The 288358-nt window shown below is 39.3% G+C and overlaps 12 protein-coding genes and 1 non-coding gene across 21 annotated transcripts; 4 read left to right on the forward strand and 9 right to left on the reverse strand.

Annotated features, from left to right (window-relative positions):
- Positions 1-23241: 23241 nt before the first annotated feature.
- LOC134795226 (protein piccolo) lies at positions 23242-34291 on the forward strand. The gene is made up of 8 exons (XM_063767058.1): positions 23242-23349; positions 23611-23710; positions 23869-23988; positions 27844-27947; positions 28654-28857; positions 29564-29649; positions 29898-31855; positions 32123-34291. Exons 1-8 carry the CDS (start codon positions 23242-23244, stop codon positions 34003-34005), a joined length of 4563 nt encoding a protein of 1520 aa, XP_063623128.1. The 3' UTR covers positions 34006-34291.
- A 12220-nt stretch (positions 34292-46511) lies between these two features.
- Positions 46512-213868, reverse strand: LOC134794877 (multidrug resistance protein homolog 49-like). 4 transcript variants are annotated; one of them, XM_063766700.1, is made up of 25 exons: positions 107178-107319; positions 73786-73956; positions 73099-73144; positions 71997-72190; positions 71000-71144; positions 69387-69487; positions 68361-68532; positions 66782-66906; positions 66164-66353; positions 65629-65850; positions 64870-65111; positions 64346-64433; positions 63862-64070; positions 63331-63506; positions 62220-62476; positions 61155-61306; positions 60431-60545; positions 58131-58380; positions 57435-57630; positions 52379-52541; positions 50876-50965; positions 49756-49860; positions 48616-48825; positions 47279-47425; positions 46512-46756 (listed from the first exon to the last, which is right to left on the reverse strand). In XM_063766700.1, exons 2-25 carry the CDS (start codon positions 73938-73940, stop codon positions 46520-46522), a joined length of 3987 nt encoding a protein of 1328 aa, XP_063622770.1. In that variant the 5' UTR covers positions 73941-73956; positions 107178-107319; the 3' UTR covers positions 46512-46519. The 4 variants fall into 4 exon arrangements, with proteins under 4 accessions (XP_063622770.1, XP_063622771.1, XP_063622772.1 ...); XM_063766701.1 differs by lacking the exons at positions 73786-73956; positions 107178-107319 and adding an exon at positions 213863-213868 and having other exon boundaries at positions 73099-73142; XM_063766702.1 differs by lacking the exons at positions 68361-68532; positions 69387-69487; positions 71000-71144; ... (2 more) ...; positions 73786-73956; positions 107178-107319 and adding an exon at positions 68089-68206.
- On the reverse strand, positions 115333-122582 carry LOC134794841 (NEDD4 family-interacting protein 1-like). 2 transcript variants are annotated; one of them, XM_063766641.1, is made up of 5 exons: positions 122197-122314; positions 120920-121056; positions 119475-119613; positions 117970-118155; positions 115333-115907 (listed from the first exon to the last, which is right to left on the reverse strand). In XM_063766641.1, the coding sequence occupies exons 1-5, from the start codon at positions 122312-122314 to the stop codon at positions 115804-115806; spliced, it is 684 nt and encodes a 227-aa protein (XP_063622711.1). In that variant the 3' UTR covers positions 115333-115803. The 2 variants fall into 2 exon arrangements, with proteins under 2 accessions (XP_063622711.1, XP_063622710.1); XM_063766640.1 differs by lacking the exon at positions 115333-115907 and adding an exon at positions 122404-122582 and having other exon boundaries at positions 117837-118155; positions 122197-122296.
- LOC134794958 (DNA topoisomerase 3-beta-1) lies at positions 125687-149156 on the forward strand. The gene is made up of 15 exons (XM_063766831.1): positions 125687-125839; positions 125910-126199; positions 126843-127062; positions 128543-128789; positions 129269-129386; positions 130088-130170; positions 130755-130891; positions 132379-132566; positions 133086-133202; positions 133400-133555; positions 134157-134411; positions 134983-135170; positions 138045-138197; positions 147840-148020; positions 149007-149156. Exons 1-15 carry the CDS (start codon positions 125749-125751, stop codon positions 149139-149141), a joined length of 2559 nt encoding a protein of 852 aa, XP_063622901.1. The 5' UTR covers positions 125687-125748; the 3' UTR covers positions 149142-149156.
- LOC134795232 (U12 minor spliceosomal RNA) lies at positions 137078-137225 on the reverse strand. The gene has a single exon (XR_010144790.1). It is a non-coding gene; the product is annotated as a U12 minor spliceosomal RNA (small nuclear RNA).
- LOC134794916 (uncharacterized) lies at positions 159934-168094 on the reverse strand. Of its 4 annotated transcripts, XM_063766769.1 has the most exons (9): positions 167955-168086; positions 166339-166407; positions 165616-165660; positions 164714-164963; positions 163892-164055; positions 163154-163252; positions 162017-162196; positions 161252-161470; positions 159934-160455 (listed from the first exon to the last, which is right to left on the reverse strand). In XM_063766769.1, the coding sequence occupies exons 1-9, from the start codon at positions 168015-168017 to the stop codon at positions 160312-160314; spliced, it is 1233 nt and encodes a 410-aa protein (XP_063622839.1). In that variant the 5' UTR covers positions 168018-168086; the 3' UTR covers positions 159934-160311. The 4 variants fall into 4 exon arrangements, with proteins under 4 accessions (XP_063622839.1, XP_063622840.1, XP_063622841.1 ...); XM_063766770.1 differs by lacking the exon at positions 166339-166407 and having other exon boundaries at positions 167955-168094; XM_063766771.1 differs by lacking the exon at positions 162017-162196 and having other exon boundaries at positions 167955-168087.
- LOC134794919 (probable pyruvate dehydrogenase E1 component subunit alpha, mitochondrial) lies at positions 168442-192878 on the reverse strand. The gene is made up of 9 exons (XM_063766775.1): positions 192681-192878; positions 192496-192570; positions 191663-191831; positions 190901-191061; positions 189935-189997; positions 189276-189447; positions 176669-176818; positions 170440-170615; positions 168442-169902 (listed from the first exon to the last, which is right to left on the reverse strand). Exons 1-9 carry the CDS (start codon positions 192732-192734, stop codon positions 169717-169719), a joined length of 1206 nt encoding a protein of 401 aa, XP_063622845.1. The 5' UTR covers positions 192735-192878; the 3' UTR covers positions 168442-169716.
- On the forward strand, positions 193364-201553 carry LOC134794928 (AN1-type zinc finger protein 2A). 2 transcript variants are annotated; one of them, XM_063766787.1, is made up of 7 exons: positions 193364-193605; positions 193778-193820; positions 195598-195784; positions 196077-196231; positions 196873-197002; positions 197505-197616; positions 199177-201553. In XM_063766787.1, exons 1-7 carry the CDS (start codon positions 193551-193553, stop codon positions 199428-199430), a joined length of 936 nt encoding a protein of 311 aa, XP_063622857.1. In that variant the 5' UTR covers positions 193364-193550; the 3' UTR covers positions 199431-201553. The 2 variants fall into 2 exon arrangements, with proteins under 2 accessions (XP_063622857.1, XP_063622858.1); XM_063766788.1 differs by lacking the exon at positions 199177-201553 and having other exon boundaries at positions 193370-193605; positions 197505-197663.
- Positions 202576-210893, reverse strand: LOC134794842 (uncharacterized). Its single transcript, XM_063766642.1, has 8 exons — positions 210493-210893; positions 209646-209904; positions 208987-209314; positions 208432-208606; positions 207629-207737; positions 206038-206292; positions 204564-204697; positions 202576-203587 (listed from the first exon to the last, which is right to left on the reverse strand). The coding sequence occupies exons 1-8, from the start codon at positions 210741-210743 to the stop codon at positions 203470-203472; spliced, it is 1629 nt and encodes a 542-aa protein (XP_063622712.1). The 5' UTR covers positions 210744-210893; the 3' UTR covers positions 202576-203469.
- Positions 211215-212673, forward strand: LOC134794930 (splicing factor C9orf78). The gene is made up of 2 exons (XM_063766790.1): positions 211215-211786; positions 212184-212673. Exons 1-2 carry the CDS (start codon positions 211378-211380, stop codon positions 212669-212671), a joined length of 897 nt encoding a protein of 298 aa, XP_063622860.1. The 5' UTR covers positions 211215-211377; the 3' UTR covers positions 212672-212673.
- Positions 213869-237738: 23870 nt separating the features above from the next.
- LOC134795180 (uncharacterized) lies at positions 237739-239046 on the reverse strand. Its single transcript, XM_063767012.1, has one exon. The coding sequence runs from the start codon at positions 239044-239046 to the stop codon at positions 237796-237798; it is 1251 nt and encodes a 416-aa protein (XP_063623082.1). The 3' UTR covers positions 237739-237795.
- A 21558-nt stretch (positions 239047-260604) lies between these two features.
- On the reverse strand, positions 260605-270648 carry LOC134795084 (uncharacterized). The gene is made up of 2 exons (XM_063766919.1): positions 270287-270648; positions 260605-261244 (listed from the first exon to the last, which is right to left on the reverse strand). The coding sequence occupies exons 1-2, from the start codon at positions 270583-270585 to the stop codon at positions 260605-260607; spliced, it is 939 nt and encodes a 312-aa protein (XP_063622989.1). The 5' UTR covers positions 270586-270648.
- On the reverse strand, positions 265431-266965 carry LOC134795083 (uncharacterized). The gene is made up of 2 exons (XM_063766918.1): positions 266568-266965; positions 265431-266460 (listed from the first exon to the last, which is right to left on the reverse strand). Coding segments are annotated over exons 1-2 (873 nt in total). The 5' UTR covers positions 266569-266965; the 3' UTR covers positions 265431-265588.
- Positions 270649-288358: the final 17710 nt, after the last annotated feature.

A 288358-nucleotide genomic window follows, 5' to 3' on the forward strand; every position in this document is an offset into this window, starting at 1 on the left:
AATTGACCTAAATATGAGAGGTATAGCTTGCATGGGCTTAGTTAGATTTCTGGGCGGCATCCAACTTGGCATTTCAACATTTAGGGTTGGATTTCAATATCTAGAATGCTAAATAGATTCACTCACTTTATTGTTTGTCAAATCTGTCATCGAATTTAATTTCGTGTAGCTACCGCTGGCGCTAGTTATGCGCGCCTAATGCCGCGCCACGATGTGACCCGACCGGATCGTACAAGTTCGATCGGTTAATCCGTGTACTTAATTCATCTCTTTTTTGTATTAGCTGTGTAAAATGTGTGTAATCTATTTTTCGGTTTATTTTATGTTTCTTTACTTATTTTTTTCTCTGTTACCTTTTACCTTCCGTGATTATTTCTCACTTGATGGTCTAATCGGAAGATCAGCGCTGGAAGTCGCCAGCAACATGCTGAGATGGGACCATTTCGTGACACTTTATTTTTCACTATGTTTTTTCAATGTATGTCTGCTGTCTGTGTGTTTACGAATAAAAAACTATTCTATTCTATTCTATTCTAAATGCCTGAGCAATTCATACAGAGTCAAATACTTTGGCGTCTTTTTGTACCCCTAGTGTAGTGCGTTAAGTGTCATTTTGTATGGGATTTTAAGTTTCGAAAACGTCCCGCTTGGCGCGCTGTTCAAAATTTAATACAAAATAGTCATAACGCAAACGAACGCACGTCACGCTGTCGAATGAAGTCTACACTAGGGGCTCTTTTCTGTGACAATACAAAAGTTAACGATTTAAAATATACATTCTACTATGTTAATCTAATCCAGACTGAGCATAGTCGCGCTACCCCCTCTGCCACGCATACGGTAATTTTACTCCATGTTCGAGTCGAAAGTGTCTTTGTGTGACGTCCGTGTCTTTGAACGGACCAATCACGGCACGGGACTTCGCTCACCTCGTCCCGCGCACCCCCGCATTTTTGGCATCATCGGTTGCATGAAATAATTGCTCTAAACTCGGTCTAGAGGATTTCTAGTCTATGATCTAAGTCTAAGACTTTAGTCATACAGCTTTTAAGAAATAGAAGGTGGAAACTGTATTTAAACTATTCTTCTTGGTTAATAAATAATTGTTACTTTACTTTTTTTTACTTTTTTACATGCCTGTCACTCCTGTAAGACCCCGGAGCCCATCAAGAAAATGAGGCAATAATGTCCACAGAACCAAAGTTTCTGACACAGATGCTTAGCTACAATTTCTACAGTGCTTTAGCCTTAAACGGATTCGAATTAACAAAAAACAAGTTTTTAGTGACAAAGTTTTTACATAATGTTTTCATAATTTAAAGTAAAATAAAACTGAACCTTTGTGTAGCTTAGGTTAGTTTGGAAAATACGTATTAATTTACAAAACAGAGGTACAACTAGGGAACAAATAAAATTATATTATTTATTAATGTATATCTTGTGTTTTTTGCCTCAGAACTCCGTCATTTTTGAACGAATTTAATCGATGGGAAAATAAATTTTCATTTGAAAGGGTGTTTGAACATACTTGCATTTTATCAAAATTCCGTTCTCAAGTCCATATCCAATCCAAAGAGATTAAAGGGTACTCTTCACACTCAACAATTATAGTATTTTTATCAATAGGACTAAATTCAGACGACGACAAGACGACAAAAACTATCATTTAAATGATTTTATCTACACACATATCATAAACCCTCTATGATACCTTCAAAATCCGTAAATAATGGCCCACATTACGATAAACTGTTTTGTTACAGCAAATTTCTTATCTGTGAAAATGTTGTAATAGCTTCATTACTACATCAAAATCGATAGTTAGATAGTTACTACATCAAAATATATAAACTACTATAAAGAATTGAAACAATCAAACTTATCCCAACAGATTTTTACACTATCCAAGTTACATTGTAAACCACTCTCCTTGCCCTATGTCCGCTGCAGCCAATGGGGTCGTCGCATTGCGCGTGAAGGCCTCTCATTGGTCGCCCGGCGAAAGTTCGTTCAACTTCCAATTCCAAAACCGTTATGCAGGCGTTGTTGCTGAAAATAATTTTACAGCGAATTTTGTCCGATGCAACGCTATTTTGAATTTCGAATACGACAGCGAACGGTTTAGAGTTAGACCAAGAGAAGTCTGCAACGATTTTGATAGCATACGCAGTGCAAGTGTTATTAATACGTCATAATTTCCTAAGTTTATCACAGTCAAAATCAAAACCGCTATCAAAATCGTTGCAGACTTCTCTGGTCTGACTCTAATATAGACGGAAAAAACGTTGGTACAGATCTCGTAAATTTAGAGAGACTCAAATTAAACAATAGGGAATAGGGATAGTAGTTTATGTAACTGCTACATAATGAGAGGCATCAAAACGCGAGTGTGAGTTTAAGAAACGAACGTAGTGAGTTTCTTAAAAGGACCATAACCTGTATGAGTATGACTGACCTAAGCATAACACATAATTTATATTATGAATATTTTATACTACGTTTAAATTAATTTGAACTATAATGTGTTCGTGCTTTTTAAAATTACAAAATTTAATACAAAACCTTGCGTAATTTTACCAAATTATGCACTTAAAGCCGAGCTTGGCGTTTATTGGTACATTATAAAAATTGCCCGACACTTAGGCAGTGATGAACGTGTACAAATTTAAGGGAAAAATCTGCTGGCGTATTATGTTTTTATAACTTAGGTAAAACTTTAACGCTATCGCGGCTGTGCAGACTTTTGGCGTTATTCATAAATGCGCTACAAGCCTTAATAACTTTAATTATAGTTTGTCAAAGGACTGTCTCATTTCAAACATAGACAGAGAGAATCATACTATCTTTGTCTTACACTAGTAAGACCCAAAAGAAAAGGATGTGTATAGTTTTTTTTGTTCTTATTTACTGACAATTTGGTTTGACCAACTATAGCTATTAATCATTTGTCTTAATCTGTCATTTTCACCTTTGTATTCGTAAGAAAGGGATAAAATATAAATGAACTAATTGAGGCTTTGGAAAGTTTTAGAACTAATGGGATTAGAAGTTCAAGTTAGACGTCAACGTGCGGTGTGCCGTCTCTCATAAGGATCTGCACATTACAACGCGCGATGACAACGGCAACGACAATCCCAAAGTAAACAATTAGTAAATTAATTAAACCAATTATATTAATATGTTTTTATTAGCATACATTACTTTATTAAAAGTTTTGTAGTACATTTTATCAGTACAAACCTTTGTGACAGGTACAGTCACCACACGGGATTACTATGCCATTTAGGGTTCTTGCTAAATTGGAAATTCTATAGCGTACATATTGAACAACCAATTTAGCAAGGACCCTAAATGGCGCAACAATCGCGGAGCGTGATGGTACACTACAGTTTATGTCTGTTTATGTGTATGTATGTTCGCGATAAACTCAAAAACTACTGGACGGATTTTCATGCAGTTTCCACCTATCAATAGAGTGATTATTAAGGAAGGTTTAAGTATATATGTAATTGGTTAAGGTTTTGTGTAACCCGTGCGAAACCGGAGCGGGTCGTTAGTTACTTCTATAAAAAAATTCAATAAAACAGTGAAGTTTCAGAATAAGTCGGTGTTAGATCGTTACAATGCGGAAGTGAAGTAGTTTGCTTTGTGTAATATTGCGTGATATTTCTGTATGTAAGTGGCTTCGGCCCTAATTCGACATTATTAAGTGCTTAACGCTACGAAATTTATTACACGTGTTGAACTATCGTAAATAAAAATAGGGGTTAATTTTTAGTTCATCATCACCATCATAACAGCCGGAAGAGGTATACTGCTCGACATAGGAGTCCCCCAGGGATTTCTACAACGGCCGGTCGTGTGCTGCCCTCGGAACTAATCATCCATCGGATTAGTTCCCGATTCGCCGGTTTTTGTTTTGCCGTATTCTCATTTTGTCTGCTAGTTTTAATAATGATAAACTTTAGAAATAGCCATGATGAATTGCCGGGTGTTGACTATAGAATGGTTAAACGCGTTTCAAGATTAATTGTGACGTTCCACGGGAAAAGGTACCTTATGAGGGTTTCTAGTTTCGGAGATATTAAATGTTTTGTAAAGAGGTGAAAAAATGCTCAATTTTTTTTTATTGTGTGATCTGAAGCCTTAATGCGTAACGTTTGTTTACCTGTTTTTATTTTTGTTATAAGTTAGTTATAAGCCTAGTAATGTCGTCTCAGAGTTTAGTAGAAAAGGTACCTTATGGAAAAAAGATTGAAAATTCCCAAAAAAACTAGTCAATACGGGAAAAGAAGTTTGGTAGAGAACTGTATTAGCATTCTGCAAAACTAATTTGATAATTTCAGTTCTGGTTGGGGCGCCTCGCAAATATTATAACCGTACATAGACCGACATCACAAATCCAAGTAGACTGCTATTATACCAAAGTTACTCTCGTCAAGTCTTTCTTAACTAGAATAATCTTCATTTGGTTTGGTCGCATGCAGTAAATCAGCCATTGGTTTGCTGAAAAATGCCAATACCCGACGCATTACCTTATGGAATATCTGAGGTCATTGAACCTCAATGCCGCTTATCTTCAATAGCAACCGAAATATATTATTGATAAGAAATAGACGATTTATACCATCTTAACCCCAAAATATTATTAGTTTATCCTAACTGTTCCATCATCATCATGCCTCATCATGTAACTTGACCACAAGGTACCTTTTCATTACATACAAATTATTGGTCTTTTTTAAGATTATTATGACGAAGAACTAATTAAATTGGGGGCAGTTTAATGTAAATTAATATTTTCTATTCATAAAAGATAAACTATAATATGATTGATATTTTGTAGTGATGTATTATTAGATTTATTTCCATAAGGTACCTTTTCGTAAATGTATGGAGTAAATACTGTTATTGTTATGTAAGTTTAAAGTGGCATAAGGGGTTAAATATAGTATTTAGTTGGGGTTTTAGGATTTATTTCATTTGAATGACAGAATTTCTTTCATATGTGCTCAGAAAAATTGATTGTGTGTCACATTAAAAGTAAAAATATTCAATTTTGTGATTTTATATGAAAAAGTCAGAAAATACATTTTCACCTCTAAATCGGTATTGTTTTTTGCTTAAACTGTCTGTCAGTGTCGTTTTCTAATAGATAAAATTTAAATCTTGAGAGCTCATTGCAATCAATCGTGAAAATGAAATAAAACTTTATTTTCAAGAGATTGGTTAGTATACACATAAATCAGTCGATATCAAAAGTTTCTATTTGCATTACAGAACAAGTCGCAATATTTTTTTAATCTCAGATATATAAGGCATTATTATTTGTAGTCAACTATGTAACTTACTTCAGGAACATAGTTTTTTAGGCGGCTAAACTTAAAACTTCTCTATCGTAAAGTTGCTCATTTCACAACATTATTTTCAAAAAATCATATCTCTGTAACTACGCAACCTAGAAGGTTGATCTTTTGTGTTATCGATAGGTTATTTATTGTAGATTACTGGGGTATGCATAACTCCATACCCGCCATAAGGTACCTTTGACCGTGGGACGTCACAATTCTTCTTTAGCTGCACACTACGACATGGAAAAGTGATAGAGAGACACAAAGCTTCGATGGCGAAGCGCAAGCGATTGTCACCTTGGCTAGGCCGCCTGCAATGCTTACCAATGCATCTTGCTAACTGTTGCTACAATAGAAAGTATCGGCTTGATTCGGAAAATGAATTAGAGACTCACTAGATATGAAATAGTTAAGATATGTTAGTTCCCTGTATACTGCCTGATTCGAACTTTAAAATACGTCAATCAATCGATCTAGAAACGATATGGATTAGATGTGTCAGTGTCAAAAGTGACGTTTTTGTTTGAAGGAACGTCACATTTGACACTGACATATCTAATCTATATCGTTTCTAGATTTATTAATTGACGTATCTTAAAGTTCAAATCGGGCCGATAGTAAGCTATCAATATCACATTTTGAACACCATTAATGAGCAAAAAACATAAAAAAACTCGAGACGACTTCGCAATTTTGATGTTCAAACGGAAATCATGTTCTAGTCAAATATCTAAGTAACGGAACGTTTTAAATACCTAGCTATATGTATATGTTATTAAATTTGAATCCCCGGCGCTTAGAATCCAGCCATCCGACCGGGCAGGGGCATCCAAGAAGTGGGTCACGGGGCCGGTGACCTGCGCCAACAGTTTACTGCCATGGGGACGGCGTATCGCGAATTTATCAATAATTACAATAGAGCTATCTCTTCAAACTGTTTTAGTCTCCTGAGTCCCTGAGGCCTTTATAAAAGATTTAATCCAAATGGAATTTTGAATTAAAATGGAATATAAGAAGTTAAGAAGGTTCCAAATTCAAAACTGCAATAATGACAAGAGCCTCTACCATCAGTTTTAACATTGACATAACGCTCACGTCTACGTAATTTACTTTCTGTACAACTCGCTTCCACTATTGCTCGCATATGCGAGTACGAGCGAGATGCATAGAAAGTAAGTTACGTAAACGTGAGCGTTATGTCAATGTCAAAACTGGTGGTAGCCGTAAAGGGGGACTCAGGAGGATAGAGTTACGTAGGCTCGATAATACTTGACTTATGTGTTGTCAAAAATCGTGCATTCAAACTTCGGTTGTGCTGTATAGATCAGAAAAACATTCTCGAAAAAGTGCAAAAAAGATGACTAAAAGCTACTGCCGGCCTAGCCAGGGTTACAATCGCTATCGCTTCGACAACGAAAAGCATTATGTCTCTCTATCACTCTTCCATATTAGCGTGACAGTGACAGTTGCGTTTGGATCGCTACGGAGCGTAAGCGATTGGCATCTTGGCTATGCGGTCTGGCCTCGTCTCGTAGACAACATGCCAATCGCTAACGCTACAGCGAACGAAACTATCACTGTCACACTAATATGGAAGAGTGATAGAGAGACACAAAGCTTCGATGGCGAAGCGCAAGGGATTGTCACCTTGGCTAGGCCGCCTGCAATGCTTACCAAGGCATCTTGCTAACTGTTGCTACAATAGAAAGTGCTTCTAGTTTAGTAGGTATTTGCAATATAACAAATTATCCTGTTTGACCTGTTATTCATTTTATTTTATTTTATTTTAATTTGACGATCATTATGAGATATCCGTGCTTAGCTTAGCCATATTGACATTGTTTTTCTTTTATATTATTTGACATTGTTAATAATTTAGTTAGTAAATCGATTGCTTATAATGGTTTTTAAATTGTGTATTGCTTGACATTTGTATAATTATAATCAATTGTTATTTTCCTACCTGACGATCATAATATAAATTCGTATAGATTAGTGTGAAATAAATTATATTGTAATTTCATATTATGAAATAAATAAATCTAAATCTAAATCTATCCCGCATTCAAAGTTATCCCAATACATTTTATGTCATATTATTTCTCTTTTTTTGACTCTTATTATTTAAACGTTTCAAGCGTCTGACCGATTTTAATTAAATAGAAATAGCTGCCTATTTTTTTTAAGCAGGATTAGCGACATAAAACGAATGCCTTGAGTCTAAAATAGTCTTGATTCTAAAATTACGTAATTTTTCCTGTAACTTTCCATGAAATGTATTTTGCTGCAAAAAGTTTCTGGGAACTTTACAACCGTTCTGAAAACTTTCTTCAACATGTACAGTTAGCATCAAAAGACTCTTTTCGTTAATGTTTTAAAAAATGGTAGATGCTTACTTATGCTTATGATCCGCTACCTTGCTGACTGTATCTACTGTAAGCAAAGCCGCGGCACAGAATAAATAATAGTACTAGGTACAGAAGACTCACTCTCTAACAAAACGCGTCTGTTACGATCAGGACAGATATGGCCGCTAGGTGGCGACAACGCCACGCGCGGCTTATGGCTAGCCACCAAAATTGGTGTGGAATGGATGTACTTTTAGCTACCTGTAGCAAAGCGATGAAATCGCGGAGTGAGCCACGACTGGCCGCGGGCACAAGTACGGCTCGATTCGGGAAATGAATTAGATACACTAGATATGAAATAGTACAGATTGGCGCTTACGCTATTATTAACGCCGCTCGAATAATATTGCGGCGCTATGCGACGTAAGCGCCAGCCGCCATAAGGTAACTTTTGCCCCGGAACGTCACATATCTTTACTATTTCATATCTAGTGGATCTCTAATTCATTTCCCGAATCGCGGCGCCAGCCGCCATAAGGTACCTTTTGCCGTGGAGCGTCACATATATTTACTATATCGTATCTAGTTAATCTCTAATTCATTTCCCGAATCGCGCCGGTAGTCTAGTTACACCCAGGCATCTTGTGGCCGGGGCGGTGCGTCCTGAAAGTGGGTCGAGGGGTCGTCGATCCTGCTGCAACGGGCCCGGGTACCTAAACTGCTTCTTATAAACTCTAGCCGCCCATACGTCAAGCCTTGCCAAGCAAAATGAAATTTTATTTTGTCAACACAAAGTTCAAATTAGAATGGAACAGGAGACCTTTTTATAGGTCTCTGAGCGGCTAGAGGATAAGAGAACTAGCGACCCGCCCCGGCTTCGCACGGGTTACACTAAACCTTAACAGATTATACACCTAAACCTTCAAGAAACAATATTGATAGGTGAAAACCGCATGAAAATCCGTTCAGTAGTTTTCGAGTTTATCGCAAACAGACAGACGCGGCGGGGGACTTTGTTTTATAAGGTGTAGTGATGTATTGCATAATTATGTAATACGAGTATGTGGAATACAGTCGGTTCCCTAACATAAGTATCCACGTTTCTATATTAGTAGCAAAGAGAATTTGAAATAGGGGAATATTGTCAAAGTTTAACTTTGACCCATATTTTTTCACTGATATTTGTTAAATTTGTTAAATGTCAAAAAGTCGCCATCTACTCGACGATAGGCCAAAAATATGACGCCATCTTTTCGAGCGATGGCGCCTTTGGCCTACTCTCGACGACGGTAACAGGCGATGCGTCTGCTCGTTTGCCTAAAAAAAATAAAGCGACTCTCAGACATGAGAATTTGACGAAGACGATAGCCTATCCCTGGTGCGGTCAGGGGTTTTAATTTCAGTAACTTGTCATTGACCTAATAATAATTAAATAGTATTTAATGTAGTAGTAGTAGTAAGTAACTAACGTAGTCATAAGCCAAACTAACAATTCTATGGATACAATTTATCTGAAATAAAGAATTAATAATAATAATAATAATGACAAGAGAATTGTTGCGCCTGTGAACGGGTTCCAGCAGGCGTTCTACATGACATTAAAGCTCTCCAAGGGGCCTCTACGTGTTGGATCTATATCCCCACGCAAGCCTATCAAAAGACCGGGATTTATAGGCCCGTGAAACCCGAAATGGAAAAGAAAAACAAGAGTATGAAGTCCCTGGCGACTTTTACATTGATTGTCACTGTGACAAGGTACGAAATGGAACTGAAATTAAATTCTTCGATTCAGCTTGAACTCGAAACCGGAGGCTCGCCGTGTCCAAATACGTTGAATAAATCAATAAGCGGTTTTTGACGTAAGTAATCCGATTGAAATGATGTCGAGTGGATGGACGGCGATAGGGGCGCGGGCCAGTAAGCGCGGGTATTATCTATTGTCAAAACAACACCATGTCTTATAGGTATTTAATATCTGTTAATCTTAAGATTGTTGTGTCAAATAAATTCTTTTCATTTCTTTCATTTCATTTCATTCTATTTAACACAATCCTTACTATATACAATTAGCCATTGGACAAACCCTGAAATCCCACGTAGGGTTACTTCTCAGAAATGCTCTAACGGTAATATTTTTTTAATTAGAACAATAATAAAAAAAATAATTATCAAACAAAAGTTATTTCCAATAATCGACAACAAAAAGAAACATACTGTATTAATCATTGGCAGTGCTTTTGACAATTTGTTTGAAAATGTACGGCAATGATGACATTTGTCACAAGTCAGAATCTTAGTAATGTCATAAATAAAAAAGATAATCAAAACGGTCGAAGAAGGTTTCATACTATTTATTAACTCAGGAGCTACTAACACATACAGGTTGCTCCAAAGTAAAAAAATCGTAATCTGTTAATTTCTTCGTAACCGCTACACCGATTGTTATGATACTTTGTATATTGGTTCTACATACCCTAATGCATATGTACATTTCGGCTTTGTCCAATGGCTGCGGACACCCTGTATATAATACTTAATAGCCTATTATAGTGTCCCACTGCTGGGCAAAGGCAGCCTCTTGATTTCCACGGTCTTCTCGCCTACGTCAGCTATGCGTGTTCTGGAGCTCAGTGTATTGTTTCGGATGCGATCCGTCCTTGTGATACCTAGAATGCTACGCTCCGTTGCTCGCTGGCAAACCTTCAATTCCCTAATAGCATTTTCTTGTAGGGATTTTGTTGGGCCTTTGTTTACGTATTAGTTGGGCAACCGTTATATTTGGCCGTACGATTTGCTGGAGGGCCCTCGACAAAGGCCCTCCCGAAGATTCCCAACAGAGGGCCATAAGAGTAATTTTTTCGTTGGGCCTATTTAAATAAATCATACAATTATTCAACGGTGGTGGTTTTGGTTGGGCCGTGGTTGGGCCTATACACATTTGTTTGATGGTTGGTTAATTGTTACATTTGGCCGTACGATTTGCTGGAGGGCCCTCGACAAAGGCCCTCCCGAAGATTCCCAACAGAGGGCCATTAGAGTAATTTTTTCGTTGGGCCTATTTAAATAAATCATACAATTATTCAACGGTGGTGGTTTTGGTTGGGCCGTGGTTGGGCCTATACACATTTGTTTGATGGTTGGCTAATTGTTACATTTGGCCGTATGGCTTGCTGTAGGGCCAACTGCAAAAAAATAAAAAAGGGCCATTTTTTCGTTGTGCTTCTGTTTGCAAATTCAACAATTACCCAACGGCAAGTCAGGTAGGTCGGTAGGTAGTCGTGCACCAGGTTGAAGGCCCAACACAGCTTGTCCCACAAAGGGCCAACATTGTAACTTTAACGTTGGGCCTTGTGTAGGATTCTTACAATACTAACGTAGGTAAATAGTTGTGTAATTTATAGTGTGCCTACAGTCTAATTATGTAATGGGCTTTTGTTTACGAGTCCTACAGTTACCCTACGTTAAGTAAGTGGTTGTGTAATACGACGTTGGGCCTTTGCTGATAAATATTACAATTACACTACGGTAGGCATTGGTTGTATCCACATGAAAGCCCTAAGGCTAGGCAGCAGTTGTTGTTAATCTTCTCTGTATCGTTCCAATTTTAGTATATGTACTGCCGAAGCAAGTACACTTACTATACACTCTAATTTGTATATATACTAACCGCACTTCGAAACTTCGTAAGCGAGATTTATGTTTTTTGAGATTTAAATTGAGAAAATGTTGGTAAAATACAATTTTTTAAATTTTTTGTATAAATTTTATAGTTATAGCTATTAGATTTATAAGTTACTTTAAAAAAATATTATGATTATATCCGGAATAATCGAGAAAATAACTATAACTTCGATGTTTGGAGACAGTAACGCCATCTAGTGACGCCACAAGCAAACTCAACTGGTATTGTTGGGCATCAGTACCACAGCCAATGTTGGTAAATGCGATATTTGTGCTCACTGGGCCAACAAATGTTATCGTTGTTTAGCCACCGGTACCAAATTACACAAAGGCCCATTGTTAGGCGTCAGTGCCACAGCCAATGTTGGTAAATACGATATTTGTCATCATTGGGCCATCGGATGATATCTTTGACTAGCCAACGTTACCAAAATACACAAAGGCCCATTGTTGGGCATCCGTGCCACAGCCAATGTTGGTAAATGCGGTATTCGTCACCATTGGGCCAACGAATGTTATCGTTGTTTAGCGAACGGTAGCAAAATACACAAAGGCCCATTGTTAGGCCTCAATGCTACAGCCAATGTTGGTAAATGCGATATTTGTCGTCATTGGGCCATCGTATGATATCGTTGATTAGCCAACGTTACCAAAATACACAAAGGCCCATTGTTGGGCATCAGTGCCACAGTCAATGTTGGTAAATGCGATATTTGTCATCATTGGGCCATCGGATGATATCGTTGATTAGCCACCGGTACCAAAATACACAAAGTCCCATTGTTAGGCGTCAGTGCCACAGCCAATGTTGGTAAATACGATATTTGTCATCATTGGGCCATCGGATGATATCTTTGACTAGCCAACCATACCAAAATACAGAAAGGCCCATTGTTGGGCATCCGTGCCACAGCCAATGTTGGTAAATGCGGTATTCGTCACCATTGGGCCAACGAATGTTGTCGTTGTTTAGCGAACGGTAGCAAAATACACAAAGGCCCATTGTTAGGCCTCAATGCTACAGCCAATGTTGTTAAATGCGATATTTGTCGTCATTGGGCCATCGTATGATATCGTTGATTAGCCAACGTTACCAAAATAAACAAAGGCCCATTGTTGGGCATCAGTGCCACAGTCAATGTTGGTAAATGCGATATTTGTCATCATTGGGCCATCGGATGATATCGTTGATTAGCCAACGTTACCAAAATACACAAAGGCCCATTGTTGGGCATCAATGCTACAGTCAATGTTTGTAAATGCGATATTTGTCGTCATTGGGCCATCGGATGATATCGTTGATTAGCCAAAGTTACCAAAATAAACAAACGCCCGTTGTTGGGCATCAATGCTACAGCCAATGTTGGTAAATGTGATATTTGTCGTCATTGGGCCATCGGATGATGTCGTTGATTAGCCAACGTTACCAAAATAAACAAAGGCCCATTGTTGGGCAACAGTGCCACAGCCAATGTTGGTAAATGCGATTTTTGTCATCATTGGGCCATCGGATGATATCGTTGATTAGCCAACGTTACCAAAATACACAAAGGCCCATTGTTGGGCATCAATGCTACAGCCAATGTTGGTAAATGCGATATTTGTCGTCATTGGGCCATCGGATGATATCGTCGATTAGCCAACGTTACCAAAATAAACAAAGGCCCATTGTTGGGCATCCGTGCCACAGCCAATGTTGGTAAATGCGGTATTCGTCACCATTGGGCCAACAAATGTTATCGTTGTTTAGCGAACGGTAGCAAAATACACAAAGGCCCATTGTTGGGCATCACTGCCACTGCCAATGTTGGTAAATGCGATATATGTCATCATTGGGCCAACGAATATTATCGTTGTTTAGCCAACGGTACCAAAATACACAAAGGCCCATTGTTGGGCATCTGTGCCACAGCGAATGTTGGTAAATGCGATGGTGGGCCAATACAAAATTAATGTTGGCTACGGAACGAACCTCATCCCAACGTTTTCCCTACCGTTGGCACCGTGGGCCCCAACGAAAATGCTACTAGGGTTTGGACTTCTGATTTACTATATAATATAATATATATCATTTACGACATATATTTAAATATTGCTTGACGAGGATATGATATCAGATTGGGCTATACTGTATTGGATAGAGAAGCAAACCTAAATTCCAACTATTTTTATTTTTAGTACCGAACAAAAAAATGCTTTATTTTGCACCCGCTGTCACTGCGACTCTACAAACAGCTATCCGATAGTCCCAACTAGGCTTTGCATGCAAGCCCGAATGCTAAACCCTACCTCGTCCACACCCAATGTTGGTAAATGCGATATATGTCATCATTGGGCCAACGAATATTATCGTTGTTTAGCCAACGGTACCAAAATACACAAAGGCCCATTGTTGGGCATCTGTGCCACAGCGAATGTTGGTAAATGCGATGGTGGGCCAATACAAAATTAATGTTGGCTACGGAACGAACCTCATCCCAACGTTTTCCCTACCGTTGGCACCGTGGGCCCCAACGAAAATGCTACTAGGGTTTGGACTTCTGATTTACTATATAATATAATATATATCATTTACGACATATATTTAAATATTGCTTGACGAGGATATGATATCAGATTGGGCTATACTGTATTGGATAGAGAAGCAAACCTAAATTCCAACTATTTTTATTTTTAGTACCGAACAAAAAAATGCTTTATTTTGCACCCGCTGTCACTGCGACTCTACAAACAGCTATCCGATAGTCCCAACTAGGCTTTGCATGCAAGCCCGAATGCTAAACCCTACCTCGTCCACACCCCAATTTCAACTTTATCACCATGCATTAAGGTAGACTTCTACACAGTACACTCGTGAGAGATATAACATTTTATAACTGGAACTAAAATTCGAATACCCAATAACGCTTACACTTCAACGTAATCTCGACGCAATTACAATACCAGTAAGGTTGATTTTAAAGCTGTCCTCATGAAAGATATGACGTTTTTAAATAGAACAAAATTTCGAATACCTTACAACGGTTACAACTGCAAACCTCAACTTTATTACTATGTAAAAAGGTTTATTTTAAAACGCGCTCGCGAAGGATATGATATTTTTTAAATTCGCTCAAAATTCCATTCGTTTTGTGCCAGTATTTTTGCAGTGAGTTTTTGGACTCGTTTCATAGCTCGGCGGTTTTGACAGCTTTTTAAGTGGAATCAATGTGTCGTGGGTTGGATTTATTTAGGTTTTGCAGTTACGTAACACTTAGGAGCGTGTAGGTATATAATATACCGTAAAACACTAACATTGCCCTTTCAACATAACTTTGCCCACCGCGTCACAGTTCAGTACAAGCGAAATAACTTAAAAGTAGTTACAGGTACACTTTCTTTACTTTCAGAAAAAGTGAAGAAAGTGTATCTGTAACTACTTTCAAGTTATATATAGTTATTTAGTATAAAAGTTATGGTTTCGCTTATACTGAACTGTGACGCGGTGGGCAAAGTTAAGTTGAAAGGGCAATATTATAGTGTTTTATGGTACTGGTGGGTCCTTTTTGATCGACCAAATAATATTAGTAGTAGTAGTAATCACTTTATTGTACACAACACAGGTTTACAAAAATAAATTACAGTAATATTCCACCTAAGCCTTTTCCCATTATCTGGGGTCGGCTCTTCTTATACTCTTTCTCCACACACTTTAAGATGAAACAGGAGCTGAGTTTTAAATATTTTAGGTAAATATACCCGTCTCGCTAACGGAAGCGGCACCTAAAAGTAGTGCGATAAGGACAAGGCGAAAAATACTGCGTAAAAATCTCAAAAATCGAGGTTTCGTACTCCTCTGTTTCCTCCTCCAAAACTTAATCAATCGTAACCAAATTTGGAAATCTAAATGATTATGAAATTATCTGTGTCGGACCGTTTTGCTTTTTTGGCTAATTGATATCAGTTTTGAATGCCACGCCTCTCATTGCGGCATAGTCAATTAGGCCATTTTGGCCATTTTTGAAGGGCTCTAGCGCCTTAAAAAACAAAAATATCAAAAAAAGCAAAACGGTCCGACACAGATATTGACAATATTAATCTGTGTTGAAAAAATCATTGCTCTAGCTTCAAAAACCACGGAGGTAAACGAGGAGTACGTTTGTATGGAGAAATGACCACTCCCGTTGGCTCTTAATAGATGCATCGAATAAATAGGCATAGGAATACAGATAAACGAACTTTCGTAGCAACCGCTACGACGTAGCTACATACGGCGTAGCACAGTAGCACTTGATTTGTAAGTACGTAAAATGTAAATATACCTACACTTTGAGGCGTATCCTGTGGCCTATTTTATAAAGCTACAAGTTACAATTTACAAGCGGAAGTCTCTTTCTAACCCTATGTGTTAGAACGAGACTTCCGCTTGTAAATTGTAACTTGTAGCTTTATAAAATAGGCCACTGGTTGTAATGCAGGTATCAGGTTATGAATTTGATCTGGATTCGTTATGAAAATAATCTGTCACTGTCAAAAGTGACGTTTCTAATTGAATTTGATGTTGTAAACCTGCGCGGCACAATACTCGTGGGGTAATTTTTAGGGTTCCGCACCCAAAGGGTAAAAACGAGATCCTATTACTAAGACTCCACTGTCCGTCTGTCTGTCACCTGGCTGTATATCATGAACCGTGATAGCTAGAGAGTTGAAAATTTCACAGATGATGTATTTCTGTTGCCGCTATAACAACAAATATGTACTAAAAATAAAATAAAATAAATATTTAAGTGGGGCTCCCATACACCAAACGTGATTTTTTTGCCGTTTTTTGCGTAATGGTACAGAACCCTATGTGCGCGAGTCTGACTCGCACTTGGTCGGCTTTTTTAGGGTTCCGTAACTCAAAAGGAAAAAACGGAACCCTTATAGGATCACTCGTGCGTCTGTCTGTCTGTCCGTATAGATACATACCTTACAAACTAACATATATATATGTCGGCGGCCGATCGTAAGATCAGGCATATCGTGAAACGTGAAAATCTTTGACTCCTTCCCTGAGTCGACGGAGCCCCGCTAGGCGGGGCTCCTATTTCTGGGCAGTTTGCCCTTCGGGCATCTGAAGCAACCTAACGAACCTATCCTACCTATATATTGAGTTAATGTGACTATCGTCAAAACATTACACAGGAACATTACGATCTGCCTGATCGTACGATCGGCCTACGACATATATACAATAATAAAAAACTTAAATACTAATTAAATCATTTTCGTGACGCAGTTTTCTGTTGCGGCGTCACTTGCTCTGGTGCAGGATTCGGCAGATTCCCACGGAACCGCCGAAATATCACACCCTTCGGCCAGAAACCTTTATGTACGGAACCCTTGGAACGCGAGTACGACTCGCACTCGGTCGGCTTTTTTGAGTACTAGACTTCTATATAAGTATTTATTTTAGTCCGTTGATCTGAACAGAAATAGAGTATGATAGTATGATGTGAACGGGAACAATTAGGCGTAAGCGCATTACGAGTGGATATCGAAGCCTTACGAGATGCATTTGTCGCGCCAATATACCACTTAACATATAGTAGTGTGACTAGCGAGTACCGACTACTTAACAACAACACCTAATACATTTTCCATAAAATAATAATGATTTATTTCCTAGCTGTAAATATAATTTCATAAATACCTACCTACTTTTATTCCCCTTAGCCCGTTATAATGTCCCACTGCTGGGCAAATGGCGGCCGTTTGTATTTTAGTTTTTTTATGATTTTAGGTACCCAGTTCCATGTCATAACTTTAACGATAAACACAAAATCCCTCCTCACCCCGTAGGTCCTCGTAGTTGGGGTGAGATGGGATTTCATACAAAAGGTGATTTTGAAACGTTGTTGAATCGATTTTTTTTATTATGAATATTACTATAGCTCCATTTGTAATAGGAATACATTATTTAGGTAGCAGTAGCCTTTAAAAACCATCTCACCCCCCTGTCATCCCTTCTCTCCCCATTCATAACCCGACTTTCCTCGCAATACTTACTCACCCCATTTTACGGTACTTACTACAGGGCCTAGAGAGGCAAAGACTAAAATCCGCCACTGGACATAACGCATCAAACACAGGCCGTTATATACCTAGTGTTACTAATATTTACGTATCTGCGTACTTGAGCCACTTGAGGGACGCGAAATCAAATAATGGCGCCACATGTGCTCCCTACATTTTATTAAGAAAGTTGTGCAATTCTGTCGATCTGTCGGCCATCGGACCTCGGTTATTGACGGGTGCAGCTTGATCGCGTTTGGTCCACAGATCTGTGATAACACGCTTATAAAAATAAATAAATAAAAAGATATTTTATATATATGATATATTTATTTACCAACGCAAAAAAAACGCAACGAATTGCAAGTACAATAAAAAAGTTCACAGCGCCGCTAAAGAAGTTTTCACTTCAAAAATTAGGTAGAATTTACAAATATTTGTGCAGTAAAATGGATGAGACTCAGCGAGACCGTTGATTTTTGGCGATGTTATGGGACAGTTTATCATTTCAAATGCTTTATTAGTAATACATAGTTTGATAAAAATAATACATAAATAATACATTACTTACGTCACTAAGCTACACCTTATAAACCAAAGACCCCCGCCGCGTCTGTCTGTTTATATGTATGTTCGCGATAAACTCAAAAACTGCTGATCGGATTTTCATGCGGTTTATACCTATCAGTAGAGATTATTAAGGAAGGTTTAGGTGTATAGTTACAATTATAAGTAATATGATGCTGGGCCGATTTGACTTGAGAAAGAAGTAGGTTCAAGAACTAAAAATCGTACTAAATATGCTTTACATGTATAGGTATTATATGGCTTTTTCAAGGAGATTACTTCATATGCTAATATTGCTAATGAATCGTCAAGTATTCAATATTATCAATGAATAATCGACTTAAATACTAAGTACATTTTGTAAAATTATAAATTTACAGTACATATGGTGCTAATTTACCGCCCTAGTGCGGTAACTAGCACTACGAGTATAGGTATAGGTTACGTACGTACGTATGTCGAAAATTTAAACGGCCACAAATGTACTGTAAAACGTTGTACAATACACGTGCGAAAAGGTAATTTGGAACTCGTGTCGATTTACCATTACATTAGTATTACCTATACATAAATCTTGAAAGTGGGTCTCTATTATTTCCCAAATAGTTTTAATTCATAATGTATTGTTTGTCCGAATTTTCGTTAGTCATAATTGATTTTTCTCAGAAAAGCGTAACTTTTCAGGATTGTCATAAAACAAACCTAACCTAACCTATCTCCTGAAAAGTTAACGGTTTCAGTTTTATGACTAACGATAATATGACAAACGATACATTATTATTTAAAACTTTATGGAAAACAAAGGGATCCCCTTGAGAGTACCTGTTCTTTACACTTTTCTCTTGATGACGTAAATGAAGGCTTCACTGAAGTGCTTGTTGAGACGTCTAAATTTATCACAGTACTTATCTTATTCAAAACTGTATAAAAGTAAATATAGATTCTTCTTTACCTGTCTCATGATTAATCTTGATTAGAAAAAATCCCGGCTTGACAAAACAGTTTGAAATTTAATTAAAATTATTTTCATACACTTGCTCGAGAAATACCTTATTTCATGCAGGTGTACTGAAGGACAAAGGCCTATATTGTTCCCGCGGGATTTATGGATTGTGAAAAAAAAATGTAAATTGAATGCATGATTTGCTGAAATGTATAATATTAAAGGAGTTCCTTCGATTCCTTATACATATATAATATTATGCCTTCATCAGAACTGAATTTTGACAAAAATGGAACCAATTTGTAATATCCTGTCAAACAAAAAATAATTTTCCAAATCGGTCGAGAAATGACGGAATTCTGAGGTAAAAACATAAAAACATAAAAAAAAACATATAACCGAATTGACAACTAAGAAGAGTTTGTTAATATTTGTGTAACTTATTCTACAAATATAATATTTCTGTCAGTTGTATGAATTTGTACGCCATACGGTCCAAAAAATCTTGATGAAATGTATGAAAATCAACAAAAGGATAAAATGAATTTTTAGCTATAGCTTCTTCTCCTTTCTCCTGGCTATGTTCCCATATCACTTGGCGTCAGCCCTCCTCGTAAGTTTTCACCACAATAATTTATTTTGTGTTGCCCCTGCGTCTACATTATTAGCTTTAATGTTTTTTAAGAAAATTTTAAGCTATAGCAATTTACAAAAACGAAATGTATGTACCGCGCACAAAATGGTAGGTATTAAGCTAAATTTAAAATGGTAGTGAAATGCAAAAAGTAAACACTAAAGTCTCGAAAGGCAGGAATTCGTTGAATTCTGTTACACATTTTAACATAAATCCGTATGGTACGTGCGCCGCTCCGTATAAATTGAACGCTTTTTGCACTAATGTTCCTGAGATTTCGACGAGTGCTTTGAATTTATGTTACGAAATGCAGTTAGATAGGAGAGCAAATGCCATGCATTTTGTTGCGCTAGAAATTTTACCTTCAGTGGGCTCCAGATTATTCAACCGTTGCAATTCCCAGTTTGATTTGCAATGAGTTAATTATCCAATTACCCGCTAGATGTAGTTATAATACTTCTACTTCGCGCTGTTAAGATTTTTTATGGAAACATGAACTGTGTTCAATCAGTACACTTTATAAAACAAAGTTCCTCGCCGCGTCTGTCTGTTTGTGTGTATGTATGTTCGCGATAAATTCAAAAACGACTGAACGAATTTTCATGCGGTTTTCACATATTGATAGAGTGATTCTTGAGAAAGGTTTAAGAGCCCATCAACGTGCACACTAGCGCCACTGCTAATTTAAAAAAAGGTCCTCGTTCGATTAATTCAGCAACATAAAAACTAGTTTGATGTATTCAAAAGGTACTGAAATACACAATACAGTACGTAGCGGCCCCCTTATTAAATACCTGTCGTTAAATTTAAATAATCACGATTAATTAGCAGTGGCGCTAGTGTGCACGTTGATGGGCTCTTAAGTGTGTAACTTGTTAACCGTGCGAAGCCGGGGCGGGTCGCTAGTTATTTTTAAGCGTAAGCGTCACTGCGCAAGCGTCTGTGGTTCTGTGTGATAATACTATTATTTTGTGCTACTTATACGTTTAAAAAGGTTCGCGAGCAGGCAATTTAAATTGCTGCACATCGCCGGTTCCAGGGCCGCTGCTGGGTCAGCGGGTCGCTGGTTTATTACGATACACATGTGTGCGTGGCCCGTGGCCGCTTCCAGTGCGTTTTGTATAAGTAGGTATAGGAATAGTAGGAATACCCTTATGAAGTTAAAACTTAAGTGGTATCCAGACGGGACTGATTAAATCGGTCGATTCGATCAGAAATGAAATTGGCGTCAATCTCCAATTTTAGATTTATGGTGATATTAGAGCCCTCCAAATTGAAAAAATGCCTCAGAACGAAAATACTGGCGTCACAAATTGGTATTCTTGCGTCCGCATCTCATTTTATCGGTAATATCGGTCGTTATCGGCGGTTGAATTAGGCGAGCCAAATTGGCGTTTGCGTCCGCACGTCCTGATTCGATCGGGCAATTGAATCAGATTGGCGAAAAATTGACTAATCTGGATACGCCTTTAAAAATAAACAAATTATACCTATGTAATGCCTGACAAGATTCTGTTTGGCCCTGAGATAGTAGTGCGTATAGTCGCCAACAGAGACATCAGAGCAGCCAAGCCATAAATATCTGAACATGCCTCTATTGTCAAGGCGTTAGTGCGTGTTTAGACATTATTGAACACCTCGGCCGCTGCGATATTTCTGATGGCGACTATACATCATGTTTAGTCAAAGAAAATGTCAATCAATCATATTGTCATTCTTCTTCTTCCTAGCCTTAGTCCCATCATTTGGGGTCGGCTCTCCTAGTAATTCTTCGCCAGGACTGTCTGTCCCGGGTCGTCTGGGCTGGTATTTTTGATTTATTTAAGTCCCTATATATAGTGACCATCCATGTTTGTCGGGGTCTTGCTCGCCTCGTTGACGGCGGTGGGAGTCAATCATATTGTCATTGACCAATAAATTTCAAAACACTGTTTATTGGAATTCTACGCAATACTTGGTTTTTTCATAGAATTCCCTATTCTATATTAATTCGTGCTAAAAAAATCCTCGAAGTTACAATAAGTTTTTGGCGAAAATTAAATTTTTGGTGCAAGCTTTTATCGCTGACTGTACTTTTCTTTCCACAGGCAACTAATACTCGTCGAGACAATTCTAAAAACCCCAAACATGGTTAGATTACGTTGTTTTATCATAGAGTACCTATGGCCACCTCCTGTCACCATCATCAGATCAGCTCGATGTTACCATAATATTGCATTGTCACCCGACTTACATACGTATGCAAATTTTTATCTTCATCGGAAACCCATCCCATCAGACAGCTCATCTTTAAAGAATAATAAAAATGTAACATACCCACGCCCCCGGTATATACTTACTCGTAGGATTACCACTATTACAATAGATAGACTGATAAGGTCAGTTCCCTATTTTATCGGCCGATGGTGGATCAATAGGCCGCTAATATACCTAACATAAACCCATTTAGAAGGTCGAAACTTACATAACTATACACTGACATGTTACCCGTTCGACATAGAAAAAAAATGTAGTTGGTTTATAGATTACTATAGCGACCTGCGGGCTCAGCACGGTTCCATTTTTATCGACTATCACTATGCGCGTCCCTTTCGCACTTACATACTTGTTAGAACGTGACAGGCATGGTGACAAGGGATAAAAACGCGACCGTGCTAAGCCGCCTGCCCTGGCTTCGCACGGGTAAACCTAAACAAATTATACACCTAAACCTTCCTTGATAAGTGAAAACCGCATGAAAATCCGTTTAGTTTCTGAGTTTATCGCGAACATACAAACACACAAACAGACAGACGCGGCGGGAGACTTTGTTTTATAAGATGTAGTGATTAAAACTTTCATTCCATGACACTATATTAAAATTGACATCAATAATGTTTTATTACTACCGTTTAACTACCCACAACTATGTTCCAGAAGTTCAACACGTAGGTAGAATTAGACCAAGATAAGTCTGCAACGATTTCGATAGCACACGTCAAACTTATATGAAATTATGACGTATAAATAACACTTGCACTGTGTGTGCCATCAAAATCGTAGCGTTACCTTGCTCTAATTAAGTATCTCATGAAAAACATAAATGTGAAATGAGAGCAAAGTTCAATACATATTAAGAATATGCGTCGTTATTGACTTCGCCGGCTAAATAATTGAGATATGGGTCTCTATTGTTTCCTAAATAGTTAGTCATAATGTATTGTTTGTCCGAATTCTCGTTAGTCATAATTGGTTTTTCTCAGAAACGCGTAACTTTTCAGGATTGCCATAAAACAAACCTAACCTAACCTATCTATAGAATAACCTTACGAAAGTCCTGAAAAGTTAACGGTTTCAGTTTTATGACTAACGATAATATGACAAACAATACATTATGACTTAAAACTTTATGGGAAACAAAGGGACCCCTTGAGATATATATGGGTGCCAAGTTCTAATTCACTTGGGATATAATTAAAGTTCAGGATTTGACTTTTTTTAACGTTAACTTTAAACGTTTGTGTAGAGAAGCGGTTCGGTTGTCCACTATCGTCTTAATATAGGCTTGGAACCAAATAAGCTAACGTTACTAGCAATGTTTACAACCAACTCAAACTATGGCATAATCGCGTCGTAAAACGGCTCATTACAATCCGATAACGCCTCATTTGTGTTCCAGCGTGGTGCGATGGCGGTGCGGTGATGGATGGCGCGGACGCGGGCGCGGGGGCGGGAGCGGGCGCGGACGCGGGCGCCGGAGCGGAGTCGGCGGCGCGCGGCGCGGCGCTTGAGCGTGCCTATGTGCATGAGGTGAGTAAAAGATGCTTTTCAATGACACGGGTAACTAGCACTGATTAGTAACTTTTATACATTAAGGGACTAGCTAAGCTAGCTGTCAACTAAGCTAGCCGGGCCGGCGCATTCGGCTGTCCTGGGTCCTGGGGGCCCAGCTAAGAAGACAATGACAAATGCCAAACGAAAAGGAAAAATGTATCGAGATGACAGATGCTGCGAAATTCACGGTCACGTTTGATTTCCATTCATTATTTAAGCTTCTATTAGGCTTTTTAGGCCCCCAGCCGACCTAGCCAAGGTGACAATCGCTATCGCTACGACAACGAAACGCTTTGTGTCTCTCTATCACTCTTCCATATTAATGCAACAGTGGCAGGTGCGTTTCGAACGCTACGGAGCGCAGCGATTGGCATGTTGGCTACGCAGCCAGATCTATCAAATCCGGACGCGCCTTTAAATACGAAACCCTGAAACAAAGATTTTGGAGATGTCGGCTCACTCGATGTCACTTTACAGTTAATTATTAACTAAAAGCACGTAAATTACAGGTGTATGAGCAGGCGGGCGAGGACGGCGACGATGCTCGCGCGCCCGCGCCCCGCGTGCAGGCCTTCCTCGACGACCTGGACCCTGGCAGCCTTGTCTGCGATGTCGGTCAGTATTTCACGCAACCTATTTACTATACTTTACAAATATACTACCTTACCTACAAATATACTCAAACACACCCAACTTGTCAGCTGTGTGTTCAGCTTAATTGGCTAACGCCATAACCCATAACCTAGGCCACCCGCTTATGGCGGCACCCAATTTCTCGTGTATCGATTATATGCAATTTTTAAGGGTAGGTCTTTGATCTAAGGACCAGCTGTATGTGGGTGCTTGCACCTCATATACAAATCCGGTAGAAACATTACAAATGAAAGTATTTTAATTTCTTGTTCCTTAGTGGTACCTATCGACACATACTATAAAACTTTTCTCACTGGGAGACTTCGGCACAAGATCGGCCGAAGTGGAGGCATACAGTGAGTATAAAAGTGCAAGCCTTTGAAGAGCAGAGGCGAGTGGAACTCGACGCGAAGCGTGACGAGTTAAAGGCCCGACCACCTGCGGTCATAAACTAAAATTTTGTCGGAGGGGTGCTGACCTACGGGAAGTGTGGACGTACATTCAGCGCAAAAATAGGCTACGTCAGCCACCTGAGAGCTCACGATCGTCGCTCTTACTAGCCAATATCCAGTCGCCGAGGCCGAAACCGGCTAGGACAGGATGATGATGAAAACTTTTCTAAATTTCCTCGCTATCATGAAAGATTCATATACCTAACAAGCAAGTAGGTATACTCTATTCCCTTTACCAAATAGGTACCTCATTATTAAGTAAACTCTACTCAAATGCTCCCACGCTTGACCTTTGAACCCAACAAGCTTTGTTATGAGTGGGCGTAACATTACAGTACTTAATTACCCTGTTTCTAAGAAAAAAGAGCAAATAAGTAGGTACAAGCCGATATCACATAGTACGGAAATCGTTTCAGTGTCTATGTGCGCACGACATATACGAGTATGTCAGTAAAGTATACAATACAGGGTATAGGTACGCAATAGGCATAGGGAATGCAAATCGGTTATTTTCGGTTATTTTTTGTATGGAAATTATCGGTTATTAACCGAAACCGCGGTTATTTCCATACAAAAAATAACCGATTTGCATTCCCTAAATAGGCATCAATGTGTGTAAGTTGCGCAATTATTTTAAAAATTTTTGGCTTAACCATGGCAACGTGGTAGAAGAAGGAATTGTTATTTACTAAAATTTACAAGCACACATAGGTACATAACACAATACACCGGCATTTTCAACCACCAGATCTACATCAACGTCAACTGTAAAAATATGGGTGCACAAATAATCTCAAAAATATGTCCCATAGCTCTTATGTCAGCGAATTAAGAACCATGTGACATATTTTTGAATAAGTTGGCTACAGTCATATTTTTACAGTTGACTGTACATGATTGCCTGTCAAATATCAAAAGTGAGACCAAAATTGAAATGTTGTCAAGTGAAATACTACTACATACATTACATACCTACTTATACATATTATGCCAATATTGTGTCTTACATCTAAAGGGCTTAAAGAACATTAATTAGGGCCACTTGCACCATCCCACTAACTCGGGGTTAAGCATTTAAACCGTTACCACAGTGTCAAATTGTACTGGTAACCATGGTAACTCCTGGTTTAACCGGTTAACGCCGGGTTAGTGGGACGGGCAAGTGGCGCTTAGTCGATCTTGCAACGGTCCGCTTCCGCTACCGCTTGTTCTTATGGTGGCACCCGATTGTTGTGATATTGTTTTGGTCAAGGCGTAGGGCAATAACCTTTCTTATCTTGACATATTGGGCTAAATTTGTTACTGTTCAGCCTATAATAAGATTAAAGCTTTTTTTCTGTAGTTTTTTAGGGTTCCGTACCCTAAGGGTAAAAACGGGACCTTTATACTAAGACTCCGCTGTCCATCTGTCTGTCACCAGGCTGTATCTCAGGAACCGTGATAGCTAGGCAGTTGAAATTTTCACAGATGATGTATTTCAAACAACAAATACTAAAAACAGAATATAATAAATATATAAGTGGGGCTCCCGTACAACAAACGTAGATGGATAGAAACTATATCCTATTAATACAATTGTAATAGGTACAAAGAAACTGGAGCGTGACTTAAATATAACTTAAAAAAGAAAATATGTAAAATATACTTATAATAGAAGGTGAAATTGTAGTATAGTTTCTATGTATACGAAATAAAATGTCAGAATAATATTATGTTGAACTTCCTACACACTTCTTAAACAATCTCAAACATAAACAAATGTTAATATATTCATAATATTATGAAAGCATATTATCGCATGATATTTTGACCTTTTCAAATTTCTTCCCGGCACCTACACACCGACGAATATTATAAAAACAATTATAATAAATATAATAATGTATAATCGTGAATTATTTATATTCTACGAGTAATTGTAAGTCATATTGCAAATCAAATGTAGGCACTGCCTACTTCTGTTTCGATACCTATTTAATATATAGCATTTTTGTTTGAATAATCTTTGCAATGGACAAATTCACGAATATCGGTTTTTTAACGGCCTCCTAGCCAAGTCGGTAGTGACCCTGCCTACGAAGCGGGAGGTCCCGGGTTCGAATGCTGGTAAGAGCATCTCATTGAGTGTTTATAACAAATATTTGTTCCTGAGTTATTTATTTATTAATCTTTATTGCACAATACATGCAGGTACACATGGCGGACTTAATGCTGTAAGCTGTAAGGCATTCTCTACCAGTCAACCAATGGGTCAGAAACCACTTAACCAGATAGATTAAGTAGGTGCAGTGTCAATTATGGATGTATAACACTTTAAACTCTCGCGTTTTGTACACATATGTATGTTGTGTAAGGTAAAAACAATGAAATTATATCGCGGTAGACCCGTTTGTGTAATTAAATATAATTATGGATGTTTTCTATGGATATACGTATTTATATATAACTGTAAATTATATATATGTATATCGTCGTCTACTACCCAAAACACAAGCTTTATTGAGCTTACTGTGGGACTTGATCGATGTGTGTAAAATATTTATTTATTGGTTGAAGATTACTGAAGATATCGTCTAACAACCACGGATCTTCCAAACATGAAAATTCCGCCCTGATCGACCAGCCCTCACTTCGCTCGGTCGGTAAAGCGTGTAGGTGTTGTGTAGGAGTGAACTGAGGTGCTCAACAATTATTACATCCTTGGCTTATTCCACAATTAGTTGGCAAAACAACTTTGTAATCCCCAGGAGATATTTACACCCACTCGTTATAATGTTATCACGTAACTGACCTGTTTCAACATCTGACGATAGAAATATATTTCGCTGGTCCTTATGATAAACAGGATAATATAATTATATATTATATTGTTTATAGGGTTTATGGTTTTGGAGTGGGCGCAGAACCAAGAAATTATGGTACATATTTGTATACAGGAGTGCTAAGGGTGTTCTATTTTCTTTTAATAACAATTTTTAGCCATGAAAACTAGTAATAGACATTAATAAGTATATGTTACGTAAATGTTCATGCCATGTTTCATTGTAGGGGGGCAGTGAATGTGTTAAACTACGTTCAAAAGAGAGCTATGAGCTCTGTGATATCATCTCGCTTTGTGTGGTAGCGCACAGCACAGCGGATGTTATTCCTCCACCTTACAGATTACCGCAGCCAAATAACACTAGACCCTACTCCTAGCGTTGTGTTTCTGCCGGTGAGTAAGGTTGCCAGAGCTCAACGAGGGTGCGGGACGTTAGGGTCGGCAACGCGCATATATCTCCTCTGGAGTGCAGGCGTTCATAGGCGTCGTATAAAAAACTCTATTTTAACCCGCCTCTAGATAGTTTACATAGATTAGATTAACAATTATTCATATTATTTCCAGGTTGTGGTAACGGGAAGTACCTGAGCGTGAATCCGTCCGTGTACGCGGTGGGCGGGGACCGCTGCACCCGGCTGACCGCGCACGCCCGGCACCACGACAATGAGGTAAGGATAACGATACAATTAATATGATAATGAGGTTGTTGTTGTCCTAAGGCACCCCAGAAGTGCAGAGGGCCTTCACAAGCTCGCGCCACGCCTTTCTATCTTCAGCTACCCTTCTGGCCTCGACCGCTTGTAGCTCACAGCTCACTCTCGACGGATCATCGCCAAGAGTGTACAGGACTCCAAAAGCCATGGCTTCCGACTGGCGGTTTCTAACCAAAAGCGATTGTTGCATTATTCGTTTTTCCGTTCCCAATAAGTATTAGTCCGTTGGCCGACTGCATGAAACGCTACCTGATATAAAATAGAAAATACCTACTCTGTAGGGGTAGCTGACTTTTAGTAGCATCAACTGCTCTTGGTCGGCCGTGGCTTAACTTAGCAAATTTTGCGCAAATGGCAAAAAAGTGGTACAAAATTCATTAAAAAAACCTTATCGAAAAACAAAATGAAAAAAAACGGCTTATAATAGCTAAATTAAACCTGTTGACGTATGTCTTGGTCGGCCTCACCTTAGCCTGAAAGTTTTTGCAGTCCGACCAAATTTATATAAAAAAATTAAGATATATAAAAAATTGAGGACGAGCGGTGAATGGCTCAAACCGGATAAGCCAGTGTGCGTGCGAAATGCTTGTAGTAAAGTCACAGTTTTCCTCAAGCAACGTTCTGTCTATCTGCCATGTGGATGAACTGATTATAATTTCAGGTGGTGGCATGCGACAACCTCTGCCTCCCCTTCCGAGATGAGTCCTTCGACGCCGTGCTGTCGATCGCGGTGGTGCACCACTTCGCCACCGTGGAACGGCGAGCCATGGCGTTACGGGAACTGGCGAGGGTGACGAGGATCGGAGGGAGGCTGCTGCTGACTGTATGGGCTATGGAGCATGAGGGCCGGAATTTTCATTCCCAGGTACTTTTTTTCATCAGAGACGAGAGACGGCCTATCTCGCGTAAATTGGGTACTTTCCTTTACTTAAAATAAATTATTTCACACTGTCCACGAAATAAAACACCACATAATTACCTATTAGAAAAACATAGATAGCAGTTATTTTTAACCACAATTTCTATTTAAAGAATCGGTTTGAAATAAAATAAGAGATCCGTGAACAAAGTTTTGTACGGAGCTCTAAAAAGAAGGTGAGTTGACCGTGACGTCACGTTTAACGTCGTACACGTTTTCATATAAGTAAATTCCATATTAGCAAATCGTTTTCACAGTTCTAAAAAAGAAGCTGATTTGACTAGTAGGAAAGTAGTCAATTATCGTTATACGTGCTAATCTAAAACAGATCTTAATCTGCAATCATGTTTTATTCTCACTCTCTTTTTAATTCATCGCTATTTTCTCAAAGTGATTGATTATTTACGATTTCCATTAGCTTAGGTACATCTAAGTTATCTGGGTACCGTCTTGGGTCATCCCATTAGTTTTTCGTCAAGTTCTTAAATTAGTCCTATTCTGCTTTACATTCGTCACAATCGTCGGTGGCTTTCAATGTAGAATGCGTGACAAAAGCAGAATAGGACTAATTTAAGAACTTGACGAAAAACTAATGGGACGACTCAAGACGATACCGTTTTCTGTCGGTTAAGTAAATTAATGATATTTTCAGGATGTTTTAATCCCATGGCATCGGCCCGCCACGCTGTGTCCGCCCACACCGGCTCCTCGAAGATTCCTCTCCGTCGACCATGACCAGTAAATATCTCAGATTTATTCTTATTCAATAGAATATAACTAATAGAAGGTAGTCTAAAAGATGGTGATGTGTTTATATATGGCGGTAATTTGAAATTCTATGGAATTTCTCACAAGGAAAGTGACTAATGGTAAAAATGATCCATACGTCTATGAAACTTTCAAGTGATTTTGAATGTTTACTCTCTATCTTTATTTCTGCAATACCTACTAATGAAGTAATTTTTACGTCGACTTTGTCCTTACAGGAACGCCGAGCCGTGGAAGAGCCGCGAGGGGTCGCCGGGGTCGTCGTCGCTGTCGTCGCCGAACGAGACGTGCTACTCGTTCGTGCGGCGCGCGCTGCAGCGGCTGGCGGGGCGCCGCTCCTTCCTGCCGTCGTGGCGCGCGCCCGCCCGCGCGCCGCGCGCCGGGCCGCGCGCCGAGCCCGCCGCCGCCGACCTGCCCATCGAGCTGCGCCGCCTCGACGAGGTGCTCCCGCCGGGACGAGGCGCCCGCCAGTCGCGGAGCTTGACCGACATCGCCGATATAGAGCGGCGGGCGCTGGTCCGCTCCCGCTCGAGCCTCCCGAGCCTCGGCGTGGAGGAGCCCCCGCCCGAGGACCCTCCCCCGCCCGAACTCGAGCCGAGAAAGAAACCTCGGCTGGTGAAACAGAAGAAATCTATCAATGAGGACGACGCGGACGAAGATTTGGACAAGCCTACCGACATGAAGAGTCTAGTGGAGGAGATGCCTAATTTTAAAATCCACACGCACAGGTTATCGTCCAAGAAGCCTGGAGTTTTTAAGCAGACCTCGCTCAATGAGGAGCTGATGTCCGTGGAGAGGCTGCGCGAGAAGGAGCATCTGAGGAGGAATATTCAGAAGCAGGCGTCGCTCAACGAGGAGTATCTGTACCATCGCCCGGGGGCTCTCGACTCGATCCGCGACTCCATATTTTCCACGTCGGCGAACACGGCTAAAAAGTTCCAGTCGCTGAAAAACGGCCTCACTAGTAAATTCAAAACGTCCACAACGAATATAGATAAAGTGACCGTGTTCGTGCGCATGCTGCAGGGTTGGAAGAATCACGGACCGGTACCCGAAGTTCCTACGCCAAACGACAATACTACTGGAAGCGAGAGGACTTATCCGGAAAGGCGGCATTCGAAGGAGGATGGCTCGGATTCGTCGAAGGATAGCAGCTTACAGAGTGACACTAGTGTTGACTCGGAGGACAGTTTCGCGTCAGTGATATATGTGCCCAAAGCGGACGGTTCGGGTGATCCATTATCGCCTACGCCGCTCTCACCCGGACCGACCTCGCCCAGGTTAAAGGTGTCTTCTGTACCGACCTCGCCTAGAATGAAAAATTCACCAGGCCTACCGTCTCCGCGGATAAAACAAGCTTTCCCCTTAATACGACCACCGGCCTCCCCCAGCGCGGTCCAAGCGCCTGTCAATAAAATACTAGTCGCCCAATACAGTCTTAAAAATTATACCACATCGAGTGCAGTGTGCGCCGCTCCTCTAAAACCACAGTCAAAAAGCCAGCCTAATTCACCACCAAAATCGGAGCCAGATGAGAAACTTGCCAATATCAAGCCGATAGTATTAATACCAGAACCACGGCCAATTATAAATAAAATACCCGCTCCAATAGAAATATACCAAGAAATTGACCCAATACCGCCTATAAAAGAGGAGGAAGAAACCACGCCTTCTGATGTGACTAAAGAATTATTAGCTGAAATTAGTAGGGACATTGAAGAGATTCACAAACTAACAGCGGAAAGTAATCAAATAAAACCTCGTGTTCTTCAGGATGTAAAACCATATCCGAAGATAACTTTACAGACGGTTGCAGAACTGCCCGAAATTCCACAATTTAAACCTAAAGAGCCTCGGAAATCTCCTACTAATGACAATTTAGATTCAAGGGCGGCAGATCGTAAGCGAAAAGAGAGAATAAGGCAAATTAAAGAGATGCTCAATAAAGGAATTCCTGCAGCAAATGTCAGTAGGAGGCCACCGTTTCCAATAGTTCGATGCAACAGGAAAGCGGAGGCGATAGCCAAGAGTCACCCAAAGCTAATGTCTCTGGAATTGTTCAACCCGGCCACTGATGATGTAGACAGCGATTCGAGTGGTGTGTCGTCTCCAGACTCTGTCGACAGCGTTATAAGTGTTGTCCCGGAAGAATTACGAAAGACTGCAATGGAAAAAGGTAAGTTTTAAAAATTTATATGAAACTAGAGCTCTTCTATATATATTATCACAGCCGTTATTTATGTTTTGTGTTATGATTTGGCGACTGGTTAACTTTTCATATTGAACTATCAAACTGACAAGACTCCCTTAGGACTAAACTTTAATCCTAATTTACCAATATAATAGGTCCACTAGTCCTTCTTCCATTTATTTGGATTGGCTACCGATCATGTTTATTTATCATCAAGTTTTAACTATTAAACTTGATCCCTCTTTGTTGCAGACCTTCCAAACCCATCAATAGTGGAGCCTATTAATGAGAAAGAAGACGAAAAGTCCGAAAAATCTCCTTCGATATCTCCGTCACCACAAAACCTTTTAGAAGCGGCAGCTGAAGTCGCTGCTACTTTAGACGAAACCTGCGAAACTGTTATAAAATCCAGCCCGAGATCAAAGCGAAAGCATTTAGAAAAACTTGAAAGCAGTGAAGCGATGGCCATCGTCCAAGGGGCTTCAAGCAGTAGCAGTAGTAGCAACTGGAGCCTTAACAAACTCTCTCCTGGTGACTTGAGGATTTTGGACGACAAGTCCAGGTCACATACCAGCTCAAGTGGTGGAAGCTCTTCAAGCCTGGAGCGACTCTCACCAGGCAGGAGGTCAAAAGAGCGCTCTCCAAAACTCGGCAGCACAAGCAACTCTACGTGGAGTCTAAATCGATTGTCCCCCAACAGACCCGAAGGTCGCTCCCTAGACGAAAACCTCAGCAAGAGCCACAGGAGCCCAACCAGAATACCTTACGATTCTGTTTCAATGTCAAGCACCGACTCTGAGAAATCCATCTCAAAATCTGAGAGCTTCAATAGGATACAGAATGAACCTCTTATTACGTGCAAATCAGACATGCTGGCTAAAGAAGAAGATTGGATAGCTGATCGGCACGAGCGCGGTCATCATTTAACGGAATTCGCTGAGAAACTTAGCGAGAAATTGCTTCAGGAAATAGACCAATACTCCAAGCGGATTAACGAGGAAGACTTCGACTTGCCAAGTAGTAGTAGTAGCGAGAAAAGTATTTCCCTTAGACTTAAACGGGAAGAGGAAGACAGAAATACACAAAAGATTCTCGACGAGCTCTCTGATAGCTTACAACACCTAGATGATCCATACATTAGTAAAATAGGCACTGACATGCATGGTTTGAATAAACTGAGCGCCGAAATTCAAGAGCGACAAAAATTCATAGCATCCTTAAACGACTCGCAAGAGACAGATATAAATAAACTTTTCCCAAAATGCGGAACTAAGCTAAAAAGCAAAAAGAGGTCGAAAGACGTCGATCCTATTATAAACAAATATAGGGAACTTAAAAAGAGCATGAAAGTAACCAGCGAAGAAGACATTTATCTAAATAACTGTGCCAACATCCAATATAACGTGACAAAATCTACAGAAGATAAATTACCTGATATGGACACTAAAAATCCAGACGATGACAGCGCGATTTGCTCGAGCAACGGTAACCCTGAGATCACAATCGATTCTGGAGCGTATGACACCAGCCAGTCGCTCGAAACTGGGTACTCGCTTGAGTCAGAAATAAGTGTAGACTCACTATGTACAAGTACTGACAAAAGGTCGTCACTCAAAGTCGGACAGTCGACTGACTCGAGCGATCTTGACAAGATGGAGATAAGTCCAGAGTCAATCACGTCGCGTTCAAGTGCCAGCACAGCGCCGCTAAAGTCTGGATTTTCAATTGAGTCCAGCGATACGTATGCAGGAAGCGATTGGAGTCGACGAGATAAAACTGGAAGCACCGCTTCGCTCGGCTGCGCGAGTTTAGCTTCTTTGCCTTCATGCAGCGAGTGCTCCAAGGATAGAAAGCTGTTGGAAACGCGGTCGTCTTCAGAAGACACAGCCCCGGCAGCGACATCAGCTAGAGCTATGCCTCACGCTCCACTCCTGCCTTCTCTGAGTGACGGTTCAGACAGTTTACCCTCAGAAGGCGGGGCAGTAACCTACCACAGATACTATCACGTTTTTAAAAGAGGCGAGCTAGACCAACTGATCGAGCAATACGTTGAGAGTCTCCACGTCGTCTCGTCCTTCTACGACCAAGCCAGCTGGTGTGTGATCGCGGAAAAAGTTCAAGTGTGGACTATTTAATTTCCTTATTACAAAACTTTAATAGTGACTAACACTATTCAAGTGACCTTAACGAACTCAAGTGAGTGTTAAACATTGACCCGGGTGTTAAACCGATTGCCAAAAGCGAAGCTTTTGTTTTTAATATACTTATTCTTAGTCGCTCTATACCGGTTTACTAGTTGTTACCTATACTGTGTCTACTCGCCCAGGCTACGTCGAGTCTTAGTGCTTTAACAGACCGGCGTACCGGACCGCGACCTTAGTACGGTGTGAGCCTTGTCCGATCGAGTGGAAGGTGGTTCGCCGTACGTCCGTCAAGGACGCAGAAATAAGTGAAAAACTGACCGTACCAAGGTTCCACGGTCCGATACGCCCGTCTATTAGCATTATTAACGGCGGGCGTTAAGGGGAATAAAAAAGAATCCTCGTTTTTGCGAGACTTTGAAAATAGGGTCTATATTCTGAGGAACGATTGGATTTTTTTTATTTCCTATTTAGTATTCTGCGCGAGCTCGCAACTCGCATAAAATGAAATCTAAGAGCTTTAAATAGTGAAAAAAATTAATATAATATATTATATACTTCAGTGGCTCAATAATATAAGCTGCGAAAGCTTATCTACTGTAACCGAGTCCTTGGGTTTGTGGCGTCGTCATAATTTATCGAAATAGCCACAGTTTCTAGTCATTATTATTACGACAATAAGATTAATAGCAACGAGAAGCAGCCATCATCGTAGTTCAGGACGGCGTCACAAGCCTTCTAGCTTTAGTCATGTGAATACTTCGATTTATTTGTATAAAACTGAGCTGGCCTCTCGTAGTGGGTAGGGTTGACTGTACGGGTCCACTCGTCCCGTATTGCTGATCTGATCTATATATAATTCTTATACTAAATACGGACCATTTAGTGAGGTTATAGAGTTTAGTCATCGTAGTGAACCCTTGCCTATTTTAATATCGACGAGAGTACAAATACACGCGTCATACTCAGTGTACAGTTTGGGGTAATTTTTTCACCTTATTGAAATAAAATGAGGTGAAAAAATATACATATCTTGAACTTCGACTGTACAACATAACATAACCTTTAATTGTGTTTACAGTTTCACTGCATTACATACCCGTTTCTACATACTGATGACCAAATAGTTAAAAAATAACGTATTTATAAAAGTTGGCAAAGAGATTTTTGAGAGGGCTGAACCGATATTGTATCACGAATTAGATCAAACCTAGAGTCGGACCAATATTTTGCTCTGATAGAGTACTTATAGATGTTTGCAAACCTTGATCTAACAAAACAAATTCAGCTAAAAACGCTAATAACTGCGTGATTTTCTGGATCATTCGAGTCAGAATTATTATCTGACGATTATTTTTCCATTATTCAATTCCATGTCAGTTTGTAGAAACGGGATGAAAAGCGAAGAATTTAATTTTTCAGACTGCGGCGGATTGGCACAAGTCCGTGGTGTGACAACATCCTTATAATCCGAAACATTTAGACTAGATTTAGTCAAATTTTGTCGTAGCCGTTTCTAATAGAAACTATAATAATTTGCTATCAGTCAACTTGAATACGAATTTTTTTCACAAAAATTCTATTGAATAAGTGAATAACGAATTTTAAAGTTAATTTTTTATGACATACTTATTAGTTGATAATGAATAATTTTAATTAGTGTGTAAAATTTAAATGCCGCATTCAAATATAAATAGCATTCATGGTAATTCTTGTAAATGGCAACACTATAGGCAAGAAGTTGACAACATTGGTCGCGCTATATAGTGATGGCAAGTATTTGGTATCAATGTAAATAATCGCTATAAGTATATAAAGGCTATTAGAAATTAATTATCAAAAAAATCAGTGAGATTAAAATTTAATATTAGATTAGTCACGTGCTTTTTTCATGTTTTTCTAAATTAAAGAATCTCAAAATGTTTTTAGAAAAACATGAATTTAGCATAGGTAGGTCTCATACTTCGTCACTAGGGCTGTACGCAAGTAGATACTACTGGAAAGTAGTGAATAGTTAATTATATAACATGCACAACCGTTGATTAAGGTTAATTTAATATATGTACATGCATAAGTCTTCATTGTAAGTCAGTGCCATCGCTACAACGATCTTGGCAAATACAATCAAGTATTCTAATAAATTATCAAAAAATATCGATAAAAGTGGAAAAGTTAATTGGGTTTATAAGAGCAATGGGTCGCGAGATTAAATCCTGGCTGACACTATGAGTTTTTGGAATTAATTATGTACCCCGTATTGTGCTAGCGTGGGAACTATAGCCCAAGCCCGCTCGCGCATGAGAGGAGGCCTGTGCCCAGTGGGTGAGCGTGTTTATTTTAAAATTTTATTTATTCAGATTTAGGTAAGTATGGGGATTTTTTGCTAATATTACCGAGGTCTTGAGGCTACTAATAAAATAAATCTTTTTTGTTTTAACCTTTTGACCGCCGAATACTATATATATATAAGACATACAAAATGGGGCTCAATTCGCCCCGATCTGATAAATAAGACAAAACTTCGTGTAACTTCGTACCGCCGGCGACATAAGCACATTCGATGAAAAAATCTATGGCGGTTAAAAGGTTAATAATGTTGACTGGGTTTGTTAAGGGCCCATTTAAATTTTCCACCCTATATAGTATGTCCCGTCTTCACTAATCTACCACATTCAATTGTAAATACTATCCGGATCAAAGGACCAAAACTAAATCATACGCAGGCACTTAATTGTATTTGTCAATTTTATAATTACTCTACAGTATTCTCTAAATAAAACATTTCATATCGGATAATCAATTAATATTTGACAAAATTATCTTACTGTAAGTGAATAAATTTACTTTCGAATTAGCCTTGGCGGCGTTAAATTGATTTAATCGGAAGTTGTGAAATTTTTAAACCATATCAATGCTTTGGTATAGAGAAATTTATAATTTTTGTAATTTGTATTTGTAAGCGTAATTTAATTTTAGTGTATTAAATTTGTTTTATTACGGGCGTTACAAGGAAATAGGGTCATACTCAGGTACATAATGTATTATGATAAAAATGTTTAATTCACGTAATTAGAAATAATTTTACATGTTCGAGTTTCACAGAAGATACCCGTTTACAGTTACCCGTGTAAACGTAATAAGTTCTAGGAGTTTTCTAGGAGTAGAAATAACCCAAAAGTTGATGGATTATTGAAAAAAGTAAATGGTACACTTTTTTAAGTGAAAATGTCCATCTAAAGTTTTGAATTCCAAACAGTCTTTAGGCGTATACTGGCACCTTTCATTACAATAGTCCCCCAAGAAAAACTAAGTATATCTGTGTACCTACTGTGTATGACCCACAATTTCGCTATTTGAATATTAATGTAACATACAAAATTATCCATCGTGACCAAATGGAAGCCCTGAGAACCCCGTCATGTCATACCCTAAAACTGTGTAATGTTTTTAGAGAAAAGGGACTTAATGCAGCAAGCGATATCAACACAATCGATCGATCGTAGAATCAGACCAAGTTAAATTTGCACTGATGCTGACATTTCAATGACAAAGCATGGAAGTGTCGGCACACGTAAACTTCTATTCTATGAAAATATGACGTTTCTCCTAGCCCTTCCACACTTTGTCAAATTAAAGTCGATGCAGAGTTAGTTAAGACGGGCAGCGAAAACTGAAAATAAAAATTTCGTTATCTGCCTCTCTATCGCTCTTACATATTCGAGTGATGTAGAGGCAGATAACGAAAATTCGATTTTCGATTATTGCGGTAGGCCCTCTATAATCGAGCCTAAAACCCATTTCCTTAATGGTTTAACCTTTTAGACGCCGTGTCAAACACAAAAGCAGTCACCCGGACGCCACGTCACCGAAGTGTCTAAACTGAAATTGAACTTTATGCATACGCACGTAGGTCTATGTTGCTCTGTGGTCTGTGACCGATTAATCAGTCTTTGGCGTTGAACCTGCGGTGCGGATATATCGGTCATTGGTGTCCAAAAGGTTAAGTGTTAAGATTCCTTTTCCTAAAAGTATACAAATATTAATAAAGTATTACTACTTTTCGGCTTTTTAAAACCAATTGTACATATTTATCCATTTCATATTACTGAAAGAGTTATTGGCTTAAACTGTGATATATAACTTAATAGAAAAGACACAGGATCGCGTTTGTTCACAATTTCACAATTTAACCACCAAACTTTTCTGTTGAGCTCATTGATTTCCTTGGCTCTTAGGCTGTTAAGGAGGGATATAGTCGTTCGATTTGTAGCTGGCCCCGACCGGAGCGGCTAATCCTTTGTCTATTGTTTAGTAAAACCGCACACGCCATCTACCTGCAAAAAAGGGTCTTATAATTCTAATGGTACCTGAGCGCGGGCTAGTACAACGCTCTAAAAACCAGTGTAGGTGCGCTCTCCGATAACGCGCCTTTGTTACGCATCTCGATGACACATTTTAGACTGGTTCTGTATCGTTTATATATTTCTGGGATCTCGGAAGCGGCTCTAACGAGTTCGATGAAATTTGCGATATGGGGGTTTTCGGGGCCGAAAAATCGATCTAGCTAGGCCTTATCTCTGGGAAAACGCGAATTTTTGAGTTTTTATATGTTTTCCGAGCAAAGCTCGGTCTCCCGGATATTGTTTAGTAAAGTGAGGATGCTAGCTGCAATTTCCTATCTCTATCGGACGCGAATGATTTTATTATTGCTCCACTCGCACAATAGCATTGACCGCCGGCATCACAGGACAACAATATAATTACGCACGTGCGATAGAGATAGGTAATGGCGGGTCCATGTACGACATTCTTCGTGCTTATCGTCCTTTCTTTACCCAAAGTACTGCTTGGCAAAAAGAGTCGAAATTAAAAAGTGGCAACACTGTAGTGTCGTCCCTTTCAAACCAATGTATATATAAGAAAACGGGATGACACTACAGTGTTGTCACTTTTTAATTTCTACTCTTTTTTGCCAATCTGTAAGTATTGCAATATTTTCATGATCCTGTCATATTTAAAGACAATATTAAATTGTGAAATTGTAACATTGCTTCATCACGGGACTGTGTTGATATTAATTTACGACCGCATGATATTCCGTAAGTAATTATTTTATTATTGCTATTTTTTATAATTGGCAACATTTAGTAAAAATAATGAATACCATAAACAACGCATGTTTAGATAAGAGTTTCGTATAGAATAACTTTGATGTTTGTGTTGTTCCCTTTGGTTCTTTGCACCCGAAACGTATCAGTGATAATGGATAATAGGTAGTGTTTTACTTCATGTCACTGACTTGTGGTTTGGCCACGATTTTTTTTATTATTATAAATGGGCTTAGTCATGGCCACAGACTAGCCGAGGCGTAGACGTGGCCTACGATGGAGCGAGCTCGCCCAGAAGGTGCCTGTTCACTCTTGATTTGAAGGTTGCCGGGTTATATGAGCACGGAAATATAGACGCCGGCAAGGAATTCCATTCCTTGGCAGTGCGCATAAGGAAAGAAGAAGCAAAGAGCTTCGTGCGAATTGGTGGAATATCTACCAAGTATAAGGATGGAAACCGGCCGTGCGTCTAAAAGTCCGATGGTAGAATGGGGACGGTGGAATAAGCTCGTGTAGCTCTTGAGCACACTCCCCGAAGTGCAACCTGTAGAAACAAAACAAAAACGATTGTTAAAAACAAAACTTTTTATACCACATCGGTGGCAATCAATCATACGGCCCGCATAATGGTAAGCGGTGACCGTAGCCTATACGCCCGCAACCCCAGTGGTAGTCGTTGCCGATCCTAAAACTAAAGGGGTCATCCTAAAAAACTGTAGGGCTCTGCTAATTTGTAAGACTCATTCTGCCAAGAGGAACAAAGAAGGGTATATGTTATTTCCCTATCCCACTTAGCAGAATGATGGCAGAAAGTGTCCTGAAAAAGATAGATATAATAACCCCATGTAATAAGTTAGAGAGAAACAGAAATATCCGTCTCTATCTCATTGTGCTTGGTTCTTCATCATTTAAATTTTAAACTTTTTTTTGTTTAAATTCGACGAATACAAGTCTAAAGAAAGTAAAGAATGACTATATTAGGGCTGATTTAGACGGAGCGCGAACTCGCATGCGATTTTAGTTACATTGCAGACTGATGGTTACGTCCAATTCAACCGACCGATCAAAACCCGCAGTGTAATGAAACTCGCGTGCGAGTTCTCGCATCGTCTAAATGAGCCCCTTAGATAATCGTGGCTAAACCTCAACGGTCAGACTTAGTCGAGTTTTTACTACAACATAATGTTCGCTCCTACGAGGCAAGTAATGTATAACACTAACACCTATAGTACTCACGGTTCTGCTTGCAGTTCTTCAAAAGCCGTAAACAGTTCTCAGCAAAAGAAAACCGCTCTTTTTGAGTAATACTTAAAAGACTTTGATTAACCTTTTATTTAGGTGTGGTGGTCAAATATCGTGGGTCCAAACCTCGGTTGTGCTGTATAGAGTGAAAAGAATTGCTCTAAAAATAAATGCATAAAGATGACTAAAAATTCGGTCAGGTTGCTTATCATACACAAACAAGGGGCATAATTGTGGGAAAGTGGCCCTTCGAACCGGATCGCTAAAGTTAAGTTAGTTCTTAAAAAGTGTACCCAACTAAATGGATAATAGTCCATTTAGTTGTACACATTACCTTTGACCCTATTTTTGCATTTTTCTCCAAACAAGAATCATTTGCACTATTGAGCTTTAACCCGTCGAACGCCCACCATAAACAAATTAATGCAAACCAATTTCAGCCATATTGATCTGTAGTAACACACATGTGATACTCTACGTGTTAAAGAGATTTGAACTCACGACCTTCCACGTTTTCTGCCAATTTAACCTTTCTTCTCAATTTCTTTGACCAGGATACTTAACCAGATTATCAGTTATGATTTTTTTTGCTCTATTCAATACTACCCCAATATAACCCATGATTTTAGATCAATACGCACATAAGAAATGTTAAAGGGTTAAAACTGGGTCCGATTGCATAACAACATGTAACTAATAATATTAGCGGAAGTCTCTTTCCAATTTCTTTGATTAGACAGAGACTCGCTAATATTATTAGTTACAAGTTGTTATGCAATCGGCCCCGTCCTTCAAGCAAGATTGGGTTTACTTTCTCACTCTAACAGATAGCTGCCTCCTGCTCTTAAAAAACCGCAAGCAGAACAGTGAGTAAGGGGTTTATCATAACACTAATGTAACGAGAAATACAGTAATACAATGTAAGCTTATGTCGTACTGTATACATTATACTAGGCGAGAACCTTCACAATAAAATGAAGACTTCAATACAACTTTGTTTTATTTTTACCTGAAGCATTCACTCGTTTAAGGCCTGTCCAGACGAGAACATTTTTTCGCTAATCTGATTAAATTGTCCGATCAAATCAGGTGGTGCGGACGCAATCGCGAATTTGGCCACTTTCACCAATTTTAAATTTATTGTGATCTCAAGCGCTCTAAATTAAAGAAATGCCCCCAAACGCGAATACTACTATCGTCACAAATTGGTATTCTTGCGTCCGCACTCCATTTTACCGGTAATATTGGTCATAATCGGCGGTTGAATTCGGCGACCAAAATTGGCGTTTGCGTCCGCACGGCCTGATTTAATCGGACAATTTAATCAGATTGGCGAAACATTGTCCCCGTCGGGACACGCCTTGACCTATGCCTTCGTAGCGCTACGATCGTAGCCAATTCCAGCTTCCCGCTTTGAAGAGGAAAGTGACTACGAACAGAGAACCCGCCGAGCCATATTCAGTTTTTTTTTATGTAATTCGTCAGCAAACGAGCAGACGAGCCGCCTGATGGGAAGCGGCCATCGTCGCCCATGGACATAAGCAACATCACAGGAGCCACTTAAGAGTTTTTTTTTAGGAGTTTTACAATTTGTTACGGTTTTGATACGACCTTCATGATCGCTCACGTTGTTGCATGACAATAGAAGTGAAAGTCGTGTGTGAGATGCGCGCCTATCACCAAGACGAGGTCGTACCAAAACCAGTGCAAAAGCTTAACAAATTATTAAATTAGAATCGTTCGACTCATAAACTTCCCATTCAAGAAGCTTTAAGGCGTCCGCTGGCTGGCGCGGTTACACGGAGCGGGTAACCCGTTTACGAAAAATAGTATGAGCGAGGACACGTGCCGCGCGTGCTACGGATTTTACTAGAGATGCGACGGATAGTTGTTTGGCCGGATACCGGATATTCGACCTGGCGATCGGCCGAATATTCGGTATTCGGCCGCCGAATATTCGACCGGTGGAACTATACCTATAGTTACATATTGTGCAGGTTTTGACCTGTTTCGTAGTGAACGTTCGCGCGCACTCATTTCTGGGTTCGAAATGAGTGCGCGTGCAAGTGAGTGGAATGTTTCAATAGTTTAAAAAAAATAAACGGATATGATTATGACCGTGACTGTTTCTTAGATCCAATTTGTTTACTCCAAATCAAGCAATGTTACTATCTGGTATCCGGCCGGATATTAACCCGAATATCCGGTGCATCTCTAGATTTTACCTACAATAGGAATAGTACCCGCGTGCGTGCGCCCGCTCCGTGCACCCGCGGGCCGCGCCAGTTAGCAGCTAGCGGACGCCCTTAACTTCAAACTCGGGTAAATCCATCTGTCAGATTGTGCGATTTTGGTATTAAGAAAAGGTAATAGGTATTTGCATGGATTTACCCGAGTTTGAAGTTAAGCGACACATTTTAAAGGTGACAAGACAGTTTGGTGCTACCGACCCTTGACCTGGGCCAAATGTTTAGTCGTCTTTTTGCTTTCTTTTTCAGAACGATTTTTTCTGCGTATTTCATGTGTATTATTTTTCTAGTAAATACCTAATGTTTTTTTCCCTAGTGATTCTGTGACACAGTCAAACTTCGGGTCTAAAGGGTAAAGAGCTGAAGAGTTTCATTAAAACAAGAAGAAATATACAAGTTATTTATTACTATACCTAATTATACTATACCTTACTATACATTAGTTACAATCAATGCTACAAAACAAGCAGTTATAAAAATATTTCAACGTCATTACGCGGTTATCACACTGACGCATATCCTCACAACGCTCCGGTGTTAGAGCGAGACAACGCTATGCTGGTATATTATAGCGTTGCCCCGCTCGCACACCGGAGCGGGGCGCCGATCCGCATGCAATGTGGAGACCGCCTTACTTGATACTTGAGCACGACGTTACGGAGCTATGTTATAAAACTATCAAGTTTGTTCTCGTCAAACACACCTACAGCTAGGAAAATGCATACAATTATTTATGAAAACGTTTATGTCATGATTTTACATAATTCGATGAAAATGGATTATAGTTTTATGTCATATTAAATTAATTTAACCGCCTTTAAGCTCAACGATTGTAGTTTAGAAAGTATACGAAAAATAGAAGGTTCTTCTATTATTTCATAAAATTTAAAATCCTATACATTCATTTCCTTACTTAATAAATAATATACACATATTGTACCTAAGGGTTCATTTAGATTTAGACTGTGCGAGAACTCGCATGCGGGTTTCATTACATTGCGTTATTTGATCGGTCGGCTGAGTTGATGTAACCTCAATGGTCCGCAATGTAACTAAAATCGCATGCAGATTCGCGCGCCGTCTAAATGAGTCCTAACTCGTTTATAACGTAATACTTATTAGGTTTAAATTTTATTACAAATAAGTTTTCGCAAAGCTCGCTCAAACTTATTATAATAGTATTTTTATCTACGTATGGAGTGAACAATCTATACTCTGTATCTTTAGGTATTTAAATAAAAGTAAACCAAATGGCTCCTTAAGCCAGTCGAGGGTAGACGAAAACATTACACGATCAAATAATGTAGGTTAAAGTCAGGTAGTTCAGTGACTGATCCAGGTAGGGTTGCCAGATGGTCGGGATTTGGCGGGATTTTCCCGATTTTTAGCATATGTTCCCGATTCCCGACAAAGTGTAAACTGTCCCGAAAAATAGCTTCACTTTTTAAAACAATAATTTCAAGCTCCGAACTGTCGTCGAGCGAGCGAGCTGACGTAGTGCCAATAATGTAAAATATCGTTGTTTTTAATACAATTACTTTAATTTGAATGTTTTTTTTTCCCGACTTATGTCCCAAAATCCCGAAAAATTTCTATTGTTTCCCGATAATAGCGCCTTTCGATCTGGCAACCCTAGATCCAGGCGGTTTTGTGTTTGGTCGGTTAACCAATAAATGTTCTAACTACCCGAAAATGTACAAATTGTTTGTTTACTTTTATTTAAATACCTAAAGATACAGACTATAAGCGAAGGTTATTTATCTATGGCAGGGGTTAAAATGTTTAAGCTATCTAAGTATTTAATATTGTAAACAGAGCGACGTAATATTATCATTTTTTACCTCGACAAACTTTTAGAAAAAAAAACAAAAAGTTTAGATTTTCCTTATTAGATATATACGTATAAGCACAAAAAAGTTTTTAATTATTAATAAGTAGGGTGACTGCTAGAGTTATTGGCCCCTCCATAATAATTGGCCACTCTTAAAAATAATACTTCGATTGCCTTGTTTCTTTCTGCCTTAATTGTTAAGAGTGGCCAATTACTATAGCAGTCACCAGTCACCCTAGGTCGTAGTCAGAAATGTACAAAATGTACATACTCCCTTTCTGACTTAGGGTTACAGCTGGCTGCACGTAGGTACGTATTATACGTACTTTTTAAGGGAATGAATATAGGGAATGTGGGACAAAACATGACACTACTAGGTACCTACAATAAGTACCTACAAATAACTCGGATATATCATAAGAAATAAAGCGATACCATTTTATCAAATTCGTAAAAACGTCACGATTCTGATCATAGTATAAGTACAGTCAGCATCAGATATATCTGAGCGGCCAAGGTGTTCACAATATCTGAACACGCGCTCTAACGCCCTGACGATAGAGGCGTGTTCAGATATTTGTGAGCGCCTTGGCCGCTCCGATATATCTGATAGCGTCGGCGACTGTACAATCATTTGCTTTATCAGCTAATAAAGACATCAGGGTAAATAATTTTATTATTATACCACGAAAATGTTTAAGGGAATGACTACAGGGAATGTAGGAAAGGTAGGAACTTTATAAACAATAGGTACTTACAGTCAAGTGTAAAAATATGGATGTAGCCAACTTATTCAAAAATATGTCACATACTAAAGTATTTGAACAAATTAAATTATTTCAGAAAAATATTTTAATTTGTTTTTATCAAGTAGAAACACTACTATATACATTATAAACTGAAATAAATGTCATATATGTACTAAGAAAAAGTGACCAAGGCCTCCAGTGCCCCAGGCTGGAATCGAACCAGCGTCCTCTGCTATCGCGGCAGATGCCTAAGCCACTCGGCCACCGGGTCACAGCGGCATCGGTCAAATTTTCCAAGTATATGCACTTCTTACTGAAGGCTTATGGCGCCCCCTGGCCATCTCTAAGGTAGAACAATATGGTTCGAACCTTCTAACTAGATCACTCATGTGATACTGAGCTCAGCATCTGCCGCGATAGCAGAGGACGCTGGTTCGATTCCAGCCTGGGGCACTGGAGGCCTTGGTCACTTTTTCTTAGTATATGACATTTATTTCAGTTTATATGTCACATAGTTCTTAATTCGCTGACATAAGAGCTATGGGACATATTTTTGAGATGATTTGTGCACCCATATTTTTACAGTTGACTGTACGCCGTCGCAATATTTTATGGCCACTTTATAAATGAATTCGAATGATTATAAGGATGTAAAATACGATACAGATATCCACAAATAACGTTTTGTGAATGAACTCACTATTTTGATCTTACAATAGGTAAAAAAAGTACAATTACTTTAACTGGTGAGACAAAATCGGTCCAAAAGGCGAATTTGTAACGAGTTTTTTGCCATCAGACTTGAAGTAAAAAAGCATTTAATCAAGCGATGAATACACCGTCTCATTGCTAATGATTGACTCATTTACTAATGGTGGAAACTACATTATTATTTTAATATTAGCGGTACCTATCCTATAGGTAGGTACCTATCCTATCTAGTAGGTATACTCAAACTGTTGGTTTCTACTGCGGGTAGCAAGTTTTCCGATTCTAACGCACAATCACCTGCAATAATATGTTACACAACGAAGGCAGCAAAAATATCTGACACGATCTTATTTGTAGAGCCATAAGAGCGTGTCACATATTTTTGCGGCCTTCGAAGAGTAACATATATTGCAGGTGACTGTACATATACAGTACATAATAATATATGGGTTCCAGTCGGATCGAGACCTTTTTCAGGATATTCTAATGAAGGCAAAAGTTTTGGAAAGGCTTTTTCAATAGAACACAAAAGTAGACTGAACAATTAAGTAGCCTTTAAGTGCCTCGTAGTAGGCTGCGTGTGTTCATCATTAGTATCAGCAACAGTAGTCTTATCTTCTATGCAGTTTCAACAGGTAAGTTGTCCTCGCTCTCCTCAACGATGCCGACCTGCAGCTCATAGAGCCGCGCGTAGATCCCCTTGAGCGCGATCAGCTCCTTGTGCGTACCCTTCTCCGCGACCACTCCCTGGTCGACCACCACGATCATGTCCGCGTTCTGGATGGTCGCGAGGCGGTGAGCGATGATGAGGCAGGTGCGACCTTCGCTGGCTTTGTCGAGGGCTTCTTGGACAATCTGGAGAAATTCATGAAAGTACAATTATTGACATAAAGGAAAAATTGAAAAAAAATCGTCCGCTACGAGCCAGATTTGAACTCGTGATCTTTGGAACGCCTGTATATAGTGAATAAACGAAGCTTCCACTAACGAAATGCATGCTATGCGTCCTATTTTTCTATTTTCAGTGTTCGCGGTAGGCCCTCAGGTTGGGTGCTAAATTGCTCAGGTAGGATCATGTTGTGGGAAACTCGGCTGAAGAAACTGTCTTAGGCTGGCCGTAGACGCACGGAATTTTCATTCGGTTTCCGTACGGAATGACAGGTATGAACGGGAGGTCGCTCTACACGGGCGGTGTCTCGCTTGCATATGTCATTCCGTACGGAAAATTCCGTGCGACTGCGGCCAGAGCATCTAGCAAAATAAGCGTTCAGTGAGTAAGATATATTGTCCAAGAACAATCTGTACGCATTTTCGAGGAAGCAGCTTACAGCTTAGATATAATGCGACAATGTCAATATATTGACGAATGGCTGGTACCTTTTCGCTATGCGTATCAAGCGCTGACGTGGCCTCGTCTAGTAGTAGGACCCGTGGGTTGCGGACCAGTGCTCGGGCGATGGCTATCCTCTGCTTCTGACCGCCGGAGAGGTGTGAAGCCCGGGCACCAATACGGGTTTCGTAGCCCTACGATTACATCAAATTAATGTAAAAAGTATTGTTTCAACGTTGCACAATTTTATCTACAAGAGAAACATAATAAAACCACAAGGATATCCAATACCTGTACTCGCAGAGCCCTCAAGTTCTTTAGATATACTAGAAGGGCGCATGATCGCCGAGAGTGTAAAAAGACGAAATATGAGATAAATGCTGTCCCAAAAAATTTTCAGAGCCATTACAGGCGACCATACAAAAGGTTCAGAATTGTACAGCCTGGTCACCGCTCTCCAGGTCAAGAGAATCCACAATTGTCAGATAAAACATAAATGTGTTGGACAAAGGTGAACTTATCCCTAAGAGGATCTCCCATCTCTCTTCCAGTTAACCTATACCTAAAAGAGTAATTAAAAGCTATACTCTGACTGTATATCGATACAGGTGTCAATCAAACAATCAATGTTTCGTTTATTCCATTCGCGCCAGCTTTTGTGATTCAACCTGTACAAGTACATAATATAACCCTTCAAGTGGCGGTCAACCCGTGAATGGTCAATGCGAAAACCAGTAAACTGTCATCCACCAGTGAGTGGTTAATGAGATGTTGACGTATTTAGAGGTGAAATTGAACGCATTTAAGTATAGTTACGCTCTTCTAGCGCCCAAAATTAGGTAGCGAGATAGAGAAGGATAGCATACCATAAGAAACACAAAAACACTTGGTATAAAATTTGCTGGTAAGGACCATTGATTCGGGAGCGACCGCCTAGTCCGAGGTCAGTCTCGTTTTTTAAGAGGTTATTTTGTTAAAGAAATTGTATCTTAGGTCCATTTTATTGATTTAATCTTAAAGATCTCTTCCTTTGATAATTAAATAGCAATTACCTCCAATAATCAATAAGTTTATGGTGGTAGTCATTTTTAACAAAGAAGCTGGAAAACTGTCATTCTTCGGGAGTTTGATTAGGCCTGGCCAAATGTATAACCATTAGAATAATTTAATTGATATATTCAAATAGCCTATATATGTGATTTAATATACTTTCAAACAGAAAAGCTTAAATCGACGATTTTGTAAAATTTTCTTAATCTGCGCTGACCACCCACCGGGGCCCAGCCACTTGACTACTTTTCGCGTTTTCGGTGGCGCCACTTGAAGGGTTAATGACATGTTAGCCTTTTGACCACGTGATGCCACGTGGCATCTCGGTACCCACCTTAGGCAGGGCAGCAATAAACGAATGCACGTTAGCTTCCTTCGCTGCCTGCACTATCTGTTCTATCGGAACTGTCCTCGTATTGTCTCCATACGCGATGTTCTCCGCTATAGTGCGGTCGAAGAGGACCGGCTCCTGCGATACGATGCCGAGGTTGCGGCGGAGAGTGGACAAGCGCATGTCTGCGGTGACGCTGTAGTCGTCCAGATACTGGAAGCAAATGAGTGGATACTGGTATAAAACAATCATGTTTAGACGAACTCATCTGGGCCCTCAATACTTTAAGTATTAATACATTACCGTTACCTATTACAGAGGCCGAGATACGATGTAAGTACGATGCAGTCTCTTTTCTCGGTACGCCTCAGCGGGGAAAGAACTATGAGTAAAATAGCGACTTTGAATGCGCGGAAATGAGCTCACATTAGGATGTTTCACAGTGTATCCTCTTGAGACCCAAAACCAGTTATTTTGTTTTAGAATATAGGAATCTAGTCACTCGATAGAATTTAAAAATAGAGTGTGGAATAAGTATGTACAAAACGCAGGGTCTCACGAACATAATTGGAAATATTCCTCTATTTTTTGCGAAAACTATTTTTATTGAAATATTAGGTACAGTTATGTAAGATATGTTATATACCTATGTATAAGCACAGAATAAATAATAGTACTAGGTACAGAAGACTCACTCTCTAACAAAACGCGTCTGTTACGATCAGCACAGATATGGCCGCTAGGTGGCGACAGCGCCACGCGCGGCTTATGGCTTTCCCCAAAATTGGTGTGGAACGGATGTACTTTTAGCTACCTGTAGCAAAGCGACGAAATCGCGGAGTGAGCCGTGGTATAAGTGAAGAGGTTTTTTTTTAATATCTCAATGTAATTTAAAGTTGTTCATATCATGGTATAATAATATACTCCGCCTGGTACTCCATTCCCGTCTTTTCTAATAGGTCACCTAACTGACACAAGCCTACGTCATCATGCGACAGCCCTATATGATAATATGCGATAGCGCTATATATAGCGGCCATCTTATTGTGACGTAGGCCTGTGTCACTCTGGGAATAGAAGACCATGTTTTATTAGACTATGGTTCATATAACTTAAAAAATATTCTGAATTATATTAACGTACCACCATCCCGTCCTCAGGATCGTATAGTCGCTGCAGCAGCTGCATCAACGTAGACTTGCCGCAGCCACTCGGGCCCACCAGCGCTATCCTCTTGCCGCTAGGGATCTAGCAAAAAAAGTGATTGTGATACAAGTGTCAAATAGTTCGCAATAAGGTGGATGACTAGTTTCTGTTGCCGCTATAAGTGGCGCTCCCATAAAACAAACGTGATTTTTTGCCGTTTTGTGCGTAATGGTACGGAACCCTTCGTGCGCGAGTCCGCCTCGCACTTAGCCGGTTTTTAATGGTATCAGTCGATTCGATTTGTTTTGAGGATCAAATGTCTACATGGGACCCATTGCATCAACACATTCACTTCCAGAGAACGTGGCCTAGGAACAAACTTGTTTGACGGTGAACACACAAGTGCGAAGTGCGTTGGGGGCATTGAATGTGTTAAAGCAATACAACATTTAGAAACGACAGTCAAAGTCTGACAATCGCACACGACGCACAAAACGTCCCTTATTTAAAGGTAGCTACGTGATCGTGACGTCGCGATTTACGTAGCCGTCACGTATTACTGCGTTTATTAATTTATTTTTCAATTAAATGTTAGGAAAAGCTAAACGAGTGGCAATTCTAAACAAGTGTCGTAATACACTGATTTAAACTTTCACGATTATTAAACATTATCAAAACTACACAACGGGACTTAATCGCGTATTTAAGATTTACCATTAAAATCAAAAAACATTGCAATTTTAATCGGGACGAGGGTTTTAAGACAAAACATCCCTAACATCCCTAACAATACATCCCTATATATATATATATTTATATATATATTTTAACATCCCTAGTGCGCAAAACGTTCAAACTGATAAACAAGACCAAGTGCGGGTAGTTCGAAAAACTCGCGCGGCTAGAAGATGTTGATGTCAATTTGAGCCAGTTTTCTCCGAGACCACGGGGACAACGCCGTCCTCGAAACGTCGGAGGTAAATCTTAAATACGCGATTAAGTCCCGTTGTGTAGTATTGATAAGTGTCGTAATCTTTCGTACCTACCTATTCTCGTGTTTTACAACGACACGAGAATAAAATAAAAAAGTATTTAATGAATAAATTGCGAAAGATACCTCCAGTGAGAGTCCACGCAACACTTCCACCTCTAGACGGGTCGGGTAGCGGAACCTTATGTTCTTGTACTGAATCTTTCCTTTTGCGACCTGCAAATAATGTATTCATTGTTAAACGATCGCTAATGTGTTAATACAGTATGTAACTGAACGAAAAGCAATTACTCAAACCCTTTAATGTTTAGGTCATACTAAGCAACTATTACTATGGGACCAACCCCGAAATCACGAAAAAAAAATTGACTCTCACATAGGAAATTTCAACATCAGACTAGCAAAATGTATGAAACATCCAGTTTTTTTCCGCGTTTTCGGGGTTGGTCTTATAGTAAAAGTTGCTTAGTATGACCTAAACATTAACGGGTTTGAGTAATTGCTTTTCGTTCAGTTACATACTGTATTTTAGAAATGTTCAATGGCTCACAACAGATTTGGTGTCACAACATTTACTGTTAGACCACAGTGTAAAAAGTAACAGTGGCCCGACGCTTTTGATGTTTGCGTAAATGCCGCACAAGAACACAGTAAGGTTGTCACAGACTTTTACACACCAACACTAACATTTCACATAAGACACACTAGCTCTGTAAGTAGTACCGAGCTACTAACAATGGCGACGTATGCAGCTCGGGTGCGCGCGACCCACCCCTCGCACCCCGCACGATTGCCCTGCCTAGACGGCTGCGTCGAATGACTATATTGTATTATAGACTTTTGTTAGACACAAAAACTTCCCACATGTTACTGGCTAATGCGTCGCTCATCAGAGCGTTAGAGTCTGACCAGCGAGTCGTGTCACAAGCTATTTTTTTAAATTTTTTATATGGCACCTTTTTTTCCTATCAAATAAGCTGTCAGTTTCAAGCTGTCATTTAATTTCATAGTAATTTTATTGCCAGGTGCAGTTTTTATTGAAATTCCCGCGTTTTTTTGTCGCTCACGACGCGCCTCGACTCGCTGGCCAGACTCTATGATGCCGGCTGTCGATATCACTGTGTGAGCGTGACAGCAATATAATTATGCGCGTGCAATAGAGATAGCAACAGGCGGTACAATGTACGAAAATCCTTGTGGTAAGCGATTTTTCTTTATATATATTTTTCATTCTCAATCAAGTCGATACATGCTAGTTAGACCAAGAAAAGTCAGAAATTATGACATATAAATAACACTTGCACTGCGTTTGCTATCATCAAAATCGTTGCAGAGTTTTCTTGGTCTAACTCTACTCGCCTCGAGACGTCAGATAGCAATGGATGTAATGGATGGGACTGGAGTTTCAACTTACTTTTATTTCAACCTGCCTTGACCTCAACTAACAGTGGTGGATTTGCCCTAAGGCCCAGTTGGCACGGGCTTAGAGCGGCAAGATATTAGGGGCAGCAGCAAGGCGGCAGTCTACTTGGGTGCTGAGAAAGGGGCGGCTAGTAGTTACTACTACTACAGGGCCTCGGGCCTAGGGCGGCCAACACTGCAAATCCACCAATGTCTATAGGTACTCACAAAGTCTTCAGGCACGGACGGAGCGTGTGTGCTGTCGATAAGCGGCTTGCGATCCAACAGCTGGAAGACTCGACCGGCCGCCAGCACAGCCGCTCCGAAGTTGGGCGCGAACGCCAGCGCCTGCCCCATCATCCAGGACCCGAACACAAGGGCTTCTGATACCCTGGAACATAATAAAATGGGCAACCATTGATTAGAGCTGTTTCCTTCTGACGTCCAGTTTTTTTGCGGGTACGGTTTTTTGCAGGATCCCGTTTATGTAGTACCTATAGGTGCTAATATAGTAACTTCCACACGAGGATTCTGTTTGAGGGATCCTGCATGCATACTACAGAAAACTGGATCCTGCAAAAAACCGTACCCGCAAAAAAGTGGACGTCAATGGGAAACAGCTCTTAGGGAATCTGCAATCACAGTGCTGAACAGTCGCCATCAGATATATCGGAGTGGCTAAGGCGCTCACAAATATCTGAACACGCCTCTATTGTCAGGGCGTTAGAGTGCGTGTTCAGATATTGTGAACACATTGGCCGCTCCTATATATCTGATGGCGACTGTACGTGAAACGTCTTGTGGACGGTTTACCCTTGAATTGCCGACAGACATTTCATCGAATGTTATTTCGAAGACAACGTTTCAAGTATTTTCATTTCATCGACAAGTTATTGCGTCGAAGAATCGATACTAGTAAATTTAAATCGGGGACTTTTAATTGGTACTTGAGTTATTTTGCATATAGTTTATATCGTGGTATTTCTTTACGGGTTTGCTTATTTCATTTTGGATTGTATTTAATAAAATTTTCTCAAACATGCAATGAAATATTGATGTTATGTTCCTTATAATAGGCTGCGAAGTATGATGTTTCAGGTGCGGCTAGGACAAAAGGTCGTTAATGGAATTTCATACACATCTTGCAGGCCTAGGCCGGCAAAGTCCTCTTTTTTAATTTTCATTTCACAGATATTTGTGACACAGCATCGTGGCATTCATCCATAAAAAAAAACTAGAGGCAGTATTTGCTTTATGGTTCGTAATAATCGTAATGACACTCTGCCACTACGCCTATAAAAAAAAAAACAAAAAACAATGTTTGCTATAATTTGCAGTTTTATTTGTATAAAATCAACATGAACTTAATAAATAATACATTCTATAATTTTATAATTTTAAATTATAAATTTAACTACACAAATAAAAACATTTAAAATATTTCATCTAAACGTTAGCGGTAAAAAGGTCTACTCAAACACGCGTAGTTATATTTTTTAAATTGTTATGGAGGTAAAGTTGAAAAATATTCATTCTGTTTTATTGGATTTATTAGTGTAGTAAATGAAGCAAGTTGTTGTATGGAGACCCATGCATTAATTTCTCAGTCGATGAAATTTAGCTTGGTTACTGTATAGTATGAGCCGAGACTAACATTATAAATATCCAAAAAAAAAACACTCCTAAGTTAGGTAAAAACACAAATCTGATTATATATCGAACCGAGTAATTCCTCAGTCCAAAATTATTTTACAAAATAAGTTATTTGTATCAGTATGTGATACTCGAAAAAAATCTAAAAGTTTTGTCAAACATCAGAATATTTTTTTATGATACTTCCTTTTTTTGACGCTCATTTTCATCGGAAAATTGCTCTGTCATTTTTTTCTTCTTATCCCTTCGGGTGGCAGCACCTCCGGTTGAACGGTAGGACAAATGGCGCGGCCATTTTTTTAAATATGCCTCGGCGTGGCAGAGGCCGCGAGAAGGTTCGGTCATAACAAGCCCGTAATTGGCAGAGACCGTCTCGCGGCCTCTGTGCGACGCTGCATTTCGCGCCTAAAATAAAACCGTTAAAACTATGCCTTGCTTGCTCACTCTTGCAAGATGCATTCGTCAATAAACAAGGATGGTATTCCCTAACGGTCGAATTCCCGCGTAAAACAAAGTTTGTTAGAAATGACGTGATGTTCCTGCCCCACCTCGCCCATTACGCGCCGACCGTCGTCGAGCCGCGAACATTCAAACGGAATACGCACTGATAAAAAGTGAAATAAACTGTGTGAATCGTGTTAAATGTATTGTTTTGTCATAAAGACTGCTTTTTCTACAATCAATTGTTTTATTTCGTAACTATACGTATTTTTACATGAAAGTAGAAAAAAATGGTAATATGAGATTAGAACAAGTCTAGCATAATTCACATAAATAGAATAGAATTCATTGGTATACAATCAAATAACCCATTTTATGCTGAATTCAGTGATATATAGTTTGTATATATCATTCATGGATTTTTTTGGGAAACGGTCATATTTCTAACACGCGCCAAATTCGCGATGATCACCCGTTGAGGCCCCGCCACTTGACGTATATTTTTCCAAAATGGCTGCGCCACTCAACCGGCTTGTTATGTCTGTCCGTCTCGCGGCCACCGCCACTTACCGTAGAGACCTCGAGGAGGACAATGCCACTCGAAGGGTTATATGATCTTAGAATATAATTTGGCGCAGTGGGTAAAAAAATCAAAAAAAAATGCGTATCGAAATGTATGTATTATAGAACTATTAAAAACTGAGAGTGGAAAATTTTTAGATTTTCATTTTGTAGGTATAAAACGGCAATAAAATGGCATTCCAGTGAAAAAATTAGACTGAGCAATTTTCCGGTCCAAGACACGCCAAAAAATTTTATTTTATTAATACTGGTATTTCTGCTGGGATATTTTTTTGATATTTCATATATTGTTGCAATACGTTACATGAATATGTCTGGTGAAAAAAGTTTGAACGGAGCATTTTTCCGTAAAAAGATATTAACGATTTAAGACTTTAGGTATTTACTTTAATTCTATTATTATTATTCTTTGGAAATTTATACAATACTTTTTATTTATTGATACTTTATCATATTGTAAAGTTTTTTCTGGCTGAGGAATTACTGCGGGGTCCACTACCTTTATTTACTACACTATTATGGTGCGTTGTTGATTTTTTGACTTTAATATGAGTTCCGACGAAATAATGAAATTAATATTAATTGTAATCGTAGGTGTTGGAATTGGCAGCGTAAGCAGAATTGATTTTAATAACTTGCTGCCTCTGCCGCCAAGTCAAAGACGAAGTATGTATATGGTTGCTTATAGCAATATTATTATTTGAGAAACTAAGAAAAATGGCTTACAGTTTATTAGAAACAGTTTTGTGGCATATTTTAAATGAATGTAACTACAAATTCGTCAACACTGTGGAAATTATACTTATTTACTCCATGCATAAAGCAACGATGTATGTGAAACATGATATCAACATGAAAGAGTATGTAAACTTATCTGACGAAAACGACAGACAGACGGATACAAGGCGAAAAAATCAAAGATACATGAAAATATACGGGTAGTAAAAATACACGACTCGTGTAAAACATACGCGTGATAATGATATAGGTACGTGTTGGTTATATTTTGGGTGTAGTTTACTTTTAGTTTTTTCTATACATAAAACTTGGGTTTCGTGGATTTTTTATTTTATTTATTTCATTGCATGTTTGAGAAAAGCATCTATACATACCTCGGCGGGAAATGGGGTTGCCCGCGCTCAGACCTATCCGGCCGAGCGAAAAGTTTGCGCTCTAATTTTGAAGATATAATTTTACAAGGCTGCCATTTTCATTTTGGGTAAATTATAAATAGGTTGATAACAATAATTTAAGCCGTTCATTTATGTGCAGGGTCGCAGTTCTAACCTAACCTAAACCTACTTTGAAAGCCGTTCGTTTCTGTGTGGGGTCGCAGTTCTAACCTAACCTAAACCTACTTTGATAGCCGTTCGTTTCTGTGTGGGGTCGCAGTTCTAACCTAACCTAAACCTACTTTGATAGCCGTTCGTTTCTGTGTGGGTTCGCAGTTCTAACCTAACCTAAACCTACTTTGAAAGCCGTTTGTTTCTGTGTGGGGTTGCAGTTCTAACCTAACCTAAACCTACTTTGAAAGCCTTTCGTTTGTGTGGGGTCGCAATTCTAACCTAACCTAAACCTACTTTAAAAGCCGTTCGTTTCTGTGTGGGGTCGCAGTTTTAACCTAACCTAAACCTACTTTGAAAGCCATTCGTTTCTGTGTGGGGTCGCAATTCTAACCTAACGTAGTAAGAAAAATTGAAATAAATAGTATATGAAACAAAATAACGCGAAACAATATTACTAGTACCTACTAACGTTTCGACGAATCGTTGTCGATGAAATAATATTCGATGAAAAGTTTGTCGGCAAAACAAGGGTACACCCTTGTGGACGCGAGTCAGTGTCCGATCTCGGACGGATCGAAAATGGCTCGTGGCATCAGGCCGGCCGTAACAGAACCACAAAGCAGACACATAGAATTATGCCAAATCAAATTACGACAAATTACTATGAAAATCCGAGTGGATATGACGTCCGACTTTGGATCCGGAGGTCGCGGGTTCAAATCCCGGCTCGTGCCAATGAGTTTTTCGGAACTTATGTAGGTACGAAATATCATTTGATATTTACCACTAGCTTCTCGGTGAACGAAAACATCGTGAGGAAACCTGCATACATCTGCGAAGAAATTCAAAGGTGTATGTGAAGTCCCCAATCCGCATTGGGCTGACGTAGGGACTATAGCCCAAGCCCTCTCGCGCATAAGAGGAGGTCTGTGCCCAGCAGTGGGACGTATATAGGCTGAAATTATATTTTATACTATGGAAATCATTTTAGTGTCTATGTTTTTTTTATCGCGGTCTGAAAGACTTACTTGATAACATCCTTGTACGGCACCTCGTGGTTGGCAACAAGGACGCCGCCGTACCACAGCGAGAGAGCGCAGCCGGCAACGGGCGCGGTCTGCCCGAACACAGCCGCTTTTGATCGCGGTCCTATAGCACGGGTCTGAAAGACTTACTTGATAACATCCTTGTACGGCACCTCGTGGTTGGCAACAAGGACACCGCCGTACTACAGCGAGAGAACATAGCCGGCGACGGGCGCGGTCTGCCCGAACACAGCCGCTTTTGATCGCGGTCCTATAGCACGGGTCTGAAAGACTTACTTGATGACATCCTTGTAAGGCACCTCGTGGTTGGCAACAAGGACGCCGCCGTACCACAGCGAGAGAGCGTAGCCGGCGACGGGCGCGGTCTGCCCGAAGGCGAACACACAGCCTCGCCAGCGAACACTTTTAATAGCAGTCTTCGCTGCCTCCCGACCCGCCTCCACGTAGCACTGGATCACGCCTTCCTCGCCGCCTGTAGACCAGATTTCTTTAGGACAAGGTTTGTCGTAAACCGGGGGGCCTAGTCAAGATGACAATCGCGTACCTATCGATTCGACAAACACGGTAACGGTTGACCAGCGACGCCCTGGTCTGACAAAATTAATAGAGGTACTGCGAGCTACAATCGTGCACTTTTGTACCTATATGGTTATTCAAAGGTGTGTCCCTTATAGACCCTTATATTATAGTTTATCAGGATCATCTATCGAGACACCCTGACACTCTGTACATAATCTCTAACTATATAGTTTAAAAGGACTCAGGCATCAAATTTGTCTAGCCTGAAAAACTGGATCAAATCCTAAATATAAGGTTTCCAAAGGAGAAGAGGACTAAAATATAATTATCTCTTTTCACGCTATAATAGCTCTTAAACCTGCAAGCCAATACATTCAAACAGTGTTTTCCACGGATGAATCCCAAACAAACGCTTTTTCTGGTCGCGTAGTTGGTGCTAAAAGATTCACTTACAGAACGCCGACACTGTTCTAATGTTAGAGATGGCCTCCGTCGCTATAGTGGTAGCTTTGTGCGAGGCCTTCAGCATGATGCCTATACCCTCGGCCAGCACGCGGCCCTCCAGCACCACGGCGCCGATGACCATGGGCACTGACACCAGCGAGACCAGGGTCATCTTCCACGTGAAGTACATGGAGAGCGCGATGCCGATGATTATTGTTGCGCCGGCTTGCATTAGAGCGCCGATTCGGGTGCCGGTTGCCTGGACAAAAATATAAGGGGAATTAGGAAAATAACATTATTTAGCATCATTGCCAACAACATAGAACAGTTTCATCTATTTATGTATGTATATTGTCCCCTAGTACCCATAGTCAGTATCATATCTGTCAGTATATGTGAACGGCTGAGTGGAACTTACTTCCTGTTAATCTATTCCCAGCCCCCTATAACTTAATTCGTTTAAATTAAAGCTGAATAGACATAATCGATTTTAAACTGTTGTGAGACATACTAATAACATTGAATTTTTTACAGTTTATTAGACTCACTTGTTTTTAGTCACTCACGTGACATGTTTCGTCATGTTTCGTGTGAGTTTGTGCTGTGGATCGCTACAAGTGTTAGGTTACCCAAGCTCGAACACGCCATGCCCGCCTACAATGACAGCGGAAGACCTCCCCCAACCTGTTTTCTCGGCGCGAGCGCAGCGTGCGACACGTCGAGCCGCAGTACGCGATACGGTGTACCCTTGTTTTGCCGACAAACTTTTCATCGAATATTATTTCATCGACAACGATTCATCGAAACGTTAGTACTAGTAATATTGTTTGGCGTTATTTTGTTTCATATAGTATTTATTTCAATTTTTCTTACTACGTAGAAATACTATTCTACGAATATTACTTGATCGCTAATTCGTTTCAAATTATTTTAATTGGCACAACTACTAAACATTGCAATTAATTTGTTCGACGTATTACTTTAATACATTTTTATATGTCGTACTATACATTTATACATTTTTCTGTTGTAAGAATTTTAGATTTAGGTTAGGTTAGAACTGCGACCCCACACAGAAACGAACGGCTTTTAAAGTAGGTTTAGGTTAGGTTAGAATTGCGACCCCACACAAACGAAAGGCTTTCAAAGTAGGTTTAGGTTAGGTTAGAACTGCAACCCCACACAGAAACAAACGGCTTTCAAAGTAGGTTTAGGTTAGGTTAGAAACGTTCGTTTCTGTGTGGGGAGAAACGAACGTCTTTTAAAGTAGGTTTATGTTAGGTTAGAATTGCGACCCCACACAGAAACGAATGGCTTTCAAAGTAGGTTTAGGTTAGGTTAAAACTGCGACCCCACACAGAAACGAACGGCTTTTAAAGTATGTTTAGGTTAGGTTAGAATTGCGACCCCACACAAACGAAAGGCTTTCAAAGTAGGTTTAGGTTAGGTTAGAATTGCAACCCCACACAGAAACAAACTGCCTTCAAAGTAGGTTTAGGTTAGGTTAGAACTGCGACCCCACACAGAAACGAACGGCTACAAAGTAGGTTTAGGTTAGGTTAGAACTGCGACCCCACACAGAAACGAACGGTTTTCAAAGTAGGTTTAGGTTAGGTTAGAACTGCGACCCTGCACATAAATGAACGGATTAAATTATTGTTATCAACCTATTTATAATTTACCCAAAATGAAAATGGCAGCCTTGTAAAATTATATCTTCAAAATTAGAGCGCAAACTTAAAATTGCCGCTTTCTCAAAATTATGTATGTCCAGAAAAACAATTTTATATCTTAAACTACCCACATAGCTATAATCGCGCAGAGTGAGCTGACTGACGTGACTGCTTTTAGTTTCGATAACGAAATATTACAGATTGAAATAATTTTACGTGTAATAAATTTTATTAAATACAATCCTAAATGAAATAAGCAAACCCGTAAAGAAATACCACGATATAAACTATATGCAAAATAACTCAAGTACCAATTAAAAGTCCCCGATTTAAATTTACTAGTATCGATTATTCGACGCAATAACTTGTCGATGAAATGAAAATACTTGAAACGTTGTCTTCGATCTGTCGGCAATTCAAGGGTAAACCATATTTTAGGTCAGCGGTAAGCAATGTAAGCATGCTCATAGACTGCATCGGCACTTACTATCAGTTGAGATTATCCGGCCAATTGCTTACCTTTTTCCAATAAAAAAAATCTGTCGTTCAACCACTTACCTAGTTGTTTGAATTTTCTGAAAAAACATTTCGAATAAAAATTTGAAATATAAATGACATTAAATAAAAGTAATTTACCCCTTGCACGGCGGCGGCGTCGCCGGCTAGTCGCCCGCACAAAGCGCCCACGCCGTTAATCGGGTCGTCGAACCATCCAATCTCCTGCTTTAACATAGCGGCAAATGCTGCAACCCTGGAATAAAAATATTGATCGTGAACTATACACATTTGTGTGAAAATAATATGATGAAAACGCATGCATTGTCATCATTTTCTCGTTGAAAACACCACGAAGTTTTTTTTAATTAGAGAATACTACCACATACTTAGTCTGTCCGTTGAAATATCTCACAACAGGATAGGCACTACGTTACTATCCTGTTGTATATGTCGGCGGCCGATCATGTAATCAGACAGATCGTGATGTTCCTGTGTAATGTTTTGACGGTAGTCACATTAAACCCATAGTCTAATAAAACATGGTCTTCCATTCCCAGAGTGACACGGGCCTACGTCACAACAACATGGCCGCTATATATAGCGCTATCGCATATTATCATATAGCGCTGTCGCATGATGACGTAGGCCCGTGTCAGTTAGGTGACCTAGAAAAGACGGGAATGGAGTACCAGGCGGAGTATATTATTATACCATGATTAAACCAATATACGGTAGGGTAGGTTCGTTAAGTTGCTTCAGATGCCCGTCGACTCATAGAGAACGAGTCAATGAATTTTCACGTTTCGCGATATGCCTAGGTATTTCACGATCTGCCTGATCTTACGATCAGCCTATAAAATACCTTAGCCGCGCAGTGAGCCGCACGCCGGTCAGGTTGAAGATGTAGATCTGCAGGTGTATGCCGACGCCCGTGAGGACGCCCACGCCGATGAACATTAGCGCTATCTTGTTGGTTTCACTCATCACGTAGCGCTCGTTGGTGCTTTCTAACAACTACAACAACAGGTTTTCATTAGACTTAAAGCTCTTTTGTCCTAATAAAAAGCACAAATGCGGTTTTGAGCATTATAGTAAGACCTTGGCCCTGTCACAAAAAACTTTACAAGTGTACAATTTGTGTATTTTTTACATTAGGTTTAGTTTTAGTTATTTTATTATTTCATAAAGTACTTAAGTCTTCATCTTCGACAATATTGTTACGCTATAGTTGTAGATAATTTGTTACATGCACAATACATATACTGATCTACAAGTTTACAATTTTACAATCTACAAAAAATTCTCACCTAACGCGTAACACAAAACATGCTGCTTAAGTGTCAAATGTAGGTAGATTTATTCCTACAATTTACATCACTACATATGTTTTGTTAAAAATAAATACAAAATACAAATTTGTCGCTTATTTGTTTTCTGGTACAATCTTGTAACTTGTCACTTGTTAATTGTAATTGTAAGTTTTTTGATATCGTTATCGCATACATACCTATATAAAATTTAACTATGCTCCTGAGCATTTATGTTAAGAACGTTGCTGTTCGTACTAATAATAACAGAAATCCGTGGAACGTATATGTCTTCGCAGTGTGGACGATCGATGGTATTACTGATCTGTTTTCAACTAGCCAAAATGTGGTCGAAAAGACACAATAAACAAGGAATATTATGCCTTAAGTTAATTCAAAAGTCGTCAGAAGTTCAATCTTAGAAGTAGAACAGACCCTCACAAGTCTGATAATTTCAAAAGACACAAGTTAGTTTGCGAAGAATTACGAAGATTCCTGCGTCTTTATTACTGGTGCTTTGCAGCTGCACCTCTATTACGCTTACCCCTAAGTGCTTGCCCTAAAATCTCGAAGGTCAGATATATCTAACCAACAGGCTATACTCTGCTGAATCAACTTACCCCATAAGTTTCACCAAACAATATAGCGAACATCGGGAACGACGAGCCAACAGCAATGGCCGCGACTATCCCACCAACCATCAGCCATTTCTCTGGTTCACATAGCTTCAGGATCTGCCAGGTTGAAGGCTTATACTCTTTAGGGCCTTGTTCGTCCAGGGGCAGACTGTCTTCCGACCCTGAGTCTTGCGAAGCTGTGCTTTGGATGGACTCCACTGATGCTAGTTTCTCGAGTTTTGGTCTTCGGACTTTGGCGTCTGTAAACAAGAAAACTCTTGAAAAACAGTGTAAATCGTAAACGTAATAGGGGCCGTGCGCGTTGGAGGTCTGCCATATTGTGGCCTGAATCGGAAACATAAACTGTACGTTGACACTTCACGCTAAAACAAGTGCTGCCCTCTACAGTTCACGTATGTTTTCTTGTGCATTGTAGAATTTGTAGATTCTGCCATCTTGTGAGGAATATTGGAAACTTAAATTTGACATTTACACTTTGCGCCAATAAACAGGTGGCTCCTGTACTGCCCCTACATTTCATGCACGCTCCCTATAACATAATAAAAATACTATAGTCACATAAGGCGTGCGATTTTCAAGCCGGAGGTAGCGAGGAGCGGGAGAAAGTTCACCAATGAGTATTGAGAGTTCGGAACTGTTCGTACAGTACGAAACATCACTTGATGGTTACCAGTCGCTTTTTGATGAAGATAAATATTGTGAAGGTACCAGAATAGAGGCCTAGTTTTCTCTCTGGATCAGAAGACCACTGGGCGTAGCCTAGATGACAATTATTGAAAACGCCAATCGAAACTTAACCCCCATCCCATGGCCCCTGCGGAAGACCAGCGCCAGCTTAGTTAGCTAATAATATGCTGAATTGGGTCCATTTCGTGATACGCGCTTAATGTTCTGGTTCTCTGCTTTTGTAGTATGTTTTTGACTGCCACGAATAAAATGTATTTCATTCGTCATTCATTCATTTCAATAAAGTATGAAATTAATCACAAGACTTTCCTATTATCCAAAATGTTTTTCTTTTCGTTTTGCGTTTGTCAACAATGTATAATTGTCATCTCAGCTACGCCATCTGGTGTGTCCTGCCTTAACTTACGTTTCCCCGGTTCCTTTCCAGTGTGATCCTCAGCACCAGCCATACTAGGCTCGTTCATGAGTACCAGCTGGTAATACCGGCCCTTCAGCTTCAACAGTTCTTCGTGGGTGCCTTCCTCCACCACCTCGCCTTTGTCGATAAATACGATGCGGTGCGCGTTCAGGACGGTCGCCAATCTGTGTGCAAATGAACACTGGTCAATAACTAATACTTATATGTACTTTTACCACTCTAGTTTAAAACAAGCTAACCACCGTATACGTATATATATATAAATTTCGATAACACTTCGATAGTTTAACTATAGGTCTATTACTAGAAAGATGTTACTTTATATACTTATCTGTTTTATAAGACTGTTTGTTTCTTATTCACAAAAAAATAAGTTCTCCCAGTATTTTATAACGTAGAATATTATTTTTGTAAAAAAGTAATTAACCTAAACTAACCTAAAGTAAGTAACTACATAATAAAGCCCGACTTTCCTCTATTTCTCCGGACAACTGCCTACCTTCGCCGAAAATTAGGTACCTGTGGCTGACCATAACGGTGGTCCGGCCATGCGCCGCGGCGTCCAGCGCGCGCTGGACCTTGGCCTCGCTGTGCGAGTCCAGCGCCGACGTGGCCTCGTCCAGTAGCAGGATCTTAGGCCTCCGCACTAGCGCCCTGGCTATGGCTATCCTTTGCTTCTGGCCTCCGGATAGCTGGGCGCCTCTTTCGCCGATTAGTGTGTTGTAGCCCTGTTAATAGGAAATTGTTAAACAGTCAAAAGGAATAAATGATCAAGATAGGAATAGTAACTTAAAAATGATATATGTACCTATAGATATCATAACTCGGTAATATGACGCTGTGGATAAAGATAGGTAAAACCGAGAATTTCTCAACGATTAATGCTCACCAATTAGGTACCTCCTTTTATTAATGGAGAGGCACTAATATTAATTTGAAACCTATAGAAACTCTTATAATTGGAGCGAAGGAATGCATGCGTAGTAAGAGTAGTGAGACTTACGTCCGGCAGTTTCTTGATAAAAGCATGGCAGTATGCTTGTTTTGCAGCGACGTATATTTCCTGGTCCGTACACGAGGGGTTACTCATCCTGGAAATGAATTTGACGGTAAAAAAGAAGGAAATCGCCTTATGCCCGCTACAGTCTGGTTCTTGTGGACAGTTTGCTGGCGCTGTCAATTTTCATCTGATAATGCCAATTAACCCGTACATTAAACCAGCAAGTAAACATTGACGCTAGGTGCTGTCGTTAAATACTGACCCAAAATGTACTCGTACAGGAAATTTTGAACACACTTTTAACAACTGATTTGTATCCGAGGATCTACCGGGAATTAAACGCTTTTGCTTATTCGAGCGATAGAAAGGCGGATAAAGAAATTTCAATTTTGTTTTTTTCGCAATAGGCCTCTGCTGTCCTACATCTCGGTCTTCGGCCTCGCACGTTCCACTAAGTTCAAGACGTTAATAATATGGCAAACCAATATTTGTCCCTCTTTCAGTTACAAAATTCTGGAATATCTAACCTTATATTCTCCATAATAGTACCCGCAAACAGCACCGGCTCCTGTCCCACCACAGCGATATGGTCCCTCAGGTGCCTCACGTTGATATTCCTGAGGTCATGTCCCGAAGCCGTGACGGACCCTGCGTCGGGGTCGTACATCCGCTGGAGAAGCTGCAGGACCGTGGATTTGCCGCAGCCGCTGGACCCGACGAGCGCTACGGTCTCGTTCGGGTTGATCTTTAGGTTGATCCCGTTGAGGACCTGGTACAGGGGGTTTTTGAGGTTATTTGTGGTGGGAATAACTATATACATACAGGGCAGTCTTAAACTATGCTGGGGCACCTGGGCACATATGAATTTGGGGCCCTTTTTGGAAAGTAAAGCAAGCTAATTAAACTAACATCTACTATGATCTTCTACTTATTATGGGTAATCAAATATAGGTACTGTTACTGTCTGTCCTTCGGGGCCCCCTGAAGGCCCCCCTGGGCACGGGCCCCGTGTGCCCTTATGGTAAAGACGGTACTGTACTTATACATAGATAAAAGGAAAGATAATTTAGACTAGAGGAAATCAAATCATTAAGGTTACTGCTATATTATTCATTTGTGTACAAACAGCAACACTCCTAACTGTACGTCGATGGACCTTATTACAAAAGGCATAAAGTCCACCGGTGTACAGTTAACAGTGTGGGCGATGGTACATCAGTCAATCAGCTATCAAAAAATATTTTAAATATATAAAGCTACAACAATAGGTTAACTTAATAACTTACACTGACGTCAGATCTTGCGGGGTACCTAAAATATACATCTTTCAGTTCCAAGTCCCCACCCAGCTCAGGTTTATCGCCTTCAGTAGAGAGACTGTCTATGACCGGCTTTCTGTCCAGGACTTCGAAAATGGAGCCGGCAGAGGAACGGGCGGTCGAGATGGCTTCCAGGTGGGGCGAGGTCAGACCCACGTTCTGAGCGCCTTGGAGAATACTGAAGAATATCTAGAAGCAAAAAAGAAAGCTACAAAACTAAAGTACCTAAATTAATTTTACCACACTAATGGTAAAGGCTCTCTTGAGTCTTGACACTCCAAAAACTGATAAAGTTGCATTTAATACATATTACGCAATATAAATTTTGATTTGTTTCTCCATTTTAACTGGTGGACGTTACTTTTAAGTGATGATTTTGAATGATAATTATTTAATAGCGTTCATTTGGGTTTGATTTGTAATGTTTTACAGTTAGTATTTTCCTCGCGCTTTGATGAAAAAATGTGTGTTTCGAAAAACTGTGTGGAAACGATCTACTTACTATCATCAACACGGCAGGCGTGTACGTCGGCGTCGGTTCTAGCCTGCTCGCTAATATCAGCCACACGCCATACCAGAACGAGAGGGCGTAGGTGGCGTATATGATCAGCCACATGACCCCGCTGCCGATGCCAGACCACATGCCTTTCCTCATTCCCGTTTTTTTGGCTGGTTCGAGGAGAACCTCATATCTGGAAAATGTATCTTTCTTGGATTAAATTATTAAAACCAAAGAGTCTGATGTCACGTGGCCGGAGGTCAAAGGATCTTGAGGGAGTTAAGAGTCCGAACAACGTGTGCTTCTTATGGCGTCATCAAATCACATCACATCACAAATTACAGCGCCACATATGGACTGTCTCTGGAACTACGTACCCTTATTGGTTGCGTAACATATCGATTATCGATAACCTATCTCGATAAGAAAAAAATTTAATCCATACTTTGACCCTGGCTTACTCGCAAATGGCGCTCCAGGGCGCCCCATATAGTGACACTCAGTTTTTTTATCATTCCGAGTGACACGACGAGACATATTTCCGGCGAATTTTGTTTGAGTCTGTGTGTCTATACTATTTGATGTCAATGATGGGTGGATGGATGAAAGTTAACAACATGCCTTTTTATTTCCTTGGCTTCGCCCCCGAAAGCGACGACGGTCCGAATGGCCGAAAGCACCTCTTCGGCAATAACACCAGCCACACTGTAGGCTTTCAACTCTTGCGTCGTCAGGGACGATTGGACCTGCGGAAGTACATAGAAATGTTATAGCAAAAGATAGTTTGTCCTATTGTTTTATACCACCATAGTAAGTTCGTTGAGAAAGAGACTCAACTGGACTCGGCTGGAAAGAGCTGGAAGATACCGCTCAAGATCGTGACAAATGGAGGATTCTTCTGCGAGCCCTATGTCCCTAATGAGGGATAACAGTAATGCATCATCATCATCATCGTCATCATCATAGTAAGTTCGTGGCCGTTGAAATTAGAATTTTAAAACATTTGCCCTTGTTTAACCCTTCGTATGGCAGACGCCATTTTGCACATATCTGTGCCGTATACCGTGTTCTCCCGCTGCTGCCAGGAAGGAATATCGGCTCGTCTGCCAGTGTCCCACTGCGGGACATTTTTAGGTGCTCTTTCTTAATAGAAAATTGAGTGCCAAAAATTGATTCTTCTCTGCTCTAACATATAACAATGCGAGATCGTTAGACAAGGATAGGCTGTTGGTCAGTATCGTCAACAAACTTTTTGGCTTATAGAAATTTCATAATTCCGTGTTTAATTGGGGGATGGTGTGTCGACCCGCCCAACCCCTGCCAGACGTGGCAAAATGTGCAAAATGGAGGCTGGCAGACGTGGCCATTTTATTTCCATCCCGCTGCGGGAATTCGGCACACGCATTCATTCATTCTTTTATTTTTTGCCATTTTTATATATTGTGACCTTTTTTGCCACTTGTGTTATTTCTAGTCAGGTTCGCGAGGCCTTTTCATCCTTATAGGAGAAAAAAAGTGTCCTAAAATTTCCATACACTTTTCTAACTTTCCTTTTTGTTACCGCCATACGAAGTATAATATGGGGTAATGGTAAACAATGGGTACAATAGGAAAAAAACTCTGGGACATTTTTTTATCCCATTAGGATCAAAAGAGCTCGTGATTCTGAGTAGAAATAACACAAAAGCGGCAAAAAAGGTCACAATATATAGAAATGGCAAAAAATAAAAGAAACGCTCATAACACTATAGTCTTTAAGAATTTACAGTGAGGTTTACGATCAGTTACCAACCTTGGCGACCACCGCCGTTGTGACAATGATGATGGGTGTGCAGGACAGCACCACGAGGGTCAGCTCCCACCTGTAGAACAGCGAGATGATGATGGCGGTGACGAACGACATCACCAGGTACACCTCAGTTACCAACCTTGGCGACCACCGCCGTGGTGACAATGATGATGGGTGTGCAGGACAGCACCATGAGGGTCAGCTCCCAGCCGTAGAACAGCGAGATGATGATGGCGGTGACGAACGACATCACCAGGTACACCTCAGTTACCAACTTTGGCGACCACCGCCGTGGTGACAATGATGATGGGTGTGCAGGACAGCACCACGAGGGTCAGCTCCCACCCGTAGAACAGCGAGATGATGATGGCGGTGACGAAAGACATCACCAGGTACACCTCAGTTACCAACCTTGGCGACCACCGCCGTGGTGACAATGATGATGGGTGTGCAGGACAGCACCACGAGGGTCAGTTCCCACCCGTAGAACAGCGAGATGATGATGGCGGTGACAAAAGACATCACCAGGTACACCAGCATGGGAATCTTCTCGCCGATGCCGTCGCGGTATTTCTCTACATCGCTAAATAATTTACGAATAGGTAAGTCAATATCAGTGGTCAGAAGCAGTGGTGGCCGAGTGGATATGAAGCCCGACTTCCAATCCGGAGGTCACGGGTTCAAATGCTGGCTCGTAGTGCTCGTACCAATGAGTTTTTCGGAACTTATGTACGAAACATCGTTTGATAATTACCACTAGCTTTTCGGTGAAGGAAAACATCGTGAGGAAACCTGCATACATCTGCGAAGAAATTCAAAGGTGTATGTGAAGTCCCCAATCCGCATTGGGCTAGCGTGGGGATTATAGCCCAAGCCCTCTCGTGCATGAGAGAAGGCCTGATGGTACATTTTAGGGTAGTATTTATATATTTCTTAAGGTATCGCAGGGACCCTGAATAGGGTGTAGCAAATACCCAATAATAATAATATAATTTAATTAAGTTACTTTAACTTTACATAATATACCTCTACTGGCTTGCACACTTACGACTTTACTTTGACAGGTTAGGCATCGAAGGCACAGACCTATCCGGCATTCATATTTAAAACGGCAAATAATTAATCAAATTAAATATATTTAGACATAAACAAAAATACTAAATTATAAACCTAGGGCTTAGTATTTTAAAAGTAAAACTATTTATACCTAGTTAATTCGTATGAATTAGTAACATTATTAAAAAAAAGTATAACTATTCTGATCGAAAGGTCCTTTTTGCACAATGCACATGAAGCATAAGGACCCTTCTTTGTTGGAAAGCCACATTTTTTACTGAAATAATTTGATTATGTGATGATTAAAACAAAATATACCTACAGTGAGATATGATCCGCAAAGTCTAATATTTATATTTAACATTTATATAGGTAACTTACTCTGATACTTTGGTTGCAAAGTTCATGGTCGTATTCAAGTCATACCAAGATATATCTTGGCGAAGTACAGCCCGTAGGAATTTCTCCTTCACTCTGACAATCTGGAAACACAGGTAACTAAGATACATACAGCCACAGTGTCCATTATGAGACAAGAATCAGCGCACAAAGAAAATATACGTAGGTATACATTAAGTCTTGTTTAATGGCTGCTCTACACGATGGCCCACCGCTGGACCAGCGGGTTGGCCATGCGATGGTTGAGAGCACGCACTATGGAATGGGCCACGTGTAATAGATGCCTACGCACCATCGCTGTCGCACTACCTTTTGGCTCCTCTACTCGATGAGCCAGCGCCCGCCACTCCAAGGGACGCATTTATACGTTAGAGGGAGCAAGTGATATTGCTATCTCATTCTACCGCATGGCTGCGTCCCTTGGAGTGGCCGGCGCTGGCCCATCGTGTAGAAGAGCCATTAAATAAATAAATAAATAAATAAATATTATAGGGACATTCTTACACAAATTGACTAAGCCCCACGGTAAGCTCAAGAAGGCTTGTGTTGTGGGTACTCAGACAACGATATATATAATATTGTATAAATAAGTACTTAAATACATAGAAAACAACCATGACTCAGGAACAAATATCTGTATCATCATACAAATAAATGCCCTTACCGGGATTCGAACCCGGGACCATCGGCTTCATAGGCAGGGTCACTACCCACTAGGCCAGACCGGTCGTCAAAGAGCCATTTGATGTGCGAAACTGCGAACGAAAAACCGACATTGCGGCCATCCCATCGCCATCCCGCCGCGCCATAAGCCATCAGACACCACTACCCTCTCTACATGCTGGCCCATCTTAGTGGGTCAGTATGATGGCCCATCGTGTAGAGGAGACATTATGGCTTCACCAAACAAGGTACTGACAAAAACATTGTGACACACTTTTATTGCTGACTGTACTTCTCGAGAGCTTCCTAATGAGCCTAAACTCGATGTGTTTTTGTTTTACGTCGAGGAGTTCCTCTGGTTATCATCCTACTACGTCATCAGATAGCTCTAGTTAGCATGTTATTGCATTGTCATCGGAATTACGGTAGTATATATCTACTCCAAATTTCAACTGAATCAGACACCGGGAAGTGGTTCAAATTAAAGTTACAAAATTTGAAGCACAGGTATATATATTGTATGTACAACGTATTACACCAGCCACTGAAAGTGGGGTGGGTACACGTTGTATAATAGGTCATACTGAGCGACTTTTACTACGGGACCAACCCCGAAATAGCGATAAAAAAATTGACTCCGAAATTTATATCAACATCAGCCAGCCATAATGTATGGGAGAGTCTATTTTTTATCGTGATTTCGGGGTTGGACCCATAGTAAAAGTTGCTCGTGACCTATACAACATGTACCCACCCCACTTTCAGTGGCTGGTGTTACTATAAATACACGCAGAAGTGTGTAGAAAGACGCGAAAAGATCTTTCGCCTCGCCAAGGACAAACTAAAATATGCGGAGCTGACTGCTAACCTTCACTAGTTGGAGTCTTTGGAGAGGCACCTGAAGGAGAAGAAGAAGCGTAAAAAGAGCTGACCTGTTTCAGCGCCACGTAATTAAAAAGATCGACGCTTATAGCCGCCACGACGAACTGTAGTAACGCGAACGTAGCGCACCCGATGCCGAACGCCTGAGAGTCCTCGATCAGCGCCTTGCGGTTCTCTTCAGGACTCGCATTCGTGCTGTTGATCAACAACTTTGCTATTATATTTTATCAGGCGCTTAGAATAAATAAAATTTAAGACCTGCAGCGGTATCATGGCACAGAATAAATAATAGTACTACCGTACAGAAAGGAAACTTCCTACAAAACCGAAGTTTGACAGCGGTTCAGGGTCGAATCATGCTTTCCTTTTCTAATATATGGCACTATCCCTTTCGGCTATTTAGGGTTGTCAAAATTCAAGTGATTATCTTATCTGTGGTCGTGCACGCAAAAGGAAGTCAAGTGGTGCCAACCCTAATAATTGCTCGGAGCAATGCTGAGCCGAGCGGAGCCGAGTTTGGCCGAAGTCAGGAGTTTCGTACCCCTGATCATGGTCGCATTTCTATCACCTGTCATGTCATGCGTCACTTTCGCACTTACATATTTGTTAGAACGTGACAGGCATAGTGACAAATGATAAAGAGCCGACCATATTAGCCCTACTGGATGGACAGTAAGGAAAAATTAAAGGTGGAATGACTGGTAATGATAATGATTTTTGGGTATACAGAAAAACGATGACGCCGATCGGCACCCACAAGCCGCACTGTGGAAGGTCTCCATACTCGCGGTTGGACAGAAGAAACTTCAGTTTTTTCGATGATAACTCTTTATGGTGATGACAAAACCCTCCCACCCAGTCGTGGACAGATTCCGAAGATCCTTACTAAATTTCTTAGATTTTTGTTAGGACAATAAAAAGTTATTCAAATATCAATAGAAAATTCTCATGTCCAACCACATGTACGTAAGATAGCAATTTTTATTGGTGAATGTATTGTATTGTATGGCGTCGTTCCACAGTGACCCGTTCAGGTAAACAACTTACAGGATTCGTCCACCGCCGAAGAGCGCAATAGACCACGTGGCGGTCGACGTGCCGGTCATGACGGTCCGGTCGATGAGCAGCGACGTGAACTCGCCGTACACTATGACGCCAACCGGCACGGACAAGCCGTTCAGGGTCGCCATGATGATGCCTATGAAGAGGAGGAATAGCTCCCATGGTTTCGCGAATCTGAACTTTAAAAAGAAAAGCATATTGTCGAATTTAAACTGTCGTGAGTCAAACCAAAGAGGATTTAGTATAAGCGTATTGTCAAAGTAAATTGACTGCCGTCTTTCGACACATGGTTAAAACTTTTAGAACGCCATTTGACTTTGATCCTTATTATTTCATTGATATGTCTTAAATTTGTCAAATATCAAAAATTGTCGCCATCTATTTGAGCATAGGCCAAAGGTATGGCGCCATCGCTCGAAAAGATGGTCTTTGGTCAAACTAAGCGCATTGTGCGGCACAAGCATATTCAGTACAAAAATGCTTAAACGTTATTATTAAACGTATTTTTTTAATCTCTCGGCGACAGTACGCGGCGCGCTGCTAGCCTGACCATGCACTGTTAGCGCTTGAAAATGGAGATCTAGACTCTCTGGAACATGTCGCGCAAGTAACAAAAAAAAATACATGAGTTAAATCGTAAAATTTTCTTAATGATCTAAGCATAGGTATTGGTTTGTCCCGACGTTTCGAAAGTGACATTAATGCTCTTGGTCGCAGGTGGACTGGCAAGCAATGTTAACAACAATATAACAAAAGTAAGTAAGTAGGTCATTTTAAGAATGCTGTGCGAATGGCAATTGTACCACTAAAGGGGCCCACAGATTACCAGTTCCCTGTTACCTTTTGCGATTAACTGACAGGCTGATATCGTCCGGCGAACTGGTAATCTGTGGGCCCCTTAAAGCCACATGTGGATTTCAAGACGCGTCCTATTAGCGATGTGATTTTTTTTTCGCATAATCGCGTGACCTATCAATCGTTTGGGCAAACATCTCCGACGCACTACAGTACACCATCTAGGTAGTCCCAGCAGTAAGTACCTATTCTAAATCCTCTTATTATTGCAATCTTTTGAATAAATACTTACTAATTGCGAAAAAGATGTTGCTTCACCGTATTCCGGTTCTTCTTCTCTGAAAACAATAAAAATAGTTACAATTACACCAGAAGACTGGACTATATATGACCCAGAGAGAGACCGGAAACTTTTGGAAGCTTTCGAAATATGGTGTTGCAAGCGTATGGAAGGTATAAAATGGACGGAGAAGATAACGAACGAAGAGGTATTACGTAGACGGAAAGAAAAGAGGATGATACTGAACACCATCAACAACAGACGGGGAAAAATTATTGGACATTTGATACGGTACGACAACTCCTTTAAAACCATCATAGAAGGCAAGATAAAAGAAAAGAGAGACAGGAGCAGACCAAGGCGTAGCTATGTAGACCAAATAAAAGAAAAAGCTGGTGTCGTATCAAGAGGTCAGGGATATGGCATACGAGAGGGAGAAATGGACCGACAAGAGGATGCCTCTTAAATTGAAGAAGAAGACAGGATGACACCAAACAAAAAACAGTAAAATGAAGAGTGAGACTGGTGTATTCTCTGTTTTCTGTAGTATTTTCCTTGATAGAGGTTTATACTCGTATAATATTGTATTGTATTGTGATTATAACGAGTGCTCAATGTGAAATAAATGCGCGAAACGTGTGCGAACGATGCTATTAAGCTTAGAATAAACCCTCTCCCTCCTCTTCCTCTGTTACTCACTGTAGCTTTTCAGTCAAGTAAGCGTTCTGCTGGGCGAGAGCACTGATAGTAAGCGAGTTCTGTCGCCAGCCGCTGCCGAGTGCGGGCCCCTGCGCGCTCGTCCGCCGCTGGCCCGAGTATCGTCTGATGCTCCTTAAAGAATCATCGCGTTTCATTCTCGGGTCAACCGCTCTGTAACAATACGCAATTTTAGTCACTGTCATTAGCCGGGTCCACACAGAGCGAGCATACGCGCGAGTAGGGTTACCAGATACAAATTCGGGATCATTTAATTTGGTTGGGGTTTATATAATAAAGGAAAATTTTTAACATCTGGTAACCCTACAAGGAAATTGCGCACAAAACAGCCACGTGCCTCGGCCGAGGCGGCGCGCGCGAGGCGTCTATTTACACTGGCCATTTTGTACGCGAGGAAATTGCCTCGCGCGCGTGTGCTCGCTCTGTGTGGACCCGGCTATTGAGCGGACATTTCCATGGCTGATTTTTATTTTGCTGTCGATTTTATTTTCGATAGAATTTGGTGTTCGAGTTCCTTATTCTATGTATGAAAGTCGGTGACCCAAGGTAGCCCTATTTTCTTTCTGCATGATACAGAGTGGCCAAAAAATAAGCGCATTCCCGTTGCCAGGGAGGTTTTGGGATTACACTGAGCAACCTTTACTATGGGACCAACGCCGAAATCACCAAAAAAAAAAATTTCCTTCCCATAGAAAATGGACCAGCCAATAGGTATGTATGAAAAGCCAAATTTTTTTCTACGATTTCGGGGTTGGTCCCATAGTAAAACTTGCTCAGTATAATCCCAAAACCTCCCTGGCAACGGGAACGCACTTATTTGTTGGCCACCCTGTATAAGTGTATAGTAGGTACCTAATATATTATGTAAAGTACATACGATATGATGGTCTTTCCAACAAAAAATATTCTATGCTGGTTTCCTACACCTTGTCCTTAACGTGTTTATAATATGGGTATTGTAGCCTGACCCAAAAATATAAATAAATAAAGGCGTAGGTACCTTAACGGGTTTTCCTAGGATACCTAGTAAATATGATAAATCCTTTTCAATGCATTTGCTATTCTGCTGTATCTCATAACTAATAATGCAAACATTCAAGATTAAATTACCACCAATACTGAGCATGTTTTAGTTTTGATATTGATGCGGCATGACAACAATATTGATGACAGATTATTTGACAGCTGCTGAAAGGTATTTACTTAGAGAGTTGGTATATAGGTAGTAAAGAGTTACTGTTGTAGAAGAGAAGTAGAGCATAGATTAGATATAATATATGTTATAGAGTCAGACCCGTAGTCTGCAGCGGATTTGATAGCCCACGCAGTGCAAGTGTTATATTAAACGTCAAACTTCTATGAAATTATGACGTATAAATGACACTTGCACTGCGTGGACTATCAAATCCGCTGCAGACTTTTTTTGGTCCGACTCTAAGTAGAGTCTGTGTGAAAAGAAAAGAGTCGTGGAATATATGCTCAATATATGGGAACCAATATATTATTTGGCCTTCGCCATTTTGTGACGATGATGATGATGCTAACACGGATGTGCAGTCAGCAAAACTGTTAGCTTACTGTCACTTTTTTTGCTAATCAAAATTGACCCTTATCAGCGTTATCACCGAACAGGGTAGTTGAAGCTGATCGTAGAATTTTAAAGCCTGACCAGTAATATATGATCATTGATCACGAGCCATGTTGCGGAATTTCATTGGAACAAAATTTTTCATACTATACCGAACTGTCACCCTATACATGAGAATAACAACGCCCTCTTGACTTCGAGCAACACGGAAGGGAGGCGGCATTCGCACTATTTCCCCTCTGCCGAGGTACAAGATTAGCGCGTCAATCTAATCTAGCGCGGGTAATAAAACTAGTTGCACTTGGATTTTTCACTAGACCGAGTCCAGACGCGCGCGTGAACACTGCTGCACGAAAATGCCTGTTTGCTCGGTTTTTTGTTATAAAAAGAGGTCGGGGACATCAAATTTACAAAAAGAAAGTGTTACATTTCACATGTATTTTTTTTTACATATCATACGTTTAATTACATTCAAACACAATTATTATATTTTAGTCTCATGTAATTGTTGGATTTATCGATTTTGCTCGCTCAGTACAAATTGCGGATCGGTCGAGCGACAAATCCGACTTCTCATCTCTCAGAATACAATAACATACTTCAACGAAAATGTGTTAGTGTGCGTGTTGTGACACTTGTCACTCGTCCGTACACAAAAAGAGATCGAGGTTTGCAAGATTTGTCTTTGACGTGTGTCATTTTCTATGTATTTGTGTCGTCATTACAGATTGGATTTTGTATGTAAGTGTGTGAGAAGTGCGACTGTGTGCACCTTTCCCCCCGCGAAAAATGGCAGAAAGATTTGTACGGTGAGATATCGCTTGGGCCCCTCCCTTCCGATGTGTCGGAAGCCGGTGTTGCTCGAAGCTTCTTGACAATGATCATATATTACTGGTCAGGCTTTAAATACACTGAAAGAGAGGAATCAAACTAGAGGACTGTATCTCATTCGCACTAGTTACCGGCTAGGTCCGTGCTTTCGACTGATGTGATGATGATTAAATAAATTTGTGTTTTGTCATGTAAAGCCCTACAACGTGTATTAAAGGGTTAATATCCGAGTTAATTGCCAGTTCGATGAAACAGCAATTTTATTCAGACATGCCGCCGTTTCTAACCCTCCCTTATATTATGTACCCCAGTCAATCAGGTTACAATATCACAGTACTCTTTAAACCAATGAGTTTTTATATAATATATCGGCTTACGGTCCTGACCCCTAGACCACCCGACCATGGCGGCTCCCGTTCCAAATTCTCGAGTATTTAAGGCTAGGATAGGCACCTTTGACCAAGTCTAAGAAAGGGCGAGCAGTATTAGGTACTATGGTTGCACCTCCTATACGAATCCTTTACGGGATAAGGATGGCAGTATCATATCTCTCGCTAAAATAATTTGATTTGTTCCCTATTTGAGTTGTTGATTGTAAAAAACCAGCCAAGTGCGAGTCAGACTCCGGCACGAAGGGTTCCGTACCATTAGGCAAAAAACGGCAAAAAAATCACATTTATTGTATGGGAGCCCCACTAAATTTTTTACGCTATTTTAGGTGCGAGGGAAATGAAGTTTTCGCGTGTTTTTAATTTTTATTTAATAGATCATTAGGTTTAGCTAAATTCCACCTTTCACCTTTTAAAAATAACCACTTGTAAAAAAATATAATTTTAACGCTTGATGCGGGCTCGGACACCAAATCGGCACGAAACGGTAGAACGACCCTCTTACACTCGTCTGTCGTACAAAATATCCATAAAATCGAATATTTAGTACTCAAGAATATTTTTAGACAAGCGAAATTGAAGACAAAAAAGAAAAATCTTTGAATGCAGTTTTGTTTCTTTTTAAAAATAATATGCCAGTGTCAAATGTGACGTTTCTTCGAACAAAAACGTCACTTTTTACACTGACACATCTAATCCATATCGTTTCTAGATCTATTAACTGACGTATCTTAAAGTTCGAATCGGGCAAGAAGCCTGTTGCGGATACATATTAACTCACATTTATAGACGGGTCTAACGCGAATTTTATTCAATTACCTTGATTTACCTACGTTTCGACACAGGTTTCACTGGTCTGGTCTGGTCTGGTCTGTTGCGGATAATTAATTAGTTACTCACCCCATTGATCGGGCTAAGTGGTGAAGTAATACATCGATTATTAAAGTGCGCCTCATACGTCCGCATTGCGGTCGGGACATTCAACGCGAGAATGCGTAAAACTTCTATGAAATTATGACGTCAAAATAACACTTGCACTGCGTCGGCTATCAAAATCGCTGCAGACTTTTCTTGGTCTAAATCTATACTGTGCACCGACTCGAACAAAACAAAATTAAACGTTACTAGCGACCCGCCCCGGCTTCGCACGGGTTACACAAAACCTACAAATTGTACACCTAAACCGACCCCCATTGTACATTCTGCACCAAGGTCTCGAAGGGGAAGTAAGAACAAATACCGAGTTTAATAATAAACTGACGTATATTTGCCTGGCTCACACAAATCACACTTAATACAAATTTCAATAAATATCTTAAGAAATCCACGGTATACAAGCGTTAGCTAGTTTCCGAAATGAAAGGCGACATCTACCGGGAAATTGAGACAACATCGTAAATAAGGCGTTTTATACATACCGCCCACCAAGGACGACATGTCCTTCATCATAACCGCCCACCATGAAGTGACCAAGGAATCAAAAGTGAACTGAATACAAATCAAAGGTGGGCTCAGTTTTCTTTAACACATTTGCATAAACACAACATAAACTTTTAATCTTCACACCATAACATAAACTCTTAGTAAGTAACAATAATAATGCACCTTAAAATCTACATTATCTAATTGTCTAATAACTTCTTAGAATTGTAACTGCGAAGACACAGTTTTGAACTAAAGTTAACAAACTTAAGGACTCAACTCATATTGTTTTAAACAACACTGATCTAAACAGAAATATTTTGAATAATTCTGCCGAAAAACCACGCTTCATAAAAAACAAAAAAAGATTGAGGCAGATTATTCCCTTTCTTCAAAAGACATCTTCAACTCCAGTTTTTTCTAGGAATAATAATCTGATCTCACGAGAACTAAAAATTTAAAATATCCCCAGTTACTACTAATTCACCTTACATTTACTTATAAGGTTTTGACAACTACGTTGTGATCTAATTTAAACTGAAGATTACTAGAAGAACTGAAGATACGATCATCTGGGATACAAGATTCTATTAGAGAAGACAACCGATCATGGTAAGTAAAATATTTCTAAATATAAACAATACTTGAAATGCATAAAAATAGTTGTACTTCGCTTTATACATAGCATTGCTGTTCTAGCTTGTGATATACATATTTGGATACTATTTTTTTTTTCTTTTATTACAGGCAGCGATAACAACGGCGGTTTCACCGAGTGCTGAAATTCCTTTTTTGATGAATTCTAGGTAAGTACTACATTATTTATTAAGTATACCATCCACTTTTATTTTCAGGAGCAGCTCGTCTGCTGATAACTGCGGAATGTGGTAAGTAGAAAGTTTCTTTTAGCTTGTATGTAGATCCAGTTATGTGCTTTAAAGGCTTTCTTTCTAAATTGTGTGACCTTTTAACTTTTATATCATTTGCATTGTTGCAGGTTTGATCGGCAAGGAGAGGCGATTTCACCATGTTCCTGTTCTTCTTTTCTCTCTGTGACTTGAATTTGGATACAATACGATCCTTGCACTCTCGTATTCCTGCATTCAGCTGTTTGGAGTGAACTAAAGGTTCTTTTTTATCTTGGAGAAATACTTCTTCTCTTCAAGTACCTGCGTGTGTAAGACGGTAACATTCTCCGTTTCCTTTACGTTCACCGAACCTAGTGGGCCCGACAAAATCCACCCGAGCGTGGTGCGCTGAGCTAGTGGAAACCCATTTGGACCTTTCAGTAGTCCATCCATAATTATATGGCAATAAACCGTGCCTCCCAACAGAACATCTACTTCGTTGGGTGAACTATACGTTGGATCGGCCAACTTGATCTGCTTTAACACCGCCCACTCTGGAGCTACTACCTTCTCGCTTGGGAGGTAAGTAGTGATCTTCTTTATAACATACGCCTTCACTGCAATACTGAAGGTGGGATTGGTGAGCGATTGAACTTTCAACTCTACTGCATATTTAGGGACCGCAGAGGTCTGTTCGCCACCTAATCCTGTGATTGAACTTTTAATAGGAAATTTCTTTATCCCTAATGCCTTCACAACAGCTTCAGTAACAAATGAAGCCTGTGAGCATTGATCTATCAACGCGCGTGTCACCTGATCTGCCCTCCTAACGAAAAGTGCAATAACTAGAGTCAAGCTACTTTCGAGAAAAACGCGGTAAAAGATTTTAAATTTGTTTAGTTGATATCTCCAATATTACACATCCTATTGACTTGAAACTTTGACCAAAAAATAGATAATATTTTTGAGTTTATTTGTACGTACCTAATAATTATTTATTTATTTATTTATACTATAAAAAATGAGCAAACGCACTTATGCTTAGGATGGTCCAATACAGACATGATATAATTACAAGCCATAACTGCAATAAGTAGTCTACTTATTGCACTTATCGTTAGTAATTCAAGATATTACGATTATTTTAAGCAATTATAGTATGCTGCTGTACTGTATGCTTGAATCTTAAGTACAATAAGTAGTTTACTTATTGCAGTTTTAATTAGTAAGACGATGTGTTTAATTTTTTTTTCTATTATAGTTGTTGCAAAAGTGTATTTTTAACCGACTTCCAAATCTAAAAGGAGGAGGTTATCAATTCGGTTGTATGTTTTTTTATGTTTTTTATCTTTTTTACTCCATACCTCCGTCATTACAGGACCGATTTTGAAAATTCTTTTTTTAATTGGATGTACAGATTGGTCCCGTGTTTGGCAAAACCCAGTTCTGATGATGGGATCCATGAGGAATTGAGGGAACTCCTCAAATCAAGCATATACATTAAGAAAGGTGACATTTGATGAAGTGGAACTGCTGATGATGATCAGAACAGAACTCTTCAACGACGCATAGTTCACGTGTGGTGATTTGTCCTCTTCGTTATGTTTATTGAGCAAGTTATGTTTTTAAGCCACATTTATGTCAAGCTCGAGTTCTGAACATGGGATCCATGAGGTCGAGGGAACTCCTCAAATCTTAAAGGCATGGCGGTAAAAAAATACGTATAGAGATTTTTGTATTTTCAACAGAAAATCAAGCGTTTACATTAAAAACTGTCGCATTTGATGAAGTGGAACTGCTGATGATGATTAGAACAGAACTCTTCAACGATGCATAGTTTGGCGATTTCGATTTTGTGGGTTAGGTTAGGATAGAACTGCGACCCTTAGAGAAACGAAGTGCTACTAGAAAAGTGGGTAAGGTTAGGTTAGAACTGCGACCCTTACAGAAACGAAATATGCTACGAGAAAAAGGTGACGAAGTGGATTACTATATCAGTTAAATACCAGCCAATAATGTATATATGGCATTTCAAACTATTTTGAGAAGTCGGTTTTTTTCTATTAAAGATTATATTACAATAACACAAGTAATAAAAAAAATAAACATTTATTTTTAGAGTCCTACTTCTGGTAAATAATACTAGTTTTTCATGTCTCACTATTGCAATTATATTTTTTTTTATTAGCCTATTTGAGTGTCCCACTGCTGGGCAAAGGCCTCTCCCCTTAATTTCCACGACTCCCGATTTGGTGCTTCCTCCGGCCAGTTGTTCCGGAAGCTGTCCAGGTCATCTCGCCATTTCCGTTTGGGCTTACCGCGGCCACGTCCCTCTACCGGCATCCACCTGGTGGCTAAGCTAGCCCACCTCTCCGGATGCATGCGGTAGACGTGACCGGCCCAGTCCCATTTGAGCCTAGCGGTTTTTTCGCCTACGTCAGCAATGCGGGTTTTAGAGCGCAGCGTGGTGTTTCTTATGCGATCAGTTACTTTGACAATTATATTATTCGGTAAAAAAATCTAACAAAAAAGGCGACTGATGGATGCTCATGGCACAAAATCGAAACTTATTCCGTACCCTTCGCCCCGCAGTGAACATTTTACTACTCATAAATGCGACAACTTGCCATCATATTGCACCTTTATTGGTAAAACTATACTGTCTGTGCCCCATCGTCCTAAACATAAATGCAATAACTTAGTTGTATTGCCTTGTTATTAAATAAACTGATCATTAAAATTTTGACAATCCTAAACATAAGTGTAACAACTTCACTTATTGCGTTTATGATTAGTTATTGGACTAACATTTGTTATCACAATTTTACTAAGCATAAGAGCGATAACTACAGTTATGTCGTTCTTCATAAGTAAATCACAAGTCATTGCTTCAGATATTGCAGTTTTGATTAATAAAAAACATGTTTACGTTACAGATACCTTAAAACTGTCTAAGAAGAAAATATAGAACTCGTTATGCTCAACGCGAATATGTATATAACTCAACTTGACCCAAAACTCGAGTTATTGCACTTTTCGTTAGGAGGGCAGTGATAATCACCTGTCTGCGACTCAGCCTTTATCAGGGCTGTGGGTAACAACGTTTCTTCTTTAGCAATCTCTGTCGCATGGCAGTTGACTATCGGCTTGATCTCTGTTTGTTTGTTCTCTGGAGTGACGTGTGTGGCTTCCTCCGAAACACCTTCAGCTACCTGACCTACATTCCCTAAATTGGCAGCTAAAGTTGGGACCTCCCTTGAATGAAGCAAGGAATGGTGCTTTCTATGACAAATTCGACAGCTAGTGGTTTTTTGGCAAAATCTAACAGTGTGATTACTCCCTAAACAATTGTAACATATTTTATTTTTTGTTACAAACTCACGTTTCTTAACAAAGTCCTGGTTTGCAAACTTCTTGCAAAAACACAGTTTGTGAGGCTCTCTACAAAATTCGCACGCTAACACAGGTGCGCTAGCAATGTGAAATACATTTTGTTTGCTTGAACTACTCGAATGTTTCTCGTAAGCACTGGTGACCTTATTGAAGTTTCTAGGCTCAATGAACTCTAAAGCTCTGTACCGGCTGGTCAAGAACTCTTTGAACTGATCAAAGGTAGGCAATGCATCTGAAGCCGAGTTAGCTGCTACATTAAGCTCCCATTGCTTACGTGACTCTGGATCTAATTTCAGTGACAACAGATGTATAACTATGGTGTCCCATGTGGAAACATCAATGTCTAAATTAGACAATGCACTCAAACAATCTGTTGACGTGTCTAATAGATCTTTTAGGAAGGCAGGAGATTCAGAAGCTGCGTTCTTTTGACTCAGTAACCGTGTAAGGATGCAATGTGACAGATACTTTTTGTTATTGTATCGTTGTTCTAACAAACTCCAGCATCGATCATAGTTTGAGTCTGATACAGGTATGTTGCGCAGCAATTGCTCTGCTTCTCCTGTCAAATAACTTTTTAGATATTGTAATTTTTGCACGCTATCTAAAGAGTTGTTGTTGTGGATCATTGATACGAATAAATCCCTAAATGTTGTCCACTCTTGATATTTGCCAGAAAAGTTAGGAATTGTTAATTTAGGCAGTTTAACAGAATTTGTCCTAGTGAAAGAATTTTCATCATTGGTGACCTTTGACTGACTTGAATGAAAACTTATAAAGTCAGCCAAACCATCTTTCAATTCACACCTGTAATCTGTGTATTCATCCTCTGTTTTGTCATAAGTCTCCTCAACAGTATAGCTTTTTGCTTTCAAAAGTGCCAAATCATATGTACGCATCAACTCTTTATGACCTTGTCTGAATTCTGACCAAAGCTGCTCTAGGGTGTCTAGCCGACTCTCTATGAAATGCTCCGTTATGCGTGCCTTAGGAGACTTTTTGAAATTAACTCGCGCCTTGAATATACGACTAGACAAGTCATTTTGAAAGTTAAGTAATGAATCCATGATGTTTACAAATGAATAGCTTTAGGCAAAACAGAGTTTGAATTTGAAATTTATAGCACTGTAAAAATACTATGAAATAAACACTTAAAAAAAACATAAAATATTTGAAAATTTTACAAGTGTTTGAACTTTAATACACTTTGAGGAAAATCGGGCGTGGATTCTCCGTTCCAACAGGATTTTCCGAATTATTCTAAGTGTCTACTCTACTAAATTATTCTAAGTTAATATTCCATATAAACTACAGCCAAATATTTTCTATGTCCATGTAAACAATCGAATTCTTCAAAATAAATATCTTCTTGTAAATAAAGTTCAAAATTCCATAGCAAAATAAACTGATATCACAAAATAAACTATCGTTCACAAGGTTGAAAATCTCTTGAAATAAATTTTAAAGTACTCACGATTCACACTTGACACAACTCACTGAACTGATGTGACGTCACACTTCGCTGAACTTCTTTTCCAGTTGCTGGTACTAGATGGCGCCACTTGACCTCTAAACTGCTGCCACTCGTATCCGCTTCCGTGTTTAGCTTCGGCTACTCGTCGCTAGATGGCGCTAGTAATCCCAGGTAGCTGGAAACTTTACCCGTCTAACCACGGGACGAAGTGAGTCCGCACTGGACTGAACTTCCAAAAAGCCGCTCGCTTATCCGATCGAGGGACCATGTACATTCTGCACCAAGGTCTCGAAGGGGAAGTAAGAACAAATACCGAGTTTAATAATAAACTGACGTATATTTGCCTGGCTCACACAAATCACACTTAATACAAATTTCAATAAATATCTTAAGAAATCCACGGTATACAAGCGTTAGCTAGTTTCCGAAATGAAAGGCGACATCTACCGGGAAATTGAGACAACATCGTAAATAAGGCGTTTTATACACCCATTTAATTTCCTTTCGACCTTGTGGCCCATCCACAAGGTCGAAAGGAAATTAAATGTCAATATCAATGTTCCTTTTGGTTTACTCCGAGTTTTTTCTTCCATTTATAAACATACCTTGCCTTAGAACTACAAAAATACAGTAAAAGACAGTATCTGAACGAAAAAAAATAATAATTTTGGACCATAGTTGGGAGCTTAGGAGTCTTAGGACTATACAGTATGTATCTGAACGAAAAGCAGCAACTTTTACTATGGGACCAACCCCGAAAACGCGGAAAAAACATTGGATTTTTCATACATTTTGCTGGTCTGATGTTGAAATTTCCTATGGGCGAATTATATTTTTTTCGCGATTTCGGGGTTGGTCCCATACCATGGTATAATAATATACTCCGCCTGGTACTCCATTCCCGTCTTTTCTAGGTCACCTAACTGACACGGGCTTACGTCATCATGCGACAGCGCTATATGATAATATGCGATAGCGCTATATATAGCGGCCATGTTGTTGTGACGTAGCCCCGTGTCACTCTGGGAATGGAAGACCATGTTTTATTAGACTATGGTCCCATACTTAGTAAAAGTTGCTCAGTATGACCTAAACATTAACGGGTTTGAGTAATTGAAGGGATGTTTACAAAAACAACATAACTGACTACACTGTTTGATATACCTGAAACGATTAACAATGTTCTTAAAAAAGTGTCAACCGCTCTAAGCAGTTATGTTGTTTTTGTAAACATCCCTTCAATTGCTTTTCGTTCAGATACATACTGTAGTTGGGAGGTTTTACGTAGTGATATGTGTTCATAGAAATACATCAATTGCATAATTAATGGTGACATTATCACACTATTTCATTGCAAATGCACAGCAGAGTCGGCTTGGTCTGACTCTTACGCTCGGTTATTGTGCGCAAAGGTTAAAGGTCACTCAGTTCTGTGAATGCAGCGGTATTCCGCACAAAAGGAAGGCTTTCAATAGGAAATGAGAAATTTAAAAAACTGGGGCCGAGATTCACAACAGAAAACGCCAATTGAAACATTTGAAACCTTAAATAATGTATGGAAATGATCACGTGACTTTTCTTCGCATCTGTCATCCCGATACATAATCGCTCCTTGAGAAACACAGTGTCATTAAGCGAAAAACGTGTTTTTTGGGTACAGAGCTTTAAAATTTTCGAAATCTTCAAACGTCTAAAACTGCCGTACTAGAGATAAAAGAAAGAGTTTTTTGCTATATTTTGTTAGATTTTAAACTAATCTTGTGAGTCATTTGAGTAAACTGTGTTTTTTTTGTTTAATTTCTAAGATAATTCAATTAAAAGAAAATTGTAATGTCACTATTCCGTTTAGTTTTGCTTAATGTCACATGACGACTTCGCAATATTGATTCAATTTATGGAACAGTGACACTATATCCAGTTATTTGATATAACTTAACGTTTATTTCAAAGAAAAAGCGCAAATAGAATCATTTTACATGGATGTTAATTAATATTTACTAAAGTAAGCGGCTTTCAGTCTTCAAAAATTAGCAAATAAGACTAGTTTTTCTTTAAAACTAGAGTATTCTTAGCTTGTTTTGTTTGGCTATATTTTTACGATCAAAAATTACCAAAGTAAATAAACAAAGGGGAGGATAATAATTGGGGGATGCGATGTAAGGGGCCCGAATGTCATGTAACGGACCCCAAACCAGCCTCTCCTGCACGTGGTCACCCTGTGGAATACCAAACAAGCCTCTGGCGTTCCACCAACCCGCACTGAACCAGCATGGTGGGCTTATGGCCCAATCTCATTTGACATGTACGACTCCTCGTTACGGCGCTAAGTACCCTGTAAAAGTGGTGCCAAGAATCCTCGGGCGGAAGATACCCACGTCATCATCATCCTGCTAGGCCTTGTTGTCATTTACTTGGGGTCGGCCTTCCCTGTTCTTTTCCTCCATTCTGCACGATTGAGTGCAACGTCGGCGTCTATATTGAGGTCTTTCAGGTTTCGCTGAACCATCGTCAGCCAGGTGGCAGGTGGCCTTCGTCGTTGAAATATCGAGCGCTACCTTAACCATGTAGTCTACAGGACGCCTCTGTACATGACCGTACCACCTCAGACGTTTTTCCGTTAGTTTTTCTGTTATTGGCGCTACTTTGAAACTACCCGGCGGAAGATACCCACACGATTTCTCGTCAAAAAGAAGTGGCAGGACAACATTGTCGGATTATCAAATTACTCCGACAAGGTGGCTGTGTTGACGTTAAGCATATCCCAAATCCCAAAGCTATATACCTACCTTAACCGCAATCAAAGCCTACGCATCAACATCTACACATTCCGATGATAAGATTGAAGAGTATTACGAGATTATGACCCTCTAAATAAATCTACTGATGAAAAGCAGAAAACATGGACCATTGTCCTTGGTGAAGTCAGATCAAGCACACATACATAGTTGGACCACATATGGCCTTGGCAGCAGAAACGACCGTAGTTCTAGGTCTATTCCATTTGCCTTTGGTCGAAACATGAACGTAGATAAGTAATTCCTTCTTTCTCAAAAAAACTTCAAAGTCGCTGGACCTGGACTTCGCCTGGCGGAATATCACACACGAAATTGACTACTTATATAATAATATTTTCATCTGACAAAAGTTTAATTAGATATTTATTTATGTAGGTATTAGGTACATCAATAGGTTTAAATTTAGTTCCGATCACAGACCCGTGAGAGCAAAAATAAAGTTTAAGACTTAAATCCACCGCAAGCAATTAATTCATAAATAGGCAAAACACCTAAACAGAAACACACTCTTATTTGTAACCACGATCAGTTTAACTTAGAATTACGAAGTAATTTTGACACCTTACAAGAAGAGATACCACAAATACACATTCAGAAGTTCAAATTCAAAATAACAACATTATAAATACTTTAGAAACAGCCAGTAGCAAAATTAAACCAACCCGGAAAAACAACAAAAAACTCACAAGCGACACATTACGTTATTAGAACTAGCTCTTCTGAAGGAGGTACGAATTCTTCATCATCATAAGTATTAACTTTATTAACAGTTTCAACTAAAACAGTAGTATTAACTTTATTTAAATAGCTTTAAACTTTTTTGTCATTCAAGACACATTGAGACATTTTCTACTGTAAGAGAACAATAGTTTTATGGGTAATTAATAGGTAAGTACCTACCTAGTGATAATAATAATTAATGTGTGTTTTGTGTCACCTTGTCAGAAATAAAATTGGAACATAACAGACATCACAAAAATAACTTGCTAATTTTGATGAATGAAAAAGTATCACACAACACATAAATAATATTATATTATAATTAATAAATATGGGAATCTTACACATACCAACCTAGTTCCACAGTTAGATCAATAGGGCTCGTAATGTGGCTATATCTATCTAATTATAAATAATCGTCTAGTAGGTACCCATAATACAACTCTATTAGAACCTTATAGAAAAATACAACACAGTGACATTAAACAACGAGTGACATTCATTAACCACACCGTTATAAGCGTTCTGTACCAGTTGTAGTGGCTTTAAGCTTAAAACGACATTTTTCACTTAAGCATGCCAACTGTCGCTATGGTAAACTAAGCTAGCATATTGACACTACACAGATAATGACGATCGACCTGCTAAAACTTCTGTCAGCTTCTTAAAATCACAATGTCACTTAAAGTAAAAGAACAGTACGTTTTTATTTTTAGTCAGCACTATGGCTTTAAGTTTTAAGCAAAACCGTCATTATAGGTATAATGTCACTTTACTTATTTCAAAACGTTATTCTATTCTATTAAATTCAAAAATACAAGTGTCCTTAAAGGGAAAAGTACGATATTGCTTTAAATTGAGTTTTTATTTTGATAGCATATTATAAGTTTAAAGTGACATAGTACGTATAGATACACTATTTCTTATGTAAATTGACGTACTTACCATTGAATCTCATAGAAAACCGTCACTAAGCAAAAAAATACAATTTACTTCCCTTTAATGACATTGTTCCTATGAGACAGGCACCTATTCCCTCTATTCGCCATAACGACATTAGCGCCCTCTGGCGGTTCTAATAGAGCTAGGGCGATACGTGTCTTCGTATTGCGTGCGTTACGATCATACGAGCTAGATGGCGTTATTAACTCAAAAACCCCATTTTTTGGATAATGACGTTATGTTTCTCAAGGAGCGAATTATATTATGTTTACTTATCGATTATTGGTGTGATATAATAGCTAATTATGTACTTAATTCGAATATAACATTGCCAGGCGCTTTGATTGGGGGAAAAGAAGTGCCAGGTGACGTCCAAGATGCGCGAAAAAGTGCCAAGTCGTCTCATTTACTGGGTCAAATTTTATCGTATTTCGTCACCCAAAGGGTGAAAACGGGGCCTTATTAGTCCCCTCTATAAATTGCACACCTTCAATTATTTTTACAACCCCTTTGTTGCCCAACCACTATCACACCCACCGCTGAACAGCTGCCAGGCGCCCGAATTAATTAATAATGATAGTATGGCACACTAACTAGAGGGATTTCGTTGCTCTATAAATTGCAAACCTATTTCCGTAGCTAGCTCTCCGTCTATGAATCCCTAGCATAAATTACATTCGATAGCGTGACGTATAGATAAAATTCTTTCAACTGAGCTTGTTCACTTACCTGTACTAACAATGGCATTGTTCTATTACAATCCTATTATCTGCTTTTGTTCTCGTAGGCGCCAACCAATTTACTTACAAAATAAGTTAGAAGTACATTGCATGTATATTGAATTCTAAACCTTATTTCTTGTTGAATGGGGGTTAAAATGGTCTAAAAAGATAATATCATATTCAATCTTTTGGAAAGTCACATGCATCTTAGCCACGACAGGTGTCGATGGTTGTTAAATGCAAAAAAAGTCGGGTTAGCCATTATTTAGTTAGTGTATTTTGTAGTCTATTGTTTAAAGAAATAGAGTCGTTAATCTATACTAACATTTCAAGGCGGTTATAATCTGCTTTTACTACGAGGGGATTATCCTAATTTGTGGTTTACCACTCAATGGTATTGTATTCTTGAGACTCTTTGAGTAAACTAGCTCAGATCGCTTGATTCACACTATACCTACGCGTTTGCGTTAAATCTCACTTTGTATGGATTTTGAGTTTCCAAAACGACCCGCTTGGCGCGCTGTTCAAAATCCCATACACGCTATTGAATTTTATCTTATACCTTAAACAAGCAATTCTTGTATATATCGGCTCTAACAACTTCGATGACATTTGCTATATGGGGGTTTTCGGGGGCGATAAATCGATCTAGCTAGGACTTATCTCTGGGAAAACGCACATTTTTGAGTTTTTACATGTTTCCCGAGCAAAGCTCGGTCTCCCAGATGTTGAAATTTACACTAGCCAAAAAATCATGGCACCATATAGCGCCATCTATATCAAAATTGTTAAACTCTCAATAAGTCCTTGATTTTGTACAGAAGCTTAGTTTTTGAAAGTCGGTTAAAAAAGTAGCCTATACGTTTACAAAGATGATGGATGAAGGATAGTTATAAGTAATTTTGTACAATGAAATACCTAAGTAGGTACCAATACGTTAAGTAGGTCTTAATCTTAAGGATAGTCACATTTAGCACAATGTTTACTAATCCTTATCAGTCAGGTGTTTGTACCTCTATCCAAACGGGAAAATACTAACCGGTATTACCACTTCGCTGTTTAGATTAATAAAAGCAACTTATTAGTAGACATCTTAAAATTTTATAGCATTTTTGGTGCAGCGGAGTGGTGTTAACGGAATTGGAATATACCGGGTGTAGCCTGTAATATGCGCAAAAAATTTAACTGTAGGCTGGTGTACAACAACACAAAAAAATAGCTTGACGTAACTGGTGACCGAAGAGCTGGCGGCTACCTCGCACAACGTATCAGCATTGCGATACAGCGAGGAAATGCCGCCAGCATCCTTGGTACAATGCCTCAGGGGCCTATTTTAGATTTAAGCTAGTTAATAATTTCGTTTAGTAGTACCACTGTATATATATTGTATGTAAATAAATGATTTAACTGTAAGGCTGTACTCCTCATACTGACCAACATTTGTTCAGCGACTTTTAAAAATAATTTGTGGTTTGATTTTTAATACACTTTAAAGTTTATTCTAAGACGCAATGTATTGCGAATTTTGTTATGTTTAAGGGCTACAAATATAATGACCACCAAAAAATACTTTAGTACCCTAAATAAAAAAATCATGCTTACCAAAAAAAATTACTGAACACCAAAAAAATAAGGCCTAAAAATACAAAAGTACCACCTTTTTAATTACGACTGCACTTCAAATTATATTCAAATACCAAATATATTGAATGATCACCAAAAATCATTAATGATCACCAAATCTTGAAGACCAAATTAATGCGATATTTTCACCTAAATAAACCACCATGATTACCAAATGTATACATATTACCAAATAAAGTAAACTGATGCCAAAATTACTAGCCCCTCCCGCTCAACCCCCCGTAGCTCGCACCGCATACCTACCTAACCTAATCTACTTTTCTAGTAGCATTTCGTTATGCTACTAGAAAAGCAAGTTAAACTGCTATCAGTTAAGTGGGTTAGGTTAGGTTAGCACTGCGACCCTTACAGAAACGAAATGGTACTAGAAAAGTAGATTAGGTTAAGTTTCAACTGCTACCCATACAGATACGAAACGCTACTAGAAAAGTGGGTTAGGTTAGGTTTGAACTGCGACCCTTACAGAAAAGAAATGCTACTAGAAAAGTGGGTTAGGTTAGGTTTGAACTGCGACCCATACAGAAACGAAATGCTACTAGAAAAGTGGGTTAGGTTAGGTTTGAACTGCGACCCTTGCAGAAAAGAAATGCTACTAGAAAAGTGGGTTAGGTTAGGTTTGAACTGCGACCCTTACAGAAACAAAATGCTACTAGAAAAGTGGGTTAGGTTAGGTTAGAACTGCGACTGTTACAGAAATAAAATGCTACTAGAAAAAGGTGACGAAGTGGATTAATTAATTTAATAGGATAACGATATATTAAATATTTGCACATTTTTAATTAAAATGTGGTTACAATTTTTGTGATCATTTACAATTTTTGCGTTAACAATGATTATTTTGGAGTCATTTGCTTTAGTAGGATAGCAAGATTTAAAAATTTGGTTATCATTTTACATTATAATAGAGTTTTAATTTTGGTGGTCATTTACTATTTTTGGGTTTACAATGATTATTTTGGTGTCATTTTCTTTAATAGGATAGCAAGATGTAAAAATTTGGTTATCATTTCACATTAAAATGGGGTTTGAAATTTGGTAATCATTGACTATTTTTGGGTTAATAATGATTAGTTTGGTGTCATTTCCTTTAAAAGGATAGTGAAATGTAATAAAATTGGTAATCATTTCACATTAAAATGGTGTTATAATTTTGGTGATCATTCATGATTTTAGGGTGGTAAAATAGATTTTTTTGGTATTAAATTTTACTAAATCTGGTGATCAGTTAAATAGCAGCCATGTTTAAGGCGTGACAAGCAACGTCAATCACAGTGATATGGCGTGGCGATGGCGTCCATTGAAGATACTATTTATTTTGTATGAAAAATAGATAGTCTAAATACTTCATAATTTTTAAAAGTTGTTGAGCAAAATTGTCACCGTTTGAGGAGTACAATCTATGTTTTAATTATTTGCTCGTGTTACAGGCCACACCCGGTATAATTCTAACAGAAATGGTAAATTAAGGTTAATATTAACGTAATTTACGCTAATTAATCATTAGGGTTGGAATTGTTTATACCAATTCCGTTAACACCACTCCGCTGCACCGAAAATGCTATAAAATTTACGATGTCTGCTTATTAGCACTATAAAGGCACTGAAGAAAAGTCAGAAAAACTTCAGAAAAAATTATTGCACAAGGAAAATACAAACGTGAAAAGGCGGACTTAATGCTACAAGGCATTCTCTACCAGTCAACCTTCGGGCAAAGCAGATAATTTGTAGGCGCATTGTTAATATTCCGACGGAAAAATAGAAAGAAAGTAAGTTAAAAGTTTAATAAAATGGGACGGACGGGTTAAACCTTACCCAATTGTTAGCAAAGTAAAGTAATTAATGTGTGAACCTTACGTCTAATTATACAAATTTCCAAAATTAGGTTATAGGAAGAGATCCCTTAAAGGGAATAAGTTCGGATCGCCTTTGTAGTAATGTGTGTGTTTTCCTGTTTTTTTTTATTACAAGCTTTTTATTAACTTGCAATGTAGGTACCTAACTATGTACGTACATTCGACGTCAAAGATATGTTTACACTTTTGCACCTTACTTCTTTGTAATAACGCGAAAAACATAAACATATCTTTGACGTCGACTGTACCTATAGGTACTTTTATGGTCAAATATTGCAAGTTAAATTTGACCCACTTTCCGACTTAGATTGAAGCTGAAAATTTGCATACATATACTGTAAATCGGGTGACAATGCAATATTTTATGATACCATCGAGCTGATCTGATGATGGAGACAGGAAGTGGCCATAGGAACTCTGTGATATAACAACGCAACCTAATTGTGTTTGGGGTTTTTAGAATTGTCTCGATGAGATTGCTTGTGGAAAGGAAAGTACATGGTCAGCGATAAAAGCTTGTACCAAAAAATTTTTTTTTGCCAAAAACTTATTTGTACAATAAAGTGTTTTACTAGTTCTAGAAATAAGAAGAGCATTAGGTAGGTAAGTTTTTTACCTCGTTCTTGTTCATTCGTCATTCGTTCCATTCGCGTCTGCGAATCTATTTCTGTAATCGTAATGATTAGAAGAAATATAAATGTCACTTCCATCCGCTGTCCGCTGTGAGCAATAGAAGGACCCTTATCACATGGCCGATAAGAATTAGTTTCCTCAATCATAGATCCATCGTACCTACAGTACACGGAGATCTAGGCGATAGCAACAAAAAATACATACTATATGTGTATGTGCGCAGCCCTAAGATGGCCGATTTTAATTTTGTTGTAGAATTGTTTGTCAAATTCGATAAAATTTGTTGGATAGAGCGGTCCCTATAGCACAATCGGATTAGGACTAACCTCGAAATCTCTAGATCGGTCCTGAAATTTGGTATGTACTTATGTTAATTACTGGGTCACTTTTTCATCTTTCTCATGTCCATGCCATTTGACATTTGGGGACCTCGAGTAACCGCCACCATCTTGGAAAATGTGTAGAGTCTGTGCGGAAAGAGAAGAGTCGTGGAATGTATGGGCCCCAATACATTCCACGACTCTTCTCTTTCCGAACAGACTCTACAAGCTTGGAGAAATTTGCATTTTACTCGGAATCTATTCTTAATTCTATACAACATAAGCGCAATTTCAGCGTATGTCCTAAAAATCTTCCTATGTGTTAAACTTTCACGATTATTAAACATTATCAAAACTACACAATGGGACTTAATCGCGTATTTAAGTTTTAAGATTTACCTCCGACGTTTCGAGGACGGCGTTGTCCCCGTGGTCTCGGAGAAGACTGGCTCAAGTTGACATCAACATCATGGTCTAATAAAACATGGTCTTCCATTCCCAGAGTGACACGCGATTACGTCACAATAACATTGCCACTTTATTTCAACATAACATGTTACATGGGTACATTATACCTATGGTTAAGAAGTTAAAATATTTCTTTATAATTTTATAATTTTTATTTATATGCATTTTAGCTTAAATTTTACAATAACACGTCATTTTTAATTACTCGTTAGCAATATCTTCCGATTCACGAAAGAAATTTCAGACTTTCGGGTAATTCTGTTTATACTACTGGCAACACAGGATAGCGCTGTGGACATTTGACAATTCGGATCTAGATAACTTCATGCCCTGACCGTCATCCTTGTCGAACGCGTGTTAATTGTTATTTCCTTCTCGCTCAGTGTCAGCAGTCGCAGTATTTTCCAAACTTTTCACGTCGTAAGCTTGGTAATTAATGTGTAACTGTGAATTAGTTTTTTAAACGTTTGTCTTGTATAGATAAATAAAGTTTAATTTAATACATGAATAACTTAAAATTAATGCCGTTAAAATAATTTTCACCGTTGGTTAAAATTCTCCCACATTTCAAAGTTTGAGAACCTGTAAACAGCATGATGACGTAGGCGCGTGTCAGTTAGGTCATACGCGAATCTCGGAATGGAGTACCAGGCGGAGTATATTATTATACCATGATCAACATCTACTAGCCGCGCGAGTTTTTCGAACTACCCGCACTTGGTCTTATTTATCAGTTTGAACGTTTTGCGCACTAGGGATGTTACTCGGTCGACACACAACACTAACGATATTCGATTTATCGACTGTCGATATTCGTTTCCGCTTACATTTACTAATGACTGGATTCCATGTGGATGAGATCTTAAAACCCTCGTCCCGATTAAAATTGCAATGTTTTTTGATTTCAATGGCTTCCCGCACTTTTCTACTGTAGAAATGGCGATCCGTGGAAAGGATTTTAGGGTTATGCAGCTCAATCCAGTGGTTTGGTCCTGACTCCAGCAAATGCTCAGCCACGGCGTCGGAGGTAAATCTTAAAACTTAAATACGCGATTAGGTCCCGTTGTGTAGTTTTGATAATCTTCCTATGTGTTACCAAAACATATGGTACATGGGAAGCGGTTACAAAAAACAAAACTAATAGCTGCCACCGTAACGAACGCTGTACAATGAATATATGCGTGGCTGATTACTCCGATTTCTTCATTAACTTCGGATAAACTCAAATAGGCGTCTGCGTACAGAGTTGAGTGTCGTGGACCATTAAGGATGACTCACGCTAGACCGGTACTTCGTAACAACCCGGCCAGAAGGAGATGCTCTTTAAATGAGTAAAATTTAATCCCGAACTAACGATATTCCACAAATAATCTATATACCTATCTATATATTATTATATACAAATGAATTCCTATTTCCCTTGCGGCATCACGCATGAACAGCTGAACCAATTTCGCAGATTATTTTTGTGTTGTATTTGTTATTGTCAGGAGAAGGTTTTTAAGAAAGGAAAAATTAAGAAGTGCAAAAAGATAGATAGATCGCCGGATCATCTAGTAAATTATATATTTGGATAAAATCGAAACAAAAAAGGTTTAGGTAGAAGAGAAGGTGTGAGAGGGGGGTTAGAAGGGATTTTAAGCCTACTGCTACAAAAATAATGTATTCCAATTTAAAATGGGGCTATAGTAATACGCATAATAAAAAAAAATCGATCCAACAATCTTCCAAAATCACCTTTGTATGAAAAACCCTCTCACCCCAAATACGAGGCACTACGGGGTGAGGTGGGTTTTCCTCTTTATCCTCAAAGTTATGAAATGGAACTACCCAAAATAAAATACAAACTAAAATACAAACGTCCGAACTACTTATGACATATACATATACACCATTCAGTTTTCACATGTAAAAATAAAATTTTATCGAGGTTTGAAAGTCAAATTTCACCCAACTCACCCCATTTTACGGTAATGAAAACGGGCTTTAAAACACGTGGTTCAGAGCATTTACTCGAACACAAGTTAATCTTACGCAAAAAAGTGCCACTTTTACCTCCCATCGCGATAGCACTTTATAGTTTAGTCCACTCAATAAATCCTTAACGTTTCTTTGTAATAACAAATAAACCGTCCTTATAAAGGAGATTTTTAATTCGTCTGAATTATTTTAAAAACAACATTAGAATTAAGTAATTTAAAATGTATCAATTTAACTTTTATTAATAAAGTAACACATAATCTAAACATAAAACTAATTAAAAACTAAACTTAAATATAAATATAAACTAAATATGTATAAAATAAACTACCTGCTGAAGCCCGTGCCGACGCAAAGGTGCCCATCACGAATATTTAAAATTAAATAATTTAGTACCTACCTATAAATACAGTATAAAAATCTAATTAAAGATTGTATATCTTTCTCTTCTTATGTCAGTATAATAGGTATACTAAGATATTATTCTGAGTTTAGGGATACTAAAATATTATTTTGAGTTTAGGTAAACTAAAAGTCTTCGTTGAGAAGAATTTCGTAATATTTTCTTCATAATTTCCTTGAATAGCGCTGGTGGCCTAGCGGTAAGAGCGTGCGACTTTCAATCCAGAGGTCGCGGATTCAATACCCCGGCTTGTTACCAATAAGTTTTTCGGAACTTACCTATGTACGAAATGATTGATATTTACCAGTTGCTTTTCGGCGAAGGAAAACATCGTGAGGAAACCGGTCTAATTCCAATAAGATAAGATAAGAGTTTGGGTTGGAAGGTCAGATGGCAGTCGCATTCGTAAGAACTATTGCCTACGTCAATTCTTGGGATTAGTGTTCAAGCGGACCCCAGGCTCCCATGAGCCGTGGCAAAATGCCGGGATAACGCGAGGAAGAAGATAAATGTCTTCGTTGGTTGGGCTACCTATCAGTGACTCATATACGCATTGAATGTACAGTAATTGCGGTACTCAATCTTATTCCTTACATTTGCTATATTTCATAATCCGAGCGGCACGTTTACTTTAAAATCTGATATTGATTTGATTTGGCACGAAATGCATCTTGCTCGTAGGTATCTACAGTCGCCAAGGTGTTCAACATCTGAACATCCATTTTAAAGTCATGATAATAGAGGCTTGGCTTTGTTCATATATTTGTGAACAGCTTGGCCGCTATGATATATCTGATGACGACTGTACCTACTAGCATATTGATAAGCGTGCATTGATACTCGAATATCTTAAGTGATAATATATCACATCGAAAGAGCGCCGTATATTGCATATTCTCGAGAAATTTGGACTGATAGAGTCTGTGCGGAAAGAGAAGAGTCGTGGAATGAATGGGAACCAATACACCGCCAATCGCCACCAATCCCAATCTCCCACTACAGTACCGTCTTTACCATAAGAGCACACGGGGCCCGTCCGCCCCATCCTCAGGGGGCCCCGAAGGGCAGACAGTAAGAGTATATTTGATTACCCATAATAAATAGAAGATCATAGTAGAAAAATGTTAGGTTAATTAACTTTCTTTACTTTCCAAAAGGGCCCCAAATTCTTATGTGCCCAAGGGCCCCAGCATAGTTTAAGACGGCCCTGTCCCACCGCCATTCTTTGAGACTCTCCCGCCGTAACCAGGGTGGTCTAGTGTTTAAGGCGTCTGCCGTGGTTGTAGAAACCGCTAGTTCGATCCCAGCCTTATAGTTCGTTTTTTTTAGCATTAGAAAAAAGGTAAACAATCTTGACGTGTATTTTTATTGAAAAACACTTTTTAAAAATAAGTTACGACAAATATGTAACAATTATGAATCATATACGATTATTTACATTATTTTGCTTTCATAAGTAATAGTTACTGATTTTTAAATAGCGTTTTCCAATTAAACGACACGTCAAGATCGCGTAGTCTTTATCAAATGCTAAAAAAAACTATAGGCACTGGCACAGAATAAATAATAGTACTGGAGACGTGGCATCTATCCTTTGATATCAAGTCATTATCCGATTCGTAAAGTTCGAATACCGCTTTTTACAAGTTCACAAAGTTGTTGCCAAAGTACAAAACTTGTATTACCTGTATCAAGTGCCATTTTAAAAAGCAAAATACAGGGAGAAGGGTGTCAGTTGATCGTTATGGATGTCATGGGCAATATGGGTTTCGTAACTCGTGTGATTGATAATGATAATGACCGAACCTGCACCTACAGGTATTCGAGTAATTTTAATCATTTCTTGGTGCAGCTTCTCACCTGTGCTCTCACTCTAAAGGATGACGCTTCCACACGTTATGTCTTTCCTGTAGACATACACAAGAGTTAAGGGCTATAAAGGTTAATTTTCTTATTAAACCCTTATCCACGTGAAAAGGTCCTCCTTTTATTTAGACAACTATGATAAAATCATTGCTTACATGCCCACAAGCTGTTAACTATTGCCCACAGGAGAGAAAACTAGTGTGTTATCGCGAACAGCACATTTTTCTCTCCTGTGGGCTATAGTTAACAGCTTGTGGGCGTGTAAGCAATGATTTTATCATAGTTCTCTAAATAAAAGGAGGACCTTTTCACGTGGATAAAGGTTAAATAAGAAAATTAACCTTTATAGCCCTTAACTATTGTGTATGTCTACAGGAAAGACATAACACAGTGATCTGTTTGACCCTAAAATGAACCTACACATACAGGTATTCGTTTAAAATTTTAATCATTTCATGGTGCAGCTTCTCACCTGTGCTCTCACTCTAAAGACGCTTCCACACATGTTCCACACAGTCTCCCATTGTAGAAAGGACACTGCTGTCAGCTACGCATATTATTGGGGATTCCTTGTCCAATGCTACCCCTCCTATCCCCAGTTACCCCACTTGACGTCCCATTTTTAGGGTTCCGTACCCAAAGGGTAAACACAGGACCCTCTTACTAAGACTCCGCTGTCCGTCTGTCTGTCTGTCACCAGGCTGTAACTCAAGAACCGTGGTAGCCAGACAGTTGAAATTTTCACAGATGATTTATTTCTGTTGCCGCTATAACAACAAATACTAAAAACAAAATAAAATATATATTTAAGTGGGGCTCCCATACAACTAACGTGATTTTTTGCCGTTTTTTGCGTAATGGTACGGAGCTCTTCGTGCGCGACAGCGCGAGTCCGACTCGCACTTGGCCGGTTTTTAAGCTGCAGTTGGCGTGCAGTTCCCATAAAAATTGCAGTCGGGTTGCGGGTTACAGTCCCTCTGTATTGGTCCTTATAGTTAATCAAATAGTTATTAATGAATCCAGACATCACCAGATCTAGATCAAGGGCCCAGACTGAATCGCGAGCTATAATGGGACATTGTCATTAGCCAAGACCAACTGCCAGACGTCTATTCTTGTAATTAAACATTCGACAATCAACCTTATGTTATAACCTGGCCCGACTATAAAAACACCACATTTTATATCCATTCACATTGCAATTTGAGTCTTAAAACTGTGTAACAGAGTTCATTTTACAACTCCAAACGATCCTTCTCAAACCCTTTTGGGTTTTAGACTATGTATTTCTTTCAATCTCAGTTGCGGTCGTGTTCGCTCTTATTACTTCACATTAGAGTATGCTTTCGTTAAGCCGGGGTGTAGTAGGAAGTGTCCATTGATATGTTGTGTGTCAGGTGCATTGTTATGTAACGTCCGTTCACGTTCAGGCAAGTCACGTGGGTTGCGTAACACAAGGGTGGGAGTGGGAGGAATAAGCTTCGTTTAAGGTATTTTTGGGTCGTACACATTTTATAGTACCTATACTTAACTCTTTCGCGTCTTTCCTATACACATGAAAAAGTTAAGGGAATCTAAAGCAAGTTTTTACGCTGCACTCGTACAGGCGGGATACATTATTTCAGTACTTGAGACCCAAATAAGAAAAAGGGGTATGTCATGTAAGGTCATGTATGTGTATGTGTACCAGAATCGTTAACTTTTAATGTATTTTCCACAGAAGTAGCATTTTTCTAAAATTTAAATTAGATAATTATTTTATAGCTACCGGAAATCTACTGATTTTAACCATAAATTAGGCTTCAGGCGGCTTAGCACGGTCGCGTTTTTATCCCTTGTCACCGTGCCTGTCACGTTCTAACAAGTATGTAAGTGCGAAAGGGACGCGCATAGTGATAGTCGATAAAAATGGAACCGTGCTGAGCCCGCAGGTCTGTGTAAGATTATAACTATATCCATCCATTTTATTTATCATTACCTACATTTGAATTTATTATTCATATTCCTATAAACGTCTCAGCTAGTTAACAGTCTGTAAGCTGGTATTAGTTTATAAGTATGTACCTACTCGTATATACGCCACCTAGTTTAGCCCCGAGTGTCTCGACACTTAATTTCGTCGTAAATCTCGAGGAGCGACAAGACGTCGCCATCATGCGTCGATGGGGTACATCAGCTGTTTATTACATGCCTATTTAATGCCTATTGGTTAGTTGAACATATTTTTTTATTCCGCAAATTTGGTATAACTGTGAATAATACAGGGACCGCAAAACCCGGAAGCAGTAGGACTATATACCTACTAGCCTAGGAAATACATGAAAAGCCACTAGGTTTTTCATGTATTTCCCCACATGAAGGTACGGACAAGTACGGAGAAATTCTCCGAACCTTCATACGATTTAAAAAGCCATACCAGCACACGGGCGTTTCTAGCACTTACGTCCTTTTAATAAAAAGAGAAATTTATTTGAAAAAAAAAAAAACAGAGTTATTGGTGGGATAGGGGGTGAACCGATTATGTTCAAAATAATGGGAAAATACCTATTTATAAAGTTTTATTTTCTTGATTTTTTTCATATTTTTCATACGGCCGGTTCAAAAGATAGAAAGGATTTTTAATTTTATCTCCTAAACTTAGTAGCCACTCACAATAACATCTACGAGTATGTTCCAAATTTGACTCAAATATACCTTATAGTTTTTGAGATAAAATGGCTGTGACATATGGACAGACGGACTGACTGACAGACGGACGAACAGACGGACATGACAAACTATATGGGTGTCTTTTTACCATTTTGGCTACGGAACCCTAAAAAACGAATTAGAAAATTACTGACGTTAAAGTTTTGCTGGAAGTTACAATAGTTATTTGTACAACAAGAGATCAAAGTTTGATATTTCTTCGAGTGCTTATTTTGAGTCCCGTGCAAGAGAAAGATTCTATAATTTAGAATCTTGCGTAGTAAGGGACTCAAAAGCGCACGAGATGTAAATAACTTTGATCTCGTGTAGTACACAAAATTTTTCACCTGAACAGTGAGAACATACCTATTAGACAACTTGAAAAATGTAAAATCCTTCTTCATCACTTAATACCTGCACTAGGGCTTCCAAATACCGGACTTCTCACAATACCGGTATTAATACCGAAACTGTCTTCATCAATACCGGGATCCCGGGATCCCGGTATTGAATATGAATCGATTAAAAAAATATAGTTTTATTAAAAAGGGGAATTAAAAAGCGTTACTGTAACACCAGATATGTCCTAAAAGCTTTTAGAACAATAAACAATCAATGTCGCCATCTGCATTAATTTTATTTCACACTCCAGGTTGGGAATAATTTTATCCAACTTGTTGACTTCACCAGTCACATTTTTAGTCCAACAATCCACCAGCCAACTTTTTTTCAAATTTCCGCCTAAATTAGTTTGCCATACTACAGTTCCTTGTTCCTTGCTCTTTTCTTTAAAGTTTTTGATAAAATTTTAAGAACTAACTATATTAATCTCACTGTCAGAATTCATCCACCACCAAATATTTATCTGACGTTCAGGCAACTATCTTATTTCAATAATAAAATAAGGGCTAGATGCAAGTTAGATGCGTCTGACGTGTAGTAAGCTTCTTAATACAGCCAAATATGACCATTATAATGGATATAAATGGTTTATACTGCAAATTTTCCTTGTTTTTAAAATACCGGGATCCCGGTATTGCATTTAAAAATACCGGTATTGAAAAATACGTTTAAAAAGACGGGATCCCGGTATTTCGGGATCCCGGGATCCCGGTATTGGAAGCCCTAACCTGCACTCATGTTTTCTTAAGATATACAAACAATTAAGTTTAATTACCGCAATCGAACACAAAAACGAAACGTAATAATACATTTCAGTAACATCATATGGAAATAACGAACATCAACTGACACTTCAATCGACAACTTTTTTTTTGTAAAAAAAAATGTAAGATACGGTCCGAATTACGGATACGTACTTACTATTTGTCAACTATGGTAGAAATTCTTAAAAGTAAAATAATTAATTTTGCGTGATGTCCGTGTATTTTTTGAGTTCAATTTTTTAATTGTACAATAAAATACCTAAAATATAGTATTTTATCAGTTTTTATCAAATCTTAAACTTTATTTTTATTTATTAATTATTAAGAATTCATACTCGTACGTGGTTTGGAACGATGCGGTCTGAAGTTTTCGGGGGTCTATTATAAACCCTCAATATACCGTTGAATGTCGTTTTAACTTTTTTTGTCTGTTTCTTTTTGCTAATAGTGTGAAAGGGACAGAGATAATAGAACCCAAGTATTGTATTTGAATCGAACTTGTATTAGACCCCGCATGTTGAAATGACATTTGACTATGAAAGGTCATTTTGTCTCACTCAGTGAGCAAAATGCGATTTTGCTCACTGTTTTTAAGAAGCAAAGTACCCTTGTTCGAGCTTCTGAAGTGAAAAAACAAAATAACAAGCAATTCTTGTATCTTATCTCATACTTATCTATAAACGAGCAATTCGTGTATATTTATGTGCTTCGGGGATCTCGGAAACGGCTGTAACGATTTCGATAAAATTTGCTATATGAGGGTTTTCGGGGGCGAAAAATCGACCTGGGAAAACGCGGTCTCCTAGATATTGACATTTATAATCGATCTGACTTAACTACTGTATGCCATATAAGTGCCAGATGAAGCTTCGTTGCCAACTGCCGAGTCATAGTTCGGAAAATCTAAGCGATTACTTCTAAACGCTTTGAATGCTACGCGAGGCCTACGGCGTAGAAGCGGCTACGGCTTCCTGGGCTACGAAAAAAAATTGAACCAAATCCAACTATTCCAGTGACGTGCGCGTCTGCGTTAAGTTTCATTTTCGCATGAGATTTTGAGTTTCCAAAACGCCCCGCTTGGCGCGCTGTTCAAAATTACATACAAACAGTGGCGTATCGCGTGAACGAAGTGGGCCATCGTCCACGGCCTCGCACTTATGGGGGCCTCGCGGAAGCCAACTTTTTTATTATCTTGGGAATACACATTGAAAGAAAAGGGCCTCGCAGATGCGACTTCGCCCATGGCTAGATTAGTTCACGCTACGCCTCTGCATACAAAAATAGATAGACATAACGCAAACGCGAACGGTCGTCACGTAATCGAATCGAAATGTACACTAGTGGTTATGGTACCAGTTGAAATGTTTAGTTCTTTAGGTGACCGTTAGTGGCACTGTGCAATAACTCCGTACATTTTCCTTAACTTTCTCACTATCGACTGTCATTAACGGAACTCATGGTAGAGTTACGGACAACTTTAATGGTAACGAAAATGTTCATGCCAAATTTTATAAGTATAATTCAAGCATGTCGTTTTTAGGGTTCCGTACCCAAAGGGTAAAACGAGACCCTATTACTAAGACTCCGCTGTCCGTCCGTCCGTCCGTCCGTCGGCTGTATCTCATGAACCGTGATAGCTAGACAGCTGAAATTTTCACAGATGATGTATTTCTGTTGCCGCTATAACAACAAATCCTAAAAACAGAATAAAATAAAGATTTAAGTGGGGCTCCCATACAACAAACGAGATTTTTGACCGAAGTTAAGCAACGTCGGGCGGGGTCAGTACTTGGATGGGTGACCGTTTTAATAGATAATGGTACGGAACCCTTCGTGTGCGAGTCCGACTCGCACTTGGCCGGTTTTTTAACTTCGTTTTGTATGGGAGCGGCATTTCGGCGGCGGGTCCGTGAACTCTTTAAGTTATATCGGATCGTCCCAGTAAAATCCTACATTTTTATTTATGTCGCTATGTCGCTAACCCCTTCGCTGCCAAAACTGGTAAAACCTAAAGGGAGGAATGTTGGCTCCGTGCCAGCCCGGCGGTTGTCATCCAAGTAGTGACGTCAGGAAAGGGTGAATGAATTTACTTAATGATATATTTACGGCTTGGTACTTGTTAACAGCTGTTTAAGGGTGATAGAGTTAGACCAAGAAAAGTCTGCAGCGATATTGATAGCCCACGCAGTGCAAGTGTTATTTATACGTCATATTTTTATTTACTTATTTAAGAAACAAACAGTCTTTTATAGTTATATATAACACTGGAACTTTTTCTTAAAACTATACTTACAGGTTTCCTTACAGTTTTCTTAGATTTTGACGTTTAAAATAACACTTGCACTGCGTGGGCTATCAAAATCGCTGCAGACTTTTCTCGGTCTAACTCTACACACACGTAGAAAATAAATATATTTCTTACTTTCCTTAAACGTCTTTACGTAGTTTTGGACCATACAGGATGATAGACAAAAAGGCAAATCCAAATCAGGATCTTTCGAATCAAAAACGGTTAAATCAAAATTTTAGGTTACCTTTTATTGTATAGTTTGATTTTAATTATGTTTATGGTTTTAAATAAAAGTATATTGAGTAAATGTTAAACGTATAATGTATGACATGACACAAAAGTGGATATGTCACACTTTTGTGATAATTTTCTGTTGACAGAGTGTAATTATCCTATAGTAAATTGCGGATATGGCAAAAAAAAACCGGTTATATGTATAGGTACAGTCGACGTCTAAGATTGTTTACACTTTTGCACCTTACTCCTTTTTAATAAGGCGAAAAATGTCAACGTATATCTTTGACGTCGACTGTACTCGTAATAACAAAAAAAAACACTTTTGTTATGCACGATAAAAGCATTTTACAACAACGACTTGACAACTTTCAAAATTCCCTATTATTAGGCCTTGTTAAGTTAGTTTATATATATATATATTTTTATAGGGGACATCTTACACAGATCAACCTAGCCCCAAACTAAGCAAAGCTTATACTGTGGGTGCTAGGCGACGATATACATACTTATATAGATAAATACATACTTATATACATAGAAAACAGCCATGACTCAGGAACAAATATTAGTGTTCATCACACAAATAAATGCCCTTACTGGGATTCGAACCCAGGACCATCGGCTTCGCAGGCAGGGTCACTATCCACTAGGCCAGACCGGTCGTCTAATATAGGTACAATTTTCTACCCTAAGTACTTTAGTATACTTTTCTATGCATGTTATATAATATTTTGACTGAAATAAATATCCGTATAACCCCAATTCGTTTATTTAATTATAATAGGTAAGTATACATGTAGGTATGTATAATAAGTTAATAAGTACCAATAAGACAAAATACATAATAGAGATCTTTATTTGCAATGACCAGTATAATTATTATGTATAGTCGATATACAATAAATAAACACTTAAACACGAGTAGTTACGATCAAAATAAAATACACACGGCACGATACGTCTATTGATAATTTAACAATTTGATACGCAGCCAATAGGTACCTACATAAATCATTATTTAACTACTGTAAGGCCTGAGCAGTAATAGGTATATGATGACGCGCCATGTAGCGGAATTTCATTGGAACTAATTTTTAGGGTTCCGTACCTGAAAAGGGAAAAAACGGAACCCTTATAGGATCACTCATGCGTCTGTCTGTCTGTCCGTCTGTCACAGCCTATTTTCTCGGAAACTGCTGGACCAATTAAGTTGAAATTTGGTACACGTATGTAAATTAGTGACCCAAAGATGGACATGTTTTTTTTATAATTTTAAAATACATAGGTTCGAAATTATTTAAGAAAATAGCCAAAAAATTACCATTCCCCCCCCCCCCCCTTATCTCCGAAACTACTGAGTCTAAAATTTTGAAAAAAAATACGCACAATAGTTCTCTACATATAGATGACAGGAAAACCTATTAGAAATGTGCAGTCAAGCGTGAGTCGGACTTATGTACGGAACCCTAGAAACGCGAGTCCGACTCGCACTTGGCCGGTTTTTTTTTTCATACTAATACCAGCTAATACTGAACCGTCACCATATACCTACTTGACATTGACAAAGACCATATCTAATACCTTTAACCCGAGCCTTTAACCGAGCAATTCTTGTATATTTATATATATTTCAGGGATCTTGGAAACGGCTCTAACGATTTTGATGAAATTCGGTAAATGGGGGTTTTCGGGAGCAATAAATCGATCTAGCTAGGTCTTATCTCTGGGAAATCGCGCGTTTTTGAGTTTTTATATGTTTTCCGAGCAAAGCTCGGTCACCCAGATATTATTACTGGTCAGGTTTTAATTATGGTTGACTAGTGTCGTTTATGGTTTAGCTTATGTGTGACAGCTTTCTCAATAAGTAAACCTTAATTTTTTTACTATGTAGGTCTAGATTTAGTCCCAGAGCAAGCTACCCTCTGTTAGAAAACCCAAGTTACCTACCACTTAGGTAGCGGGCTTCCCACAGGTTATCTGGGAGAGATCGCTCTTCAACGACAAGACCGAGGGTTGTCTGTTTCCCTTTTTATAATGTGTTCTGTATTGTCTCCTTTTCTAGGAATGCAAGTGCAAAAATTAATACCTACCTATATGTAGGGTTCTAAAATAAAACAGTCCCCCGCCGCGTCTGTCTGTTTGTGTTATGTATGTTCACGATAAACTCGAAAACTACAGAACGGATTATCATGCGGGTTTCTTCCTATCAATAGAGTGATTCTTGAGGAAGGTTTAAGTGTTCATTTGTTAAGGTTTTGTGTAACCCGTGCGAAGCCGGGGCGGGTTGCTAGTTAATTAACTAATACCTTTAAACTTTTTAATTCTTGTTTATTTATAAATATTATAGATCTCGGAAACGGCTCTAACGATTTCGATGAAATTTGCTATATGGAGGTTTTCGGGGGCGATAAATCTAGCTAGGTCTTATCTCTGGGAAAACGCGCATTTTTGAGTTTTTATGTTTTCCGAGCAAAGCTCGGTCTCCCAGATATTATATATTTGTATGTATATTTCGGGGATCGCGGAAACGGCTCTAACGATTTTGATGAAATTTGCTATATGGGGGTTTTCGGGGGCAATAAATCGATCTAGATCTTATCTCTGAGAAAACACGCATTTTTGAGCTTTTTATATATGTTTTCCGAGCAAAGTTCTGTCTCCCAGATATTAAATTATAAGGTATACTTATTTTACCAACTTACCTAATATTCTATAGAAATTATTATCCCGATAACACTTGTAACACGTAGGTACACAATCGTCCACCTCCGTCATAAGGACGTGTATTCGAACGGCCCGCTAAAGCGCGGGGGACAACCGCCAGACAACCGCGACAACCTCGGGCAGTCGTTGGCAACGAACTGAGGGAGTTTTGGCACGGTCGGCGGCCGTACACTGCAGTATGCAGTTATGTGCATTGTGAAGGTTCCGTAGTTGAAGAAAAGGTGGCTTGAAAAATCATTTTTGGTATGAATATTGTCTGAAATGATCGCTACAAAAAAGTTTGCTATTCTTTTCAAAAACCTAGCTAAATAACAGCATATAAAAAAGTCATAGTACTTTCTGACAATAAATAATTTGTATTTAGTATCAATTTGATTTTATATTAAATAAATGTAATTAATATTATGCTTAACATAAGCAAATTAGCTCTTACGATACACTAATGTGATCTCATATGTATAATGTTATGTAAGAAGAAACTACTGTAGTACTTAGTTTGTTATTTATTTATAAGATTGCTGCGCCCTTGCAGGGTCCATATTATGTATAGGTACCTACCTAATGTTATGTAATATGTTTGCAATAAATGCTTTTGATTTTGATTTTGATTTTCTACCTTGTCACAGTGATAGTATGAGATCCCTGGCAACTTTCATATTGTTTGTCACTGTGACAAGGTACGAAATGGTACTGAAATTAAATTATTTGACTGTACTTAGTAGGTACAGGTACTAAACAAAACTAACCTATTTACGTGTACTTAACCGGTTCGTTGCGCCTTCCATTTTCGAAAACTTTTGGCTGTGGCGGGGAACAATTATTTCACATGACACTACAGGCGTGCGTTACGCCATAGAATATGATGGCACGCCTGTCGTGTCATACGCCACACGTTAAAAACATTGATGACACGCCTCGCCTGTCGTGTCATCCGCACCGAAACGGAAAATATGTAGGTACGTAACTACAGCATCTCAGGTGGTAAAGAAATTCATGTTTTATAACTACTTTTATTTATATGTATGTATGTATAAACCGTGGACCCATAAAACCCGACAGATATTCATATCATACCTATGACAGTCGCTTTTGTAAAGTCGTCGATTCTTTGGATTATCCAACCCGACTTCGGCCACTACCGATTTTAACCGGTTTGTTGCGTCTTCCATTTTCGAAAACTTTTGGCAGTGGCGGCGAACAATTATTTCATGACACCACAGGCGTGCCTTACGCCATAGAATATGATGGCACGCCTGTTGTGTCGTACGCCACACGTTAAAAACATTGATGACACGCCTGTCGTGCCATCCGCACCGAAACGGTTAAGGAGAGGGAAAGAGAAACAAAATAATGAAATAAACCGTTTTATTCAAAGTGGATACCAACACTGTAACAATACAAAACGAAGCGTGTCACAGAGAGGAATATGTACAAGAGCTTCGAACTACGCTATACGCTAACCACAAATTGACATCAAATATTTAATGGTAAAATTGTGTGCGAACTGAGACACTAAAGCCGGCTTTATATATGTATATATATTCGAATTTGACAGCTGATGTAAATGGCGCTTTATATTATCCGGTAGGTAAATCTAGTTGTCAAAAGATGACGTTTGATAATTCAATCAACGCAAAACGACCATAGTTCTGTAGAAAGCGACCAACTTTTTATTTTTGTCAAAGTCACTTACACCATAAGGCTAGGTTCACACGGCAACGTCCTGCATGTTTTTTCACGTATTCGATTTTAAACGTACAACGAGTCGGGTGTTCACACGGTAGATTTTCATTCGTTTAAAATCCGTTTTCACGCCGAATAGTGACAGTTTTCACGCAGTTGTCGCAGTGGGCAGAAATCTGAGATGGATCCACGCTTCATCGTACTTTTATTTTGGTATTGATGGCGATAACGCTTTCGCCGCCGACAAAATAGAAGGTTTTGGGTACATCCTATATATAAAAAATCAGTACATTCGTCTATTGAAAGTTTTGTTCCACTAAATTAATTAATACTTCGTTATGTATAGAAGAATCATCAACAATTTTGAAATAACCACGAAATTACAAACAACATACCTGCGATCCCTCCAAAAAACGCTCGGGTACATAGACGCATGTTCGATAATAAAACGTGTAAAATCGTGCCGTGTGAATCAAACAGAACTATACTATTCGCCACTGCAAACCGAATACATTAAAGTTCATTCGATTTGCTTGACAAGTCCGGTGAGTATCCGTTTAAACGTATAAACAATGTACCTACGTTTTTTTTGCAGTACAAACGCCGTGTGAATGGTTCTATGCCCAAAGTATGTGCCACTATTTATCCGTTAAGACGTATACTGCAAAAAAACGTGCAGGAGAAAGCCGTGTGAACGAAGCCTAACTCAGTGGATTTGGTCGCTTTCTGCATTGGAAAAAAAATGAAGTTGGTCGTTTTCTGCATAACTACGGTCGTAATTATAACGCCATGTGGCGCTATTTCTTCGGTCATAAAACTAGGGAGCACAATTTTTTAGTTTATTTTTCTTTTTATTTCATGTCTGGCAATTATGAGCACGTTTACTGGGTACAACTACAAGTATTTATGGTACAAGTTACATTTCTGAGATGTTTTTACAATAACGACTTTATTCATACTTTATTACCTTAGTATCTCAGTTCAACACATGGGAACTGGTCTAAGTATTTTAGAAATTAATTCATAATAAAAATTAACACTGGATTCACTGCAACGCACTCCCAAGATATAAGGTACGTCCACACCAGTCCGCTTTATCAACTAAAAGCTGAAGAAGTTGTGGACGAAAACGCATAGTGTGGACGTACAATCAGCAAAACTGGTTAGCACTCCTGTATACATAATGTGCAAGTACTTAGGGGTGCTAAGTTAATAGTTTTACTGACGCTACCTACACAAGTACACAGGGTGTAAATACAGCGTACAGTCACCTGCAATAATACGTTACTCTTTGAAGGCCGCAAAAATATCTGTCACGATCTTATTTGTAGAGCCATAGGAGCGTGTCACATATTTTTGCGGCCTTCAAAGAGTAACGTATTATTGCAGGTGACTGTACCTTCCAGCGTCCACAACCTCGTCCACGTGGTTTACGAACTGCAAGTTAACAATGTGGACAATGCTACAGTCGCATTGGGTCGCAACGGATAAAAAATCCTTTTCAATTCTCTCAAATGTACAGTCACCTGCAATAATATGTTACGCAACGAAGGTCGCAAAAATATCCGGCACGATCTTATTTGTAGAGTCATAAGAGCGTGTCACATATTTTTGCGGACTTCGAAGCGTAACATATATTGCAGGTGGTACTGCTAAATTGCATGGATACATTATGAATAGAATTCATTCACAAAGTGGCCATGCACTTTTGCAGCTCGCTGTAAGTGTGTGAAAAGGCGTATTCGCCCAAACTAGGGTGTAGAATCTTGACAGTGCCTTGCAGTGTGAATCAATATTCCAAATATTATATAAAATAATAATATAATGCCAATTTACATTTTCATTTAGCTATCTTTTTTACAATAATATCTGAGCACAAAGTATTTTAATTAGATGATAATTTATGTCAGATATTCTTAGGAGCTTTTGTAGTCGCATATTATTCTAAACTGAATTAAATAATAATATAATTCGTTTAAAAATAAATTGTTTTCACCCTTTTATTCTAAAACTAAATAAATCTTAACTTACATTTACATAAGCAATATTTATATTATAATAGTGAACTAGACATTATTGCACTAAAAATATTGAATTTAAAACTCATATACGTAGGCAAAGAGAGTTTGAAATAGGGGGTTACTGTCATGGTCAATTATGTAGCTACAGTACATTTACTGCCATCTTTCGACAGACGATTAAAACTGTTAGAACGCCATTTGACTTTGATCACTATTCTTTCACTGATATGTGTTAACCTATTAAATATTAATATTAACGCCATCTACTCGAGAGTAGGCTGAAGGTTACGGCGCCATCGCTCGAAAAGATTGCACCATACCTTTGGCGTAGTGTCGAGTAGATGGCGTTCATATTAATATTTAATAAGTTAACACATATCAGTGAAAGAATAAGGATCAAAGTCAAATGGCGTTCTAACAGTTTTAATATTCTGTCGAAAGATGACAGTAAATTTACAGTGGCTACATAATTTACTTTGGCAATCCGCCTCTATATTCTCTTTGGCCTAGGCCACATACTCGAAGTGACTTAGGAAGTAGGCAGAGACGTAGTGTGGCCGCGCTACTCGCCGTCGGCCGCCATACTGCCCTGCATACTTCCCACACTACTTCCCATACCACTCGTCGAGTGTGTGGCCTAGGTAATATAGGGTCATTGCGTCACTTTACCGTCCAGTGCCTGTTTCCGTCCACTTGGCTACAGAATTGCGTATCATTTGAATATATAGACATATATTCAAATCATACGCAATTCTGTAGCCACTACGCCAAGTGGACGGAAACAGGCACTGGACGGTAAACTGACACAATTACCCTATTCACAATCTAGCAAGTTTGGTGCTTAGTTTAAAACCTTAGTTTTACTTGAGTTTCATGAGTACTAAGAGCAACCCAATTCTAAACTGGATTTTAAAAATATCAACAACAGAATTTACTAAAACATTCAATGTCTTTTTAAATTGAAAGTGTATAATATATATTACTATATACATAATGAATAAAAAGATATAACCAAAACAAATGTAGGACAGGAATATTTCATGATAAACATTATATTTAAATAATAGCCAATAAATATATACAATACTTTTCGTAAAAAAAACGGTTTAGCATATCATACTGAAAAAATCTTCTAGTTAGTCTCAACCGCCATCGACAGATGTCGCATTACAAAACTCATTATCACACTGCGTTTAAAAACCAAGCAAATTCCAGTACAGTCACCGGCAATAATTTGTTACACAAGACACGATCTTATTTGTAGAGCCATAAGAGTGTGTCTCATATTTTTGCGGACTTCGAAGAGTAACGTATTATTGCAGGTGACTGTACCTTTCAGCGTCCACAACCTCGTCCACGAGGTTTACGAACTGCAAGTTAACAATGTGGACAATGCTACAGTCGCATTGGGTCGCAACGGATAAAAAATCCTTTTCAATTCTCTCAAATGTACAGTCACCTGCAATAATATGTTACGCAACGAAGGTCGCAAAAATATCCGGCACGATCTTATTTGTAAAGTCATAAGAGCGTGTCACATATTTTTGCGGACTTCGAAGCGTAACATATTATTGCAGGTGACTGTACATTTCATAATAATGCTTGTCCCATTTGAAAAAGCCAGTAAGCGATTGACGTAGTCTATAGACGCAATCGTTTGAAACCAGCCAATTAATTCGGTACTTATTATTTATAAAGTTATTATCGTGTTTACAGTTCTATCACCACAAAATAGGATGTGGGAAACTCCCGTATGACGGAATAAGCTAAATTTTATAAACAGTAAAAACCCGGTGCCAGCAAAAACATGTTTTGCAATATAAAAATAACTCTCTTATAACTAATTGCTAAATTTGTATCGACAAACAATGCAAGATTCACAATATTAAGAAGAAGATAAATATTATTGAAGTGAAAGGAAATTACTTAACTATACGTACAGTCGCCATAATATATAGGGTGGCTAAAATATAAGTGCATTCCTATTGCCAGGGAGGTTTTGGGATTATACTGAGCAATTTTTACTATGGGACCAATCCCGAAATAGTGAAAAAAAATTTGGCTGTTTAATACATTTTGGCTGGTCCATTTTCTATGGGAGGGTAAATTTTTGAAGTGAAAACTTCTTTAGCGGCGCTGTGCACTTTTTGTGATGGGGAAAAAATGTTAAACTCGCGACCGGTCACGTGACCGACAGACTCGACAGATTGAAAATTCGTAAGACGGACACGTGACCTGATCGAAAAACTGTTACAATGTCATTGAGTTTTCAGTTCTGCCGGCACTCCCGGAGTGCACCCCGTTGTTTTTTTTTTTCGAGATTTCGAGGTTGGTCCCATAATAAAAGTTGTTTAGTATAATCCCAAAAACTACCTGGCAACGGGTATGCAGTTATTTTTTAGCCACCCTGTATATCGGAGCGGCCAGTGTTCAAAATATCTGAACATGCAATTCTTGTGCAAATGCAAAGTCTTGACAGTAGAGAGACTTTGTTCAGATATTTGTGACAACCTTGGCTGCTCTGATATATTACATGGCGACTCTACACTTGAGATTTTATATTTTCTGTCATAGATTTTAAATGGAATGAAAATGTGTTTGTAATTATGTCAAAAAAACAATCGTTCAAGAGATTTTAGACTACGAGTACGAGTCATTTAGTAGAGATAAATGGCGTTATTCGTAAAACTAGTGCCTTCGCCAATTCTTGGGACTAGTTACCAAGCGGACCCCAGGCTCCCATGAGCCGTGGCAAAAATGCCGGGACAACGCGAGGAAGATGATTTATAAACGCGTTACTGGCCTGAATTAGCTAATAATCTTTTGTCTTTATCCGTCAAGTTGACATATGTATTTGGCAGAAAGGGATAAAACATAATTTAACTAAATCAGGCCCATAAAGTTTTATAAGGGGAAAAACTTTGCAGACACTATTTGAAATGAACAATCACTTAATACATCGAGATCGAAACATCACGATACTGCTATCCTTTTCTAACTTACCATAGAATGTGATGCATATCAACAACATATTTTTGTCAAAGAGATAAGTGTATAGACATATATTCACAGTTAAACCACACCTTAGCCTTACCGCAATAGAGTTCAAAATTGAATACACTCAATTTGTACATACATCCTTGGTTCATTTTACATACTGGCCTACATTACAACAATAGCACGAAGATTGAACCATTTTTATTGATCAATAATTATTGACGGAATATATTGACAATCATTAATTATTAAGAGAAAAGTGGACGACTTCTACATAAAATCATAGGCCCCATTTTCCTCTCTGACATTATGAAAAATATTTAACACAATTTGATGTATATTAACCATAGCTATGCCCATTCGTTTGAATTTTTTCGTTTTTTTTTTTTCATTTCAGAAGCGGTAAAAAAATGCGACCATATTTTTAGTATCTCCAGGGGGGTGCCACTACGCAGTTTAGGTACATTTGGCCGACGCACCTCCCGGGCAGGGCAGGCGTATGGCAGTGCAGGCCGCTCGACCGCACGATAGTCGTGTCACGTGGCGCTCGCGCAAAGAAGATTCACCGTTCGTGCGCGGTTATAAGTTTCAATTTTGTTGCAGGCGGCGAGTATAGGTATAATTTTATCCCTAAATCTGACTTTTGTGAAGGAGTGAATTTTCTGTACGGTAGTACTATTAGTTATTCTGTGGTATCTCCTTACTTTTTTCGTCCCCTTTCCTCTTAAATATTATGGTCAGTTAAGTGGATATCGTCGCTGGAAAGCAATAATGATGTAACCCGCACTACAATTGTATTGAGAGTTACAGCATTATTGCTTTCCAGCGAGGAGTCATTATAAACTACACTGAAAAGTACCATTCACTAGAACCTATCTCTGTAGGGGTCGAATGTTGGGTGTGTCGACAATAGGTTACTTTTGACCAATCTGACCCAATTTTTGTAACAAAAGTCTGCCGTAGCCATATTATAGAAAGAATCATACTCTCATCCTTAGGGCTCATTTAGACGATGCGAGAACTCGCATGCGAGTTTCATTACATTGCGGTTTTTGTTTGTTGGTTGAATTGGACGTAACCAACAGTCCGCAATGTAACTAAAATCGCATGCGAGTTCACGCGCCGTCTAAATCAGCCCTTACACTAGTAAGAAAGATATGTTCAAAATGATCACTATGGTTTTTAAGACATTTTTAATTTCAAAAAGTAGTTGATAAAATGTATTTGCAACCAGGGCCATGTTGCATAACAAACTACAACTAATATTACAAGCGGAACTCCTTTTCTATATTCACTAATTAAAAAAGGAGTTCCGCTTGTAATATTAGTTGTAGTTTGTTATGCAACATGGCCCAGGAAAACACTTAAAAGCAAAGCAATTCCTGGGGACCATTTCTCTAACTTTATTTGAGAGTACGCTAGTAGAAGATTAATCACACCGTGTGAAAATTTGAGTGCATCCAGTCATATACCTATCTCTTTTCCGTACATACAGACGTCAGTGGGCGTGAATTTTTTCTCATGCACACTCCAAGGACCAACCAACAAAACAATGTACAGCCGTCTCTCTTCCGCATAGTAGGTGCGAGGAATAATAGAAGAGGAAAAAACGCTCTTACTCTAGTTAGATGTAGTCCAAACAGCAACAACTATAACCGTCTCCCTTCCACATGAAAAGATCTATAATAAAAGTGCTGATGCGGAAGTTGGTTAACCGTATCCGTCTCTTTCTCGCATGTAGTGGTAAGCGGATGTGAGCGAGATCAGTAGAAGTGGAGATTGCTCTGTTCCAGAGTCGACGCTAACCAATAATAATATAACCAACAATAATAGCCTAGTAAAGGCTAACTGACCATAGTCGTCTCCCTCTCGCATATGTAGTCGTAAGCGGGTGTGAAGGAGATCAGTAGAAGAATAGGAGACGTTCTTGAGCCGTGCCGGAGAGTAGACGCCAACCGCGTTTAATGTTCAGGTATTGGATGATGGCGCGCACGCAGATTAGGATACCTGGAAATAATAAAAAAAAACATTTATTTGTAGGTATTTTATTAAGTAAAGAAAGAGTGGTAACTCCATACATTAATTTTCTTACCAAATCGCGCGTTATTTCGTAGTCGACATCTAACGTCAAGTAGTGGAACTATCAGTACCGCTACTTGACACCAGATGGCACAAGTGTAGCTACTGACGAATAAAAAACCGGACAAGTGCGAGTCGGACTCGCCCACCGAGGGTTCCGTACTTTTTAGTATTTGTTGTTATAGCGGCAACAGAAATACATTATCTGTGAAAATTTCAACTGTCTAGCTGTCACGGTTCGTGAGATACTGCCTGGTGACAGACGGACGGACGGACGGACGGACGGACGGACGGACGGACAGCGGAGTCTTAGTAGTAGCAAGTAATAGGGTCCCGTTTTACCCTTTGGGTACGGAACCCTAAAAATGTACTGCTAAAACAATTTACAACTAATATTAGAAGCAGAAGGAGTTGAAAATAGAGTTTCGAGTAATCCGGTTATAATATTAGCTGAAAATTGTTGAGCATTAGAGTTTTTGTTCGCCGCGACATCTAATGTCGACTAGCAGTACTAATATATTCCACTACTTGACGCTAGATGTCGACTACGAAATAACGCGCGTTTTGGTAAGAAAACTGATCTATGGAGTTACCACTCTTTCTTTACTTATATTACTCTATGATACCTTACAGACTTTTAATACTAATAATCGTAACTAAAAAAACATTAGGCTGTTAACATTTTTTGCGGCGTCAACTTTTTTTATTCAACACAGCAGCGATCGCAAAGGCCGAAGTCGAACTCCGTGTCCGAACACGAAAATCTTAAATAAATAAATAAATATTATAGGACATTCTTACACAGATTGACCAAGTCCCCCAGTAAGCTCAAGAAGGCTTGTGTTGAGGGTACTTAGACAACGATATATATATATAATATATAGATACTTAAATACATAGAAAACAACCATGACTCTGGAACAAATATCTGTGTCATCACACAAATAAATGCCCTTACTGGGATTCGAACCCAGGACCATCGGCTTCACAGGCAGGGTCACTACCCACTAGGCCAGACCGGTCGTCGAATCTTACTGTGCCTATCTATCTATCTATCTAATACTTTTAAACGAGCAATTCTTGTTGTATATATTTCGGGGATCTCGGAAACGGCTCTAACGAATTCGATGAAATTTGCTATATGGGGGTTTTCGGGGGCGAAAAATTGATCTAGCTAGGTCTTACCTCTGGGAAAACGCGCATTTTTGAGTTTTTACATGTTTTCCGAGCAAAGCTCGGTTTCCCAGATATTTGTCTTAATAAGCAAACCGGAGCGAAAGCTTCGAATCCCTGACTTTACCAAAAGCCGAAATTGCCCGAAGGTTATTAGAATATGTCAGTATATTCGGATCGTTTGCCTGTGCACTTTCCGTCTGTCTATCTATCTTACCGAAGGCCATGATGAGCCACCACAGCCAAGAGTTCTCGTGGCTGGCGAGCTCGGTGGAGTGTTTCACGATCAGCGTCCACTTGGCCAGCGACAGGCCGAAGCTGGCCAGCGCGCCGTAGAGGCACACCTCAGGACATCATCATATCTTACCAAAGGCCATTATGAGCCACCACAGCCAAAAGTTCTCGTGGCTGGCGAGCTCGGTGGAGTGTTTAACGATCAGCGTCCACTTGGCCTGCGTGAGACCGAAGCCGGCCAGCGCGCCGTAGCGGGACACCTCAGAACATCATCATATCTTACCGAAGGCCATGATGAGCCACCACAGCCAAGAGTTCTCGTGGCTGGCGAGCTCGGTGGAGTGTTTCACAATCAGCGTCCACTTGGCCAGCGACAGCCCGAAGCCGGCCAGAGCGCCGTAGCGGGACACCTCAGAACATCATCATATCTTACCGAAGGCCATGATGAGCCACCAGAGCCAAGAGTTCTCGTGGCTGGCGAGCTCGGTGGAGTGTTTCACGATCAGCGTCCACTTGGCCAGCGACAGGCCGAAGACGGCCAGCGCGCCGTAGCGGGACACCTCAGAACATCATCATATCTTACCGAAGGCCATGATGAGCCACCACAGCCAAGAGTTCTCGTGGCTGGCGAGCTCGGTGGAGTGTTTCACGATCAGCGTCCACTTGGCCAGCGACAGGCCGAAGCCGGCCAGCGCGCCGTAGCGGGACGCCACCGTGTGGCAGAAGCACATCAGCAGTAGGAACCCGATCCAGTTGAATAGGAATGCCACTGAAATAAATAAAACGTATTTTTTAAATAAAACCCTCGTTTTGGTCGATATACCGAGTGGGGCCTGTAACGCGAGTAAATAATTAAAACATTGTAGTCTTTAGACTTCCTATTTCATCATCATTGTATTGCTTGTCACGATTTAAACATAGTTAACAAATTCGCATAACATTAAAGTACCTATATACTAAAAATCTAAACACAAGTTATTTTTAAAAGTCGTTGAACAAAACATTGAATCTAATACCTTTCTGGGAGTACTGGATTAGCCTACATGTTTATAGAAGTTAAATAAAGCACATAACATAGATAGTCACTAACATAGGTTAAGAGTAATAATAATAAGCTACTAATATATTATGGAAATTTAATTTCTGAAATAAATAATTATTTAATTTAATTTAATTTTAAACAAGCAATTCTTGTTTATTTATACATATATTTCGGGGATCTTGGAAACGGCTCTAACGATTTCGATGAAATTTGCTTTATGGTGGTTTTGCGGGGGCGATAGATCGATCTAGGTCTTATCTCTGGGTAAACGCGCATTTTTGAGTTTTTATATGTTTTCCAAGCAATGTTCGTACATGTTTTGTGAATGTCACGAATAAATATCTTTTATCTTTATCTTTATCTTCAAAGCTCGGTCTCCCAGAAATTGTTCTTAATACGAATATTTGCACTTTACATTGCCAATTTACCAGCTATATTGTTTTAAGTGGTTTGAGTAACATTCGCTAAAACTAACCATTATAATTTATTTCCAACCTTATGAGTGATTACATTAGGGTTGATATTCATGAAGAATGTGTAGTTTCTTGACAATTTAAAGCATGAGATTATAAAAAGTAACAGCTGTTAGTATAAACTAAAAGTTTGTTTATACAATTGGTTTCATACAAATAGAACATAGCATAGGTTTAATACAAACAGAAAAGATCAACTCACATTTGTTTTTAATCGTAGTTCGTTTTACTTTACGTTACTATAGATTTACAAAATAGCTAAAAACGCCAACGCATTGCGCCATATTTTTTTAACAAGTGTTAGGAATCACTAGCTTTACGAAGGTAAAAACTCACGAAAACAAATATTTGGCTGTTGATCCATCATTTTGCTTCGTGTTCGGGTGGTTGGTGTTCTTCAAACCACCAACGCAGCGGCAGCTGACGTACACAAGTCTTCATTTTACACCTTTAACTACTACAAATCTTCGCCCGAAATTGTGACTAATAACATTAACCATAGCCAGGGTCTTAGTACTTAAACAAAAGTTGTTACACTCTTCCTAAGGGAATATAAATGAATCGCTGACTCACCGAAGAACGAAGTGAGGAACATGACATCAGTGCCAAGCAGGCTGTTCTCTGGGTCCAGCTGTTCACCGGTGCCCTCTGCAGGCTCCACTGTGACGAATGCCGCGAATGTAGGGAGGGGGGGCGGTAGGGGGCCTTGGATCTGCGAGACAACATTAAGTTATTATCAATTCAAGACTTGTTGCTGACCTTAACCAGTGCCATAGAGAACAATAGATGTAGCACCGACCGGAAAATCTAATGCTCAACAACATAACACTTTCCGGTCGGTGCTAAATCTAATGTCATTTGACAGTACTACTACTACTATTTAAAGTACTGATAATTCCGCTACTCGATGCTAGACGTCGACTATAAAAATACTAATCTTTTTGGTACCAAAACTGATGTATGGAGTGAACACTCTTGTCTTACTATATTTATCTATGCCAGTGCATACAATCAAGGGTCAATGTGGAGAACATCGTCTACAAGGGAAGACTGTTTACAAGATCTTTCGTCGCTTTTGACTCTTGCGTTTGCACACTTACTCCACCTACAGAAGGTCGGTAGAACAAGAGGAGTGAAGGGGCGGTGCAGACTCTATATGGAGGCAGAGGAGACGCCCTTGCACATCCTCACAGAGTGCCCTTGCCTAATGCGTACTCGTGACTTAATCCTGGGCGGACACATATTGCGCCCGGAGGAGTTAAAGTCTCTCAAGATCAAAAGGATTCTGCAGCTGTTTGAAGTTTGAAGTTTGGATCGAGAGTTGGAGTAGGTGGCGATCACAATAGATCAGGAATGGTTGCAGTGATAGATAGGCTTTGGAGCCTTATATAGCCCCTAACATGAAGAAGAAGAAGAAGAAGAGGAGTGAAGCTCTTCCTTCCTGTCTGAGCGACATACGAGTATGTATACAAATACGGGAATTCTTGCCCAATGACGGTCGGTCTTCTCCACATTGACCTTAGACTCGTAAGTCCTCGTGTACTTGTACAGTAATCAGCAATAGTATGTTACACAACTAGGGCCGCAAAAATATATGACGCGCTCTTATTGCGCTCCAAATAAGAACGTGTCACATATTTTTGCGGCCCTAGTTGTGTAGCATACTATTGCTGATGACTGTACAAAACGTACAAGTTAAATTCGAGTTTTGAACTCTTATAGACATAAGAGAAAGGGTTCCAAATTCAAAAGCGCAAAATATTCGGATATCGCCGGAGGTCTAGCGGAGGAGACGAGGGGCATATATTGTTTGCAAAATATGATCCCACCTGCCGACGCCCATGACACTGTCAATGATCATATATTGTCAGGTGACAAGCAGAACTCACTAATTATTAAAAAAAATTTAAACAAAAATCGACCTTCTTTTAGTACTAATATGGTTCACTATGGCTATGAACTTGCGGTGGTACTTAGTGATGTTTGCTTGTCACCCGACGATATACAGTAACGCATACCTGTGGTAACCCTTCCCCTTCCATCTGCTTCTCTCTCTGCACCTCCTCATAAGTGGGCAGCTTCGAGTTGGCGGCGACATCGTATGGCGGTGGCGCCGAAAAATCGGCCTGCGGCGGGGGTATGTCTTGTGTGTTGTCTGAAATGAATATAACTCTAAGACTGGTGCAAGGTAATGAGCACCAGTGGGGCTACCACCGGTTTGGCATGAGTAGCCAGCTCTTCGGTCACCAGTTACGTCAACCAGATGTGTTTCTTCTTCTTCCTCGCATTATCCCAGCATTTTGCCACAGCTCATGGGAGCCTGGGGTCCACTTGACAACTAATCCCATGATTTGATGTAGGCACTAGTTTTTACGACAGCGACTGCCATCTGACCTTCCAACCCAGAGGGGAAACAAGGCCTTATTGGGATTAATCCGGTTTCCTCACAATGTTTTCCTTCACTAAAAAGAAACTGGTAAATATCAAATAATATTTGGTACATAAGTTCCGAAAAACTCATTGGTACGAGCCAGGGTTTGAACCTGCGACCTCCGGTTTGAAAGTCGCACGTTCTTACCGCTAGGCCACCAGCATGTCAACCAGATGTGTTTATTTATACTTTATTGTCAATATAACTCTTATAACTGCAAAGATGATGGGTTGGTGCCCTAACATAAGTATCCACTTTTCTATACAACTAGTATTGCAATATGGGGACAAGCAAGTTGGGCTACTGTACAGTCACCATCAGATATATTGGAGCGGTCAAGGTGCTCACAAACATCTAAACACGCCTATATTGTCAAGGCATTAGAGTGTGTGTACAGATATTATTGAGCACCTCAGCCGCTCCGATATATCTGATGACAACTGTACAACAGATAAAAGTGTCCAACCTTGGAGCCCTTAAGTGTAGTTATCTTCAGCAACCATTTAAATAGAAACAATTATTTAAATACTTGAATTTTCTGAGTTGTGCATGATAATGTTATGTAAAGTAAAACAATAATATTTTTTCTCAAGCCATAACTCCATCTGAATTACAACCTTAATAAACAGGCACAAGGTCGCTTTTTGAACGTAAATCTACTAAACGTTGTTTTATTTTACGCTACTGTCTGTAGAATTGAATTGTTCTTCATCATGAAAGAGACAATGTTTACTAAACACAGTGATTCATATTTAATGCATATCTTAAACGTATCTCGTGGAAAATCTATTACAAGCATTATCAACTCAAGTACTAAATAAAACACTGATAAGAAAAACATAAAACAAATTCGTAAATACTTACTCATATCGATGAAATGTGGTTGCATATTGGAGTCTATTGAAGCTGGTAATATGACTCTTAGATGCGCCGGCGGGCATATATTATCCCCTTGAGGATGGTTCTGTAAAATATTAACCATTTCACGTCACATAATGCACGCTAATAAGTTACATAAATAAACTAGTACACACAATCAGACAATCACAATCGTCACCAATGGTCACGTACCATTTTGTTATCGTCGAACATGCGGCAAATCGGTTATTACTGTAAAACTAGAACAATACTTCGAGCTAGTATACTTAAAAGTAGATTTGTATGAATTATTTTAGAAGTTAAAGGACTTTAATATTTTAATCAATCACAAAACGACGTAAAATAATCGGCCAAACACCTCAATGTACTCTGTGTACCTGTGTACTCAGAGAAGTGCCAATGGAAGTGCCGTTCAAATTGTAAGTCGAGAAATTTTTCAACACGCTACTAGTGAAAGTAACTTTAGTATATTTTTCAAAAGGATCTAATATTATGAAGATTAAAGATATAGTAATTAATTTTAATTTGATCATCATAGAATTTACATATTTTTAAAAATACATTTTATTATTTAATGCTTCTATTTATTTAAAAATCTTTGATCCAGTAAAGCAGTAAGAAGTTTTAGAACGTGCAAAGCAAAATGTCAATATTGTTTTCGTGTTGCTACCTCAAATAAACTGGAATGCTTGCTACAACACTATAAGAAAACCATTCACTATCTTATCTTGGACCACGCGTTACTCAAAGATTTGGTACGACTACAAGGTTGCTGATGTCCATGATTCTTTCTAAACTTGCAGATTATATAGATAAAACGTTTTTTTAATAAATTACATTTAAAACAGTAATATGGCGTTTTTGCAAAAAAGAACAAGTGGGATAGTGAATGTTTCCCATTATCAAGGATGTCAAAATTGCAGTGTTGCCAGATGGTCACAAAAGTCACATTTTTCGTGACTTTTCGCCTTCTCGTGTGACATGTGCGTGACTTACGATCTTGAGGCAATTTTTGTGACTTTTGAAGTTAGTCGAATTTTGGACAATTTTAGTTCTGCAATTCGTATTATTTAGGAACCCAAGTTGACACTTGCACTGACACCTTGACGTTACATCCACCATCATGTTTATTATAATAGTCGTGGCAAAATGAGACTTGTTACCTTGATATGACGGTGTCATTTAGTTTGATAGTAGTAGTTATTTTTTTTAGTGTAATGATTCATTTCTTTTAGTCTGTATCTATACTACTCATTGCACGGCATCAGTTATTTTGAGATTTTTGAGCGCTTAAAAAACATTACTGTGCTATTTTTATCCAGGGGTAAATTATTTACGCATATACTTTTTTATTTTCTTTTGATTAAGTTTAATGAATAACCGCAAGTTGAGTACGGTCTTGCAGTCGCGCGAGCGGTGAACAATGTAAACTGTGACTGGGTCCGGCTATTTCACGCTTCGCGCTTTTATTTATTTACCTGTGAAGTTAACAGTGTTTTATCCGAATTCGTTTACGATTCGATAGATAGGTAAGTAAACTTTGTTAGGGTTCCGTACCTCAAAAAAGGAAAAAACGGAACCCTTATAGGATCACTCGTGCGTCTGTCTGTCTGTCCGTCTGTTACAGCCTATTTTCTCGGAAACTACTGGAACAATTAAGTTGAAATTTGGTACACATATGTAAATTAGTGACCCAAATATGTTTATGTTTTTTTTATAATTTTAAAATATATAGGTTCAAGTTATTTAAGAAAATAGCCAAAAAATGACCATTCCCCCCCCCCCCCTTAATCTCCGAAACTACTGGGTCTAAAATTTTGAATAAAATACACAAAATAGTTTTTTACCTATTGACTACGACTCACGCTTGACTTCACATTTATAATGTTTTCCTGTCATCTATATGTAAAGAACTATTTTGTGTATTAGAAAAAAAAAATATTTTTATGGTGGCTGCCCTACATTAAAGTGGGGATGATTTTTTTTCGCTTCCAGCCTATAGTGTGGGGTGTCGTTAGATATGTCTTTTAAAACGAATACGGGTCTTCACGAACCATTTTTTGATCAACTTAATATTTTCGGAAATAATCGATCTGAAAGAAAAAAAGTTTTGTTTTCCCCTTTAGTTCCCCTAACTTTTGAACCATGGGTCCAAAAAATATGAAAAAAAAACATAAAAACATAGCATAGTAAAGACATTCAAGGAAAAATATCTTTTTCTTTCCCTGTTCCCTTTATTTGGGGTCGGGCCTCCTCACTCTTCTGCGCCAAGCTACTCTGTTTTGGGTTGTCTCTTTTGACATCTGGAATAGTTTGAGGTCTTTGTCTACGTTTGACCATGGTCACCGGGAGGCGGCCTGGGCTCTTAATTTCAGATGTTGTTTGCCCGCTAAATGGGCACTTTAAATACTCGGTTTACTTCGGCTAACTCTAAGACCGTATGTTTCCAATGAATGCGTCCACGTTCAAGGAAAAATATAGCGAACCTAATCGGTATAGCTGTTTTTGAGTTTTTGCAAATAGTCTATTTTGACAGACGGGTAACTACGGAACCCTACACTGAGCATGGCCCGACATTCTCTTGGCCGGTTTTTTTTTATATTTTATCGACAGGTCGCTTAGCTTGCTTACTCACTAATTTTTTTATTTATGATGAACAATTACGTATAAACGAAGTTTTCTTAAATCGTCTATTTTTTATCTCTTATTTAACTTTAACAGCCTGAAGCTCCTAAAGTATTGATCGTTTTACTCTAAAAATAAACATAACCAAATTTGTAGGAAATTTTATGATAAAACTTTTGTCTGAAGTAATTATAATGCTATTGGTATCTTAGATATTCGAGATATGAGCAAAAATATGAAAAAGGTACCTTCAACCCCCCTGCACCCTCAGCACACCCCCTACCCTCAAGGGCTTTCAGTATGTTTATCTGGACACCATAAGGTATACCTGTACCAATTTTCAAAACTACACGAATTATTTCCGCAGATTTTTCTAATTTGCTTAGGTTATGGAAAAACTTTATTTTTTAACTTTCTCATTGATCCCCCAAAAGTAGCCCCCATGCTTAAAATTCATTTGTTTACGTTACATGACTTACATGTCCGTCTTTGGGTCACTAATTTACATATGTGTAATACCAAATTTCAACTTAATTGGTCCAGTAGTTTCCGTCAAAATAGGCTGTGACAGACGGACAGACAGACAGACAGACGCACGAGTGATCCTATAAGGGTTCCGTTTTATCCTTTTGAGGAACGGAACCCTAAAAATCATATATAAGGTTAGTAGATTTTTTGTGAAATGTATTATTTTCTGAATTTCTTCTAACAAAATCGATTTACCTACAATAATATAATGTGACTTGGGCAGCAAAAACGTGACTTTTAGGGAAACGAAACGTAACTTATGACTCCAGAGCCCTGGCAACACTGCAAAATTGTCAAAATCAAATGATGGCGGATCTAATTTGATCGGCATATTTTGGTGATCAGATCATCAATGTGGGAGATAGTTTTATAAATTAATACATAATGAAATCTGTATTAATGGTGGCTGAAAAGCCATCGTTGGCTCAGAACTTAGCCAATATATTGAGTAATGGAAAATGTACCACTAATAAAGGTATGGGTCTCTATTTGTACGCTCACGCCCGACTAGTCCAGCAATTTACTAATAAAATCTTATTTTCTAGGATCAAATTCTGCATGTGCTGTTCACGATTGGAATGGCACATTTAAAAATGAGCCGGTGCATTATAAAATGACCTCTGTATGTGGTCATGTGATGAGTTTGGACTTCACGGGGAAATACAATAATTGGGACAAGGTGGACCCGGTGGAACTGTTCAGCTGCACCACGGAGAAAAAAGAAGCGATGCCGCGTTTGCGGATTCCGGCGTTTTTAGCCCAGGAGTCCAGGGGCTGCGACTACCTGGTGTTATGGCTGGATTGCGATAAGGAGGGGGAGAATATTTGTTTTGAGGTTTGTTTTAATTTTTAAGACTGATTAATTAATAAAAATATATAACAATTATTTGGTACTGTTGAAACCTTTCCAGAATTCATCTTAAATTCCTCAAAAAAATATTAAAATGGTTCAAGTAGAAAGTTGGCAGCATGCATGTAAAAATTCTGTACTTTTAGGTTTTCATAGGCTATAGTAACTGCTTACTTTGGTAAGCAGTACAAAAAGATATGAAAGAAAACAATTTAATATATACCTTGTCTATTTTACATGTGTTATGGTTTACGAAAGAGCTGGCAGCTTCCTGCTCAGCGTATTAGTTTAACAATCCAGCAAAGAAATGCTGCCAGTGTGTTCAGTAGTATGCCGCAGGGGCCTTGTATAGATTTATCACTTTCAGTGCCAACCACCCCATTTCCAATACAAAATGAACCCACGCAGTAGGCTTTTGGCACTGAATGTGTTAATACTGTGTATATTAGTTTTATTTTAGATTTATTCAGTCTTATTTTAATTTTAGTAGTTTTTAATTATAGTTATATTCATACCTTTACTTTTCCAATAAAGTTATGGTTTCCCATGTGTTCACCTCCTTTAATTCTTTTGCTTAAAATTTCTAACTAGAATCTAGTATTAATAAACACGTTTTTTTTCATTTCAGGTCATGAGTTGTGTACAACCATACATGAAAGGAGACATCTGTTCCCCAAGCGTGACCTACCGAGCCCGGTTCTCCGCCATTACAGATAAAGACATTAAAGCAGCCATGTTGAATCTGGTGCGGCCTAATGAGAATGAGTCCCGCAGTGTTGACGCTCGACAGGAGCTTGATCTACGTATCGGATGTGCTTTCACTCGGTTTCAGACTAAATACTTTCAAGGTAAGACAATGTTTTTGAGTCATATGTATTGTGGCTGTGACAAGGCGCAAAGTGGCACAGATAACAAATTCCTTGACTTTACAGTTGCCATCAGATATATCGGAGCAACCAAGTTGTTCACAATATCTAAACATACACTCTAACACCCTGACAATAGAATGACTTTTGTGTGAATGGTCTGATCTATTTTTAGAACGAAAAAGCACCCAGTGCCCCAAAAATAGGACATAGTAAACAATGTTTCATGTTTTGAATCCAGGTCTGATTGATTGAAAATGTTGGACCATTATATGACTACGTTTTTTTTTTCTTTAACCTTTAAGTCCGTAGCGGCAACATACTTAAATAAATAATAATAATAAATAAATAAATATTAAGGACATTTTTACACAAATTGACTAAGCCCCACGGTAAGCTCAAGAAAGCTTGTGCTGTGGGTACTCAGACAACGATATATATAATATATAAATATACTTAAATACATAGAAAACAACCATGACTCAGGAACAAATATCTGTATCATCATACAAATAAATGCCCTTACCAGGACTCGAACCCGGGACCATTGGCTTCATAGGCAGGGTCACTACCCACTAGGTTGTCAAATAAATACTTGCCATCATACTTGAAACAAAAACGCATCTTCTACAAACACTCTCACTCTCAAACAATAACAATTACAGTTTGGAATCAAATGACTAAAAAAGAATGTTGATTAGTTAAAAAGGAAACCAGACCTCATGGGGTTAATAATATTATTCTGTGAAATTTATTCTGATGCTTTACCTGTTCTCCTACAAACTTTGTGAAAACTAAGCCTGCCAGACCTGCTAGCATGAGTTGCGTTTTTCGCGCGTGACTCCATAGTATACATCTAGCGCGACTTCAAGTATGGACTCGCGCGCGAGAACGCAACTTATGCTAGACCGCCCTATGGTAAGGAGCTATAGTTTGAATAATCTCAGGTGAATTTTTCGGGCTCGGACCCTAATCTGTTAAACAAAAGATATTGTTTCCTTTATGCAGTGGTTACAATGCTTACTGCTAATAGCCCCGACGTAAGTAACGGGAACAAACCCATTTAAAAAGCAAATTTACCATTCTAATTATATGGTTCAAATTCTTGAATCAGCTCATTCGGAGATAACACGTTTTTGCTATCTCTAAAAACAAGACCACCCTAATTGTTCTCTGAACAAGCTGTCATATGAATTTGAACCTTAATACTATCACGATAGTTGCTTTTTAAACGACATGGTTGCTTCGGCACGTGGCTGTAGACCGCTCTTAAAAGAAACAAATGCTTTTGTTTAACGGATTAGCACCCGAACTCGAAAAATTCACCTGAGATTATTCAAACTATACCACTAAAGATGTATGAACACTTTGGATTCCATGCACACTACGCAACCCATTAGAAAACTGCACACTCTTAGTAGGTATAAATACAGAATGAACTAGAACTATTTCTATATTACAGGTAGATATGGTGACTTAGACGCCTCCCTAATATCGTACGGGCCATGCCAGACCCCAACCCTCGGCTTCTGCGTCCAGCGCCACGATGAAATCCAGACGTTTAAGCCAGAAACATACTGGGTGCTGCGAGTGACTGCCTCGACCTCTGAAGGGAGAGAACTGCCACTGGAATGGAAGAGAGTGAGGAGTTTCGATAAGGACATTGCTAACATGTTCTTGTCGGGGATCAAGGAGATAAAGGAAGCTCAGTAAGTTTAGTTTCCATAAGAGTTCCGTTCCTAAATCTGTATTGTAGCCGGTTACTGTCAATGGTCCACACAGAACAAGCTCACCTAACAACAAGTTACAGGTGTATTGCATAATTATATCCCATCGTATTTTCACGTGCCTATGGGGCTGTCCATAAATTACATCATCGATTTTTGACATTTTTGGACCCCCCCTAAAATCATCCAAAAATCATGCTTCGAATGATCCCGTTTCCTCCTACGTCGTGCTACCGTCATCCGATGTCCAGACCCACTTATGAATAGCCCCTATGTCGAAAATTTAAAGGGCCATATGTACTGTAAAACGTTGTACAATACACGTGCGAAAAGGTAATGCCCTTCCGTCGTGTTTCAACTTATCGCCACTCGTTGCAAATTTCCTACTTTACGCACTTGTATCGTATAGTACACACGCCACACGTTTTATGTCTGTGACGTTATATTATCTTAATTTTTAGAGTAATACACGTCCAGGCTAAAGAAAAAGTGAAAGCACGACCAACAGCTCTGAACACCGTCGAGCTTATGCGAGTAGCCAGCGCTGGCTTGGGGATGTCGCCGCATCAAGCCATGCAGGTTAACATTTAAAGATTAATGAGAAAATCAATAGGGAATATTACGCAAAACTCTGCGTAGGGGGCGCCACTTCCACTATCCATCACAATCTGGGGTTCTACCGCGAAACAATAAAATCGAAATTTCGTATCTAACCTTTCTATCACTCTTGCATATTCGAGCGATAAATAGGCAAATAACTAAATTTAAATTTTCTCGTTTCCCGGTAGGCCCTTTAAAACCGCTTTGATGCATCAATGTCATTTCATTGTCTGTGAAAACTTGTCAAAAAACAGTTTAAGGCACAGTATGTATAAGTTACTCTATGGTTTACTAGCTAGCTTAGTGCTGCACTCTGGCGGCAGAACATTGCAGTAATACCCCCTATTGAACATTATCACTATTTTGACTTGAAAATGTGTGTTTATATTTATTTATTTATTTTAAACTTTATTGCACAAGAACAAGTAAAAAGTACAAAAGGCGGACTTAATGCCTTAAGGCATTCTCTACCAGTCAACCACTGGGCAAAACAGAAAATAATGTAATTATGTTGGTGAATTAAGAATTATGTCAGCGAATTAAGAACTATGGGAAATATTTGTGAGTAAATTGTATGCACCCATATTTTTACACTTGATGATATAATGATATAATATAAGTATGTGATACCTAATACTTGTCGACCATTTAGTTTAAGTTTTGTTTTTCTTTGCCCACAGATTGCTGAGCGTTTATACACGCAAGGTTACATCTCGTACCCGCGTACTGAAACCACGAGCTATCCTGAAAACTTCGATTTGATGTATGTTCGGCATAAAATTCTAATTTTCACTCAGTTCACTCCGCATTTCTTTTACTTAGCCGTAAATTCTTGTGAGATACATTGTTTGATTTGATCTTGTCATAATGGTGTTATTTATGTATGGAAATGTAATAAACTAGTGCCTCTGTGAGCTGTAGACCTCGCGAACCCCAATGCCATGGCATGGCTCCGCCATTTCGAACAATTTCCGAAAACTGAATTGACAAAAAGATTACATTTAATAGGGTATTTTCCTACTAGTCAAATCAGTTACTTTTTTAGAGCTGTCAAAACGATTTGCTAATATGGAATTTATATGAAACATTACATCGTGACGTCACGGTCAACTCACCTACTTTTTATATTTCTATCCGATTTATTAAATAGAACTTGTGTTTAAAAATAACTTCTATTTGTGTAAGTTTCATGCATGGTGTAAAATAATTTATTTTAAATACAGGATAATACCCTATTCTTCAACCTGCTCACAAAACCTGATATTTGAAGTTTTGAACATAACACACACTCGAATAGCAGTCTCATCTGTATTGAAATTTGCGTGTTACACCATATTTTGTTGACAGGGGTACATTACGACAGCAGCAGAACTCCAACAAATGGGGGGCCGAAGTGCGCGCATTAGTAGCAGCCGGCATCAACAAGCCCAAGAAGGGCCACGACGCCGGCGACCACCCGCCCATCACACCCATGCGGCCCGCTTGTGAGTATTTATTTATTTCAAAACAAGTTTAACAGCATAACAGTAAAAATACCAAACCACTGCTAACTTACACAGAAAATTTAATAAAAAGAATACAATATGTATACAATTCATCACAAGTTACAATACCTATCTAAACATAAATTAACACATTTTAAACAGTAGAAGGACATGCATCCATCTTCTCACAAAACCTCAAACATTCATCATAACACTATACCTTATAAAACAAAGTCCCCCGCCGCGTCTGTCTGTTTGTGTGTATGTATGTTCGCGATAAACTCAAAAACTACTCAACGGATTTTCATGCGGTTTTCACCTATCGATAGAGTGATTCTTGAGGAAGGTTTGTGTATAATTTGTTAACACGTGCGAAGCCAAGGCGGGTCGCTAGTTCTGTATATTACCCCAGAGAACATTGCTAAATTTCATGCTAGTTAAAAGGCGCTACCCACAATTTCTCCTGTTTCTATCTCTATTGCACGCGCATAGTTATTTTGCTGTGTGAGCTTGACAGCAATATAATAATAGAGACAGTAACAGGCGGGTCGATGTACGAAAATCTATGTGGAAAGCGTCTCTTATTTAGTTGGTTCTATTAATTCACACTAACTGCAAACTTCAAAATTATCGAATGATGGTCCCTATGACAGTTCCCTCAAGTATCTTTTGCTTGGGATTAATTAAAAAAAATTGCATGAATGTGTTTTTACCGTATTTTCATTACTTTAACTAGCGACCCGTCCCGGCTCGCACGGGTTACACAAAACCTTAACAAATTTTATATAAACCGCATGAAAATCCGTTCAGTAGTTTTTGAGTTTATCGCGTACATACAAACACACAAACAGACACACGCGGCGGGGGACTTTGTTTTATAAAGTGTAGTGATGTTACATTTTTAAATAAATGTGCCAAACATCCAAAAAATTACTACAAATATTTTACGTGACAGCTACTCCATATAAAAATGCACTGTCACAGAAACCATCATTCGACGCGAGAGGTATAGTGATTAAAGGACTATGCGTCAAAATGGCCCCAAAACCAACAGAGTTGAGAGTTAGGTCATTAGATAGGTATTTCTCTGTACTTCATTTCGTTCTATGGGCACCAAGCGGAATTCCATTGCAGAACTGAGATATTGGTATTTTAGTCAAAATGTCGTCACCCTTATTACCTAGGCAATAGAGTCCACCGCCGGGCGAGCGCGGCAAATCATTCAGTGTGCTCGCCCGGCGGTGCGCGAACATCTGCCCTGCAGCAATTAATTTACTTACTTGGACTCTATTGCCTAGGTAATAAGGGTGACGACATTTTGACTAAAATACCAATTACTCAGTTCTGCAATGGAATTCCGCTTGGTGCCCATAGAACGAAATAAAGTACATAGAAATACCTATCTAATGACCTTACTCTCATTTCTGTTGGCGTTGGGTCCAGGCTCCATACAAAGTTGCCCGTGGTCCTTTAACTTTTTTCCACAGCCGAGTCGGAGCTGGATGGCGACATGTGGCGCATCTACGACTATATCACACGACATTTTATCGCGACTTTATCGCGCGACTGCAAGTACCTCAGCACCACCATCACCTTCAAGATAGGCACCGAGACGTTCAGCTACACTGGCAACACGTTGGTGGACGCTGGCTACACCGAGATCATGCATTGGCAGGTTAGTTATCCTTGGTACCGCCATTTTGAAAAAAAAATCATGGAAATCGGTTGATAAATGCGGTCTTTACAGGAGAACAGTCGGACATGCATACGAAAAGTTTTTTTTTTAAACGGAAACAGACTTATCGCTCTCGCTCACACGGTCTTTTTTTTTTCTTTATTCTGTACCTACCACATTTTCGGCAAATTTATTTCTATTTATAAATTTGTAAAGATTTTTTTTTTTCATTTCTGAACAGTTCTCATATGAGCCAAAATGCAAACATTCAATAGCAGTAGCGGTGCATCCATATAACTCGATTCCCACCGGCGTACCTAATTGGACTTTATTCAAACAAGTTTTAAAGCAAAAGCAGTGTTCTAATGTGTTCACAAATATCTGAACAAAACCTCTTATCATCAAGACTTTAAAGTTAATGTTCAGATATTTTTGAGCCCCTTGGCCGCTCCGATATATCCGATGGCGACTGTAGCACAATGAATTACCTACATATAAACCTAATCCTTGTGTTTACAGGCTTTCGGCAAAGACGAGTTCGTGCCTCTGCTGTCAGTGGACGACATGTTGCGCGCGCACGAGCACCGCCTCGTCGAGTGCCAGACCTCGCCACCTGACTACCTCACCGAGTCTGAGGTAAGTTTCACCTCCACCTGACTACCTCACCGAGTCTGAGGTAAGTTTCACTTCCGCCTGACTACCTCATAAGTCCAAGGTACGTCCTTTTCATACCTACAAGACTACTGGACCTAAATGAATAACTTTATTTCACTCAAGATTTCTGTTTATTTCCCGACAATTGCATTAATTCAATATTCATTTTCACGTCTCAGGTGATCACTCTAATGGAAAAACACGGGATCGGCACGGACGCGTCCATCCCCGTGCACATCAACAACATCTGCCAGAGGAACTACGTGACCGTCGGCAGCGGCCGTCGGCTGGTGCCCACTAATCTGGGCATTGTGCTCGTCCACGGCTATCAGAAGGTAAATCGTTTATAACATTAGTTTCATTTGCGGCTTTTCTAGTGCCCTTACCTAGACTGGTCTATATGAAGCTTTTGATCACTACATCTTATTAAACAAAGTCCCCCGCCGCGTCTGTCTGTGTCTGTATGTATGTTCGCGATAAACTCAAAAACTACTGAACGAATTTTCATGCGGTTTTCACCTATCAATAGAGTGATTCTTGAACAAGGTTTAGGTGTATAATTTGTTAAGCACACACCACACAGCTACAGCTGGTGCAACTCAGCTGAAACGTCGGAATTTAAGGTAAAAACAATGAAATTATATCGTTGTAGACCCGTTTCATGCTGCATTCTTCTGCGTGGGATGATGATGAATTGATGATATATATAAAAAATACCCTATGTCTTTCCTCGGGCCTCAACCTATAAACATACCAAATTTCATCTAAATCGTGAAGAGGTGAATTTAAACGTGATGAGGTGACGGACAGAAACAGAGTTATTTTCGCATTTTATTTTTTTTATTATTTTACGGATGAGTTTTTTTCTACCACCTACATCAGTTGACTGGGGACTAACTAAGAATGATTGACTTTTTATTTCCCTTTCCATTTCAGATCGACCCAGAACTCGTCCTGCCAACCATGCGTTCAGCCGTCGAAGAGCAGCTCAGCCTCATCGCACTCGGTCGAGCCGATTTCCAAGCAGTACTCTCCCACACCACCGAGATATTCAGAAGAAAGTTCCAGTATTTCGTCCGCTCCATTGAGGGCATGGATCAACTGTTTGAAGTAAATTTTTCATCGCTAAAAGCGAGTGGGAAAGCCCTGAGTAGATGTGGAAAGTGTCGGCGTTATATGAGATATATACAGGTGAGTTGTGAGTCTTATTTGTATGCTTTTAGAGGCTACTTTTATATCGCACCCAATGAAAGAAAGTTCCAGTACATTTTAGTCTGCTCTCATCATCTTCCACGCGTCCGGCTTTTGCCACGGCTCATGGGAGCCTGGGGTCCGCTTGACAACTAATCCCGAGAGTTGGCGTACTAGTTTTTACTTATTAGTCTGCTCTATCGACGGAAAACCATTTAGCCATATATGAAAAGTATAGGTGGTATTTGACATAAATAAAGGTAAGTTTTGAGTCTTATATACTCGTTTTTTTCTTAAATCTACCTCTCTACTACAATCAAAAAACGTCGCTAAACTAAAAAAATATACCTACCTACGGGTGGGTCAATACACCTAGTGACAAAAAACTAAGTCATTTATTATTCTGAATTAAGTAAGGTTGCTATTCCTCCTGTCCAATTTCATGGTCCAACGTGCATTGCGTCTCACCCTCGCACTAAGCAAAATGTGAGACGCAAATACACTTTGGACAGATGGAATACCACCCTAAGGTGTGTGAAGCGTTTTAAAACAATCAAATCTCACATTCCAGGCAAAACCCACCCGCCTCCACTGCTCTCACTGCGACGACACGTACGGCCTCCCGCAGAACGGCACCGTCCGCATTTACCGCGAGCTCAAGTGTCCGCTGGACGACTTCGAGCTGCTGTCCTGGTCTACCGGCACCAAGGGCAAGAGCTTCCCGCTCTGCCCCTACTGCTACAACCACCCTCCCTTCAGGTTAGTATGACACTGCTCGCACTGCGACACGTACGGCCTCCCCCAGAACGGCACCGTCCGCATCTACCGCGAGCTAAGGTGTCCGCTGGACGACTTCGAGCTACTGTCCTGGTCTACCGGCACCAAGGGCAAGAGCTTCCCGCTCTGTCCCTACTGCTACAACCACCCTCCCTTCAGGTTAGTATGACACTGCTCGCACTGCGACACGTACGGCCTCCCCCAGAACGGCACCGTCCGCATCTACCGCGAGCTCAAGTGTCCGCTGGACGACTTCGAGCTACTGTCCTGGTCTACCGGCACCAAGGGCAAGAGCTTCCCGCTCTGCCCCTACTGCTACAACCACCCGCCCTTCAGGTTAGTATGACACTGCTCGCACTGCGACACGTACGGCCTCCCCCAGACCAGCACCGTCCGCATCTACCGCGAGCTCAAGTGTCCGCTGGACGACTTCGAGCTACTGTCCTGGTCTACCGGCACCAAGGGCAAGAGCTTCCCGCTCTGCCCCTACTGCTACAACCACCCGCCCTTCAGGTTAGTATGACACTGCTCGCACTGCGACACGTACGGCCTCCCCCAGACCAGCACCGTCCGCATCTACCGCGAGCTCAAGTGTCCGCTGGACGACCTCGAGCTGCTGTCCTGGTCTACCGGCACCAAGGGCAAGAGCTTCCCGCTCTGCCCCTACTGCTACAACCACCCGCCCTTCAGGTTAGTATGACACTGCTCGCACTGCGACACGTACGGCCTCCCCCAGACCAGCACCGTCCGCATCTACCGCGAGCTCAAGTGTCCGCTGGACGACTTCGAGCTACTGTCCTGGTCTACCGGCACCAAGGGCAAGAGCTTCCCGCTCTGCCCCTACTGCTACAACCACCCGCCCTTCAGGTTAGTATGACACTGCTCGCACTGCGACACGTACGGCCTCCCCCAGACCAGCACCGTCCGCATCTACCGCGAGCTCAAGTGTCCGCTGGACGACCTCGAGCTGCTGTCCTGGTCTACCGGCACCAAGGGCAAGAGCTTCCCGCTCTGCCCCTACTGCTACAACCACCCGCCCTTCAGGTTAGTATGACACTGCTCGCACTGCGACACGTACGGCCTCCCCCAGACCAGCACCGTCCGCATCTACCGCGAGCTCAAGTGTCCGCTGGACGACTTCGAGCTACTGTCCTGGTCTACCGGCACCAAGGGCAAGAGCTTCCCGCTCTGCCCCTACTGCTACAACCACCCTCCCTTCAGGTTAGCATACCCAATGTATGGCCAAAACTGTGAAATTATTAGGGATTGAAATGGAAAACGGTGAAGAAAACGGAAGATGGATCTTTATTAGGCATCTTAAATAGTGTACCAATAGGGAATATTAGGCAAAGCTCTGCGTAGGTGGCACCTTTGTGGCACATACAGTAAACAAACCACATTGACACATGGCCTACCGCGAAACAAGAAAATCGAAATTTCGTTATCTAATCTCTCTATCACTCTTGCATATTCGAGCGATAAAGAGGCAGATAACTAAATTTCGATTTACGCGTTGACCGATAGGCCCTTGTTAACAAACCGCCTTGATGCATCAATGTCATATTTTATTGTCTGTGAAAACTTGTCAAAAAACAGTCAAAGGCACAGTATGTATAAGTTCTTTTATGAATTTACTGAGTCGGTAGTGCTGCACTCTGGCGGTGGAACATTGCAGTAATATCCCCTATAGTAAAAAATCTAAAAATTATACAATGTCAATAGAAAAAATTAATCAGTTTCAGTACTACAAAGTACAAATCATAGAAAATAATGTAAATTAAAAATAAATACTAAGTCTAAAAAATAACAAGGATTCCTAGTTGACCTAGGAACCCTAAAAAATTACATTTTTACCGAACGACTCTTTTTCCTTAACTTTAAAATGATACCAGGTAGATCGCTTCACCCGAGCCACGCGCAAAGTAGGCGCGCAGCTCAAGGGGACGACCTTTGCCCTTCAAAAACTGTTCCGCCCGGTGGGCATAGCCGAGATGTCATCAAGGCCCAATAATTTCCTTACTCATTAGATTGAGGCACGAGGAGCGCGGCGCGCGAGCGGGTGGTCGTGAAACCACGACGGCACGACGATAGCGCCATCTAACTGACGCGCAGAGACATCTAGCGGGGGATTGGGGAAACTTTATACTGTTGCTAAACATGTGTTTTCGTTTCAAAGTTCACCCGTGCTGTAAAGGCCGGTACAGACGGACTGAAACTTGGGAACTGCACGCCGACGTTGCAGTTGGCGTGCAGTCGGCGTGCAGTTCTCATACAAATTGCAGTCCCTCTGTATCGGCCCTAACACTGATCCTTCGTTGTTGCCTTTCGTATTGTAGGACAAGTCATTTACGCTAAAGTGTTTTTTACCCGAAAGCGCGACGTAAAGAAGGGTAATGTGTTTGTTAAATAACGGGAATTAATCTACAGTTATATGCGAACGAGAATAATACTGAAATTAGAATTGGATTAATTGGTCAAAAGTATTTTCCATATTAATGGTTTTTAGTTTTTCCTTTTATTTGCTCTGCTAAAGGTTGTCTGGAAGACACTGGTTATAGCGGCACAACACCGGTAGTTTATATTATAGTAATATGATCTTGTGTTTAGTTTTTGAGGTGTGCAATAACGTTATTTAATCTACACCCAGCCGCAAAATTGCATGGTCACTTTATGAATTAATTTGTGGCCATACAATTTGGCAGCTGGCTATATATCGTAGCTATAAGCCCCTTTTACTTTACCACAACGGATTAAAAATACTTTTTTTTATCGAAAAATGATTTTTTTTAGTTTCTTAGCACCTTTGAAATATTGTCATTATCAATGTTTTTTTCAACTGGTCACTTTTTGTTACAGGGACATGAAGAAAGGATTCGGCTGTAACTCGTGCACGCACCCAACGTGCGCTTACGGCGTCAACTCAACCGGCGTGTCGGGTTGTGTCGAGTGCGACAACGGCGTGCTAGTGCTCGACCCGGCCGCGCCCAAGTGGAAGCTCGCTTGCAATAGGTGCGTTTTACCAAAGAGAATTTGAAATAGAGAGTTACTGTCATGGTAAATTATGTAGCTACAGTACATTTACTGCCATCTTTCGACAGAGGATAAAACTGTTAGAACGCCATTTGACTTTGATCATTATTCTTTCACTGGTATGTGTTAACATAAATTACTTGGCAATCCGCCTCTATACACTCTATTCTCTTTGGTTTTACCATTGCGTTTTCCCCCACCAAGCACTAAACGGGACTTGCAAATTTCAGAAACTGCATTCAACTATGTAGTTCGATAAAAAAAAGGATTTATGTAATTAGCAGAATACACTTGCAAAATATATTGTAATTTCGTCTAATTTGCTAAAATCCTTCTGTAAATAATATATATCATATCCATCCAACCAGCCATTAGAATACCATCTAAACTGCAAAACGTAATTCAAGAGAAATCAATAATCATGGCATAAAAACTATTTTCGAGCGTATTAACGAAGTAATGTGTGATATTGAAAGTGAAGAATCGTATAATGACGAAAGTCTAGTTGAAGATGACAGAGACCTGAATGAATCCATAACAACAGATAGTCCGCAGAAGTTTTTTCGTGAATAACTATACAAATATTTTACATCAGAATATTGCTGGTCTTATAAATAAGTCGGACATGCTTACAATTCGATTGAGCGAACTAGAAACAGATAATGTGAATATCGACATTATATGCATAACTGAGCACTTCATAATGACCGGCCACGAAGAGTTTTTGTCGATACCAAGTTATCAACTAGCAGCATGTTTTTCGCGGAAAAACAAACGTGGTGGGACTTGCATTCTGGTGAAACTAGGACATAATTTCAAGGAACTACCAGATATCGCAAAACATTCCATCCCAGGAATTTTTGAATGCTGTGCCATTGAATTGACTGCTCAAAAAACTATTATTGTGTGTGTGTATAGAACTCCCAGTTTTAGCAATTTAAGTATATTTTATGAAAAACTTGAAATTATTCTTAGAAAAGTATGTAATAATAGTAATAAAAAAATTATTATTTGCGGAGATTTTAATATTGACATTATGAAAAAAAATTACATATCATTATAATTTGAATATTTTCTTTTAGGATTTAATTTAGAGTTAGAAATAAGACAACCAACAAGACTGTCCAGCAATACATGTATAGATAATTTTGCTCATAATTTGAAACAAGGTCAAAGTAGTGCTGTTTATGACTTTGGTTTGTCCGATCACACAGCGCAAGTTCTTAAATGCCCAGGTAATATGAAAAGTAACATAAAGAATTGGCGTGTTGAAAAGCGAATTTACTCTCGCGAAAATTTAAAAATGTTTAAAAAACATCTAAAGTGTCTGTCTTTCGCGAGCATATACAGTACCGAAGACCCTAATTCTGCATACAATAGTTTCCTTGATGATTTTCAGTTTCTGTATGATTTATGCTTTCCCATTAAGATAATGACCATAAAGGTCAATAAAAAAATTAAGTGGATGTCTAGAGGCATACGAGCATGTAGCAAAAGGCAAAGGCAAATTCTTTGGCAATATAGACGCTCACCTACAGCAGTAAACAAAAGCCTTTTATTAAGTTACTCCATTAGATATAAAAAAATTGTAAAGTTAACACAGAAAGCTCAAAACGACCATAAAATTGTCTCTGCAGAAAATAAATCTAAATAGCCACTTGGCAAATAATAAATTCTACCAAAGCTTACTCCAAGAACGATGATATTCTTAAATTAAAAACCGACCAAGATATTGTAACGAATCCCACAGATATAGCAAATACCTTAAATGCGTATTTCATTGAATGTATTAAAGATTTGCCAAAGAATGATGCTTTACAATGTAAAATTACCAATAATACCCAGTCCATGTTTATGCCGCCATCCACAGCACATGACATAAAATTGATAATTCAGTCTTTAAGAAACACTAGAAGTGTAGGCTTTGACAAAATTTGTACAATTGTAATTAAATATGTAAGTGATATAATAGCCCATCCTCTAAGTCAGGCCTCCGTCACACGCTCAAGGCCACGCGCTATATGCCTACCGCTCGGCGTATCGTCGACGATACAACCGACAGAGGGCCGCCGAATGCCCGCCTCAGCGCTCGCACCGCATTGCACCGCGCGTTTCCCGCGCTTATGCTTCGAAATGCCGAAAGCACGTAATTATTGTGCAGTAGATGGGTGAAAAAGTCAAAAAAACAAAGGAAAAAGCCTATAATAAAAATTCATCTTTTTATGGCGGGCTAAAGGTCCCACCTGAAAGTTTAATAATTATATTGAAGGGTTAGAAAAAGTACTTTTAAATAACTTTGACGACGTAATAATTAATCGGCCTGGTAGCACCGTATTACAACTTTTAAAAACCGTTGATTGTCCGTTGCTTTGCTCCTGAATATTTATTAAAATTATTTACGCGATTTAGGATATTTTCAACTACTTATTAAATTTTAATAACAGAGAATTCCGAGAAGTGATAAAATTATAAATCATTATATTAAAACTAAAACATATTTGATTCGCAACATTCGTTTTATTACAATAATCATCATAGGTAGGGTAGCTACAACCCTAGCGCATTCTTACGATGACGCGTTGGCACGTGGCTCGAACGGCGGGCAACACAGTCTCGACTCTTTGTGCGCGTAATTATGGTACATTTCTTCTTGTCCTGAGCAGCAGGTATTATTATTAAGGCGCGGTGTGTAGTAAAATGCACTTTTTTGTCACCATACTTACAGACTTTTACAAGGATTTCATGCATTATTTTCTAGTATGTATAACTTCAGTCCTTGAACTACGTTACTGCTTGTCAGAAACACGACGGCTCATTATTTTCTCGATAGAATCTTAAGTTGAAAACATGCCTAACACTGTCTTTATTTCCTTATGTTAGAAGTACTAGGACGAAAATGTATATGAAACTTACTTCAGTCGATAGCTTTTAAGTAAATCTTCATTATTGCTTGTCCTTTTATCGATACGTTAATTTTTTCATTCATCATTTGATGAATTCAACATTTTGCCTACTAAATTACACCCTACGCGGCAATACCTTGCGTCTATTCCTCACGCCAGTACGCCCGTGACCACTGTCAGCGTCGGACCTGTGCTAGTTTAGCGGACGTTTCATAAAATGGGTAATCACAGTATAAATATGTTATACACACAATGTTTTTCAACATACTTACGAAGAAAAGCAAAATAATTCTTAAATACGGTGACATTTCAGACATTCGTCCGTCATATTGTCATTTTATAACAAGTTGGGCAGCAAAGGCACACACCCATCTAACCAATCCGGAATTCAGTCACGATTGATAAATTGTGTAAACATATTTTAAAAGGCTATAAAATTAATCAAATTGAATAATTTAGACTGGTCACATTTTTGTAAAAATCGATTTCTACTGGCAAAACATATTACTTTTTGGCAACCGGGTTTTTTAACCTAATTAGAACCCGCTGAATCCGAATTTGCCGGTTGCTTGATCGAATTCTTGACTGGAAGTGAGATATTTGATATTAAAGGTCTCTTTTTTTAGGTTTTCGTAAATAACTCGTAAACGGTGGGCAATATAAAAAAAATGAACTAATAATCTACACAAAATTTTCAATAAAAAAGATTCAGTACATTTTTAGCAGGGATCAATATTTAAAAAGATAATAAAGAGGGAAAATTAATTATAATAAATTCTAAGGTTCCTTGTTTTTATTTTTTCGTTAATAATTTGAAAAGTATGACGCATAGCAAAAACAAATCTTACACATAAATAATAAACATAAAATTTCCTACAAGAAACATGTAGAACACTTTTCGTTAGGATCAATATTTAAAAAGACAAAGCAGCCGGTAAGTTAATTACAATCAATTTTAAAGTCCCTTTTAGGGTTCCGTACCCAAAAACGGGACCCTATTACTAAGACTCCGCTGTCTGTCCGTCCGTCCGTCCATCCGTCCGTCCGTCCGTCCGTCCGTCCGTCCGTCTGTCTGTCTGTCACCAGGCTGTATCTCACGAACCGTGATAGCTAGACAGTTGAAATTTTCACAGATGATGTATTTCTGTTGCCGCTATAACAACAAATACTAAAAACAGAATAAAATAAAGATTTAAGTGGGGCTCCCATACAACAAACGTGATTTTTGACCGAAGTTAAGCAACGTCGGGCGGGGTCAGTACTTGGATGGGTGACCGTTTTTTTATTTTGCCGTTTTTTGCATTATGGTACGGAACCCTTCGTGCGCGAGTCCGACTCGCACTTGCCCGGTTTTAGTTTTTTGTAAATAACTCGTAAACGGTGTCCCATAGCAAAATAGGTTTTTATGAATAAATAATCTACTTACATACAATTTCCTGCAAAAACATTTGAACACTTTTCTCTAGGATCAATATTTAAAACGATATTAAAGGAAGAAAGTTCATTACAATCAATTCACATGTCACTTTTTTTAGTTTTTAGGGTCCCGTACCTCAAAAGGAAAAAAAGGAACCCTTATAGGATCACTCGTGCGACTGTCTGTCTGTCTGTCCGTCTGTCACAGCCCATTTTATTCAAAAGTACTGGACCAATTAAGTAGAAATTTGGTACACACATGTAAATTCGTGACCCAAAGACGGACATCTTACGTAAACAAAAGAATTTTAAACATGGAGGCCACTTTTTAGCCAAGGGGGGTTAATTAACATTAAGAACCTATTTTGCTCTGGGCCACCGTTTACGAGTCATTTACGAAAAACTTAAAATAGGGACCTGGAAATTGATTATAATTAACTTACCACCCCCTTTAATACCTCATTAAATATTGATCGTAGCGAAAAAGTGTACAAAACCTTTTTTGTGGACAATTTTATGTTCAATATTTATGTATACTTAATATTTTTTTGCAACGGGGGCACCGTTTACGAGTTATTTACGAAAAAAAGCGACCTGTGAACTGATTGTGATTAACTTTCTTCCTTTAATATCGTTTTAAATATTGATCCTAGAGAAAAGTGTTCAGATGGTTTTTGCAGAAAATTTTATGGAGATTATTTATTCATAAAAACCTATTTTGCTATGGGACACCGTTTACGAGTTATTTACAAAAAACTAAAAAGGGACTTTAAAATTTATTATAATTGACTTACCGGCTGCTTTATCTTTTTAAATATTGATCCTAGCGAAAAGTGTTCTACATGTTTCTTGTAGGAAATTTTATGTTTATTATTTGTGTAAAATTTGTTTTTGCTATGAGTCATACTTTTCAAATTATTAACGAAAAAATAAAAACAAGGAACCTTAGAATTTATTATAATTAACTTTCCCTATTTATTATCTTTTTAAATATTGATCCCTGCTAAAAATGTACTGAATCTTTTTTTATTGAAAATTTTGTGTTGATTATTAACGTTTAACAATTTTTTTTTATATTGGCCACCGTTTACGAGTTATTTACGAAAAACTAAAAAAGAGACCTTCAAAAAGTGATTTAATTAACTTTCCCGCCTTAATATCTCTTTGAATATTGATCCTACCGAAAAATTGTACGGAATCTTTCTTGTAGGCAATTTTATGCAGATTACTTATGTTAATTCTTAAGAAAATTTTTTGCTATGCGCCACCGTTTAAGAGTTATTTACGAAAAACTAAAAAAAGGGACCTTTAATATCAACTATCTCACTTCCAGTCAAGAATTCGATCAAGCAACCGGCAATTTCGGATTCAGCGGGGTCTAATTAGGTTAAAAAACCCGGTTGCCAAAAAATTATATGTTTTGCCAGTCGAAATCGATTTTTACAAAAACATGATCAGTCAAGTATACACTCATATTGTATATAATTAATAATTATTTAGGTACACTCACCGACCTCACCGTCTTACCTACCATTTTTAGGGTTCCCTACCCAAAGGGTAAAACGGAACCGTATTAGTAAGACTCCGCTGTCCGTCCGTTCGTCCGTCCGTCTGTCACCAGGCTGTATCTCACGAACCGTGATAGCTAGACAGTTGAAATTTTCACAGATGATGTATTTCTGTTGCCGCTATAACAACAAATACTAAAAAGTACGGAACCCTCGGTGGGCTCAGTGGGCGAGTCCGACTCGCGCTTGTCCGGTTTTTAATTTCATTAAGTACTCATCAAAATTCGAATTTACTAATAAATCTTATTCAATATTAATTGCCGAACTAAAAATCCCGGAACTGACAATTCAGAATACCGATGTCGTCAGAATAAGGACGTAGACGTGCTGCGCGGGAATGGTGCGGTGCGCCGCGCGGGGCGCCCGCCTGTCCGTTCTACCACGCGTCTGCTTCACCCCCTTGAAAACGTAAAACTCGAGTATAAGAGCGCCTTAAGGTTCTGTAGGCTATTATAGCGTAGGTATTTTTGCTTTTGTTTGGGAATGAAGTATCTGTTACGTAGTAACTATTTATTAATCTGTGTCTAAGTCACATAATTAACCTGTGTATTAACAAAGGTATCTACCCTGATAAGTTGAAAGTCTCCATTATTAAGCCTTTACACAAAAAAGGTGATAAGGATAACCCTCAGAATTACCGGCCCATAGCTCTCATTCCAGTATTTTCCAAAATATTCGAGAAGTTTATATACCAGTCGCTATATAACTATATGGATACTTTTAACTTATTCTGTACGGAACAGAAAGGATTCAGGAAAAATATTAGTATAAACATGGCTTTGTATAATTTTCTAGATATAGTAATGGAAAATGTTGATAATAAAATACCTATATGTGCTCTTTTTACTGACATGACCAAAGCCTTCGATCATGTAGATCATGAAATACTACTAGGTAAACTTAACAGATATGGTATTCGAGGGAATGTATTAGAACTCATACAATCATACCTCACAAAAAGACTGCAATATACTGAAATTACTAGAAGGTGTGTTAAAAGGAAAACAGACGTAGTGTACATATCGGATGCAAGATTTATAAGACATGGTGTGCCTCAGGGAAGTGTACTTGGCCCCTTGCTTTTTTTAATTTATATAAATGACCTGCCCAAGGCCATTCCCCATCCTATGATCTTATTTGCTGATGATAGCACCTCTATTATAAAATGCAGTAACCAGACAAATTATGAAAACGATATAAATAATGTAATAACTGACATAATAATGTGGCTTAGTAATAATAATTTAGTAATTAATTTGACCAAAATGAATATCATGCATTTCTACCAGCGAATTGAACCAAATGAGTTTAATATTAATTATAATGGAAATATAATAGAGACTATCGGAGTGACTAAATTCCTAGGATTATTCATTGACAGCCAACTTACTTGGAAATACCATATAAATGAAGTGTGTAAAAAATTAAGTAAGTCAGCATTTGCTCTTCATAAACTTTCCAAGGTAGTAAATAATGAAGCTTTACTTGTTGCATATCATGGACTTGTTGCATCGGTACTACGATATGGAGTCATCTTTTGGGGCAATGCAACTGATAAAGATGCCGTACTTAAAGCCCAAAAAAGATGTGTACGATGTATGTGTGGTCTAAAAATTATGGATAGTGTTATTCCATACTTTAAATCACTAATCACAAATATCCTAACTCTGCCCTGCCTAGGGCTTGCAATATCGGATGGTTTCCAATTCCGGAACTGATTTTCGATATTGGATTCCAATTCCGGAATTCCGGAACTGGTTCCGGAATTAGGGTTTATCACATTTTTATTCTATTTTTTAGTAAAAAACAACAAAAAATGTGAAATTCTCATACTTTACGTTTATTAAAATTAGTATTGTTTATCAGAAATTTAATTTGACGTAGGTATGTTTTTTTACCACCTTATTAAAATGGTTACTTTTATTCACTTCAATGATACGGGGTATTTATTTGGGGAAACTATAGTTGCTAGCAAACCATTCGATGCATAATTTTATAAAATAGTTAAATATAATAGTTTCCTACTCTTCCTAACCTAGTAGGTAGTGGTGTTGTTTAAGAAGTTGAAGGTCTAAGTTTGGCTCTTTCCTTCCTAGTTCCTAATTATGATTCAGAATATCATATATGATGTGCTTCTACAGGATTCGAAATCGTTAATAGAGAAAACCTCTTTTTCTCTGAATTCAATTCAAGATAAAAAGTCCAAATATTATTAAATTTCAATTCTACAAATTCGCTTATGTAGGATTCAGACTATTCTGACTATTCTAAGCAAGTAAATCGCTCTGCTTTATTGTTTTTTTATGTTTTTATTATCAGCCCATTTTGTCCCACTGCTTTAGCAAACGGAAAAGTAAAATATACCTATACTATAGCTCACTGAATGACTAAGAAGCACTTAATAACGACAAAAAACACCCGTACAGTGTAGTTTCTTAACAATTTTTAAAAATAAAGGTATTAAAACCTACAAAAAGTACTTAAATCCAATTCCGGAATTTTCGATATTGAGTGGTATCAATTCCGGAATTGTAATATCGGAAAATTTGTCCGAGATTCCGGAATTTCGAAATTCCGGAATTCCGGAATGCAAGCCCTAGCCCCTGCCTATATATCTTGGAAATTTCTATGTTTGTAAAATGTAATCCAAACCTTTTTGATAAAATTGCTGACACACGAAAGCTCCCTGTACGATCTCAATATAAAAATGAATCGTGCCATAAAGTATGTAAAACAGCCATGATGTGCAAAAGTGTGCTAGGAATGGCACCTCAAATATATAATAAAATTCCGAACACTATAAAAGAATTAAATATTGTACATTTTAAGAAGACTTTAAAATCACTGCTAATCAAGAAATGTTACTATAGTGTACAGCAGTTCTTGAATGATAATGATTTATAGCTCGTTTTCTATTTTTGAATTTTTTTTCTATTTTTGTAGTTTTTTTTTTTTTGTTTGAAATTTTCACTGTTGACATTCTTTAATATTTATAGTTTTAAATTATTATTGTGAATTTTCTTATTTGGATTAGGATGAATATAGTTCGACAAGAAATTGTAGTAAATCATTGAGGGCGCCACTTCCTACGTGACTGTCACATTTTTTGACGTAAAATCCTTGAACATGGCAGCAATTTGGTATGCAAATTTTTTTAGTTCCATTTTATTTAATTTCTACTATTTTATACCTTGGACTTGTGCATGTTTGAACTTAGTATATATATATATATATATATAGTATAGGTAAACAAATTCGTACGCCTAGCGGCAAAACATAGCGTTCGCAATTATGCTTTAACTATAAGACCAATACAATGTACCTATGTTATAACGAATAAATGCATTCTGATTCTGATTCTGACCAAAAAAAGTAAGACAATGTTGCCACTGCAATAATTAGTTTGTAAAATAGTAAATTCCTTTTGATAAATAATTACGCTAAGATAATTTATGTATTACTAATTTTACACCTACGATTTAAAAAAGTACTTTTATTTACTTATTTTTACATAAATACAAGACGCGCTAGTAAAAAGTGGCAACATTTTCTTACTTTTTTTGGTCTTGAATTACGTTTTGCAGTATAGATATAGATCACAGAACACATAGAAAACTAAATTTAATGTCCATTAAATTTAGTGTTAATCGAATTTGTCAAATTGAATCGTAAGGTAACATCTCTATTTAACATTGTTGAATGAAAATTATTTTTCACGTTCACTTGTTTTCCAGATGCGACGTAATAATAAACGTTTTCGAAGACGCAATCCGCGTGTCTGTCTGCGAGCAGCAATGCTCTCTGTGCGGCGCGCAACTGGTCACAGCCGAGTATAGGCCAGAGAGGACGCCCTTGCCGGCCGCTCTTACTGAGATGACTGGCTGTCTTTACTGCGAGCCCGCGTTCAGTTCACAGGTACGTAGAATAAACGTGTGTGATGTGTGAGCAACAATGCTCTCTATGCGGCGCGCAACTGGTCACAGCCGAGTATAGGCCAGAAAGGACGCCCTTGCCGGCCGCTCTTACTGAGATGACTGGATGTCTTTACTGCGAGCCCGCGTTCAGTTCACAGGTACGTAGAATAAACGTGTGTGATGTGTGAGCAACAATGCTCTCTGTGTGGCGCGCAACTGGTCACAGCCGAGTATAGGCCAGAGAAGACGCCTTTGCCGGCCGCTCTTACGGAGATGACTGGCTGTCTTTACTGCGAGCCCGCGTTCAGTTCACAGGTACGTAGAATAAACGTGTGTGATGTGTGAGCAACAATGCTCTCTGTGTGGCGCGCAACTGGTCACAGCCGAGTATAGGCCAGAGAGGACGCCCTTGCCGGCCGCTCTTACGGAGATGACTGGATGTCTTTACTGCGAGCCCGCGTTCAGTTCACAGGTACGTAGAATAAACGTGTGTGATGTGTGAGCAACAATGCTTTCTGTGCGGCGCTCAACTGGTCACAGCCGAGTATAGGCCAGAAAGGACGCCCTTGCCGGCCGCTCTTACGGAGATGACTGGATGTCTTTACTGCGAGCCCGCGTTCAGTTCACAGGTACGTAGAATATACGTACATATATAAATAAATACATGAAGTGTGTAATATTATATGTGTGTTCGATGCCGCGTTGTATGCGAGCAGTATTCTGAGTCAATTGGTCACAGTTGAGTATTTTTAAAAGGTGCCCTTGTCGGTGGACCGCGTTTATTAAGATGATTCTCAGTTTGTATTGCGAGAGACCCCGAGACAGGTCGAGAACGAGTGTGTACATGTTGCTCCCTTCTCGTCTCGCTCTTCCTTGTCTCGTCTCGCGCTTCTCCGATTGAATCGGAGCGGGGCCGAGTCTCGGCGAGAGGCTTTCGACGAGTGTGCGCAGCTGACATTAGATTGTAATGGGTTCTTTGTTGTATAGTTGGAGAAGCACCGCGCGGTGGCGGCGCGCGCGCCGGCGGGGCGCGGGCGGGCGGGGCGCGGCGGCGCGCGCGGCAAGCACCGCTCCAAGCCGCCCAAGGACAAGATGGCGCAGCTCGCCGCGTACTTCGTATAGCACCATCACCATCGCCATCATAACACTACTATAGGGTAATTCGCCAGTAACTGGCCACCTGTTAGTAAATAACTGGCCACCTGTTAGTACCTACCTAACTTTCCACCTGTTAGTACCTAACGGGCCATCTGTTAGTAAGTAACTGGCCACCCTAAACTAAAAATGAATTCTATTCACCTATAAACAGAATTCATTTTAGTATAAGGTGGCTAGTTATTGAAGGTTGGCCAGTTATTGAAACCTTATTACTATAATGAGTTCTGTTTATAGGTGAAAAGAATTCGTTTTTAATTTAGGGTGGCCAGCTATTGGCCGGTGGTCAGTTCCTGGCGAACTACCCTACTCTGTATCTTTAGGTACTTACTTAAAAGTAAACAAACAGTTTGTATATTTTCGGGTAGTTATAACATTTATTGGTTAACCGACCAAATACAAAACCTCGATCTGTCACTGAACATCTACCCTCTACTGGCTTTATTTACTTTTATTTAAATACCTACAGATACAGAGTATAATAACAGAAAGTTCACTCTAACAAAACACGTATATTACGAGTTACGACAGATATGGCCGCTAGATGGCACACGTGCGAGCGGGCGTCCGTTCCGTAGCGGCCGCGGCGACGCGTACTGCTCGCGCTTGCGGGGGCGGGCCCGCAGCCCTCCGCGCCTCATGACTCGACGCGGCGGTCCGTCACCGTCAACGCGAGCTCCTGATGATACTTCTCGGTACGGAGTGAAACTTGTCGACCGTTTTTCGACTTAAAATACGTGAGTGAATTCTTAATATATTTAATATGTCTGTGTCTCACGGAAGTTTTGCTATTAAAAAATAGAATTTTACAAAATCAATTACTGGCATATAACATAACAATATTTGTTATTAACTGATTAATTCTGATCTAGGCTAATAAGTCTCATATTAACTCTTAATACCGCAGCTTATTATAGGTATGTGTCATTATGTACGCTTAAGTTATTTAAGTTTCATGTTTTTATGAAACAAATTGTTTAAGAGCGCTCTTACAAGAAAAGTCGAAATAATGCAAAATTGATGATACTAGTCGACGAAATTCAGGACTTTGCGCTCATTATTAGAAACAATGAGTACTTGTTCCAGTAAAAGCGTCTTCTTATCTTTATAAATATCGTTGTAAATATTAGAAAAAGGACTTATTAAATTAGTAATGATTTTTTTTCTGATGGTCGTTTCCGAAAAACCCCGTGAAGCACTGAATGGCGAGCTCTTATTTGGAAATGTTGAGAATTTTACTTTGCTAAACCTGGCTATTTTGTATTACTAATACCCTGTACTTTAGGCATATCAAACTATATTTTTCCTACATACCTTTGAGAAAGAGAAAATCAAAGTAAAACGAACTCGATTTTCTCTCCGAAACAAGTGTCAATTCCTACGAAAATCTACTTAATATCGAAGTCATTTTCATACTCAAGCAATCTGCAACGTTTGCTTATACAGTTGGTATACATTAGTGTTTATGAAATTCTACTATATTTTTTTGGCAATTTTTTGAAAACTACTCTATATTACCGATGACGCGCGCTGCGCCAGCTCAGTGCCGCGGCAGAGCTTGTAGAGGCAGGACGTGTGTCGGTCGGCTCCGCACATTTTCAACGGCGACGACGAGGTTTTTTATCATTGTGTGCGGCGGGCGCCGTGTAAAACGCTATACTGTGTGCGTGTAAACCGCAACGAGAGACTTTGATCCTAGCACTGTTTTTATAGTATTATAATTTATAATGGTACAGTTTAATAAACTACCGGACAGGATTAAAAATATTTGAAACGACCTGACATTCTATATGTATTTATTTGACTCAAGATAGTGGGTACTCAGGGTCTGATGATGGAGCCGGAAGGTGGTCACCGGTACCAATCAACCATGCAACTAAACCACTTCGTGTTTAGGCTCGTTTTATTCATCTCAACAAGATCTTTGACACAAGATAGTACTCAGGGTCTGATGATGGAGCCGGAAGGTGGTCACCGGTACCAATCAACCATGCAACTAAACCACTTCGTGTTTGGGCTCGTTTGATTCGGCTCAACAAGATCTTTGACTTAAGATAGTACTCAGGGTCTGATGATGGAGCCGGAAGGTGGTCACCAGTACCAATCAACAATGCAACTAAACCACTTCGTGTTTAGGCTCGTTTTATTCGTCTCAACAAGATCTTTGACTTAAGATAGTACTCAGGGTCTGATGATGGAGCCGGAAGGTGGTCACCGGTACCAATCAACCATGCAACTAAACCACTTCGTGTTTGGGCTCGTTTGATTCGGCTCAACAAGATCTTTGACTTAAGATAGTACTCAGGGTCTGATGATGGAGCCGGAAGGTGGTCACCAGTACCAATCAACAATGCAACTAAACCACTTCGTGTTTAGGCTCGTTTTATTCGTCTCAACAAGATCTTTGACTTAAGATAGTACTCAGGGTCTGATGATGGAGCCGGAAGGTGGTCACCGGTACCAATCAACCATGCAACTAAACCACTTCGTGTTTGGGCTCGTTTGATTCGTCTCAACAAGATCTTTGGCACAAGATAATACTCAGGGTCTGATGATGGAGCCGGAAGGTGGTCACCGGTACCAATCAACCATGCAACTAAACTACTTCGTGTTTAGGCTCGTTTGATTCGTCTCAACAAGATCTTTGACACAAGATAGTACTCAGGGTCTGATGATGGAGCCGGCAGGTGGTCACCGGTACCAATCAACCATGCCACTAAACCACTTCGTGTTTAGGCTCGTTTTATTCGTTTCTATAAGATCTTTGACACAAGATAGTACTCAGGGTCTGATGTTGGAGCCGGAAGGTGGCCACGGGTACCATTCTACCATGTAACTGAACCACTTCGTGTTTGGGCTCGTTTGATTTGTCGCAACAAGATCTTTGACACAAGGTAGTACTGAGGGTCTGATGATGGATCCGGAAGGTGGTGACCGGTACCAATCAACCATGCAACTAAACCACTTCGTGTTTGGCTTCGTTCGATTCGTCGCAACAAGATCTTTGACACAAGTTAGTACTCAGGGTCTGATGATGGAGCTGATGATGATAGACAGGTACCCGTCGCCACCTTCGCGCTCCATCATCAGACCCTGAGTACTACCTTGTGTCAAAGATCTTGTTGAGATGAATAAAACGTGCCTAAATACGAAGTGGTTTAGTTGCATGGTTGATTGGTACCGGTGACCACCTTCCGGCTCCAACATCAGACCCTGAGTACTATCTTGTGTCAAAGATCTTGTTGAAACGAATAAAACGAGCCTAAACACGAAGTGGTTTAGTTGCATGATTGATTGGTACCGGTGACCACCTTCCAGCTCCATCATCAGACTCTGAGTATCACCTAGTGTCAAAGATCTTGTTGAGACGAATCAAACGAGCCCAAACACGAAGTTGTTTAGTTACATGATAGACTGGTACCCGTGGCCACCTTCTAGCTCCATCATCAGACCCTGTGTATCTTCAGTGTCAAAGATCTTGTTGAGACGAATCAAACGAGCCTAATCATGTTACTACATGGTTGATTGGTATCCGTGACCACCTTAATCATCATCAGATCCTCAGTACCAGTTCGTTTTTAAACCCTCTTGATACAAACTTTACAACCTATAGGTACCAAATGCAATGACGAAACATGTAAATAAGCGAGTAGGTACCTATAATTTCTTTCGAGTAATATACCTTCATAAGTACGAGTATGGGGCTATTCATAAATTACGTCGTTTCAAATGGGAGGAGTGGGGGGGGGGGGGTCTGGACATCGGATGATGGTAACATGACGTAGGAGGAAACAGATTCATCCGAAGCTTGATTTTTGGATGATTTGAGGGGTGGGGGGGGGGGGGGGTCAAAAATCGTCAAAAATAGATGACGTAATTTATGAACAGCCCCTATGTACATTTGCACTGCATTTAGTATTTTCGTACTTACCAAATAACAGTTTTAGAACTTTAAAAGTTAAGTACAGTTAGTGTTGTTATGGTTGATTTCAATATGCTTCGCGAAGGATCAAGAATGTTTAATCCATCATTGTAGTGCGAGTGTGGTAGAAGGGATCGGCATACTGAGCTCGCACGGCCTGCCGCAGCGCGTAAAATACCTAAACTCGCTCAACGCCGAAATGTAATAGCGCTCTTAAGTATCAACTCTTATCCCATTCGGCCTAGTTTTGATCCTAATCAAGGACCTTTCATTAAAATTAAACTCTCCGCCTAAGGTGGAATACACCTGTCCAATTTCTTTGTCCAATGTCATTGCGTCTCACCCTCTCATTAAGCAAAATGCGAGATGCAAATAACCATTGGACTAAGAAATAGGATAGATGAAAATACCAGCCTTAGACAGAACAGAAATTCATCATTCTCTTGCCCTTGTCCCATTCACTTGGGGTCGGCGCAGCATGTCTTTCTCTTCCACACCTCTCTGTCGCCTGTCTGTGTCTTAGACAGAACAGAAATTACTAGCATAAAACCCAATGTCAATGTCAGGAGAATAAAGGAAATGTAATAGAGTTATACCAAGAAAAGTCTGCAGCGATTTTGATAGCACACGCAGTGTAAATGTTATTTATACGTCATGATTTCATAGAAGTTTGACGTTTAAAATAACACTTGCACTGAGAGGGCTATCAAAATCGCTGCAGACTTTTCTTGGTCTAACTCTAATGAATTTTCAATAAAGTCAAAAGGTTGATTTTATTTACCTTAGATACATTTTGTATTTATTTTATATTAGTTTAATAAGTTAAATAAAGATGTTTCTAACTTTTACGTTCGTTTCTTTTTATCTCCATTCCGTATCAACAGTAATTAAGTACGGTTGTCTATTGTTTGTCCGAACATTATATAACATAATACTCATATGCCCGAATTTTATTTGCCCGAATTTCATTTCCCGAATTGTTTGTTTACCATAAAAATAGTGAATAGAATCAGGCGTTACTTTGCGGAAATCCATACTAATTAAAACCAAAATATTACTTTGCTAATCCGCGAAAAGATAACGTGCTAGTCAATCAGTGCTAACCCGTTATACTTACTTGCGTATTTTTACATGCAATTAATATTCCCACCCTCCCACCGCAAAAATAAATACGCAAATAAATATAACAAACCACCACCAAAAGAATAAACCTCGACACGTGTTTCGCCTCTCTACGAGGCATCCTCAGGAGTTGTTGACGGTCTGACGCCCGGCAACGGAATGACCTGTCTAGAATGGTCGGCCATATTTATACCTTGACCACTCCCCCTACCGTGCAAGTGTGAGTGAGATGGAAAAATTCGTAATAACGGCGATGACGCAACATTCAATTGTTCGTTAAGAATCATGCCCCTATTGTTGTACCTAATTATTTCCAGTTGTTCCAGAACACCCAAACGCAATCCCTTTTCGCAAACATGTAAAATATCAAAAGAATGATTCTCAGATAAAGTGTGACCTGTATCTAATAAGTGCTTTGCAAAATTGGACTTCTCTGGATGGTTATGTCTATATGACGCAACATGCTCTTTATACCTAGTAGTGAAACTACGGCCCGTTTGCCCCACATACACTTTATTGCAATCGTCACAGGTAAGCTTATAAACTCCAGACTTTTTCCCATTCTCGATCTTATCTTTGCCATTGCAAAGCTTCGAGTGCAAAGTATTATTTGTCTTAAAGGCCACAGGAATGTCGTTAGACTTCAAAATTTTGTAAATTGCATCAGACAACTTGCCAACATAAGTTATGCTCGCTTTATATTTCTTAATCGGTTCAGAGGATCGTGCCGCATACAACATAGTGTTGACCATACTATTCCGCTTTTTCCTGATGATACCACCCACAACAGACTTATCGTAACCATTCGAAACTGCTAAGTGATAAATATTATTTAATTCAATCTGATAGTGTTCATCAGAAAGAGGCACAGTCAACATTCTATGCACATAACAATGAAAAGCAGCCAACTTATGCTGCCACGGATGCGTGGAAGAAGCCGGGATAACTGTATCGGTATGTGTAGGCTTACGGTAAATTTTGAACTGATGCCTGTTGTTTACTTTAGTGATTGTTAAATCTAGAAAATTCAATGAGTTGTCTTGCTCTAGTTCCTTTTTAAACTTAATTTTTGGATGCTTACCATTAATTTCAGCAATAAATGCATCCAGCAGGCCCATACTACCCGTCCAACAAATAATCAAATCATCCACGTATCTAAAATAGTATAATATATTGTTGCCCACAATATGCTGGTTCTCAAAATGGTCCATAAAAATATCAGCCGTCAAAGGACTTAGTGGTGAATCCATAGCCAAACCATCACTTTGCAAATAATACTGTCCCCCAAATCTGAAATAATTTTGTTTCATACAAATCGCTGTTAGATCTATCAATTCATCTACTTCCCCTGGATGTAAACGTTGCCTTTCAAAAAGACCCTTAATAATCTCCAAAGTCTCTCCATATGCACATTTGTAAACAAACTGTCTACATCCAATGAAAGAAGAACAGCATTATCTGGTATGTTAATGTCCTGGATCTTTTCTATTAACTGCAAGCTATTTTTCAAGCAATATTTCGGCTGGAACTGGGACTTGTCTCTTATAATGGAATTCAACCTTTTTGCCAGATTATAAGTTGGCGCACCCAAATATGAGACCACTGGACGAACTGGGATATTATCCTTATGAATTTTGGGAAGTCCATAAAGAATAGGAGCTCGTGGATTCATAGGCACAACCATACTCTTCTGATGTTCGGTTTCAAAAACAAATGAAGAATTCTTAACTGCTTGTCTAAGATCTTTCTGGAACCCTGGAGTTGGGTCTCTTTGCAATCTCGAAAATCCGTCACCTTGAATAAGGTCTAGTACTTTCTGATTATACTGTCCCTTCTCCATAATCACAATGCAGTTGCCTTTATCTGCCTTTGAAACCACCAAATCACTGTCTTGCACTTTCTGTTGTATAGATCTTAGCAGCAAAACATCAGAATCAACACACGCACTCTGTGCTGGACTAGTACTCTTGATAACATTAGCCACCATGGTCTTTGTATCTACATCACCACGGCCCCGCACTATTGCAACCTCAGAATCCACTGCCAAATTTTCTAATGTTCTATGAGTAATTTTTGTCTGGAAATTATACTTCAAACCTTTATCTAAAAGCCCAATTTCATTTTCTGAGAACTCCACATTAGTTAAATTCTTGACTCGAGGATGGAAAACATGGTGAGTTGTTACTTGCACATCCCTTCTCCTTAAAAATGAACCAGAACTCGACTCTGTTAACCTATGCAATTTGTTAAGCTGGGTAGTATACATCTGGTGTGCAAGTTCAGAAGCAAAGTATCTCGCCTTCTGGTCCAGAATATCGAATTCGAGATTATGCAACTTATGGACCAGTTAAAGTTATATTATTTCACTCAACGGCGCATTTATAATAAAAGTTTTATCTAGAAATATTGAATACGTCTTATTTTGGCGTTTTACTTGTTTTTATAAATGTGGGCATCTCATAGTAGGATGATAAAATCTAGTCAATTAAGTGGATTTCTGCAAAATATCATTAGTTTTAGCAATATGTGAAATAAGCTTTTGAATAAAACGATAATAAACCGATTTCTCGTTCTTAATGAACTTAATGGTAAGCATCCAAAAATTAAGTTTAAAAAGGAACTAGAGCAAGACAACTCATTGAATTTTCTAGATTTAACAATCACTAAAGTAAACAACAGGCATCAGTTCAAAATTTACCGTAAGCCTACACATACCGATACAGTTATCCCGGCTTCTTCCACGCATCCGTGGCAGCATAAGTTGGCTGCTTTTCATTGTTATGTGCATAGAATGTTGACTGTGCCTCTTTCTGATGAACACTATCAGATTGAATTAAATAATATTTATCACTTAGCAGTTTCGAATGGTTACGATAAGTCTGTTGTGGGTGGTATCATCAGGAAAAAGCGGAATAGTATGGTCAACACTATGTTGTATGCGGCACGATCCTCTGAACCGATTAAGAAATATAAAGCGAGCATAACTTATGTTGGCAAGTTGTCTGATGCAATTTACAAAATTTTGAAGTCTAACGACATTCCTGTGGCCTTTAAGACAAATAATACTTTGCACTCGAAGCTTTGCAATGGCAAAGATAAGATCGAGAATGGGAAAAAGTCTGGAGTTTATAAGCTTACCTGTGACGATTGCAATAAAGTGTATGTGGGGCAAACGGGCCGTAGTTTCACTACTAGGTATAAAGAGCATGTTGCGTCATATAGACATAACCATCCAGAGAAGTCCAATTTTGCAAAGCACTTATTAGATACAGGTCACACTTTATCTGAGAATCATTCTTTTGATATTTTACATGTTTGCGAAAAGGGATTGCGTTTGGGTGTTCTGGAACAACTGGAAATAATTAGGTACAACAATAGGGGCATGATTCTTAACGAACAATTGAATGTTGCGTCATCGCCGTTATTACGAATTTTTCCATCTCACTCACACTTGCACGGTAGGGGGAGTGGTCAAGGTATAAATATGGCCGACCATTCTAGACAGGTCATTCCGTTGCCGGGCGTCAGACCGTCAACAACTCCTGAGGATGCCTCGTAGAGAGGCGAAACACGTGTCGAGGTTTATTCTTTTGGTGGTGGTTTGTTATATTTATTTGCGTATTTATTTTTGCGGTGGGAGGGTGGGAATATTAATTGCATGTAAAAATACGCAAGTAAGTATAACGGGTTAGCACTGATTGACTAGCACGTTATCTTTTCGCGGATTAGCAAAGTAATATTTTGGTTTTAATTACCATAAAAATGATGTGACATACTCTTTGTTTACCCGATTATTAGATTCCAGAAAGTACGAGTGCCATACGTGTTGTTGTCCATATTATTAATTGTAATAATATTATTTAATAGAATATTTAACCTCACCTAACCCACTTTTCCAGTAGTATTTCTTTTCTGTAAGGGTCGCAGTTCAAACCTAACTTAACCCATTTTTCTAGTAGCATTTGATTTCTGTAAGGGTCGCAATTCAAACCTAACCTAACTCACTTTTCTGATAGCATTTCTTTTCTGTAAGGGTCGCAGTTCAAACCTAAGCTAACCCACTTTTCCAGTAGCATTTCTTTTCTGTAAGGGTCGCAGTTCAAACCTAACCTAACCCACTTTTCCAGTAGCATTTCTTTTCTGTAAGGGTCGCAGTTCAAACCTAACCTAACCCACTTTTCCAGTAGCATTACTTTTCTGTAAGGGTCGCAGTTCAAACCTAACCTAACCCATTTTTCTAGTAGCATTTGGTTTCTGTAAAAAAAATTATATTATGGCTAGTGATAATTATGGCTTACAATGATGATGACAAATGATATTATTGAAATTGATTTTATGGGAAACAAAGTTTCTGGCACGTGACTAATATAGTAAACAATAAGTATTGCATATGTAATTACGGGAAACAATATAATGGCTGTTGACTATTATGGCAAATGAAATCATGGCAAGTGGGTGTATACCAATATGTTACACAACGAATGCAGCAAAAATATCTGATACGATCTCATTATTTTGAGCCATAAGAGCCGCTCACAGTATTTTTGCGGCCTTCGAAGAGTAACATATTATTGCAGGTGACTGTACACATCGAAGGCCGCAAAAAAAAACCAGACGCGCTCTTATTGCGCTGCTAATAATATCGTGTCAGATTTTTTTGCGGCCTTCGATGCGTAACATATTATTGCTGGTGACTGTAGCTTTATATGTCTATCACTTAAGGGTTCCCCCAAATATGTCGACGCGGAATCGGCAAAACCCGATAGGAAAAAGCTTTATGTCTACGCAATAAGAGCGAAAAAGTCGTTGTTCGGCCGGCACCTGCCGACGTGTCGACGGCTTTTTCGCGCTTATTGCGCGGACATAAAGCTGTTTCCTATCGGATTTTGCCGAATGCGCGTCGATATATCTGGGGAGACCCTAACTCGGACAGTTATTGAAAAAGTTCAAGGTTACTTTAACCCTTTTCCAAACATAGTACGATTTATCGACCACATACGCGCCAACAGAATTTCAACTTTAGCATTCCGATTTAAGGTTCAAACTAGATTGCATTTTCGGGAAATGTGACTTGTATTCAAATGGATCATCAAAGCTGGATTAATTGGAATATATTTGGATTTTTTTTTGGGAAAACTTGTAGATTGGTGCGGCCTGGAAAAGGGTTAAGATTGAAAGTATGCGATAGGCAGACACTCATATTGGCACGTCTGTGCATATTGAGTGATCAGCACATTTAATGTAGATCTTGCGCCTCCACAAGATAAGGGATTTCCTCTTCTGTCACGTAGAATAATTATATATAATGATAGAATAGCAAGTATTGGGGAGATTGTGTACAAGCTGGGGAACATTACATCTGTTAACCTATATACTGTGTTTGGTGACACAACCCTTCCACTCCGGCGCTCCGCCTATTATTATTCTCAATTAGTAAAAATTACTTCACAAGATCTAGTTCTAAATTAGGGTGGTATTGGTATTCCACCTATCCAATTTCTTTGTCCAATGTGTGTTGTGTCTCACATTTTGCTTAATGAGAGAGTGAGACGCAATGACATTGGACACGTGGAATACCACCCTTAGCTACGTTTGACAAGGAAACGTTTGCGCTATCTCACCACCCTGTCTGAAATTACAGTGTAGACGCACTATGAAGACATTTTTACCAATTGGACTGAATGCCACTTGAAGAATCTTTACATATTAAAAAAGTTAACATTGAATAATTTATTTACAAAACATCAAAAAAAAACACCATACTCATATACACCATATAAAAATATACGTCAAAAAATATCCACTTTCAAACCATAAATATGAAAAATACAATTCATGTTACAGTAAATTTTGAGAGGTTCAGTCGGTGACTGAACTCATGTGGTGACATGGAAATGTTAAGTAATTTAGGGTCCTAGCTAAATTGGACATTCCATAGCGCAAATATCGAACAAGCAATTTAGCTAGGACCCTAAATGGCGCAACAATCGCGGAGCGTGATGGTACATTGCCAACGACCAATTTTTAAAAGTTTTCATATAAATATTGACTGGACTACATCTCCGAAAATTTTATAAGTATTTTATGTATAAGTCACCCAACACATGTTCTTCTTCTTGGTTCCTCGAGATATTTCACATAGAGATCTGTGTATAGCTCTTTTACGTCTGGAACGGGGGCCGTTTCGGCAGCTTTCTTTGCTTCTGCACATAGTTTCTTCGCTTTCTTGTTAATTTCCTGGAGAGAAATGGAGAAATAAAGTTATCAGGGATTGGAGGCACTATACACATCAGCTCTCATGAATTACATATCTATTAAATTCTATGACCATTACGTCGCTTAGTAATATTAAGGTGCAGGGGGGCAATTTAGACTGCGGGGTATTTAAACTAATCGAAATATCTTACATGTTTTACATTATTAACTATAGAGTGTGAGCTGTGCTCGGGGTTTCTCTGAAGGATAGGATTCGTAACGAATACATCCGACAGAGAACCAAAGTTACCGACATAGCTCAAAGAATTAGCAAGCTGAAGTGGCAGTGGGCTGGCCATATCTCAAGAAGAACCGACAACCGCTGGGGTAAACGTGTTCTTGAGTGGAGATCGCGACTCGGCAAACGTAGTGTAGGACGCCCTCCGACCAGGTGGGATGTGGGATGACGATCTGCGAAAGACTGCAGGCAGATGCTGGATGCGGCAAGCTGAAGACAGGGCGCTTTGGCGCTCTTTAGGGGAGGGCTATGTCCAGCAGTGGACTAATATAGCCTGATGATGATGATGATGATGATGAACTATAGAGTGTCGTATATGTCCAGATAGCGAAAAAGTGTGTTGTGTGTGACTCTAGGTAATAATGTAAAACATGGAAGATTACCACTTTCACTAACATTAACACGATGCATGGACGATTACTTTGAATTACCCCGCAGTCTAAATTGTCCCCCTGCGCCTTAATATTAAATTGAAACGTCGCATTCACGGGAACAGTGAAGTGAACCCTGTATTTCTTAAGGCTATTAAAACATCTATACCTCAATCTCTTCATCAGTTGCGAGTTGTGTGTCCGTGAGCGTGTCCTTGAGATGGTTTAAGGGGTCCCTAGACTGCCGGACCTGTTGCACCTCCTCGCGCGTTCTGTAACTCGTGCCCGGATCCGACATGGAGTGTCCGTAGTAGCGGTAACATTCGAATTGGAGGAGTATTGGGCCGTTGCCGGCGCGGCTGTAGTCGCTCGCTACCTTGGCTATCTCCTGGAAATAAATAATAAAGCGGTGTCACAGCTACACAGCGATGTACTTTAAATATACCTACAGTATGTAACTGGACGTAAAGCAATTACTCAAACCCGTTAATGTACACTCCATACATCAAAAATCATTTGCGTTTATATGTGTGCGCGGCACGTCTGTAGTTCTGTACACGCGTCATTGTGTATGTGTGGCTAAGTCGCTTTACTGAGAGGACGCCAGAAGAAGTTCGCCAGATTCATGTCGCGGCCAGTCGCGGGGGGTATCTAATGCGAGTCGGGGCGGGGCGGTCCGTGGCCGTTCTGTATTATAATACTATTACTTATTCTGTGGTCATACTGAGCAATTTTTACTATGGGACTTAGCCCCGAAATCTCGAAAAAAAAATTGACTCTACCATAAGAAATTTCAACATCATACCAGCATAATGTATGAAAGCTAGCTGGATGAAGACCTCTTGGCCGCGGTGCCCATGCCGTATAGATTATTCCCACATAGCTCTAAGAGGGATCTAAGGGGCTAGAATGAACTGGTCAGAGGTCATAATACCCTGGTAGTGATCACGTCCATGCCATCGGCCTTGATCCCGGGGATGACCCTGCCAGCCTTGTAGTACTCCAGACTGGATGAAGACCTCTTGGCCGCGGTGCCCATGCCATACAAGTTGTTCTCGCATATGAATACAACTGGTAGTTTGAGTAGCGCCGCCATATTAAACGACTCGTATACCTGATGGATAACACCATAGAGAAATAGATACAAGTAAAGAAAGAGTGGCATCCATGACATCAGTTTTCTTACCAAAAAGTTATTTCGTAGTCGACATCTAGCGTCAAGTAGCGGAATTTATCAGTACTGCTAGTTGACAATAGATGTCGCAACCAGCGAAAAGTCTAATGCTCAACAATTTTCAGGTAATATTATAACCGGATTAACCGGAACTCTATTTTCAACTGACTACTCCTTCTGTTTGTAATATTAGTTGTAGATAAATTGTTTTAGTATAGTACCTAAATTTTTCGTCAATAGCGACACTTCACTTGTGACATCTGGTGTCAAGTAGCAGTACTGATAAACTATTACCACTACTTGACGCTAGATGTCGACTACGAAACAACTCGCGTATTGGTAAGAAAACTGATGTATGGAGTTACCACTCTTTCCTAAATAAATCTTTCCTTACGTCTTATATTTCTCTATGATAAGACGCATAGTTTTTTTGACAAGTTTATAAAGAAATAATTCGTCGACATCGTGGCAGTAGTAATGTGAAGTATTGTGGACCCAAATCGTGATTTTATGTGGCATTTCAACTATGATATAAATAATGTGTCACATAGCTGACATACTTATAGCTGCCATTTGTAGTGTCATGAAATGAAAGCCATGCACTAACGCAATTAATGTACCTACCATAAATGTACAGGGCCGGAGGCCTTGTGGGCCTAGGGAGAAATCCGAAAGGTTAGGGTCCCACAGGCAACCTAGCAAAGGTTTTGAGATGGGAATAAGGGGGCTCCCTAAATTCTAAGTGCCATACCAAGTGCCTAGGGGCCCTTGAGCTCTTAATCCGGGCCTGTAAATGTACAGCAAGCTGCAAAATTGCATGGATTCATTAACAGTCAGGAACACTTTGGCTCGAATAATGCTCTTTATTTTATGAGGCTGAAGAGTATTCAGGTTCACCTGTCCTTGATTGGAGGCCCCGTCGCCGTACAGGGCGAAGGCTACGCCCCCGTCATCGGTATACATATGGCCAAAACCCAGTCCGATGCCGAGTGGTACCTAGAGACAAGACAAACGCACCCATAATTCTTCCAAAAAAAGTTTCAGCCTGGCATAAAAAATTGCGATCTTGGATTTGATAAAAAATGGATTGCTAAGGATTATATAGTATAGATCAAGAAAAAGTAGAAGAAAACGCGACTATTTTTGTTACACCTTGTATGTTATATAGGTATTCATGGAGGCGCTTTTGATGACTTATACTAAGACGTAGGTCTGGCAGTCTTGGGCTATTAGTAAGATGTTGTGTGAACAACAAGTTTTGCTACACCCTTTCCAGGATCCATATGTATGTAATATACTGGTATTCAAATAAAGATCTCTAACTTCGACTAGCCGGCCGGAATTTGGAAAACAGTTTAGCCCAGATTTTGGGGAAGAATAGGTACCTACCAACAACTAGTCGACCCAGACAGAATTTTGATGACGAGACAACGAAATTTTAGGTAATGTCAAATGTCCGTACCACATTTTGAGTATTTATTTAGGGACGAAATGTAAAGGAGACTTTTGGTAGGTATGTCTCACATATTTTCGTCGTCCAATATCTGAGCACGCCTCTATTGTCAAGGCGTTAGAGTGCTTGTTCAGATATTGTGAACACCTTGGCCGCTCCGGTATATCTGATGGCGACAGTACCTGTCCGCCCACTATTCCCTGGCCGCCATAGAAGTATGGCGGCACGTAGATATGCATGGAACCTCCCTTGCCGGCCGATATTCCGTCGGCTTTGCCCGCAAGCTCTGACATCACGGTATACGGTCCGTTCTTCTTCTGCCTGTTTTGGAACATCATGGCGAAAGCTGTAATGCAACGTTGATACTTAAGAATAAATTGCGTAAAAAATAACTAAAACTAGCTAAACCATTTTTTACAATATTTCACTGCTATACCGATACCTGTTGGTACACAATTCTGTCCTAAGCAATTACTTTACTGATGCCAGACTATCCCAACCCAGAATATCTTGAGAGACGATTGTACCTACTGCACCGTGTGCGACATGTACCCTATAGCCCGACCCCTGAGTCGGCAAACTGCGGCTCTTTGGAAATAGAATTGCAGCTGAAATAAATGTCATATACTAAGAAAAGCACCCAGTCTGGGGCACTGCGCACTGGAGGTCTTGGTCACTTTTTCTTAGTATATGTCATTTATTTCAGTTTATAATTTATATGGTAGTGTTTCTACTTAAAATAAAAAAAAAATTCTGAAAATAATTTAATTTGTTCTAATACTTCTAATAGTATAGAATTGCAGCTCTCCATCAAGTCACTCAGTAACTTTACCAAGTCAAAAACGTTTGCGGCTCTTTCAGAATCCTAAAACTGGCGATTGCCACTGCATTTCGATCTTCTCAAGTTTGAACCCTGACCTAGCGCTATCGACATGGAAATTCATAGAAAACTTTGTCTATCGACTTTTTAAGAATCGTTGAAAAAGTCGATATTATTGACTTACCATGGCATCTGTACGAAGTAATAAGATTATCAACCGGTTTCATATTCGAGACTATGCCGGTACCCACTGCCTCCGTGCCCACATACAGATGGCAGAACCCATACACCTTCTTTTCTTTGTACAGACTGGCTATCTCAGTCTCCATGCGCCGTATGAGGACCATGTTCTCGTATAATTCTAGAGCTTCTGCCTTTGTGATTTTAACTTCGGTTGGAATTTTGCTTGCGTCGAAACAATGGACTTCTGGGGGCTGTAATAATTTTTGAAGTCTAGTAGAATATCTACGAATAATAGCGATCAATGCTTAACCAGAACTATCAGAAACGCGCCTTAAGCTACCTTTACCTATAATAGATTAATTTATGTTAGATGTAGTTTTATGTGCAGTCGCGTTCCTCTGATTCAGCGCCATCTATTGATCGGGAGTTAAGTTACCTACCTATATTAACCAAAGGCCTAAACGGCGAACAAAATGGATGGAACTGATGAGACCTGCTGCGCTGCGTTAGTGACGCCATCTGCTTATACTCGTACTAATATTCTACCAATAGCAGGGGTGCGAAACTCCTGACTTCGGTCAAACTCGGCTCCGCTCGGCTCAGTATTGCTCCGAGCAATTATTAGGGTTGGCACCACTTGACTTCCTTTTGCGTGCACGACCACAGATAAGATAATCACTTGATTTTTGACAACCCTAAATAGCCGAAAGGGATAGTGCCATATATTAGAAACGGACAGCATGATTCGACCCTGAACCGCTGTCAAACTTCGTTTTTGTAGGAAGTTTCCTTTCTGTACGGTAGTACTATTAATTATTCTGTGCCAATAGTATGAATATTGAGAAACGCGATTTTGTATAGACATCGGTTTTATTGTTTCGAAAGATATGAAACTTTACATACTGAAATCGGTATCGTGGCTTCAGCAGCATATTGTCGGATCGGTTTCTGTAACAAATCAATTTCAGTTAAAAATGAGAAATTGTATTGAGTAAACAAATAGCACATTCTGTAGGTAAAACAGGTATCAAAATAATCTACTCGTACTCAACACCCGTATTAGTTATAACTATGCTGTTTTTATATACCAGATACTATAACAATCGTTCGAGTGACGAGTGACCAATTTACTATAGTGTGTATCTTTAGGTATTTAAATAAAAGTAAACAAAATCTACCCTCAAATGGCTCCTTAAGCCAGTTGAGGATAGATGAAAACATTACACGAACAAATAATGTAGGTTAAAGTCAGGGTTGATACGGTTGTTCAGTGACTGATCCAGGTAGTTTTGTATTTGGTTGGTTAACCAATAAATGTTTTAACTAAGTACCCGAAAAAGTACAAATTGTTTGTTTACTTTTATTTGAATAGGTACAGTCAGCAGCAGAAGTTGCTAAGCGGGTCAGGTGTTCACAATGATCTTGACGCGACTTTATTATTAAGCGAATAAGAGCGTGTCAAGGTAATTGTGAACATCTCGCCCGCTTAGCAACTTCTGCTGCTGACTGTACCTAAAGATACAGACTATTAGCCAATCATACCTACTGTGTTTGTAGGTACCTACTCAAATGACACATTGGTCGTATCGAACTATCATTTAAGTAAGAAGATACATTTTTACCAACCTGTGTCTCAAGGCCACTTAACAAACGCGTATTAAAATACGCACCTATATTACTTATACATTTTTCTTTCTGCAAAAAATAAACAAAATAAGAAATAAATACCTATATTTTTCTATAAGTCCCAGGCCTCAACACACAACCGGCTGAGCGGCGATACGATGTTCGGATCGTCTATGGCTCTTGGTTGATTGATGGCTTTACGGGGACAAGGTTGATGGCCAGGGCTGGCTAGATATACGGATATCAGCTCCATGAAGCGCTGGACACGAGGCGAGCGCGTCGGGAACGATTTCTAGTCGTAAAAAAGAATAAAATAAACGCGATTGTTTCTAGTATTTTCAAGTTCATTAGTCAGTGGAGAATAGGTAGAGAATCATACTGACTTTGTAATTGCACTATTATTATTCTCCTTATTTATTTCTCCTCTTAAGTTAGGTTATTTATAATATGAATATAAAAGTAAAATATAAAAACACTTACAAAACAATAAAAAACATATAAACACATTATAAAAAACCTAACCTAGATTGCCGCCGGCAGCGGGGCTTGGCCCAAGCTGCCGGTGGTCAGGGCCGCAGAGTGAGGAACCAACGTACTATACGCGCCGTGTCCAAAATTACCGCCTTCTGCATCTGACCCTTTTTCCAACCACCCAGCGAGAGTCTCTCTAGGTGTTGGTCGAGACTCTTCGCTATGAGACCGTTCGCTGACACAACTATCGGAACAATGATCGTCGAGTCAACATCCCACATGGCGGTAATCTCGTGAGCTAAGTCTAGGTACTTGCTGGACTTGTCCTTCTCGGCCTTCACGAGATTCTCATCATGGGGGATGGTGAGAATTGCACTATAATTATTAACGCATAGAACTGGCACAGAGAACCAGTATTTTGCGCCATGAACCATAGAAGCGGGGCGTGAGTCTCGCGACCTAAACGCCGACGCCTGGCCACGACATTGCGCGACTGGCTTCGGCTAAGGCGACAACCATAGGTGGGAACAAAAGGTCCGATCGCGTGTCTCGCTTCCAACCTATGGTTGGAAGCCAGTCGCGCAATGTCGTGGCCAGCACGTAAGCGCCATGAATTTTACAGCGCTTGCGTTTTGGTCGCGTGGTACAGGTTGCGACTCCGACAATTTCATTGATTGTTATAGCTTCTCTATAGTAATAATACTAATAATAATTCAATGGACTTTGTATTGTAATAATAACTAAGCCTAGGTAGGGTCATTGCGCTAGTTTTCGTCCGGCTCTAGTTTTCGTCCATGCACATGACGAAATTTCAATATAAACCTTCATTGCTGCACAAATTTGGACTTATTGCAATCCTTAATATCTAAACAATTTATTTATCTACATAAAAATTATATTTTGCAAGTAGCAAATTATAAATGAAATGTATTATTTGGTAATCCGTCAAGTGGACACACCGACTGACTGACGCAATTACAATAATAGGTACTTTCCTACTTTAGGTCTGTTCGTTCTCACCATCCATTTATAGGGCTTGTCTCTTCTCTAGCCGCATGACCAACTAAACTAAATTGATCTGCTGATTTACTGTGTGTTTCCGATGGTAATAAAGTATATACATACAAATATAACTTTATACTCACCAAAACATATTTTACTAAATCTTTGAACTTGTTATGAAACTGTTTGCTGAACCTACCTAACATTTTATCTGAAATTTAGATTTAAATTAATTTGCAATAAACTATAAAATAAACTGTTTGAAGTGTTATGAAAGTGTCAATTTAATGTCATTCATTTTAGTCAATGAAAAAAAAACCAAAAACACACTGAGGTCTCTTGCGCTGCATTAGAACCTCATTGTGACAATTGTATTGGAACGAAACCGAATTCTTAAACCGGAATTAACCGGTTTATATAAAACCGGTTCAGAGCCTTTGTAAAGGTACACCTAATTGTATGAAAATAAATGATGGCTGAACTCTATACAGTTGGAAAACGCTAAGTTTTCATGCCAAACGCTACGTCACGTCAACGGTGCCTATGCATTGTCGATGTCAAGTCAGTGAAATTTTAGCGTGGTCCATGATTGGCATATTATACGAGAACTGATAATAAAATTACAAAGTTATTTATACTTTTTTATTAATAATTTAATTACCCTTACAGACATATCAACACGTGCAACATAATAAATAATCATGTGCGTTTCCTTTGATATTTGATTATACGTTTTGGCAGTTAATCTTACGGTTACAATCATAAAAATGCTATTGTCCTATTCACCATAAAGATTACGTAGGAAACAATAAAATAATGTAGGCTATGTTTAATAATTCGTTGATTATTTAACTACATATTTCTAATTACGGTAACCCAGAGTAATGTTTTAATGTAGCACAGAATGTTAGATCTTCAATCCCAACTAAATATACATATGGATTTATACATATATACAATAACATAAGATAACTATATACGGTATTCATCACTTACTCATCACATTTGCTATAAAAAAATTCTACAAATAATGCTTTGTACAATAAAGTGCCATCAAAAAGTAACTGCGTAGCTAAAAAGCCGATATTTCTTTACGATTTTGTTTGATATATTTTTACCACAATTATATTTTAAGCGTGTGCTAAACTTCGCAGTAACCATAAAAGAAAAAATAAAAAGGTGAATAAAAATTGTAGAAATTTTCTTTAAAAATGGTATCGTATGACTCTTTAAGAGTAGGTATAAAAAATTCGGCGAACATAATTTTCATTACGCTCAAGATTTGAATTCGTTGAAATCTAACTCGGCTTTGTACGGAGGCGATATTTCTAATGACAATGACATGCTAAACGTCTGTTGCTTCAAAAATTTACCGGTTCAAAACCGGTTAACCTTAAAGTGTCCAATGTAAAATAGAAATTAAAAACAACAGTTCGTTATACAATTGTACTAACCGGTTAATATTAAACCATTTTTAAGGAGGCCAACTTTGAAGCATCCTACCTTTAGTGAGTCTGCCATTTTAAATGGTCAGTTGGAGCATGTGCCATGGCGTATGCTACGGCATATTAGTCCCTTGCCCCGTGCGTTTTCTAAAATAAATATTGAAAACCTGATTCTTACAAATCTGAACATTCTTGGGCTCGTTCTATTCAGAATCGACAGCATTCTCCATCCTACCATTAAAAAAAGATGTCCCAAAATGTCCGTTCCATTACGTCACCTGTATGTACATGACGTAGTAGAAACTACAATTCTCATACCAATTTTTGGGACTTTTTTTAGCATCAGTATTGAATATGCTAATGACTCTGAGTTGACAGAACCAAAAAACACCAGAATCTGTCTCACAGGACTTCTATATTTTTTTAAAAAAAGCTCCCCAGCTGATACGTATTTGAAGGTTTAATTGCGCATCCTAGGCATGACCTCGACGTGCCTGAGCGGCGCGTCGGGGTGCAGGCCCCTGATGAAGGGCTCCGCGTTGTTGTAGTAGATGTCGCCGGACAACTCCTCGACGCCGATCTCGGGCTCCGACTTGGCCTGCTTCGTCGCTTCGTCCACTTCTGTCCGGACTTTGGCGTCGATTTCCTAAAACATTATGATATAAAATTAATCCCTTAGTGTTGATAATCATTTTAAACCGTCTGAGACTGGATATGTTATATTATAGACCGGGTGTTTCATTTGTTGATGAAAAAAGAAACTGGTGGTTTGACATTGTAAATATAACCAACCTTTAAATTTTACGTTAAACCTTTAGTAGAGTTAAACATAAATTACTCTATAGGTCAAATGCTGTCAAATTTAATCAAATTATATTTTAGCTCGATATTGCTGCTGCTTATTAAGTATTAATACGTTTAATAATTTTATTCCTTTTTTACCATGGACTCATTCCTTTGCTACAGTTAGTAATTGAACCGGATTGGCAAAAATAACCGGTTTTCGGTAACCTTGCGTGGTTAGCACATATTGATGTGAGTCCAAACGCCGCTCCGGTGTGTGAGCAAGTAAGCGCTATACATATTTTTATGCAGGGGGTATAGCGATGTACCACTCGCACACCGGAACGACGTGTGGATCCGCATCCAATGTAAATACCACCTTAGCCTGATAAAAGCATACCTTAAGCTGATCGGGTGTGACAAGCTCGTTGGTGATAATCTTCTCCTTAAACGACGTGATAGGGTCGCGGGTCTGACGGACCTCTTGGACCTCGTCGCGGGTGCGGTACGACGTGCCCGGGTCGGACATGGAGTGACCCGAGTAGCGGTATGTCTCCATTTCCATTACTAGCGGACCTGGACAAAACATATTTGATTTTACAGATGTAGTGCATAATTGTTTTCGTATTTGTCATGCTACTTCAGGCAACCTCAGTACTTTTTGTACCGAGACTGACTGAAATAGCAAGACACGTTCGTACGTTTCCGTGACAATAGGATGGCAAATACACTACATCTGATAGTTTAGTAGGCAGTACGAGAAATATTAAGACGCGTAAACTGTGTGAAATATTAAACCGCAAATTGATTGTTAGGAATTCTTATACCTAAGCCACATACTCGATAAGTGGCATGGGTAGTAGGCAGAGACGTAGTGTGGCCGCGCTGCATACTGCCCTGCATATTTCCCTCACTTCCCATACCACTCGTCGAGTGTGTGGCCGGGGTATTAACTTTCAAATGATTACGCGGCATTACAAGAGACGTGTTAAGCTGAATACTACGCCGGAACATACGACGCAAAGAAGCCACGTCATTGTGTTTAGTGTATATAGAATCTATGGGCCTTAACCCTTTGAACGCCACGCCTATCGTGAACCTCGTTCATATGCACGAAAGTTGATATTGGGTTGATTCCACGCGTGAATTTTCCGGTCAAAGTGTTACATGCCTGAAAATATAAAAATTTTACCTTCCAATAAAATTGATATTATGTTTCCTTCTACGTCAGAGATGTTCATTGAGAGAGTAACGCGATCGGTGACCGACAGATGCCGCTAGCGTCTTTGTAGTCGCTCCGCCCCACGCCGTGACGTTGTTCCGCTTCCCTTCCCTGCAAACCGTTGCTCGCTTCCCGCGACTCGCCGCCACCATGACATTGTTGAGGAGAAGTACCGTCGGCATAAAAGTAGCCTAGTAGCCTGCCAGGAAGGCATTACTCACATCTCTGACGTAGAAGGAAACATAATATCAATTTTATTGGAAGGTAAAATTTTTATATTATGTGTTCCGTACTCTACGTCAGAGATGTTCATTGAGACCTGTTTATTATCTCCTGGTGGCGAGTCAGCGGGCGCGCAAGCGTTAGGGCTACACCTACTGTCATAGAACTCAGAGAAAGAATAAATATATACGCCTTATTGCAACCCATGAAATCATTAGTGACTCGTTATAATGATGCATTACAGGAAATTGTGAATTTAAATTGTAATCCCAGGTTCGAATCTGACGTTAAACTGGTTTGAGAGATTTCTCATTCGAAATCGCATCCGATCCGCAGAATCTCGGCGATAGAATGGTCTAAAGGAGAGTCATGTTCCCAATTAACTTAAGCCAAAATATCGCTAATTGGATAGATTTCCAGCCAATTTAGTGATCAAGTACATCGTGGATCGAAAGAAATCTTAAGCGAGGTCGGCTTGGATGAGACTGTGGCTGAAAGCGCGGTGTCCCCTAACATTTTGTGTAATTCTCACAAGTTGACGTACCCAGACTACCTACTTACTGGGTCTATACTTTATTCCGGAGCTTCTAAGAGTCCAATCGGTAAGACACGATATCTGGTTTAGAGCCGAATTTCGGACATAAAATAATAGCGTGAACGTTATCTATGTAATTGCCCGGGCTACAGTATAGTAGACTATAAGGTCATTGACCCTGCGGCCTGATGCTAACAGTAAAAATGTGGCAGCTCTTCTATATAGGTACGTTGTAGGGCTATTCAAATTAGGGCAAGTAGATTTCTCGCGTCCCAAGCTGGTGGTTTGGGAGGCGCTGGTCTCGCTATTAATGGCGTTGGAAGAAGGCATAGTGTCCGATAGTGGTTCACATACAGCGCTTGTTACAGGCTTATGAACAAGTCTCGTTCTGAAAGCTAACATGGGCAATATAAATATATGTCTGAGATAGTTCGCTACTTCACTGGATATTAGAGGTACCTGGCAGTCGATCTTATTTTTGATGCACCATGAAGACCATTTCTACATTGTGGGCGTACAGGTGGCCTAGAGAGTTGCGTTTCGTTCGCTACGTAGCGTTAGCCCTTGGCATGTTGCATGCATGCGCCAGTCACGCCAGTAGGTACATCACAGCGGACGTCACTTCTGATCCCGCCAGCTCGGTGTTGGAGCGTCCTATCTGACAGGATCTACGCCTCATTCTTAAGGTCGTTGACTCTTAAGGGAGGGCGGTCTGACGCTTTGTTCACTAGGACCGCCAGTAAATTGCAAGCTTACCACAGCTGCGTGAAGACTCTCCTTATCACGCCGTCACAGGTAACAGACTAGGCTGGGAGGTGGAGACATCCATACCAAGTCGTATCACCGGCAGCTGCCAGAAGCGAAGTGGTAGCAGTTCAAAGAGTCTGTTAAGAAATACCGTGACACAGTGCGAAGGCTCTCGAAATCGGAGGCTGGCCAACAAGGCGCCTATCAGGCGCAGATAGTCTCGGCGGCTTCTGGGCGTAGCTGCCACTCGGGCGCGCAGTGACTTCTTGATAAACCGTCGCCCTCGGGGGTTGTACCGACCTAGTAAGTAGCAAGGAACCAGCGCGACCTGTAGACGATCTGCTGGCATCAGCAGTTTTTGCGACAGCCGTGGTAACGGAGGGGATGTAGTGTCGCCGTCGTTTTATGTATACTGTAGTGGTCCGGTTGTATGTTTACACTTCTGTCGTCAGCGCTGCAGATGTGGCCCGTTAACGGTTACTCTTCACTGTAAGGGCCTTACCTCGTACATTGTCTACCAATATTGGAGGTTGTAACGGACTGCTTGCATAAGATGAGGAAGGAAGTGGCGCGAGGCTTTCGGCAGCTTCGTGTTGCTGTGGACTGCGAAGGTGTCACCTTCCTCCATGAACTAAAGTTTGCGAGTTTGAGACTGAACAGGAGGCATTGAGTCTCATTTCTGCGAGAAACTCGGCAGCAAGGCAGGCCTGTATGTCGCGAAAAAGAAAACTATCAATCGGGGTGTTGTGCCGCGTGTCCCACGTGATGTCTAGGAGCGTGATAGTCTAATTCGCTTTACCCGAAGAAACACCCTATATCGAGCTAGTATAGGGGTATGGTAGCATGCTTTTAAGGAAATCGAACTAATGAAATCAAGTCTAAAATCGATTTTGGCGCTTGCGTAACAAAACTGTTTCGATAAAGTCGAAGACAGACAGATGGAAACTGCTGGAGTCCTCCTGGCCCCTCTCTCTTAGCACCGGAAACTCAAGCTTGTTCAGGCGCAGCGGGTTTATTTGTCCCATTTTGTTTATTAGGGGCTTGGCGCACGAGTTCGTCTTTGTAAGACGGAACTTAAGCTGGAGAGCGCGGGCAAGCAGAGATAATTATGTGAAGTCTGCAGACCTTTTCGATGCCTTTCACCTCGGTTTTGAGCGGTCGCACAGGGCCTTGTCGCTAGCTGTTCTTCGGTTGGATCACTCCATGGCCTCGAGAAGTCGTAGGAACCTCGAAGCGGCACGGCCCCACGTCGATCAGCACCTTTATGAAGCCCGGGAACACGACGTATTTTCCTCTGAGTATCGACATATCTTACCGCTTTCAACTCCGGGCAGTCGAGCCACGCTAGGACGAGGCTCCTTACGACCTTGTCTGCCGTCGCCGGAGGATTCCTTAACCGAAACCAAGAGCTTAGCGGTCTGTTCGTGCTATAGCTATAGGCGCCTGCGTACCTCAATGGGACCATCGTGGACAGGACAAAACTGATACTGTGGCGCCCAGCGCAGCTTGGTGGGCAGCATCGGCGGCAGGTAAGTTCGCGGTGGTATTCTTGCGAACAGAACATGGGCGCCATTGCAAGGGACGACATCGTCGTGGTTGCAGCATCGGTGGACAGCATCGACGTGATTGTCGGTGCCATCATGGCAACCACCGCCGCTCAGGAGGCGCCGGTGCGTGAAGCTAGAGGCGCCATCGTGGCGGCCGGCTCGGGAGGCACCGGTGCGTGAGACCGGGCGGCGCTATCATGGCGGCCGCCACTGGTTCGGGAGGCGCTGGTGCGTGAGGCAAGGACCCATCGTGGCGGCCCGCTCTAGAGGCGCTGTCGCGTAAGGCGGGCGGCTCCATCGTGGCGGCCGCCGCCGCCGGCTCGGGAGGCGCCGGTGCGTGAGGCGAGACGCGCCATCGTGGCGGCCAGCTCGGGAGGCACCGGTGCGTGAGGCGGCCGCCGCCTGGCTCGGGAGGCACTGGTGTGAGGCGAGAGGCGCCATCGTGGCGGCCAGCTCGAGAAGCGCCAGTGCGCGAGGCGGTGGTGCCATCGTGGCGGGCGGCGCCGTTGCGGCGGCCGCCGTCGCCGGCTTGGGAGGCATCGGTGCGTGATGCGAGAGGCGTCATCGTGGCGGCCAGCTCGGTAGGCACTGGTGCGTCGTGAGGCGGGCGGTGCCGTCGTGGCGGGCGGAGTCCTCGAGCGGGCGGCGCCATCGTGGCGGCCACCGTCGCCAGGCTCAGGTGCGTGAGGCGAGAGGCGCCGTCGTGGCGGCCAGCTCGACAGGCGCCGGTGCGCGTGACGGACGTTACCGGCACGGGAGGCGCCGATGGCTGGCTCGTAGTTGCACGCATCATCACGGCGACACTGCTGCCCTCGGCGGCGCCATCGTGGTGGCCACCACCGGCGCGTAGGTAACCAGCGACGCTCATGACGGACGGCAACCAACGCGGCGATCGTCGCTGTACTCGTAGCGTTTCCACTGCTTCCACGTAACTTACCTTCCTTCCATTCGAGCAGTCGGGACGCAGAAGCGGTCCGCCTTCACCTTGGCGCCAGGACGGGATCGAGAGGTCCGCGATCCACCCGCGCCGCGACCGCAGCAACAGGAGTGGGCGTGTGCCTCTCGGAGTCCCGCGGACTGGAAGCGCCCGCAGCCACAGGAGCGGGCGTGTGACGTCTCTCGGAGTCCCGCGGACTGGAAGCGTCCGCACCGCGACTGCAGCAACAGGAGCGGGCGCGGCCTGGCAGCGTCCGCACCGCGACTGCTCTCGCGGACTAGAAGCGTCCGCACCGCGTCTGCAGCAACAGGAGCGGGCGTGGCCTGGAAGCGTCCGCACTGCGACTGCTCTCGCGGACTGGAAGCGTCCGCACCGCGACTGCAGCAACAGGAGCGGGCGCGGGACAGGACCGGGCGCGTACTGAAAGCGCTCGCACCGCGACTGCTCTCGCGGACTGGAAGCGTCCGCATCGCGACTGCAGCAACAGGAGTGGGCGTCCCGCGGACCCCGCACCGCGACACCTCGGGCTCCGGCCCGCAGCGTCGCGGCGTCTCGGGGTCACCTTGGACGACAGCAGAAGAAAGTCGACGGCGCGCGGGGGCCGGGGCCCGGGCGGGCGCCGGGCGGGGCAGGGGAGCCCCCGTCGCGTCGCAACTAACGACACGAGGTACTGATCCCAGGTTAATATGACCTGCCCGAGAACCGTCCTTTAGTGTCGAAGTAACTTCTGAACGCCAATAGAACTCATTAAACTGGCTCACCGGATGGTTCGTGACAATCCAAACCTCCTTATCGGCGAAGCGCGGCACCCGGCAGCGGCGCGCGCAGGCTGCCCGCCTCCGCGCCGCCCGGGCGCCGCCCCCGCCGCCGCCGGCACGATGACCGCACGTTCCCTCTCCGATGCGGAGCGACTGCGTTACCACTTGTTAACGAAAACTACTGACGCACTTCCTACTTCGATCTCGAAAATGCGAGTTAACGGTAACGATTTTAGCAGCATGGAATGTGAAAATTAATTTAGCAAGAAAAAGTGGGTAGAATCGAAAAGCACCGTTCGATGACTTCGATCGCGAGACCGCCAAAAGACTAATATGTAGTAGCGATCTCTGCTATATTGTTAAAACACCATGCTGCAAAAATATACGCAAAAAAATATTTGCGGACCATCGGTCAGACGGTCGACGAAACAATGTCATGGTGGCGGCGAGTCGCGGGAAGCGAGCAACGGTTTGCAGGGAAGGGAAGCGGAACAACGTCACGGCGTGGGGCGGAGCGACTACAAAGACGCTAGCGGCATCTGTCGGTCACCGATCGCGTTACTCTCTCAATGAACATCTCTGACGTAGAGTACGGAACACATAATAAATGTATTTAGTTTTTTTTTGTATGTTGTTTGTATGAATCAGTAGCCTATCTTACCCTTCCCACTGGTGCAGTAGTCGATAGCGTATTTCGTAGCCTCCCTAGCGGCCAGTACATCCATGCCATCGACCCAGATGCCGGGAACGTAGTCGCCGCGGGTGTAGTACTCCGTGCTCGCCGAGGACCTATCCACGCTCGTGCCCATGCCTGAGGAACAAAAAGAAAAAAAAAACGCATAAAAATATGGTAACATACGTAGAACAGAATAGGGACATTTGGAAATGTACTGCGACTTTTTACAAACCATGTCTTTTTGTAATTATTTATTTTATTTCATTTATGGTAACATACGTAGAGATCGCTTTTTAGCGATAAGACCTCATGTTGTTTAACCTCTTATTTTCTGTAATTTTTTTAGGGTAAAACTGTTGATACTCATCAAAAAATGTACCTAGTTATACTTCTTATACCTACACAGTTTTCACAATAAATATTTCTGATTCTGTTCTTATTGTTTTCTGTAATGAGGTGTGCAATAAAAAGTATTTGTATTATTCGACGACCGGTCTGGCCTAGTGGGTAGTGACCCTGCCTGTGAAGCCGATGGTCCTGGGTTCGAATCCCAGTAAGGGCATTTATTTGTGTGATGGCACAGATATTTGTTCCCACAACACAAGCCTTCTTGAGCTTACTGTGGGACTTAGTCAATCTGTGTAAGAATGTCCTATAATATTTATTTATTTATTTATTGTACGTAGATGTTACAATAAATCCTGTTGTAACATCTCCTGCATTCAAATTGAAATAACCGGGTATAGTACAACGTATATTTAACCGGTTTTTTACTTTGCTTATAAAAACTGATACATTTCGGCTCATTTGACCGGTTAAAGATGTATAAATATCATTATGTAAGATTCATTAAAATTACTAATTATTAGAAACAGATTTAATGAAATAAGAGTTGAATAATCATTGGTAATCTATAATTTAATAAATTTAAAAGTAACGTGATTGATAGTTGACCTTTGTAAATAGAAGGTAGTTGGAAGAAAGAATAAAAGACGACTGGCATGGCGGTTAACGGGCATTCGGTTACGGGCAGAGGTGAAGGGAGGACGATTGTGAAGTAAGGTGATTGGAGATTGAACTGTAACGGAATATTGTGATCAGGAAATATATTGCTGTTATGGAAGAAGGAATTTTTATTACAGATCAGAAGTGGTAAGTACCTACAAGTCAGTATGGTATTCCTGAATGTATTATATTATGTAGGTATTAATATTAGAACTGATTGAGTTAAATCTTAATTGCCCAATTAAGTTGTTACAATAGTAACAGTGGTGTAAAATTATTATAATTATATACCTATACACATATTAGTAACACTTATATTGGTTGTTGTTTAGTTGAAATTAATTATCATTTCGTATATCCTATGTTAGGAAGTTTATGTTTAACGGGCGCTTAGAAACAAAGACACCGTTAATTTTATCAAGAACAAAATAATTGGGTAAACCCATTTCGGCCTAGTCGTTCACTCGAGAGCATTATACTGCAAGTTTTCTCTTCAAGACCAACAGTTAGGTTTTTTTTAGTGTTTGCTGTAATGACTATCCATAATATAATTAAAGCATTCATTACATCGCGGGTAGCGTGAAACCTTTGGAACACCGTTTTATTTTGAATAGTTCGGATACCTTTATCATTATTTACAGGTGTAGATCGGATTCTTTTAGTCTATGTATGTACCGCTTATTTGGTTACAACTTTTACCATATTTTCAATATATTACTTATCAATACGTCAGTATTATATAGCGGGGTTAAGTGTTATCGAAATTATAAACTACTCAGACTGTAAATAAGTAGGAATGATACTTTTACTGGTAGTTACCGACCCGCCGACCTAGCCGGAGTTACAATCGCTGTCGCTTCGACAACGAAAAGCATTATGTATCTATATCACTCTTCCATATTAGCGCGACAGTGACAGTTGCGTTCCGATCGCTACGGAGCGTAAGCGATTGGCATCTTGGCTACGCGGCCCGTTTCGTATTCCGGATCCCGTTTCGAATATCGGATCCATCTCGCGTTCCTGGATTTGGGTCCGTGCCGGATACTGGAACCGTGCCGGATGCATACCTGATTTGTGCCGGATGAGTTCCGGATCCATGCCGGATTCGTACCGGATCCGTCCCGGACTGGTGCCGGATCCGTGCCGGATTGGTACCGGATCTGTGCCGGATTAATACCGCATGTATATCATTTGCCGGATTCGTGCCGGATCTGAACCGGACGCGTGCCGGATTGGTATCGGATCAGTGCCGGATCCCAAATTTGTTCTAGATTCCGTTTCTGTACCAGTTTTAGAATTCTCTTGTTTCGAAAAGCCTGTGTTCCGGATCCGTACCGGGATACGGATCTGTTTTCGATTTAAGATCTGTTTTAAACGTCCCGCATTCTACCCCGGAAGCAGTAACGTAAATTAAATAAATAAATAAAACAGTTGAATTTAGCTTAATAAGAACAATTTATATTTGTCTACTATTAACAATCCAAAGATTTAGAACTCTTCCATTGCTGGTGTTGTTTTCGAGTTCCAGACTATGGACCATGAGAAAAAAAACATCCAGGCGGCGCTTGAAAACTCCTGAGCGTGACCGAAAATCGAAATCTGATGATGGACAAGAACGTCGAAGCCGAAGTCGCAACCGCCGCCAGTCCCCGAGGAACAACAGACGGAGTCGCAACCGGCGAAGCCGCAGCAGCGGCAGACACGGCCGAGGCAATGAGAGGTGGCTTCGAAGATCAACACGGAAGGACAACACGGCCAGGATCGCTTTCACGTGGAAGCCGCACAGGACAGGAACGGATGGCTTGTATATCTTTGTCGTCTTCAGTTGTACATTTTAATAGATGTTGTTTATTGCTTAAACTGCGAATATTTTGGTACAGTACCTTAAAGTTATTTCTATTGACGAAAGTTGTCTCGAGGTACGGGTTCACAGATTATGGGGGTGGAATCGTTGTCCAGGCAATGCTGTGGTGTCCTGTAGTTCGCTCAAGTTAGTTGTATGGGGCTCGTTAGCCTAATTTATAAGTTTTGATCTTGGTTGTTTCCTCTTTTGGCAAAATGTGACGTTAACGCTGGTAAAGGAAAGACTAAGTTACGTTTCTTCAGTATTTGTTCATAATTTAGTATATTAAAAAAAAAAAACAATAACGATCGATGCGCTATACGCTATACACCGATATTAGTACCTACCTACGTAATAATGGGTTGAGCTAGGGCAATATAGGTTGATTGGCGCTGTGGTATATCCATGATATTTCGAAGATATTTAAATGAGTGTTAGGTTATTTCCTGACACTATTTAACTGTGGTTTGAATGTACGCTGTAAAGTTGAGTTTCTCATCTTCCTCTGTCGGTTGTCAGTCTGCTCATCCAGAATAACACCTAAGTACTTTATAGACGAAGTTTTTCTATTGTTTTACAATTACATGACGTCTGGTAGGTACCAGTGGTAACTAATATATGAATAAACTTTTGACACATTTAGAGACCACGAGGCGGAAGCAGCTGTTTTATACAAGCACACATATCTCGTTTAGTCTGCGTTTAGAGTTACAAATTGTATTGAAGCCTGTTCGTCACCAAAGCTAGACCGCTTTCTGTGAAGGCGCTTACGGCATCCCAGGAAGCACCGTGAAATAGTATTGCCGTGTCATCTGCGTAGCACAACGTCTGCATTGGTCAGATCCAAGAAAGTCAAGTCGTTAATGTAGATTAGAAACAAAGTTAGTCCAAGTATATGTAAAGTTGTTTGGTTAAAATTACCGACTTGTTCTTTAACCCTAACACAAGTGTGCGGCCTAACAGGACAGTTCCGCGTATCCGGGAAATCTACAATTTTCTAATTATTATTAGAATAATAAGAGAAACTGACGGGAATTTTTTTTCAATCTTATAAATCTTATAATGTTGGCGGGATCATTTTGGCTGGTGTTGATTGAATAACCAAGGTTGGGCCTACACTAGTAAAGTATTCATTATAACCCTGTATTGATTCGCTTTCAGTATCCTTGGTTTTAAGAAGTTCGTTGCATTTAAATATTTTAGCTTGGTTATTGTAGCAAGCAAAGCTCTGCTGATTGCTGTTGATCAATTCGTCAATTGTGGTTGGTGCAACTGACGCTTTAAGAGCCCTTATTCCTTAGAGCGTTCACCGATTTTGCGAAATAACACTCGATAGATGGCGTTAGCGCTCGGTACGCGAGCGCCGGCAAAGCTAAGCGCGTTTCAACGCAGACAAGAATAATTTTGATACTTTTCAATTTAATTTGCAAGTAAATTTATTTTAACGTTATATTGGCACTCTGTATTTTATTTTATAAGCATGGTAGTAGTCAATAGAGTATATGTGATGAGATAATATATAACCAACGACGAGTAAAAAATAATGATTGTTTACCTCTGTATGTCATGGAATTATTGTGACAAGTTCATCCACGAAGTCAAGTAACTTATTCAAGTCAGTTCACCAAGGAAGTTGAATAATTAAATGTTTTAAAGATAAGGTTATATTAAATAATAATATATACAGGGTGGCCAAAAATAAGTGCATTCCCGTTGCCAGGGAGGTTTAGGGATTATACTGAACTAAGCAACCGCGAACCGCGATGGGACCAACCCCGAAATCGCGAAAAAAAAATTTGGCTGTTTCATACATTTTGTCTAGTCCATTTTCTATGGGAGGGTAATTTTTTTTCCAGCAACCATTTTCTTGCCAGCAGCGGAAAAGCACTTATTTTATGGCCACCCTGTATAATGACAATAAATTCGAGAGTACCTGCAAGTAACAACTACTGAACTCTCTGAAGTTCGATTTTATGTCTAAAACAGAAGTATCTCCGTTTTTAGGGTTCCGTACCCAAAGGGTAAAACGGGACCCTATTACTAAGACTCCGCTGTCCGTCCGTCCGTCCGTCCGTCAATCACCAGGCTGTATCTCACGAATCGAGATAGCTAGACAGTTGAAATTTTCACAGATGATGTATTTCTGTTGCCGCTATAACAACAAATACTAAAACAGAATAAAATAAAGATTTAAGTGGGGCTCCCATACTGTTGTAAACGTGATTTTTGATAGAAGTTAAGCAACGTCGGGCTCGGGCGGGGTCAGTACTTGGATGGGTGACCGTTTTTATAGATAATGGTACGGAACCCTTCGTGTGCGAGTCCGACTCGCACTTGGCCGGTTTTTATTTAGAACGAAGTTGATTTATAAGGTTTACTTGATCCTTGTGGGAAGCAAATGAAGCTTTATTTGTAAGTATGTATGTAAAATAAAATAATATTAATAATCTATCAACCGCATCTAGATCGATAGTGCTCGTCAAGGAAAATCTATTGAGCCCAAACACGATGGAGTTATGATGAGTAGATTAGGAGTTCTGGTGACCAACTCCTGACTCCATCATGAAAACCTGGACTTCATCTAGATTCTAGATCGATGGTGCTTGTCGGGGCAAATCTATTGATCCCAAACACGATGGAGTTATGATGAATAGATTAGGACTTCTGGGGACCAACTCCTGACCCCATCTCGTAATGGAGTCAGGAGTTGGTCACCAGAAGAGTCTCATGACTCTGGACCTCATCTAGATAGATGGTGCTCGTCAGGGCAAATCTAATGAGCCCAATCACGATAGAGTGATAATGAGTAGATTAGGATTTCTGGTGACCAACTCCTGACTCCATCATGAGAACCTGGACTTCATCTAGATCAATGGTGCTCGTCGGGGCAAATCTATTGAGCCCAAACACGATGGAGTTATGATGAGTAGATTAGAACATCTGGTGACCATCTCATGATGGAGTCAGGAGCTGGTCACCAGAAGGGTCTCATGACCCTGGACCTCATCTAGATAGATGGTGCTCGTCGAGGAAAATCTATTGAGCCCAAACACGATGGAGTTATGATGAGTAGATTAGGAGTTCTGGTGACCAACTCCTGACTCCATCATGAAAACCTGGACTTCATCTAGATTCTAGATCGATGGTGCTTGTCGGGGCAAATCTATTGATCCCAAACACGATGGAGTTATGATGAATAGATTAGGACTTCTGGGGACCAACTCCTGACCCCATCTCGTAATGGAGTCAGGAGTTGGTCACCAGAAGAGTCTCATGACTCTGGACCTCATCTAGATAGATGGTGCTCGTCAGGGCAAATCTAATGAGCCCAATCACGATAGAGTGATAATGAGTAGATTAGGATTTCTGGTGACCAACTCCTGACTCCATCATGAGAACCTGGACTTCATCTAGATCAATGGTGCTCGTCGGGGCAAATCTATTGAGCCCAAACACGATGGAGTTATGATGAGTAGATTAGAACATCTGGTGACCATCTCATGATGGAGTCAGGAGCTGGTCACCAGAAGGGTCTCATGACCCTGGACCTCATCTAGATAGATGGTGCTCGTCGAGGCAAATCGATTGAGCCCAAACACGATGGAGTGATAATGAGTAGATTAGGAGTTCTGGTGACCAACTCCTGACTCCATCATGAGAACCTGGACCTCATCTAGATCGATGGTGTTCGTCAAGGAAAATCTATTGAGCCCAAACAGGATGGAGTTATGATGAGTAGATTAGGAGTTCGGTGACCATTACTGACTCCATCATGAGAACCTGGACTTCATCTAGATCGATGGTGCTCGTCGGGGCAAATCTATTGAGCCCAAACACGATGGAGTTATTATGAGTAGATTAGAACATCTGGTGACCATCTCATGATGGAGTCAGGAGTTGGTCACCAGAAGGGTCTCATGACCCTGGACCTCATCTAGATAGATGGTGCTCGTCGAGGCAAATCGATTGAGCCCAAACACGATGGACTTATGATGAGTAAATTAGGACTTCTGGTGACCATCTCATGATGGAGTCAGAAGTTGGTCACCAGAAGGGTCTCATGACCCTGGACCTTATCTAGATAGATGGTGCTCGTCAGGGCAAATCATTTGAACCCAAACACGATGGAGTGTTAATGAGTAGATTAGGAGTTCTGGTGACCAACTCCTGACTCCATCATGAGAACCTGGACCTCATCTAGATCGATGGTGTTCGTCAAGGAAAATCTATTGAGCCCAAACACGATGGAGTTATGATGAGTAGATTAGGAGTTCGGTGACCATTCCTGACTCCATCATGAGAACCTGGACATCATCCAGGTCGTCCGGGTATAATAAAAATGCAAACCCTAACCAGAATTCAAGTAACACTGAAAATCTATCACATAAGCGAGAGTCGGTTGTTAAAATTAAATATGGTGTAAAAAATGTACACCCTTGGATCAAGATTTTCTAATCATAGTATACAGCACTTCTCGGAACTCTCTCGATGGTTACGAAAGCAACGAACGCCTGACGGTCGAGCACAGGTCCGTCCCCTAAGCGCACTCGGCGGAGACTGAGCGCGCGGTGTCGGTGCAGCGTGATTTATACGTCTTTAAAAAAATATAGATTTACGGCTAGGTAGGTCCTATAGTTATGATTTTTTTTTTATGAGTAGACATAAAGTTACAATTTGATAAAATATTATTTTTGGGGCAAAATATAAGTCCAATTTGCGATAAAAAAATGTAATGTAACCCTGTTTTCACCAAAAAAATGAAGAAAACTCGGAAGGTTTTTTATCAATTTTTTAAAATGAATCTTCGATTTTCAAGCATGTCAGCCCCTCGTACAAGATATGGTGAGTTGAATTGTAATCATTCATGTACCAAATGATTCTTGTTTACTGCAAAATTGAGAACCGAAACGACCCTTCTCACTGCAAAATTTGAAAAAGACTCCTAAGAAAACTCATTTATTTTAGGTTCAAAAAGAGTAAATGAAAATTTGAACGTTTTCAGCCCCTAGTTTAAGAAATGATTATTTAAGTACGTTATCAGTTTTTGAATAAATACTAATAGTTACGTCGTAATCTTAAATGAAAAAGGAAGCATTTTGCAAAATACGCTCGTCTGTAGGAGTAAGGACTCTTAAGTGGCAAGTAATATAACGATATGATGATAATATCTACATATGATGATAAGTATAATATTATCGAATTATAAAATTGCTGGATTATTTTAATTAATGAGTTACGGATTAATGAGTTACGGATTGATGAGTTACGTATTAATGAGTTACGTATTAATGAGTTACGTATTAATGAGTTACGTATTAATGAGTTACGTATTAATGAGTTACGTATTAATGAGTTACGTATTAATGAGTTACGTATTAATGAGTTACGTATTAATGAGTTACGTATTAATGAGTTACGTATTAATGAGTTACGTATTAATGAGTTACGTATTAATGAGTTACGTATTAAAGAGTTACGGATTGATGAGTTACGGATTGATGAGTTACGGATTGATGAGTTACGGATTAATGAGTTACGGATTAATGAGTTACTGGATTAGTGATTACAGGATTAATGAGTTACTGGATTGATGAGTTACTGGATTGATGAGTTACTGGATTGATGAGTTACTGGATTGATCAGTTACTGGATTGTTCAGTTACTGGATTGATCAGTTACTGGATTGATCAGTTACTGGATTGACCAGTTACTGGATTGGTCAGTTACTGGATTGATCAGTTACTGGATTGATCTGGTACTGGATTACTGGATTAATCAGTTAATGAATTATTGAGTTATTGGATTATAGAGTTATTGGATTATAGAGTTAGGATTATAGAGTTATTGGATTATAGAGTTATTGGATTATAGAGTTATTGGTTTATAGAGTTATAGGTTAGAGTTATCGGATTATAGAGTTATCGGATTATAGAGTTATCGGATTATAGAGTTATCGGATTATAGAGTTATCGGATTATAGAGTTATCGGATTATAGAGTTATCGGATTATAGAGTTATCGGATTATAGAGTTATCGGATTATAGAGTTATCGGATTATAGAGTTATCGGATTATAGAGTTATCGGATTATAGAGTTATCGGATTATAGAGTTATCGGATTATAGAGTTATCGGATTATAGAGTTATTGGATTATAGAGTTATTGGATTATAGAGTTATTGGATTATAGAGTTATTGGATGATAGAGTTATTGGATGATAGAGTTATTGGATTATAGAGTTATTGGATTATAGAGTTATTGGATTATCGCGTTATTGGATTATCGAGTTATTGGATTATCGAATTATTGGATTATCGAGTTATTGGATTATCGAGTGACTGGATTATTGAGTTGAGTTTATGGGATTATTGAGTTGAGTTTATTGGATTATTGAGTTGAGTTTATTGGATTATTGAGATGAGCTTTTTGGATTATCGAGATGAGTTTATTGGATTATTGAGTAGAGTATTGGATTATTGAGTAGAGTTTATTGGATTATTGAGTTGATTTATTGGATTATTGAGTTGAATTATTGGATTATTGAGTTGAATTACTGGATTATTGAGTTGAATTACTGGATTATTGAGTTGAATTATTGGATTATTGAGTTGAGTTTATTGGATTATTGAGTTGAGTTTATTGGATTATTGAGTTGAGTTTATTGGATTATTGAGATGAGTTTATTGGATTATTGAGATGAGTTTATTGTATTATTGAGATGAGTTTATTTAATTATTGAGTAGAGTATTGGATTATTGAGTAGAGTTTATTGGATTATTGAGTTGATTTCATGGATTATTGAGTTGATTTCATGGATTATTGAGTTGAATTATTGGATTATTGAGTTGAGTTATTGGATTATTGAGTTGAGTTATTGGATTATTGAGTTGAGTTATTGGATTATTGAGTTGAGTTATTGGATTAATTAGTTGAGTTATTGGATTAATTAGTTGAGTTATTGGATTATTGAGTTGAGTTATTGGATTATTGAGTTGAGTTATTGGATTATTGAGTTGAGTCATTGGATTATTGGATTATTGGATTATTGGTAGTGTCCGACCGAAACATGTTTTTTTGCCGAAACCGAAACCGAAACCGAATGTTCGGCTTTGGCTCTAGTTTCGGCCGAAACCGAAACCGAAACTTTTGTAGACTTGTTAAAATCGTTGAAAATTTTTAATAAAACCGCTTTTACACACATATTATGGGGCTGTCAACACCCAATATCCTTGAAATTGATGTTACTTAAGCAGTTTTGTAAGAAAATTACTAGAGTTAGACCAAGATAATTCTGCAACGATTTTGATAACACACGCAGTGCAAGTGTTATTTGAAACGTCAACACTTCTATGAAATTATGACGTATAAATAACATTTGCACTAGTTGCACTGCGTATGCTATCAAAATCATTGCAGAATTTTCTTGGTCTAACTCTATTCATTCACCAGTCAAGCTAACATGTCGATACAGGGTCAACCAAAAACGCGAGCGCAGCGAGCCCTAATTTTTTGTTGACAATATCGCAAGGCCGGGTACCGATCTTCACCTGGGCCTAAAAGTCCGAAGTGCCCCATTGAGGCGAACTTTCATGCGAAGTCAAAGCCTTGCATCAGGCTTCAGGATATGTAGTTGAGCACAGACTCCAACCAATGTCCATTGTATCAAAAAGCGAGACCGCAGGCCGAGCATGGCGCAGCGAGGCCAAAGGCTAAGCTAAGCTGAAGCAGAGGCCATGTGGTACACAAACCAATGATAAATTGAGTTAAAAAGGGGACACTTTTAAGGGGTTTTTCTTCTTTTAATCAATAGTCAGCTGTTCAGCCTCACAAAATATTAACTATTGAGAAAATCAACTTTGCGGCACTAAGTAACATCGTGAGGAAGCCGGACTAGTCCTGATAACGCCTGGTTTACTCTCTGGGTTAGAAGGTCAGTCTAATGGCAGTCGCTTTCGTAAAAACTAGTGCCTACGCCAATTCTTGGAATTAGTTGTCAATTGGACCCCAGGCTCCCATGAGCCGTCGCAAAAATTCCGGGATTACGCGAGGAAGATGATGAGTTTTCTTATTATTCTCTTGCCCAGGGCCCAGTAACATGCGACAGTGCTATCTCATTCACTCCGATACAATTAGACAGTGTGCGCCTTATAGGTATTGACAGCATCTTAAGACTGCGTCGACCGTTCAGTGGCGCCCTCAGTGGAATTGTGTTTTAAAATAAACCAATTTATTTCTGTTCCTATAAGTACATGAATCAGTATATGTAGGTATTAATATTGTTGTCCTACTTATTCCCCAGCTTTTGGTCTTTGTCACATAGTTTAGTTTCATAGTACGAAGTACCATTTCATAAGTTTCGGCCCGGCCGAAAGGTTCGGCCGTTTTTTGGCCGAAACCGAAACTACAGCCGAAACATGATTTTTTGGCCGAAACTGGCCGAAACCGAAACCGAACCTTCGGTCGGACACTAATTATTGGATTATTGGATTATTGGATTATTGGATTATTGGATTATTGGATTATTGGATTATTGGATTATTGGATTATTGGATTATTGGATTATTGGATTATTGGATTATTGGATTATTAGATTATTGGATTATTAAATTATTGGATTATTGGATGAAAAAAAGACGGAAATAGAGAATGTTATGTTGTGATGAGACACGTTTGTGTCATGAGAGTGATTCAGTAAGTAGCACATTAAAAAAATAAAAATGGAATAAAAAAACAAGAGAAATAATGTGCTACACGTAAAATTTGATTAAAAAAATGGTATGTTGTGAGACACGTTTGTGTCATGAGAGTGATTAAAAAAAAAACAAACGGAATCAAAAAAAAAAGACGAGAAATAATGAGTGAAAAAAAAACAGCAATCGAATATGTTAAGTAATGTACTTTATATGTATTGATGCATAAAAATTATTGTATATTGTTGTATAATTATTGAATACAAACTTAAAAGATATAGATTAATTCAATAAATAATATGAAAAATGTATATAGACAGACAAAGAAATTGTATTAAATGGGTAATGAAGGATTAATAATTTTCTTACTGAATGCCCGATGATTTGACATGCCGAGTGTAAGATTAGATGACAGACGCGATTAGTATGACTGTGCATGAGGACATGCACAATGTCAGGATGGGCGAGTGTAAGATTCATTAAAATTACTAATTATTAGAAACAGATTTAATGAAATAAGAGTTGAATAATCATTGGTAATCTATAATTTAATAAATTTAAAAGTAACGTGATTGATAGTTGACCTTTGTAAATAGAAGGTAGTTGGAAGAAAGAATAAAAGACGACTGGCATGGCGGTTAACGGGCATTCGGTTACGGGCAGAGGTGAAGGGAGGACGATTGTGAAGTAAGGTGATTGGAGATTGAACTGTAACGGAATATTGTGATCAGGAAATATATTGCTGTTATGGAAGAAGGAATTTTTATTACAATTACATCACTAAAAGATCGCTGTTTAGCGATAAGTCCGCCTATTGTTACATATACATATTTATCCCTGTTCATACTTATGTAGGTACCTACTTTTTTTTGTAGTGTGCAATAAAGCATTTTATTATTGTTATTATAACCGGTTATGATAACATCCTAAAGTTATCCATTTATCGGGTACAATGTATTGAATGTATATTGTAATCCAAAAATTGTGTATATATTTTTTTTTACCTAATGCCGTATTTTTCTTGTTAAGTAGTGTTAACTTAACCGGTTTCTTACCGTATCCGTTGTTCTCGCAGACGAACACGCACGGCAGGTCCCACAGCTTGGCGATGTTGTACACCTCGAACAGCTGGCCCTGGTTGGCGGCACCGTCGCCGTAAAGGGCGAAACAGACGCCACCGTCGCCTTTGTATTTGTGTGCGAACGCCACGCCCGCGCCTAGGGGGCCCTGGGCAAAAGATTGTAATGCTTGAAAGAGTTGTAGATCAATCTCCAATGTGTAACACTAGTATTTCTCAAACAGCTTGGGTACGGTGACAGATATTACATCAATAGGTACTTAAATTTTTTTCTAAATTGTATGGAGATGACATGTGTCACCGTAACCAAGCTGTTTGAAAAATACTATTATAAAGCAACAAAAATATAGTCAGTTGTGCAATCCCTAAGTGTCGAACGCTGCACTTTTATTTGTCTAAGAATGCTATCTTTTCTTTTAATTATACAGACTTCCAAGAATACTTAGTCAAGCTTTACAACCAGTCAATCATAAAAGTTTAAAAAGTCCGATAACCGGTTAATTTTTTAAACCGGTTTCGAGCAATCAGTATAATTTATTGCGGTCAACAAAAATATTTGCAACCACTATTTATTATTTGTTTTAACAACGCACCAATTTTTTAAAGGATATGATAGATGCATTGCAGTGTACTGACCTGAGCTCCCACGATTCCGTTTCCACCATAGAAGTTTCTTCCGTAAAGATGCATAGAACCACCCTTGAAGACAAAAAAGATATTAAATATTGTACATAATACAAAATGTACAAAGACTTACTCAAATAAGAAAATAAAACAACTTCGCAAAACAGTATGCCATCATTTTGAAGTCTTCATCAGCAATATCACGTCATCAATAGTTATTTGTACAACAAGAGATCAAAGTTTGATATTTCTTCGAGTGCTTATTTTGAGTCCCGTGCAAGCGAAAGATTCTATAATAGATTCACGAGCGTAGCGAGTGAATCTATTATAGAATCTTGAGCGTAGTAAGGGATTCAAAAGCGCACGAGATGTAAATAACTTTGATCTCGTGTAGTACACAAAATTTTTCACCCTAAGCAGTGAGAACATACCTAGAGGGACAGAGATAATAGAACCCAAGTATAAGACCCCGCATGTTGAAATGACCATAAAGGTCACTTGAATGTCATTTTGTCTCACTCAGTGAGCAAAATCGCATTCTGCTCACTGAGTGACCCACAATCAGTGAGCAAAATGCGATTTTGCTCACTGAGTGAGACAAAATGACTCAGTGAGCAAAATCGCATTTTGCTCACTGTTTTTAAGAAGCAAAGTACCCTTGTTCGAGCTGCTGAGGTGAAAATGTCATTTTCCTAGAGAAACTACACGACTTAGTAACATTAAAGATACACAAATCACTCTCAAGTACCTATAAAAGAAGAGTACCCTCGATTTCTTCAAGGACTAACTGTGAAAAAAAATCTGAAGTTGATTACAGATGTAGTGAATAATCCTTTCCCATTACGTTCGCGGAAACGTAACGTAACGTCAGTCTCAGTACAAAAAGTAATACGAAATTATGAACGTTTCGGATAGAATTATTCCGTTTGGGAAAGAATAATTAACTACTTATACCTGTAATATGGTTTAGACACATACCTTGCCGCGCGAGCAACCAGTGCGGCGGCCCGTCAGCTCGGACAGCACGCCCAGCACGCTGACGCCCATGAGGTGCGTCCAGCCGTGGCAGCGGTACGCCGTGATGACCGAGTCCACGTCACGCATGGCCTGACGCATGCCCACCGCTACCGCTTCTTGGCCTGAGGGTTCAAAACATATTTTTATTGTTGATTTATTTATTTCTTTAAACTTTATTGCACAGTAAAAATTGTACAAAGGCGAGCTTAATGCCAGAAGGTCTCTACCAGTTAACACGTGAGCCAAGCAGAGAACAAACAGTAATAGATGCAAGAAATATTTACGAAGTACGAAAAATTGAATATTAATTGATTGTCTAAACAGTATTTTTGATTTTCTACTAAGTTTAACTACAGCTCAATGTGTATCAACTTTCAAGCATTCCGTCCGTGGTTCACAATGACGCGTCGCGCACGATACGCATGGCGTTCACAGGGTTAAATGAAACATGTACTCACAGAGTAATTTATGACGCGCGCTATTATTTTACTTATTTTAGACTATTCTTAACCCTAAGGTTCACAGTCCTAACTATAGTCTTTATTAAATTCAATGAAATTTAAATCATATTCAATTGGAACAGAGTTGCATTTGTTTTGATTTGTTCCATTTTAATACAAAACCAACTCTATTTCCTACACTATAGGTTCAAATTTCACTGGCAAATTTTGGATTTTTTACTTGTATGGCTGGGGCTTAAGAGGTTAATTTATCTTTACCCACCTGAGTACAAATGGCAGAAGCCACGGATGATCTTCTCTTTATACAGGTTTCCGGAGGCAGTCTCAATTCTCCGCAGCGTGGCAAGTTGCGCGTAAATCTTGAGGGCATCTTCTGACGTAAGGGTGGCCGATTGAGCTGGGCCCTTGTCCAATTTGTGGAGTTTGTAGGGCTGGAGAATGCAAGTCAAATATAAGAAACTGCATAGTTTAGAGAATTCTATTCAGCCTTTTTGGCAATACATTTTTTTCCATCATCATGTGGCTTCAATCAGAATTAATAGTTTGATAGGTACTGATAATTCTGCTGTGGACTTCCCCTACAATTCATACATGTTTTCCATTATATGGTTTAGGATAAAAATTAAGTATGTCCCATCATAGGATGTGACAAAGTAATAATGTTCTTCCCTGTAATATTAGCAACAGCCTTTTTTTCACTAATAATAAGAGTAAAACAGGAATGCTTGAGAGCATTTAGCAGATTAAAGATTATGATCATGGAAAAATTTACCAAGTTAATTTATTTAAAAAAGGAAACAATGTTTTAACAACAAAGTAGACACAATGTGGAGCTCGTGATAGTATAGCATTTGGAATGTCATATCCATATCTAGTGCATCAGACATCAGACATGTGATACATAGAGATAATGTCAAGTTCAAAATAAATAATTTTGAAGGTTAGGTTACATAAGTAAGAAAATGGGTAATTAAAGTGAAAGTAACTTTAACTTAAGCTGCAATTTACTTCAATAATACAAACTTTGACCTTGACACAACACAGTAAGTTCATTTAATTCGTATCAATACATCAATAACTGTTTTTTAAGCTTACCTTAATCTCAAACGTAGCTTCACTTTTCGTGCTGTATTTTGCTTTCGTAGTCGTTACAACCGGGGTGGCCGCTTTCTACAATATAACACCATAGTGAGATCAACAATATCAACATTTACCGAGTATTCACTGATCATGTTAGCAAAAAGGAAAGCCGAAAATTCGTAATGAAAAAAAGTACTTACTGTGATTGTGTTTCCGGACAAAAGTTTAGCGGCAGAGGGAATTAGCTTACTCATTTTGGTCACTAAATCTTTGATAAAGCCCAGTATAAATCAGTGATCCACGATTAGGACCACTTTTATTCAATTTAATTGATATTAATTCTTAAAACACAGGCCGACCCCCGACGTATTTGATCGTGAAGACTTGACAGATGTCACAGATGTCATTCAGGACAAAAAGGTCACACATTTGTGACACGTATTTCACCGCTAATTTTTATGAGTTTTGAATAAAATAATAATTTAACTTTGAAATGCTGTTTTTAAAGAACAAGATAAATGAGTTTGTGTACGATTACAATTTTTCTGATATTTGATACTTGGTGCAGGATTTAATGAGTAATTAAATTCTATCAGTTTAAAAATAAACCTTGAATATGTCTGTGTCAATGTCAAGCGAAATTGTCACTTGTCACACTGACACACTGTAACTAGAGCTAGCTATTGAAAAAATATTTTAATGTTTTAATGATTACTTTTGATTTGATTACCGCATGGAAAAATAGTTGGTTAAGTTTTGTTGTAAATGATAAGCCCGGCCCGATAAGGTGAATATAATTTCAATATCAAAATATAGTTTATCTTTTTATGATAACATCTAGAAAAAGTGCTGACAGTCATGTGCCAGTCAAAGCTACCTTCATAAACTAGAATTCTTTGAAAATGATGCGAAAATGTCGTTTCATTGAGAAATGATGTGATGACGAATTCATTATCATTGAACGTATATATTCGTTTTGCAACGCGAAGCACTGTTTATTCCTCGTAGAAGCGTCAGAGTGGTCTTTACGTGTTTGTGAATTGTGAAGTGTTGTAGTTAAAACAATTATAATGGAGTTTCCACACCTAGGACGAAATTGTGCTTTTAGCACCTGTAATAGACTGGGTAAGTGATAACAATATGTTAAAGTTAAGGCATCTTCTTGGCAGTATAAATAAGTGTACCGTACTTCTAGAAGTTACTGTAACTTACTATGCGTGATTTGCAACATTTCTACTTATTTCTTTAAAAACTTAACTTGTTTACATTATGTTATAAGGATATTCTGAATTTACAGATTTCTTGCCCATGAAATGTGGAGCGTGTCTAGAGTCATTCTGGTAAGTTATTAACTAGTTTAAAATAACAGCATTCCTTTCCAATATGTACTTAATTCTTTTTTTGGTAGTTTCAAGGTTACACTTACTTCATTTTGCATCATGTTGCATTTTTAGAACAAATTAATGACTGCGCTTTAACTTCGCAATCGGGAAATTGTAGTTTTTGAAGTAATCATATGTTGCAAAACAATAAAGTAATTGTTACATGCTACATACTAAAACTTTCATACCCTCGTGACGCCCACCATACAAAATTATAGCTATTTTCAATTGGGTTGAATTTCGTTTGTTCGAAAATTTTACGATACAAATGAAATGCTACCTTCTTTGTTTTTAATGAAGGTTGACATTCCATCGAAACTGAGTATACATCCAAATGTATATTGGGCAGCACGAGGATAAACCTCAATATAATATAGCCAACAGCTGCAACCAATGTGTATGAAGACACACATTTGTTCATGAAATCCATGATGGCTGCTTAATATCAGGCAGACTTGTTTGCTACTATCGTTCATCATTTGCTTGCCCTTGTCCCATTCACATGTGGTTGGCGCTGAATGTCTTTTTCTTCCATACCTTTCTGTCGCCCATCATCTCATCATTCACTTGTTTGCTACTATCATAGTAATAAAAAAAATGTTCATCAATCACTGTGTCAATGAGGAATTTTTTTTTTGCTGATTCATTATTATTATTATTATCTCTTACACCGACTTAGTCACTTTGAACATAAATTAAACCATTAAAGACCCCATGAGACTTATAACTTTATAGAATTGTGTATGTGTAACTACATATTCTTAAAGTTAAATTTCAACAAGTTTCATAAATATGAGGGTTATTTCATAGGTTGAGGACACCAACAACTATAGATAATTAATAAAGGAGGCTGTGGAGGGTGATTAACCTTTCTAGTTCCATGTACATAATATTTAATTATTGAGTGGGCACATTCCATTTGTCACACTGGCTAATAATTATTTATACTAGTAAATATTTGAGTTCCCAGAATTTTAAAATTCCCCATTTTAAATAAAAAATAAAATGTGTTAACATTTTTATCATTATGATAAAAACTTCACACTGGTTTTTACTGCCAGATAACAAAACAAACATTTAATTCAATCCATAATTTTATGACCTTGGATACACTTGCATAAATAAACACATGTTTTTCCAATGATATGATTTATCATTATAATTGTCTGAAAACATGTTTTTATGACACAGCTTCTTGATAATCAATATTATAAATAATTTATTTAATCAGGTGTTGCTTTGCGACATTAAAATAATATTGCTTTGCATGGTAAAAAACATGCAAGTAATATGATGATTTGGCACTAATTGACCAACTTGTTATTATATTCATTTGTTACTTTTTTAATTTTAAGTTTTTATTTTAATTCTAAGTATGTTTCAAAGCTTTTATGAGCCATGTATGTTGCTTGATTTAAATAAATAAAATACAATATATCACAGGACAGGTTAAAATAAAACCCACACATAAGTGGTTCCATTCTAAAGGGGCCCACTGATTACCAGTTCACCGGACGATATCGGCCAGTCAGTTAAAAGCAAAATTTGACAGCTCTGAACAACTGACAGGCCGGTATCGTCCAGCAAACTGGTAATCTGTGGGCCTCTTAACTGTCAGCAATGGAAAAAAGCTCTCTGTAATGACAATAACATGTTTTTTCTTTAATAATAGTGTCACATTTTTAATAACTGTTGTCTTTGCACATTCATCCTCATTAATGTTATGTATTTCCAGCTCAGACCACTTTGCCTACATAAACCATGATTGTCCCGCGCCAAACACCAGAGATGTCCAAGTACCTGAATGTCCGCTCTGCGGGGCCCCAGTGCCGGGGAAGCGCGGGGAACGACCAGATGTGGCCGTTAGCGAACACATAGACAACCAATGTCAGTCTGACCCGGCTAAAGAGAGGAGAAAAAAGGTAATTTTTTTTATTGAGAATAATTATTTATAAGCACACTAATAATAAAAGCCTTTTATGTCTGGGGTCACAAAACTTAATCTTGGGTTTTAACTTAATAAACTCACTAAATGAATTTCTACAACTCTTGCTGTTCTTCTGCCGCGATTCTCACTCGATTCTCATGAAATTTTGTGAGCAAGACTATGTGTAAGATTATGTGGACTTTTTGTGACAATTCTTTTTTTTTTTCAAAAAGGTGGATTTCTCGGAGGTCTACAGCTCACAGAACCAATTTTCATCTTTCTTTTAGGTGTACACAAACCGCTGCGCGTACAAAGGTTGTAAGACGAAAGAAATGATACCAGTAGTTTGCGGCGAGTGTACCTTTAATTACTGCCTGAAGCATCGACATACCACGGACCACGCCTGCGAGGGCCCGCTGGCGGCTAAGAGAAAACGTGCGACGTAAGTACACTTGGTTTAAAACTTTATTAAAAAAACTCAATGACATTGTAACAGTTTTTCGATCAGGTCACGTGTCCGTCTTACGAAGCGTCTTACGTCTTACGCTGTCGCGAGTTTAACATTTTTCCCCATCACAAAAAGCGCACAGTGCCGCTAAAGAAGTTTTTACTTTTAAAGAGTTGATTTTAATTTTTAACAAGCAGAAACGTCTACGAACAATGCTATTAATTAAGTTTACAATAAATTTAAAAGTGGAAAAATTACTGTATAGTGTGAGACTTGAACTCCAGAAACCATCCAGAAGAATCCAGAGGCCGTGAGTTCAAGTCTCACCCAAGACAGTATTTTTTCTTCTTAAAAAAAAATGATTGTCAGCCTAACCAATTATTAACTAGGAACTAAATCGTTATAGATTTTAAAAATTAATCGAAAATGAAATTGTTCAGTCAAGTGTAAAAATATGGGTGCACACATCACACTCAAAAATATGTCCCATAGCTCTTATGTCAGCGAATTAAAAACTGTGGGACATATTTTTGAATAATTTGGTGCTTTATTTCATGCAAGGTGTAAAATAATTTATTTTAAATACAGTCAAATACCCTATTACCATTTTAAATTTATTTTTATTTTGTCAACAGTGAGGCAGCCATGACGAGGTTACAAATTGGTCAAACGAATAAGATGCAGTTCCAAACACCTATCACGACCAACCCGGGCCGCACTCGCGTCGCCACTCTACAAGACTTGCAAGCGGTGCAAGGCAATATGGTAAATACATTGACGTATATCTCAGGACTGGCCTTACGGCCAATAAGAATGGGGCATGAATGGGGTCAGTACATCGGTATGATATCGCTACAACGCGATTGGTTGATGAGTTCGCATCACGCGCGGGATTGGTCGCAACTAGTTGCGTTAGACTGCACGATTGGCTCGAATTCGTGAGTGACACCGCAGAAGGTATCGTCTTGGGTCGTCCCATTCGTTTTTCGTCAAGTTCTTAAATTAGTCCTATTCAGCTTTCGTCACCCATTCTACATTCGTCACAATCGTCGGTGGCTTTCAATGTAGAATGCGTGACGAAAGCAGAATAGGACTACTTTAAGAACTTGACGAAAAACGAATGGGACGACCCAAGACGCCTGTTAAATGTCGTCTTACCAAGGGCTGTTATATTTGCCAGTAGTTTATTAATAACTCCATTGTAGGTCTACTGAGGCGATCGGTAAGAAATTATTTTATTGATAACTTTATTTATTGTTTATTCCAGTCGGAAGATGAGGCCCTGGCCCGGGCGCTGTCCCTGTCCCTGCAGAGCTCGTCGCTGGGCGCCGCGGCCGGGGACGTGGCCGTGGCGCGCGCGCTGGCCCGCCGCGTCGGAGGTGAGCAGAACTCGCGCTGTACCCTCTCCTAGGAGGCCTAATGTATCTCCAAGACCCCTGGACTTAACTTGCTTATATTAATGTGGGATGGCTTCATGGAATAGAACGAACGTACTGAGAGAGTATTGTCGTGCTGTTTGATAGGAATCTCCAAGGGATTAAATTGCTTAAGTGAGACTTTCTATTAATGTGGGATGGGGTAGATTCAGGCTAAGCTAACTCTGCAGCGATTTTGATACCACAGACTGTGCAAGTGTTACTTTAAATTAAACGTCAAACTTCTATGAAATTATAACGTTTAATATAAGACTTGCATGGTATGTGTTATCAAACTCGCTGCAGAGTTAGCTTGGTATGACTCTAAGAGCTTTGAGAGCATAATTCCTGCTATACCGTCTCATTGGAGGCCTAATACATCCCCTACGGTCCTCAAATTAACTTGCTCTTTGAGACAATAAGGCGAAGATTGGTTAAGAAACCTTGAGCGATATTTGAAAGATTCGTGCTGTAGTCTTTTAAGGGGTCGAAACGGCCTCCAAGATGTAGGATTAGAAAAGCTTGTATGTGACTGTCATAAGCATCAGTGATCTAGCCGGGTGATTACAATAATGACAGTGAATTTCTTTGTAATAAACGTGATTAAATTGACCAGTCTCTCATGAGATATTATCTGTATTGCCTGTTCATTCGCCAGTTTCGAATCGCATGTTCAACTATTGTTAATATTACGTTATTGTCACAAATACCTATATATTTATGTAATAAATTATTAATAGAGCTTATAAGATATCAAATTGCTTATAAAATATAACTGGTACGTTTTTAAATGACGCCAATTTACGTCATATTGTATGATTTTATTTTCACGAAATAATAGCGAATAGGGGCGCGCTTATACTATTAAACTTACAATATATTATCTATTCCAAATTGTTATGATTATTATTATGTATTCCGATATGTACAATAGTGACTGAGAATATCTTATATAAGACCATATTTAAATTGTATCCTAAATATGAATGCTTAATTTTCAACCATATTTATATACTATTGATCTATATTGCTATGTTCGAAGAGGTACGCCACAAAACTATGTTTTTTTTTATTCGATCACACAGATCTATCATTGATTGGTCGATTGTTGCGTTGCGTATCTTAGGAGATCGAAAAGGGCCCTAATGCTTAGCTTTGCCTGTTCCTTAACACATTTCTTTCAATAATTAAAGCAACGTCCAGTGATAAAAACTACTAACCTATCATACCACAGAAAAAAAATGTTTACAAAATTTTACACGTTATTTAATTCTAATTTATAGGAGCAAATCATACTCAGACATTTTATAATTTAGTTATTAAATTCACCATGGTCCTGAACCTGATCCATTTGACAACGGATTCTTATTACTTGCTACATACCTATACCTGGACCGACTAAGTAGACCAAGCGTTCCCAACCTGTCACTTTTTACCAACAACACTTATCTTTTGATGCGAAAAAGGATGGTGACCCATGAATGTTCGCCACAATATACTAAAACTGGATTGTATTGCTAACAGCTTTGGGCAGTCAAAGTCAAGCTAGGGACCCGAATCGACCTCCACGTCGCGACGAAACACGAGACCCAATCGACCCCCAACCCAATAGAAATCTCTGCGACATTTTAATGATTGTTGGTGCTGTACTTTTAACTATATATGTTCTTGCTGGCTTGAAGTATATGTTTTATAATACCGGTGCCCGTTCTGAATCCTCGTCATATAGAAGGAACACGTATGATGATGACGATATGTATAATTATTTAGATTTTTGATTGTTAACACCCTATAACAATCGTAAATTCCCATTCCATGGTAGATAAAGTCAAATCACGCCCAGCGTGGCAAAAAAAATGTTCTCTCTCAATTGTCATATAGCGCCCCTGTCGCCATTGTCAAATTGCTTAATTCCTAAGCTTAAGAGCTGTTTCCCACTGGACGTCAGTTTCTTGCGGGTACGGTTTTTAGCAGGATCCAGTTTCCTGTAGTATGCATGCAGGATCCCGCAAACAGAATCCTCGCGTGAAAGTTACTATATTAGCACCTATACTACTAAAACGGAATCCTGCAACAAAACCGTACCCGCAAAAACCGGGACGTCAGTGGGAAACAGCTCTAAGTCCAAGATTATCAGGAATTTACTATAGTAGATTGTTAACCAAGGGTTGAAAGGCACTCATTTCTGTCGAGGTAGTTTGGCGCTCGAACGCAGTGATATATGAAAAATGGATAAGCTGATATTTTAGCGTAATATTAATATGTACATTTTATCCTCTAGCCCAGCGATCGGCAACCTTTTAGCAACCAAGGGCCACATAGTAGTTAAAGAAGTTGACGCGGGCCGCACTTTGTTAATATGTGTGAAGTTACCTGACATTGTTGTTTGACAATATTACATACAAAATAGCCAGGGGGTCTCGCGGGCCGCAAGTGAGAGGTTCGCGGGCCGCCTGTCGCCGACCGCTGCGGCTAGCCGCCCAGAGGCCTATAAATAGATCTCTCGTTCCATTCTAATTTGAATCTTATTTTGACAAATCAAAATTGCATTTGTATTGACATGTTTTGATGTCTGGGCTAGAGGATAAATAGTATGGTGTAGAAATAAAAAATATACGATTATGAGGAATCGCCCTTATTGACAACTGATAAAGTGGGCCCTTTTCCCCTGCATCAACGCATTATAATATATATCTCCTAATTGTAAAAGGAAGTATGTACTGTGTTTGTGAGTTTTCTCGTTCTAAAATAAGACAATAGAACGAGACAGTGTGAAATAAGTTGATTGTAAATTGTGAATGTTTTTACCAACACAATGCACTTTTTAAATGTTCAATTATAAATTCTATGATTGTTTTAAACATATCTTACTGTTCAATTTATTAGATGTTAGTGTTAGTATAATTTATTCATAATATTTTATGTTACTATAGTTCATTTATTTTAGCATTAGAAAGAACTTGAAAGAAGGTAAGCGATCTTGACATGTCTTTTAATTGAAAAACGCTTTTTAAAAATCAGTAACTATTACTTATGAAAGCAGAAGAATACAATGATCGTATTAGATTCATAATTATTACATATTTGCCGTAACTTATTTTTAAAATGTGTTTTTCAATTAAAAGACACATCAAGATTGTTTACCTTATTTCTAATGCTAGAAAAAACGAACTATAAGCTCTTGTCAATCTCTATTATAACCTATATTATTGTAACTTCTATATTTAATTTTAAAAAGACTATGCATTAGTATTGTCACAAAAAGTGGGTTACACTGTAAAAATATGTGTTGACTGTAACTTATATTTTCATAACCACACCACACTGACCAAACTTAAAAAAAAATTAAAAGTTTTAAAACAGTATAATCTTATAAAATAATAATTGCTATTCTGTTCATTTTTTCTATTAAAAGTTTAACATATTTTTACATAATGACACGCTTGTCGATCGACACGGGTTTGCTCAGTTTTTCCAAAAACACAAGAAAGTAAAAATATGAAAACTGGACCTAAATAGGTTTTTAGCATTAAAAAGAACGCATAAGTAGCTATGAGGGTTTATAAATGGCTATTAATAACTTATCTGATTCTCAAATATCAATTAAAATACTACCAGTGTCCGATTTAGAAACATGCATATTTCTGCGAAGTTTTTTCATATCGTAAAAAATATATATACCATCACTATAAATTCACTAAAGAGAGTTGGTAACACTGTTTTGTGTACTTGTATTATCAACCGTATAATGCTAGTAATAAAGTTGATATTAGTTCACCATTGCTATAACAACCTATTTGGGTCAGTAATTTTTCGGAAACACCTTTGCTTGCTGTGTTCACTTTAGCTAAGAATTACCAAGATCTATATTTTTGAAATACATACATCAATGTTAACTGAATTGTTTTTTATTCCTTAACCTACTTTTAAATGTAAAATATCGACAACAAGACGAGATAGTGACAATAATAAAACAACAAATAGCGAAAAAAAATTACTTTATTAAAAAAATAATTTGGCATTTGGTTAAAATATTGCTTATAAATATCACAGTAATATCGATGCACCTATAACTGGATTAGATCTAACTTATGATCCCTTGGCCAACACCTTTTATATAAAATAAAATCGTTAATCTAGTTTAATTAGAAAACTCATAGGTACTTTTAACTTATGATATTGTACTACACCATGTATAAATATGTTATATTACTACACAGTACCTACTGATACACCTCTATTTTAATCAATAATATATTTATAAAACTTAAATGTCACAAATAAAACTGGATTTTATCTTTGGTGAATTTCATAAGAAGATGTCTTAACCCTTTACCAGGCAAGGGATATATATTTCTCACAGACGGCAATTCAAATATGTGTTATGTTTTCGATGAGTAAGACTGACATTCGATTGTCATTTTTGAACTGTCGGCCTGGTAAAGGGTTAATAGTACCTATTTCTTAAATGTCTTAGCGCCACTTGCACCATCTCACTAACCCGGGGTTAACCGGTTGAACCTGGAGTTACCATGGTTACCAGTACAATTTGACACTGGGTTAACCGGGTAACCCCGGGTTAGTGGGATGGTGCAAGTGGCGCTTAGTAGAATTTCGGTTCCAGAAACCTATTTGAAACACTTTCTTTTTCTGTATGGAATGTCACTTATTTAAAACAATATAAAAACAACATAAATTCGCATAAAAATGCGATATTTGGTACACTTTGTGCGTCTTATTTCTATGATCAAATAAAACATTATAAATAAATTGCAGTAAAATCATAACATTCAAACTACAAACTTATAAACAAAGATTACAAAAGTAAGGCTATGCCTATGCCCTTTCATAAAATGCCGAGCGAACATGCGCACCAAAATGCGCACAAACGCCTTTGCGCACCAAGGATCTGGCCTACTTCGTAGTGTTCGTAAGGCCCGTCTTTACGAAGTAATATATAAGTCAATGCTTTTAAATAAAAAATTTGCCCTGGGTCTAGGTAAAGTCTGGTAATGAAAGATGAAAAACGCGGCAATTTCAAAAATTCTCGAGCAGGCAACTCTTCGATTACAAAGATTGAATAATCTTGATACTTTATACTATTTTCATTATTTTGTATTTTTTTCCGGTCTTACCCTCTAGCCGCCCATACGTCAAACCTTGCCAAGCAAAATGAAATTTTATTTTGTCAACACAAAGTTCAAATTAGAATGGAACAGGAGACCTTTTATAGGTTGTACTTGTACGTTTTGCTTACGTAAGTAAGGACAAATTTGAAATTGCCGCGTTTTTTCAGGTTCATCTTTTATTAGCCAGACTCTAGGCGTCCAGTACTTTTCCAACATTTTGGAAACCTTCCTCATCTTACACACCTATAGGGACCGTGCGCGTTGGATGGTCTGCCATCTTGTGGCCTGAATCGGAAACATATGTGCACATGTACATTGCCAAAGCAAGTGCTAATCTACCGTTCTGGTCGGTAAGTTGTGCATAGTAGATTCTGCCATCTTGTGGGCTACATCGGAAGCATAAACATTTACGCCTCGCGCCAAAAATTTGACGGCTCCTATCCTGCCCCCTATAGTTCATGCACGAAGCCTATAGGTAAATATCCTCCTAGGCCCAGCCATACAAATGAAAAATGCAAAATTTGCCACAGAAATTTGAACCTACAATGTAGGAAATAAAGTTGATTTTGCGTTGTTCAAAAACTGAACGAAACAAAGCAAAAGCAACTCTGTTCCAATCGAATATGATTTAAATTTAATTGAACTGAATAAGTACAATAGGTAGGACGTTGGGCCTTAGGAGGTTAAGTTAGAGGTTGCTCAGCAGCGCCTTGTTGTGCAGCGTCCTGAACTTGTGGTTGTCGTTGAGGAAGCTCGTGATGAACTCCGGCGGGCTTCGCGCCAGGAACAGCTCCATGCTCATGTACCTGTCTCAACAAAAAATATGGTTGTCTGTAAAGTCGGTTTACGGACGATAATTTTGCGTGATAACGTCATAAGAAAACATTGATGAACAGTTGCATACTTTGGCCGTAACGTTACCATGGAGATCTGTCCACAACGTTAACATGGAGATCTGTCCACAACGTGACACTTTTTCGTGCATGCTACCAGTGTTCATCGATTTATAAGACGTTATCACATCAAAAAATATGTAGTATGTTTTTAAATTTAATTTTGTATAGTGTCCGTCTAGCTAGCCAAGCTAACCTCATGCTCAAGAGAATCCGCAGCCAGGCTATCCTCATGCAGAGAATCCTTATAAGCCCACTTGCACGATTTCACTGACCCGGGATTAAGCGGTTTAACCATTAACCTAGTGTCAAATTGTACTGGTAACCATGGTAACGCCAGGTTTAACCGGTTAACCCCGGGTTAGTGGAATGGTGCAAGTGGGCCTAAGTGTAAAAGTCGCAATATAAACGTCATATTTTAATAGAAATTTGATTTATATATGTATATGGGCTAATCTAAAACTAAGTGTAGGTAATCTAAAACTAAGTGTGAACAAAGAGGGATGATTTAAATAACGCACATTGAATTGTTGTTTGAAAATAACGAGAATGATTTAGATTCACGCTAGCTTTCCATAAATAAATTATGAGACATTTGTTGTTAGTTAGTTGCCTCGCAGTGAGCCTTTTTTTCTCAGCGGTAGAGGTTCTTCTGCGAATTTTTCCATTATTTTTGTCTACACGCCCTAGGCCCACTTGCACCATTCCACTAAAACCCGGGTTGAAGCGGTTAAACAGTTAAACCAGTGTTAAATTGTACTGGTAGCCATGGTAACTTCAGGTTTAACCGGTTAACCCTGGGTTAGGTAAATGGTGCAAGTGGCACTTAGGGAGGCGCAAAGTGTAAGATCCATCTACCGTAAGAATATGAAATTGCTTATTTAGTTACCTCGCTGCTGTGAGCCTCTTCTTCTCAGCGTTAGATCGGCAGAGGTTCTTGTGCGCGTGAGCAGCGAAGCTCGCGGCGGTTTTCTCTACCAGTTTGACTGTCACTTGCTTCTTCGGATCGTCTTCTAGGTACGGCTGAAAGAGGAATAAAACGTTAGATGCAGCTAGAGCAGGACGTGATCATATTTTGCCTAGTTTTTGACCCCTCTTCCGTTTGGTGAAATTTGGTGATTTTTACACTGCTTATTTTTCCTTAAGTTTTAACTTTTGACCGCTAAAGATGTCTACTCACACGCGCGGCTACAGCGCAATATCAACCTTCGTCTGTGGGGAGACACTCCTGACTTTGGGCAAACTCGGCTCCGTTCGGGTCAGCATTGCTCCGAGCAATTATCAGGGTTGGCACCACTTGACGTCCTTTTGCGTGCACGACCACAGATAAGATAATGACTTGATATTTGACAACCCTAAATAGCCGAAAGGGATAGTGCCATACATTAGAAAGGGATAGCATGATTCGTCCCTGAATCGCTGTCAAACTTCGGTTTTGTAGGAAGTGTCCTTTCTGTATGGTAGGACCATTATTTATTCTGTGCCTTCGTGCATTCTAACAACGTTCACGATGACGCGCCGCGTACGATCAAAGGGTTAAATGCAAAAATACGAAAAAATTGCACGTGATATTTTGTCACTCCACGTTTTAATGGTGACAGTTTGCTGTACGTCGAGAGATGATACATCTTTTTCACCTTACTGCATTGTAATAAATAAAGTGAAAAAGTCGATAGGTATACATCTCTTTGTAGTCGAATGTTCCTGTCAAATACAGTCGAGTTCATAAATACATATGTATTAGAGATGGGCCGAATATGGACTTTGCCGAATACGAATATTCGGTTCAGATCATACCGAATATGAATATTCGGTTAGGCTAAAACTGCCTAAAACGCTGAAAACAAGTTCATACAGCCGGCCTAGCCAAGGTTACAATCGCTATCGCTTCGACAACGAAAAGCATTATGTCTCTCTATCACTCTTCTATATAAGCGCGACAGTGACAGTTGCGTTTCGATCGCTACGGAGCGTAAGCGATTGGCATCTTGGCTACGCGGCCAGATCCGCGATCTGCACTCCGCACGTGTTTTTGGCCCTTCCCCTCTGGACCGGCCGGGAATGTTTATGAAAAGACACGGAACCGTCTCATCCCATGCCAGCTAGCGGACGCTCTTAAAAAAGAATTTGTTTATTCGGTAAATATTCGGCAGTTCGAACCGAACTATTCGGCCGAATACGAACATTGAATAATATGCCGAATATCGAATAATTACCGAATATTCAGCCCATATCTAATACATTTCTTCACCTTAATCCATTGCAATAAGGTGAAAAAAACGTATACATAATTATGAGCTCGACTGTACATGGCTATCCGACAACATTTTCGTTGAAACGACACATGTTTTTATTTCACTCACCGCAAAACGAATCCATTGCCAGATCTGCGTTCTCGAAATCTCCGCAGTGGCCGAATCTTCCACATTGCCACTATAGAAGAAATGCCCCACGCCGGCCAACCAGTGGTATATGAATAGTATGGAGACCGCCACGTTATGTTTCAAGCCTTGTATGGTGACGCCTCCGCTGGGTATGGTTAGAAGGTCTTGGGCAGTTATGTTTAGGGACAGCTGCTTGGATATCTGGTTGGGGGTTGAGCTGCTTTTGTTCCAGAGCTGAAAAAAATAGTAAAACCAGTGGGGCGACACTCGGCCTCTCGGGCATTCTCGGCTCCGTTCGGCTCAGCATTGCTCCGAGCAAATATTAGGGTTAGCACAACTTGACATCCCTTTCTGTGTACGACCACAGATAATCACTGCAAATATGTAGTTAAGTTTATTTTGGAAACAGCTATTGTAAACCTCAAATGGAAGAGCGGGGTTTCCTGACACAGATGTATGTAATTCATCTACTAGGAAATTCCAACCATATTTTGTAATTGTAATTTGTTTGTTACCCAAATAAACATTTTCATTTTTTTCATTTCATTTTCAATCACTTGAATTTTGACAACCCTAAATAGCCGAAAGGGATAGTGCCATACATTAGAAAGGGACAGCATGATTCGTCCCTGAATCGCTGTCAAACTTCGGTTACATAGGAAGTGTACTTTACCTTCTATACGGTAGTAGGTACTATTATTATCGTAAATTAAGTTCTATATTCTTCTCGATAATACAATAATGAAGTAGAGTTTTCGAGACTTCAATATTTTAATTTAGTAAAAAAACGTCGAATTACATTGTAGGTAAATCATTTCCTTATTACAACTCAAGGCAAAAACTACATAATAATACAGTGGGCATAATAAGCCATTTAAACCTTAACAGGTTTTGTTATAAAAAATAAATTGACAGGTAACCTTGGTTGCACATTTACCCTATTTCTAAGTATATGAATCATGGTTTCTATACCTAGACTTTGTATTTCAAAATCCGGTTTGTATTATTATATAGGGTACTTAATTCACCAGTAACTGGCCACCTGTTAGTAACTGGCCGCCCTAAATTAAAAATGAATTCTATTCACCTATAAACAGAATTCATTTTATGGTAACATTCCATTTCTAACCGCAGCTGCACTACCGGTACTGAACGCGTCGCTGTCATTGTCAATTTCCATAGTAAAATTGACAGTAATGCAGCTGCGGTTAGAAATGGAATGTTACCCTTAATATAAGGTGGCTAGCCAGTTATTGAAACCTTAAAATGACCTAAAAATTAATTCTATTCACCTATAAACAGAATTAATTTTAGTATAAGGTGGCTAGTTATTCAAGGCTAGCCAGTTATTGAAACCTTATACTAAAACGGATTCTGTTTATAGGTGAATATAATTCATTTTTAGTTTAGGGTGGCTAATTATTGGCCGGTGGCCAGTTACTCGCGAATTACCCTACCTACATTTTTTTAAATCCACCTTTGTCTGTGTGAAGATAGAAAAACAAAAGTAGGTAAATAAATAAAAGCCAATCAGAAACTAAAAAAAATAAAAACAATATGAATATATTACCTCATTAACAAAGGGCACAACTCTCGAGTCATACACCATGAAACCATCGACTCCAGCCTCGATTTCTTTAAGCTTTGAATCCAGAATCTTATTTATTATCTCCTTGGATCTAAACAAATAAAAATCATTATGATTAAGCGTATTTAACAGCAAAGGATCAAAGTTATAAGCTACAAGCCTACAAGTAGATTTAACTGTTAAGGCCCACTTGCACCATTCCACTAACCCGGGGTTAACCGGTTAAACCTGGAGTTACTATGGTTACCAGTACAATTCGACACTGGGTTAACGGTTTAACCCCGGGTTTGTGGGATGGTCCATGAGGGCCTTGGTGTATAAGATCTTCATTATTTTCTTAAAAAACTTATATGGTTTAGATGGTTTTTGCAATAAACGTTTTTCTATTCTTCTTCAAAGGGTTACTGAGTACTTATACAAATCTGTGCCCGGCGGGCGGCAGTACACGGCTCGCAGCTATAGTCCGTTTTTTTAGCATTAGAAAGAACTTCGCAGAAGTAAGCTTGTGGTTCCAAATCCGGCACTTTTAGCGGTAATAATTTGTCTTTGAAGTAAATTATATGTACCTACTGACCATGCTACATTAGATAATTGAATATTAATTAACAATTAAAGAGCCTGATAAAAACTGCACGCTTGCTTCTGTGGAGTTCTTTCAAATGCTAAAAAAAACTTATGCACTGTTTGTGCTTGAAAATGGAGACCTAGGCTCTCCGAAACATGTCGCGCGAATGACCAAAATAGGTACGTGAGTTAAATCGTATAATTAACTTAAAATAACTCACTCTCTGTCCTGGGCTGTGGCGCCAGGTTTGATCATAGAGGCGGCCATGCCCCCCGTGGCGGGCGCCCCCCGTGCGTGGCACGTGCCCACGACCAGGCGCAGGTAGCAGCTCAGGAAGTGCCGGGACATGTTCACGTACTTGTTACGGTCGGGGAGCAGGAATTCTTTGCGACTGCCTGCAATTGAAATAACATTAGTAACGTAAGCACCAAGCAGCAGCAAGCACGTGCACGTTACGTAGCAGTTAGCGTAACCAGTGCTGGTAACAACAACTGCGATTTTTTTTCATACCCGTTCCCACTGGTATTTATTTCTCAGTTGATACCACTGGGAACAGTGGGGACATTTTTAGTAGTTTCCACCTAAACGTTGTTACTGTTCAGTATTAAAATACCTAGCTCTATATTTATAGAGTGCTTTAAAAAATTGTTATATGTGATTAGTGTTTCAGTACACTGCTCTAAAACTGATCAAAGCTATTTAAACGACTTTACAGGTACATAAAAATAGTTAAGGAAAAATCTTCTATAAGAACTAAAAGCTGAAATATACTTACCGAATTTACTAATAATAGATGCACAATAATCCCAGATACCGCAGTTAAGCCCCAAAGAATGTTCCCTCAGAGCATAAAGAGTTTCCTCCATTTCAAACGTTGAAACAATATTCTCAATCAAAACACATGCTTTGATGGTTCCTTGTGGAATGTCTAACTGTTTCTGCGCCCAAACGAATATGCTGTTCCATAGTTTGGCTTCGCCGGCGCCCTCTAGTTTGGATAGATAGAAGTATGGTCCGCTGTTAGCTTCGTGAAGCTTTTTAGCGTTGTGGTACATAAGGATTGCAAAGTCTACAAGTGGCCCTATTGCTTCTTTGCCATCAATCTGAAAATAATATGTATTTTTTTATTATATTTAACCTGCTTACAGAGTCTGCAAGTGAGCTGTACCAAAATATAGTTCCTTTAAATGCCACACCTATTAAATATAAAAGATTCAGATATGCAAAAGTTGTATGAATATGGATATGAATTTGGCTTTTATTAAGCTTCTATTAGTTTTTGTTAACAGCTTTGTAAGTGAGTATGCATGCACTCGCTATACTTACAGATTATTTATATTTAGTTCTGTTGTAGTTAAGTTTCTCTGAAGTGAAATGTATAATTTCTTTGAGAAAAATAAAGTTCTAAAAACCTAAATATCATGCAACACTTACCAGTATGTTGTGCTCAATGATATTCCAAGCCCTTGGCCTCAGCATAAGCCCAGGGCACATACTGATGCTCATTGGAGCCCCCTGCAGCTTCCCGTTCACCGCCAAGTAGATGTTCTGATAGCCTACGAGCTGGTTGCGCCATGTCGGGCAATGTCCATCATCAAAGTCCACTTGGATGCCTTGGACGTCGGTTTTGAGTGCGGACACAAAATGTGCTGTGCTGGTGGGAGATACATCCCCGAGATCTAAATGACGATTTCTAGAAAGATAATATTGTTGTTTTAATTACTAAAACTTATGGCTTTAGTAGCCATTAATAGAAAGGAATGGAAACAGCTGGGAGAGGCCTATGTGTCACAAGACACGCTGACCACTAATCCGGACAATATGATGTGTTAGTTTTTAAGTAAATTTGTTTATAAATATAATGTAATACCGTTTTAGTTTCGGCAATAAAGGCTATTATGATTATGATGGCTTTAGATATTTATATCTCAGGATATTCATATTCATCACACAATATTGCGAGTCTAATGACTATTCTACAGAGGCTGTGTACAACTTATGATATAACACAAAAAATTTACATTAAACAAATCTTAACAGGAGTAATAATTAGCATAAGGCAATAATATGATTAGTGGATAATTAATATTCATTAGTTAGTTACCTTGGAAAGAGATGGCGGGACGACATGGATGTGGTCCAGCGGTATTGGCGGGATCTTGTTCAGCACAGGGAAGATTGGAAAGGGAGAGGGGAGGCCTTTGCCCAGCAGCAGTGGAACGTGGAACTCACACATAGGCTAATAAAAAATAAAAATAAAAGTTACTTAAGTTTTACTTACTGAAGTCTCAACGGCAACGGCGCAATAGTCCACGATCTATCCAACCTCTCGGGTGATTTCTTGAAGTCCAGTTTTGGACACGATTGCAACTCCACCGCCCTTTTTTGTCGATTCTCATACAATTGGTTGATTTCTACATCGAACTCCTTGTGTAAATTAGCCAGAAACTCTAAAGCTCCGGCGCTAAACACTTTCTTTTGTACGTCTTCTAACTTTGGTGGCGGCGATTGGAGAAGAATAACGTTTGCCATTTTGTATGTTTATCAAAGGAACAACCAATTCTTACAAAGTAGCCCGGTGTTATAGAGTATTTCACCATTTAACAACAACTTATATTGAAGTAAATACATTACGAAGGTCAAAGTTTGTTTCCTTATCAGTTTTTTTAGATTTCTTATCTCCTGACTGTCAAAGTCAAATATGTCATGCAGCCCGACTGAAGTCTTTAAAAAAATAGAACTTCTCTACACGAACATACCAACGATAACGATAAAAGCCATAACAAACTACCGCACCAAGGTCGCGGTGCGGTGCGGTAGTCTGTTACGGCTGCTATCTTCAGTCTGCCGGACATCAATTAAGGGCTCTATAGATTGCGATCTACGGGCGTACGCGTATAACTCGTCTATAGGATCCCACTATCTATGACGCCACCGCATCCCGCACTCCACTCCCCAACCCTCACCGTCAAAATGGCGTTAATCGAATCGATCAGATCAAAGCAAGGTCGTTTTGTCTTTCTTGTTTGCTAAGTGAAATGAAGTAAAGTATTTTAGTTAAACTAAAGCGTATGTTTTGTTCACGTAATATTTGGCTGTAACAACAACAAACACCATTATTTGTTAATATAATTTTGATGAAGAAAATCAATACGAGGCTGGCGTAATGGAGTCAACGAGCGAGGCTCCCGAGGTAAAATTTAAACCGATTAAGAAGCGGAACATGAGGCAGCGTATTAAAGACGAAGAATCCGACGATGAAGAGCAGATATTGGTAAAATTAGAAGAGACGAAGGAGCTACAGAAGCTTCGAGAGCGTCCGAACGGGGTCAGCGTCATAGCGCTCGCTACGGGTCAGAAAGTTACTATAGAGGAAGAAGTGACATGCAAGGATCCGTTTAAGGTGAAAGCGGGGGGCATGGTGAATATGCAAGCGCTGAAGAGTGGAAAGGTTAAACAGGTGGATGACGCGTACGACACTGGAATAGGGACGCAGTTTTCTGCCGAGACCAACAAACGAGATGAAGATGAGGAAATGATGAAATATATTGACGAGCAGCTAGCGAAACGGAAAGGTAAGATGTTTAACAATTTCTCTTTTAAGGCTTCAAACAACAAACAAACAAACAAAATTTACTTTATTCATGTAGGCCTAGCAACAAGCTCTTATGAATCGTAATTAATCTTCGTCACACAGGCGCGCTTTCCAGGCGGGACGTGACCAGGGCGCGCCGCTTTTACATATAAAACGCTCGCGCCCCGCCCCGAAAACACGCCTGTGTGACGGAACCTTTATTGTGTATTGTATGATAATAATTTTCACAGCTAACAGTGGCTAACAGTCACAGCTGTAGAACGGCCCCCCTTTCCTAATACTCTAATTCAACCCTAGGCCACGCTCCCTGTCAGTGAATGTGTTAAGCTTTGTTTTATATTCATTTTATTTACTAACCTGTTTTTTTTTTGTTGCAGAGGGACGCAACAATGACAACAAAGATTCAGAACACAATGACTCGCTCAAATATTTATCTCCTGAAGAAGCTGCCTTGTTATCCCTGCCCGAGGACCTCCGTGTATCCTCCACACACAGATCCGAAGAAATGCTCTCAAATCAAATGCTCAGCGGCATCCCTGAAGTTGACTTGGGCATTGATGCCAAAATTAAAAATATTGAGGCCACGGAAGAAGCTAAAATGAAACTATTATGGGAGCGTCGGAATAAAAAAGATGGCCCTTCACAATTCGTCCCCACAAATATGGCTGTTAACTTTGTACAGCACAATAGGTTTAATATAGATAGTGATGCAAAGAAAAGGAAAGTTGAGAAGGCAGAAGCTCCAAAGACTGTTACGAGTGCCATAGATGAAAGTGTAGATAAAATTGTTAAGAAAGCTAAAGGTGAAAGAGCAACTGATGATTACCATTATGAGAGATTTAAGAAACAATTTAGGCGGTACTAAAAGTGACTATTATTCCAGTCCTATTTTTTAATCCTTTACAAAAAAATTGGTTTGAATTCCAAATAATCAAGATTACCTACATGTCTGTAGAAATCTTTTTTAAGACATACAAGTACACTTTGTTAATGATGATACCTATACAAAAACTTTTCCTGGTGTTAAAAAAACATGCTTAAACTTGAAGAAAATGATTGTGTGTAAAGGCCATTTCAATGTTGAACAATTTTCGCATACCTAAAATATTTTTGAAAGCAACTGCTGATATAGTGGTGGCGACCATGTCATGTCAATGATAATCAAATTTATATTTATGCCGTTTTTCACATCTGGTTGACTACTTTTGGATTCGTCTTTGTAATTCGATGTTTATGATTCTTGTTGGGTAAAATTTACATTTTCTCCTTTTTTGAGGTAAAATTCGCTTTTCGTGCTTTCTACCACTTTTTGCTTAGTCTTGTGAAAATCTATCTATCTATTAAGCCCTTTTATTCAGAGTTAGAATGTCTCTTAGCTCCATGTGCCGCTTGGCAAAGGCCTCCAGCTCTTTCCATTGGGGTCTGTCATGAGCCACTCTTCTACGACAATTATAGCAGTTGAAAATTATAAAACAAAAATCTTGGGAAAATACAAAATGAAAATACAATTTTTTTGGCAATTCAGTAGGTTGAAATATTAAAAAAAAAAATTATAGATTAAATATTTTTATTGCAGTTGAAAAATATAAAAAAGAATGTTGGGTAAAATTTTTTGGCAATTCAGTTGGTTGAAAAATATTTAAAAAAAATGTCTTGTGACATAACTATCTATAGTCAGAATCTTGCTTCTTAGCCTTAATAAGATGATTGTCTCTTGTGTTTATGGAATCTTACTTCAGAGTTTGGGTAGTTTGTGTTTGAATCTTTCCATCGGGTGATTTATTTTATACAATCTGTGAAATAAATAGATAAAATTAAATTGATTGACGGTTTTATATTTCAGACACCTTCAGCCTACTTACCTCTCTGCATACAAATTTCTATGCAAAAATGGTCTCTTGTTGAGAAAGGTGGATCATGTGAAAACGGTGCGCTGTTGTAAAGTGCATTCCTCTGATCTGAATAAGTGTATGATATTCCCTAGTTGTCTTAGTTTCGTCTAAAGCGGTTGTCGTTCGTCCAATAATGTGTGTATCAAATTACCTATTCAGTCAACCTTGTAGTTTCTGTCAAAGTAAACTAAATCATGTTAATTATTATTTTGTTTTACTAAAATTCTGGTTTATTGTCACTAGCAATATTATGTCATGGAAGTTAAAAAAGGGGAATATTTCGTTCTGATATCACTGGTTCGAGTAGTTTTGGTTTATCAACATTGCTTTCCTTGTGTCTTGTCAAGAAATAATGTACCTATAATGTGCAGCTTTTAAGCAAATTCTTTTGGTCTGGTCCTTGCGCCTGCTGATCGTGCTCGGTTGAGGTTGTGTTGTGGCATGCGTCTCGTCCATGGTTTCGATTTCTAAAGCCAATGTGAAGTTCTCAGCTCACGAGGCAGATGGTGATTTTGGTATACATGTTTGTGTGTTGGTCCACCGGACTTTTCTTTTTGATAGGTCCTCACTTGCGCTTATTTCTATCATTATCTCTTCTCTTCGTAGATTGACTACTGCCTATGATCTTGAGTACGAAAAACAAAGTCGTTGATACTTGTCTAGTTGGTTCGGAACCGGTCAATACCAGGACTGCTGAAAAACAGTACGACTGGCAGGGTCGCCATGTATTGTGCGGCGTTCCGTGGAGTACATAATACTACGAGATTCGGTTGAATTCTGAATCCTATTGAGGGAAAGCAGGGGTTTTATAGTAGAGAACTACGTGCATCAAGCACATTTCGTTGACATTTTACAAATACAAACAAATATAATTTCTTCAATTGAGTCGTCGTCGTACCGTCGATATTCTATTGTTTTATAAAATTAAATGTATTTTCTATTATCTAAATGCCACATGACGCGTGTACTACATGATGCCTACACTACAATATCTACAATGTGTGGCAGGGCTAGGTTGAACAGTTTTTGTTAATAATGTTTTTGTAAGTAACTTTTCTGATAGCGGTGACACTGGTGACTGCCAATGATCAAACAGATATTTTTGTATTGATAACAATAAATGTTCAATGAATCAAACATTTTAAGCAAACAGTCTGCGAGCGATATTCCAAATTTTATAATAAAGGAAAAAATGGATTGTGGAGGTTGCGGGTAAGCGTAACTTTTCCATTTTTTCCTTTAATGTAAAATGTTGTAGGTGGACTATGTGTCACAGGCAATGTTAAATACGTTGTTTCATAAATGGGGCAAATTGCAGCGAGGTTTTTTTTTGGCCAAAGCGAAAGTACCTAAAGGGCGACTTATCCCTGTATCTACATATTTCACTTTCCATGTTTAGGTTCTTATTTTACACTAAACATTATTGAATTATAATATAAGGTTTGTTGTCGCTACAGCGATAAACTTCAACGTTACACACAAACGGAAATTTTTTCTTTAAATCTAGGATTAACTTTCCGCAAGTCATTTAAGCGGCGAAATTTATAGAGAGACTGGCGGTCCAGGGTCAACAATGCTTTCAGAACGAGATGTCTGAGTTGTCCTAATTTTATTATTATTATAAACCACAAATTCTAGTGGATTAGACTCCCCAAGAGAATTCTCTCCATTTCCAAGTGACGCCCGTGTGTTCATTGGATTTAAAGCGTTCTCGTCAGAAAATAGGGTTTTGGCAAAAAATCGCAATCTTTGTGTTCCCTAGCGATTCGTAATTTTGCGTCTTTATGATCCTGAGTAGTTGTGTCTGCTGCTGCATGTTTGTCATAAATGTGGTAAATAGCAGCGCAATTTTTATTTGCGGAAGTAAAGGGCGAGGTATTCCGATATTTACATATTTAAGTTTCCATGTTTACTTATTTTGAACTGAATAGCATCGTTTTTATGAAAATCGTTTTAATGCTCATGATTATATTGATAATAATGGAAAAATCCAGCATAAATCGTATTTGACGTGTGAGTAATTACACCTTGGCTCCGTTTAACGCAAAATTAGAATGCTAAACCTTAATGTAAACTAACTTGATAGCAGCGATACCTAATGATTTTATACCTCTCCCCTTCAGATACAAACTCAGTGATAAAATGTTGTGGTTAAATTTGGTACACACTATTTTCTCGGTATTTCTCAGTCGTTGAGTCTTACGAGTATGCCTTGAATTTTTGATTGACGTTTTGATTTTCTTCTCTAAGCTCGATGCGATTAAGCTTCACGGAACAAGCCGTCACGAGCTGTATAATTTCATTAACTTATTAATACAAAATAAGGTTAACCTGCCTATTAAGCTCTAGTTTCTTCTGACTACTTCATTCCTTAGCAGTCTTTGTCATATCGTCATAGTTGCTCTCCTTGAAGAAAAACAGTAGGTACATACCTAGTCGCTGTTCCTAAGTATGGCTAAAGCAGACGTAAAAGTGCCTTTTAAGCTGAAGTGCCTTCTAACTGTTAATTTCTTAGCTTACTCCATTCCTTGGTAGGCTTTTTATTGTTATCATTTTCCTGGAAGAAATCTCCTGAGTATGATTTCCTAAGGTGCCGTACCGGGAAAATTCTCGAAAACATTCCTGGGAATATTCACACATGAAGGGAAAATAGGGGAATTTTAATACTGTACCAAACCAATACTGTACTGTACCTATACCAAAGAGAATTTGAAACTTTGTGTGGCTAATTCTGTCATAGGGGCTATTCCGTCCAGTACAGATGTTAAAAAATAATTAGGCACCGTATATAGAGTCTGGCTAATGAAAGTAGCGGCAAATTTAAAAAATCGACGTGTTGCAACACCGTGTATAGTGCGAAAAAACGATAATGATACTTGACCGAAAAATATAATTTTCTTACTAGTATAGCGAACGTACAAATTTGTCGCTATAAGTTTCAAAAGTGCCCAAATTGTTGGTAGTAAGACAATATCCCAGTATAATGTATGACCTAAAAACTTGATGCCATACAAGTTGTGGCAACCATCTGACAGTAAAAAAAACACCTTTAGACAGATAATAGACTAATTACATTCTCATCCGTAATCAATCTATAATGCGTCTAATAAAAGGTTTGGTTTTTTCAGAAAGTGATGCTAACTTCATGGATCTTCTTGGATTTCGCTCTAAGTAATGCCATTTGCACATTGTTGCGAGGTTAAAGCGGAAAAAGTACAGGTTATATGAAATAAAACTCTTTAGTTTCGTTGTATTGTATATTTAAGAAGAAAATTAAAATCACTCCAAAATCTCAACTTTCATCGAATCCTCCGAACTGGTCGAGCTGCTACTTCCCACACTAATAATAAATGTATCTATCATGTCTTCTTTGATGTTGTCCCTGTTTTTATATTGGTTTTCAACGTTAATGACGTGATTGATATCTTTTTTCCAATCATCTGCTGTTATGCTTGCAAAAGAATCATGGATCAGTTTTTCTGTCTTGTGCAGATAACCCTAAGTTCTTCTTGGCAATATTCCTTTTTGCTTGGCTCCATATTAACTCGATAGGATTCAAATCGCAGTGGTATGGAGGCAGCCGTAAAACTTCATAGCCATGTTGCTGAAGTATGTGATCGGCTTCATAGACTGGCTCTGGCTTGTATTTATCAACAAGTACTAACAATTCATCTTTTTTGTGATATTCTTCATAGTGATTATTATTAGCTGTAAACCACGCTTTGATTTCGGGTTTATTTGTTTGAGTTGTCGGGGCTTTATTCTTTAACACTGTGTTAACTGGCATTATCCATAAATACCACACTAGGTTTGTCTAAATTTGGTATGAGTTATTCTAACCATTTATTGAAGTTGCTGGTGGTCATATTGTAAGACCCAGCCCAGGGCCTTACAACTTGTGACCCCGACGTGATATAGGGACTATACCATAAGTTTGTATGCAGGTCCCATTTGCTGTGTTGAGATGGTAATCTGTGGCTTGCCTGCAGGATTTTAAAACTCAACATAAATCAGAGTCGGGGTCAGCCAGTTTGGATTTCGTGCTGTAAACTACAAGAGCATTTGGGACAAAACCATTTTCTAGCCCAGCGTGCACAACAATGTGTCTTTTCCCAGACGAAATGCTTTCAACTGCACCACTTATTCCCGGCCCTCGCCATGATTTTTTAGACTTGAAGTTTTTGTGCACATAGGTTTCATCCAAATACACAATTTGATTTCCTGCTGCACGTTTCTCTGCAATCTCCCGAAGAAATCTATGCCTCCATGCTGCAATGTCATAGCGTTCCATTAGAGCATACCGTTCATTCTGTTTTTTTATAAACTCATACCCATTTGCTATTGAAATCCGCCTTAGTGTTTCTTTGCAGCCAAGGACATTTATGCTAGTCCAATCTCACCACCATCATCACCAATCTCACCATACACAGCTTTGTATACCGGTTCAGGAACTTGTACCCTTCCTACTTTTGATTTCGTGATTGACATTGTTGCTAATAATGCATTCTTGCTAATAATTGGTTTTAGCTGTCATTTCTTTTGGATAGTTTTTTTTAATTTTCTTTGTGAAGGTGTAATTTAATTCGGTTGACCATTATGCCAGAAGTATAGTACCTATGCGCATGTATGTGTGTGGGTAAGGAACAGTTTACACACTACAGCCATTCTTCGTGAGATGTAGGATAATAATACCCACGCCTGCTGGTTGCATCGCCTCCATTCCCTCGTCGCTATTGGCACCTAATAGTTGAAGCATCAGTGGCGTGCGGCTTCACTGGTGTTAAACTAACCGGCTTGCTCAAGCTCGGCCTTGGATTATTTTCTGTTTTTCGTTAATGCCAACCTTTGGAGGCGAAGGTGTCAGCGGATCCTCCTCCGATGAGGAAGAAGGGAAAAACTCTTCGGCATTGTACGAGCGTTTCGACCTGAAAAGAGAATGAATAAATTACTACTTAATTGCTACTTCCATGTAGCTTAATCTTGGATCCTCCTTGGTCCGTATAGGAAACTGAGCTTTGGTGTTAATTTTCAAAGAGTGCGATTCTTTTATGGCATTTTAAACTATCCATACTAATTAACAATTCTGCTTAGCAACCAACATCTTGCTTGAGACACGGTTTTTAAAATACATTATAATGTCCTGGAGAAATATTTTTCTGTAGCCTGCTAGCTGGATGCGCTTAAGCTTCACGGAACAAGCCGTCTCGAGCTGTATAACTCAATTACTCCTCCAGCATTGGCTGCAACTGCGCCCATTGCGCTGGGTCGGCGATCTTGAACTTCAGCACGTCCGACATTGCGTGTAGATCCTTCTGTCGAAGAGAACACGCACGTCGACGGTCTAGATCTTGTATGGATGCTTCTGCAGTTTGCAGAGTACTAGGGGCAGGGTATATTATGCTGTAATAAACATAATTATCGTGTGATTGCTTGTGTGAGATTTGCTGTAGTATGCTGTTTGTCGTACTTTGGTATCGTTCGAACTCCTCATCACGTGAAATTATGAGCCTAACAACCTGCTCATGAAGCCGTGTGTTGTGGGCTTCTTGGGACGTGACAAGTAGATCCATGCTCCGCGCGACGTGGAACATAGCCTGCCCCAATGTGGCGTCGTTGGCCTTAATATACAAATGAATGTATGTATGTAAAAATGATAGAATACAAAATAAAAAAAATGACACACTTCCCGATTTGACCCGCAAATACGGCCTGCTATTATATTGAGCAATCTAATCTAAGAAAGACACCGTGCTGCCTAGACATGTGGTGTAGCAGTCCGTTGGTTGTGTTTTGGTATTGTTGGAACTGCTCATCTCGTGAGGTTATGAGCCTCACAACCTGCTCATGAAGCCGTGTGTTATGGGCTTCTTGGGACGTGACGAGCAGTTAGACATACAATGTATCGCGCCCCATCTCTGATGTCTGGTCGGATTCTTAAGACTGCCCAAGTACTTTAAGCCTGCCTGCAGGCAGCTGAACTCCTCCAGCATTGGCTGCAACTGCGCCCATTGCGCTGGGTCGGCGATCTCGAACTTCAGCACGTCCGACATTGCGTGTAGATCCTTCTGTCGAAGAGAACACGCACGTCGACGGTCTAGATCTTGTATGGATGCTTCTGGCATTTGCAGGGCACTAGGTACAGGGTATTATGCTGTAATAAACATAATTATGTTTCTATACCATTGTGTTTCTGTATTAAATTTGTGTTTTAATTGTAATTACTCTGCAAAATCGTAAACTATTCTTCTAACATCAGTCATTGTCAATGGTAAACCTTTAGCTTGCTTTGCTTTGTTTGTAAGTCTGACGCGCAAAACCATTAAATCGCCAGTCTTCGTGATATGTAGGATAATAATACCCACGCCTGCTGGTTGCATCGCCTCCATTCCCTCGTTGTCGCTATTGGCGCCTAATAGTTGAAGTATCAGTGGCGTGCGGCCTTCACTAGTGTTAATCTAACCGGCTAGCTCGAGCTCGGGCTTGGATTTTATTCTGTTTTTCGTTAATGTCAGCATTTGGAGGCGACGGCGGTGTCAGCGAATCCACCTCCGCGAAGGATGAAGGGAATAACTCTTCGGCATTGGACGAGCGTTTCGACCTGAAAAGATAATGAATAAATTACTATTGAATTGCTACTTCCATGTAGCTTAATCTGGGATCCTTGCTCCGTATAGGAAACTTGAGCTTTGGCGTTAATTTTCAAAGAGTGCATCTCTTTTATGGAATTTTAAACTATCTAACAATTCTGCTTAACAACCAACATCTTGCTTGAGACATGGTTTTTAAAATACATTATAATGTCCTGGACAAATATTTTTCTGTAGCCTGTTTGCTCGATGCGCTTAAGCTTCACGGAACAAGCCGTCTCGAGCTGTATAACTCAATTACCTTATCAATATAATACACTCGGGTGCAAAGAAATCGGACCACCCCAGCATTTTTATCATTTTTTCAATTTCTGTAAAAACTGTATGTGCTACTGTGACATATTATATACCTAATGAAAGGTTGGCTTTTCCTCTATAAATTGATGTGCTTTTCACAGGTTTACTTCCAATATTTTTAGGCTTTCAGGGCTAAGAACTTTGTCACCCTAAAAATGCATACTGGAGTGAAACTTATGCATAATGGGAAAACTGCGATTCTAAAGATATCAAGTAAAAATTAAAACAATTTTCAGCATTTTAATACCGTATATTGCCTCCTCTAGCCCTACGACATGCAGTCATTCGGTTTTTCATTGATCTTATGAATTTTTTTACAGTGTCTTGAGGGATGCCCGCCCATTCTTCTTCGATCGCAGTCTTTAGCTCCAGTAAGGATTCAGGGGCGGGATTTCTGGCCCGGATTCTTCTTTTCAGCTCGTCCCAAATGTGCTCGATCGGGTTTAGGTCAGGACTGCGAGCTGGCCACTCCATGACTCTGATGCCGACCTCCTCCAAGTACTCCTTAGTGATCCGGGCTGTATGCGGCCGAGCGTTATCTTGCATGAGGATGAACTCATCGCCGATATAACCCGCAAATGGGACCACATGATCAGCCAGGATTTCCTCCACGTACCGACGTGCAGTCAAACCGCCTGAATTCGGTCTGGTACCTGGCCCTGTGATGAACACAATGTCCGTCTTCGCTTCCAAAGAAATACCAGCCCAGACCATGATTGACCCCCCACCATAAGCAACACGTTCCTCGATGCAGCATTGAGAGAACCGCTCCCCGGGTCTTCGGTAGACTCGTACCCGTCCGTCATTGCCAGACAAAGTTATCCTGCACTCGTCGGAAAAAAGTACGGAACTCCATTGCTGAAGGGTCCATTCTTCATGTTCGCGAGCGAAGACGCGTCGTTGTCCACGATGTATTGGGGTGAGTTTTGGGCCATTTGCAGCTCTGTGAGCTGTCAATTCCTTCTCCTTCAGTCGTCTTCTAACTGTCCATCGGCTGATAGACACATTCCTGGTCTCTAGGAGCTTCTGCTGAAGCTGAACGGCATTCAGTCGACGATTTCGTAGCGAGGTAAGAACGATGAAACGGTCATCTCTCTCAGAAGTGATGCGAGTTCTGCCAGTTCCGGGTCTTCTGGATAACGTCTGATCTACGCGGAATCTCTGGAAGACACGTTGAACCGATGACTTCGATAGGTTGAGTTGTCGAGCCACTGCACGTTGACTAAGCCCTCCCTGCAATAGGGCAACTGCTTGACCGGCTTCAGTCGAGGTAGTATCCATTTTTCTCCAGTTTTTCCAGGTTCAGGCGATGAGAGTAGTGTTCAGGAAGACGTACCAATCACGAATGATGCATAAACAATGATAATGACTGTTTTTATACCTAATGATAAGTGGTCAATTAGTGCATGCGCTAATGAGGCAGTTGGAGGGGGGTGATTTCCAGGCCCATATTTTGCACAATATCCATCCCCACCCCTGAATATTGATGTCATTTGATAGGGCAGAAAATTATCTACCACGTGGTATTTAAATTATCATGATCGAGGTTACAGTTTTTACACAAATTGAAAAAATGTTGAAAATGCTGGGGTGGTCCGATTTCTTTGCACCCGAGTGTAGTTTTCGGACTCTTGATTTTACTGAGCTTTCTTGTTTTTGGCTTCGTTTAGGCTGCCTTTGCTTTTTGTAAGTCTTTAAATTGTTTCTTTGCTTGGCACGTTGGACCATACCAACAGACGTACCTATTTTTTTTGCTAAATCACGTACAGACACCTCCTTATTGGTTTTGTATGCCTTTACAATCTTTCTATCCAAATCGCGGTTTGAAGGTCCTGGTTTCCGGCCTGATTTCGGTTTATCGGCGAAAGTATACTCTCCGCCGAACTTTTTGATCGCATTTTGGACTGCACCAACACTAACGTTTTCCAGTTTAGCTAGCTTCCTGTAAGTGATCCCTTTTATAGAACACCATTTGTCCACTATTGATTTCCGTTTTTCTGCTGAAAGTCCTCGCATGTTCAGATTAGAGCGACTAATAGGAAAATGAAATATCATAAGTCAAAGCCGATATTCAAGAGTATAAATTGACATTAGTTTGAATTCAGAACGTATGTTTTAATCGAATTAGACCTCTTTAAAGTTGTATTTATACTTAACGATACAGTCTTTAATATTATCCTCTCAAATGGGCTAATGTAAAAAGGCATGCTCTTTATTGTACCTTTGATAATATCTTTCAGGTTGCTAACAGGGTTAGTTGTGCTCATAGTCATATGCCTTGTGACACCTTTATATGTGACCAGTAACGTGATTTCCCATAATCTATACATTTCCTCATATACTCTACCACAGTCAAATAGATCTGGCTTAATCTCCCATCTATAAGTTATGCATGACATTCTATCTGCAAACCCTCCACATGATATAGGGTCTGTTCCACATCCATAATTGTGTGGGTAACTGCTATCTTTTTCTAACCTACTATCTACTGTTGAAATAGTACAGGACCCATGTCCCAACAGCCATATGAAGCCGTGTGTTTCTTGGAACGTGACGAGCAGATCCATGTTCCGCGCGACGCGGAGCATAGCCTGCCCCAATTGTCGTTGGCCTTAATATACACTGTCATTATTGTCAATGAAGAGCAAATGAATGTATGTATGTTAAAATGATAGAATACAAAATTAAAAAATTGACACACCTCTTCCCGATTTGACCCTCAAATGCGGCTTGCTATTATATTGAGCAATCTAAGAAAGGGGTGCATTACATTTGTTATAATTAATTTTCATATATTATAGTTTGATATATCGTTATTTTGAATAACGTAATAAATAGCATACTACCGTAACACCTAATTAACGGTATACATAATGTTATTATTGGTATAATAGTCATAAGGTATATTTACACTTCGTCTAATATACATTGCCATAATTATTACATACTCTAAAGCATATTATTTGTTATAACAAGTGACATCACATAATTATTTATGTGGCATAATAGTTGCATGACATAAATGGGTTAGGTTAGGTTGGAACTGCGACTCCGCATAAACGAATAACTACCGAACAAAAGGAGGGTTAGGTTAGGTTAGAACTTTGACCCTCCGTAGAATAAAATACTCTAGGAAAAAAAGTGGTTTAGGTTAGGTTTGAACTGCGGCCCCCGTAGAACGAAAACCGTGAAAAAATTAGTTAGGTTAGAACTGCGACCTCCCTAGAATAAAATAGCTAGCAAAAGCAGTAGGTCTGCGTACTATTATAAAAAGTATGTAAAAACTTTACGTTATCAGTAAATAAAATATGACAAAAAATGTTATACAATATATGTATTTATACTTGATAAAATTGTATGAAGTATTACGTTATACAAGAATATAATATAACAAATGTCATTATAAAATATGTCTATATACTATTTGAAAATTATATTACATTAGGCATTATACCAATGACAGTTTAGATGAAATCTCAATATAATAAAGGAAACGTATAATAAAAATTACATTATAACATACAATAATATATCAAGTGGCGTTATAACAAATGTATGATAGTTTTTTTATAATTATATTAAGCATTACACACCCCTAAGAAAGGCATCGTGCTGCCTAGACATGTGCTGTAGCAGTCCGTTGGTTGTGTTTTGGTATTGTTGGAACTGCTCATCTCGTGAGGTTATGATCCTCACAACCTGCTCATGAAGCCGTGTGTTATGGGCTTCTTGGGACGTGACGAGCAGTTAGACATACAATGTATTGGGTCCCATCTCTGATGTCTGGTGGGATTCTTAAGACTGCTCAAGTACTTTAATCCTGCCTGCAGGCAGTGGCGTAGCTAGCATGAGTGGCACCCGGGGCGGAAATTGTGGGTGTCACCCCAAAATTCAATCAAAATTGAAAAATATGTTTAATATTTTACAATTATAAAATTACGTATAATATTCCATAGCTCACAATTTACTCCTTCGCTTTCATTTTAGATTCCATGAACTCTCAATAGTCCACACCCTGGCGGGTGTTGCCTCTGCGCGCGTTCTATGACACGGGCAAGGACAGCATCCGCTCGGTGTAACCTACATTTCATAAGAGTCATAAGGGTCTACATGTTGGCCTGGGCTCCGCGCACGCCTCCCAAAGGTCCGAGTCATCATTGTCCCGTGAAAGATATACAAATAATTTACGTTAAAAAAAAATTAAAAACTTTTTTTGCCAAGTGCGCGATTTCAAAGAGATTCTGTAAAATCCCATTTCACAATGAATTTCAAATAGTCCAGAGTCACCCAATTAGAAATAGTGACATAGCTTCTCAATTACAGAAATAATCACATAATTAAAAAAAACTTTCTGAATAAAAAAACCTACGAGGCACCAACATATTATTGTTACATACCAGGAACCCCGAGAGATTTTAACCATGCATTTCTGAGGCCAAAAGAAGGAAAAAATACTAAAAGAGTTTACGTCAATTTCGCCAAAATAAAATTGTTTTTCGATTTTTTGTACATAAAATGTAAATGCTATAATTTGTAAAACTGACACCCAAAAATAATTTTTACTTTTTTTTGTCAATTACAGAAATAATCACAATTAAAAAAAAACTTTCCAAATTTGCGAAACTTTCCACATGAGAATTTCTCGTTTTTCGATTTTTTGTACATAAAATGTAAATGCTATAATTTGTAAAACGGTCACCCAAAAATAATTTTAACTTTTTTTTGTCAATTACAGAAATAATCACATAATTAAAAAAAAACTTTCCAAAGTTGCGAAACTTTCCACATGAGAATTTCTCGGTAACTTCTGAGAATGTTCTCGAGAACGAGAATTTATTTATTTATCGTAGTATATACCATGAATATTCACGATAGTTTAGGTGTAGTATCCTTACCCCCAGAAAATTCCGACTTTTGGTCTACCGCTTCCGGTCAGAAAAATGTATGACGGCCCGGCCAAACGGTCAGACCTAGGTGGGGGGTGCTCGACAAAAGTCATATTGACGCCGCCATGTTTTTTTTTTCAATATGGCCGACTTTTTTTTTTAATATTTTCAGGTTTGCAGTAGCGCGCTGAAATTTTGGCCACGGAATCTCGGGATCCCCTAAATACCTATCAAAAATTGTTTTTTTGGAAAAATGCTACAATTGCGGGAAAACTGGCCACTTTTATTTTGTATGGCAACTTTTAAACGGTGCGTGATAGGTGGGGGGTGCTCGACCAAATGTCATAGAGGGCCCCGAGGCAAAACAAACTGCATAAAAAAAAAATGGCCGACTTTTTTTTTTTTTTTTTTCAAGTTGGTGCGAGCGCGCTGAGATTTGGCATGGCGGGAGATAGAGGTCTCTGGATTCCTATGTCAAAAAAAAGTTTTTTTGGAAAAAATCCAAGATGGCGGAACAATAATTTCCATGTTCTGAGAACATCCTCGAGAACGTTTCCGCCTTTTGGGAATGTTCTGCAATTTGTACATTGCTATGCTGGTGCTACTGGACTATGAAACTAGGCGAATTCCAAAACAGTTTATAGGACATTTTAGTCTTTAAATATGATCAGGAATATTCTGTCAAAATCTCTCGGGTTCCTCGTGAGCATGTTGTATATTATTTCCTTAATGGCGGTTGTGCAATCTGCCACAGTTTAACGAATTTTTATAGATGGCACTACTGATGTTCACGGTCGGGTGTCACCCCCCAAATGGGTGACACCCGGGGCGGGCCGCCCCCGCCGCCCCCCCCTAGCTACGCCACTGCCTGCAGGCAGCTGAACTCCTCCAGCATTGGCTGCAACTGCGCCCATTGCGCTGGGTCGGCGATCTTGAACTTCAGCACGTCCGACATTGCGTGTAGATCCTTCTGTCGAAGAGAACACGCACGTCGACGGTCTAGATCTTGTATGGATGCTTCTGCCGTTTCCAGGGCATTAGGGGCAGGGTATTATACTGTAATAAACATAATGAAATTTATGTGTGTTCCATACCACACTCAGTATGTAAACTCTTCTTGGCTGACAATTTCAGTATCGAGCTCCAAAGCTTACTCCATTCCTTGGCAGTCGTTTCATTGTCAAATTGTCACAGTTGTCCTTAAAGAAGACTAATTCATAGTCTGATTTTCCTGAGTACGAGTACCTATTGTGAAAGTAGGTTTCAAGAGTTGGCATGACCTGATCCGAACCCAGTGCTGACTGCTGAGCGCTGTTACAATCTGCTACGAATGGAATTTGTTTGAATAGAATAGAAATAATTAATTCGCTAGCACAAACATAAAATGGAAAATTATACAAAACAGAGAAACACAAAAAGGAGCATGCAAAGTTTGCTTGATGCGATTAAGCTTCACGGAACAACCTACATTTACGACATAGATATTCATATTCCATGCTGTGCACTCGCTCGAATGCCCCAGAAATCTTCCATGCCAGCAAGATATGCCCTTGTTCCAACAGCTAATTCCGCCTGAATAAAGGTTGAACACGCCAAAACTGGGGCACACAAAATGTAGTACAAAATTATAATAAAAGTGAAAAAGTATATTATGTTTTACACATTTAATAGCATATTTAACGCTGTTTAAAATAACATTCCATATTTTAGATTTGGTCTACACAGTAAGCCATTTTTCTAACTTTCCTACGTACACGGCTCATAAGACTTTGCACCATGTTAATAGAACACTGTCTTGACGCCCATGTCCACATCTTTTGTAGTTCAGGGACCGATTTTACTCCGCCGCCTTTCTTTTTTAAAATTCCCTTCATAATACTCCAGTACTCTTCAACGGGCCGCAGTTCCGGACTATTTGGGGGGTTGCACACTTTTGGTACCACCACGATCCCATTTGCAGCATACCATTCCATCACTGGTTTTGAGTAGTGGCAACTGGCTAAATCTGGCCAAAACAAAGGTGGTGAGTCATGCTTTCTTATGAAAGGTAGCAAACGTTTCTGCAAACACTCTTTTCTATAAATATCGCCGTTTATTGTCCCGGTAGTAATAAACGGCCGACTTCTTTTCCCACAGCTACATATTGCTTGCCAAAGCAGGTACTTTTTTGGAAATTTCGAACGTTTTTTTAATTTACACTCTTCAGGGGCGTCTACTCTACTTAGGCTGGTATAGAACTCTTGCCCAGGAATTTGTTTAAAGTCACCTTTTATGTATGTTTCGTCGTCCATGACGACGCATGCAAATTTGGTTATGAAATTCTCATAAAGTTTTCGAGACCGTTTCTTCGCGGATGAGTTCTGTTTCGAGTCTCGATCTGGTGCTGCCTGGGCCTTATAACTCCTTAGGCCAGCCCTACGTTTCACTTTTTGAACATAGGACTGAGACATTTTAACTTTTTTAGCAACATCGCGAGACGAAATCTTAGGATTTGAGGCAAACATGTTCACCACCTTCTCGTCCTTTTTTTTATTCTTGACACCCTGCAAGCCTCCACTTCCTGGCTTCCGATCTATTGTTAGGTGCTTACGGAACTTTTTTAATACGCGACAAACCGTAGATTGAGGACATTTCAGTCGTTTCGCGATATCTCTGTAGCTCAGTAATGAATTTTCTACGTATTCGTGCAAAATTCGCTCGCGTTGTTGATGTTGTTTGCTCGACACACAGTGTTTTATGAAAGCCAAAAAAGTGACATCCCCATTTTATTGCAAATTACTGTAGTTTAGATCATTATAAATGCGAGACTAAAACTCCCACGTTTCTAATTTGTGTAGTTTTTGAGAAATATTTTTTTAAAAATCGGGTTTAAAATACCCGGGTATTACGAAAAAAAATTATATGCTGCAAATTACGAGGGGTGTTCAAAATATTCTCGGTATGAGAATGAAAACAAACAAGTACGAAAAGTTTGATATTTTTATTTTTCAATATACTCCCCCCCTATGTTCATACACTTAAGAGATCGATCAATTATTTTTTTTAATCCCTCATAAAAATATTTTTTATCTTTGGTGTAAAAATGCTCCTCCACTGCCGCCTTCAATGCTTCATCGTCAGAAAATTTATTTCCACGCAGATCCTTTTTAAGATTGGGGAACAAAAAGAAGTCGCTGGGGGCTAAGTCCGGGCTATACGGTGGGTGAGTAACAGTTTCAAACCCACATTCAACAATAGCTGCCTTGGCAATATGAGCAGTATGGACGGGGGCGTTATCATGCAGAAGCAGAACACCTTTGGTTAACTTTCCTCGCCTCTTTTCTTTGATTGCATCCTTTAACTGACGTAGAATAATAGCGTAGTACTGTCCTGTGATACTGACACCTTTTTCTTTATAGTCGATTAGTAATACTCCTTCACAATCCCAAAATATCGTGGCCATGACCTTGCCAGCTGAAGGCATGACCTTGAATTTCTTGGGATGAGCTGAACCCTTAATGTGCCACTGCATGGACTCTTGTTTACTCTCTGGGTCATAATGATGAACCCAGGTTTCATCTCCAGTAACTATTCTTTGCAGCACCTCATCAGGATTTTCACCGCACAGGTCAATAAAATCGGAACAACAAGCAACACGCATGTCTTTTTGAAGCCGAGTCAGCATTCGCGGAACCCATCTTGCACTTACTTTTGACATATTAAGATGGTCATGGATAATATCATGTACGGTACCAATAGAGAGATTGGTTACTTGAGCTATAGATTTTACTTTCACTCGACCATCTTCTAATATAAGTTTTTCCACTTTATCTATATTTTCTTGTGAAGTAGCTACTACAGGCCGGCCAGGTCTAGGGTCATCTTCAATACTCTCCCTTCCACGTTTAAACTCGCTTGACCACTTTTGAATGGTAGATAAAGAAGGAGCAGACTCGCGGTAAACACAATCCATTTCCTCTTTTATGGTTTTTTGATTTTTACCCTGTTTTGTCAAGAATTTTATGACGCATCGATGTTCTAATTTTGTTAACATTGTCAATTCGCACATGATGTCCGTGTTTGTTCAGCAATTGCAGAAAAACAAAAGAACATCTCGGTTCGAATTATACTTTTTTTTAATGTCAACGAATAAACCTTAGCGGCCAGTAACGAAAGAAATTTTAGAAGAGGTTGTAAGATATCAATACCGAGAATATTTTGAACGCCCCTCGTATTTAACAAACTGTTCTGTTGCCCTAAGTGTTTAATAAACCCTTCAAAGACGTACGTTTAGAGGTAATCACGGCCTCTATAAGTACATTTGATACAAAGATATTAATTATTTATTGATTTTAGTTTTTATTTTTTTTCTTCCATTTTCCGCCGTAGTCGCCAGCGATATTTGCATGGCAGCTTTATTATTATGTCTTCTATCTACCCTATTTTTTACAAGACATAATTCCGTGGAACATTTAATCTACAGTGAATTAAAATTTTCGTTCAGGGCTGCCACTACCCAATATCCGGATTTCCTCGGATATAAAATTAACTCAGTACCTATACAGGAATGCACTAACGTAAATTTTCAACGCTGGATATTCGATTGGTTATCGTAAAAATTTACCGATAATCGGTTAAAACCAGTTACACAATATTTTTTTTAAACTGCTAATAGTGTCTGTTATGCTACGCTAAGTATCTATTATGATGCGAAATACAACAAAATGCTGTTTGATAGTGTTTATAATAAACTTTCGCAAATATATTGTTTTAAAACATGAATTACAAAAAAAAAATCAACAGCAAAAAATGTTTAAAACATTTATTTGTAAATAGTAATTAAAATAATGTACAATGCTAAATGTTCATTTAGTATGACAAGTTACTGTATGTCTTCTTCTACTTCCAAGCTCTCTGCCCCATTTTGAAGCTCATAAAAGCTGTCGTCATGTGTTGTGTCTTCATCAGATGGTGGTATAGATGCATCCTGTGGTGCTTTTAACAATTCTATTGCGGCAGATGGTAGGGGTCGCTTTTTAATATTTTTTTGTCGTTGCGAAATACGATGCCCCGATATTATTGGGTCTGATGAGACTAACGCTCTATGAAACAAATCAAACATTGTTTTTATACGATGCGATTTGCGAGTATGATGTTCTCTATCGTGACGCCAATATTTATTACGAGACTCTGCTGCTTGCTCGGAGAGCATTCCTACTGGAACAGAAGAGTTTCGTATAATTGCAGCTCCATGGGCCAGAAGTTTATGTATGGTCACTGTCATAGGACACCATTTATAGCTCTTAACATATTTTTCGGCCAGTTCTTTGCAGAAATTACCGAACTTCTCTGAGTCTATTGGAAGACCACTTGATAATACAACCAAAATTGTGTGGAGATCGTCCAGAAGCCACTTCTCTATTCCAAGTATGTTTGCAAAAGTTCCGCGGTGTTTGTCGGACAAAACTGTCCTAGCAGTATTGCCGTCATTAGTAGTGCCACTATTTGGTCGTACGACATCGACTAAAACACCAATTTTTTGTCGGATTTCATCTTGTATCCTTTTTTTGCGCTCTTCAATAAGGTGACCTACATTCGATTTTTTTGTAATGTACCAGATTTTCACCTCATTTTTATAGCCCAGTTTGAGCAGGAATTCTAGAACTCTTATCCAGGCATGTAGGGGGCTAATGCCGTGCTTGAATACCTGGTCATCTACGTGTTTTGAAAACACTGTTTCCAAGTCATTGAAATTTCTTGCCTTGAGGTCACAGTAAGGACAACGCATCTGCGATGTTGTGTTCAGTAGGATGTTTAAAACTTTGCCATCGATAGCCGCTAAATACAAATCGCAGGTAGCTGTGATGGTTTGTCCTGTTGTTAGTTGGCCTTTAAGAGGAAAGAGGTTGTGCATTTCGTCTTGTACCCTCTGTTTCTCTGACAATATTAATTCCTTATTTTCTTTTGCATACACGATTCGGATTGGCCTGCAGCTTCGATATGACTGTGGAGCTGGGTTCATCCATAAAATGGCTGGATCCGTAGATGACGACTTGACTAAAATCTGCAGTGGTATAAACGTTGTGGCAAAAAGGCTGCTTTCATTTTGCATTTCATCAAATTTTTGTTTGTAAAGAGCTTGGCCAGAACTGCCGTCAAACCCCCATGATCCCACAAAAACACACTCCAAATTACTTCGACTATTTTTTTCGCAATATTGCCTGACAACTTCTTCTTGACTGTGAAGAATGCGTTCAAAGGTGTGTTGGAGGAGACATTGTAACGGAACTGATGCTTCTTTTTCGTTAATCTGAACAGACTTAGGGTAGCAGCTTTGTTTAGATTCAATAACTTTGTAATATGGCGGGAAAGTAGAATAGCCTCTTTGTTTTAAATCGTTGTGTAGAAAATTGTAAACGTCAACAGACATTTTTTTGTCAATTATCATTGCCAGTGATTCATCAGCACTATAAGGTTTGGGAGCTTCAGCACGAATTTTGTTATTTATCAGTATTGGAGCATTTTTGGATTCTAAAGATAAATTTATAGTAGACTCTATGGCCTTTGAATTTTTGTTTGAAAGAGGTTCCCCTTCAATTTGTAGTGTATTTACAAATGATTTAATTCTTTTATTCTGTGGTTCATTTTCTAGTACAGATTGAAGTGATTTTCGCGACCGGATTTTTTGTCGTGAACTCAAATTCGAAAACAGTGAACTTTTAGGCGATGACAGTACAGTGTCTTGAAAAGGTAGGTCCGTTGCAGTGTCTTCGACAGTTTGGTCCAGTGCAGTGTTTTCGACAGGTTGGTCCTTTGCAGTGTCTTCAATGGGTTGCACCATTGCCAAGTAACTACTGATAAAAGTGGCACCCAACCATTTCGCGTGTTTTTTTGTAAAGTATTGCATGTTTTTCTTGCAATATTTATACTTTGTGTCACATTTCGTCAAAACTACTGGTAGATTTTTTGTGACCTCCTCCCTGGATTGCGACATTTTACATGAATTTCCTATTGTAGCTGTGGCAAGCACAATTTCTACGCGCTCAGCGAGTGGAAGAGTTCTGTTTTTTCCGGATAAAAGTTTGAAAATATCTAGCCTGGTCAATATTTTTGTGTTAGATGCACCAGCAGTAGCATAATCCAATTCTCCTAGTGTATTTGCGGACACTCCCGGAGTGCGAAGAGTGCCGGTTGCGGCATTACCCACAACTTCGCCTGCCTCTCGTTGACCAACATGAGGGTTGGCGCCCTCATGCCCCCCTAGCATTAAGTCCCCCGGTCGGAGCCCGGTAAGACATCCCCCAGCAGGTTGGGTCAGCCCCTGCTGAGGCAAAGTGGCACCATGAGTCTGTGACGGCTCCATGATGCCTCACCCCCGTTTCTCCACGTTACATGTATGGACTTGGGGTTTTAGCTATAATAGCCTTACGAGGGTGGACTCCTTCCCATGTCACATGTAACGTTTCATTGAAGATTTGTAAAAAAATCAGTTCTTGGCGATATTAATAAAACGAATTTCTTATCAGGTATCATACATTTTAATTTTTAAAATCAAACATAGTACTCATAAAACACAACAGCAATCAGAAAAATTACACGTAATTAAAAAAAACAAGCTGTATTTAACTAAAATATTTTAACCATACATTGTATTTTGCGAACACCACAATCAAATATCGAATATTTCTCTCAATAATTCTCTTTTAAGTTTTGGCGAACCAAACGGCGATTCCAAATCCACAGGCATTACCGGTATGCGTTTAAAATTCAGTATCTCCTCTAAGTGCGTGTCAGCACCTGAAACAAAAAATATATTGAGGCATACTGCCCTAAATTTAAAATCCACAGTAAAAACCAGGTCTAGTAATAAGATGTGTATGCGAACACGACTCGCACGATACTTACTAAATCAGTCTTCGAAGCACTGGCAACACTTTTTTTCCATATTACCACATAAAAACCAAGAACAATAGATATCCCCGACAAAACTATGTTTAAAATTAAAAATACCAAAGTGTCAACCCTAGAGGCCGGGTAACCCGGATATAAAGTGTTTAGGCGATTACTTGAATGTTCCACGGAATTATGTCTTGTAAAAAATAGGGTAGATAGAAGACATAATAATAAAGCTGCCATGCAAATATCGCTGGCGACTACGGCGGAAAATGGAAGAAAAAAAATAAAAACTAAAATCAATAAATAATTAATATCTTTGTATCAAATGTACTTATAGAGGCCGTGATTACCTCTAAACGTACGTCTTTGAAGGGTTTATTAAACACTTAGGGCAACAGAACAGTTTGTTAAATAATTTGCAGCATATAATTTTTTTTCGTAATACCCGGGTATTTTAAACCCGATTTTTAAAAAAATATTTCTCAAAAACTACACAAATTAGAAACGTGGGAGTTTTAGTCTCGCATTTATAATGATCTAAACTACAGTAATTTGCAATAAAATGGGGATGTCACTTTTTTGGCTTTCATAAAACACTGTGCGACATTTTGACAACGAATAAACATAATTTAAAAAAACTTGATAACATTATAGGCCAGTGTCTTGTGACCAAGTAGGTGCCATAAAAGTTTGTATATCTCTATTATTTGCATAGCAATAGTCGATTGTACATGCCCCAGTTTTGGCGTGTTCAACCTTTAGCCGACAACGAACGCAACACGTTGGTTTTGTGCGATGCTCGCTGTGTCGTGTTTTAATTACAAATTACTAAAAAATAAAGACAATCTAAAATCGCTTACATAATAAATCACACCACGTGAGTTAATGGTAAAATAACCATTTTTTTATATAAGGGTATGCACCACACACAATAAATTTCTAGAACAGGAACTATAGTCGCACTATGAAAAGTCTGCAGTGGATTTGATAGCCCACGCTGTGTAAGTGTTATTTATACGTCATAATTTCATAGAAGTTTGACGTTTAAAATGACACTTGCATTGCGAGGGCTATCAAAATCGCTGCAGACTTTTCACGGTCTGACTTTATGCAACAACGTTGTGAGAGTTCGTCTACCAAAAATGTATTAAAATCTGAGGGAGGTCAATGCTTTTTATAAAAATCCTCATATTTCTTGAAAGCTTTACCAAGCTTTACAACATACTGTTCCCGCAATATTAAAAAAAAAATCTATAAAATTGACAGTCTTGTTTTGGATCATACAATAACTATCAGCTTTAGAATTACAACTTACGTTGCATTCGCCCAATATAATCTAATAACAAATCAAGCTATTATAATGTTCATAATCCCAAAGTGTCGATCCGACAATTTTTAAAACCTTCCTGTAGTAGGAAAAGGTAATAAATAATTTACTATTGAATTGCTACTGCCATGTAGCATAATCTTGGATCGTCCTTGTTCCGTATAGCAAACTTTGAGCTTTGGCGTTAATTTTCAAAGAGTGCGACTCTTTTAGGGCATTTTATCCATACTATTTAACAATTCTGCTTAACAACCAACATCTTGCTTGAGACACGGTTTTTAAAATACATTATAATGTCCTGGACAAATATTTTTCTGTAGCCTGTTTGCTCGATGCGCTTAAGCTTCACGGAACAAGCCGTCTCGAGCTGTATAACTCAATTACCTTATTAATATAATATATGTAGATCAAACTGTCGCTTGAATTCAAGTTCTTCCTGGCTGACCATTTCATTATCATTTAATAATTCGGTACCACCCTCCACAATATACCACATTCATAAGTGCTTGTTGCTAGGCTAGGTGGTAGTATGCGTGCGCAGCGCAGACGCAGGTACCGTACCGATTAAACGTTATGCTTATGTGTTGTGTGTGTGTCGTTAATCGCCTTACATTCTTCTACAAGCGCGAGAGAGAAAATTAATATCCCTACCTTGTATCATTCTAGGTGCTTTGTACTTGCCAGTTGAGAGTTCTATCTTTGTGAATGCTAATATTCGACTGCCAAATCCATGGCCCGCTTCAATTTTGTCGACAGCTTCTTGATACATCTTCCGCTTAAGTTTATCACTAATTCTTTCGACGTATTGTTGTCTAGTGAGCTTGTTAGGGTGATAGACGAATTGCTCGAAGTGCTTATACAGTCTGTCAATTTCTCCAGGCTTGTACGTAGGCAGGATAATTGCGGTATGTCTATTTTCATAGGCGGCATGAGTAGTGGTGTTACTTTGGGGGCAGTAATAAACCCTTTGCAAATAATAACCTTTTCCCACACATTCTCTTCAATGGGTTTTATAAATCTACCGTATTCTACATCAAACTTAATATCTCTACCTTGTATCATTATAGGAGCTTTGTACTTGCCAGTTGAGAGTTTTTCTATCTTTGTGAATGAATGGTCATATTCGACTGCCGAATCCATGGCCCGCTTCAAGTTTGTCGACAGCTTCTTGATACATCTTCCGTTTAAGTTTATCAGTAATTCGTTCGACGTATTGTTGTCTAGTGAGCTTGTTAGGGTGATAGACGAATTGCTCGAAGTGCTTATACAGTCTGTCAAATTGTCCAATTTATACTCAGGCAGGATAACTGCGGTATGTCTATTTTCATAGGCGGCGTGAGTAGTGGTGTTACTTTGGGGGTGTTAATAAACCCTTTGCAAATTGTCACATTTTACCATCCTTATCTTCTATTGGTTTAATAAATCTACCGTATTCTACATTAAACTTAATATCCCTACCTTGTAGCATTCTAGGAGCTTTTTACTTGCCAGTTGAGAGTTTTTCTATCTTTGTGAGTGTTAATATTCGACTGTCGTATCCATGGCCCACTTCAAGCATGTCGACAGCATCTTGAGACGTCTTCCGCTTAAGTTGATCACTATTTCTTTCGACGTATTGTTGTCTAGTGAGTTTGTAAGGGTGATAGACGAATTGCTCGAAGTGCTTATACAGTCTGTCAATTTGTCCAGGCTTGTACTCAGGCAGGATAACTGCGGTATGTCTATTTTCATAGGCGGCGTGAGTGAGTAGTGGTTTTACTTTGGGGGTGTTAATAAACCCTTTGCAAATTGTCACATTTTACCATACTTATCTTCTATGGGTTTTATAAATCTACCGTATTCTACGTTAATGTTAATATCTCTTCCTTGTATCATTCTTGGAGCTTTGTACTTGCCAGTTGAGAGCTTCTCTATCTTTGTGGGTGGTAATATATTCGACTGCCGAATCCCCGCTTCAAGTTTGTCGACAGCTTCTTGATACATCTTCCGCTTAAGTTGATCACTAATTCTTTCGACGTATTGTTGTCTAGTGAGTTTGTAAGGGTGGTAGACGAATTGCTCGAAGTGCTTATACAGTCTGTCAATTTGTCCAGGCTTGTACTCAGGCAGGATAACTGCGGTATGTCTATTTTCATAGGCGGCGTGAGTGAGTAGTGGTGTTACTTTGGGGGTGTTAATAAACCCTTTGCAAATTGTCACATTTTACCATACTTATCTTCTATTGGTTTTGTAAATCTACCGTATTCTACATTAAACTTAATATCCCTACCTTGTAGCATTCTAGGAGCTTTGTACTTGCCAGTTGATAGTTTTTCTATCTTTGTGAGTGTTAATATTCGACTGTCGTATCCATGGCCCGGGTGCATTACATTTGTTATAATTACTTTTCATATATTATAGTTTGATATATCGTTATTTTGAATAACGTAATAAATGTCATACTACCGTAATACCTAATTAACGGTATACATAATGTTATTATTGGTATAGTGGTCATAAGGTATAAGAATAAGAATAAGAATAAGAATAATTTATTAAGAAAACCTTATTGCTAATGTTACATTATGCGTGAACTTTTACATTTTACGTACATTGTTACGTGCGCCTGAACTAGGAATATAATCCTGTATCTCAGGCAAAGAGATAATATACTAATTTAAAGATCAATAAACAATAAAACAAATTAAAATCATGAACATAGAGATATGAATAGGTATTGAATTATCTTACACTTAGTAACCAAGTATTGCTGTGTCAGTGTCTATAATATCTATAATGTAGGTCGATCGTGTTTATTTCATTATTACATTGTTATTAGTTTACCTTAAAAATAGTTACGAGGCAAGAAATGCATTTTGATAGGATTACGGTCAGTAGGGCAAATTAAACATAAGGTAAATAAAGCACTTATTAATGACAATTTTATACAAACATTAAATACTTAAGTATGAAAAACATTATCGATCTATACGTTGATAACAAATGGTAGGTAATAACTACAAACCAACTAGTTAGGTATACTTAGACAAACAATTAACAGATAATCTTTTAATAGCATGTATTTATTAGCCCTCCCCATAATCAATCGAGTTTATGTACCGTCGTTCGGCCATTTTCCTGACGGGACAGTCAGGGTCCCCAGTTATATGACCATTGGGTTTTTTGAAGAGACTGCATGATGCGCATTTGGGATATTCTGCTTTAAATAGGCAATCCTTTTCCGAGTGCCCTAGATTACTGCAATGTCCACAGGTGGGCTCTGATTGCTTGCATGTTTTGGCAGCATGGCCGTAAAAATGGCACTTGAAACACTTTGTAACAGTTGTGAAGTCTCTGACAGGACACGATGACCAGTTGATGAAAGCTCGGTTTTGAGATATGAGAGCGCGTCGTATATAGGCTGGAACTTCTATCACGTAGTTACAGGACTCTGCATCTTTCTTACCCGACTTATGGCTTAATTTGATAGACGCTAAGAAATTTTCCCGAGTTAGTTCTGGAAACTTGTCGGCTATATTCTGTTCATATAAACAATTGTAGACCTCTTGATCCCGTAGAGCCGATGGTACACCTACTATTACAACTCTGGGCCTGCGCTTGAAGGGTTCATCGATGGTGAGATTCAGGGATGTGTTTTTAAATGTCAATTTCAATTTTTCTATGTCGTCCTTAGTATCAGTGCTGATGATAACACCGCCATTTTTAACTTTACGCAGCGCTCTTACGTGCAGTTTCATTTCTTCAGGATTAATAATTTTTTGTACTAGGTTTTTCGTTTCCTCGCTTGACTTCGACTGATCTTTAGGATAAATTGCGACTGAGCTCAAATTATTAGGACGAATTTCGTTTTTGTTACTGGTTTTCACCATATCGGCAAAAGAAAGTGCGTGTGTAGCCGGTCTGTTAGTGTTATCGATACTGTCCTTGAGGGCTCGGAAACTGTCTGATAGGTCTTGTTTTTCTTGAAGCGTCTGAAGAGTGCAGTGGTTAACGAGTGCCTTTGCTTTAAGGCCTTGATAAAGAACTGCCAAATTTGCGGAACCGTGGGAAACCTTTCGGCAAAGATTGTGGATCCTGAGTTTTTGGTCGGAGTTCAATTTGCCTTCCGTCGATATGCTGCAGATTTCACTAAGAGATTTATCTATGGTGCTCATCCAATTCTGAATCTCTGATGTTGGTACCGGGTCAAGACTGGTCTGGTCTCTTGCGCTCGTTGGTTGTGCATTTTCATTTCCGGTATTCGGTGGCACTGGTGTTGATGGCGGGGAACGCTGAATTTTGGAACTTCTGCCAAACGGGCTGTTATTAGCACTCATAATGAATAAAGTTGTTTAAACACTTTGACGTCATATCTACTTACACTACACAAGCAAAGAACGTCGCATGACACAGTTTGTCAATATCGAGGTCAATGCATATTGCACACGATTTTAATTTGTATATTATTTAATTATAATTTCAACACGTCTGATCGCATCGATTGCCGAATGGAACAACTATATTTACACTTCGTCTAATATACATTGCCATAATTATTACATACTCTAAAGCATATTATTTGTTATAACAAGTGACATCACATAATTATTTATGTAGCATAATAGTTGCATGACATAAATGGGTTAGGTTAGGTTGAAACTGCGACTCCGCACAAACGAATAACTACCTAACAAAAGGAGGGTTAGGTTAGAACTTTGACCCGCCGTAGAATAAAATATTCTATCAAAAAAGTGGTTTAGGTTAGGTTTGAACTGCGGCCCCCACAGAACGAAAACCGTGAAAAAGTAGGTTAGGTTAGAACTGCGACCTCCCTAGAATAAAATAGCTAGCAAAAGCAGTAGGCCTACGTACTAGTTATAAAAAGTATGTAAAACTTTACGTTATCAGGTTATCACTAAATGAAATATGACAAAATATGTTATACGATATATGTATTTATACTTGATAAAATTGTATGAAGTATTACGTTATACAAAAATATAATATAACAAATGTCATTATAAAACATGTCTATATACTATTTGAAAATTATATTACATTAGGCATTATATCAATGACAGTTTAGATGAAATCACTATATAATAAAGGAAACGTATTATAAAAATTACATTATAACATACAATAATATATCAAATGGCGTTATAACAAATATATGATAGATTTTTTATAATTATATTAAACATTACACACCCCCATGGCCCACTTCAAGCATGTCGACAGCATCTTGAGACGTCTTCCGCTTAAGTTGATCACTAATTCTTTCGACGTATTGTTGTCTAGTGAGTTTGTAAGGGTGGTAGACGAATTGCTCGAAGTGCTTATACAGTCTGTCAATTTGTCCAGGCTTGTACTCAGGCAGGATAACTGCGGTATGTCTATTTTCATAGGCGGCGTGAGTGAGTAGTGGTGTTACTTTGGGGGTGTTAATAAACCCTTTGCAAATTGTCACATTTTACCATACTTACTTATCTTCTATTGGTTTTGTAAATCTACCGTATTCTACATTAAACTTAATATCCCTACCTTGTAGCATTCTAGGAGCTTTGTACTTGCCAGTTGATAGTTTTTCTATCTTTGTGAGTGTTAATATTCGACTGTCGTATCCATGGCCCACTTCAAGCATGTCGACAGCATCTTGAGACGTCTTCCGCTTAAGTTTATCACTAATTCTTTCGACGTATTATTGTCTAGATGTCTAGTGAGCTTGTTAGGGTGATAGACGAATTGCTCGAAGTGCTTATACAGTCTGTCAAATTGTCCAATTTATACTCAGGCAGGATAACTGCGGTATGTCTATTTTCATAGGCGGCGTGAGTAGTGGTGTTACTTTGGGGGTGTTAATAAACCCTTTGCAAATTGTCACATTTTACCATCCTTATCTTCTATTGGTTTAATAAATCTACCGTATTCTACATTAAACTTAATATCCCTACCTTGTAGCATTCTAGGAGCTTTGTACTTGCCAGTTGATAGTTTTTCTATCTTTGTGAATGTTAATATTCGACTGTCGAATCCATGGCCCGTAGGGTGTTTCATTTTTCCGAATTTTTGATTTTCATCTGACTTTGCTCGAATTCTTGTTCTAACTGATAAAAAAATATTATACGTTAAAAGAAATTAAAATCGGTCAACATTTAGAGGTTGCACAACATCAACAAAGATTTTTCAAATAACCAACGACTCTACATCGGAGGGTAGAAAATGGTTTAAGCGGCTACCATCAAAGCGGAGAGTAGTGTGATACTGAACCTTCTACATATAAATAAATTTTCAAATTAGTAATAAACTTGGATTTTGGTTACTCGATAAATGTTCTAATTAAGATTTTTCAGTTTTTCCACCTGTTTCCAAAGGAAAAGTGCTTTTATCGTGTTTTAGACGCAAAATTCAGTTTTCTCATTCGATTTTAGTATCAGTTCATTATATTTTGTCATTTTAGAACATAGTTCATTTTCACGCAATGTATGGGGTTCTCACTCTACCCTTTCAACTTGTGCAACCTCTAAACGTTATTCGATTCTTTTGAAAATTGAAATAGATAGTTTTTAGTGTGGGGAGGCTCCATTGGTGAGCAAAGTCAGGAAAAATATTACAACTTTTTTTTCTCCATACAAAAGTGAATCACCCTAATGGCCCGCTTCAAGTTTGTCGACAGCTTCTTGATACATCTTCCGCTTAAGTTTATCACTAATTCTGTCGACATATTGTTGTCTAGTGAGCTTGTTAAGGTGATAGACGAATTGCTTGATGTGCTTATACAGTCTGCCAATTTGTCCAGGCTAGTATTCAGGCAGGATAACTGTAGTATGTCGATTTTCATAGGCTGCGTGAGTACTGGTGTTACTTTGGGGGCAGTAATAAACCCTTCGCAAATTGTAACCTTGGTCGATTATATCACCTGTAGACTTTCTAGCAGCTCTTGTAAGCGGATTTCCGAATGGTCATAGACAAAAGGCACTTTGTTTAGTACGGCGACAGCAAGTGGCCCAGTTAAATTAAGGGTTTCACCTCGGAACTGGAGATAATTAGCTGGAACTGGTAGTGGTGGTGGTGGAGCTGGTGCGCGTCGGAAGTTATTCTAGGTCAAAGGTTTTAAAAATCGATTTTTCGCGTATATCAATTTTTCTATATCTCATGCTCATAATATCTTTATAAATGTGATATGATTTGTAAGAACATTTAAGGACAAATACTAATGAGAGCCGTCTCGTCCCTTGGCGATATGTTCAGAGACTGTTCCTTGGTTTATTACATTGTGAGCTGACAGGCTCAACAATGACAACTACCCGCTCTGTTAAAACCGAAAAACCGAAGTATAGATCCGAAGGTCACTTTGCAAACCGTGCAGCAGTTGAAACGGCACATGTAGGTACTTAACTAGGAGTGGTACCCGATCTTGATGATCATAGATCGACCAAACCATAAGGCTTAACAGTTTGGGCGAGCTTCAAGATACATTAAGCCCTTAGATCTTTAATTAAATGATAATCAGCAACAACAGCAATGACTTCAGGTCTTCGGCCGGATCGGGTACTACTCCTAAGTACATGACGTCTTATCTTATGGTGTGCTTCAGTTTCTCTAGAACTTTTAATTCTGCTTCCACCAATATTTTTACAATATAGGCACAACCACGATAGTTCAATTCATGCCCCTTTTTCGGTTTTTCGAGTAAACATTTTCCGGTTTTTTCCTTCATTAATAATTGGCATACATTTTCAGCACATTTTTGGTCGTATTGCGGTAGTCACGAGTTATTAGTGAATTGAACCATTTTCATGCCCAGCATGCACAACAATGTGTCTTTTCCCAGTTGCACCACTTGTGACCGGTCCTCGTGATTTTTTAGGCTTGTAGTTTTTGTTACGTTTCATCCAAATTTGTTTTCCTGCTGCACGTTTCTCTGCAATTTCCCGAAGAAATTTATTATTATAGATTTTGTACTGTAGAGATATGTAAAGATTGGCAGTTATTTATACATAAAGAAGCCCAGCTCTTTGCAGATTTATAGGAACCGGTGAGGCCGTTGAGGAAGGGCACTAGTCGAGCCCACCCGCCCTTGGTCGACGAGCGCCCTGTAAGCCCCGTGGCTGGATACCCCACGGCCAGGTTCCGGTTTGCCTCAAGGAAATCCAACATGGAGGACATTTGGTCGTCCGACACATACCGGTCCCGGCCTTCTTCACCTTCCGTACTTCTTGGCGAACGACTGTAATATGATATATATTAACACCTCGAGTTGAAATACTTCCAAAATAAATATATAATAAAATATTGTAACAATTACTTACGATCCACTCATTGTTACGGGCAGGGCCCAAGCTGCCGGTGGTCAGGGCCGCAGAGTGAGGAATCGACGTACTATACGCGCCGTGTCCAGAACGTACTATACCGCCTTCTGCATCTGACCCTTGATCCAACCACCCGAGAGTCTCTCTAGGTGTTGGTCGAGACTCTTCGCTATGAGACCGTTCGCTGACACGACAATAGGAACAATGATCGTCGAGTCAACATCCCACATGGCGGTTATCTCGTGAGCTAAGTCTAGGTACTTGCTGGACTTGTCCTTCTCGGCGAGATTCTCATCATGGGGGATGGTGACGTCGTCGTAGTCAATATTTGAAAACGTGGCATATTTTTGTTTTAGAATAACAGTAACTAAGTATGTACTTATAGACAAAAAAGTTTAGTTCTTAGCCCAACTCTACTATAAGTTTTGCAACTATTGCAAGCCAGCACGTCTCAAACCTCTTCCCGATTTGACCTGCCAATACGGCCGAATACGGCCTGCCATTATATTGATCATTCTAACATTCTAACAAGCTGCTACTAGCTCGTGCCGTATTGACATTTGCCGTAGCAGGCCGTTGGTCGTGCTTCGGTACCGTTCGAACTCCTCATCACGTGAAGTTATGAGCCTAACAACCTGCTCATGAAGCCGTGTGTTGTGGTCTTCTTGGGACGTGACGAGCAGTTCCATGTTACGCGCGATGCGGAGCATTAGCCTGCCCCAAAATGTGGCGACGTTGGCCGCACGTCGACGGTCTAGACCTTGTATGGATGCTTCTGCCATTTCCAGGGCACCAGGGACAGGGTATTTCACTGTAATAAACATAATTATCGTCTAATAATTGACGCAGTGCTAACTGCAGTTCCGATTTTAACTAGTTGACACGTTTCGCCTCTTGCTTAATTTATTATATTGATCATTCTGACGTGGGCCTCACGCTGTCTTGAGATTTGCTGTAGTATGCTGTTTGTCGTACTTTGGTACCGTTCGAACGGGAAAATATGAGCCTTATAATCTGCTCATGAAGCCGTGTATTGTGGGCTTCTTGGGACGTGACAAGTAGATCCATGTTCCGCGCGACGCGGAGCCTAGCCTGCCCCAATGTGGCGTCGTTGGCCTTATTTATTTATTAAAATAAATTACACAAACGGGTCTACCGCGATATAATTTCATTGTTTCCCGTTTTATTCCCGACGTTTCAGCTGAGTTGCACCAGCTGTGGTCACGGAACGTCGGAATTAAAGGTAAAAACAATGAAATTATATTGCGGTAGACCCGTTTGTGTAATTAAATATGTGTACAAAACGCGAGAGTTTAAAGTGTTATGTCGTTGGCCTTAATATACAAGGATGGCTGTCAAGGAGGGCCAAATGAATAATATGTATGTAAAAATTATAGAATTCGAAATTAAAAAATAATACACTTCTCGATTTGACCCGCAAATACGGTTTGACATAATATTGACTAATCTAAGACATGGTATAATAATATACTCCGCCTGGTACTCCATTCCCGTCTTTTCTAGGTCACCTAACTGACACGGGCCTACGTCATCATGCGACAGCGCTATATGATAATATGCGATAGCGCTATATATAGCGGCCATGTTGTTGTGACGTAGGCCCGTGTCACTCTGGGAATGGAAGACCATGTTTTATTAGACTATGATCTAAGAAAGGGCATATGTGATATAATTTTTTTGAGAAATGCGTGTTTTTTTTTTAAAGCGGGCAAAGTTGGCTATAATGACGATAAATTTAGACTAAAATGACATTTCATACTATGAAATGTTATTTTATGTTCATACTAGGTTTAGTCGAGCCCACCCGCCCTTGGTCGGTGAGCGCCCTGTAAGCCCCGTTGCTGTAAACCCCACGGCCAGGTTCCGGTTCGCTTCTAGGAAATCCAATATGGAGGACATTTGGTCATCCGACACATACCGATCCCGGCCTTCACCTTCCGTACTTCTTGGCGAACGACTGTAATATGATATATATTAACATTTTTAGTTATGAAATACTTCCAAAATAAATATATGATAAAATATTGTAACAATTATTTACGATCCACTCATTGTTACATTGTCATGCCAATTTGTTACGGGTTGACAAGGGGAACAGGAACTATGTTTATTACAAAAACTAATCCTACTTAATAAACTAACTAATCTAAGTTAGGACGCCAGGTGTATGATGTTTGTCGTACTTTGGTACCGTTCGAACTGCTCATCACGTGAAATTATGAGCCTCACAACCTGCTCATGAAGCCGTGTGTTGTGGGCTTCCTGGGACGTGACAAGCAGTTCCATGTGGAGCATAGCCTGCCCCAATGTGGCGTCGTTGGCCTTAATATACACGGACATTATTGTCAAGGAGCAAATAAATGTATGTATGTAAAAATGATAGAATACAAAATTAAATAATGACACACCTCTTCCCCATTTGACCCGGAAATACCGCCTTCCATTACATTGAGCAATCTAAGAAGGGCATCGTGCTGCCTGACAACAGTACTGCCGTAAGTCAGTATTGGCTCGCACTTCAGTGACTCCAAGGAGTTTTAAAATCACTCACAATTTGTAAGATTTCAGTGATCTTGGATTGTGTACCTAATTGTATGAGATATATGTTTTGTGTTATCACTATGTTAAGAATTTTGTAACGTGGCGCGACAAAAAGCGTTGGACGCTGGCATAAATGGGAATACAAAATAAGACATATAGATAGATTTGTATAAGAGGATGGTAGATGGGTGATAATGTACTCGGTTATTTAAGAAATATTCCACTCCGCGCGAAGCAGAGCCTAGCCTGCCCCAATGTGGCGTCGTTGGCCTTAATATACACTGACATTATTGTCAAGGAGGGCAAATGTATGTAAAAATGATACGTAGTCGGTACCAAAGTTCTGTCACAAATGAAAATAATGATAAAAACAAAAGTACCAATCAGTTTTTAATAAATTATATACCAATTTAAAGTACAAAAGAATAAAAATTATTCAAAATGACCTCTCATGTTTTTAATACAGGCCCTTAATCGGCGCGGCCAGTCGTCTATCGCTGCACGCACCATTGTCATGTCTATTTCAGCGACTGCTTTTCCAACTTAGAGACAACATACAACATACATATCCTACCTTCCTGAAGGTTTTCATCCAGTAAATTTATGTCCGGTGATTTAACATTTTTCGTATTGGTCTTGCTTTTTCCATAAATTAGGCCATTTTTTAAACAAATTAAGTTCGCAATGCGGATGCATAGCATCAAAATCTGCTTCAATCTGAAAGTCACATTACGCATGTAAAGCCAAATAGAGTCGGTGATCATCTGTTTTATAGATATTATTATAACATAGTCACTAGGGTTTGTTTATAAATAGAAGGTAATATATACTTAAAAAATAACTGAAATGGTCATATTCTGAATACCGATGAATCCAAGTATAATACAAAAAGCATACCAATTTATATACTAGACTCGCCTTAAGGCTAGGCCATTCTGTAAGAATATCCTGTATTGTATTTTTTTCTTCAGCGATAAATGGAAAATGATCTTATACTAGCAATTACAAGATAAGTATATAAAAATAGGTTAAAAAAATATCGTTAAGCAGGAGAAGGAACAGGAATAGCTGAGTAGGAGCAGGTATTGGCACGGAAGAACGGGCTGCTCAGCGTCGTAGGGCGGGTGGGTGTTTGGTCAGGTCCGGGTTCGAGCACGTTGGCGGCAGTGTGAGGGGGCAGGTGATGGAGCCTCACTTGCCATTATATTGAGCAATCTAAGTAAGGCATCGTGCTGTCTAGACATGTGCTGTAGCAGTCCGTTGGTTGTTTTTTGGTACTGTTGGAACTGCTCATTTCGTGAGGTTATGAGCCTCACACCTGCTCATGAAGTTGCGTGTTTCTTGGAAGCTCTTGGAACGTGATGAGCTGTTCCATGTTCAGCCTGCCCCAACCTGGCGTCGTTGGCCGCACGTTGACGGTCTAGACCTTGTATGGATGCTTCTGCCATTTCCAGGGCACTAGGGACAGGGTATTATCTGGTATTATGCTGTAATAAACATAATGAAATTTAATTACTATTCCTTCTCTATTTGTTAAAAATTATGTTCGGTGGGTGTCAGACTTATTGAAGCAAAGCAAAGGTTCGCCTTGCTGCAATAATCAGCATCCAAGCCCATCTTTCTATGCATCACATTGGATGGCAATTGAGAGCTTGTCATCAACATTTTGTAACACTGGGGCTTGGCCTAATGGTGCTAACTTGCCACCTCCGTAAATCTCAAGTAAAGCTCTCAATGATTGATCATTCTTACATGGGCCCCATGTTGTCTTGAATATTTGGTGGTTTGGTTTGTCTAGGTCGTGTATTCTGTCGTTTCCAGGGCACTAAGAGGCAGGGTATGCTGTAATAACCATGCCGCGGATGGTTTGTATACAGTAGCTGCACCAGAACCGGATCGCTTTGACTTCTCGACATTTTTTAATTCTCTGTGGTACACAGACCTAACTCTCAATATTTATGTTAAGAACAGAAAAAGGAAATAACGAAAATGGCCAAAATGGGCTCCAAGAAAAAAAGGGGTTTAAAAACAGTACCTTGTCAGTGAGATAAAATTACTTGGTATTCCCTCGTGGAGCGGGCCCGCTGAATTTCTATGATCTTCTTGTCGTCTTTCTCACAAATTAAGTCTGTCGCTGTTTAGTTATAACAAAATAGGATGCGGAATGCAGAACACCCAAAGGACTGATATTTTAGCTTTAAAAGAAATTAACCCTAAGGAAACGCGGTTTCGGCCAATTATGACACACTGCGATGATGTGATGATACTTGATCAGTTAGGCAGAGGGTTAAAATATAAAACCAATTGCAAAGAATGCAGACCAATCCATAGGTAAACGAAACCCGGACAAAATATAAAATAATTTTATCTTAATTTTTATTTTCTCTTTATTTATTTTTCGTCTTAAGTTAGGTTTGTTATAATATGAATATAAAAGTAAAATATAAAAAAACACTTACAAAACAATAAAAAATACATATAAACACATTATAAAAAACCTAACCTAGGGTGCCGCCGGCAGCGGAGCTTGGCCCAAGCTGCCGGTGGTCAGGGCCGCAGAGTGAGGAACCGACGTACTATACGCGCCGTGTCCAATATTACCGCCTTCTGCATCTGACCCTTGATCCAACCACCCAGCGAGAGTCTCTCTAGGTGTTGGTCGAGACTCTTCGCTATGAGACCGTTCGCTGACACAACTATCGGAACAATGATCGTCGAGTCAACATCCCACATGGCGGTAATCTCGTGAGCTGTCTAGGTACTTGCTGGACTTGTCCTTCTCGGCCTTCACGAGATTCTCATCATGGGGGATGGTGACGTCGGCGAGCACGGCCCGGCGCTGCGATCGGTCTATCAGCACGATGTCAGGCTTATTGGCGACAATAGTCCTGTCAGTGATGATAGATCGATCCCAATAGAGCGTGGCACGACCATTCTCGAGAACAGGCGCAGGTAAGTACTTGTAGTACGGTACTTCGCGGTCCATAAGGCCGTATAGAAGAGCAAGTTGCTGGTGAATAATCCTGGCTACGAGATTATGTCTGTGCAAGTACTCACCGTTAGCAAGATGAGAACAACCGGAAATGATATGCCTGAGTGACTCTCCGGGACGGCGGCATGCCCGACAAATGTCGACCGTACCGTCCTTCAGGATATATTTCCGATAGTTGTTCGTCATCATCACTTCGTCCGCAATTGCACAGGCAAAACCCTCGGTTTCTCCGAAGAGGTCCCCGAATCGTAACCAGTTCACCGACGCGAGCAGGTCCACATCGGGTCCCGTGAGGGCCTTGTAGAACCGCCCGTGTAGCGCCTTACTCTCCCATGCCGCCTTGCGATCCGCAGTACTTAGTACCACAGGTTTGCGCCAGTTCTCGTTTGCCAAGGAGAGCGGCGTGAGGTTCCTGTCTACTGCCACCACATCACGATGCATCCCACACTCGTTGTTAAGGAAATAATTCCTGAGATTGTACACCTCGCGGTTGTGGAGATCCTTGGCGTTTAGGAAGCCTCGGCCTCCACACTTCCGTGGGATGTACAATCTCATAACTGACGAGCGTGGGTGTAGCATGCGATGTGTGGTGAGCAGTGACCGGACCCTCCGATCCAGGGCGTCCAGCTCGGTCTGAGTCCACCTTAGTATGCCAAAGGAGTATGTGAGAAGAGGCATTACCCAGGCGTTGAAGGCGCGCACTTTGTTGCCTCCTGACAAAAGACTGTTAAGGACTTTTGTGAGCCGACTGAAAAAGCGCTCCTTCACCGACCGTCTAATACCCTCTATCTTAATTATTATTATTATTTTCTGTTGTCTCTACGGCCGCCCGCCACGGTGCCCTCGCCTCCTCCACCTCCTCCCGTGTGAGTGGCCTCCGGGGCTCTTCTTCCAGCAGGAGCACCCTGTACAGCCGTAGCTGAGACCCTCAGGTTTCGCTGCTCTGGCTGCAGGGGCACTCTCTGCTCTGGAGCTGCTGGCAGCTCCGGCTCCGGCGCGCCACTCAAGATAGGCTCTTCCTCCTCATTGCTATGAACATACCAATTGCTCCTATCAAACTTATGGTTGTTAACTAGCACTGGCTACACATTAATTGAACCATACCTATTGGCTTACTTATTTATAGGCAGGTGACTGCTTTAGTAAACTATTTTTTTAATAAAAGGTAAGCCAAATGTTATTTGTTTTGACCAATAACATTGTAGTTATAGACCACAGGCCTTTGGCACAAGATAAATAAGAGTGTGTGCCGTTTGGTGCCAAAAATCTATTTTCTGGGTCACTGTGGTTCACTATTCGATACGTATAATTGTGTTGCGAAAGGCAGTTATATGCTCTCCACATATCTGTGTGGATTATTGAGCCTTCCGCAACATGTTTTTTGATAAGTGGCACCAAAACATCAGCAGATCTCTCGTTGGCAGGACACACCTCCACTCTCAAATCGTCACTGCCATCTTCTATCATGCCTAATACCCAATGGCCTTCCACATGGCGTCCACGATTATATTTTCTTTTTCCGAACTTCGACTCATCTATCTGAACAATCTTCCCAGGGCCGCCAATCTTCGTTCTTCCATCTTGGTGCTCCAGCATGAGCATTTATGAAAACTACTACTGCCTCCCTACAGTAGGTATACCAATCGGCAATTGTTTTTTGGGAGACAACTTCTTCCCTATTTTCACTTGATGTCTCCCTTTGTGCCCGTTCGTAGGTAAATGCATGAGTGAACATGTACAGTCAGCGTCAGAGAGACGTGACCCCCCTAATAGCAGTATAGAAACTGTACAATAATTTCGTCATCACACGTAGTGTTTGCGTAGCTGTGTGGTTTCATAAGCGGACTAAAGATCCTAAGAAACCGGGTTCGAGACCGATCAAAGCACTTAGAATCTTTTTGGTTTTTTCTTTGTTAGCATACCTGTATTATTAAGTTCAGAACTATTGAAAACTGAATACGGGTAATATCAAATATTATAGTAGAAATAGGAAAAATTAAAATAAAAACAATCTTAAAAACACTGTATTTTATTGGTATTTTACTAACGTAACGTTAAGCACAAGTCATTACACCAGTTTCTTTTTTCGAACTGTCAAAACGATTTGCCGCTGTGGAATTTATATGAAACATTATAAAATGACGTCACGGTCAATTTACCTACTCTTTATTTTATACTTCTATACGATTTATAAAATAGAAAGTGTGACTAAAATAACTATGCATAACAGCTGCATTGTAAGCATATTTGTCTTTTAATAGTAAATAAACAACAATATTATAGTGCGAGTTAATTAAAATTGTGGTATGTTACATGGGCTGCGAATATAGCTGTCTTAATAAGTAATAGCAAGTAATAGGAAGGGAACCGGAGGGGAAATCCCTAGGATACTGTCTATTGAATATAGGCTAGTGGCTGTATGTTGTCTTTGCCTTACAACATCAGAATGACTGAGTCATGAAAGTCCAGACAGGATATATTTTGAATGTCGAATCTCGCGTGATTAGTAGTTACTAATATCTGTTATGCAGTTGCATAACAGATAACTATACATAAATATTGGGTTCGATAAATAATGGTTATGTATAAAACGCGAAGATATTCTAACCTTGCGAGCCATGAACTACGTTTCAGAGAGAAACAGCATGTTATCGGCCAGCGATAACAATATTCATCTCCTGTCACGTTACCACAATTTTAGGAAACACAACACTTACTACCTATACCTTGTTTTTAGCATTAGAAAAAGGGTTAAGTAACAATTTTGACAAGTCTTTTTATAGAATAACGCTTCTAACAAAAAGTAACTATTACTTATGAAACCAAAATAATGTAATACCTATATGTCCTTGCTACATAACTGTAACATATTTACTATGACTTATTTTTTTGTGTTTCAAAAGTGTTTTAAATGTAAAGACACGTTAAGCTTCCACCCTTTTTGTAATGCTAAAAAAACACAAGGTATAATCTGGAACAATATCAGTAAAACTTTTGCATGCCCATCAAAGAACAATATATTCAAATCTTACACTATTTTTCACTAGCTGTATTTTTTTTCTAATACCGGAGAGGGTAACCGTTATTCTCTTCTATTTCTTTCAGCCTACTTTTCATGCTAGCTACCAAGTTTGAGCATATGTCAGTATTCCTCATAAGTTCCCACGTTCTATAGACTTCTTCATCAAGGTTTTGTTTTGATTTGACCTGATCGGGGTCCCAGTTGAGCACCATTTGACCCCATAAATTTTCAATTGGGTTCAGGTCAGGGCTCTTAGATGGCCAGTCGAAAACTGTAATGTCTGGTTGAGATTCTAACCACTGTTGGACTATCCGTGAGCGATGCACTGCACTATTGTCTTGCACAAAAAAGATTTGCCCTTCAGGGTATGCGACACGAACTGATGGTAGCATCACGTCTCGTAATATTTCCAGGTATCGTTTGCTGTTCATCCGCCCTCCAACTTCCACGAGCTCACCTGGACCCATAGACGACATCCACCCAAAATACGCTGAAAAAAGCAATATATTGTAATACTTATACAACAAAATGTGTATAAAAATTGATGAAATATATGAGATTAATTAATAGGGACCATCTAAAATGCGTCATAAATATTTGTGGCTTTCCGCCACAGAAACCCTTGTGCTTCAAGTGCCTCATTTCAACAAAATTCAGATAAAAAGCATAAGGACCTTTCTATGCTGGAAAGCCACATTTTATTTATACTTCTAGTCAAAACGAGTTATTTGAGTAAGTTGTAGAATGAGTTATTTACCTAATGTTATTCTTCCGCTTGTTCTCAAGTCTAGCACGTTTTTGGGGTTATATCTAGGGTTGCCAACTGTCGTTCACAGATTTGCGGGACATACGTGATTGACATGCGGGACTTTGCTATAAAAAGCGGGACTCTGACACCGCCTTACTAAGAAAGGCCTATTTGCCGTCCGTGTATTAAATAAGACATGGAAAATTAAAAAATGTTAACTTTTGTGAACATTTATTGCACATTAGCAAATTAATTTTAAATTTTAACATACTGTACTAATCCTTTTAGGCATACAATAACATTACGCAGTTAAACAACTTAAAAATATCGTTTTGTCAATAAATCACATCTAAATCACATCTTAAATTAAACATAATCCTTATTATTAATTTTTTTTCTATTTTAATCACATTCCCTTAATTAATCACATTTGAATTGCTTGAGCTTGAGATCATATCATTACACATTTTTCTTTTTTTTAAAAGAATATTTCTCCTGGGACTTTGCACATTTAAGAAGTTTTTTCTTTTCAGCACGTAATCGTGAAATTCTAGGCATCCATATTCAAAGTTTACTTTAACCTGTAATTCTGCTTTCACGTGGTCGACTGTTAACTTATTTCTTGCATCGGTCCACGCATTGCCACAAAGAGAAAATACCCTCTTTGCAGCTGCATTTGAACCCGGAATTGATGCTATGAATTGAAACATTTTCAATAGGTTTGGAACGTCTCGATTTGTGGAGAATAATTTATGCCATAAATCATAAGCAGACGCCTTATCAGTAGAGTTAGGTTTTTTTGTGTCTTCTACCATTGCATTTAACGTATCTCGGACAACGCAATATTCATTGTAAAGTTCGTCCATGTCTACGGCGGATGTTAATGCCAACTTCTCGCAACATGTTGACAATTCATTGAATGTTATTGTTTCTTTCAAGGAAAAAATCTGCGAGAATGTCAAATGATTGCTTGCGGAGAAATCAAAACGGTCTTCTAAATATGTCAGAGCGTCGTTGTACCATTTAGTTAAAACACTTTTGGTCGACTCCTTTTCATTTTCTGTAAAACTGGACATGGAGTTTGTACAAATGAACCCAAAAAACTGATCGTTGACCCTTTGCTGGATTTTTTGCTTCAATTCGTAGACAATATTGTATATTTCGCATGATAAAACACTATTCTTTTCCAGTAACATGATAGTGTTTTTGAAAACTTTTAATATATTATCAAAAAAACCAAGATAACATTCTGTTTTCTTTATCTGGTCATCATCAAAATAGTATTTTATTGCAACTGGACATTTATTTTCGAGTCCCAAAAAATATTGCTTCAAAGCTGGAAGTCCATGTAAAAATTTTTCAATGGCGGGATGTAATGAAAGCCATCGGGTCTTTACATGTCTCACTATATTTTGGTAATCCAATTCTGCCTCGGCAAAAGTTTCTTTTAATTTTTGGACTCTTTGGGCGTGATAGGATAGGTGGCCGTAAATTTTTAAAACCAAATTCTCAGCATCAAAACTACACTGTTCCATGGCGTGCTTAACAGTATTATGCAGCAAATGTGCTGGACACCCGGAAGGCAGAATGTGCTCGTTGTCGTTCAAAAGCAATCTGTACACGGAATGGTTTATTCCAAAATTAACATTTGCATTATCTGCAGAATACGCAGATACGTTTTTTAATTCTAGATCGACGCTTCGCAGCCGATCTTTAATATTATTATATATGTCAACTGCTTTCTCGTTCGGGTCTTCGTAGAAATCAACCAGGCCAGTGCGTATGCCATCATCAGGCGAGTAAAATCTGACCAGTATCGGGTAAATTTTTGTATTACCATGATTTGAAGCATCAGTAGAAATACTATAAAACACATCGGTTTGTAATTTTTCTTTTATGTCTTCTACCGACGCTGGTGCCAGAACATTATATACTATAGACGATGCCTTAGTTCGACCCAGCGTAATTTTTGCAGCAATTTTTGAATCGTGAAAAATCTTTGCGCATAGCTTAGCATCACAATCCGTAGTTACATATGAAATGCTATGTTGCACTCCGTGGTAAGCTTTTGTTATTTCAGCAGCAATAATCTGCTCCTGTTCTGTGGTCAATATATCACGTTTAATAAAATTGTGCAAGGTTTGAGTGCTCTGTTGAGATCTTACGCTTCGAATGTGGTCTGGACTTTCGACGTGTCGTTTGATATCATTTAAACCTCCGTACATGATCAGAAAAGGCTTCTTGCATATCTCACAAAACGCTTTGTGCATATTTCCATCGACCTTTTTTACAAAATGATACGTAGTCTCCCATTCGCACCGATAAGTACACATCCGTTTACGTTTCTTTGGTTTTATTTTATTTTTATTATCACTATCTGAGTCAGAATCGGACATGATTAGAAGATGATTAAAGTACACAAACGCAACAAGAAAATAAAGCGACACACACAATACAATTCACCCACAATCGTAAATAAAAATAAATGTCAACGATAACTTTATAAAGCGTTATAGCGTTAGCGTTTAGCAACAGCAACAAGCACGCATTCAGCACAATGTCTCACTGAGCACTGCGCAATTCACTTACGCAGCGCGGTCACTCGAAGCAGCGTGAAGCGACCTTGAGTGCGGGCGATCGAGGCAGTGAAAGAGCGGGGAAGGGAAGTGCCGAGTGAGCAAGTGAGCGCGCGGTGTTAGCGCGCTACTCGCGGTATATTCAATTTAAAAATTCAAATTATACTTACTTACCTAAGTTAATGTAGTATATAACTTAACGTTGTTTTATGTAAGTAAGTTCGTTTTAAAGCCTACTTTCGGAATGAATTGTTTGTATTTTTGAATTTTAGTGCTTACAATCTAGTCTAGTCAGAAACGGGACAATCGGCGTCCCGTCTGGACTTCTTGCGGGACGCATACTTTAGGGCCCTAGAAACGGGACGTCCCGCGTGAGGCGGGACGGTTGGCAACCCTAGTTATATCGTTCCCCTCTCCTTCGCCACAAAATTTTTCGTCCATCTTTGTCCGATTTGAAACATTTTTCATCCGAAAAAATTACGATCTGGTTCTCCCAGTCGAAATCCTCATATTTTTTGGCAAAACTAAGACGATCGTCGCGATGCTTATTAGACAAACTTATTTTTTTTGCTGGTTTATAATGGTGTATCTGGGCAGCGTGCATATGTCTTCTGACAGTGCTAAGAGATACCCCAAATGTCTCAGCTGTTGAGCGAGTTGTAGTAAATGGAGCGTCGGTATGAATTTGCACAATACTACGGTGCCGCGAGATTCCTCTGTGTAGGCAGAAGGACGAGGGCCTTGCCGATCTTCTTTAACGTCACCCGTTCTTTCATACCGCCTTAGCCATTTGCGAACCGTGTTCCTCTGCAAATAAAAAAACACAATTTAAACGTAATAGGTCTATTAACAAAACATGGCCAATGAAATGGAGTAAACTCTAAGTAACTCACCGCTATATTCATTTCTCGTGCAATTTTTTTAATACTCTGGTTTTGTTCCCGTAGCACTACAATTTTCGATCTCATAAAAGAGTTTAATCGAACCATTTTAAAACACAGTTGACACAAGTTTTCGGACAAGTCGAGAATAATATGTATAAAACAACGTTACTACTTCGGCACACCTAGAATAGACGTAAAGATAACGGTAATGATTTGCGGCGGATGCGAATTATTACAAAGTTACCCTAAAACTCAATTGTAATTTAAAAAATGCGAAACGGGATATTCATACTAAATTCAACCTAAACACATATTTAGTTAAAGATGTTTTATTCACTTTCGGATTCGGATATGAGGGTAGAGAAATAATAATAAACAAAGACAAGACTATATTAAGTATAGGTAAACCAGAATTTTGGGAGTATTGTCAAGAGGGCGCTCGTTTTGAATTTTATATAGCAACAATTTGTATAGTGGGGACAATGGAAATTGGCAGATGATTTTTGTTTTATTCCGACAACTTTAATAAGTGCGAAGTTTGATGTTTGGATATTTCTTCGGTTCGCTATAAAATTCGTGAATTTTACGACGTATGACACATAAATCAAAATCATCCAAATCTATTTTCTTTTATTGTTTTCTTTTTTTTAGGTTTGGTCGTTTAATTCCGCCCTTACGCCCTTCGCTAGCAATCCGTGATACCGATGCATGCGATACACCTAATACACAAATCAAATTATTACAAGACATCAACCAAATCGTGACGACCTGACTATAGTGACATTTGTCCATAAGTTTGAAACTTACCCGTCAATTCAGGTGGTAATTTTGTTATGTTTTCTAATGGAAGAAATTTCTCTCCCGCACGTTTTTTTTTTCAATAAATAACTATATACACCGTTTACAACTTTTTCTCTGTAAAATCTAAAACTTTCGGCATGATTATTGCAGTCTAATAATAATTCACACGAAACTAGACAAAGCAATGTTTACATTGTCAATATTGACAACTATCATAGAGGGTAGATGTTGTCTATTATTAAAGTTGTTGCCATTGCTAGAAATTAGTACCAACAAATTTCCGTAACATGGCGCACCCTCAATAGATCCTGGTTCACCTATATCTATGACTAAGACAAGGACGCATCGACATACGAGTAAGTAACTTCCACCTTTACGATTTGACGATAGTGATTCATATTTTCGCAAGTAATAATATGTGTTCGGTGGCTCAATGGTATTAGTGACGGACTAATGTAAGAACATGTAGTCTTAATAACAGCCGTGAGGTCCGAGGATCGATTCCCAACAACGGTTGGAGACAAAAGGGAAAAATGACTTATTTGAAATAATATGATGCTTGATACAGCTGTGGCGATGTTGAACTAATGTTTCGACGTTGCCGTGTGAGCTATAGTTTTAAAACGGCTGCTATTTAACTGATCACCAGATTTAGTAAAATTTAATACCAAAAAAATCTATTTTACCACCCTAAAATCATAAATGATCACCAAAATTATAACACCATTTTAATGTGAAATGATTACCAATTTTATTACATTTTACTATCCTTTTAAAGGAAATGACACCAAAATAATCATTATTAACCCAAAAATAGTCAATGATTACCAAATTTCAATCCCCATTTTAATGTGAAATGATAACCAAATTTTTACATCTTGCTATCCTATTAAAGAAAATGATACCAAAATAATCATTGTAAACCCAAAAATAGTAAATGACCACCAAAATTAGAACTCCATTTTAATGTAAAATGATAACCAAATTTTTAAATCTTGCTATCCTATTAAAGCAAATGGCTCCAAAATAATCATTGTAAACGCAAAAATAGTAAATGATCACAAAATTGTAACCACATTTTAATTAAAAATGTGCAATCATTTAATATATCGTTATCCTATTAAATTAATTAATCCACTTCGTCACCTTTTTCTAGTAGCATTTTATTTCTGTAACAGTCGCAGTTCTAACCTAACCTAACCCACTTTTCTAGTAGCATTTTGTTTCTGTAAGGGTCGCAGTTCAAACCTAACCTAACCCACTTTTCTAGTAGCATTTCTTTTCTGCAAGGGTCGCAGTTCAAACCTAACCTAACCCACTTTTCTAGTAGCATTTCGTTTCTGTATGGGTCGCAGTTCAAACCTAACCTAACCCACTTTTCTAGTAGCATTTCTTTTCTGTAAGGGTCGCAGTTCAAACCTAACCTAACCCACTTTTCTAGTAGCGTTTCGTATCTGTATGGGTAGCAGTTGAAACTTAACCTAACCTACTTTTCTAGTACCATTTCGTTTCTGTAAGGGTCGCAGTGCTAACCTAACCTAACCCACTTAACTGATAGCAGTTTAAATTACTTTTCTAGTAGCATAACGAAATGCTACTAGAAAAGTAGATTAGGTTAGGTAGGTATGCGGTGCGGGCTACGGGGGGTTGAGCGGGAGGGGCTAGTAATTTTGGCATCAGTTTACTTTATTTGGTAATATGTATAAATTTTTTTGTAATCATAGTGGTTTATTTAGGTGAAAATATCGCATTAAGTTGGTCTTCAAGATTTGGTGATCATTAATGATTTTTGGTGATCATTCAATATATTTGGTATTTGAATACAATTTGAAGTGCAGTCGTAATTAAAGCGGTGGTACTTTTGTATTTTTAGGCCTTATTTTTATGGTGTTCAGTAATTTTTTTTGGTAAGCATGATTTTTTTATTTAGGGTACCAAAGTATTTTTTGGTGGTCATTATATTTGTAGCCTTTTAAAACCAGGGGGGTCACGTTTCTCTGACGCTGACTGTACATGCTCGAAATTATTTTTCATTGTTGAATGTGAAGTCGGAGGAGACACATTAGAATACTGGCTAAGACTTGTACTTGCTCCAGCTCTGCTTTGATTATCCGGACTTGGAGTAAATGCAGAAGATACTGAATTTTGGCGAAACATTGCCATGTCACAATCATATAAAATTTGCATGATTTTCATTTCTGATTGACTTGAGTGTAAGGATCATATTTTTTTAACTTATTTGCTACATGTTCTCCAAAAGCAGAGTATTCTTTTTTATTTTGTTCACCTACTTTAAGCAAAATTTGTTGAGCTTTTTCAAGAAATGGATCAGAATTATTTATTGTTTTGGACTTCTTAGAGGTCGGTGGCTTTGGAATAGAATCTGATGTGAGCAAAGAGTCTGTTGTGTCTGAATTAACAATTTCTTGTTCTTGTTCTCCATCGATGGCAGTGTTTAGGGTTTCGGTCACCTGAAAATGATATACTTAATTAGTATATTATTTACATTTTTTTCAGATGCCATCAGGAGCGGCAGGGTGGAAAGAAGTTGCAAAAGATTTCGAAGATCGTTGGAATTTCCCTCACTGTTTAGGGGCAATGGATGGCAAGCATGTTGCAATTACTTGTCCCCCCGACAGCGGCAGTCAATATTTTAATTAAAAACATTTTTTTAGCATTCTGCTATTTTTTGTATGTGCATGCTGGAGTTCAAGGAAGAATATCCGACGGGGGAGTTTTTAGACATACAGCTTTCGGGAAAGCGCTCCTAAACCAAAATCTCCCCGGAAGAGAAATTTTAACACCATATGTTTTTCTCGCAGATGATGCATTCCCTTTGACAGAGAATATTTGCAAGCCCTATACAATAGATTTAAATGTAGACTCTCCTAAACGGGTTTGTAATTACAGAATATCAAGAGCACGCCGAATTGTTGAAAACACTTTTGGAATCCTAGCTTCAGTTTTTCGTTTATTGCATACAACTATTGATGTGGAATTGAAATATGTTCAACATATAGTTTTAGCTTGTGCGTATTTACATAATTTTTTACGACGAAGCGCAAGAGCCCAAGCTTTGTATTCACCACCAGGGTCATTCGATTGTGAAGATATTGATGTAGGAACATTAATACCAGGGTCATGAAGAGCTGATGATCGTCGTTTAACAAATTTAAGAACACTTGGGAGGAACGCAGCCACTCGAAAAAGCAAAAGCAATGAGAGACGAGTTTATGCATTATTTTATGTCAGAGCCGGGTCGAGTAGCATGGCAAGATACATTTTAACAGGAGCAAGTTCTAAAGGCTTGGCCACACACAGAGCGCGACGCAGCGCCGCGTCCGCGCCGCGTCCACGCCGCGCGACAGCGGCACATGCTAACAGGTTACCGACGTCAAACAGACTGCGTCGCGCCGGTATCACGCCCCGCTTCTGTCGCGCCCCGCGCCGCGCGGCCTGTGCGTCCGCTCGGCGCGTGCGCAGCGCTGCGCCGCGCGGACGCGGCGGCCCGCCGCGGCCCGCCGCGTCGCGCTGGCATCAGTCGGATCGGACGTTAGGCAGTGAGCGGTGCGTAGTGCGAGCGTAGCAATATTAGTTATTCTGTGATTGTAATTATGGATATAGAAAAATTAATTAATCTCGTAAGAGATCATAAAATTATATATGATCTCTCGGACAAAAATTATAAAAATGTAAATATGAAGGCTGTGTTGTGGATGAGAATCGCAGAAGAATTAAACCAAAACAGTAAGTATATGTTTTTATATTTTATAATTCAATTAGTTTCGAAATATCGCCGGAATTTTTCTCGAATTTCAAAGGCTTCTACCGAAGGCTGATTATTAGGCGGCGTCGTATTGGTCACGAAAGCTGAACCCGTGGCCATGCTGTTCTCAGGGACAATCTGCATACGGCCTTCCTTGGCGCGTAAAAAGTTGTGAAGGCAACATGCTGCCTTTACGACAGCTTCTGCTGTGTTGACTGAGCATTCCATGGGTCTATGAAACACTCCATTTCTCGGCCAAAATACCAAATGCGTTTTCTACAACACGTCTTGCTTTGCTCAACCTCTTATTATAGTTTCTTTTACTTTCGTCTTGTAGGGCCGCTCTTTGGGTAAAGGGTCTCATTAGGTATGGCTTTAATCCAAAACCTTCATCACCGATAAGTACCTGCGGCACTAAGTCATCCGTGCCCGGCAAAGTTTTAGGTGGCATTAGGGTTTTGCCTTCTAGGCATTCTTTGTAAAAGTCTGAACTTTCTAGGATACCGTTGTCGCTGAAACGGCCGCAGCTACCTATGTCCACCACTATAAATTGGTAAAATGGGTCGACTATCGCTAGTAGCACGATTGAGAAAAAGTTTTTATAACAGTAGAAATTCGACCCACTATTTTTGGGGCATTTTATTGCGACGTGTTTCCCGTCGGCACTGCCCAAGCAATTCGGAAAATCCCAAATTTCTCTAAAACCGCTTTCTGATTTTCTCCATGTGTCTTCGGTTGGCGTGGGTATATAGATAGGCTGCAAAGAATTCCACACTCCCTGACAGACGTTTTCTACTATGCCGCCTACCGTGGAACGCCCGACACGAAAAGAAAACGCAATCGTTTTGTACGAATCCCCCGTAGCTAGGTACCTAAAAAAATACGAAAACGTGTATCATTAATAAATACTTACCTATATAAATAACGGAAAATAAAAACCGGGCAAGTGCGAGTCGGACTCGCGCACGAAGGGTTCCGTACCATAATGCAAAAAAAAAAACTGTCACCCATCCAAGTACTGACCACTCCCGACGTTGCTTAACTTTGGTCAAAAATCACGTTTGTTGTATGGGAGCCCCATTTAAATCTTTATTTTATTCTGTTTTTAGTATTTGATGTTATAGCGGCAACAGAAATACATCATCTGTGAAAATTTCAACTGTCTAGCTATCACGGTTCGTGAGATACAGCCTGGTGACAGACAGACGGACGGACGGACGGACGGACGGACGGACAGCGAAGTCTTAGTAATAGGGTCCCGTTTTACCCTTTGGGTACGGAACCCTAAAAAACTGTGTCCCTAGATTTTCAATACGTTAAATACCTACCTACGTATGAAAATCTTGAGACACTTTTTTGTGTGTAAGTGTGGTATTCCATCTGTCCAATATCTTTGTCCAATTTGTATATTTTGTCTCACATTTTGCTTAATGAGAGAGTGAGATGCACTGACGTTGGACAAAGAAATTGGATGGAAATTTGACAGGTGGAATACCGCCCTTACTGAGACAAGAAAACCTAGCGCGCGTCCGTCGGTATAAATATTAGGTCCTTACCTATGAAATTGGCGTTTTTGTTCATAGATATAAGTCTGATCCTAGTTTTTTTTTTTTTACAAAAGTACATACACAATTACAATAAAACTACAGTGCACTCAATAAACAACGATTTTACATACAATTAATTGTTATTTTTTATTGTTAAGTGTTCAGAATTAAGCCTTGAAAATAGGTCTTTTCATGTGCTGTCGGTTCGAGTATTAAAATTACTTATATTTTTCTAATGGTACCAATTTTCAAGAAATGGAGATATTGAAAACATACCTTAAAGGTGTCAAAAATTACTGGAAAAATTTTGTTTGGTTTGAATTAGCCATCAAAAAAATATCCGCAAAATTAATTGTATGGAAATTCGTGTTTCGTTGAAATTCTCCGAACAAAACGCCAATTTCATAGGTAATGACCTAATATGTAGGCACAAATACGAAGTCTCTTGCGATCAAGTGCGCACGGCTCCTTTGTCGGCATTTCCTTTGAAACTTGCGACGGCGCACGGCCAGGCCTCCCTCACACGCTCAAGGCCGCGCGCTATATGCCTACCGCTCGGCGTATAGTCGACGATACAACCGACAGAGGGCCGCCGAACGCCCGCCTGAGCGCTCGCACCGCCACGTTTCCCGCGCTCGCTTCGAAATGCCGAAACCACGTAATTATTGTGCAAGTAGTAGTATATATATATATATGAAATGTACTCGTGTTTTCGAGAATGAAAAAAAAATTAGTAGACTAATGTTTAGGGTTCCGTACCCAAAGGGTAAAAACGGGACCCTATTACTAAGACTCCTCTGTTGTCTGTCTGTCCGTCTGTCTGTCACCAGGCTGTATCTCATGAACCGTGATAGCTAGACAGTTGAAATTTTCACAGATGATGTATTTCTGTTGCATAACAACAAATATAGAAAATGGAATAAAATAAATATTTAAGTAGGGCTCCGATACAACAAACGTGATTTTATGCTGTTTTTGTATAATGGTACGGACGGAGCCCTTCGTGCGCGAGTCCGACTCGCACTTGGCCGGTTTTTAAAATTTTCGTTTAATTTACATTTAATTTATCTCTCTCTATTCGCGATCTCGAAAACGGATCTAATGAATAATGTATTGTTTTATTTTAATAACGCTTATTTATTATTATTTTAGGTGATGCAGTAAAGAAAAAATGGAAGACAATCCGAGACGGGTATTTTAAAAATAAAAGAATATTAAAAGGAAAGACAGGCTCCGGAAGAATAGTTAGCAACTATATTTGGGCAGAGCAGCTACGCTTCTTGGATGATTTCAATGTGGTTCGGCCCCGATCTTCAAACATAACACAATCAAATGAAACAAATTCAACGGACAGCGACAACACAAATTCACCACAACCGCCTCCTTCACCGCAACCATCTCCTCCTCAATCATCTCCTGTGGCGCAGGTGCCTTCTTCATCACAGCATTCGCTCTCTCCGAACCCGGTGGAGCCTGAGTACTCACAAAGAGAGACTCCACCCTCATCACAACGTAGAACATCCGGATCGCGACAAAGCGAAGACCCATTAAATAAGATAATTAATTATTTAAACAATAAACCCAAAACTAATAAAGCCAAAGATTCAATTGATTACCTTTTCCAAAGTTACGCAGAAACATTTAAAAAAATTTCACCCGAGTTGCAAACCAAAATAAAACTAGAGTTAGCCAAATTATTTTCCGAGGCAGAACTGCGATCATTACGCGAGGAATCCTCGCGTACTAATCAAGTATCGTTTGTTTTGTCGCCGTCATATTCCATGATCAGCAGCGTAGACAGCCATGAAGAAACGACTAGGGAAGTTGACAGTGATTTTAATATAGTCGAGATAGCTGTAGAACGAGAACGCTTTAATAATCCAGAACCTGAATCTGACTAGATGCTCCATGTTTTTTGTGAAAGTTTACGTTTTATGTTGTTACGGGAAATACCGGAACCGAAAGTACCGGGAATTCCCGGGATTTTGAGCAAAGCAAAGAACCGGGAATTTAAAATACAAATCCCGGTACTTTCGGGATTTTCGGGACTAACATTTCCAATACAATTTTTGACTGTTTTCTGTTACTTAGAGTGAAATATCATGTTTTTTAAAGAAACATACTTTGATAGAATATCAATTTAAGGCTGATAATACTAATAATCCAGTGAAATTGTAGAATTTTGTAACGTGGCTCTTCTGCGTCAAGTCAACTGCTTTTTTGCAGACTTATTTATGATGTTGGCCCAATAAATAATCTAAGTTTGTGACCTTGAGCGGCGAACGCAACTTTGTCAATAATCAAAAACCTGCGAAAATTTCGGTTTTTGTTTAGTTGTGGGCGATTCTAACCCTAAAGGACTAGTTTTTGATAGTACCTTCCTGAGACGTTTTTAAAGAAGGCTAAATTTGCTACAATACGAGATTAAAACTGTCTCTGTAGATTTAATAGTTTCCGAGATAAAGGCTTTTAAAATTTAGATTATTTTGAAATTGAGCTCGTAAGCTGAGTGCAGTGAGTATGCACTTTTGACTTAGGCGATGCTGTTTGGCACGATTGTTCATAGGGTCAAACAAAGCTGATTTGGCCCAGTAGCTACGAGATCGTACCGTGCCTACCCCCCAAACCCCTCCCTTTTTGGAGGGTATGTACGGTATGTACGGCATCGCCTGAGTCAAAAGTGCACACTGCACTCACTTAGCTTACGAGCTCAATTTCAAAAATATCTAAATTTTGAAAGCCTTTATCTCGGAAACTATTCAATCTACAGAGACAGTTCTAATCTCGTATTGTAGCAAATTTAGGCTTCTTTAAAAACGTCTAAGGAAGGTACTGTCAAAAACTAGTCCTTTAGAGTTATAATCGCCCAAATCTAAAGAAAACCGAAATTTTCGCGGATTTTTCGATATTTGACAAAGTTTTGTTCAGCGCTCGAAGTCACCAACTTGTCTTATTCATTGGGCCAACATCATAAACACGTCTGCAAAAATCAGAACTACCGGATTTAACGCAAACGCGAAATGTATCAAATTACTGTATTATAATACTTTTATGGCTGTCCACATATTAAAATCAAAACAGAAATATTCAATGAGTTTGACAATGCCGACAATATAAAATATTATATGTATAATATTTTATATTATAAACTGAAATAAATGCCATATACTAAGAAAAAGTGACCAAGCCTTCAGTAAGAAGCGCATATACTTGGAAAAATTTGACTAATGCCGCTGTGACCCGGTGGCCGAGTGGTTCAGGCACCTGCCGCGATAGCAGAGGACGCTGGTTCGATTCCAGCCTGGGGCACTGGAGGCCTTGGTCACTTTTTCTTAGTATATGGCATTTATTTCAGTTTATAATTTATATAGTAGTGTTTCTACTTGATAAAAACAAATTAAAATATTTTCAGAAAATAATTTAATTTGTAGTATATTTTATATTGTTGTAATTTGAAACTTTAAGAACATAAGTGTTTCTACAATAAATAATTGTATACATATTATTCTCTTTATTTATTTTTCATCTCAAGTTAGGTTATTTATAATATGAATATAAAAGTAAAATATAAAAACACTTACAAAACGATAAAAAATACATATAAACACATTATAAAAAACCTAACCTAGGGTGCCGCCAGCAGCGGGGCAAGGCCCAAGCTACCGGTGGTCAGGGCCGCAGAGAGAGGAACCGGCGGACTATCCGCGCCGTGTCCAAGATCACCGCTTTCTGCATCTGACCCTTGATCCAACCACCTAGCGAGAGTCTCTCAAGATGTTGGTCGAGACTCTTCGCTATTAGACCGTTCACTGAAACGACTATCGGGACAATGATCGTCAAATCAACATCCCACATGGCGGTTATCTCGTGAGCCAAGTCTAGGTACTTACTGGACTTGTCCTTCTCGGCCTTCACGAGATTCTCATCATGGGGGATGGTGATGTCAACGAGCACAGCCCGACGTTGCGATCGATCTATTATCACTATGTCAGGCTTATTGGCTACAATAGTCCTGTCAGTGATGATAGATCGATCCCAATAGAGCGTGGCACGACCATTCTCGAGAACAGGCGCAGGTAAGTACTTGTAGTACGGTACTTCGCGGTCCACAAGGCCATATAGAAGAGCAAGTTGCTGGTGAATAATCCTGGCTACGAGATTATGTCTGTGCAAGTACTCGCCGTTAGCAAGATGAGAACACCCGGAAATGATATGCCTGAGTGACTCTCCGGGACGGCGGCATGCCCGACAAATGTCGACCGTACCGTCCTTCAGGATATATTTCCGATAGTTGTTCGTCATCATCACTTCGTCCGCAATTGCACAGGCAAAACCCTCGGTTTCTCCGAAGAGGTCCCCGAATCGTAACCAGTTCACCGACGCGAGCAGGTCCACATCGGGTCCCGTGAGGGCCTTGTAGAACCGCCCGTGTAGCACCTTACTCTCCCATGCCGCCTTGCGATCCGCAGTACTTAGTACCACAGGTTTGCGCCAGTTCTCGTTTGCCAAGGAGAGCGGCGTGAGGTTCCTGTCTACTGCCACTACATCACGATGCATCCCACACTCGTTGTTAAGGAAATAATTCCTGAGATTGTACACCTCGCGGTTATGGAGATCCTTGGCGTTTAGGAAGCCTCGGCCTCCACACTTCCGTGGGATGTACAATCTCATAACTGACGAGCGTGGGTGTAGCATGCGATGTGCGGTGAGCAGTGACCGGACCCTCCGATCCAGGGCGTCGAGCTCGGTCTGAGTCCACCTTAGTATGCCAAAGGAGTATGTGAGTAGGGGCATTACCCAGGCGTTGAAGGCGCGCACTTTATTGCCTCCTGACAAAAGACTGTTAAGGACTTTTGTGAGCCGACTGAAAAAGCGCTCCTTCACCGACCGTCTAATACCCTCGTCCTCAATACCCAACGACTGTGACATACCAAGGTATTTATAGGTTTCTGATTCAGAGATAGATCTGAAAGACATTGTCTCAGAGAGTTGTAAATTTGTTGAATTTACAACCCTCCCCCGCTGTACATACATAACCGCACATTTATCGACACCAAACTCCATGTTGATGGCACTACTGAAAACTTCGGTGATTTTCAGTAGTTCCAACAAGTCTTGGCTATTTGGTGCAAATAATTTGAGGTCATCCATGTACAGAAGGTGAGAGATGACTTCACCCTTTCTCCGAAGCCGGCAACCTAGTCCCAAATCCTTCAGCAGGGTGCTGAGGGGATTCAAAGCTAGGCAGAACCACAGGGGACTCAGACTGTCGCCCTGAAAGATTCCTCGCTCAATCCTTATAAAATCCTGCGGGCCAGGGCGGTCATCCCCGCCTCCTGGTTGACGAAGGACTGTGGTCCACTGCCTCATACACGCGCTTAGGAAGACTCTCAAAGCTGCATCAACTTTATACAACTCTAAGACCCTCCCCAACCATGAATGGGGCACCGAATCATAGGCCTTCTTGTAGTCAATCCAAGCGGCTGAGAGGGCACCCTTGTTCCGCCGGATTTGTTGGCAGATGGTCATGTCTATGAGGAGGAGCTCTTTAGTACCACGGGACCCAACCCTACATCCATTTTGAGCGGAAGCCAGAATATTGTTTGCGACAATGTGCGCGTTGATTTTTGCTCTCAAAATGGATGTAAGGAGCTTGTAGAGTGTAGGCAAGCATGTGATGGGTCTGTAGTTCTTAGCTTCCGTGGTACTACCGGACTTATAGAGCAGGAAGGTGACACCAGTTGTTAAGGAAGGTGGGAGAGAACCAAGCTCGAGGGCTTGTTGAAATTGTGCTGCCAAGCAGGAGTGCGAGCATCGGAACCACTTTAGCCAGAAGTTGTGCAATCCATCCGGCCCAGGACTTTTCCAGTTCTGGGCCGTGCGGATGGCACAACTGACGTCATCGGGGCTGATGGTGACTGCCCCCATAGGTTCGATGGACTCGCACTCACGCTCGACAACACTCATCCAACTCCCCTCGGTGTGTCCGACAGGCACCGACCAGATGCTACGCCAGAAGTCAGTCATGGCAGTAGCATCCGGCGGCTGCGTGTCGGGCGTACGAAGGTTGGTTTCCTCCCACTTTCGGTACACCTTCCTTTGGTCACTTTGAAAAAGGCGATTCTGCTGGAATCGATCCACACGCTCTCTGTAGCGGCGAATTCGGTTTGCCCATGCATAGACTTTCTGCTTTAAAAAGTCGATGCGCTCTGTGACATTGGCCATGTAGTCGCGGGGCCTGATATCCGTCCCCGCGAACGCCTGGTTCACAAAGCGCATTACTCGGGGGCGATTGTTGCCCCCCCTGAAGCAGATCAGCTTTGCGATGAGAGTTCTAAACGAGCTGATACGTCGCTCGATCCGCGCTTGCCATGCAGGGACACCTCCGACGGTCCTAGGTGCACGTTCAGCGTCCGGGAACTTGACGCGAGCAACACGGCACGCCGCGATGGCTCCGCAGTACATGATCGAGTGCGTATCATCTAAATCTTTACTAGTCCGTAAATGTGGCTCTAGTAAAGCGTTTAGGGCTCCCATTAGCGCTAGATTGCGTCTATTCATAGGCAGACGTGGTAATCGGGGCCTAGAGTTGGTTGTGGCGCGATACTGCGTAATCGCCTCTTCCAAAGTCCTCCTCAGTTGCTCATTAGCAGTTGTACTCACATTCTGACTTGCGAAGTCCCCCTCGTCGGTACAGAAATCAACCCGTGGCGCCCCCGGTGCCAGGTCGGGTGCGGGCACCGGATCCGGCGACGTGGCGGGCAGATCTCGCACCGAGGTGGAGTCCGCGCGAGCAGAGAGAGCCTCCTGGCGAAGCCGATCAAGTGTCGCGTCATCCAAGCGCTTTAGCCGCTGAATGACGCGCACCTGATCCGATAATCGCTGCTCCGACACGGTGATGGTTGGTTCAAGAGCCTGAAACAGAGGCAGTATTCTCGAACGGTAGGCGGATAGCTGTGTTCCCCCCTCTGTAGCCCCATAATAGGCGCGCATGACATTCTCGTTCATGTCTCGAGTCCATCGCATGCGTCGCACTATACCACCGGTAGCGGGAGCCGTGGGCGGGGCAGGATGTCCCGCAGGCCCCAAGCGTGCCGGCAGCGGTGGCCGTCCTCGTCGCGCAGGTGGTCGTGGCGGCGGCGGCGGCGGCCCGCTCTCGTCACTGGACCCGTCTGTGTCAGGCGCCGTTGCGAACTCGTCGCCTGACGACGATGTGGACGAGGAGGTGGACGAGGCGGGCGGGGGTGGTGGGCGTGCGCTTGTTGTTACCGCTTTAGCTCGACTCCTTGTAATCATCTCTAATTTCGTAGTTTTGCCAGTGGTGTACTCGTATGACAAATGTCAACACGGTAGTAATGGGACTGCGACCCATGGTCGCGGTGTTTATAGTCAAATATACCAATTGTCCGCATTATTGACTAATAACTTGGTTGACACAGAGCAAATTATCAGTATTTTAGGGCAAAAACGACATGTAAAAATATATTTTACGAAGAGAAATGTAAAAGGACGTCTGTCAGTGTCAGCGTTTTTTTTTTTTTTATACATATTATTATTAGTTATTTGTATATTAAGTACGACAGTTAATGTAGGCAATTATCGTGTGGCTTAAAGACACGTCGTAAAGAATTAAATACCTATCATGTTTAGAGAAAGATTCATGGTCGTTTTACGCTTTTTTTAATGAAAATTTAGATAAAAACTGATTTTTTAAGGCAGTCCCGAAAGTACCGAAAATACCGGGAAATCCCGGTTCCATTTTTGCCTGGTACCGAAAATCCCGGTTCTTTTAAACAGTACCGGTTCTGCAATCCATAGTTGTTATTGTTTAAAATCATAATTCGAATATTTTCTAAGTACTATGAAAATTAAGACTTATAAGTGAGATTATAAATAAGGCATAATGTTTATGTTGTAATAATTTTCTAAAGTACAATATTAAGACTGATTATAAGATTTATAAGTGAGATTATAAAATAAATAAGGCATTAAGTTTATGTTATAATAATCAAAACAATCAATAAATAAACCTTAAGCAAATGGCCGTTTTATGTTATGGGGCTGTCCATAAATTACGTCATCGATTTTTGACGATTTTTGACCCGCCCCCCTATAATCATCCAAAAATCATGCTTCAAATGACCCCATTTCCTCCTACTTCATGCTACCGTCATCCGATGTCCAGACCCCCCCCCCCCCCCCCCTTAATTTGAAATGACGTAATTTATGAATAGCCCCTATGTTGTGTTATTGTTTAAAATTATAATTTAAATATTTTCTAAAGTACAATATTAAGACAGGTTATAAGTGAGATTATAAAGAAGGCATAATGTTAATGTTGTAATAATCAAAACAATCAATACAAACCTTAAACAAATCGCCAGTCTTTCTTTTGAACTAATTGCCAGTCTCCAATTAGTGTCTTGTTTCGTTATGAATGGTTGCAAAATATTATGAAGTTCTTCAAAGCTGCCTTTGGACATGCGGAAGTATGAATAGAACTTTTCTTCATCCGATTGTAACTCCCGGCACAATCTGTTATATTCTCCATATTCCAATCTTTTAGTATTAATTGGATGAACCCACATTCTTGGACGCTTTCTAGAAGCGGCCGCCAGTAACAAAAGAGTGTCCTCAATGTCAGAGTCGTCCGATTCACTCGACATTTTCGTATAGTAGCGTCGCTTCGAACAACAAACAAACACTCTGATCTATGGCTTGGGAAGGAATGAGCGACCCTCCGCGCGCGAGTCACGCCCGCATGACGCCGCGCCCCGCACCCGCGCGGCCGCGCCGCGTTCCCGCGCGGCCGCGCTGCGTTCCCGCGCGTCCGCGCCGCGTGTTGAGAGCGTGAGGCCGGCGCGATCCGCGCGCGCTCTGTGTGACCATGCATCGCGTCGGCATCACGCGGCGTGGACGCGGCGCTGCGTCGCGCTCTGTGTGTGGCCAAGCCTTAATCCTTAGTCTGTATAATAATATAATTTATATAATAATGTGTAATACTAATAATAAAGATACTACTTTAACTGAAGAATTTCACTGTCCAGGCCTGTGTTTGGAGTATCTTGCGTAAGGACAAATGAAATAGCGTCAAAAGCAAACCATTTTACAGCTTTTCCGCCAGCGCTGCCACTTTTCTTTTTCTTTTCCTCAGTCTTAGCGTATGTTCTTAGACTTCTAAATTTTTTGTATGCCTCATCACCAGGCCTCGGAGTTTTTTTAGCACGGTAAGACTAAGGAGAGCTATGGAGTCTTTGTTAACATTAAAATTAAGTTCATACTCATACTCATCCTCATTAATTAAGTACAAGTAAATTATGTACAGCTCTAGACCTAATAAATATCAGCGATCATCACAATAACGAAATACGTAACTATATATTCATGACATAATGTGACATCTGATTTACTCATACACATATTTAGGTAAAGAGGTTTAATCATAAGTGGCCTATCACTTAAAAAAGTACTTAAGACATGCAACCTATGATTATAAACATTGGTAATACGTATTCGACATATTAAAACGATATTCCATAGATATTAAAACTGTTTATTATTCATTAAGGTTGATATAGAGCTACAATATTTTAGAATAGTTATGGGTCATTCCACCGTTTCGGGTGTTACACTTGAACTAATAAAATAAGGTTTTATTCGATATTTTATTAAGGAACTAGGAAGTTACAACTATTGATTCATCAACTACTTTGATAATATTTTCTATTCCTGATCACCCATAGTTAAAATATAAGAGCAATAACGAGAAAATGACGAAAAAGTAGTGTTTCGGGCGTTACGCGAATTGGCCTATACCTTCTGACCATCAGTCTCAAAATGCATAATTCAGCGAATTTTCTTAAGTAACCCCCAGTTTTATTCATAACAAGTCATAATAGTTTTGTTGTAGTCTACTAAAACACTAAAATAACACTTAATATCGCTTTTTAATTAATTTTAATGAATTAAAGTATCCGTTTCGGGTGTTACTAATGATTCGTTTCGGGTGTTACGAGTACGAAATTAAAACAGATTTATACGAAATTATGAGACATTTTATTGAAATTATTGTATTTTTAACAAATCCTATTTAGAACAATAGCAGCAAAGGCAGAATTACTATAAAATATATGCATATTTAACAGTAAAAATAACTATTTCTCGAAGACATCAATTTCGCTTGGGAATTCGTAGTAAGTGTGACCATTTTCTATGTATGAAGCAGCACGAGGCAATACACAAATTATGTCCTCATAACGCACATAACTTACATCCTCTTCGTCAGGTCTGAACGTAGTTGCGGTATCACCAACTACTTTTAAAAACATTATTTTTACCTCACCATCATCATCACCAATGAAACTCTGGCAAATGCCTGCATATCGATATTCTGTTTTCTTTCTGCCTTTTAGTTGAAATTTGACTAGAACAAATGTCCCAGTTTTTATATTCTGCACGGATCCATCGGGATGAGGTTCATCCTCTTCTGAATCTGTATAAACTTCACTATACCGAAGCCGTCTTTTCGAACAATCCGCAGCCTGAAAATCAGGCACGGATGCAGATGTCAGGTCAGGATCAGAGTAACTTTCGACATCAGATACCTCCTGTTCTTCTTCTTGGTGTTTTTTCAGTGTAGCTAGCGGTTCCAGGTATTCATCCTCCCATATGTCTTGCTTTACAACTACTACTTGAACAGAAATGGATTTGGATGTTTTGGCTACGATCACTCGCCTGTAGTCCAGCACTTCAAAATAATGCTGCTTTCGAAGCTCGGGTATAGGTTGAACATCATCCCATAGCTCTTTTAAAAACTGAGTATCTGTTTCAATATCTTCTTTTTCGATGTACATAACGTGTATGGCCTGGGTCTGAGTTTTGACGAAGGCATAAAAATCTGCAGCGGAATTCATGATAACCTGCCTTGATTTAACACCCAACCATGCCAATCTCTTTATTGTGCCCCCAATGCCGTCAACAGCTCCCTTTCCGTGAGATGCAGCGAAAAAGTGCCACTGCAGCTGTGTGGCGTTTCCGCGCTTTTTGAGTTCATGGAGTGATGACAAGGTATATTTATTTTTGAATTGGGCAGCACAATTGTCACTGAAGATGATAAATGTCGTGATTGAATGGCTACGTATAGCTTGGATGTAATCAACAATGTTCTTTAAATAGGTCCAGACGGCTTGTTTTGTATGAGAAGTGTCATTACTGATGATGGCAACTGATTTCGTCTCATTATCGAACCAGATGCAGCAAGTAAAAATAGTCACTTGTTTATGGCTCCAATGTGCACTTTGTATTTCATCTTGATGAACGAGTGCGTAATTTTCGGCAAAATCGATTTGGATCACTGCTTCATTTTTCAAGGGACACATCCTCCTGTTTTCAAAATGGTCAGACTGTACTTTCTTTATATAACAGTGAAGTCTGAATTTGTCTGACATGTTTTCTAATTCTTTTAAAGCCTCTTTACATGTAGTTGTTTTTGTGATCTTTTCAGGACGGTTATTGAGAGTAGACCATTGGTTCCATGTTACTTGTTTCTCACCTACATGAGTCGTATCAAAGCTACTCCAAAAGTTTTTCGGACATTTGTCACAAGATCCTGACATACAATCCTCATTTGTAACGTCACAAGATATCATCTCCAACACTTTTTTGTGGTTTTCTGGCAAAGGTAGATATTTTTTCAGAGATTCTAATAAGTTTATGTAATTTGAGTGTTGCGTGCAAACGCAGACATTGTGGGGCGTGTCAGCTATCGGAAGAACCTCAGTTGGTCTTAGATTATAAAACGATGACTTTCCAATATTTAATTCAGGGTGTAGTTCTTTAAAGTATTGGAATGCTTCACGAATAGTGAAAACCATTGTGCGTTTCTGCTTTTTTATTTTCACACCAGATTCAGGGTCTCTTACTGTTTTATAATCTTTCATCCCAGGGGCTTGACGACTTACATCATCCCTTAAAAAAAAATCTTTCACTGCTCTCTGTGTCTCCAGTCTGAGTGTTGGGCATTTATTTTTGAAAAACTCAGACGTTTTTATTTCACTAGGCCCACCTAACACGTCAGTTATAACTTTTTGGATAACAGCAGCCTTTTTTATCGGTGAAACTGGGAGAGATTTCTTTACCTTTTTGACTGCTTTTGAAAAGGTTTGCACGCAGTTATACGACCCTATTGGAGAATCACAACTTACAACTTCTGCATTCATTTTTTTCTTTGCTCTATGCGCTCGTACTCTTTCACGCACTTTTAGACGATATTCCAATTTAAGACCTTCTGTACATAGCTCTACTTTCTTTTTTTTCCGTCTAATAGCATCCCTTTCCCTCTCTTTGGCCAAATATTCGGTATATTTCACAGGATCTTTCTTTCTGTTTTCTCTCAGTTTTGCTAAACGTTCTTTTGTTGATGATGGCATGATGATATACCTTAAAAAATACAAACACCATCATAACACACACCCATGCATTATGAAAAGGACGGTATAACCCCAAGTTAGTATGTAAAATCAGTTTTAGGTCGACTTACGTCAATGTAACGCCCGAAACGTTTCGGGTGTTACACAACTTCAAACTTTAAAACATAGGACTAAAGTACATGTTATGATAATAATTATCACACTTTTGAATAGATCCACACCATAACCTTACTTTGGCAAAACATGCTAGGCTACAGTTTATTAAGCGAAAACTTACACCTACTTTTATCTCTTTTTCGTTTCGGGCGTTACTTTGAGACCACAGTTCAGAATACTCTTCTAAAAACCGATTAATCCATGCTTTTTAATATTTTTAAAGACGAATTATATAATTACAATATCTTACCTCAATTTACCGCGGGAAATTTGTGACATTTGACAGTTACTTTCTTTTTAATTAGTGTTGCCATATATGGATTAAAAAAGTACCTATACGACTATCTTGTAAACGCTGCGTTCAAGTAGATGGAAAACATAAAAAAAATGTTTTTTTTTTGTTTTTCTTTTCTGATCATTAAGGTTGGGTATGTTAGCTATAGAAACAGGTTAGAATTGACTTCCTAAACCAATATTCGTTTTTGCGGCCTCGGTATCGTTTATTATGGAATGACCCTTATGCGTTACTCTTCCTTACGTCTACAAAACAGTTCGTTCACACATAATGGGCAGTATAAACGTCGTAAGTCGCATTCATGGGCATCATTTTCAAGACACCAATAGTGACGGCAGCAATCTTCACAATATCCAGTTGATTTCATCCCTTCATCTTTAAGAGATATAGCCTCACGAGGTAGTCCTTTGAAGAACATGTCAACGTAGATTGTATGAGGAAGTTTCAAACAGTAAAACGTGGACCGCATATTTTCTATCTAAAATAAATTAAAACAATATAAACTGAGTGTAAATAATCACGCTGACACGGAAACGCTACAATAACATTATAATAACTTTACTTGATCCAAAACTGGATAATCATTTTCGAAAAAATCGTATGCCTCTCTTATAAGACCAATAACTTTCACCATTGCAATATGGTACAATGATTGTGGATTTTTCGAGAACAGTTTTTTAATCGCGTACTTCTTGGACAGCATTTTTATTACTTAATTACTTAAGATTCAAAGGTGCAATGCAAGAGCTAACAATGACATATATTACAATAAAAACAAAATCGAATCGCTTTATTGTCAAAATACTTATGTTTTTTATTTTGTTTTAAAGAGGATTTATGCATAAAGTTCTTTACCGGTGTTAGAATGGTTTAAGAGCAAAATGTAACAAAATCCAACCAACATATTTTTTTAATTTTGACACTGTTGCTTTTCGATTTTAGCTGTGAAACTAATATGACTGACATACCATTAAATAGAGTTTTTATAGCAATGTCATTTAGAGTGGTCAAGCCTTCGAAACTAAAAAAAAAAAATTAGAAATTTTGACTTACGTGTTTTTTTACAGAAATGATAAAGATAGAGACTCAATACTTTCTGAGAAAATACTTACTTTTAAGTTGACTAAAATGAAATAAAGATAATATGATAAAGTTCAATACTTTTAGAGAAATATACTTTTTTAATATTTCGGATTTTATTTTTTTCCAGCTGAACCACATGTTTTTTTTTGACAAAACTTTGCACAATTGTACTACTAAATGTAAGTAATTATAGAAAAAAAAAACAGCGTTGAATTCCAAAAGGGCATATCTTCTTCCCTTATCTTGCTACGGCCTTTAGTTCATAAAATAAATAATAGCTATAAAAAATACACCACCATCTTCATTGACGAGTAACAAATAATATGAAGGTAAACAACCCCATAGAATTAACAATCAATATCCATAGAACACGTAGCTATAGGAATGAGTTCTTCAAAATCTTCACATGGTACGTGTACGTTGTTTATTTCATCAGTCCAGTTGTAAAATGTGTAAATAATTGAGACTTTTTCCATGTTCTCTGGAGTGAAACATGTTCTATGTTGGTCAAAAATCCACTTATGACACGAAAAAGATCTTTCCACATCGACTGAAGTTAAAGTAGCATGTTTTAGAACTTCCTCAAATTGTTGTGAGCTTGCCATCGTTCGTATTTCATTAATATCTGGGTTCCTTTGGAGAACTTTTACAAATTTATCTCTAATCGTGTCAGGGCCGAAACATGTAAAAAATTGTGTAATGTCGTCTATTACTTGAAACGCTTGCTTTAATGGAATATTTGTACACTGTAATTTTGTAATAGATTCAACAATAACCTGATAATTGTCTTTAATCAAACTAAGCTCATTTGGCATGTTCATATCCATCAATGCGGTTTGGGCGTTTGCTATAGAGATGGCTTCTTTTCTTGAAAATTCAAAAATAATACTTTTTATTTGCTCATAATGATCCGCGTAGTAAAATGCAGCATTCAACCATGTCCCCCATCTGGTTATTACAGGCCGCGGCGGTAGGGGCACATCAGGGGCCATCGTCTTAAATATTCGTGTTCTCTGTGGCGATTTCAGAAATATCTTTTTTACATTTGATATTAAGGCGTTGACTCCTTCATGTTCTGATCTTATTTGTTCAGCAACACGATTTAGGGCATGCGCTAAACAAGTAACATGTTTCATGTTGATAAATTTCCGTTTTAAAATTTTGCCTGCGAGAAGCATATATGCAGCGCTGTCCGTGCAAAATATTAAAAATTTGCCAATGTTACCTTCGAAATTACCTTGCCACAAAAACATAAGACTATTTTCTACCACTTCAGCGATCGAGTTTCCATTGACTTTTTCTAATACCTTACATGATAGTAAGAAGGGTCGACACGAGGATCCTTGTAATGACTTTACTATAACATTGACAACGCAATTACCAATAACATCTACTGTTTCGTCCACGGAAAGCCACAGGTAACAATCTTTAAATGAGTTCCTTATTTTGTCCATAACTGGGTTGTAAATTTTTTGGAGATAAAATTTTCTCAAAGTTGATTCGTGTGGAAGTCTTTTATTCGTTATTGGGCAGCAATATTTTTCCATGAATTTTCGGAATTCGGGATGATTAGGTAAGTCTGTTCCAAGGAATGTTGCAGGTAACCAGGAACAAGCAGAGATCAATATAGAAGTCGCTTATAGCTCCACATTTCTTTTGGTGCTTGTCAGAATTAACATGTTTCAGAACGTTGTCCTTTTTCAATCTAGTTATAGAACTTTCACACACAGTGCAGTATATAACTGCTTGATCGGTATTATACTCTAACTCTTCATAGGGTTCTATCCAGCGCTGTATAAACGAAGAACGTTGGCGAGATTTTGTATTGTGTAGAATGCTGTTGACATGCTTTAATATAAAAGTGTGTCTTAATTGCGTGAGATGTACGTCACAAGACACACACATTACTACACATTTTTCGTGATCGTATATAAGATCTTTGTACGGTTCAATCCAGTGCAAAATTTCAGATATTTGTGGATCCGTCATAATGAAATCAGCAATTTATTCCGAAATTTGCCTTAAATGAATATATTGAAGTAACAAATCATACGTCTTAATATGTTGATACATGACATATGATGTCATTAAGTGCATTATCTAAAGCGGCCAGTGACAACGTATAGTTCCTTATCTTAACAGTAATTATAGTATGTAGGTACGTTAAGTACTTAAATAAAATATTGGAGCGATGACACTGCAATATGGGTAATATAATAATATTAACATACACATATACATATTATTACTTTTTTATAATATAACATTTAATTAAATATATGTAAACAGAATTAATTACATATAAGTAGTCTAAGTATTTATAAAACGATTCGGACGAACTTAATTAATGAGGATGAGTATGAGTATGAATTTAATTTTAATGTTAACAAAGACTCCATAGCTCTCCTTAGTCTTACCGTGCTAAAAATACTCCGAGGCCTGCTCATCACTCGATATATCAAACTTTTGGGCAACATCTGCCCACCCATCTTTCTTAGCATTTCTGTCTTTGTAGGTTCCGCATTCCACATTCCACAGTTGAGGGTACAAATGCACTTGATTGATGAAATCAATTATTTTTGCATTTGACCATGTACCAGTCATTTTGATCCGTATTTTAATTTATAACCTCAAACAGCTCAAACTTTAAACACGAACATAGCTGTGCTACTCGAACGAATCGCGGCAAACTTCACGTCGCATGAAAAAGGGACGCATTTATGCCGTATAAGCGAGATAACAATAAAAGTGGCTGAGAAATATTGCAGTATTTTCGATTGCAAAGCGATTATTCCAGCAATATGTTTGGGACCCTCGAACATTCTCGGCTATACTAAAAATATGTGTCAATATATCCCGGCCATACCAAAAATATTGCCGAGTGTTGCATAGTCTGGCCGTAAATGCTGGCTGATGCTGCCGCCACACTATTGCAGCTAGACATTTTCCTGAAAATATAGCCCATCTGGGGGCTCCTTTAGATATAAGTTTTAAGGCGTTACTCATCTGCTCTTCCTTATACTAGCAGGTGTTGTGTCGTAGCTTTGATATCGACTGATATCCATAGTGACTGGTGGTGTATGCAGATGTTTGTGCCATACTGTTATATTTTCGAAGCAAATTTATCATTACAGCTTTCGCATCGAGTTTATATTCTTCTTTTATGGAATTAAAATGTGGAAAAAGCGAATGTAATAAATGTTGATCTGGATGTTGAATGATGGGCGTAATTTTGTTCAATTTCTCAGTTAGAACTTCGTATAATTTGTGTTGCGCATCATCAACGCTATCACTTCTTTTAAGCTTCTTTGATTTAGGAATAACAAAAGATTCCGAACGCCCTTCGGTGTCGTATTCCTCAGTATCAGTAAATCGACAGGCGGTCTGATTTCGGTCACGGGTTGTAAAAATGACAATAATTTGTAGTTTGTAGTAAACATATTGTTTTCTTGGTTTAGCCCCGGACCCACCGGTGTCTGGGTGCCGCCCACAAGGCTTAGATAAGTAATCTGAAAATTTCATTTTTTTGTATACCTACCTACCAACGTTCTTAGGTAAAAAAATATTGAAAGAAGTTCAGGATGCCTAGGGATTCATGCAGAGATCTTTTTGTCACGCAACGCATTATGACACTTTAAGAGGAAGAAAGAAGAACTTTACTCTCTATACCTGTTTGAGCTGATCATGTTTGTCAGAAATTATATTTCGCAGTGTAAATGCTTGTACACGTAGCTACGAACAGTTCCTCGTCGTATGGCTCTGGCTGAAAAAAACCTTCGCATCATTGGTCCTACATACTAGAGTTTGACCAGCGAGTGGCTGCACAAAAAAAAAGCGGCAAATTCAAAAAATCTTTAACTGGTAACACGAAGCATAGTGCAAAAAAAGTAATTTGATACTTGGTAATTCATACGTAATTAATTTTTGTTTTGATTAGTGACTGACTGAAGTCTGCAACGTAGCAGACTGTAAATTTAATACAGTAAACAGACTGAGGATATCGTTGCAATGCAATTATAACCCCTGGCTTCTAATTTAGCCCACTTAAAAATTAAAAATATGATTGAATAGTTATCATTATTATCAGAGATACTAAAAAACGAAGGAACGAATTGTTAGTAGACTAATCAGTCAATCATTACAAAAATATGTAGTAAACATAAATATCTTTACTTCAACTGTACAAAAAGTAAGTTATTATATTATCCTAAGATTCCTAAGTTATAGAAAATGATACTTTGTTGTTACAAATAAATTTCAGGACTGACCATTAAACGGCACCCTTTAAATCTCATTTCTTTGGTCGTTGAAGTCAACAACCAAGGCATATGTCATAATATTGAACTTGGTTCTTATATGACATTTATATTTTTGATAGGATTAAAAATTACTTTATTTGTGTTTTATTTTGAAGTTTTGAACTCGGGTTAATTACAGGCGATTATTTATTAAGCATAAATATTTCCCTTGTGCTATTAAAGTAAACCTTCACAAGGGAAATATTTATGCTTCCCGTTGTACTTATAAAGTTAGTAATAATAAAAAGTCACATATTGTATAATGGAGCTGAACTGAAGGTAGGTGAAAGAAAACACAATTTAGTTTCAATCTACTTTTAATATTGTTAGTTTATAAAGAAGGTGCCTATTTATTTAAGAATCATAATCGAAATCGGATTCAAGAAATTCAATTCCTGACAGAGAACTATCACTGTCATTGTCACTTTCCCGAACTTCTATTATGAATGGAGCTAGTTCAGTGTCTGTAATGTTGTCCTTAGACTTGTATTTTCGTTCCACATTTATTACATGGTCTGTACTTTTTTTCCAATCTTCCGGGGTAATCATTGCAAAACATTCTCGGATCAAGTTTTCCGTATCTGAACCCGGTAGCCCCACATTTCTGCTGGCTATTTTTCGCTTTGTGAGGCTCCATATCAACTCAATAGCGTTTAGATCGCATTGGTATGGAGGCAATTTAAGGACCTCATGCCCATGCTGCTTCAATAACTCCTCTGCTGCATATATGGGACCAATTTTATTTTCCTCAACGAGGCACATCAATTCCTCCTTTTTGAAACACTCTTCATATGGGATATTATTTTCCCTTAGCCATTTTTGAATATCAGCCTTTAAGCTGTGCATGGTTGGAGGCTTATTTATTTGTGTTACATGGTAACTGGCATTGTCCATAACAATTACACTGGGCTCAGTCAAATTTGGGATTAACATTTCTCGTAGCCACTTTAAAAAATTAGAACTGTTCATGTCATCATGATAGTCAGCTGCTTTGGATTTTGTGCTAAAAACAAGCAAAGCATTGGGCACAAATCCTTGCTCTGATCCAGCATGCACTATAATATGCCGCTTACCCGAGGAAATTTTTTCAACTAAACCGGAAGTTGAAGGCCCTTGCCATGACTTCTTCGGTCTGTAATTTTGATGGACATATGTCTCATCAAGATACACAATATTTTTTCCTTCTTCCCGTTTTTTATGTATAGCTCTAAGAAACCTTTGCCTCCACCCAGATATTTCAAACTTTTCCATGAGGATGGAGCGCTCTTCTTTATTTTTTTTAAACTCAAATCCGTTCTCGTGTAGTATTTTCCTCAGTGTTTCACAACATCCTGAGAATCCTATAGATTCTTTCAAATCCGCATGTAAGGCTCTTAGAGTAGGTACCTGCTTTTTGACGCAATAAAACTCAAAATTGTCTAAATTTGACACAGTTGGTGGCCGGGGTCGATTTTTCCCTGGCGTATTCCATGGGCCTTGGTTAATAGAACCCTCTTTTTTAATTGTGCGTAGTGTACGAATGCTTGCACCTGAAAAAAAAACAGTTTTAACAATAGGAATTTTAACAAAAGAACACTAAAATATTAATAAACCTAGATGTGTAAATATAGATTATTTATATTACCTGTCATAGTAGACACTTTCTCTAAATAACTTGATTCTGATGCGTTATTATCAATATTCAACATTCTTCAGTTCGCTTGCTAGCTTTTGAATAGTTTCTCTAACATTTTCGTCATCTACGCCCGCTGTAATATAAATAAATCATAAGTTTAGTAATACAAACAAATGTTCCTATCTCGTAAATTAAATTTGGTACAAGAAGCATCAACATTGTTTGATAATGACTTACCGGTCGCCTGAATGATTTCGTCCAATATTCGCTTCTTTTCTAGTAATCTCTCATTTTCGTCGTGTCGAACTTGATTATAGTTACAGATTATCTTAAATAACATGCTCCTCACACTGCTTCTAATCGGTTTAGCCATTATAATACGATATAAACTATAAACTTCCGTAACGAATGAACTAACATGAGAATTTGAGAATCTAGGTTATGTGTAAACTCGTTTGACAATATTTTTGACACTTTTGACAGCTAAAATTATTGCCATATATAGAATTCTCTAAAAACGCTTGTGCAGCGACTCGCTGGTCAAACATATGTTTGCAAATAAAAACTCACATAAATGTGACACAAATATCAATATTGTTTGGTAACAGAAGCTGTCAACATTTTGACAGTTGTTTGACACTTTTGACAGATAAAATTGTTGCCATATGAAGAATTCTGTAAAAATGCTTGTGCAGCGACTCGCTGGTCAGACTCTACGAACATCTTCCACGAAACGAACCGTGCAATTTAGCGTTGAACCGCCGACTGAGAATTTTCTACTTGTTATTCTACTATATTTGACTTTGTTATTTTTCTGGTAGGTATACCGTTATTGACATTACCTTCAATTCTTTCCACTCACATATTTGCAATGTATTGATTTGTCTTCTTATTTTGTTATTTGATGTTTATTATTTACTTCTTTTGACGATCATAGGTAATATGTATTCTTGTAAATTGGAATACTTTAACAATTTATACCCTATCACTAATCGACGAACTAGGCATTCTTGTGGTACACTTTACGGAAAAACTACTGCACTGTTAGGTTTGAAATTTAACATAGTAATTTAAATTCATGTCTAGATGTGTTATCAAACATAAAAATATCATTTTATAAACCTAAAAAAAATAAAATAAAGTAATAACACTTTGTATTATTACTAGCGCCATCTGTTGGCAAAATGATGAATTAACATTCGTGCTAATGTTAATTATTTCTTTCTCTAACAGATGGTAACGCCATCTAATAAATATATAATAATAAATAAATAAATAAATATTGGACATTCTTATATTAGGTCATTACCTATGAAATTGGCGTTTTGTTCGGAGAATTTCAACGAAACACGAATTTCCATACAATTAATTTTGCGGATATTTTTTTGATGGCTAATTCAAACCAAACAAAATTTTTCCAGTAATTTTTGACACCTTTAAGGTATGTTTTCAATATCTCCATTTCTTGAAAATTGGTACCATTAGAAAAATATAAGTAATTTTAATACTCGAACCGACAGCACATGAAAAGACCTATTTTCAAGGCTTAATTCTGAACACTTAACAATAAAAAATAACAATTAATTGTATGTAAAATCGTTGTTTATTGAGTGCACTGTAGTTTTATTGTAATTGTGTATGTACTTTTGTAAAAAAAAAAAAAACTAGGATCAGACTTATATCTATGAACAAAAACGCCAATTTCATAGGTAAGGACCTAATACAACAAATTGACTACTTAAGAAGGCTTGTGTTGTGGGTATTCAGACAATACGATACCTATGTGGTGTTTTCAAGTTTAGTAATGTCGATGGCGCTTACGCCATTAACAACGATGAATACCAAAGTGGGTACAATTTTGGATTCAACCCACCTCGCTTCACTTGGTTTGATTCCCATTTTAGCAATTAAGTTTTTGTGAATACCTACTAGAACAATCAATCTTGCTGTATATTTACTGCGGAGGTCAATTTACTCGTATGTTTTGTGACGCTGACGATGTGATGATCAGTCATGTTGTGTTAGCAAACTTAAATCGGGTATTTTCAGTTCGAGATACAGTTTTGGCGCCATTCATTTATTACGTAAGACGATTTTGGGGTGGAGGGGGGTCGAACATATCTTATTTTTTCTTACAAGGGGGTGGGAGGGGGTTTTCATAGTTCTTAAGTAAGATCACAAAGATGCGATATTTTTTTTAATTTCTATGAAATTATGACGTTTAAAATAATACTTCCACACTCTATGCTATCAAACACGGTGCAGAGTTAGCTTAAACGAGCTCAAGTACCTTTGTACAGGTACAAATAAACATTCATAAAAATATTTTTTTGAAAATAAATTATATTGGTGGCTGGACGGGGTCAGCCTATTCTTATTATTTCTTACATAGGGGAGGGAGGGGGTCAAAAGCTAGCAAAAATTGTCTTACGTAATTAATGAATGGCGCCTTTAGTGTTACTATTGCTTGGAACTGCTAAAATTATAAATAAAGATAAGCATAATGAATACAAACTTCAGTGACTTAGGGCCGGTACAGACGGACTACAACCCGACTGCAACTTGTATGGGAACTGCACGCCAATCGAAACGTCGGCGTGCAGTTCAGCAAAATGACCCAGTACCCTGGCAGTACCTAGTGGAACTCAGGTTTGGTGTAACAAAGGCACATTATGGTTTGGTCATCCGACTCATCTTGATGAGCACTTAGGAGAGTAGTACCCAAGATAGAGCCGATGCCAAACCCTGGCAGTACCTAGTGGAGCTCGGGTTTGATGCAACATACATAGACACACGCTGTTTTGGATATCCGACTCGTCATGATGATCACTGGGTAGATCAGTACTTTCAGTACCCAAGATAGCTGATGCTGAACCCTGACAGTGCCTAATGGAGCTCGGGTTTTATACAACATAGGCACACGCTGTTTTGGTCATGCAACTCGTCTTGATGAGAACTTAGGAAAGTAGTACCCAAGATAGAGCTGATGCTGAACCCTGGCTGAACCTAGTGGAACTCGATCTGGTTTGATGCAACATAGACACACGCTATTTTGGACATCCGACTCGTCATGATGAGCACTTAGGAGATTAGTACCCAAGATAGAGCTGATGCTGAACCCTGGCTGTACCTAGTGGAACTCAGGGTTGGTGCAACATAGGCACACGCTGTTTTGGTCATCTGACACGTCTTAATGAGAACTTGGAAGAGCAGTACCCAAGATAGAGCTGATGCTGGACCCTGGCTGTACCTAGTGGAACTGTGTGTGTTAGTTTATGTGCGGAGCAGCGTGATTACCGCCAGTAGGTGTCCAGACGGGATAGTTTTTCGATCAATTGTGTGGAGTGGACGCAAAAATAAATTCAAGAACATTGGCTCGCTGACCCAACATTATGTAGGAAAGCCAGTTGGGTTCCTTACAAAAAGTACTGGGCGACCGTGTAGGATGTAATGCACTTATGAAATTGTATATTACGTGTGGATGATATTGGCAATTTGATTTTGTCGTCTGGACACGTTTTTAAAGGACAAAGTAAAAGCTGTAACAGACAGGCGTACCGGACAGCAACCGGTTCGGTACGTTAAGGTAGAAAACCTCCGCGAGCCCTTACAAAGCTCTGCTTTTTGCTAGTAATGTAATGCTATCTTATGAAGATAAATCTTATCTAATCTAGCCAGGGTGACAATCGCTTGCGCTACGACTACGACTTTTTTTTTTAAAGTCATTGGCGAGTGTTACCTTGGTTAAGCATATAGTTGATCATGGTCCCAAACCAAAAGTTTCCCATTTTCAGCATTTGGTTTAATCCAGGTTTCTATTTCAATGCTTCGTGGTCATCCATGGCAGTATAATTCCATCTGGTAGTGAATCCTCCAACGGTGTGAAAGAAGAAGATTTCACTCTTATTAGTTATTATTATCTCCTGCAGTGCAATTTGTAAGTCTTTCAAGTTACTTTCAATGCTAGCCAAGTGCTTGACATCTGTAATAAATAGGTTTCGTGTTTAAGATTTAAATACCTATTTAGTAATAAAACTAATAAAGTATTGCGGTGAAAATATAGACACAATAAAAAAAATTGCGGTGGTGGCCGAGTGGATATGACGTCCGACTTTCAATCCGGAGGTCGCGGGTTCAAATCCTGGCTCGTACCAATGAGTTTTTCGGAACTTATGTACGAAATATCATTTGATGTTTACCACTAGCTTTTCGGTGAAGGAAAACATCGTGAGGAAACCTGCATACATCTGCGAAGAAATTCAAAGGTGTATGTGAAGTCCCCAATCCGCATTGGGCTAGCGTGGGGACTATAGCCCAAGCCCTCTCGCGCATGAGAGGAGGCCTGTGCCCAGCAGTGGGACGTATATAGGCTGAAATGATGATGATGATGAAAAAAAATAAGTTAGGTATCTCATCTAGGGCTTGTGAGTTCAGAGTTTCCTTTAAAAATGGCGATACAGTCAAGTCCAGACAACCTTGAAAAATATTATTTAGCCCCCGAGCCTAGTTCTATTTAAGAGCCTAGACTCTTGGAGCTAATAACCTTATTAAAAGACTACATATTTAAAGGCTAAAAGTCTTCATCTAAATACACTCGGGTGCAAAGAAATCGGACCACCCCAGCATTTTTATCATTTTTTCAATTTCTGTAAAAACTGTATGTGCTACTGTGACATATTATATACCTAATGAAAGGTTGGCTTTTCCTCTATAAATTGATGTGCTTTTCACAGGTTTACTTCCAATATTTTCAGGCTTTCAGGGCTAAGAACTTTGTCACCCTAAAAATGCATACTGTAGTGAAACTTATGCATAATGGGAAAACCGCGATTCTAAAGATATCAAGTAAAAATTAAAACAATTTTCAGCATTTTAATACCGTATATTGCCTCCTCTAGCCAGTCTAGCCCTACGACATGCAGTCATTCGGTTTTTCATTGATCTTATGAATTTTTTTACAGTGTCTTGAGGGATGCCCGCCCATTCTTCTTCGATCGCAGTCTTTAGCTCCAGTAAGGATTCAGGGGCGGGATTTCTGGCCCGGATTCTTCTTTTCAGCTCGTCCCAAATGTGCTCGATCGGGTTTAGGTCAGGACTGCGGGCTGGCCACTCCATGACTCTGATGCCGACCTCCTCCAAGTACTCCTTAGTGATCCGGGCTGTATGCGGCCGAGCGTTATCTTGCATGAGGATGAACTCATCGCCGATATAACCCGCAAATGGGACCACATGATCAGCCAGGATTTCCTCCACGTACCGACGTGCAGTCAAACCGCCTGAATTCGGTCTGGTACCTGGCCCTGTGATGAACACAATGTCCGTCTTCGCTTCCAAAGAAATACCAGCCCAGACCATGATTGACCCCCCACCATAAGCAACACGTTCCTCGATGCAGCATTGAGAGAACCGCTCCCCAGGTCTTCGGTAGACTCGTACCCGTCCGTCATTGCCAGACAAAGTTATCCTGCACTCGTCGGAAAAAAGTACGGAACTGCATTGCTGAAGGGTCCATTCTTCATGTTCGCGAGCGAAGACGCGTCGTTGTCCACGATGTATTGGGGTGAGTTTTGGGCCATTTGCAGCTCTGTGAGCTGTCAATTCCTTCTCCTTCAGTCGTCTTCTAACTGTCCATCGGCTGATAGACACATTCCTGGTCTCTAGGAGCTTCTGCTGAAGCTGAACGGCATTCAGTCGACGATTTCGTAGCGAGGTAAGAACGATGAAACGGTCATCTCTCTCAGAAGTGATGCGAGTTCTGCCAGTTCCGGGTCTTCTGGATAACGTCTGATCTACGCGGAATCTCTGGAAGACACGTTGAACCGATGACTTCGATAGGTTGAGTTGTCGAGCCACTGCACGTTGACTAAGCCCTCCCTGCAATAGGGCAACTGCTTGGCCGGCTTCAGTCGAGGTAGTATCCATTTTTCTCCAGTTTTTCCAGGTTCAGGCGATGAGAGTAGTGTTCAGGAAGACGTACCAATCACGAATGATGCATAAACAATGATAATGACTGTTTTTATACCTAATGATAAGTGGTCAATTAGTGCATGCGCTAATGAGGCAGTTGGAGGGGGGTGATTTCCAGGCCCATATTTTGCACAATATCCATCCCCACCCCTGAATATTGATGTCATTTGATAGGGCAGAAAATTATCTACCACGTGGTATTTAAATTATCATGATCGAGGTTACAGTTTTTACACAAATTGAAAAAATGTTGAAAATGCTGGGGTGGTCCGATTTCTTTGCACCCGAGTACAAATTTGAGGTTTTAATTCAATAACCCCGCGCTGAGAACGCGTCGAGTTTACTTATTAAAAATAAAATATCTGTTACATTAGGCTTTGAGGCTAAAAGGCTTTAACCCTATAAAAATAGGGTTAAAGCCTTTTAGCCTTTGTTTACAACAACATTGATTTAATTATATTACAATCCCCAATATTCCCGAATTCATATTTCATTATCAGCATAACATACAAAACATTTGCAGATATCTTGAATTACTTACTATTATCTTAGTACGAATGCATTAATAAAATTTAAGTTTATATAAGTCTCAAGTCT

Source organism: Cydia splendana, chromosome 11 (genome assembly GCF_910591565.1).
Source record: "Cydia splendana chromosome 11, ilCydSple1.2, whole genome shotgun sequence".
NCBI classification, from domain to species: domain Eukaryota; kingdom Metazoa; phylum Arthropoda; class Insecta; order Lepidoptera; family Tortricidae; genus Cydia; species Cydia splendana.

Bases quoted from the DNA above. Each gene is read 5' to 3' on its own strand.
- LOC134794841 (XM_063766641.1), bottom strand. From the start codon at position 122,314: ATGGTTAATATTTTACAGAACCATCCTCAAGGGGATAATATATGCCCG. The intron at 121,057-122,196 runs GTAAGTATTTAC...TATTCATTTCAG, and splicing joins ACCACATTTCATCGATATGA to ACAACACACAAGACATACCC. The intron at 119,614-120,919 runs GTATGCGTTACT...GTTGTCTCGCAG, and splicing joins AAGGGGAAGGGTTACCACAG to ATCCAAGGCCCCCTACCGCC.
- LOC134795226 (XM_063767058.1), top strand. From the start codon at position 23,242: ATGGATGGCGCGGACGCGGGCGCGGGGGCGGGAGCGGGCGCGGACGCG. The intron at 23,350-23,610 runs GTGAGTAAAAGA...TAGGCTTTTTAG, and splicing joins AGCGTGCCTATGTGCATGAG to GCCCCCAGCCGACCTAGCCA. The intron at 28,858-29,563 runs GTACTTTTTTTC...TGATATTTTCAG, and splicing joins GCCGGAATTTTCATTCCCAG to GATGTTTTAATCCCATGGCA.
- LOC134794928 (XM_063766787.1), top strand. From the start codon at position 193,551: ATGGAGTTTCCACACCTAGGACGAAATTGTGCTTTTAGCACCTGTAAT. The intron at 197,003-197,504 runs GTAAATACATTG...TGTTTATTCCAG, and splicing joins AAGCGGTGCAAGGCAATATG to TCGGAAGATGAGGCCCTGGC. The intron at 197,617-199,176 runs GTGAGCAGAACT...TATTGCTAACAG, and splicing joins GCTGGCCCGCCGCGTCGGAG to CTTTGGGCAGTCAAAGTCAA.
- LOC134794930 (XM_063766790.1), top strand. From the start codon at position 211,378: ATGGAGTCAACGAGCGAGGCTCCCGAGGTAAAATTTAAACCGATTAAG. The intron at 211,787-212,183 runs GTAAGATGTTTA...TTTTTGTTGCAG, and splicing joins GCAGCTAGCGAAACGGAAAG to AGGGACGCAACAATGACAAC.
- LOC134794958 (XM_063766831.1), top strand. From the start codon at position 125,749: ATGAAATCTGTATTAATGGTGGCTGAAAAGCCATCGTTGGCTCAGAAC. The intron at 129,387-130,087 runs GTTAACATTTAA...CTTTGCCCACAG, and splicing joins CGCCGCATCAAGCCATGCAG to ATTGCTGAGCGTTTATACAC. The intron at 133,203-133,399 runs GTAAGTTTCACC...TTCACGTCTCAG, and splicing joins ACTACCTCACCGAGTCTGAG to GTGATCACTCTAATGGAAAA.
- LOC134795084 (XM_063766919.1), bottom strand. From the start codon at position 270,585: ATGTCGAGTGAATCGGACGACTCTGACATTGAGGACACTCTTTTGTTA. The intron at 261,245-270,286 runs GTTTGTATTGAT...GTATTTTTTTAG, and splicing joins AGACTGGCGATTTGTTTAAG to GTACCTAGCTACGGGGGATT.
- LOC134794919 (XM_063766775.1), bottom strand. From the start codon at position 192,734: ATGAGTAAGCTAATTCCCTCTGCCGCTAAACTTTTGTCCGGAAACACA. The intron at 191,062-191,662 runs GTGGGTAAAGAT...TTGAACCCTCAG, and splicing joins CTTCTGCCATTTGTACTCAG to GCCAAGAAGCGGTAGCGGTG. The intron at 169,903-170,439 runs GTATGCTTTTAT...ATAATGTTTTAG, and splicing joins TCACACCCGATCAGCTTAAG to GAAATCGACGCCAAAGTCCG.
- LOC134794842 (XM_063766642.1), bottom strand. From the start codon at position 210,743: ATGGCAAACGTTATTCTTCTCCAATCGCCGCCACCAAAGTTAGAAGAC. The intron at 204,698-206,037 runs GTGAGTGAAATA...TTCCTCTTTCAG, and splicing joins GGCAATGGATTCGTTTTGCG to CCGTACCTAGAAGACGATCC. The intron at 203,588-204,563 runs GTAACTAAATAA...TTGTTGAGACAG, and splicing joins AAGAGGCTCACAGCAGCGAG to GTACATGAGCATGGAGCTGT.
- LOC134795180 (XM_063767012.1), bottom strand. From the start codon at position 239,046: ATGAGTGCTAATAACAGCCCGTTTGGCAGAAGTTCCAAAATTCAGCGT.
- LOC134794877 (XM_063766700.1), bottom strand. From the start codon at position 73,940: ATGAAACGCGATGATTCTTTAAGGAGCATCAGACGATACTCGGGCCAG. The intron at 65,851-66,163 runs GTAAGTAGATCG...TTTTGCTTCTAG, and splicing joins CGCCTGCCGTGTTGATGATA to ATATTCTTCAGTATTCTCCA. The intron at 49,861-50,875 runs GTATCTTTCGCA...TTTTTTTGCTAG, and splicing joins TGCGTGGACTCTCACTGGAG to ATCCCTAGCGGCAAGAGGAT.
- LOC134794916 (XM_063766769.1), bottom strand. From the start codon at position 168,017: ATGTTAGGTAGGTTCAGCAAACAGTTTCATAACAAGTTCAAAGATTTA. The intron at 164,964-165,615 runs GTATGTAAAGTT...AAATTATTACAG, and splicing joins AAGCCACGATACCGATTTCA to CCCCCAGAAGTCCATTGTTT. The intron at 164,056-164,713 runs GTAAGTCAATAA...GTTGCATTACAG, and splicing joins TACTTCGTACAGATGCCATG to CTTTCGCCATGATGTTCCAA.